The 286,108-nt window shown below is 41.2% G+C and overlaps 9 protein-coding genes across 19 annotated transcripts; 7 read left to right on the plus strand and 2 right to left on the minus strand.

Moving 5' to 3' along the window:
- Nucleotides 1-1,967: 1,967 nt before the first annotated feature.
- LOC139452575 (solute carrier family 49 member A3-like) lies at nucleotides 1,968-19,193 on the minus strand. The gene is made up of 10 exons (XM_071234098.1): nucleotides 19,035-19,193; nucleotides 16,355-16,513; nucleotides 14,719-14,935; nucleotides 14,102-14,178; nucleotides 13,228-13,362; nucleotides 12,593-12,709; nucleotides 10,842-10,994; nucleotides 3,907-4,064; nucleotides 3,169-3,308; nucleotides 1,968-2,253 (listed from the first exon to the last, which is right to left on the minus strand). The coding sequence occupies exons 1-10, from the start codon at nucleotides 19,191-19,193 to the stop codon at nucleotides 2,108-2,110; spliced, it is 1,461 nt and encodes a 486-aa protein (XP_071090199.1). The 3' UTR covers nucleotides 1,968-2,107.
- Nucleotides 6,199-7,671, plus strand: LOC139452574 (uncharacterized). The gene has a single exon (XM_071234097.1). It carries the CDS (start codon nucleotides 6,199-6,201, stop codon nucleotides 7,669-7,671), a length of 1,473 nt encoding a protein of 490 aa, XP_071090198.1.
- On the plus strand, nucleotides 9,306-10,280 carry LOC139452576 (uncharacterized). The gene has a single exon (XM_071234099.1). The coding sequence runs from the start codon at nucleotides 9,306-9,308 to the stop codon at nucleotides 10,278-10,280; it is 975 nt and encodes a 324-aa protein (XP_071090200.1).
- Nucleotides 19,194-21,239: 2,046 nt separating the features above from the next.
- Nucleotides 21,240-55,616, plus strand: LOC139452222 (ATP-dependent RNA helicase DHX58-like). 3 transcript variants are annotated; one of them, XM_071233614.1, is made up of 19 exons: nucleotides 21,240-21,539; nucleotides 21,754-21,892; nucleotides 37,468-37,599; nucleotides 37,865-38,206; nucleotides 39,226-39,315; nucleotides 40,775-40,833; nucleotides 41,673-41,853; nucleotides 45,895-45,960; nucleotides 46,397-46,465; nucleotides 46,765-46,929; nucleotides 47,573-47,664; nucleotides 47,996-48,247; nucleotides 48,366-48,534; nucleotides 49,153-49,248; nucleotides 50,007-50,185; nucleotides 50,585-50,723; nucleotides 51,914-52,177; nucleotides 52,574-52,741; nucleotides 53,665-55,616. In XM_071233614.1, the coding sequence occupies exons 1-19, from the start codon at nucleotides 21,507-21,509 to the stop codon at nucleotides 54,279-54,281; spliced, it is 3,252 nt and encodes a 1,083-aa protein (XP_071089715.1). In that variant the 5' UTR covers nucleotides 21,240-21,506; the 3' UTR covers nucleotides 54,282-55,616. The 3 variants fall into 3 exon arrangements, with proteins under 3 accessions (XP_071089715.1, XP_071089716.1, XP_071089717.1); XM_071233615.1 differs by having other exon boundaries at nucleotides 21,240-21,369; XM_071233616.1 differs by lacking the exon at nucleotides 37,468-37,599.
- Nucleotides 55,617-62,874: 7,258 nt separating this feature from the next.
- On the plus strand, nucleotides 62,875-98,619 carry LOC139452798 (ATP-dependent RNA helicase DHX58-like). 3 transcript variants are annotated; one of them, XM_071234413.1, is made up of 17 exons: nucleotides 62,875-63,040; nucleotides 68,798-68,976; nucleotides 73,935-74,069; nucleotides 74,379-74,717; nucleotides 77,246-77,296; nucleotides 77,518-77,580; nucleotides 78,444-78,614; nucleotides 79,501-79,701; nucleotides 82,121-82,224; nucleotides 84,052-84,303; nucleotides 84,923-85,085; nucleotides 86,509-86,604; nucleotides 89,174-89,379; nucleotides 91,325-91,484; nucleotides 92,896-93,162; nucleotides 95,137-95,304; nucleotides 96,362-98,619. In XM_071234413.1, the coding sequence occupies exons 2-17, from the start codon at nucleotides 68,826-68,828 to the stop codon at nucleotides 97,030-97,032; spliced, it is 3,198 nt and encodes a 1,065-aa protein (XP_071090514.1). In that variant the 5' UTR covers nucleotides 62,875-63,040; nucleotides 68,798-68,825; the 3' UTR covers nucleotides 97,033-98,619. The 3 variants fall into 3 exon arrangements, with proteins under 3 accessions (XP_071090514.1, XP_071090515.1, XP_071090516.1); XM_071234414.1 differs by having other exon boundaries at nucleotides 82,133-82,224; XM_071234415.1 differs by having other exon boundaries at nucleotides 78,522-78,614.
- A 3,753-nt stretch (nucleotides 98,620-102,372) lies between these two features.
- Nucleotides 102,373-126,895, plus strand: LOC139452549 (interferon-induced helicase C domain-containing protein 1-like). 4 transcript variants are annotated; one of them, XM_071234064.1, is made up of 12 exons: nucleotides 102,373-102,500; nucleotides 107,166-107,264; nucleotides 107,702-107,887; nucleotides 110,030-110,118; nucleotides 113,784-114,035; nucleotides 114,750-114,912; nucleotides 115,787-115,882; nucleotides 118,370-118,572; nucleotides 118,803-118,953; nucleotides 119,234-119,482; nucleotides 122,005-122,172; nucleotides 124,302-126,895. In XM_071234064.1, exons 2-12 carry the CDS (start codon nucleotides 107,189-107,191, stop codon nucleotides 124,955-124,957), a joined length of 2,289 nt encoding a protein of 762 aa, XP_071090165.1. In that variant the 5' UTR covers nucleotides 102,373-102,500; nucleotides 107,166-107,188; the 3' UTR covers nucleotides 124,958-126,895. The 4 variants fall into 4 exon arrangements, with proteins under 4 accessions (XP_071090165.1, XP_071090167.1, XP_071090166.1 ...); XM_071234066.1 differs by having other exon boundaries at nucleotides 102,373-102,495; XM_071234065.1 differs by having other exon boundaries at nucleotides 102,373-102,448.
- Nucleotides 105,914-106,375, plus strand: LOC139452010 (uncharacterized). The gene has a single exon (XM_071233288.1). The coding sequence runs from the start codon at nucleotides 105,914-105,916 to the stop codon at nucleotides 106,373-106,375; it is 462 nt and encodes a 153-aa protein (XP_071089389.1).
- A 1,014-nt stretch (nucleotides 126,896-127,909) lies between the features above and the next one.
- On the minus strand, nucleotides 127,910-239,831 carry LOC139452343 (uncharacterized). Of its 4 annotated transcripts, none has more exons than XM_071233788.1 (12): nucleotides 239,628-239,831; nucleotides 213,739-213,816; nucleotides 159,859-159,998; nucleotides 145,664-145,920; nucleotides 142,447-142,615; nucleotides 141,822-141,992; nucleotides 141,083-141,190; nucleotides 137,561-137,801; nucleotides 135,305-135,489; nucleotides 134,750-134,857; nucleotides 133,562-133,756; nucleotides 127,910-131,804 (listed from the first exon to the last, which is right to left on the minus strand). In XM_071233788.1, exons 3-12 carry the CDS (start codon nucleotides 159,977-159,979, stop codon nucleotides 131,758-131,760), a joined length of 1,602 nt encoding a protein of 533 aa, XP_071089889.1. In that variant the 5' UTR covers nucleotides 159,980-159,998; nucleotides 213,739-213,816; nucleotides 239,628-239,831; the 3' UTR covers nucleotides 127,910-131,757. The 4 variants fall into 4 exon arrangements, with proteins under 4 accessions (XP_071089889.1, XP_071089890.1, XP_071089892.1 ...); XM_071233789.1 differs by having other exon boundaries at nucleotides 239,620-239,831; XM_071233791.1 differs by lacking the exons at nucleotides 213,739-213,816; nucleotides 239,628-239,831 and adding an exon at nucleotides 184,174-184,309.
- On the plus strand, nucleotides 160,858-161,484 carry LOC139452011 (uncharacterized PPE family protein PPE12-like). Its single transcript, XM_071233289.1, has one exon. It carries the CDS (start codon nucleotides 160,858-160,860, stop codon nucleotides 161,482-161,484), a length of 627 nt encoding a protein of 208 aa, XP_071089390.1.
- Nucleotides 239,832-286,108: the final 46,277 nt, after the last annotated feature.

Raw genomic sequence — 286,108 nt, forward strand, 5'->3', positions numbered from 1 at the left:
TTGGGAATGATGACATGCATTAACCAAGTCAGCGAGTCTGACCACCTGATCCTGTTAGTCGCCTCTTACGACAAACATAGTCACCTTTTACGATACTATGAGTATAAAAAAATATATGAAACCATGAAAAACTGCACGACGGTGAGTTTAGTGGTGCTTCGGGATATTCAACAGAATGAACCATAAACGAGGAAGAATACTATGTTAATGACATTCAATAACACGGTTAATCTTCCATGACTGGAAAATGAATATTTTTATGGTGATTATGTGACTAGTCATGTTTTTGGTCAAAAGCCAAGGTGATATTTGTTTCCAGCTGTTCCCAAAATATTCCATTTATCGTAACAGAAGGAAACAGAAGGAAGCAGAAGAAGCATCAGTTACCATGGTTACCCAACAGAAGGAAACAGATACTTCTGACAATGTCAATAAGAAGAAGTGTCAGTTACTGTAGTAACCCAAGCAGAAGGAAACAGATACTTCTGACACTGTGTCAATAAGCAGAAGAAGCATCAGTTACCAAGGTTACCCAAACAGAAGGAAACAGATACTTCTGACACTGTCAATAAGTAGAAGTGTCAGTTACTGTGGTAACCCAAGCAGAAGGAAACAGATACTTCTGACACTGTGTCAATAAGCAGAAGAAGCTTCAGTTACCAAGGTTACCCAAACAGAAGGAAACAAATACTTCTGACACTGAGTCATTAAACAGAAGAAGCATCAGTTACCATGGTTAGCCAAATCACTCATTTTAATGAAGCTTTGAAAAATATTTCATTTATGTCACAACATGTCAACTGGTGGAGAGAAAGTCAAAGGGTCAATGGCCGTGAACATTCATCACTCTTGTGGAAGGCACGAGCATGGAGATGAGGCTATCTCATTAAAATCAGATCCTAGTTCTCGCTACCGCTAGACAAAGATCTGAGGACATCCCGTTACAGGTCACATCAGACCGACCTTTCATCCAACCAATCCAACCAGATCCTGAAAGTGACAGTCGGAATGTGTTTTCTAATCATGCAACCTCGAGATATTTAACATGGGATATTCCGAACGACAGTTACGGGTTTTATGATTATATCCATACAATCTAGGCCATCTATAAGCCATTCCAGAATGTTGTTTTGGTCAGCTTAAACATTTTTAATCGAGAATACGTCAAAATATGTTTCGAAGCGTAATGGCCAGTTTGAAACTAGTGCCATAAAGCTTGAGATAGCTGCCTTCTGATTGGCAAATGTCGATTTCTTGTCAGTCATTTCATTGGTCGGTCAATGTTCGCGAAAGGTCGTTCTGACGTGACCTGTAATGGGATGTCTTCAGATCTTTGGTAAGCGGTAGCGAGACTTAGAGCTGATTTTAATGAGATTGGGAGATGAAGCTGAAAGACCAAGGATTATAAACAGGGCCGTTCTGGGATTCAAACTTGTGGTCATAAGATTCCGGCACACACAACGTTGGTAACCATGGTAATTTTCTTGACAAGACATCCTCTTATACCCCTAGCAGTATCTTCACGATTAGCGTCAGCCAATCATATGTCAGGATACTTCTCCTGGTATTATATAGTCACCGACAAAAGAAATGTAAATACTATACATGTTGGTTGATAAATGAACAATTACTCATATTCAAGAGATATTAGTTTGGTTCGATGCACAAACGAACATACTGGTATGTTGTGTGAACTGACGCTCACGAACGCATCACATGTGACGTCATAGATCCATGACACGAGATGCACTAATTGTATTGTCTCATGCAGGATTAGCGAGTAAAGTTTGGAAATCGCGTGCAGCATATCGTCATAAGAATAAAGACACACTGTGGCAACACTTAATTGAGTGTTAGTTTTGTCCTTAAGTGGTAGACATTGGAAACATCTCTTCTTAACGTACAATTTCGTGTTTCGTTTGGTGGTGAGTATATAAACACACAGCAAGCAGGAAGTTCAAGAAGAACAAGTTGGGGATCAAACCAGGCACGGCGGCGCCAGCACATCCACACACATAAATAACTCCCGCTATCGTCAAAGTGCCCAGGTATTTCACAGATGGTCAACATTCAGCAGTATTGTTTTTCTAGAAATCTAATACTTTTGTCACCCTGAGTCTACAGATTCATAATTCAGAATAGTCTCTGCCTTTGCAAGTTCCTCAGCTCTCATGCGGCGGTAGTGTGGATGGAATAGAAGCATGAAAACGATGGAGACGAAGGCTGCAATGCCATTCAGGAACAAGTTGGGGACTGAAACAAGAATTAGTTTACATCATAGGCTAATACAGGTAGATATAGGTAGAGAAAGGCTGATGTAAGTAGATATAGGTAAAAACAGGCTAATACTATTAGTTTTGTTGTTGCCATATATAGTTTCAAATTTTTCTGGTAACCTAACATCTACTGCGACTAAAGATACCATAACTAATTTATTATGCTGAAAAGTTTACACTATGTGGTATCCATTTTGAAGATGGTAAGGGTCAAAGGGAGACTACTCTCCAAACATGGTTGACAATTTTAACTATAATCTTTATCAATAAAGGCCATGATTTAAAAAAGATAAGTGTCCTTGCACATCACAATTAATGATTCAAAAATGCAAAACAGTGTCGAATAACGGATTTCTGTACCAGATTTTTCATGTGAAATAGGTGAGGTGGGTGTTGGAAAATCCAAGATGGCTGTTACTGACGGTATACGGTCTCATATTAGGTCAGCAACAACCATCTTGGATTTTTACTAACAGTTTATGGGCTCATGTGGGGTAAGTAGTTCTGCTCTCTGATTGGTCAATCTCACTTTGCGGCATAATAATGGTAAGTACAGGTAGGCACAGGTAGATAGTAAAAGAAAAGCCAAATATTTTACTTATGATGAATATTGAAAAGCAATGTCATTGAGGCAGACAGTAGTTGCATCATCACATGACATTTCACTCAAGTGAGGTATCACTCCAACATTGAGTGAGTATGGTTTTAGAACCGCTTTTCGCAATATTCGAGCAACCGGGGACACAAGAAATGGGCATCACACATTGTACCCATGTCGGGAATCAAACCCAGTACTTCGGCGTGACAAGCGGACGCTTTAACCACTAGGCTAGCTGACTTCACTCCCACAGATAACCACAACATGGAGTCAGTCCAGGACCCTGCTACCTACTTGTCCAGTCTTGAGGGGTGAAGTCGTCTCCTATAGAGGAGCCGTTGGTGCTGCAGCCGGTGGGGAGGCCCATTTCCTGTTGGGGTAGAGGCTGCGCAATCATCTGGGCCACCAACATGTACACGATCCCCTGGACCTGGCTGGTAGGACAACACATGCCAAGTTCAGTGTAGTGTTTGTTTGTTTGTTCGTGTGTTGTTTAACACCACACTCAGCAATATTCCAGCTATATGACGGCGGTCTATAAATAATCAAGTCTGGACCAGACAATCCAGTGAATAACATCCACCCAATTGGGATTGATGACATGCCTCAACCAAGTCAGCGAGCCTGACCATCCGATCCCATTAGTCGCCTCTTATGACAAGCATTGTCGCCTTTTACAGCAATATGAGTAAATAATCGAGTCTGGACCAGACAATCCAGTGAATGACATCATGTGCATCAATCCATGAAATTGGGATAAGATGACATGCCTGACCATCCAATCCCGTTAGTCGTTTCTTACGACAAGCATAGTCACCTTTCATGGCAAGCATAGGTTGCTTAAGACCTATTCTACCAAGGATCTTCACAGGTCAGTCCAGCATAGTGAGTGAGTGAGTGAGTTGGGTTTAAAGCCGCTTTTAACAGTATTCCTCAGCATAATGAGAGAGTTGGGTAGATCACATACCATATATGGTCAACTGCTAAATGTCTCACAGAGCACTATATGCACTTAATGTAAAAAATCCTTACCCTGATATAAACAGCATCCCTGAACTGGTTGCCTCGGCAACAGGGTAGGTAACCTCGACTGCCAACTCCATGCATATAGGATACAGTGCAAAACCAAAGAAACCGAACAGAGATATACTGACAGCGATCTCCACGTCCATGTCTCGGAGACGGCTGACCTGGAAGAGGAATAACCAGAGTTAACTCAAGGTCATGCCATGCCTGCTCTCGGCATGAGTGAGTGACACAGAGGTGAGGTGAGGTGAAATGGGGTTTAACGTCGCATCCAAGATTATTGCACTTATATAGCGACGTGCATGTAAGTGTGTGTGTGGCTGCTTGTTCTAGTCCGGACAGATGCCTATTTATAGTGCTAACTGAGATACCATGCCACAGTTTAACATGAATACCTCACTCAGACACAGAACACTGACTCCGAGCCGACCAGTCCTCGTTTTAGCCCCTTAATGCCGAGCGCCAGACAGGGTAACAACAAGTACCATCTTTTAACGTCTTTTGGTATGATGCGGCCGGGGATTGAACCCCAGACCTTCCGCTCTCCGGGCGGACGCTCTACCACTAGACCACGGAGGAGTGACACAGACACCTCCACTCTGATGCTTAACCTCAAACAGTGGTCATTAATGTCAATGGTAGGCCGCTTGTGAGTCAACATGACTGATGGTGTGAGTCACGTACAGCAATAGGCAGTCATTGCTCATGACTGATTGTGTTTTGAGGTAACCTTGTTATTTCTTGTTCACTCCTACATCTCAGAAGCTGGGTATCAGGGTAGCGTGTTCCTCTCGCTGGTCAAGTGTTGGCCACTGCATGTTATGCTGCCATTTTGTTAGACAACCTATCCCATGAGTCTTTGCCTGGGGAGCATTCAGTATGCCACATTCAGTATGCCACATTTAGTATGCCACATTCAGTATGCCACATTTAGTATGCCACATTCAGTATGCCACATTTAGAATGTCACATTTAGTATGTGATATGTATTGTCCATGCCATACATAACAGGGATTTATATAGGATACTAAACTAAGGGCCCCTGGCACACAAATTGGGAATTCATTATTTTGAAGTTCCTATTTTCCTTAATTCAGAGGTTTTTAAGACTGTGTTTGGAGAATTCATTCAATGCAATAATATAAACCTAAGCATTAAAGTAGTTACTAGTAAAATGTATTATCATTGATTTTTTCATTCAAATTTGGGAATTTTGACTGGCATTTGCTATAGACTTGGGGCCGAATATTGGCGTCTGACCAGGTCTAGATAAACCATTGCATTACATGAGAATATTCCTAAACACAAGCGCAGAGCCATAAACTTGAGTGTTTTCAACAGAATTTTATTGTTTTTTAAGGAGTCATTCCAGCTAACTGCTGACATGTGTAGAATTCCTGGATTAGGGAAGGCCATGCAACCTAAACATAGGTCTGGACGTCAACCTAAACATAACTACATCCAGCTACAAGGTCACACAATAGACAAGGCCACAATCAGGATGTGTTTGTAACAATAATCCCCCCCCCCCCACACACACGCACACACACACACCCACCCCACCCCTCCACACACCCCACTCCTGTCGCTGATTTCCATCCAGATCACAGAATCCCAGTGAAGTATCCCCCTTACAGAAAGCATATATTTCTTTAAAAACATTCACCTCCTTGCAACAAAATGTTCAGAAGCTATAAGACACATCCTCAGTTTGTTTACCACACTACCGGGTACCCACTTTATGCTTGTTGAAAAGAGATGCACTGCTTTTTCATTAATGCCATAATACCTTAAAAGTCAACATGCCAAAGTCATCATGCAGTTGGTAATTAAATTATTACTTAGGTATTGAGTTGAGTTTATAATGGCAATAGCAAGGGTTACGTCATCGAATGTTATGCATTACATGCACCATACCATATGATAATTTTCTATAATTTTTATTGTCCATTACGAATGTTTAATTCAACAAGCTAACCTGTGCTATACAGACGTGACTGTTAGTCATCAGGTAATATACTCCAAGGGTTTTATTTGTAGTTAAGTCGGCTTGGGAACCCGAGCAATTCACAATCATATTCCGTTTCTCTCACACCCCCAAACTTAATCATGCCTTAGCGCATGCGCAGTCAGCTGTCAGCAATTCCTTTGTTCAGCTCACAACACATGGTTCAATCAAGCGCGTTTCGTAATGGTCGGATCTTGACTGAACTTTATGCCATATTTCCGGTTTCTCAACGAAGTACCTACGTAGTAACGAAGTAACCGTCACATACAGTACCGTCTCGTAACAGTACTATGGCCTCTCGTCGAAAACGTAATTCGACTTGCGAAGCTGCCATCGATGTAAACAACCAAGATGGCCGACCGGCCGTATCGACACGACTTCGGTCTAATTCTTCGAACGTCCGCCGGAGATACCAGTCAATTAATCCAGACTCGGCGGCTACCGAACATTCTCACGACCCTTCCAACTGGTACGTTGCAGAACTCCGAGAGCGCATCGCCAGGGACATCGGAATTTTACACCTGCCAAATTCTATGTCACGAGGTCAACTCATTCAGTTCTACTCAAAGAATGTGCCAGCGAACATACTGCCACTACCTGCCTCCCGGACTTCAGCTACAAGCCAAGTCAGACAAGAGTTTCGAAACATTCCTAATTCAGTGGATATTCGCGATGTCGGTGAACCTAACGTAATTCCAAACGAAGCACCGAGAACGACTCCGCCTATGACGTCACCAAGTGTCATGGCTGCGCCCACACAGCCTGACTTGCAGAGTTTAGTCGCGACTGTTCAAGCGCTCCAACAGTCAGTGGAAACTATCACAAGAGTTTTGCTGCCTCACCATACTCAGTCGTCACCTTCCGCCACCGACACAACGACAAGTCCCTCCATTCTGCCGCAGCAATCAACTGCCAGAGAAGAAATTAGAATAAACGGGAAATTCACCCTGTCAACTGCAATTGCCAACCATGCCGCCACCGCTACGCAACCACTGGACCCCAACACACTGCCAAGACTGGAGACAGCGTCTGCACATCTCAGGCAACAGATTCACGAGGGTAGGGACATTAATTTGGCTCTGTTACTAATTCCGGATGATGTTCATTGTGGCCCACGTAGCATTCAGATAGGCGATGGTCAATTACATCTCAAAACTACCAATGACAAGAGACTTCAGAAAGTGTTGAATATCAGAGACTTCCTCAAAGCATTTGAAAGGTTCAAAAAGATAATGTTGGAGAAATTCCCCAACAGGTCAGCAGAGTTGGACGAATATCAAGGCATCATTATTGGACTAAGTAACGAGACGGACGACAATGCGTTCTACACTTACCACAAGATGTTCTCTGCACAAGCAGCAGCTGCCATTGAACTATTAAATCGACCAGTATACTGGGGCAGACTGGACCGAGAACTCTATATCAAGATTTTTACGTCCAGGAAAGCCAATGCATGTCAGTGGTGCAGCGAATTAAATCACACATCAGAATTCTGCCCGTTGTCCCTTAATGACCACCTGAAATCATCCCTGGTACCCAGGAAGCCGCAGCAGATACGGACGAACAATTTCGACGGTACAGACGCCCATGGACGAGCCATCATCTTCCATCAGGGACAATCCATCTGCAATAATTACAATGACAGAGGATGCAGCCATCAACACTGCAGGTTCATGCACGTGTGCTTAATATGCAAGAGGACCCATCCGAAATTTCAATGTCGCACAGACAAGCCGTCCAAGAATGGGAAGTCGGACAAATGACTTGAAGCCAGACCATCTCCTGTTAATATTGAGACACTGAGAGCTACTTTAGCCAAGCATCCAGACCAACACATGACAGCATATCTCATCCTCGGCTTCCAAGAAGGTTTCTACACAGGAATTAAGAACCCACCAACCGTCACACGAATATGTCGAAACTTGCTATCAACCCGAGGACCCCTCAACGTAAAAATGGTGACGAAACTGATACATGAAGAGAAGGACAAAGGTTACCTTATGGGTCCATTCCACACAAGTCCCTTTCCTCTGCAGCGAGTTAGTCCCATAGGATTGGTTGAGGGTAAATATTCAAAAAAATTACGACTTATAGTAGATATGTCAGCTCCACATGAAGACCAAGGTAATCCAAGTCTCAACTCTCTGATTGATAAAGAAGAATATTCATTGAAGTACGTTAAAGTCGATGATGCCATATCATGCATTAGACAGCTAGGTAGAGGAACATTCATGTGCAAAACGGATGTTACAGATGCCTTCAAACTTATCCCTATTCACCCCTCATTGTGGCATCTTCACGGTATCAAATGGCAAGGAGAATATTTTTACTACACACGATTGGTGTTTGGCTGCAGATCCAGTCCAAAAATCTTTGATACCCTCGCTGCAGCAGTGTGTTGGATAGCCAAACAGTGTTATCATATCGACTATATATTACACCTGCTAGATGACTTTATCTGCTTCAATAAGACTTTGGAACAAGGACAGAGAACCATGTCGTCTCTATTGAAAATGTTTGGTGACCTAGGCATCCCTCTCTCTCAACCAAAAACAGTTGGCCCCACGACTTGCTTGGTGTACCTCGGTATTACCCTAGACTCCATCAAGATGGAAGCTAGACTGCCCATGGAGAAGATAGACAGATTGACGACCATCATCCACTCCTTACTACAACAGAGTGAAGTCACCAAACGAGACTTGCTGGTAGTACTGGGACACATGAACTTCGCAATGCAAGTGGTGAAACCAGGACGTACCTTTATCGGCTACCTTCTGCAATTGGCACATTCAGTTCCAGACCTAAAGAACAGGGTACAGTTAAATCAAGAATGTCGACTCGACTTCACCATGTGGATTTGTTTCCTCGAACAATGGAATGGAGTGTCCCTTTTCACAGCTGACAGGATCGATGCTCCAGACTTCCTGCTATACACAGATGCAGCATGAGCCATAGGTTATGGCGCATATTATCAGCGAAAGTGGTTTGCCTCTAAGTGGCCTGGGCGTCTGTTCACACTGGTAGCAGACGACATGTCTATAGCCCTGATGGAGTTATACCCGATTGTTATGGCAGCAGAGGTCTGGGGAAAAGAATGGGCTAAGAAATCAGTTAGATTTTATTGTGATAACAAAGCCACAGTGGACATCATCAATAAGGGCAGATCCAAATCTCCGGGTATCATGAGGTTCCTGAGGAAGTTAACGCTCACCTCAGCTAAATTCAATTTCATGTGCAGCGCGAGGCATGTCCCAGGGAAACACAACCATATCAGTGATGCTTTGTCTCGATTACAGATAGCCAGATTCAGACGCCTAGCTCCTCAAGCATGTCGCCACCCAACTGCGTGTCCTCCTATGGAAGAATTGATGTTTCCGAGAACACTACCAACTACAGCATGGCAGACAACGAGTTAGACAACCTGTGGGCATCAGCAGTCTCCCATTGTACATATGAAGTCTACCAAGCAGGGTTCAAGGCCTATGCCCTCTTCATCGCAACATGTAGCAGTATATGGAGTTCATCACTTCCTCCCATATCGGAAGAATTGCTACTCAGATTCGTGGCACACTGTCATAAACATCAAAACCTCAGGTATGCAACAATAAAGACATACCTATGCGGTGTGAGGTTTATGTATCTCAAAGCGGGAGTGCCGAACCCTTGGACTCTGGGCAACCTGACAAGGCTGCATACCATAGTAGGTGCTGTGAAGAGACAGCAAGGCTGTACAGTATATGTTCGGTTGCCCATAACAAGCTCTATACTTACCAAGTTGTGTCACCTGTTAGACCAAGGTGTCTTCACCTCCTCCCTCAATATTATGCTGAAAGCAGTGTGTTGCCTGGCCTTTTTCGCATTCCTCAGATGCGGGGAATTTACGTGTGATAGATTCAGCCCGCATGTCAATTTGTGTTTCAATTCAGTGGTGTTTGCCAGCGATTTGTCATCCCTTACACTCACCTTACAATCTTCGAAAACTGATCCATTTCGCAAAGGTGTGAACATTGTGCTGCATCGGATGAATACTGCCATCTGTCCAGTACACAATATGCTGACCTACATGTATCACAGGAAACAATCTGGAACTTCCCCTCATGACCCTTTGTTTGTGTCACCCAGTGGTAGTGCCTTATCCAGGAAGTTCTTTATTCAGTGCCTCAAAACCTTATTAAGTATGGCTGGATACGATGACAAAGCCTACAACGGACATTCATTCAGAATAGGAGCAGCAACATCAGCTGCAAGTAAAGGCGTGCCCGATCACATGATTCAGTCATTGGGTAGATGGACCTCAGCGTGTTACACTCGTTATATCAGGACGTCCCAAGTCTCCATACGTAAAGCTCAGATAGCGATGGCACAGAAGTGACCAGCTTCAATAGGATTAAACAAAACTGGAACTCTGTAACTTTTTATCATGTTCTTTTGTTTATGTCTTACGGCCTAATTACTTTTGGGGATTCTCATCAACTCAATTTCACAATTATCATTAATAATAATATGGGCAATCTATCCGCTCTATCAGAGGGCAATTCAGGCGGATACTATTCCCCCTGCAAGTAATTTAACATTCATCTCTTTTTTGTTTTTTTCATCATTCGTCTACTCTGCCAGGTACTCCTGGCGCTCGGGAGCAAGTCTTGGGGTGCGCGACTCTTACTTGTATTACTTGGCAGAGGTACAGCCCGCCGATCGGGTATATTTCTTCACCGTCCATTGTTTGTATACTCAGCCAAGTCTCAGTACGCTCAAACAGTATGGAGTGCGCTACTCCAATATTAGAGACTTGGCTGAAGTTAGTCTTCCATGTACTATGTTTATGTGTCATGTATATATGTATATACCGAGAATCCCCATATGCCAAAAATTTAATAAATGTTGTTCTTTTATATGTTGTCGTGTTGTTATTGACATTATAAATACTTCTTACCTCTGTAAAAACTATCCCAAACACTGTTGCTCCTGCAAAACTGATTTTGGCAACTTCTTCAAAACGTTTTGTCTTATCACAGATAACACCGGCGGTAGCAGCACCAGCTACACCAACGCCAATCATCAGTGCACCACACATACCAGAGAAACCCTGTAAGGCAGAAGAGAGAGTGAGAGTGAGTGAGTGAGTCTGCTTTAGCGTAGCTTTTCTCAATATTCCCGTTATATCGCATGGTCTCAGTTTAATGTGGGTGGAAAGCCCAAACTGATGCAAGTCTAAGACGTTTACCACTTTGGTGAAACCCATGAGCAAGGGTATGGTGCTGACAAACCTAGAAATATAATTTGGCAAATATGAGAACTGAACCCACAGTCATAGGATTCTGGCATGACAAAGGGAGGCAACTCTAGTCTGTAAAGGTAAGTCTGTTAGTAATCAAGGAGCCAATGGTTGTTGGTCAGGGAATGATGACACACAATCAGACAGATCAGACATTGGCACCAAAAAGCTTGAGTCAATTGAACAAATTATTTGCTTTAAACTAAATAAGCAGGGGTCGGTGACTTTTGGAAAAAGGACGAACTTGAGACTGCACAGCATCACCCGTATACTGCAATACACTTTTCAAATGATACGTTTTGAAATATTTTTTCTGTGTTTCGGTATATTAAGTAAATATTATATTTCCTAAATATTTGCATCGTTTTGCACCTAAAATCTACACATAAATTCCTGTAAAATGATTTTCCCCTACAAAATTGGGTTGACATGAACCCAGAAATGTGGCAGGAGTAATATTTATTGTATTATGTTTGTTTGTTTTGTTGAAAACCGCAACACTCAGCAATATATTCCAGCTATATCACGACAGACAATCCAGTGATTGACATCATGAGCACTGATTTACGCAATTGGGATACGATGACGTGCATCAATCAAGTCAGCAAGTTTGACCACCCGATCCCATTAGTCGCCTCTTAAAACAAGCCAAAGACCAACTCTGACCACGATCTTCACGGTTACTTGAATCTGCACGTACGATCAGTGCCAATCACTGTCAAACACTTCAACTCTCAATATACAGTAAGCTATGGTAATAACGTACTCAAAGGGACAACTAATTTTAGTTCCTTATAACCATAGTTCGTTATAAGCATATATACAGCATGTATACAACAAATGGCCGGGACTAAAATATGTTTGTTATATTGATCAGTTCATCATAAGCATGTAATTATAAACGTAGTTTAGGGCATTGCAATGCATATCGTAATACAGACACCAGTACTGCAATATGATTGGGCAATATTTGCTAATATATTGGCTAGTGAACAATCCCAATTAGCACCCCTTCCGATTGATCAATGTACACAAGAATTATTTATTCGTGTATAATACACACTCATACGTTACATGCACCCTTAATTATGGGCAATTAAATTCTGGGAATATATATCAGTCGTATATAAACATTTCAGGCTGTCAGCATAAACCACAAAATTTATCTTTCAACTCTGTTTTTTTTCACCAAAATAATAATCTAATAAGAGCCCCCTATTTCTAATTTTGAGAGCGACCGGTGCTTATTACGTCGAATACGTCGAACATTTACGATACGCAAACACACTCAGCTAATAATCTCTATTTACGTTCTCATTGTGGCCTCAGTGTCAGGTCTGTCAAGTTGAAACATATAGAACAGTGTCGCCTTACCATGCTCAGGTTAAGAAAGCTAATCATGTACCTACATTCACGTATCCCCGCGGACAGAGAATCTGTTCTGTAAATGTGGTGAATGCTGTAAATATGGCCAGACCAGCACCAAACACAAAGCACAGCACCCAGTAGGACTTGACATGCAGCAGCTGAAACACAAAACACCAGTCAAACGGGGTGAGTGAGTGAGTGAGTGAGTGAGTGAGTGAGTGAGTGAGTATGGTTTTACACTGCTTTTAGCACTATTCCAGCAATATCAGGTTGGGGTACACCAGCAATGAGCTTCACACATTTTACCCATGTGGGGAATCAAATCTTGGTCCTTGGCATGTCGATCGAACGCTTTAACCACTAGGCTACCCCAGCGTGCCCCAGGTATGAAACAATACTTAAATCAGTAATACAATTGTCGGCACTCATGTACTGGCCTCATGTTTTCCACGGTTCACAGACTACCTAACCACCGCCCCTTAACATGAATACCCCACTCAGACACAGTATACTGAATCCAAGCCAACCAGTCCTTGTTTAAGCTGAGAACCAGGCATGGTAACAACAAGTACACAGCCAGAGATCCAACTACCAACCTTCCCATCTCGGGCAGACGCTCTACCACCAAACCATGGAGGCAGTCAAGCCATTATGAGATACAGAGAAGATAAAATACCTTTTTCAGTCCTGAGAAGAATGGTTCCGATGCCTCTGCTGCACTTGAAGTCGGCGGCGTTGGTGGAATGGAACTACAGACTCCGAACGTTGCCATGACAACACCTAAACCAGCCACTCCTGTACATGTCCACAACTGAAAACATAATCAGATATCACGACAGATAATCTGGATAATCGGAAATGTCAGTGTTACATACATATGTGTCGTCACGATATGGCTGAAATATTGCCGATGTGACGTTAAATATTAACTCACTCACTCACTCACATATGATTAAATGAAGAGTTACTGGTAGGTTGTGGAGCAGTATTGGTGGCCGCGGTTACTTCAAAATGTCTTTGGTCCAGTAAAACTTTGTCAATAAAAGCTCATACATTTGTAGCGGCCATAAATTTTCCGAGTCCCGTGATGGAATTCGAACCACGGACCTTCTGATCAGAGGTCGGACGCCTTGTCCACATGACCAAAGAGGTTAACCCCGTCAGCAAGCTGACAAGGTAAGGATGCCATCTGTGGGATGACTCCACGCCCTGCTACACATTAACACAAAGACCTACTGAAAATGATGACGAGAGACTAGTTCGGGCTATGATTACAGTTGACTTTGATCACGTTGATACAGCTCGTTATATTTTACCATGGTTACACTTGACTTTAATCATGTTGGTACAGCTAAATATATGTTACCATGCTTACAGTTGACTTTGATCATGTTGATACAGCTAATTATATGTTACCATGGTTACAGTTGACTTTGATCACGTTGATACAGCTATTTATGTTACCATGGTTACAGTTGATTTTGATGATGTTGATACAGATCATTTTATGTTACCATGGTTACAATAGTAAAGTTGTTATCAGTACTTACCAAGTTTGGCATTTCCGATGGTACTGTGACTAGTTTTGGTGCCAGCAAATTTGCTACCAATATTCCAAGAGGGTTAGCTGAGGAAACAGATGATATTGAGATGAGTGGTTGGCCTAACTAGGCTTGGCGAGTATGTAAATTAAATAAAACATACATAAAAACAAGTTGACCATTTTCCGAAGGATGAGCTTGTGTGCGTTTCTGTTTTGATGGGTCTTTCGTTACAGAATTGACAAAGGCTCCCTGTTCATACCACATTATATACTCATTGACAAAAGAAACATGAATACCATATGTTGGTTAATATATGAAGAATTGCTCATATGCAAGAGATATAAGATTGGTAGGACCTACTAACGAACGTGCTGGAATGTTGTGTGAACCGACGCTCATAAACGCATCACATGTGACGTCATAGATTTATGACTTGAGAGGCACCACTTGTTTCGTGCAGGATTAATGAGTACCGTATATGACCGTACATACGCCGATCTCAAAGATAAGCCGAGGTATTAACTTGGTCCTTGAAATCTTTATCAAAATGTTATGTGCGGAAGATAAGCCGGACCCCTGAACTAAAACTACAATAATAGAACAATAAACTTGGTTGTATTCACCCATAGAAGCGAGCGTGTTGGCTGTTGCACGCTGTGTATCAGGGAACCACAGCGCCGCCAGTTTGGTGGGACAGAACATGATGAACGGCTGAGCACATGCGGCTAACAGCTGGCCGGTCATCAACACGGGGTAGCGGGCATCAGGGGGCATGAAGTCAAACACGGTCAGAGAGCGTAACAAGCAGCCAATCAGGTTCAACCATGCTGATAAAATAATCTGAAAAAGATAATTAAATAAGAATTATAGTACCATACTTTCTTGAGTGTAGTGCGCACCCAAGTGTAATGTGCATCCCCTCTAGCAGATTATTTTGGAAAAAAGATTTGATTAATTTGCATACATCAGTATGGATTCGTTGACATGGTATTTCCAATGTTACGTGCTCACGGTAATGTCTTTGCGTTGAGGTAAAAAATTATGACGTGTATAATGAGCACCCCCTTCTACACAGCTGTGTTTTGGGGGAAAAAAGTGTGCACTATACTCAAGAAAATATGGTATTTACCATGTCAAAACAATGGTTTTTACCATGTATAAACAATAATTGAATAAGAATAATAGTTTTTACTAATAATTTTTTTTAAGTTTTGTCAAAACAATGTTTGAAAATGTAACTCATAAACATGATAAAGTAGAAGTTCATTACTTTTTTAATGACACTGAGACTATAAGACTATAAATAGTTAAATACATTCTTGTTAATATCTCATTTTCTTCAGATGGTTTTGTTCCAAAACATTTATGCAAGCCATTTGAAAACAGGGTAGACAACTCTGCAGTGGAATGTAGTAACATTCATGACATGTTTTAGTTTCATATTTGTTCACTGTATACTTGGGTACAGGGTGGGTTCACCGATTGTAATGAAGAAGTTGTTTATCTATATAAATTACCGATTGTAATGAAGAAGTTGTTTATCTATATAAATTACCGATTGTAATGAAGAAGTTGTTTATCTATATAAATTACCAACCGTAATAAAGAAGTAAGGATAAGAATTTATGGATGTACAACTTCTTTATTACAATTAAGAGCAACGTTTCGGTGTAGGTTCTAACACCGTTATCAAGCAAGTCATGAGTCACTGACTTCACTTGCTTGATAACGGTGTTAGAATCTACACCGAAACGTCGCTCTCAATTGTAATATAGAAGTTGTTCATCCATAAATTCTTATCCTTACTTAGTACTCCAACTTCTAAATGCCTATCAAAGAAGTTGTAATAAAGAAGTTGTTTATCCATATAAATTACCAACATTAATAAAGAAGTTGTGTATCCATATAAATAACCGACTGTAAACAATATTGTTTATCCATATTCATTATAACAAAGAAGTTGTTTAGCCATATCAATTTCTGATTGTAAAAAAAAGTTGTTTATCCATATCAATTATCGATTGTAATAAAAAAGTTATTAATCCCCACATGTGAGTGAGTGAGTATGGTTTTATGCCGCTTTTAGCAATATTCCAGCAATATCACGGCAGGGGACACCAGAAATAGGCTTCACACATTGTACCCATGTCGGGAATCGAACCTAGGTCTTTGGCGTAATGAGTGAACGCTTTAACCACTAGGCTACCTGACCGCCCCAATCCCCGCACATCAAAAGGCCACTCAAAGAAGACAACTCACACTAATCCGGAGGCCAAGAGTGTCAAGTAGCCATGTTGCCAGAAATCCCACTGGGATGCACGCGACGAGATAGATGAGCGACAGCCAGTTGACCTGCATGGACGAGATGCCGTAGTACGCTGTGGTTAGGTTGGTGATGGGAGAAAAACAGATCCAGATCTGAAAGGAACATTTATTACATTTATGACTTAACGACATATCACAAGCATAACAGTACTAAATTTGTTAAAAAATAATTGATTCTGGACCAGACAATCCAGGGATTGATATCACGACAACAATAACAGGTCATATACATAGACAACAATGAGTGAGAGAGTTGGGTTTAATACCGCTTTTAACAGTATTCAAATTATAGTGTGTCAGCTTGATGTGGGGGGAAAGCCTGAAGTGATGCAGGTCTCAGACGTTTACCTCTTTGGTGAAACCCACGATCACGGGGACGGTAATGACAAGTTACACACAGATGGTTGCCTGAAGCAAGACTTACAGTGTGTGTGTGGCTGCTTGTACTAGTCTGGACTGATGCCGATTTATAGTGCCAGCTCACTGAGATACCATGCCGCAGTTTAACATGAATACCCCACTCAGACACAGTATACTGACTCTGAGCCGACCAGTCCTTGTTTTAGCCCCTTAATGCCTAGCGCAAGACAGTATAACAACAAGTACCATCTTTTAACGTCTTTTGGTATGACGCGGCCGGGAATCGAACTCCTGACCTTCTGCTCTCCGGGCGGACACTCTACCACAGGACCCATAGGCGGTCACTTACAGTAAGAATAACAAATAGCACACAAGTGTATTTTTGTTTGTTTGTTGTTTAACACCGCACTCAACAATATTTCAGCCATATGACAGTAGTCTGTAAATAATCTGGACCAGACAATCTGGTGATTGATATCGTGAGCATCAGTCTACGCAATTAGGATATGATGACATGCATCAACCATGTCAGCAAACCTGACCACTCAATCACGTTAGTAGCCTCTTACGACAAGCATAATCGCCTCTTACGCAAGCATGTGTTGCTGAAGATCATTCTACCCCTGATCTTCATGGGTCCATTACAGCACTGAGCTTTATAACTAACTTTATAACTCACCAATATTCCAGCTACAATATGTTTCTAAAGTAGAACTATTATTGATCCTGGATGACCATTCTGGTACATACAGAACTTCTATCACAGTCTTTGAGTAAATACTGACATGCCAACTTAACATCACCAACTTCTTGTGCCATCCATACAAAAACACAATATTTCTTTCAACTGACACCCAGTTTATATCCCCTACTTTGTCATAAGGTTGCAACATTACATACCATTTTTTTCATGTTTTGAAAGTTCACCACCATTTTTGAAAACCCATAAGTTTTGTTTTGTTTTTGGGTCATTATCAAAATTCAAACTTTTAGTGATTTAATAGGAAACCTACAAATTTTATAATAGTTAGGTAAATTATGCAAACACAAAGAAACATAATTTTGAAATATTTCAAATATACTGGAGAATCAGTGGAAATGTATTGTCCTTTGTGTAACCATTATAGTTACCGATCATTTGCAGAAATAAAAACAAATACAATATTTCTTTCGGTGTATTATTGTAAAACTAATATTTTACTTCTGCCTAGAAAAGAGAAAGAATTTTACTTTAATATCTGATGTTTCTTTTAAGATTCTAATCATATTAGTAAAATAACAACATTAAAAACTCATGTATACATATGACATAAAATCTGAAATATGGTTACAGAAAAGTGCAATCGGTGTCTATTGACAGTGATATTTCAACAATTTCTGACTACATACCACTCCACCACAAGAAAATAAAGCACTCAGACTGACAAGGCAAATGTTTGATGATATGTTAATTTGGTTACCACTGAAATATTAGGGATGAAAGTTAAGGGCTATGTCAAACCTTATGAAAAAGAGAGATTACTGACATAATAAGGGTACATATTTTGATAATGAACCTTATATATTTAACAGTTAAATGCCATTTCTTGCAATATTTACATATTGATATTACATAATAAGTTGTAGCAGGATCATGGTTCATGGGGTTTTATGTGTCCAGAATTAGGTTTTATACCATGAGCCGGAGTTGATCCATGACAACAACTCCCTGGCTGTGGTGCTGCCTTGGCCATGTTTGCTGTTTCAGAAAAAAACATTGTGTGTGGAGTGGGTTCAGGGGAAATCCATGAGAACAACTATGGCAGTCTGAATCAGTGGTACTGATTTACACAACTGCATTGCTCTTGTCCCACAGCAGATGTCCAGGTGGTGTGACTCATGGTCATTGATGGTGAAAGATAGGTGAAGGCCGTTGACATAGATATACACCTCGACATTTGATAGAGGGACAGAGAATGTTCAAAATATTTACATACATTCATAAATATAATCACAAACTGATCGTGGGTATTAATAGTTTTGTTGACTCGATGTCAAATTGCGAAATAATTATGACTACAACATAAATCCTGAGATGTTCAACACACTTGTGTTGTCATGCTGCTATTTTCTACACTGCCGATCAAGCTGAAGAGTGACCCATAAGATCTTGGCTTGCTATCAGCCGACTCCGACATTACCACTTCCTGACAACGAAGGAGAAACATTTGATTAATACTTAGAAGGGATGTTATGAAACGGTATATTTTCTCACCAAGGCGTTCGCCATGCTGACAACACACACAACTAGGACGATGTACCATCTTCGAGTGTACAGTGTGTATTCTGGTTGCATCAAGGGTCTGTAATGAATATCTGTAATCGTTTTCGACGAGATAGACTGCCTATCCGGATCGTGTGTGTCGCCCGCCATCTTGGACTGTCACGTGGTTACCGCGAATCACATGACTCTTTATACTGAGGTGCTCTGCAACTTACGGCATCATGTCTATGGACTAGTTTTCCTCGATAAAACACGCAAGTGGATTAATCGTGTTTGTGCGTGTGTTTTTAAAAAATTAAGGTTTTGCTTAGTGTCTCCCACTGTAATGAACAAATTCACTTATTGTGACATATATCCATACAACTCTACAGTTAAATTATACAGAGTAATCCCTTTTCTACTCAGTTTGTTTACAGATATTTGTAAAAATAAAAGTAAGGTAGGAGGGCAAAATTTAAAATCATATTAACACAGAAATATAAAATATTTATGGTTTGAAGAAAGAACACAGAAACGAAAACCTGTTGTTTGTGTTACGATATGTGTACGGTTAAAACAATTAAGATATTATTTTTTTTCCAAATTTCGTCATCACTTGATTATCTGTGTCCTGTGAAGATCCGGGGTAGAATAGGTCTTCAGCAACCCATGCTTGTCGTACAAGGCAATGTAATCTCGCTGTGCGGGCGACATGGGATGGACTGACCCACAGTTGAAACTTTACTTAGAAACAGCTCGTCTGTGGTGCAGGCTTGAACGTCTTCCCGTACAGAGTTTTACATATAAGATACACAAATGGTTCCTTACAGTGTGGTAATTCATGGGATAAAAGAGTTCAACGAATTTTTGACAAATATGGACTTTTAGATATTTTAAGATGTAATGAAAAGAGTGCAAGATGGGTTTATCTAGGATAGAACTTTCATTCAAGTCCAATGATAATGACACCTGGCTTCAATCATTGGAAACTAAACCGAAAATGAGAACCTACAGAACATTTAAAACAGCTATTTATACACAGCCTTATGTCCTCCTTCCCCGTTATAAAAGGTCGCTTTTATAATCTTTAAGATGCGGTTCAATGAAGCTCGAGATTGAATTGGGACGTTATTCTAAACCTCCTGTGCCAGTTAACCAACGTTTTTTTTGTAAATATTGCCCTGGGTGTGTAGAAGATGAAACTCACTTTCTCCTCCACTGCTCGCTTTATGACGATATCCGTGTTACCCACCTTCCACAAGTATTTAACCCCACAAATGGCAACTTAAATAACTATATTGAGCTTGTATATATTTTAAATGATTATAATATTATTTCAACACTAGGTAGTATGTGCTACAAAATGGCTGTCCGAAGAAAATCTCACTACCAATAACACCATATATATTTATATTGCTTTTTATATGTTTTTACTCAAATTGTTTGACTATGTATTATGTATGGTCTCTTATAATCCACATCGTGGGTGGCAGAGATACTTTATAGTGTACTTTTATAATAATGTATGTGCCTATAACCTTTATCTCCGATGAGACAAAAATAAACAATTTGTCATTGTCATTGTCACTATGCTTGTCGTAAGAGGTGACTAACGGGATCGGGTGGTCAGGCTCGCTGATTTGGTTGATGCATGTCATCGTATCGCAGTTGCGTGGATCGATGCTCATATATCGATGACTGGATTGTCTGGTCCAGACTCGATTATTTACAGACTGCCGTCATATAGCTGGAATATTGCTGAGTGCGGCGTTAAACAACAATCAAGCAAAACAAATTTTAAACCTGTGTGTTATTCTTGCTGTACGTCTGGCTTCAGCCAACTATCTGTGTGCAACTTGTTATCTATATATTACATGTTATTGTCAATGTTAACCTGCTAATTACAACACGCCATGCGTTTATACCTCTCATCACTTGGTTCTTGTCACTCCAGCTTAATAACTGTGTAAGAATCTACATCGAAATGTCGTCAAATAAATAAACCAGAAATAGTTAGCGTTTTCTTTAATGCAATTTATTATATGTTTGGATATTTAATTGAAGCGGAACTAAAATCATCAAATAACTCAAATGTCAGGGTGCCCTGACTGTCAGCCACGATGATGCTATTTATAGTTCGGAAAACACATGTGGCTATTTTTAGAACTATCGGATTTTCCTAGAATTTCGATAACATTGGCAGGACTGAAAGGAGTGGCTGTTTTGACGAAAGGAAAACTGCACACAGGCGTTTTCTGGGTAACGTTTACCAGAGAATACAGTGTGTATTTGCCTTCAGTCCCTAGTCGGCCTTTATCTCAACGACTTGTTGCACGTATTCTCCTAGGTGGGCATATACTAGTATATAGTCCATGGAGTCTTTTAGTACGCAATACATTGATCGCCTTTGGTGTGTTTTTCTGATGTCATAGTGGAATAGATCTGTCTGGATCTGCTTTTCTAGGATTTGTTTTCATAAAATACATGTATATTCTACAGCGGTGGTTCGGGACTAAGGTATGTATGTTACGGTTCAGGTTCTCCTTGGTCGGTTATTTTACATAGATCAAAGGTGATTCATGCGTCATGGCGTTAGCATTACAAACTTACCTTGGCGCTATGTAAACACGTATACAATCAAGGCTTGTCACTTGTTTGCTTTGGATTAAATAACGTTTTTTTAATTAGTATTATTACATTAATTATTTGCTTATTGTGATTATTTGCTCAGCACAGCAAGATGGCCACCAGCGACCAGGGAAGCGCGAGAGACACCCTGGAATATCAGATTGAAATGATTCAGATGTGTAGGGACACCTTTGAGACATATCTCGACCCATCGACAATCCTGGATAACATGAATATAGACCGTGAGTAGCTCATCTTTACCCTGATATTTGATATTTAAGAGGGGGCCGGGGGGTTCTTCATTTCTAGTGACTGAGCTTTTTTTCTTCAACCTACGGAATTTTTTTTTAAAGTTTCTCACTGTACAGATGTAGGTGACTTTAAAAAAAACACAATGAAAATAGCTGTATAACAAAGCATTTCTATAAATTAAAAGAAGACTTTTTACATGTTCAGCAAAACCCAGTCAACTTGACATCTACTGGGTCCACTTGCACCAAGTGATCTTAGCGCTAAGTCTATTGTAAGCCTATGTTAAAGTATGGGAGTTACGATCATCTTAGCGCTAAGATCGCTTTGTGCAAGTGGGCCCTGGAGGAATGTACTTTTCAATTACTAAGATTGTGGATGATGGACATATTATGTATCCACATCAGTGTGACTTCGAACCAGGATCTGACCAAGGAATGGTATTAAAAAGTATTTATATTCATATCACAGCAACAGTAAACTTTAGTGAAAGGTATAATGGTAGGATGAGATAAACATTTAAAAGACTAATACTGGCTGGTATGAATGGTTTCCGGGCCCTGTTTGTTTTCAGTATAGGGTTACGTTGCTTAAATCAACATTCCCGACAGGGATAGAAAGGCTGGGCCTCATGCAAGGTTTTCCACATGTTAAGCAAATACCTTAACCCCTTGGCTGAAAACAGGCCTACCACCCCTGTGGGTCCAATAGACTGTCCTAGTGACGGAATCACCAGTGTTAACAGAATTAGGTCATCTTGACCTAATTTCTGTAGTAGTATAGGTAATGATGGTTCTGGACCACTTCCACTGGAGCCGGATTTATATACCTATACCACCACTACAGGTGGCATTTTTTATGCCAAAATGATTATGCGATTCAACGATAGTCATAAGATTCAGCTAAATTGACTCTAGCTCACCACCACCTGGAGCCAATGATATAAATTTTTATAGGTAATGATGGTTCTGGACCACTTCCACCTGAGCCAGATTTGTATTAAACGAAACATCAATATTAATTAATAATGAATAAAATTTACTATAGCCCACGAGGATATTGGAAAGGTATAGGAGCAATAAAAAAATTAGCCACCGCGGCTAAGGTATCTAAAGATGTGGCCAAGGATTGGTTAAAGAAACAAGCGATGTGGCAAATATATTTACCGGCACCGCGTTATATACCGAGGAAGAAATTTGATATTTTTACGACGAATGAAGTTCATCAGGCAGACCTGTTGTTTCTTCCTCACGATAAGGTAAAACGCAAAATGTATAAATATGCTTTAACAGTAGTGGATGTGGCTAGTCGATACAAAGAGGCTGAGCCATTAACCTCGAAAGATTCAACAGAAGTAGCTAATGCACTGAGCCGCATATATAAACGCAGACCGCTAAAATGGCCTAAGCTATTTCAAGTAGATCCCAGTCGCGAGTTTATGGGATCGATAACTAAACTGTTAACAAAGCACGACGTCAAAATCATCCGTGGTGAAAGAGAGGCCCACCGCAGTCAAGCCATTGTTGAAAGATTTAACCGGACTCTAGAGGAACGTTTGTTTGGCTATCAGTATGGGATCGAAATGAAATCCGAGCGATTGAGATCAACCGAATGGGTGACACGATTATCAGCCGTTGTATCAGCGCTGAATAATGAAGTAACGAGATTAATAGGGAAGAAACCATCCGATGCTATTAAAATGAAATCCGTGATTTCCGAATCTTCAGCACCGAGGAGAGGCAAAGAACGAGAACTTCCGGATAGAGTAAGGGTAAGATATTTATACCAGGCAGGTGAACTCGAAGGAGGCCTATGTCGCGCAACCGATCCCATATGGTCCCTTAAGACGTATAACATTAGTCGATTGGTTACGAAAGAAGGAGAGCCTATTCTTTATTATCTTCAAGATGGACCGGGTAGGGCATTTGTACGAGAAGGGTTGTTCATAGTTCCCGACGGTACAGTATTACCACCATAACCATAAGCATAGGTAGTTACACCATCATTATCAATCCATCTCTTTGTATCTAAGGGGGATAATGATGTCTTGTTCATTCTTAATCCATATATCCTATGATCGTAACTTCTTAAAGAGTTCATCTCGTGTTTGAACGTTCTACCGTTGAATAATGATTCTTTATACTGTTCGTGTTTGATATGCTTTTTTACAACATACTTCTTAACACCCTTGGCTTTTCTTATCTCTCCATTATCGGACTTTTTTATAGAATACATCTTAGGTCTTAATCCCACATACTCCGCTATAGGAGTCCCAGCACATTCATCCTTCATCTTACCTAACACCTTTTTATTTACTACGCTGTGCAGTGGATTATCTTTTGGGTAATCGCTCGTGTCGTACATATCTATTTTTTCTGTCATATCTTTATACACATCCTCGGTTTGTATTTCCATCAACAAAGAATCTGTGTCGGTATATAACACCTCGCATCTATCGCCGTATTACTTCTTAAGTTCGTTGTAATAAAAGTCATACATTTAGTGTTTTGACAAGTCGAGAATACTCATACCAACGTACACCGGTCTGTTGAATTTTATATTACTCTTCTGCATATGCAACGCGGCTAAGTCGTTATCGAATATCTTGCTTCTGTTAAAAGCCGGACTGGCTATAAGTTTCCTGAGTCTTTCTTCCTCATTAGATCTGACTAATTTAACATCAACACGCTTCCTTAGATTCTCCATAGTTTTACCGAATACCGAGTTATTCATGAGCTTATACAGATTCTTTTCGAAATCGCTGGTGGCTATCTTTCTTAAATCTGTGTTCAGCCTTATATAGGGCTCCATCCAAGGGCTTTGATCAAACTTTGGAACTCTGTGTATTTTCTTTAGTTTCATACCTAACGATAGATATAACTGGAGATTTCTGTAGTGAACTATATATTTTGTCTTATCCATCAAATTTGGTATGAGTTTTTCTACGTTAGCTAACCTACTATTACCCATCAATGAACGTTGATATTCCGACATCCAGTCTTTATTAACCATTAATCTTTCGGGAGCTAGCGGATAACTGTTATGGTCTTTATGTAAGGAACTCGGATATCCAAGTCAACTTCAAGTATGTACCCTTTATTCTCATCATTATTATTCACATTGATATTATGGACCCATTCAAAACCACCCGTGGGTAAAGGTTGACTCATAGCCCATCCGTACAAATTGTTAGCATCGAGATATAATATATGCGTGTCGGGTTTACTCGGATCGTATCCTTCCACTAATTTATTATTAGCCTTAGAATACCTTTTCGCCGCCATCGATATACCCCCTCTTAATCCTTTCTCAATAAACAAGTACATATCGTAATCTGTGAGTAGTTTTAGTTCTACGTCGGTCTTCTTCAACAATGCATCCCACGATAGTCCGGGACTGGAATAGTGCCATGCCGGGTCCAAGCCGTATTGTTTTAAACACGTCTTACTAAATATCTCGAATATATCGGCGAGTAACAGTACATCGGTTTTTAAGTACAGATCGTGATAATCGCCTAAATTCTTACAACCTAATTTATCCCAGACCGTCAGAGCGTGTTCATAATCGGCATCTGTTATTCTAGATTCTGTTAAGTTACTATAGAATGATTTGAGGGGTGGTAATTCAGTTTCTTCGAATCTAGACCAATCATCCATATATTCGTAAGGATATACACCTTTTCTCAGCAACAAATGACGAGTTATCTTATCGGTATATTGATTTGTTATTGCGAAGTCATCGGGATTGTTCGCATTAGCTAAATTGTCCAGGGAAGATAACAGAAACTGTACTGAGTCTATGAATCTAAGCCCATTGCTTTGCTTTATTCTAGATTTCCCATCCTTGTCCCTATAATGTATAGGTTTAGTCAACGAGAACGATATGTATTTTTCCATATTGTTAGGAATGCACGTTAAACCGCCGTCGGCCTTTGAGATAGCTTGCATAATGAGATGTGAATCATATCCCCTAAGGTTATGAAACACAACGGGGATGGGTATTGTTTGAGCATTCATTTTTAGTTTCAAGTTACACTCGTTATGAGCGGCTCCCCGATAATTACCCGTGACGTGACAATGATCTCTTACGGAATCCCCATCCAGGGGTTTATTACAAACGTGACAACTCGTTGACTTCTTGTGGGCCCTCCAATCATCTATCGTCATACGCATGGGTTTCTTACACGATAATTTTTCCCTGATTATTCTCTCTTCATTTTGTAAATATTGTAGGAACTTTCCCGCTGCATCGGGACCTCTGTAAATCACGGGAGTGTTGTTTTCCCATCATACCTTACAACTATATATCCAAACCCACAAGGAATATGTTCTTGAGTTTTGTACGTAAAACTACTACCTTGATTGCGTTCGGTATTTTCTATGGGTTTGATAAGAGCTTCAAAGTCGGCGTAAATTACGTACGGTACTGGCATTTGATTACAAAAGTGTTCAAATTTTAATATATTTTTTCCCTCTTTAGGCATATCGATCCTGATAGCGGTCTGTCCAACACCTCTACAGTCTTCTTTATGCGCTTTTAATAGATCTTGTCTGCTGTACCCATGCAGGCATCTTTCGCAGAAATATTTCTTTCTAGCATGTTTTGTTTGATCGTATAATAGCCTGTTTAAACTCTTTATCCACGTATAATGATATTTACCATCTTTTTCGATCAGAAATGAATTGATTCTGGGAATATGTTCCGGAGCGGAGCTTATCCTGTGTACAACAATTCCTTTAGAATGTCCGAAAACATTTATAGCTAAATTATTTTGCTTTTCCACCTTATCAATTTGTGATATTGGTGTAGGTTCGTCTATACCATCGAAGTTGAGTCCATCGTTTTGGGGATAGCTAGAAGGTCTCTCCGGATGCTTGTCTACGGGGAACAATGCAGATCTTATCATCATTCTTAAACAGTCATCGGATTTATTTTTTACGTTAATTATGGCTTTTTTCTTCTTATAATACGGGGGTAAATCTATATAAGATCCACCTTTGAAGGGCATATAATTCGCTATATCTAAATATAAACTAACGATTTTATCCACACCCCAACCCGAACCTCTATTAGTCCAGCGTTCTAAAGTTTCCTGTATTCTCTGAATTGATGTATCTAATGATGCGTTCATAGTATCGGATTCGGTTATAACTTCTTGATTGCTTCGGAAATATAGTTCGGTATATTCGACGCTATCGTCTGCGTTACTTTTACTCAATGACATTTTAATCGTCAGCTGGTATTTTATACTATGTAAATCATCTAACTCCTCGTTAATTTTACTCGATATGATGGGCTTAATATCGTTAACATCCATGTTGGAATTAATATCCATCTTCCAAGCTCTTAGATATTTACCAACGCCAGCGGATGTGGGTACAAATATTAATTCTTGTTGTTTATTCTCAACATCATCATTATCATCATCTGGTAAAGCGATCAATTCAGCTCTTCTCATTCGAGAATAACCTCTCAGCCCACTGTTTCTCGCTCGAACTTTGAGTTCTCTAACAGTCTGGGGTTTGTTGTATTCCAAACCGAGTAAGGTAATCAATTCAGCTTTTCTCATACGAGAATATCCACGTAGGCCACTTTGCTTTGCCATAGCCTTCAACTCTCTGACAAAAACCATTGTGGTTGAATGGTATATACAAAATGATTCATTTGTCTAAATGGTTGTTTTTCATATATAAATACGTATTCTCCCCAACCTATTCCTCTCATTGATGTAATCTCTCTTCCTAGCATAAATAATCTGCTTCCTGACCTTATCAGCACCATGACTCTTACATAAACTGTAACTAAATTTGACTCCAATCCCACATACAGAACAAACGTAATTTTTAAAACCCTTTCTGATGTTATAAGCGTGAGTGCCACAGTAAATACCCACAGATGGCTTCTGGCATTGAATCGATTTCCCCATGAGTGTATATTTGCATAGATTCATGGTTATACACATATCATATCATTTGTCTAAAAGGTAAATCACATCTACACTATTGATTAGGCTATTTGCTATTCGCAATTGTTGCCATATTTATATGAATATAATATATTCAAATCTTTAATTACTTCATTATGTCTTCCGGGATAAGTCCTTGTTTGATGAGCATATCCTTCGTTGCCATTGCTAATCCAATATCCAGAACCATCATACCTATATCAAATCCATTAAAATCTAGCTTGGGAGGTGTGGCTTTAGTAATCATTTTAGCCATACGAGCATAGCCAATGGCCAAGCCGGTGACCACCGCTGAATGATACGTCGCGTTTACCAACATTTTACTGTCTGTAACTGGAGTAGTCATGCTTCTTATAGCATTATATGAGGACTAACCTCTAATTGAACTTGTTGTTGCGGCGGGGGTGACGTTTTCTCTTCTCCGGTCTTATAAAAGAACCATACAGCCGCTATACCAGCAACTCCTACTAGTGCCAATGTTTTAATCGGATTTGAATTATTTATTAATTTCGCTTTCCTCACCTGCCCTCCCTTTCTTCCTGCAGCTATTTTGGGGGGGTTCTTAGAAACTCTGGGTTGTTTTTGTGGTTCCTCATTCATTCGTTGTTCCATTTCCGCAATCTGTTGTGGTTGCGTGTTCACAATCTGTTGTGGTGTCACCTGTTGTGATTGTGTTTCCGCAATCTGTTGAGTCTCCATTTATATTAGTAAGTGGGCACGTATGTTTAAATTGACAATACCTAGCCGTTATTAAAGCTGTGGTGAACGGAGCTAAGAACATTCCGAATCTATGATAAAACTCACAGCTCACTGAGCTTATAGCGTGTTCGATGAATGGGTCTTTCTCTAGAGATTCCCATAAATACATGCGATGTTCTGCCGGGATGGGGAGAAACGTACTAGCTACGACTACGACTGTGTGTAGTTGTAATATAGACGACCCTATCGTTTTAGTCATGGTAGCTCCCAGTCTAGACTCGTAACGCGCGTACAGTTTTTTAATCTCTTTGTCGGTCATGTTATCAATTTTTTCGATGGTATAATTTTCCCCCAAATATTGGGAACATTTTCCACCGGCTACCAAAGCCGCGAATCTTTCTCTATGTTTATCTAAAGATTTATCTACATCAGATTCTTTGAGCATTTGTTCGATGAGTTCGTCGCATTCCATAATGTAATACCTAAGGAGATATTTAAGTCTAACATAATGGAATATGACGTATCCAATACATCCCGTAATAATGAACTGTTGCGAAAGAATGATGATTTCGAACCACATTTTATGTAATATTAACCGCTAATGTTCAATTTGCTACATTTTCCTACATTTTGCTATAATTTTGCTACATTTTTGCTACATTTTTGCTACATTTTGCTAAGCAATTGCATAAGCAGCTGGTTGATCGGTTTTTAATACGAGTTTACAGTGCTTCGTTGCTGCTAACACTTTTCTGACTTTATCTCGTTCACCCTTGGTATAAATGACGTCATTTTCGCGTAAACATTCCTCGAATGAATCTCGGTCTTTGCAATGAAACAGGGCTACCCATTTGGTCTGCTCTCTGAGATCTTTCAGGACAGAGTTGTATTTTTGAGTGAGTACCCAAACGCTATGTTGAGTATGCCGTCCGGAGAATGCTAAATACGAAAGCATATCTTTCTTTTTTGTTAGTTCTTTACTAGCGCTGCAGTCGTCTATTACGAAAAGGGTTGATTCTCCTTTGTATTTTTCGTGACATACTCGGAGACAATCTTGTAAACGATCGCACGGATCGACTCTGTGTACCCCGTCGTCATTCATTACCCAATCTCTCGATAAGTATGTTTTATTAACGCTTATAGTCGGGCACAGAATAATAATATGATCGAAAACATCCCAATAATGACTTTGTAAAATATCTAGAATAAAAGCTGTTTTTCCGCAGCCCGTTTGCCCGCATATGATAGCGCAGTGAGGATCTTTAGGTAAAAGATTATTAATAGATTGCTTGCACGAATCTCCCATTCTGTATATTAAGTTGCGCATCCATAATCACGTACAAATATATGTTTAATTTACCAGCTGATTCCTGGAGCTTCGTTATCTGTATGGTGACATCCTCGCTAGCATTTTCTATTCTCCTCCCACTGCCGTGTAGTTGGTCATCGTCCGTTGTTCGCATGTCCAGCCATAGCGCGTACTTCGTGGTGAGGTATTCACCCATCGATACACTTCCGAGAGACAGATCTTTCACGACCGCGTTAACTTCCGGAGAACGTTTTATAGAAGGAAGTTTTTTAATCTCATCCCACTGGTGATATGCTAGCATTCCTTGGCTATATAGTTGATTAGGAACGCCCTCGATAGTCAATTCTACTTTTGTAATCTTGGGATTGTAGAACTTCTCGGTATTTCTTTTAAACATTAAAATACCCTTCAACGACCTCTTGGGGACGTTTAGATTGATATTCCACATCGTGTCTTTTTTGTCCCTCGTGATCTTTCGGTGTCGAAGCACGCGATCGTACAAAATGGCTAAACTTCCCGTATAATGGTTACGAATTTGTCTGGCTAATTCGGGATCCGTTATCATATCGTACTCGAGCGAGATATTGTCAATGGAATAGCTAGCATCTTCAGCAGCTCTGATTACTCTACCGTAGTCGTTAAAAGTGAGTTCGTATTCTAACCTATCGCCTAGGGATGCTTGATAAAAGGGCATGTGGGAATCTAGTAATTCAAAGTCTAGGGGAACATAGAATCGGTTACCTAATGCGTCGGCAACGGCCTTATCTTTTACGACAGTACCATCACCATTTTCAGCACCTACGCGCAGTCTCAATGTGTTCTTATTACAAATACCTTGGTACTGTAAGTTTTCCCGCTCTTTATCCGTTCTCCAGAGATCCATGTAACAATAGTATACATCGCTATCGTCGATACTCAAAACCTCATTACCGCTAATTTTAATGGCGATTTTCTTAACGATAGCACGACCTATGTTCTGAACGGGCTCCCTGTTAACGTCGGTAGAAGTCAAACTAATCGTAAATGCTAGTCGGACAGTTCCCGGAACTAACACATCGTGTGCGCCGAGATTAGGAAAGCGAACCAGAAGCGTTTGATTCTGATCGATGGTACTAGGGTTATTAGTTATAGTTACAGACTGACGAACTGCTTTGACCCCTAATGGATCTCGAAGTCTACGTTGTGGGTTTAACTTGCGTCCGTATTGCGAAGACATTGTTATATTGAAATTATATAACCATATGTTTAATATAAAAATGGGTGATTTTGAACTAGATACCTTTGATGACTTTGATAACCAGAATCCAATCGAAGATACTAATGAAACCAGGTTAAGTAGTCTTAACGATGAAATATTAAAATCAACCGTCGATGATTATTACGATGCCTTAAAAGAAAAAGATAAAAATTATGTTATCCCAATAGGTCGTGACTATTCAAAGTTTATGCTAGATAGTAAAGGAACATTGCGAGTGCGTGACTCTCCGCATATTGATCTCATGCATTATAGTACTCGTAAGCCCCTAGCCTTGGCTACTATAGCCGGCAGACATAGCCGCGAGTTTGTTCGTGATAAATTAGGTATTGTAGAATACGGACGAGCACCCGAGAAGACTACTAAGGTTCTTAAGGCTGTGCGGGAAGAACTCCGTAATACAGATGATGTGGGAGTGGTCTCGAACGGACTCGGAGAAATCTTGGCCACCATTAATGATCCTCAGTTAGAGTTATCACCATCCTTAGAGAACGATATTAGGGAATTACGAGGTCTTGACAACGCACTGCAAACAATGCGGGGAGAACTCACCAATAATACGACCAAGCTATCAGCTTACGAGAAAACAAAACTCGAACAGGCCGGCGATGAGTTCAGTAGACGCTGCGTAGCGAAAAGAATACGTGACTTAGAAGACGAAAGATCGGCCCGCCTCGAAGCGGCTTCCAGTAATGAAAAGGCACTTCGTTCGCAAATCAGTAGAATTCGAGAAACTATCGATCGAGTCCTCAACGATGACACTACACTGGCCGATAAAATTAAATTATTGTTCAGAGAATAACAATTGCCAGTATTTTAACCGCGTTGGGATTTATTATATCGACTTTGACTCTCGCGTTAACAGGTGGCACAGGTGGTACAGGTGGTAGTACACAGCCTAACGATAAAAATGGTATTAAAGAGTGGATAAAAAAGCATTTAAAAACATTAGGTTCAGCACTGGGAAAGCTAGCTGAGAAAGCCGCGGCCGCACTTCCAGGTATAATAGGGAGTATAGTTTCCTGGCTATTGAATTTATTAGCTAAGACCACCACTTGGCTTAGTCAAAACTTGTGGGGGCTGATCCTAGCAATTGCAGGGCTGTTGTACGTATTCGCTAAAGACTATTTAACCAAATCATGAGTAAACCAACCGAGACTCCCCCTACTACAAGCGCTGTTTTTTCATCGATATTTTGTTGATTTTTAGCCGCAATATGCGGTGACACTTGTGCATCAGTAGATGTTTGTGCGATAGTTGGTGTTTGTGGCTTGACTATTCCCTTTTCACCCGTGATCGTTTGCGTTATTAATTCGACGTTCATATCTGAATTTATACCTGGTTTTTGTTGATCGGTAGCAATAACAATTTTATTATTATAACCGATCACTTGACCGATCTTAAGTTCCATATTACTCGGAGACATGTATAGTCCCGGCGCATAAACAAGTCCACTTTAGATTGAGCGTACTGTAATGCATCTTGAAAACGCTTTATAGACGATGGTATGTCAACTGGTGAATTAATGGCGTCCTCCACGTTTGAGACAAACTGTTTTTGCGCATCGAGCGCCGTCCCAGAACCGATAATGGACGTTCGTGTTTGCGATTGCGCTCCGAGAATTGACCATACATAAGTTCTTATCGATTCATTAACTCTTACAAATCCTGGGTTAGTAAAATTATTTTCCGTTTTATCATTAAGAAATTCATTCCAAGCGTTTTCGGTATCGTTCATTTGTATAAATTTTTTAACAATATAAATTAAACCACTCTTAAAACTCATAATATCCCCTCTCCTATCGTTACTATAAAGTTCCCAGCCTTTATACCAATCACCGGTTTTATGCCAATGATCATATATTCTTGCGTAAAGTTTGCTGGTACTATACAACTTACCAAAATTAACTGGAAGTTTATTAAGTACTCTATATACATAATCGCTTTCTTCTTTGACAGATATTTTTTCCTCTGTGTAAGCAACACCTAGACCATGGTTTGCTCCTTTAATACGCCAATCTTTACTCGTAGAAACATTAAATTCCTGACAAATACGCTCATACGCGGACCTATCATAATTATTATTTGTGGAATTCCACGCTCGATCCTGCGGTAATGGAGCACTAATTTCTTTAAGTATACGTCTAATCTGATAGTACACGTGAAATGTTATAACAGACTTATTCAGCTCAAATCCTGGAACGTAAAGAGATACGCCACATCCCGTTGTGGCACACCATATGGCAAAGTTTAACTGATTCTGCCAAAATTGCATCGGATTGTGAAACCAATCGTGCACCATTTTATCGCTAGTTGCCGTGACCCTGTACTTTTCAAAGATATCGGGGAATTTAACTAAAAATTCAGCACCAGAGGCAGTTACTATAATCGATTGATTAGTAATGTATCTCGATTTCATATTTAAATTATGATATAGTATCATTGTATATTTAATATGTATGTTACACTCCCGGGAATAACAAATGGTCAGTCTATTGAACTGCTTCATACTATCGATAACTCGGATGGACAACTCGAAGTAGCTATCTGTGATGTAACGTATTACCCACGGTGGACCAATATAAGTGCTGCGAGAGGTAATAATAATGAGTTGTATATAACAGATAAACAAAATATTATTGAAAAAAACATTAATATACCTGATGGGTATTACAGCGTATGCTCACTCAATGATAAATTTTTTAAGCCTAATGGAATTAGTATCACACAAAATGAGTCGAATGGGAAAGTGAAAATCGACACTGGAGAAAAAGGTATATGGATTAAAATGAACTTAGCAATTACACTTGGATTTACACAGGTAAAAGGATCAAGAGACTTACCCGATTTAGTTCCCTATAAAGAGTTGTTCATCCATCTTGATCAAATCAGCACGATGGATAATATTCAACTCGAAAGTCCTTCAACTCTGCTCAGGAGTGTTCCGGTCAAAAAGGAAAAATATAATAGTGGCAGAACGGAATCTTTCTCACCATTACAATATAAAAAATTAAAGCGTGCTATTATTTCAGACCTTAAAATTTCTGTATTAGATGTAAAACATCAACCTGTACATATAGGATACTTAAGTGTAACACTCCATATTATAAATAATGGTTAATTCATCAGGCCCTGGAATGATCAGACAATGTAATACAATTGCGCTTTCCGATCTCGGAGACACGGAAGGATTCGGTAAACCCGGTAGCAATGGTAAGTTATACGCTTTACACTTACACGATAATGTATACAAGCGGAAAGAAGTTATATTCCCGGAAAATCTAGAAGATTTAAGCGATGTCGACGTTAGTAGACTCCTTAAAACCACTCGTACAATATTATTTACAACAGTGAGAATAAATGGACTATGGTCGAAGCAAACATCAAGTGGCTACTGAATATCTCCATTACCCCACCTTATGTGATGATGGGTAAGGGACATAATTTAACTAAGATAATAAATAGTGGCATCGAACTCGCGGCCTATATCCCGTCAAAACGAAAAAGTGTGTTAGTCTCTCCCCTGCCAGAAAAAACAGGTCATATGTTATATAGTCGTCCGGCAATCCAAAATGTTAGTTTAAATTTGGTTACAGAATTCGATGATATTAAAGTTAACTTGAGTGCAATACCTAATATTTCTACGCTTATTATTGAAGTCTTGTTCGGAGATGCACCGGTAGATGCCTTCGAAATATTACCAGGTCTATCGATTAAATGGCTCAAGAAACACGAGCATCAACGTTGCAGTATTATTCATGTCGGAGCATCACCCGTTGCAACCCTCGAGGGGGTTCAATTATTAAAAGTGACAGAATTTCTCTTTCTAAGATATTCTTTCCGTATAATATACATTTGATAAGGTTGATGTATACTCTCAAAACATTTAAGCAAGACCAATTAAAGACTATTATATATTCGCAATATACACTATGAGTTTATATCCAGCGCTCGATGAAAAGATGGAAACTGTTGACGGATTTCGATTACATCAAATAAGCGACATAAAACATCGAATAGAAAAGGATAGGGAGTTGAGACTTGGATTGTATAAAAAGTATCGCAGAGCCGTGAATGCTCTGGACGGAGTTGACACCGCTCTTGTAGTAGCTGGCATGGGACTCGGTGTAGCCGGTGTCGGTTTACTATCAACTATAATCGCTGCGCCTATCGTGCTCGCCATGGAAATAACCACCGGAGTCTTGGGACTGGCAGGAATAGCGATAAAATTCATTTCTCGTAGGTTACAAAAGAAAGCATTAAAACACGATAGTATTAGGATACTCACCGAAGCAAAGTTGAACAGCATTGAGGATCATATTTCGACAGCAATGACCAATTGTAAGATATCCGAAGATGAGTTTCGTTTAGTGTTGTCGGAACTCACCAAATACAACGAAATGAAGCAGGAGATTCGATCAAATTTCGTAAGACCAATGGTATTAGCGAAGACGAGAAAAAAAGTTCATAGAACAGGGGAGGCAACAAGGGCGTCAATTATTCTGTGCCAAAACCAAAGAACTGGTTGGAGATTAAAAATAGATTGCTTACTATCGTTTGATCACATTTAGACAAATGCTTACATAAATATATATAATAATAGAAAAAACTATTAAATGGAGAGAATTACCACAAGGTTTTTATTATATCAGTGATGTCAAACCAACCAAATACGGTAATCAATTGTTTCTTATCAATTTACAAAAAGAGTGTAGTTATATAGTCTGGTCTCCTAGTAAAATGAACGAAGAACTTAATAAAAATGTTGAATATCGCTTTATCGATAAAAATAATAAAGAATATTTTTATTACCATTTAGACTCATCTAAAGCAATGATTGGCCCCAGGTATTGGTGAGCTAGAGTCAATCTCATGACTATCGTTGAATCGCATCATCATTTTGGCATAAAAAATTCCATCTGTAGTGGAAGTGGTCCAGAACCATCATTACCTGTAAAAAATTATATCATTGGCTCCAGGTGGTGGTGAGCTAGAGTCAATTTAGCTGAATCTCATGACTATCGTTGAATCGCATAATCATTTTGGCATAAAATATTCCCCCTGTAGTGGTGGTATAGGTATATAAATCCGGCTCCAGTGGAAGTGGTCCAGAACCATCATTACCTATACTACTTCTGTAATTAGCGGACTCCATGTTTTGGGTATGACAATACTGATTTAAAACGGGTGTTAGTGACGGAAATCACGTATATGGTTCAATCTGATATACGATACGTCTCTACGTGAAGATCTGAGGACACAATCGTATCAGCCACTCAGCGTCGATGCTTCTAAATTCATGCGTCGATGCTTCTAAATTCATGCGTCAAGGTTTCTAATTTCATGCGTCGAGACTTCTAAATTCATACGTCAAGGTTTCTAAATTCAAGCGTCGAGACTTCACAATTTTCGTTTCGAGTGATCGTAGCATTAAAATTATCATATATAATGTATGTATGCGGTGAAACGATGTAGAGCGGCGCCATAATATATTTGTGGATATTACACATATTCTGTCCTCTCTGAGCCGCGTGCATCTACAACCCACAAGGTGTACTATCGAAGGAATATTTGTGTTCTATGTTGGTTTTCATTTGTGGAGTTGAGTCCCTTGGGCACGCCAGAAACCTATGATTGTGGGTTCGAATCCCGGTTCGCCCCGATTATGTTTCTAGGTTTGTCAGCACCATATCCGAGTTCGTGGGTTTCACCGAAGTTGTAAACGTCTGAGACGGCTTTCCTCCCACATTAAGCTGACACGCCGTGATATGACTGGAATACTGTTAAAAGCGGCGTTAAACCCAACACACTCACTCACTTCATTTGTATAAATTTAACTGATTTGGCTCAAGAGCCTACACAGCCTTTGTTTGGATTGGTACCCATGACGATCTGGTGTAAAATAGGTCTTGAGCAACCCATGCTGGCCGTAAAAGTTGACAATGCTTGTGGTAAGAGGCAACTAACTGGATCAAGTGGTCTGACTCGCTGACTTGGTTGATACATGTCATCGTATCCCAATTGCGTGGATCGATGCTCATGATATCAATCACTGGAATGTCTGGTCCTGACTCGATTATTTACAGACCGCCGCCATATAGCTGGAATATTGCCGAGTGCTGCGTTAAACAACAAACAAAATTGTCTAGATTGGCTGGGTAGTCCTGACGCGACCTTCTACAAAAAAAAGTGTCCTCAGATCTTAACGCAGATATTGCATAGGAGTGAAAGATCTGAATGTAATGAAATTGACCTCTGTCGGTTTTTACTTAAGATTATTTTTTTATTTTTTTAGATTTTGATATCAGATGACTCAAAGGAGTCATGTAACTTTATTCCAGCTAAAACCAAGGAAAGGATTCAGGCGTACCAGCGTCTGGAGCGACGAGAAGCGGTCAAACAGCTGTTAGATGCTGTTCTGACTGACCCAGAAGCCCACGTCTCCATGTTTATATATGCCCTCAAGGAAGCAGGTAAGGAGAAGACCACGTGACCTGCCAGTGCTGTAGCGACATTCGATGTCATGCCTAGACTGAGTGTGGTCTGCTTCTGGCTATACTATGTCAATAACATAAATTTGACTGACACACAAAACAAAGATTAATTTCGTAAGGGAGCTAACTCGTTGAATTGTCATTAAAAGAAACTTATGATACTTGATTTGGTTCAATGTAGCTGACACCGTGGCGACTACGGCTGTTGACACTGCGGCGTCTCACGTCTTCATGCATGTTTCAGGGTTCCAACACTTCACAGACGTCCTCGAGGACAGCAAAGGCCCGCAAGACAGAAACAGAACGTCTGCCAAATATGAACTGTGGATTCTTTTGCTCCAGGGCGATTTGAAGGACAAGATCATTCCAACAGAGATCATTGATTACCTGAAGCCAATACTCAGTGACAAAGACTACGACCTGATACGCAACACGGAGAGGGAACGAAGTATCCAGGAAGCCTGCCAGGAATTGTTCCTAGCTATCCAGAGGAAGAATCCATGCTGGCCCTCCTACTTCCTGGACGCGCTGTACAACGTGTATGGCCGTCAGTTGCTGAGGAAAATACACCCTGACTTGGCTCATGGTGGGTGCAGCACCGTCCTTCATTATGGGACAGATGAATGCAAAATAATCCGCGAAGCAATGTCCGTCTGTTAGACGTGTGTGAGTTGGGTTTAACGCCGCTTTGAACAGTATTCCCGTTATATCGCGATGCATAAGTCACAGATTAGTGATGCAGGTCTCAGACGTTTACCACATCGGCGAAACCCTCGAGCACAGGTATGGTGCTGACAAACCTAGAAACATGATTGGGTAAAACTGGGATTCGAACCAACAATCATAGGTTTCCGTCGTGAAGAGGGACGCAACTCTGCACGACGAAATGCTGCCATCCGTGTCATGGGCAGATACAGCTTTTTTGAAAGGGGGGCGGGTGCACAATTAAGATCTATTTATTGTCTTTGGTGGTAATTTATACAGAAACAAAGATTTTTTTCGAAATAAAAAGGGGTGTGGGGGGTGGTGTGGGTGGAGGTTGGGGGTGTAGCCTGTATCCGCCCATGCGTGTCCCCTATTATTTTGGGAGCAGTTCACGTGTTACTAATAGTCTTGTAATACAGACACGTATGTACCCGACCCACGTATGTAGCAGGATTCCTTTAAGGGCGGGGGTTTGTATCAGTGTAGTACTAGTAACAGTGGTAGCAGAGACCTGCGAAGATCCGTGTTAGAATAGGTCTTCAGCAACCCATGCTTGACGTAAAAGGCAACAAACGGGATAGGATGGCCAGACTCACTGACTTGGTTTATTCATGTCATCGAATCCCAATTGCGTGGATTGATGCTCCTGATATCGATCACTGCGTTGTCTGGACCAGACTCGATTATTTACAGACCGCCGGCATATAGCTGGAATATTGCTGAGTGCGGCGTTATACAACAACAAACAAATGAAAATAAAATGAAAAAGTGGTACAGGTAGCAGCACAAGCTGTTCGTGACAATACCATTCACTGAAATCATTATCTATGAGAACACTCACGCATATTGTCAATAAACCGAAGATTAAAATGAGTTTTGTTTAATTTTATGATCGTTCAGATGTAGGCATTGGTGATGACGATGACGATGACGATGATGATGATGATGATGATGATGAGGGTGATGATGATGAAGATGAAAGTGACTTCGGTGAGTTTGTAAGGCCAAGACACAATAAAATGAACATATTTATGAACAATATGTGACCTGTCTCCTTGTGCTTAGCTCTAAATCTGTTCTTGTTGGCAAGGTAATGTCTTTGATATCTGTACAGTAAACTACGGTTGTAACGAACTAATTAACCGTAATTTGTTGTAAGTACATATACAGCATGACTACAGCAAGTAGTCGGGACCAAAAAGTAAGTTCGTTATATCCGTCAGTTCGTTATAAGCGTGTTCGTTATAACCGTAGTTTACTGTAATTAATACAACTACTACTCAAGCCTTTGAAAGGCATTTAGAAAGGATACATATACGGAGGAGAATTTATTGATGTCAACTTCTTTATTAAGGGGCCGTCACACCATGACGTTCTGGTCAACGTTCAATCGTTCAATTTTTGAGCGTTCTAGAATGAGGATGACACATCTGGCGTGTGATTAACGTGTGCCTAACGCATGACTAGCGTGTGTCTGACGCACGAGAAGCGTGTAACAGCGACCGAGTAAGATACCCCTGAAAACCATTAGCGTGTGCTAACGTGTCACTGGCGCGCGACGAACGATTTGTCAACGTTAGACGAGCGTGTTGAGCGTGTGACTAACGTGTGAATAACGACAGAATAGCGTCTGTGTGCGCTGCGTGCTCTAGGGGACCGTTCAGCGGTCGTTGACAGGTCGCCAGTGAGTCGTTCAATGCAAAGCAAACGATTAGTAACAACCAAGTAACGCTAGAGTAACGACTGACTAACGATAGCCGAACGCGTGCAACGCTCGGCGAACGTTAGTAAAACGTTCCACGAACGTTCTTAAACGTTCTTCAGCGTTTAAAATTAAACTTTGAAGATCGCTGGTCTCAATGAGAACTTTTGTGCATGTTCAAAACTTTTTTTCCGGACCAGCGTTCTCCGCCGATTCCCGGCGATCACCGACGTTCACTAGCGTTCACACAACCCTCTTCTGGCGCTATCCCAGCGATCATGGGCGACTACCAACGTTTCCTCAAACGTCATAGAACGCTGACCTGAACGTCATGGTGTGACGGCCCCATTATGAGGAGACCCGTGAAGTTCCGGGTTAGAATAGGTCTTCAGCAACCTATGCTTGTCGTAAAAGGCGACTATGCTTGTACATAAGAGGCGACTAACGGGATCGGGTGGTCAGGCTCGGTCACTTGGTTGATGTATGTCATCGTATCCCAATTGTGTGGATCGATGCTCATGATGTCAATCACTGGATTGTCTGGTCCAGACTCGGATTATTTACAGACCGCTGTCATATAGCTGGAATATTGCTGAGTGCGGCGTTCAACAACAAACAAATACAAACAAATTATTATGAGGAACACAACGTTTTGGAGTAAATGCTTACTCATTCACCTGAGTTGTGTTTCTTATAATAAAGAAGTTGACATCCATAAATTCTCTTCCTTATAACTACTACTTACAGATTCCCAGTCTGTCACCGACGGTGTATCCTACACGGATCCAGACACTCTGGAAGAAAATGTAAGTTATTTAATGTTTGAAACTGCAGTCATTATTAAAATATACAACTAAATTAAGTAGATCTTAAGTGTGGCAAAGACAACCCCTGTGTTTGTGAGATCGATACCTACCTTCACTTGATTTACTTAATCCATGCATTATTTGTTAATATTCATTTGTTAATATTTTCTTTCGGTGTGTGTGTGTGTGTGTGTGTGTGTGTGTGTGTGTGTGTGTGTGTGTGTGTGTGTGTGTGTGGACAAGACCCTGCTGACAAGGCTCCTATTAAAGGCGTGCAACGTATGTTTGGTTCCTCCATGTAAACTGACCGCCTCCGTGGTGTATCGAATAGAGCGTCTGGGGAGCTGAAGGTCCTGGGTTCGATTCCCGGCCGCGTCATACCAATATATATACAAGTACTGGTCTGCTAGGAGCCAGTATACTGTGTCAGAGTGGTGTATCCATGTTAAACTGCGGCATGGTATCTCACAGGGCTAGTAGAAGTAGCCACACACACACACACACACCCACAACGCAATAACCTTGAACGCGACGTTAAACCACATTTCGTCTCACCTTGATGTATCTGTAACGACAGGATACTATTAACCTTTCATACTCACCTTATTCTGTTTGCTGTAGTAGTTTTGTGACAATTTATTTCGCAGAAGTGTTTATGATACTATCTACCGCCAAAAAACGCCAGAAGTGTTGTTTCAAGCGACACATCTTTTCAGTCGAGAGAAGTGCTATGCCAGATTGATGGTAAATTGGCGTAAAATCTCACTCACTCACTCACTCACTCCCCAGCCCACCCAAACACCCACCTACTCACTCACTCACTCATCCTGTTCACCCAGAGCCAGCCAGAGCGTGAGGTCGACCCCCAGGACGGGAAGGGGGGAGTGGCCAGATATAGCCGGGACCAACTGTTATCTCTCCGCCCACGGTCTGCAGGCCCCATCGTCGGTGCGGACATCCCACGGGAATGTTCCCTCGACGCCGACAACTCCACCCCGGCGACATCACGTCATCACAGAGGTAAGATACCATTTCTCTGAAGTTTGTAAAAAAATTGTTGTCACTTTTTAACAGTTTGAATATCATCGCCGCCCTGCTAATGATTAACACAAACATCTGTTTGAGATAAATAAAACAATAAAGAAAACCGTCTCCAGTACGGATGATACTTGTACAATACGTCTTTATCTGCTTTAGCACATATTTGAATATGTATGCACATCAATGAGTCGTTGTTTTCTGGTTGGATCAATTTCATACAGCGGGCCATTGTCGTAGGCAAGACGTAACCTGGATACGTTGTCGATATAGAATACAGAGGTCCAAATCCATATGAATCTTGTGTCTCAAGGATCAGTTTTATACGGAAGCTTTTTATGACCATTTGTGTTTTTATTTTTTTCTTGAAATTTCAAGATACTAGGTTGACCCGGGTTCCATTCTCCAAGGGTTATGGGGCTGACGTTTGTTGGTCACGTCCAAGACCCAGGTTCCATTCTCCAAGGGTTATGGGGCTAACGTTTGTTGGTTACGTCCAAGACCCAGATTCCATTCTCCAAGAGTTATAGGGCTGACATTTGCTGTTCACACCCAAGACCCGGGTTCCATTCTCCAAGGGTTATAGGGCTTACGTTTGATGGTCACATCCAAGACCCAGGTTCCATTCTCCAAGGGTGATGGGGCTGACGATTGTTGGTCACATCCAGTACCCAGGTTCCATTCTCCAAGGGTTATGGGGCTGACATTTGCTGTTCACACCCGAGACCCAGGTTCCATTCTCCAAGGGTTATAGGGCTGACGTTTGTTGGTCACATCCAGTACCCAGGTTCCATTCTCCGAGGGTTATAGGGCTGACGTTTGTTGGTCACATCCAAGACCCAGGTTCCATTCTCCAAGGGTTAAGGGGCTGACGTTTGTTGGTCACATCCAAGACCCAGGTTCCATTCTCCAAGGGTTAAGGGGCTGACGTTTGTTGGTCACATCCAAGACCCAGGTTCCATTCTCCAAGGGTTAAGGGGCTGACGTTTGTTGGTCACATCCAAGACCCAGGTTCCATTCTCCAAGGGTGATGGGGCTGACGATTGTTGGTCACATCTAGTACCCAGGTTCCATTCTCCAAGGGTTATGGGGCTGACATTTGCTGTTCACATCCAAGACCCAGGTTCCATTCTCCAAGGGTTATAGGGCTAACGCTTGTTGGTCACGCCCAAGACCCAGGTTCCATTCTCCAAGGGTTATAGGGCTAACGCTTGTTGGTCACGCCCAAGACCCAGGTTCCATTCTCCGAGGGTTATGGGGCTGGCATTTGCTGTTCACACCCAAGACGCGGGTTCCATTCTCCGAGGGTGATGGGGCTGACGTTTGTTGGTCACGCCCAAGACCCAGGTTCCATTCTCCAAGAGTTATAGGGCTGACATTTGCTGTTCACACCCAAGACCCGGGTTCCATTCTCCAAGGGTTATAGGGCTTACGTTTGATGGTCACATCCAAGACCCAGGTTCCATTCTCCAAGGGTGATGGGGCTGACGATTGTTGGTCACATCCAGTACCCAGGTTCCATTCTCCAAGGGTTATGGGGCTGACATTTGCTGTTCACACCCGAGACCCAGGTTCCATTCTCCAAGGGTTATAGGGCTGACGTTTGTTGGTCACATCCAGTACCCAGGTTCCATTCTCCGAGGGTTATAGGGCTGACGTTTGTTGGTCACATCCAAGACCCAGGTTCCATTCTCCAAGGGTTAAGGGGCTGACGTTTGTTGGTCACATCCAAGACCCAGGTTCCATTCTCCAAGGGTTAAGGGGCTGACGTTTGTTGGTCACATCCAAGACCCAGGTTCCATTCTCCAAGGGTGATGGGGCTGACGATTGTTGGTCACATCTAGTACCCAGGTTCCATTCTCCAAGGGTTATGGGGCTGGCATTTGCTGTTCACACCCAAGACCCAGGTTCCATTCTCCAAGGGTTATAGGGCTTACGCTTGTTGGTCACGCCCAAGACCCAGGTTCCATTCTCCAAGGGTTATAGGGCTAACGCTTGTTGGTCACGCCCAAGACCCAGGTTCCATTCTCCGAGGGTTATGGGGCTGGCATTTGCTGTTCACACCCAAGACGCGGGTTCCATTCTCCGAGGGTGATGGGGCTGACGTTTGTTGGTCACGCCCAAGACCCAGGTTCCATTCTCCGAGGGTTATGGGGCTGGCATTTGCTGTTCACACCCAAGACGCGGGTTCCATTCTCCGAGGGTGATGGGGCTGACGTTTGTTGGTCACGCCCAAGACCCAGGTTCCATTCTCCAAGGGTTATGGGGCTGACGTTTGTTGGTCACATCCAGGACCCAGGTTCCAATCTCCGAGGGTGATGGGGCTGGCATTTTCTGGTCACGCCTAACACCCAGGTTCAGTTCTCCAATGGTTATGGAGCTGACATTTTCTGTTCACACTCCCAAGATATGGGTTCCATTCTCCAAGAATCATGGGTATACAGTAAACTACGTTTATAACGATCTGCATATAGGCTGTATATGTGCCTATAACGAACTACGGTTATAACGAACTAAAATCAGTGGTCCCTTTTAGTTCGTTATAACCGTAGATTACTGTAATGTACACAAAACTCCTGTGTCACTACGTCATGATATGGCTGCCACTCACTCTCGATTTTTTCCAGTCTTTAGCTCGCGTGCCTCGAAGTCAAGTGAGTTTATGTCGTGGCCTGTTTGTCTGTCGTCGATGTAAACATCTTCTCTGTAGCCACTGGACCAATGAAGCTAAAACTTCACATGCTTGTTCCCCCCAATGGTTCAAATCCGATTTCCGATATGGCCGCTGTTGCAACCCCATTTAAACCTACTTATGGCCATAACTCAGACAAAAACTTTCAAAATGGATGAAATGGAGTGTAGTTAGTAGATGGGCTCAACATATATGTTCGGTTTTTGTTGTTGTTGCGATATCTTGAATTTTGACCTTTGCATTTCGACCACACGGAAATCTGTCATTTCTTATAATCATTACTTAGCTATTTCTGTTCAAAATGTTATGAAATTTGGTATCTATATGTGTAGGAAGTAGTGGGTCTCAACTCGTATTCTCCTTTTTAATATTTAAATGTTTACCTTGATTTGACCTTTAAACTTTGACCATGATCGAATCCGAATTTCTAAATGGTCACCTTAAAACCATATTGAAAAAGCTAAGTATGGCCATTGGTCAGCCGTTTGTTTTCAAAATGGAAAGGAATTCGGTGCATGTGAAGTTAGTAGAGGTGGCTCATCATGCAGTTTCCATTTTTAATTATGACATTGTTTTGACCATACTCTTAAATTCTCTCGACCCGTGAAGATCCGGGGTAGAATAGGCTTTCAGCGACCCATGCTTGCCGTAAAAAGCGACTATGCTTGTCGTAAGAGGCGACTAACGGGATTGGATGGTCAGGCTCGCTGACTTGGTTGATGCATGTCAGTATATCCCAATTGCGTGGATCGATGCCCATGATGTCAATCACTGGATTGTCAGGTCCAGACTCGATTATTTACAGACCGCCGTCATATAGCTGGAATATTGCTGAGTGCGGCGTTCAACAACAAACAAACAAATTTATAGTCTCTCAAAAGCATATTTGCTCTGTAACATTCCTCTCGTCTGACATTGAGGAAGCTGAGTGAGTGAGTTTGGTTTTACGCCGCTTTTAGCAATATTCCAGCAATATCACGGCGGGGGACACCAGAAATGGGCTTCACACATTGTACCCATGTCGGGAATCAAACCCGGGTCTTCGGCGTGACGAGCGAACGCTTTAACCACAAGGCTGCCCGACCGCCCTGAGGAAGCTGAACTTTGGCATGTTTCTCCTTATGATGACATCACATTCTGTCCAAATCGTAGGATTTTTATGTTGGTTTATGGTCCTCAGTAATCATGCAAACATACTTGAAAGTCAATGATGACAGCGATTTGTTATAAGTGTCTGTCTTTGTTGACATTTCAAACTGTTGATTTCATATTCAGGTGAGCTACAGTGCCCGTGGCACAATTGTGATAGAGATACTGCGATATGTTTACAGATTTGATTTCAACAAGCATCCCGGAACTGACAGACACTGGTTTGGGGGAGCAAACACTGCGGAAAGGTAACAAATACCAGATATCACTACAATAAACTGTTATCTACAAACTGACCATCAACGTCATGGTACAGTTATCTACGGTTATATCGAACTCAACGGAGCAAATAAATTTAGTTCGTAATAACCGTAGTTCGTTTAGGCATATATACAGCATTTATACAACAAATGGTCGGAACTAAAAAATAAGTTTGTTATATCGGTCAGTTCCTTATAAGCATATTCGTTATAGTGAGCGAATGAATATGATTTTACGCCGCCTTAAGCAATATTCCAGCAATATCACGGCGGGGTACACAAGAAATGGGTTTCGCTGTTCGTTATAAACGTAGTTTACCCGTATTATGTTGTAATAGAAAAACACACACCAAAACGCATTTTGTAAATGTTATTACATCCTTTGAAATTCTAAATATCGTGTGAATATGTTGTTTTATTAAAGGGATACTGCCAAGTTCATCGCATAGACCAAGCAGTGACACATCTGAGCAATCAGGAAGCGATGAGGAAGGTTTGTTGTCATGACTTAAAAAATATAACATTAATTAAACTATTCAAACTATTCTGAATAACGAGAGAGAGAGAGAGAGAGAGAGAGAGAGGGGGGGGGAGGGGAAAGAGAGGGGAAGGGAGAGAGAGTAAGAGAGGGGGGGAGAGAGGGGGAGGGGAGAGAGAGAGGGGGAGGGGGAGAGAGTGGGGGAGGGAGGGAAGGAGAGAGAGGGAAAGAGGGAGGGAGAGAGAGAGAGGGAGGGAGAGAGAGAGATTCCCCGACCAATAGACCCTAATACACGTTCCCTCTGATCTGACCAGGCCAAGGGGAGGATGTTATTTACTCCCGGGGGGTGCGAATGCGGGAGTACCAGCTGGAGCTTGCTGCCAATGCCGTCGCAGGTCGTAACAACATCATTTTCGCTCCCACCGGCTCGGGGAAGACTTTGGTCGCCATGTACATCGCAAAATGCATCCTTGAGAGAGGTATCCTCAGTTTACAGTCTTTGAATTTGCATTACACATTCAGCAGTATTGTATTCAGCATGACTTAACATAAGTCGGGAAAATGTATTTGCGTTCATTTTGCGTTCTAATTTCCTTGACGGTTTCGAGTTTCACTTGCTTCGCAATTGTTCTTATGCAAAGGAGCCAGAAATCGCCCGGAATACCACACCATGCATTAATAGCTGTACTGTCATCAGCCCCGTGAAGATCCAGGTTAGAATTGGTCTTCAGCAACCCATGCTTGTCGAAAGAGGCGACTATGCTTGTCGTAAGATGCGACTATGCCTGTCGTATAAGAGTCGACTAACTTGATCGGGTGGTCAGGCTCGCTGACTTGGTTGATGTATGTCACCGTATCCGAATTACGTAGATCGATGGCCATGATGTCAATCACTGGATTGTCTGGTCCAGTCTCGATTATTTACAGACTGCCGTCATATAGCTGGAATATTGCTCAGTGCGGTATTAAACAACAAACAAACTGTCATCAGTTTTAAAGAGGTGGCTTCACATGTAACCGACTGGAAGGCAGGGTATTCGCACTATTACGGGATCAGGAGTAGTGGGGTTGTCAAAAGACAGCAAAACATTTTAACTCCTCAATGCTTGTTTCGCTTTTCAGAGGGAGGGAAAGTTATATTCCTGGAACCAACTGTCGCGCTTGTTAATCAGATTCACGTGGAGGTCAGACGTTACCTAGGTGACGCTTACAAGGTAGAGTCGAAAACCAGTCGCGCCATTACGACGTATTTCTAAATTACGAATTAAAGAGGCTCGGGCTCAATAGCAGTCTAGAGCCTTTGATGTAAATCAAATCAAACTGAAAACTTTCTTTGTCAGTTAACTCAAATTTTCTGACATATTTCTGAACACGTTAACTGAAAAGTTCTTGATGTGAGCATGTACGTATTCGCTGATTGTTCTGAAATATGACTAGATATAGGGATTATAGACATTGCTCTAGTTTTAATTTTAATTTCCTATTGTCCCGCTATTCAAATAACGACGTTCATTTATCGTTAAACAAATGGCGTAACTGCTGTAGGTGTTGAAGCTGAGAGGCAGCGACGAAGACAGCGTCAATCTCCATTTCCTCCTGCCGTTTAACGACGTCGTAGTGATGACACCGATGATCCTGGAGAACCACTTGAAGCAGGACAAGATCGAGGGTCTGTCTGGCCTGTGTCGTCTGCTCGTCCTGGACGAGTGTCATCACACCCGCAAGGGGGAGGCTTACAACAAGCTGATGATCAGACATCTCCGTGAGAAGGAGGACGGAGCAAAACACCTGCCTCAGGTGAGTCAGCCAGTCAGTTAAGTGATAAACCCATTTCGAGGTAGTCCAGCTGTAGATTCAATACTTTTTTATTCATTCCGTGAGTTACAAATATATATTTTTGAATGTGTTGATGCAGATTGTAGGTTTGACCGCTGCCCTTGGGGTGGAGAAGGCATCAACAGAGGATGAGGCCCTCGACAACATCATAAGACTCTGCGCCAACCTGGACCCTCACTCGCCCATAATCTCCACCGTGCAGCGGAACAGGGAGGAGCTAGTCAGACTCGTCCCGGTGGCAGAAGAGGGTAAGCCTAATTGTATGCATTGCTTCCTGTAAGAAAGGGGAACATGTGTCCCAGTTTTCCTTGGAGTCACAAGTATCTGTACAGAGTTGCGTCCCTTGGACATGCCAGAGACCTTTAATCGTGGGTTCGAATTCCGATTCTCCCTGATAATGTTTCAAGGTTTGTCAGGACCATATCCGTGCTTGTGGGTTTCACCAAAATGGTGATGTCTAAAACTTGCATCATTTTGTGATTTCCTCCCACATCAAACGGTGAAAAAACTGAAATATTGTTCAAAGCGGAGCTGAACCAAATTCACTCACTCACTCACTCACTCACTCACTCACTCACTTACTCACTCATATAACAAAATTGGTCAGTAACACGTAATGAGCACCGACGGTTTGCAACAATCAGACTTACGTTCTTCTTGGACGTTATATTGGGCGGTCGGGTAGCCTAGTGGTTAAAGCGTTAGCTCGTCACGCCGAGGATACGGGGTCGATTCCCGACATGGGTACAATGTGTGAAGCCCATTTCTGGTGTTCCCCGCCGTTATATTGCTGGAATATTGCTAAAAGCGGCGTAAAACCAAAACTCACTCATTCACTCTGTGACGATATTTTGTTACGGCTGCAGAGACCATACATCTGGCGGAAAACAAGGACAGTCCGGCTAAGAAGGTCATCGAAGAGGCCATGGCTAAGATCCAGGGCATGCTGCCAAAAGTCCATGGTGAGTTCAAACAATTACCTACGGCTGCAATGAAATTGATCTGTGTTGAACCAAGGGTAGCCATGTGGTTAAAGTGTTCGCAGGTCCCGCTAAAACCCAGGTTCCATTCCACACACTGCTTCTATGTTTGAAGTCCAATAATTCCTGGTGGTCCCCACCGGGATATTACTGGAATATAGATTACAACGGCGTGAACAACACTCATTCACTGACTTACACTAGTTTAGAAATGGTGTTCACGGTCCATCTAGCCATAGATCCTATGATTGTGAGTTCCCTGGGTGTACCCTGATTATGACCTTAATTTGTTAGTACCATACCCATGCTGGTACGTTCCTCTTCTGGCGAGGGGAGACGGGTGGCCCAGTCGTCTACGGCGCCGCGATTCGCTGGGCAGAGTTGCGTCCCTTGGGCACGCCAGAAACCTATGATTGTGGGTTCGAATCCCGGTTCGCCCCGATTATGTTTGTCATCACCATACCCGTGCTCGTGGGTTTCACCGTAGTGGTAAACGTCTGAGACCTGCATCACTTCGGGCTTTCCTCCAAAATTAAGCTGACATGCCGCGATATAACTGGAATACTGTTAAAAGCGGCGTTAAACGCAACTCACTCACTCACTCATCACTTCAGGCTTTCCTCCCACATTAAGCTGACACGCCGTGATATAACTGGAATAATGTTAAAAGCGGCATTAAACCTAACTCACTCATTTAGGGCGAGGTCAGACCTAACTCATCTACTTCACACTAACTTCAGAAATGCACAACGAGACCATTGGGAAATATCTGCGGGAGGCGCCATTAGACTTTGGTAGCCAGTTGTACAACCAATGGGCGGTCGATCTCAAGGTCGCCACCACCAAGGTCAATACACAGGGCGATGCCGAGCAGACCGAGATGATTCGTAACCTGTCGAGCATTGCCGACCACCTGTATGTAAGTGTATTTATAAACTTGATGGCATGAGATAAAGTCATTGCAGACCTTTGGATCATGTAACTTCAGATCAACTCGGCACTGATCACCTTCTCAGCTCGTCTCGGTCATGAATGCACCCGACCCATGTATATATGGTTGACGGAATAAGGCTAGTGGTCCCGAAAGCCGTTGCTTCATCAATTTCAGCAAATAGTCTATATAGAATTTAGCATTTGTTCTGACTTTGACCTACTTTCCACAACTCTTCCTGAAATTAACATCTTGAAACAAATGGGGGCGTAAACGTAACGGATATGTGCTATTTTTAATTTGTGAATAACGATTTCTCGAATCTAGTTGATTTGTCATTTTGTATCATTCACTGTGAAAGAATCGTTTCCGCTTATTCTATTTCAGAAATACAACGTAGCCTTGACCTTGAATGACCTTGTTCGGGTCAAGGACGTCATTGACTATATCAGCAATGAACTGCTGTCCATATATGGAGTAAACCTGCTGACAGCCCTTGAACAGCAACTCCAGAACGAGGCCAGCAGTAAGTGAGTTAGGGAGTGAATGAGCGAATGTTTTTTTCTCAGGGCGCCATTCAGCCATACCAACAATGTACAAATAAACCAAACATGTCATAAAGACATAGAAGTTTGCATATTACATTAGTCAGAGGGCAACAGAGTTTCTGGTAACCAATGACAACAGTGGGTGTGGCTAGGAGGACAAACAGTGAAGAAGTTAGTACCCATAAGAGATTTTGTCTCTTCGTTCCGTCTAATTTACCATCTTTCTAATAACACGTTACTTAGAACCTATCAGATTGAGGTGTGAACTTCACACCGTTCTGGCGTAGGAGGCCCTTATTTTAGCCGTCATGGGCATCAGAGTTGGAGACTAACAATATATTTCATCTCTCTTTTACAATAACCTCACAGTATTAAGAAGCATGACCGTTTTGGAACAAGTTTTTTAACAAATAAATTATATTTCCTCTCCTTCTAGGTTTCAATAAAATCGATGCGATGACATAACTTTTTAAATACAGTAATATAAATGCGAGCCTTGTGCTTCAGACCGGATGTCGAGTGGCTGTCAGCAGTATGGCAGCCATATCACGACTCTACATGTACACGGGGTTCGAATCCCGGTTCGCCCCGATTATGTTTCTAGGTTTGTTAGCACCATACCCGTGCTAGTGTGTTTCACCAAAGTGTTAAACATATAAGACCCCCCATCACTTCAGGCTTCTATAATTGTAGTTCGGTTCTGATGTTCAAAACGTAAAACAAAAAAGATCCAAATCACGCGAGTGGGTTTTCTTGGGGAGTTAGTACCAAAGGGTAGGAGTCACAAGAAACTAATTGCAATTCTTTTTACAAGAGACAAAAATGAACAATATCTTGAATATAACTGTGGATGCCACAGAGAGCTGGTACAACCTTCCTGGCTGAGGGTTAAAGCTATGCTTGGTTGGAGAGTCAAACCCGTTATGTTTACCATCTTGCTTCTCTAAGTATTTAACTGAAATTTTAACAATATAAAGAATATTTCCTCCCATGTTAATCTGGCATGCCGTGATTACTGGATTACTGTTCATTGACCGTATTGAGAAATGCAACCGAGTCTCAGCGTCAAGGATGACCGCCTTGACCACTGGGCTACCCAGGGTTTTCTGAATAATATGGCAGTAACAGTACTTACCACTCCTAAAGGTCGAAACAATGTATGTTTCAGGGGTAAAGAAAGAGCTGATGCGATGTGAACTGATGAGGACGCGAGACAAGGAAAATGAAAACCCAAGACTGAACCAGCTGGTTGATATTCTGCTCGGCCTTATGGAAGACGCCTCCGACTTCAGGGCCATAATATTTGCCTGTACTCGAGCCACGTGCGGAGCCCTGGCAGACTGGCTGAACAATGACGTCCATGTCCCAGACGTTCTGAAGAACCTGAACGCTAGTTTCTTCACCGGAGCAAATGCAGGGGAACAAATCGGTGGTAAGTGAGTGAGTGAGTGTAGTTTTATGCCTCTCTTAGCAATATTCCAGCGATATCACGGCGGGGGATTCCAAAAATGGGCTTCACACATTGTACCCATGTCGGGAATTGAACCCAGATCTTCGGATTTAACCACTAGGCTACCCGACCGGTGGTAAAACTCCAAAGGACTGGTTGAGTTGACACAAACTTATATTCATGTTTCACTTCGCTCCAATGACGTTGTTTATCATTCACTGAAATTATTTGTATTTTACGTAGAAATTTTAATTACCGATTACCGTTCCATGTTTCCATAAAACTTTTGTTACAGATGTCAGAATAATTATCAACGTTTCAAGAATATCTGCAGCAATGTTTCTTGAAAGCTTTAAAATGACATATCTCTGTCCCAAGGGATGACGCAGTCTCAGCAGGACAACGTACTGTCCAAGTTCAAGTCAGGCAGTATCAAGTTGATTGTGGCCACTTCTGTTGGCAACGAAGGCATCGACATCCCAGATTGCAACGTGATCGTTCCCTACAACCACACCGGCAACGAGATAACAACGGTCCAGGTTCGAGGTGAGTGCCCGGGTGTAGCACTACCAGCCTATTCATTCATTGCAGTGAACATGACGCTTGATATTTCACTGCAGTGAACATAGCTTTGTTGGAACTATTGTCATAGAAGGGCTACCTCCCCGCAAATTGTCTCCCTTTAATCGTAAGTGTCTGACCCGTACACAACTGTTGACTTCCTCTTTACGTTAGTTCCACACTGAAAAGGCAAAATAATGACTGATGGTCATTTATGGAGTTAATATCGCTTCTTGCCGTTTGTTATTCTCTTCAAAATGTTTCATTATAAACTGTAAATTTCTCATTTAACTCATTCAATCAAGACTGTTTATTTCGCAAAGCGCCATTTCTGTTACTTGACTAGCGTGTATTCCTTGGCTTCCAGCAGTGGTCTCGTAGCTTTCAAGAATACTTTTTTTGTTAAAGTTGATTTTGTATGTAATCATATCCAAATGTATGATAAAGAATTTAAGTTACCTCAAATATGTATTATTGCTTCTGTTTCTATTTTTGTTTATATAAGATTTTGCAAACTCGGAAATACTCGGAAAGTCGCAATTACAAGGGGTCGAGAAACGCCCCTGCGTGTGAAGTAGAGAGAATAAACGTTTCAAGGGTTTACTTTTATAATGAATTTTTTTCCCGGTAGACAGCTACACAAAAAGTATACAATAAATAGGCTATATACTAGTATTCCATGTGCGTCGTGAAAGATCATGTTTCTCTCATCTCGTGGCGGGGGAAGGAGATATTTTCACTCGTAGCTACGCTAGACCTGAAAATATCTCCTGTTCCCTCGTCACTCGATGAGAGAAACATATTTCACGTGGCACATAAAATATCCTCTATATGTGCTTGTATGCGTCCATGTCTGTGCCTGTATGTATGAAATACTTTCTACCTCTAAAACTGTTTATGTTTTCAAGGTCGAAGCAGGAAGGTAGGTGGAAAGACCGTAAATCTTGCAGATGACAAAGTTCGTGAAAGAAATTGTCGCAACAACGTGAAAGAGTATTTGATGAAACAGGCCGTTGACACCATCACACAAATACCCTATGACCGAGTTTCAAAGCTAATTAGGCTGTTCCAACAGGAAGCCCTAGCGGCAGCTGAAATCTCGGAGCGAGAAAGACAGGCTGAGGCAAGGCAGACGACACATGTGCAATACTGTATCATTTGTGGACATTGCCGCGCAAAACTAACAACCGGTGACATGATGAGGGTGATCAATGGAAGCCAGTATGTAGTCGTTGACAAAGATTTCACATCCAAAATACGCAGTCATGGACCGAGTCGGAACAGTAACCCGCTCAAATTTGATGACGTGGTTATGGACGGCGGGATCTCGTGCAAGGGCTGCCAGAAAACACTGGGAAGTCGAATCCGTGTCTGTGGAGTGGTGTACTACACCCTGGGAATAAAGCATGTACTCTTTCTCATCAATGGAACGGAGGAACCTCAGAAGTTCAAACAGTGGACGAAATGCCCCTTTAGGCCGAGGACGATGTCTCAAGAGGATACCCTCGTGTACAACAGATCCTGAGGAAGCATGGCCCATGTACTCCCCAGTGAGGGATTTGATGAAATGTGGATTTTATTATAAACTTCAGTGTGAAAGACTGAGTTTTCTGAAGTTGAGAAAAGAGATATTTTCATTGCAGGGAACATAACACTTTAACTGAACTATTGTCATACAAGAGTTACCTCCCGTTAAATTGTCTCCCTTTAGCGTAAATGTCATGCCCGTACACAAATTGTTGACGTCCTTTTTACGTTAGTTCCACATTGGCAAAGTATGATAATGACAGATGGTCATTTATGGAGCTAATATCACTTCTTGCTGTTTGTTGTTCTCTCGAAAATGTTCCGTTATAAACTGTAAATTTCTCATTTAACTCGGCAATCGAGACTGTTCGTTTCGCAAAGCGCCATTTTTTTTATTTGAGCAGCGGGTATTCTTTCGCTTCCAACAGCGGTCTCCAAGTTTTCAAGAATATTTTTCCTTAAAGTTGATTTTGTATATAATCATTTCTAAATGTATGATAAAGAATGTTCTTGACACTAAATAATTTTAGATACTTTTGTTTATATTTTTAAAGATTTTGCAAACACGAAACTACTTTTTATGTCGCAAATACAAGGGGTGGGGAACCGTCCCTGTGTATGAGGTAGGGAGAATTTACGTTTCAATTATATTTGTAATGAAATATTTTAATTTTCCGGTAGACAATTACACAAAAAGTATATAATAAATAGGATATTTCATGTGCCGAGTGAAATATCATGTTTCTCTCATCTCGTGACGTGGGAAAAGGAGATATTGACACATGAAATATCCTCTATTTGCCTTGGAGGAACTCTTCCGAATTAGTTATGTACGTATTGCTGACTGATTATTTAACTCTGTCTCTATTATACAGAATCTTGTGTGTGGGTTATATGCCTAATATGAAACTGTGGACATATATACATATGGAATATTGCCCAAAGCGGCGTTAAACCAAACTCACTCACTCAATCAATGCTATTGCACAGTACTGATATCGCCTTCAGAAATGAATTAGGAGACTTTTCCATGAGACGAAATCATATTGTGGGCCCAATGATTAATGTGGTGCCGCCTAACAATCTAGATCAGTATTTCAGGTTTTGTAGGATTTGCTCATCCCAAAGTGAGGTTTGTTTAATTCCATTCATTAATATTGTAATTATTGCTGTGATACTAACTTATGATTAATTTAATGTTATATGTATATATAATATCTGTGATAATGTATGTACGTACATCATATATAGTGCCTGTATATTTACATAATGTGTACATAAATGATATAAAATATATATGTTTTACTGAATTTAGTTTTGCGCGTCTTTTTGTAGTGATGAAATTAAACTCTATGCATATATATCTGCAATACGTTGTGTCTTGGCTTATCTGCAATACATTGTGTCTAGGCTTATCTGCAATACATTGTGTCTAGGCTTATCTGCAATACATTGTGTCTAGGCTTATCTGCAATACATTGTGTCTAGGCTTATCTGCAATACATTGTGTCTAGGCTTATCTGCAATACATTGTGTCTAGGCTTATCTGCAATACGTTGTGTCTTGGCTTATCTGCAATACATTGTGTCTAGGCTTATCTGCAATACATTGTGTCTAGGCTTATCTGCAATACATTGTGTCTAGGCTTATCTGCAATACATTGTGTCTAGGCTTATCTGCAATACGTTGTGTCTTGGCTTATCTGCAATACATTGTGTCTAGGCTTATCTGCAATACATTGTGTCTAGGCCTATCTGCAATACATTGTGTCTAGGCTAATTTGCAATACATTGTGTCTAGGCTTATCTGCAATACATTGTGTCTTGGCTTATCTGCAATACATTGTGTCTTGGCTTATCTGCAATACATTGTGTCTAGGCTTATCTGCAATACATTGTGTCTAGGCTTATCTGCAATACATTGTGTCTAGGCTTATCTGCAATACATTGTGTCTTGGCTTATCTGCAATACGTTGTGTCTTGGCTTATCTGCAATACATTGTGTCTAGGCTTATCTGCAATACATTGTGTCTAGGCTTATCTGCAATACATTGTGTCTACGGATATCTGCAATTGGGTAAGCACATCCCCTTGTGGCGCTTGATTCTAGATTCGGTATGAAGTATTCTTGGTCCACATGTTATGATTACCCTTCCTCACTCACTCACTCTGTTATTCCAGTGTGTCCTGGTTGTTACTAGTCTGCTATAAGAAATAAACTTATTCGTTTCATTGACACTTGGCCTTATGTTCGTGGAGACCAAACAAGGGGCATAAACATGTTTTTCTTCGTGGTAGTAGCACAAATGGGGGTGGTAACGCTGTGTGGATGATTGTTTCTGTGTTTGAACCCAGCTGTTTTCCACTGGTTTGTCTGGTCAACATGTCCTGGATGGTTGACCTAGATTGACAAAAGTGTTAAGACGCTTGGTGGATATCCAAGTATGGCAACATATCGGACAAATATTCAGATGTGCTGAATGGTAGTAACGAAAGGATCAAGGTTTTGACAAATCATGATTATCACGTGTCTATGTCCTTGGGGAAAACTGAGGTTAGTTCACCAAAGTCACTGTTGCGTAAACGTTATAGGTGTGTCCATTAGTGACACGTGTATCCATCAGTTACACGTGTCCATTAGTAACACGTGTCTCCATCAGTAACACCTGTCCATCAGTAACACGTGTGTCCATCAGTAACATGTGTCTCCATCAGTAACACGTGTGTCCATCAGTTAAGTGTCTCCATCAATAACACGTGTCTCCGTCAGCAAAAAGTGTCTCCATCAGTAACACGTGTCCATCAGTAACACGTGTCCATCAGTAACACGTGTCCATCAGTAACACATGTCTCCATCAATAACAAGTGTGTCCATCAGTAACACGTGTCTCCATCAGTAACATGTGTCTCCATCAGTAACACGTGTCTCCATCAGTAACATGTGTCTCCATCAGTAACACGTGTCTCCATCAGTAACACGTTTCCATCAGTAACAAGTGTGTCCATCAGTAACATGTGTCTCCATCAGTAACACGTGTCTCCATCAGTAACACGTGTCTCCATCAGGCAAAAAGTGTCTCCATCAGTAACATGTGTCTCCATCAGTAACACGTGTCTCCATCAGTAACACGTGTCCATCAGTAACACGTGTCCCTCAGTAACAAGTGTGACCATCAGTAACGCGTGTATCCATCAATAACGTGTCTCCATCAGTAACACGTGTCTCCATCAGCAAAAAGTGTCTCCATCAGTAACACGTGTCCATCAGTAACAAGTGTGTCCATCAGTAACACGTGTGTCCATCAATAACACGTGTCTCCATCAGCAAAAAGTGTCTCCATCAGTAACACGTGTCTCCGTCAGCAAAAAGTGTCTCCATCAGTAACACGTGTCCATCAGTAACACGTGCCCATCAGTAACAAGTGTCCATCAGTAACACGAGTGTCCATCAATAACATGTGTCTCCATCAGTAACACGTGTCTCCATCAGTAACACGTGTCTCCATCAGCAAAAAGTGTCTCCATCAGTAACACGTGTCTCCGTCAGCAAAAAGTGTCTCCATCAGTAACACGTGTCCATCAGTAACACGTGCCCATCAGTAACAAGTGTCCATCAGTAACACGTGTGTCCATCAATAACACGTGTCCATCAGTAACACGTGTCTCCATCAGTAACATGTGTCTCCATCAGTAACATGTGTCTCCATCAGTAACACATATCTCCATCAATAACACGTGTGTCCATCAGCAAAAAGTGTCTCCATCAGTAACACATGTGTCCATCAGTTAAGTGTCAACCCACCAAATTTCAACAGTCATTCATTGATTCGAGATGGTACAGATTCACTTCCACATCATAATGGATTTTGTCGTAAGATGGAGCAAGAGCTAGAGAAGAGGAAACTGTTGAGTGGCTTTCTGAGTGGGTTACGTCAGCGTGTGTTGTTGTCATGGGTAGTGAGTGAGTGAGTTGGGTTTAACGCCGCTTTTAACAGTATCCCAGTTATATCACGGCGTGTCAGCTTAATGTGGGATGAAAGCCCGAAGTGATGCAGGTCTCAGACGTTTACCACTTCGGAGAAACCCACGAGCACGGGTATGGTGCTGACAAACCTAGAAACATAATCGGGGCGAATCGGGATTCGAACCCACAGTCATAGGTTTCTGGCGTGTCCAAGGGACGCAACTCTGCACAGCGAATCGCGGCGCCTGAGACCACTTGGCCGTGCCCCCTGTCATGGGTAGAATGCACAAACTGAAAAAGAGGCAGAATTGGAATACACCAATTCTGTCCCTGTCAACTGTCATCCAAAGTCTGGCTGCCCACCATGAAAAGTGTGTAGTTGTTGCCACTGAAAAGCCCGCAAATAACATAGCCATTATATGTTGTTGTTGTTGTTGTTTATCGCCGCACTCAGCAATATTCCAGCTATATAAAGGCGGTATCTCGTAAATAACCGAGTCTGGACCAGACAATCCAGGGATTGACATCATGACCATCGATCCACGTAACTGGGATACCATGACATGCATCATCCAAGTCAGCCATCCCGACCATCCGATTACCTTAGTCGCCCCTTACGACAAGCATAGTTGTCTTTTTTCGGCAAGCATGGCTTCCTGAAGACCTATTCTATCCAGGATCATCACGGGTCAACCACTGGATCGGGTGGTCAGGCTCGCTGACTTGGTTGATGCATGGCATCGATCTCAATTGCGTAGATCGAAGCTCATGATCTCAGTCACTGGATTGTCTGGTCCATCTTGATTATTTACAGACCGCCGTCATATAGCGGGAATATTGCTGAGTTCAGCGTTAAATAACAAACCAACCAACCAACCAATGGAAGCAGAAAATAAAGGAGACCAATAAGACCTCACCTGTTTCATATTTATATCAATGCATGAAGATTCAAAGTGACAAAACACTCTCCACAAGACTGTATGACTAGAGGGATGACTTCAACTTTCCAACAGTCAACTTTCCCCTCATGTCGAGCAATAGTCCAGCAGCTCCAGTCTTTGGTGTCTACATTTCACAACTTGTGCGGTACAATTGAGCATGCTGTTTCTAGGAAGAGGCACATGCAACGCTTGCTACAAAGTTGTTCGATAAAGGTTACAAAATTCAAGGCCTCAGTTAAGTTTTCAAAACGTTTTATGGTAGACAAATGGGGGGCATTTCCGAAATTAACAAATCACTGAGCAAAATGGTGACCGATGCAATTCCTTACTTTGACTTATACAATATATATACAGTAAACTACGGTTATAACGAACTCAAAGGGACTGCTAATTTTAGTTCGTTATAATCGTAGTTCGTTATAAGTACATATGCACCATGACAACAGCAAGTAGTCGGGACCAAAAAGTAAGTTCGTTATAGGTGTGTTCGTTATAACCGTAGCTTACTGTATATATGTTTTAAGAATTTACAATTATTAAGGATTAACTTCAGCATTTAGGAGCTAGACTCACATGGGGTGTCCTAAGATCCTCACAGAGCGTTATCGTATGGGAGGAATATACATGTATTTTAATGAGGTTAGCTTTCCCGAGTTCCACCCCAAGGTGGTACGCCGTGATGTAACTCAGTACTCTCCAAACGCGGCGTTAGACCAACTCACTCTCTCACTCCTGAAATGTTCGCTGTAAATGGAACATGCAGAACACAAGATATATTAAAGGGGCACTGATCTAACGCAATTCCCCGGGACTGGTTGTTGCCTTTGTTATTGTTTTTTCCCAGTGAGTACCCGGATGTAGAGCAGAAATCTAGACTAGCTCGCGACCTCTGTTGCGCCATTCGTAAGCGCATTAGTCACTTTTATGGATACCGGTAGTAATAAGAGCGTATGGTCACATTGATCAACAAAATGAAATACAGTTTTCGAGATAATAAGGAAATGTAGGTATCTTTATGGTTAGCATCGGTAATGGTGACGAAGTTTTGATAAGTCACATGCTTGGTAATTTTGCGATTTTCGTTTACACTATTTTGACTTGCAACACAAAGTAAATATTTCATCTGAGCATTGATTTTTTTTATAGTGTGTGTATTTTTTTACTGTCAAAATGTGTAACATATTTATTAAACGTCTAAATATTCAGTTTTTTTACAAAGTGACTGAAAAACATTTCCATCTGTATTATTATGAGAACGAATTCCAAACATTTTGATGTTTATGTCATCACCAAGAGACTGAAAATGTTACGTTGAAACGTACATTTCTATGTTGTTTGACTTCTAATCCTACATAATAATCTGTTGTGATGTTTGAAGGCCCTTTAGATCGTCTTAATCAATCTGGACAGATTTTTTAGTCAAAATGACTGAAATGTTTACACATTTTATAAATTGCCTGAGAGAATCACATTTTACAAATTGACGGTAATCTATACACGCTTACAAAGGAAATGACCTGTGAAAACAACGTCTATCGCGCATTGAAGAATTTCCCAACCAAGACGTAGAGAAACAAGAACGAATCGGTTCAAATGAAGGAAAACAAAATGCAAATACCATAATTACAACTTACCAAATTTATGTGTATAAATAGGCAGCTTCCTTGTTCGAGGAATGTATCCGTGAATATCCACACAAAGGAATAATATCCCACTCATCTGCAGCTATACAAAAACTTATTCGATGTCACGTGTCTCTGTAACTATCAAATATTCTAAAAGATATATATCGTTTCGGGATATTATAACCAGTGTTCGTTTCTCAACTGATCACTTGGATTGTTTCAGGTGTTTCACATAGGTGTCAAGTCTCAAGGGTTGGCTGAGAAAGGCCACGTGACAACTATTTTCATTACGTCCACTGTTCCTAAAAAATCCACTGAGTTTGATAACAATGAGCAACCAATCAACGTATTATCAGTTAACCCTTTGAACAAAGTATGTTGTTTTTACATCGGCACTTCACGCCATGATAGGAGTGTATTCCCTTTGTTTTAGTAAACCTAGACATGTAAACACTCACTTTTGACATATCCACTGCGCAAGATAACAGTGATTAATCAATCAACGTATTTTCTGTTAACCCTTTGATGACTAGGAACGATCCGTTGATTTACCAAAAAAAGTAAATCAACTGATCATTCATCTCTTGCTGGGCTTTTTTTAGTATTAAATTATAACCATCTGGGGTATTTCCAAATAACGACTTCCGATAAGCTCCGCAATTCTTTTTGTCTGTTTGTTTAGGCTGAAGAAATTAATTAACATGCGCCCTTTGTCGAATCTTTATAGATCACATTTAACCAATCAGTGTTTATTCAAAAATGCGTAAAACAAATATTGCCTCCAGCCTCCAAGTTTATTTAGCTGTCCTTGCAGACGGTAGCCCAGTCTCTGGTCACGCTGAGTTGCGTTGCGTATCATCCGGGTACTCACGGGGGAAAAAACAATAACAAAGGCAACAACCAGTCCGGGGAATGGCGTTAGATCAGTGCCCCTTTACTGTCTGCATACAACCCCGACAGACACGACGTTTTTTGGATTTGTTGCACAATGGGGCAGTCGTCCTATGGACCGGGTGGCGAGGTCCGGTGACATTGTTTGATTGATTGAGTATGGTTTTACGCCGCTTTTAATAGCAATGTTCCAGCAATATCACGGCGGGGGGACACCAGAAATGGAATGGGTTCACACAGGCCTTCGGCGTGACGGGCGTATGCTTTAATCACTAGGCTACCTCACCGCCCCGGTGACCTTGTTGATTGTACATTGGCGGACCCCAACCTTTTTCTCAAAACCTGGATCCGCCCCGGCTGTGTCATCGTTTCTTGATGGCGTCGTACATTGATAAAAAAAATCAATTTCTGGTTTGACATCAATTAGTCTTAATACTTCTGAGAACGATGTTAAACAACAAACAGAATGAAAGTATAGCTGTCATATTATTTGTCGTGTTCATGTTGATCGCAAATTGCTTATAAAGGTTATTCTTAATTTACAGAATGTCAAAAATCACTTTCCTTTGTGGAGATAAAATCTTCAATCATAATTTAGTGTACTACGTGTAATCCTACGCCTGTTCATACATTGTTTTGCTACAGCTTTGTAAATTACAATAAAATGTATCGAGTTATAAGCATATACATCAGTGTATGGGATATAGTCTAAATCAATAAATAAACGTTGTGTTTAGATTATTGCAAACAGCAGGTACTCTGCCGCTGTAAAACGGATCGAACGTGTTCCGGATACCAGTTTAGGCTTGACCTACAAGAGTTACTTCCCTTTAAAGCAAGCAGACGAAAATCTCAACATGACAGAGCACTCGGCCATGCAAGGCTTGCCTAGATCAAGTTTTCTTCTTGGTTTATTCTTTCTGTTTCCTAGACCTAGTACACATCCATTCCTGCAACAACTTTAATTGTTTTTTTCTCTCGTTTGAGCTCATGTTGCCGCCTGTCCAAGTACATGTTTATATTTTTAGCCTAGAATACGTGGGATTTTCCAGGAAAATATTGACATTGCATGTCACGATCGTCGCTAAACAAAGCGAAACCGAAAGTTAAAAGTTCCGAGAAGTGCATGATAGGAAATTCCTACGCTATCAGATCACGTCAGCCACGTAATGGTAAGGTTGCATATAAATAAGGCTAACACACCTGGAACGAATTCATCTCAGAACGGCGAAACTGGGAACCGGCCATCTACGTGATCAACAGCTTGGCCTGTTGGGACAGCTACTGTGAACACGATTGTCTCCAGCGGCTCAGAAGTTGTCATTATTTACTCATAGGTGAGACAAGTTATACACATTTGTGATAGTTATGATTATTATCATGCTCACTCATGTTACATATTTACACTTATTTATCACTTATCCCTGCGTTATGGGTTTTCGGACATTTAAGAAACATAGTTTTCTCTCTAATCTCATGAACAACTGTAAAACATCTCATTCACATTAGAAATCACCCGTGAAGATTCCGAGGTAGAATAGGTCTTCAACAACCCATACTTGCCGTAAAAGGCGACTATGCTTGTCATAAAAGGTGACTAACGGGATCGGGTGGTCAGTCTCACTGACTTGGTTGATACATGTCATCAATCCCAATTGCGTGGATCGATGCTCATGTCAATCACTGCATTGTCTGGTCCAGACTCGATTATTTTTCAGACCGCCATCATGTAGCTGGAATATTGCTGAGTGTGGTGTTAAAGGGGCACTGATCTAACGCAATTCCCCGGACTGGTTGTTGCCTTTGTTATTGTTTCTTTCCCCGTGAGTAACTGAGCGTGACCAGAGACTGGGCTACCGTCTGCAAGGACAGCTAAATAAACTTGGAGGCTGGAGGCAATATTTGTTTTACGCATTTTTGCATAAACACTGATTGGTTAAATGTGATCTATAAAGATTTCGACAAAGGGCACATGTTAATTAATTTCTTCTGCCTAAACAAACAGACAAAAAGAACGGCGGAGCTCATCGGATGTCGTCATTTGGAAATACCCCAAATGGTTATAGTTTAATACTAAAAAAGTATTCATGCAGTGAAAGCATTTTCAGATTTCGGATTGCGTCGATAATACGATTTCTACTCCCTTGTTGTCATCCACGTTTTCTCATATAACCCTACAATTGTGTATTTGTCGTCATTCACTTGATGCTCAGTTAATGAATTTATTACAGGTACAATTAATGGTAGCGCCACATAGATTACCTGACAAAGGTTCCCATTTGGCATTTAATGTGTCTGGGGTAATTATTCAATCTAAATCCAGGTTTGAAGTGAGGTGAAATGTGTGTTATGTAATATGCACGTGGCAGCCCAGCAAGAGATGAATGATCAGTTGATTTACTTTTTTTGTAAATCAACGGATCGTTCCTAGTCATCAAAGGATTAACAGAAAATACGTTGATTGATTAATCACTGTTATCTTGCACAGTGGATATGTCAAAAGTGAGTGTTTACATGTCTAGGTTTACTAAAACAAAGGGAATACACTCCTATCATGGCGTGAAGTGCCGATGTAAAAACAACATACTTTGTTCAAAGGGTTAACTGATAATGCGTTGATTGATTGATCATTGTTATCTGTCACTCAATGGATTTTTTAGGAACCGTGGACATTATGAAAATAGTTGTCACGTGGGCTTTCTCAGCCGACCCTTGAGGCTTGACACCTATGTGAAACACCTGAAACAATCCAAGCGATCAGTTGAGAAACGAACACGGGTTATAATATCCCGAAACGATATATATCTTTTAGAATATTTGATAGTTACAGAGACACGTGACATCGAATAAGTTTCTTTGTATAGCTTCAGATGAGTTGGATATTGTTTCTTTGTGTGGATATTCACGGATACATTCCTCGAACAAGGAAGTGACTAATGCGCTTACGAATGGCGCAGCAGAGGTCGCGAACTAGTCTAGATTTCTGCTATACATCCGGGTACTCACTGGGAAAAAACAATAACAAAGGCAACAACCAGTCCCGGGGAATTGCGTTAGATCAGTGCTCCTTTAAACAACAAACAAACAAACAATCATTAGAAATCACAATTATTTTAAACAAATTTTATTCTCATGAAATGGATTTGGCACAAGTTATTCCATCTTAGAACATCCTCTCCCATAGATTTACAATTACCTCGTTAAATGACAGAAAGGAAAGATGAAATATCGGTCACACTGTGTTATGGTAGACTGATGGTAGTGCTATAGAGAAATAGAGAAACGTATTACATCAACACTTCTCACTCAAATCTTTTTGTTTTCTTTAAATGCTTGTACATTCAAAAATATTATTTTGTTGAAATGATTAGGTAAAGTTGCATTGACAGCAAGTATCAAGTCAATATCAACAGCACATAATGACAATATATGCATGTCATATAATAATTATCACTTGGAAGTATAGTTGACATGCGGTTATGTTATATATATATGTATATATGTGACTAGCGATATTTGGATGTGTTCAGTGCCAATAGATTATCCCTAATAAACTACATTCTTGTCCAAAATAATGAAAATTAATGCACCGAAAAAATAATATATGTATATTAGTTCCCATTTATAACCCTTTTAGCCACTTGAATTAAGAGAAATACGAAATATAAATATATAAAAAATAAAAGTGCTTTCGTAAACTAGCGCTTGCTATATAATGTGCCGCCGCAGTCTATATTCAGTAAACAAATATTCAAAACTCTCCACAGCGCTTGGCGTATTCCATGACATTTCGTGTAGAGATGGTAGATCACTGGGAGGAGCTTATGCACACTCGATGACCCCTGACGTCACAGGGTATTGTTTCGCCGGTGTGACTGGCAACAAAATACTACAAATTACGTCATAGGGTATTGTCAGTGTTTGAAAAGTTTGTTTTACTGTATTCTAAAGGTAGGCCTCAATGATAAATCTCAATGCAGCACAAACACATCTTCTGATAATATTCAGAGTTGGTTCCAGGATTTTGGAAAAGGGGGAGTGCAAAACTGCCAATGTCACAGTCATAAAGACATTCTTATAATCTGACACAGAATCTGGATGACCCATTTATAGAATCTGCGGAGGCAAAACAGGCATATGTAAATGCAGCATTGTTGCGGTAGATGTAATAAACTGTCAGACCATAATGGAGTGTGGTGGCCCTGAGCATCACCATCAGTCTACCATAACACTGTGACCGATGTGGTGTCTCAGTGGTGGTGTGTGGTGTCTCAGTGGTGGTGTCTCTGTGGTTGTGTCTCAGTGGTGGTGTGTGGTGTCTCAGTGGTGGTGTGTGGTGTCTCAGTGGTGGTGTGTGGTTTCTCAGTGGTTGTGTGTCAGTGGTTGTGTGTGGTGTCTCAGTGGTTGTGTGTGGTGTCTCAGTGGTGGTGTGTGGTGTCTCAGTGGTGGTGTGTGGTGTCTCAGTGGTTGTGTGTGGTGTCTCAGTGGTTGTGTGTGGTGTCTCAGTGGTGGTGTGTGGTGTCTCAGTGGTGGTGTGTGGTGTCTCAGTGGTTGTGTGTGGTGTCTCAGTGGTGGTGTGTGGTGTCTCAGTGGCGGTGTGTGGTGTCTCAGTGGTTGTGTGTGGTGTCTCAGTGGTGGTGTGTGGTGTCTCAGTGGTGGTGTGTGGTGTCTCAGTGGTGGTGTTTGGTGTCTCAGTGGTTGTGTGTGGTGTCTCAGTGGTGGTGTGTGGTGTCTCAGTGGTGGTGTGTGGTGTCTCAGTGGTTGTGTGTGGTGTCTCAGTGGTTGTGTGTTGTGTCTCAGTGGTTGTGTGTGGTGTCTCAGTGGTGGTGTGTGGTGTCTCAGTGGCGGTGTGTGGTGTCTCAGTGGTTGTGTGTGGTGTCTCAGTGGTGGTGTGTGGTGTCTCAGTGGTGGTGTGTGGTGTCTCAGTGGTGGTGTTTGGTGTCTGAGTGGTTGTGTGTGGTGTCTCAGTGGTTGTGTGTGGTGTCTCAGTGGTTGTGTGTCAGTGGTGGTGTGTGGTGTCTCAGTGGTGGTGTGTGGTGTTTCAGTGGTGGTGTGTGGTGTCTCAGTGGTTGTGTGTGGTGTCTCAGTGGTGGTGTGTGGTGTCTCAGTGGTGGTGTGTGGTGTCTCAGTGGTTGTGTGTGGTGTCTCAGTGGTGGTGTGTGGTGTCTCAGTGGTTGTGTGTCAGTGGTGGTGTGTGGTGTCTCAGTGGTGGTGTGTGGTGTTTCAGTGGTGGTGTGTGGTGTGTCAGTGGTTGTGTCTCAGTGGTGGTGTGTGTTGTCTGAGTGGTGGTGTGTGGTGTCTCAGTGATTGTGTTTCAGTAGTGGTGTGTGGTGTCTCAGTGGTGATGTGTGGTGTCTCAGTGGTTGTGTGTGGTGTCTCAGTGGTGGTGTGTGGTGTCTCAGTGGTTGTGTGTCAGTGGTGGTGTGTGGTGTCTCAGTGGTGGTGTGTGGTGTTTCAGTGGTGGTGTGTGGTGTCTCAGTGGTGGTGTGTGGTGTCTCAGTGGTGGTGTGTGGTGTCTCAGTGGTTGTGTGTCAGTGGTGGTGTCTCAGTGGTGGTGTGTGGTGTCTCTGTGGTTGTGTGTCAGTGGTGATGTGTGGTGTCTCAGTGGTGGTGTTTCAGTGGTGGTGTGTGGTGTTTCAGTGGTGGTGTGTGGTGTTTCAGTGGTGGTGTGTGGTGTGTCAGTGGTTGTGTCTCAGTGGTGGTGTGTGGTGTCTCAGTGATTGTGTTTCAGTAGTGGTGTGTGGTGTCTCAGTGGTGATGTGTGGTGTCTCAGTGGTTGTGTGTGGTGTCTCAGTGGTGGTGTGTGGTGTCTCAGTGGTTGTGTGTCAGTGGTGGTGTGTGGTGTCTCAGTGGTGGTGTGTGGTGTTTCAGTGGTGGTGTGTGGTGTCTCAGTGGTGGTGTGTGGTGTCTCAGTGGTGGTGTGTGGTGTCTCAGTGGTTGTGTGTCAGTGGTGGTGTGTGGTGTCTCAGTGGTGGTGTCTCAGTGGTGGTGTGTGGTGTCTCTGTGGTTGTGTGTCAGTGGTGATGTGTGGTGTCTCAGTGGTGGTGTTTCAGTGGTGGTGTGTGGTGTTTCAGTGGTGGTGTGTGGTGTCTCAGTGGCGGTGTGTGGTGTCTCAGTGGTGGTGTGTGGTGTCTCAGTGGTTGTGTTTCAGTAGTGGTGTGTGGTGTCTCAGTGGTTGTGTTTCAGTGGTGGTGTGTGGTGTGTCAGTGGTTGTGTCTCAGTGGTGGTGTGTGTTGTCTGAGTGGTGGTGTGTGGTGTCTCAGTGATTGTGTTTCAGTAGTGGTGTGTGGTGTCTCAGTGGTGATGTGTGGTGTCTCAGTGGTGGTGTGTGGTGTCTCAGTAGTTGTGTTTCAGTAGTGGGGTGTGGTGGCATCTGAGCACCACAATCAGTCTACCATTACACAGTGTGACCGATGTGTTGTCTCAGTGGTGGTGTGTGGTGTCTCAGTAGTGGTGTGTGGTGTCTCAGTGGTGGTGTGTGATGTCTCAGTGGTGATGTGTGGTGCCTCAGTTGTTGTGTTTCAGTAGTGGGGTGTGGTGGCATCTGAGCACCACCATCAGTCTACCATTACACAGTGTGACTGATGTGTTGTCTCAGTGGTGGTGTGTGGTGTGTCAGTGGTTGTGTTTCAGTAGTGGGGTGTGGTGGCATCTGAGGACCACCATCAGTCTACCATTACACAGTGTGACCGATGTGTTGTCTCAGTGGTGGTGTGTGATGTCTCAGTGGTTGTGTTTCAGTAGTGGGGTGTGGTGGCATATGAGCACCACCATCAGTCTACCATTACACAGTGTGACTGATGTGTTGTCTCAGTGGTGGTGGGATGAACTTGAACCCCTCTGAATCCAAAATCTAGTTGCGCCTCACAATATGAACCAAACTATTTACAGCTCGTAGGTGAAATGGCACCAAATCCCAAGGACTACCATTAGAGCCTGCCCAGATGTCAGACAGTTGTCCTGTTCCCTCGGGGCACATTTGTTATCAGCATTCACTCCCAGTGTCACATCCTTCATAGCTGTTAAATATGCAACTCATGACCATTGCCTTCAAGTCATATGAGTCCTTGTATTTCTCAATGAATTTGTTGCAGACACAGCTTCAACCAGAAAGACAACACTATGGCTGCTGCTGCTGCTGCTGCTGTTCCTGAAGATTTGAAGAAGAAGGAACCAACACTGGAGGATCAAGTTTTCATGATAGAGATCATGATGGACACATTTGAGAAATATCTTGATCCATCACTTATCATCGATAACATTGATTTACCAAGTAAGGTGACACATTTGTTATTTTCTAGGTTTACAGATTCACCTGATCCAAGCCAAAAGTGACAATTAGAAAATCGTTTTTTCTTTCATTTGTTCGACAGTTGATGAATAGAAAAGTAAAAACATAAAACAAAAATCAAGCCAAGTAAAGTAACTGTTAAATGAGTATTGAATAAATGTATTTAATTACAAATATAAACTTTGAAACGTAAAGTCTCCCTACATAACATGCAAGCACGTTTCATGGCCCCTCATAATTGAGACTTAAAATGTAGAGCTGTGTTTGCAAAATCTTAAAAAATGTAAACAATATATATGTATATTTCAGGTCAATAACATTCTTTTTCATACATTGGACATCATACATTTGTTGAACTTGATGTTATATACAATTAGTTCATAAAAAAATATTCTTGATACCTCTGAGACCAAAATGTCACTTTGTGGAACGAAGTTTAACAACCAGTCTCGATTGATGAGTTAAATGGGAAACATTTTCAACAGTTGGCAAGAACCGATGTTAACTCCATAAATGACAATCAGTAATTATTTTGCCTTGTCAATGTGGAACTAACGTAAAAAGAAGTTAACAGTTTGTGTATGAGCTAGAGCTAGAGTGTGTACCCTGATGTGTGGAGTGTGTACCCTGATGTGTTTATTGTGTACCTTGATGTGTTGAGTGTGTACCTTGATGTGTGTATTGTGTGCCCTGATTTGTGGAGTGTGTACCCTGATGTGTTTATTGTGTACCCTGATGTGTGGAGTGTGTACCTTGATGTGTGGAGTGTGTACCCTGATGTGTGGAGTGTGTACCTTGATGTGTGGAGTGTGTACCTTGATGTGTTTAATGTGTACCCTGATGTTTTGAGTGTGTACCTTGATGTGTGGAGGGTGTACACTGATGTGTGGAGTTTGTACCCTGATGTGTTGAGTGTGTACCTTGATGTGTTTATTGTGTACCCTGATGTGTGGAGTTTGTACCCTGATGTGTTGAGTGTGTACCTTGATGTGTTTATTGTGTACCCTGATGTGTGGAGTTTGTACCCTGATGTGTTGAGTGTGTACCTTCATGTGTGGAGTGTGTACCTTGATGTGTTTAATGTGTACCCTGATGTGTTGAGTGTGTACCTTGATGTGTTGAGTGTGTACCTTGATGTGTGGAGTGTGTACCCTGATGTGTGGAGTGTGTACCCTGATGTGTGGAGTGTGTACCCTGATGTGTGGAGTGTGTACCCTGATGTGTGGAGTGTGTATCCTGATGTGTGGAGTGTGTACCCTGATGTGTGGAGTGTGTACCTTGATGTGTGGAGTGTGTACCCTGATGTGTGGAGTGTGTACCCTGATGTGTGGAGTGTGTACCTTGATGTGTGGAGTGTGTACCTTGATGTGTGGAGTGTGTACCCTGATGTGTGGAGTGTGTACCCTGATGTGTGGAGTGTGTACCTTGATGTGTGGAGTGTGTACCTTGATGTGTTTATTGTGTACCCTGATGTGTGGAGTGTGTACCTTGATGTGTGGAGTGTGTACCCCGATGTGTTTAATGTGTACCCTGATGTGTGGAGTGTGTACCTTGATGTGTGGAGTGTGTACCTTGATGTGTGGAGTGTGTACCCTGATGTGTGGAGTGTGTACCTTGATGTGTGGAGTGTGTACCTTGATGTGTGGAGTGTGTACCTTGATGTGTGGAGTGTGTACCCCGATGTGTTTAATGTGTACCCTGATGTGTGGAGTGTGTACCTTGATGTGTGGAGTGTGTACCTTGATGTGTGGAGTGTGTACCTTGATGTGTGGAGTGTGTACCCTGATGTGTGGAGTGTGTACCCTGATGTGTGGAGTGTGTACCCTGATGTGTGGAGTGTGTACCTTGATGTGTGGAGCGTGTACCTTGATGTGTGGAGTGTGTACCCTGATGTGTGGAGTGTGTACCTTGATGTGTGGAGTGTGTACCTTGATGTGTTTATTGTGTACCCTGATGTGTGGAGTGTGTACCTTGATGTGTGGAGTGTATACCTTGATGTGTTTATTGTGTACCCTGATGTGTGGAGTGTGTACCTTGATGTGTGGAGTGTGTACCTTGATGTGTGGAGTGTGTACCTTGATGTGTGGAGTGTGTACCCTGATGTATGGAGTGTGTACCCTGATGTGTGGAGTGTGTACCTTGATGTGTGGAGTGTGTACCCTGATGTGTGGAGTGTGTACCTTGATGTGTGGAGTGTGTACCTTGATGTGTGGAGTGTGTACCTTGATGTGTGGAGTGTGTACCCCGATGTGTGGAGTGTGTACCCCGATGTGTTTAATGTGTACCCTGATGTGTTGAGTGTGTACCTTGATGTGTGGAGTGTGTACCTTGATGTGTGGAGTGTGTACCTTGATGTGTGGAGTGTGTACCTTGATGTGTGGAGTGTGTACCCTGATGTGTGGAGTGTGTACCCTGATGTGTGGAGTGTGTACCCTGATGTGTGGAGTGTGTACCTTGATGTGTGGAGTGTGTACCTTGATGTGTGGAGTGTGTACCCTGATGTGTGGAGTGTGTACCTTGATGTGTGGAGTGTGTACCCTGATGTGTGGAGTGTGTACCCCGATGTGTTTAATGTGTACCCTGATGTGTGGAGTGTGTACCTTGATGTGTGGAGTGTGTACCCTGATGTGTGGAGTGTGTACCTTGATGTGTGGAGTGTGTACCCCGATGTGTGGAGTGTGTACCTTGATGTGTGGAGTGTGTACCCTGATGTGTGGAGTGTGTACCCCGATGTGTTTAATGTGTATCCTGATGTGTGGAGTGTGTACCTTGATGTGTGGAGTGTGTACCCTGATGTGTGGAGTGTGTACCCTGATGTGTGGAGTGTGTACCTTGATGTGTGGAGTGTGTACCTTGATGTGTGGAGTGTGTACCCCGATGTGTGGAGTGTGTACCTTGATGTGTGGAGTGTGTACCCTGATGTGTGGAGTGTGTACCTTGATGTGTGGAGTGTGTACCCCGATGTGTTTAATGTGTATCCTGATGTGTGGAGTGTGTACCTTGATGTGTGGAGTGTGTACCCTGATGTGTGGAGTGTGTACCCTGATGTGTGGAGTGTGTACCCTGATGTGTGGAGTGTGTACCTTGATGTGTGGAGTGTGTACCTTGATGTGTGGAATGTGTACCTTGATGTGTGGAATGTGTACCCTGATGTGTGGAGTGTGTACCTTGATGTGTGGAGTGTGTACCCTGATGTGTGGAGTGTGTACCTTGATGTGTGGAGTGTGTACCCTGATGTGTGGAGTGTGTACATTGATGTGTGGAGTGTGTACCCTGATGTGTGGAGTGTGTACCCTGATGTGTGGAGTGTGTACCCTGATGTGTGGAGTGTGTACCTTGATGTGTGGAGTGTGTACCTTGATGTGTGGAGTGTGTACCCTGATGTGTGGAGTGTGTACCCTGATGTGTGGAGTGTGTACCCTGATGTGTGGAGTGTGTACCTTGATGTGTTTAATGTGTACCCTGATGTGTTGAGTGTGTACCTTGATGTGTGGAGTGTGTACCTTGATGTGTGGAGTGTGTACCTTGATGTGTGGAGTGTGTACCCTGATGTGTTTAATGTGTACCTTGATGTCTTGAGTGTGTACCTTGATGTGTGGAGTGTGTGCCCTGATTTGTGGAGTGTGTACCCTGATGTGTTTATTGTGTACCCTGATGTGTGGAATGTGTACCTTGATGTGTGGAGTGTGTACCCCGATGTGTTTAATGTGTACCCTGATGTGTGGAGTGTGTACCTTGATGTGTGGAGTGTGTACCTTGATGTGTGGAGTGTGTACCTTGATGTGTGGAGTGTGTACCTTGATGTGTGGAGTGTGTACCCTGATGTGTGGAGTGTGTACCCTGATGTGTGGAGTGTGTACCTTGATGTGTGGAGTGTGTACCTTGATGTGTGGAGTGTGTACCCTGATGTGTGGAGTGTGTACCTTGATGTGTGGAGTGTGTACCCTGATGTATGTAGTGTGTACCCTGATGTGTGGAGTGTGTACCTTGATGTGTGGAGTGTGTACCTTGATGTGTGGAGTGTGTACCCTGATGTGTGGAGTGTGTACCTTGATGTGTGGAGTGTGTACCTTGATGTGTGGAATGTGTACCTTGATGTGTGGAATGTGTACCCTGATGTGTGGAGTGTGTACCTTGATGTGTGGAGTGTGTACCCTGATGTGTGGAGTGTGTACCTTGATGTGTGGAGTGTGTACCCTGATGTGTGGAGTGTGTACATTGATGTGTGGAGTGTGTACCCTGATGTGTGGAGTGTGTACCCTGATGTGTGGAGTGTGTACCCTGATGTGTGGAGTGTGTATCCTGATGTGTGGAGTGTGTACCTTGATGTGTGGAGTGTGTACCTTGATGTGTGGAGTGTGTATCCTGATGTGTGGAGTGTGTACCCTGATGTGTGGAGTGTGTACCCTGATGTGTGGAGTGTGTACCCTGATGTGTGGAGTGTGTATCCTGATGTGTGGAGTGTGTACCCCGATGTGTGGAGTGTGTACCCTGATGTGTGGAGTGTGTATCCTGATGTGTGGAGTGTGTACCCTGATGTGTGGAGTGTGTATCCTGATGTGTGGAGTGTGTACCCTGATGTGTGGAGTGTGTATCCTGATGTGTGGAGTGTGTACATTGATGTGTGGAGTGTGTACCCTGATGTGTGGAGTGTGTACATTGATGTGTGGAGTGTGTACCCTGATGTGTGGAGTGTGTACTCAGATGTTTTTAATATGTACCTTGATGTGTGGAGTGTGTATCCTGATGTGTGGAGTGTGTACTCAGATGTTTTTAATATGTACCTTGATGTGTGGAGTCTGTACTCTGATGAAAGGACTTTGCACCGTGATGTGTTGAGTGTGGACCCTGTTTGTGTAGTTTGCATGTTGCTGGTAGTATAAGACAATCTTCACTCATTTGCCCATTCGCATTAATTAAGTAAAGGCCTTTCATTCCAGAAGTCGTAAAAGAAGAAATTGAAGGTCTACAAAATAATGGAAAGAGGTCAAAAGCTGCAAAGAAATTGGTGAAGGCAATTTTGAAGGACCCCCAGGAACGAGTGCCATTCTTTCTACAGGAACTGAGACATGTTGGTATGTTAAAATTCTTAAGGAACTTCTTCAATGAACCTACATGCTTCAGAAAGCTGAAACTTTGTATAAATGATAATTTGTGTACTTCCATCAGTGTTAGAATTCTGTAGCTTGGATCTCTGTAGGATGGAAATAAGGTCTCCTTCAAGTGTCTAGGTTTTGTGTATCATATATTATTGGTGACCTTAATACTGAGACATGTAATGTATTGTATCATGACAAAGTAAATAGTTTACTGCTTATTCAAGTCATGTAATGACATACATTATTTATGGCTTCTTTTTTCTTACTGAAAGTAATCAATTTCAGATTTTCGGCACTTTATCAACATTCTCGATGATCGGGCTGAAAATAAAGACATGGAAAAGTCTGAAAAGTATGAGCTCTTGCTGAAACTGATGCAAGGCGAATTGGTGAAAAAAATAATCCCATCAGAAATAGTTACGCACCTTGATTCAATACTCAACAGTGGAGATGATGAGGAGATACTTGCAATAGAGGAGAGAAGAGGGCCAAATCATGCATGCCGTCACATGTTTCGATGCATGGACAGGAAAGATCCACACTGGCCAGTTAAGTTCATGGAAGCTTTGTACAACAACAACCGAAGACTGCATGCCAAACTAGACCCGGAAAGACATGATGACAGTGAGTATATGATAATATACAAATAACAACACTGATGTTGAGAGACAATTCACTGTTATTTTTCAACATATCAACAGCCAGTGCTGTAACACTGATGGTTACTGTAAATCATGAATTAAATGCATGAAATTGTTGGACAAATGCGAGGGTCCATTTCCCACATTAATAAAGTGTCACATTTATGTCTGCACATATTGGAGTTTATTGTCACATCAGGTTCGCTGCACATTGACATACATAACAAAGTGCTAATTGCAGCAAAAAGAGACTAACTGTTTTAGTCTACTAGTCCTTATACTAATTATGAGTCATAATTATTGAGAATTGAAAAATCTTTAAGATTGTAAATATGAAAATCCCCCCCCCCACCCCCCAAATAAAACATATTTTAAGTGAGCACAAACCTTTTTTAATCACATCACAGTAACATCAGTATTTTATCAGACCACCATTTGCTTCCAAACACAGTTTTATACGATTGGGCATACTTCCTATGAGAGAGGTTAGAGTCTCGTGGGTGAGAGAGTCCCAATATCGCACCATCTTGCGCTTCAGGCCATCAACTTTTATCAATCCCTTTTGGTTCACGGACACCTTTATGAGTCCCCACACATTTTCTATAGGATTTAAGTCCGGGCTGTAGCTAGGCCAGTCCAAAACGGTCACATTGTTGTCCACAAACCACTGCCGCGCATGTCTTGCGGTGTGTTTGGGATCATTATCCTGTTGCAAAATCCAAGTATTTCCATAAAAAAACATCTGCATTTGGGATCAGGTGAGCTTTCAAAATGTCTGTATACCTTTCACTGGTTAAATTACCCTCAAAGACACACATGGGCATCGTTCCAAGTGAAAATATCCCTACCCAAGCATGAAACTTCGGACTGTACTTTGGTCTCTGGTACAATAGAACGGAATGACATTTTGTCCACATTTTAACATTGTTAGGATACACCCATACAGAGCTCTCACCTGTGCAAATAACACTGTTCCAGTCACAGTTTTTATGCGCCAAACACCACTCTACACGTCTATCCTTCTGTTCTTGTTTCAAGAGCGGAGAGGCAATTCCTTTCTTTTTTTTTCCCATCCAAGTTCAATCAAATTTCTTCTTACTGTAGATTTGGATACATGATCTGTCCCTCTATTTACGATTTCATGTTGGATATTTGAGATACTCGCTCTTCTGTTTTTAGAAGCCAAAATAGCCAGTTTCACACGATCACCAAACACCAGTTTTCAAGGTCTCCCCGCTCCTTTTCTGTGCTCAATTCCTGAACCATTCTCAATTTCCGACATCGTCTGCTCCATAATCAAGGGAGATAACTCTAATTTGCAACTTATAGAATTGAAGAATAGTTGCTTGCTTTGACAATACCTAAATTTTTAACACTTGTCAATATTGATATTTTATGTATGCTTCCTTGAATATAACATTAAATTTCACAATAATTTTGAACCAGACTATAATGATTATGATATGGCTACATCCTTAAAAATGACAAATTTCTACAAGTCCTTATGGTACCTTAACTATTGGGCAGTTTTGCAAGTACTATAGGACTAATGCCAATTTCTAACGCTGTAATTGAGTCCTAGATTGAGTGCTTGTCACCAAGTTCCACGTCAAGTGTGGTCAGTTTATCAAGTTGTGATGACAGTCATGACCAGTTCATAACAGCATTTTCGTTCTTGGTAACATTGTCAGATAATCGTATAATTACATGCAAAATACCTCTCACCCAGGTAGTGAAGCAGTACAGTAATACATAACACTGTGTTTTTATATAACTTCTGAGTCCCATGATGAGATTTGAAACTCAGACCTTCTGATCCGAGGTCGAACGCCTTGTCCATATGACCAAAGAGGTTCGTAGAATTTGAGTGGCTACTTTTAGCCACATGTTATTTAAATAAGATTCAAAACGAGGCTTTTGTAGTGAATGGGTCAAGGTATTTATTCTAATTGGATTGAGATAAAATACAGTTGAGAATCGAGGATGATGTCAAGCAGAGGTTAGTTTGTGAAGAAAGCATACAATATTCAATAAACTGCCATCATCCCATACTACATGATTGAAATCAAGACAGCCTCCGGGGTTTAGTAGATAGTGTCTGCCCAGAGAGTGGAAGGTCAGTGGTTTGATCCCTGGCCACGTCAAACCAAGAAACATTAAAAGAAGGCACTTATTGTTACTCGGCATTAAGGGCATAAAAGAAGGACTGGTGAGCACACACTTTTATAGAGATAATGGATATGAAATTCCTTGGTAATGATACTGTCATATACACTCGATAACTGTGAACTATATGCTGTGTACTGATATGCTAATATAAGATAGCTGTGCAATAAACCACAAAGAACAACGAAGAACTAGGTGTGGTTTGTTTCAGGATAACACATCATTCTGTCATGACGTCATTTCTGGAGATTCACACATATGCTTGCAACTTGGTTACCTTGTAAATTGGTGACAATATTTTAGGGACTCACTCACTCATTCATTCACCTCACTCTTATATTTCAGATGAGTCTGGTAGTGATGATGATGACAATGATGATGGTGATGATGATGATGGTTTGTAGCACATCCCGATTTTTTTCATACAAGAAAACAAAAACAATGACAAATGTCATTGTCATATCACTGATAATTTAGTGATTAGGAGTTAATTGAGATCTATATATATGGTTTGAGATTATTATTATTATGGAAAACAACTTTTTTATAAAGAATAGCATACTTACTTTAATTACTGTATTTGTTGACTTAAGCAGTCATATGTTTATACTTTTTAGATTCCTCAGTAGTCACTGGAGCAGAAAGCCTGGCGTCATCAGACTCACAAACTTATCCTAAAGGTAGATTGTGACTTTGTTGTGTTAGATGCCAAGCATTTTAGTCTTTGGAACAAAATGTTTTTGAATAACAACATTAATTTCACTCGAAATGCCATTTCATTGTTTTGATAAGAAGCTACTTAATGGTTATGGGGGGATTCTGAGGCAGAATCGGAAACTAAAGACTTCATTAGTTGCAGGCCCTTGTGATATAGCTGGAATATTGCTGATTGTGGCGTTAAGCAACATTTTCTCACATCACTATATTTCTGTATCTGTGGTGAAAACTTTCAAGTTAAGTCAGGATACGATTTATGGATGGACAACTACTTTATTACAATTAAGAGTGACGTTTCGGTGTAGGTTCTAACACCGTCATCACTTGCTTGATAACGGTGTTCGAACCTACATTGAAACGTCGCTCTTAATTGTAATAAAGAAGTTGTTCATCCATAAATCTTGCCCTTACTTAGTACTTAAACCTCTAAATGCCTATCAAAGAAGTTATTTCAAGTTTAAGTCTGTTTGACAGATGTCTCAGTGTCATCTTGAGCAGAGTTTAGTTTTATCATATGGACTCTTCTAGCTGAGCCTCCTGGACCAAACACAAATTCACTAAAAATTGGACTATCCCTGTGTTATGGGTTTACGGACATTCATGGTTTTCTCACAAAGCACAAGAACAACTTTAAAACATCTCACTCATTTATGAAAGATAACTTTATCTAAAAAACAAGCCATCATCTGGGTATTTACAAAGTCTCTGTGATGCCACACCCCTTGTTATAGCGTGAATAATCAAGATGAACATGGCCGTCAAAAACGTATGATGTCCGAAAACCTATGATCAGACAAAACTATATGATTTATGTATTTGGTTGAAGATGTTGATGTAACCCCTGTGGAGATGTCCCGAGAAGATCGGTTGCGAGATCTTGAAAGCATGCTGGATCCTCCCTCAGATGGTCCGCCACACAGTCATGCTGCAAGTGAGCCATCAAATCACGACGGCAGTGCCCCAGAGTTCTCTGATGAAGAAAAACAAGATGATGAGGGTAAGACGACATGAACCTAACACCCTTGTCCGCCAGACACTACCGTTTATCGCCGTCCAGAGTGACTCCATGTAAGTCGACCCCCCTGTGAAAACCTTCACAATGGATGCTAATTTACATACCCTGTCCGTAAAACAATCCGGAAGCACATCCTCAGGGCATGTACAATACCTAACATCTTGTTTGTCTTCATTTGAGGGGGAGGGGGCCAATGCTTTGTTGCATATAATTCGAGCACATGGCACCATCGTGTGTGTTGACATGGTTAGACACCATATTGGTGCCATAATTCAGCAGTAGTTTAATGGATGACCATGTTTAGCAGTTTGATCCCCGAGAGTTTCTAGGGCTTGGGTCCTGCACATTGAAGCACAATGAAGCACGTTGAAGCACATGGTGGCTGACTTTGTTCAAAATATGCTACTGGTACTCAGAAGGATGAGATGGTAATGGAAGTTTGGGTTGTATACTTCCCAGGGAGCTGAGAATGAAAATTGAGTGCACACAGATCTATTTTCCTGAGTAATTATTAAGTTACGACTTGAGCGTTCACTTGGTAAATGGAATTTGGGGCATTGTAAATGGCATTTTTATTGTTATTACAAAGCATTTTCATAGAAGATTGTCCAAGCTCCATCACAGCCTGACATTTACAATTTTTCTTTTGTAAGCTGAGAACGAAAGTGAAACTCTGGATCATATCATGCTGATATGCATGTGTGTTCCTCATAATAAACACATTGTCTCTCGTATTCATCTCAATTCTAAATGCCATCCAAATACCTGATATGAATGATTAAATTTGTCAATAAATCATCTCCATCCAAAGTTAGACCCCCCTCAAGAAGAGAATATTTTGTATCAAGATTAGTTGTCTTTGCCTCAGATGATGAGAAAGACTCAGCTGATACAGCCAAGGATGATCCACTAGATCTCAACCTCCGCCGATACCAGCTGGAGTTGGCTGAGAATGCAGTAAAATGCCGTAACACCATCATTTGTGCCCCTACCGGTTCAGGCAAGACAAGAGTGGCACTCTACATCGTCAAAGACCATCTTGAAAAGCAGGATGAAGCTGAAGCTGATGGTAGGCGATATGTAACTTATTGAACGACTTCCTTAACAAACCAGATGGCACAAATGTTACTGGAAAGTTATTTTGATACTTTTTGGACAGACTTTGTTACAAAATGGTTTCCATTTTCATCTTAACCTAGATAAGTGACAAGTGAAATATGTCCATATGATTAAATTATTGTTGTGTTCATAACAGTTTCTGATTAGCTGAATTGGTAACGTATTATTGCATTCATTTCCCAATGAATTTAAAAAAATAAGCCATGCCCACTGAGGTGGACTACTTTTATAACTAGGGAATGTTGGGGAATCCCAATATTGCAGGTGATGGAATTCCCTTTCTGCTCTCGTGTATCGTCATGCACAGGATATTAGGCAAAATTCATGCATATACATTTTCCAAACAACTCTTTGAGACCGGAGACTGAGATTAAATGAAACAGAAAATGTGCAGGCTCGCTCGCCTGTTTTTTCCCCTCGGTTCTACAACTTTCATGTCTTCGGGTTTCATTTCTAACTAGCATTTTTCCAACTGGGTCTTCCCTTTCTCAGGGAACTAATGTTTGAATCTGGCGGTAACTGACCATGTCATTTTTAAACAGCCGCCTTCTCCTGAACATATTTGTTCTGGTTCATTACAGTCTGACGGCCTACCTTTAGAATACAGTACCAAAAACTTTTCAAACACGGGACAATACCCTATGACGTAATTAGTAGTATTTTGTTGCCAATCAAACTGGCAAAACAATGCCCTGTGACGTCAGGGGTCATCGAGTGTGCATAAGCTCCTTCTAGTAATCTATCATCTCCACACGCAATGTCACTGAATACGCCCACTGATGTTGAGAGGTTTCAATATTTGTTTACTAAATATAGCCTGCGGCAACACATTGTATAGCAAGTGCTAGTTTACGAAAGCACTTTCATTTTCAATATATTTTGTATTTCTTTATTTCGTTTTATTCGTAATTCAAGTGGCTAAAATGATGATAAATGGGAACTAATATGCATATATCATTTTTTTTATTCATGAATTATTATGCACAGGAATGCAGTTTATTAGGTAATATTATATTGGCGCTGAACACATCCAAAATGTCGCCAGTGTTAGGGTAGGTTACCCTGAACTCTATCCTTAGCCCTTGGATCCCTTTTACGATCAATCACCCCTTTACGATCATTAGGGTTAGGTACTTGTTTAGTGGCTATTATTGATTCTGTAGCTGCTCCTAATATTCTTCCCACAAACGTCAAAAAAATAGGATGAAATGATTTAGTGTTGAATATTTTGGCTACCGGAAACTGTCCATTAACTATCACACAAGCCACTTTCACACGCTACATTTATTCAGTATTGATTCAAAAGCAAACTCACACTTGTGTCGTCACTAGCCATGCTTATGCCTCCCTCATTCCTTACAATTATCAACATTATCCTTACAGTGTTCCTGGAAAAAAAATCACCCAAAGAATGATTAAATTCCATGTCATTCATGCGTACCCAAGGGTTCGACGTCTGACGCCAAGAGCCGTTTTCAGTTCTCGCCCTATCGGCTCAATCCTCACCACTCTGTATCATATTAGATTATGGAATGGGACAAGCATACCAAATGGCATCGGGATCACAAGACACCATGACTAAAGTCATGAGACACAATGCCTGCCTGTAACCTTCGTAATCGTCAGTCCCCTATTCGAACCTTTTTGTTCAGTTCCATAGGCATGACTAGGTATATTTGCACATAGTTTCACACTGTGGACGTGGCTCAGTCAGTTAGCTGTCGGGATAACAATCCAAAGGTTTTGAGTTTGCGTCCGACAGATTCTCACAAAAAATGGTTGCTTGTCTTTGAGACATGTGACCTATGGCAGAGATCATCCTCACGGGAAGTTGTGGTACTGTATTCTAAAGGTGCTGTAGTTGTTCTTCTTGCCTCTTGCTTTGATTGACAGGTCCTATGAACTTTGTTTTTATCATACTTTCCGTTGATTGGCTACTGACTTTGTAGGCGTGTCAAGTTATGTGCATAAATTAAACAATCACCTGATTCATGTCATGCCACAGTATGTATTCCTACACCAGGAATGTTTATCAATCTTGTCATATTTGTCTGCTTTGATATATGCAACTGTTTTGGGTTAAAATATTTTAGATAAAATATGTTTTTGTTGTCGAATTTAATTATAAGCATTGACTGTGTATGAATTGAAAAACCCATGTCCAAACTTTTGTAAGAATCTGCTACGTGGATTCATACAGTTTTCGCATTGGTTTTTCGATTCATACCTCAATGAACCGAAAAAAATACACAGCCAAACCTTAACTAAAACACTATTTTCTGTATCCACTTCTGTGTGCCATATGTTAAACTCAAGACCTGCTTAGTGAACACTGCACACAGGACAGCATATTCACTGAATAACTGTAGTGCATGTTCCAGGGCGAAAGAGGGTGGTGTTTCTGGCACGGACTGTTCCTCTGGTAAATCAGCAGTATGGTACCTTCCAAAGATTCTTTGGACATGATTACAGGGTAAGTATCATCTAGTGTTGGGTTACAATTTTCCACCTTGAATCGGTCTTCAGCAACCCATGTCATAAGTGGCAACTAGTGGGATCAGGTGGTCAGACCTGCTGACTTGTTTGATGCATGTCTTCGTATCCCAAATATGTAGATTGGTGCTCATGATGTCAATCACTGGATTGTCCGACCCTGACTCGATCGTTTTCAGACCAATGTCCTACAGCTGGAATATTGCTGAGTGCAGCGTTAAACAAGAAACATACAGGCAAAGGTTAAGATTATGAGATTGATCACTGGCAGTGTCGGAAACTCAGGGGGATGCTGGGGATGAATTTGCTGCTTCAGCATTTAAATCTGGGGACCCCCTAAATGTGGAAGTCTCAGCACTGGGATTATGACAAGGACCCTTTGACCCTTGCATATTTTCAACCCTGATTGTTATGAATAATGATTGTGTAATGATTGATCATGGATAGGAATAGAAACATCATACATACAGAATAGTTATCTCACTAACCTTCATGTTAATCATAAGAAAAAAGAGTAAACAATTCAATGAGAATTCCACTACTCTGCAGCACAAATACATCAATAAGTACTAGGAAACAGTGCAGTTGCTTTGAACAGGCATTGAAAACGTCCATTATCAGAGTGTTTGATACAGGGAATAATTCCTGGATGTGGATTCTTGATCACTCCTTGTGTAATATCAGATTTATTCCATAAGTATAGGGGATATTCTCAGAAAATAGCGTTTTTCAAATGACTAAGCTCACACTAGTTTTATTTTAAAAGCATATTTATTGTAATATACTTCAAATATAACCATACTGAGCATTAAATAAACTGAAAATCACTCCTTAGTTCTTATTCAAGGTTTATTATAGACATTGTTGCAGAAAGGTCGCCATAGTCCCTCCTGTTACCACATAAATAGTTGCTATATAATGAAAGGCTACAAAAAAAAGAGGAAATGTTTCTTAGGCATCTACACATTTTTTAAAATCCTGTCTTTAAATATTCTAATGCCAGTCAAAACATTATTTTTTAAATTTTCCAAATCATACGAAGCAGCTTCTGTTGTCCATGCTATGCAACTGACACTGTATTTTATGGCCCAGTTCAGCGTGTGCCCAGTTGCAACATTTTCTTGGATGACCACAGTTCACAGTGGAAACTAAACTGATTTAACTAACATGAATTTACCTTACAATCAACTAAAATGTGATATCCACTTGTAATCAACTAAATGTGAAATCCCCTTAAAATATATTGAGCAATAATAGTGTAATAAGATACAATGAAACAATGAACTTGAAGTGAGGTGGCTGTTTGATTAGCATATTTTTACAATGGCATTGGATAACTCTCTCAACTATTTCTGCTCTATTCTTTACTGTACTATTCTCGTTCACTATTTCTGTCACAATGAGAGAGCTATCCATTTTGTACCTGCTCCTCTGAGTACCAGAAACTAACTGACAGTGATAGAAACTCACAGTTTAAGTCCACTAGTCCTTATAATGATGACATATAGCAAACCCTTAAAAAGGGCAAATGTCTACTAGCCCTTATGATACCTTACCGGTAACTTTTAGGCAGTTTGGCAAGGACTACAGGACGAGTTCTAATTTCTAACGCTGACTGATACTACTGTATGTCTTGAGCATGCACAGGTTTTGCTCACCTAGCACAGAAGCATGTGCATCATGCCAACGTAACAACATCCGTGAAACTGTTGTGTTTTTGCAAATCAATCACTGTGTCCAGGAACATGACTTTTGTTCCAAAACTTCCCCATATATCTTCCATGAAAATCCCTGTCTTCTCACCCAGATATTCAAGCTGAGTGGTGAGGATGAGAGCAGCATGTACCTCCACCAATTGCTGGACCTGTACGACATCTTTGTGATGACACCACAGATTCTGGAGAACCAACTGAGGGATGCAAAGATCAAGTCCCTGTCTGTGTTCAGCCTTATTGTGCTGGATGAGTGTCACCACACACGGAAAGGGGAGCCCTACAACAAGCTCATGATCAGATATCTCAAGCAGAAAAACAAAAAGAAATCCATTCGCCTACCGCAGGTATTTTCTACACTTAAACCGCTGACTAAGATTTTATACTCTGTGGACGAGTCCAAATTTACTAACCAGGTACCCACCTTGCTATTACCCGACCCTACCCGGGTACCCGCTGTAGGTTTCAAGAGTTTGGTATAAATTTCCAATTGGGAATAGTTTGATCGTAGCCCTGGCAAAATGTATTTAGATAAACGTATAAAACAATGTGGTCATGCATACACTTAAGTTGACTGAAGTTTTACCAATGTTCAAACATGTGAAGGTCAGAAGGAATGGGAGCATTGTCAGAAAGAAAAACGAACAGTAGTGACTTGTCGTGTAACCATAGAATTCTAGATAATTTTTGTCATTAAAGAATATATCACGTGACTAACCACGTGTCTGGGTAGTCCTGTGGGTACCTGGGTCCTTCTCAGGTACCCAAGTTCCCCGCCCTATGCAGCTGGCAGTGGATACCAGAAAGGGGCTTCACGTTTGTACCCCATCCGAAATCATGCCCACTCTTGAGAGCTGTGGGCAATCAGATTGACCACTAAACTACCACTTCTCTGTGTGAAAGGTTTAGGATATGAAAATCATGAGGATGACATCTAGTCATGAATTGTCTGCCTTTTGGTTTCAGATTGTAGGCCTGACAGCCTCCTTGGGAGTAGAGAAGGCAACGGTTGATGAGGAGGCCATTGACAGTATCCTGAAACTGTGTGCCAACATGGATGCCCCCTATCTCTCCACAGTACAGACACACATAGATGAACTCAAAGAAAAGGTCCCCGTGCCAGATGAAAGTAGGTCTATGAAATAATTAATTGGAAAAGCAACAGTGATCTTTTCTGATCTCAATGGTCCCAGTGACAATTGAAATTAGGTCTGTGAAATAATTAATGGTATAAGTAACAGAGAGCTCATATGATCTTAAAGGTCCCAGTGCCAGCTGAAAGTAAGTCCATGAAATAATTATTTGGAAAAGTAACAGTCAGTTTAACCGACCTACAAGTGCATGATTGGCTCTACTAGAAGCACTCATGAAATGTCCAACATCATCATCAACTGACCTACCAGAGGTAATAACACAACAATGTACAATGTTGCCATCATACAAACCTTTTTACATGCAACTTTTCAATCATTTTGTTAAATACTCAAATAAATTATATAGACTAAGAATAAGGCAGAGTTAGGGTGGTCTTGGAGGCGGAGACAAACCCCTGAGTAGTGTCCTGTTGAAATGATACACTACACAAATACCATTGAATTTGTAAATCATCATGTCTAGTGATGTTTTATCGTAAATATCCAATCTCATTAAAATCAAATCTTAGTTCTTTTATCGCTAAACAAAGATCTGAGGACATCCCGTTATGGGTCAGGTTAGAACGACCTTTCATCCGACCAATCAAAGCGTCGCTTACCAGATCATGAAAGTGACAGTCGGAATGTGTTTTCTAATCATGCAACCTCGAAAACGTTAAAACGGGGTATTCCGAACGACAGATACGGCCCATACGACTGATTCTGTCAAAATTATCATCTATCTCTCGCTTCCGTGGGATAAACATTTGAACGGAGGAGGCCTTGTACAGTACATGGGAAGCACTGCCATACAATCGCAACCATATATTAAACATTCTGGAATGTTCGTTTGTTCGGTTTTCAAAATTTTAATCGAGAACTGTGTCAACATATTTTTCAAGCATAGTCTGAAATGGAAGTCGCCAGGTTGAAATGAGTGCCGTAAAGCTCAAGAAAGCTGCTTTCTATTTGGCTGATATTGACTTCTTGTCAGTCGTTTCAGTGGTGGCTCAAAGTTCGAGAAAGGTTGTTCTGACGTGACTCGATATGGGATGTCCTCAGATCTTTGTTTAGCGGCAGCAAAACCTTAAATATGATTTTCATGTTTTCATTGACCAAATTTGCAAACGGCAAGACAAGCACACAAACTCCTATTGCTGCAATGACCATATCACAAGATGTGCAGTAAAGCAGTGCGCATGTAAAGGGAAGTAACTGCTCGCTATATTGGATTACATTGTTTTTAAGTATTGTAGCATTTTACTGCCGGGTCGTGTGTTCAAGATGCGAAATATATTTTGGGGAAAAAGGAAATAAACAAAAACATGCTGCGGACCTTATGATGATGAGGGTGGTGCCCGAGAACTAAGACTATTATTTTTATTAGCCTAATATAATGAATTTTCTCTCCAACACCAGAGACTTATCCGCTGACTGAGGACCGAAAAGACCCAGCACGGAAAGAGTTGGAGACAGCCATGCAGAAGATAGAGGACCTTATGATTGAAATTAATGGTGAGTTACCGTATATGACCACGGATAAGCCGACCCCGTAGATAAGACGAGGTGTTAACTTGACCATTGAAATACGGAAGAAAATGATATGACCCGCAGATAAGCCGAACCAGGAATTGAAAGGCAAAAAACACTGCGAAGTCGGACTGCAAGACATGTGCCGGTACGCGCAGATATTAAAAAATATAATATGAAAAACGTTGTAATTATATTGAAAAAGGTCATTATTATTTATAATAAAGATTTAACAAACCAGTCATCCACTTTCATAATGTGGGAAGCTGTTTCTCGTGTTTTTTTTTAATCTCATAATAATCGTTATATGTTGCCATCAACAACCAAGCGCCATTTTGTGAATCGGTGTATATAGAATAATGAAAATATATCAGCTGGAGCGAAGACTCGCAGTTTGAATTCAGCATGATAAGCATGGCGTTTTCATTTCAAACTCATGATGAGAATGTCAGTCGGTAAAAATATACCAACTTTTATAACCCCCTTTACACCACTATTGTATGTTAATCCAATTGAATAAATAAACTATCATACTATGAACACATTGAATGACCATCACTTACTCACAGGCTTCTCCAGTTTAATAAACTAATCTCTCGAACACAAAGGAATTAAGCCCCTGCTCCCAACACGATTGCTAAGCACCCACAACTTGAAAATGTTTGTGTAAACAACATGGCAATACCAATCGGCCCGTTATTATCAATGCTCATTTCCTTGTGTACCGTGTTGCTTTTTAAACAACAGGAAGCAATCACAGTGGTCACCGTTTGTGACGTCACTGGAAACAGCTGATCACATGTTTTTGCAAATGGTGAACGGAATAACTCGCCGATACAGTTGTTTATTTGCCTCTTTCAATAAAGGTAGACACTTGTTCACTATCAATTTATGAACTTTGCAATTCGTAAGTAATAGCTATTGGCGATTTTATCTGGGGATTATATATTATAGCTGTGAATTACATATATTGTTACATGTAAAGATTGTGGAGTTTACGAGGAACGATAAACTTTGAACATTCAATTGAAAACTTATTATCGGAAGTAGTAACATGCACAACATTTTTTTAATAATGACAACATTGGTGTATAATAATAACTTTATTGATAATTTATAACAATAATGGCTCTATTCGTGGCAACTTCCAAACTTTCGGGAAGTTGTAATCTATCGGACCATCATTCAGGAGATGTTTCTGACAGATCACGATCTGAAAAATACTATCATGAAAGTGTATCCCGTGGATAAGCTGACCCCTTTCTACAGAATCTTTTTTCTGGTCCTCAAAATTCAGCTTATACGCGGTCTAGAAGGTATATTACCTCCAGATACATCCAAGTGGGCTTGGGTGGCCCAGTAATTTAAGAGGATGCAATTATCTGTGTGTATCTGAGTTGTGTCCCTTGGACATCCCATAAACCTATGATTGTAGTTTCAAATCCTGGTTCGCCCCGATTATGTTTCTAGGTTTGTCAGCACCATACTCATGATCATGTGTTTCACGAAAGTGGTAAATGTCTGACACCTGCATCGCTTCAGGCTTTCCTCACACATTTAGCTGACACAGCGTTAGAAATTGGCACTAGTCCTGTAGTCCTTACCAAACTTACCTATAGTAAAGGTAGCCTAAGGACTACTAGAAATTGGCCCATTTTAAGGGTTTTGCTATATGTTATCATTATAAGGACTAGTGGACAAAAACTGTTAGTTTCTAACCCTGTGACACACTGTGATATAACTGGAATACTGTAAAAGGCGGAGTTAAACTGAACTCACTCACTCACTCACTTACTTGCTCTTTTCACTACTGGTTGTGTCAAACACTTGTGTCCAGGATATGTGTCATATGTTTTCTACCATCAGGGATTTAATGTTTGCTTTTGACATTTACTATTTCCTTACTTTATTAGTTCTATTTTGTATGTGTGAACAAACGATCACCTTGCAAATATTATTTTGGCCAGGGTTAGGTGCAGTAACTCATGCTAATCAGAGACAAGTTGATAAGTTTTGAAAAACTATCCATATGTTACATAGACTGCAAGTCCAAAATGACTTTTGCTCAAAGTGTCAATCACAGTGTCCATCGCACTGTCCATCCAGACATGGACTGCATCATGAACATGATATTGCTCTTGTTGAACATTCTATACCAATATGCAAAGACAGGAAGACATTGTGACAGAGTTCAAATTTTGTGAAATTAAGGGAGGTCCTGGTGTCCTTCGGGTTTTCTGCTATAGCATCTGAATCTTGGGACCCCCTAAAGTTTTACGTTTTAACATCAAGTCTCCTTGACTCCAATTTTCAAAAACTGTTGCCAACAAAATATCAACCTTAGCACAATCTTAAATGTTGATCACAAGAAATGTGTTTCACATAAACCATCTGTGGCAACATCTTTTGATTCTACTATTTTGTCACTTGACATCATATAATAAATGAACTTTCATCAGCTAAGCTAACCAACCAGTTGCTAAGGTTGTAGACTACTTGTGGATAAGAAAATATTTAGCAAACAAGTCATTAAGACATCAGGTTCATCTTGCAGATCTGAACGATAAAGCAATTGACAATTTGCTGATGAAGCGTCCCAGCAACCGGAACAGCCAGCCGTACGGCCAGTGGGCAGTCCAGATGAAGAATGAATCCAGACTTGTTCATACAGGCCGCAGGGATGGTCTGTTTACTGTAGATGTTGACCCTAAGAGAGCAGAAATGGCCAGGAGTCTATTTGTCATGGCAGATCATATCTTTGTAAGTAGCCATTATATCCCCTATGAATAGAGACTATGTGTGATCAGGCTCTGTAACTGATTACTTGTCAGCCTGAGAAATTCAGTTTTTGAATAATAATCAAGAGGACTAGTGTAAATTTTGACTAAAATGTTTACAATATTTATATTTTTTGTCAGTTTTATAATTTTGCAGCAAAATTGAGAACTGGTTCAGAATCAGCCCTCAAATGCTGCTAGTCTATGAGGACTATGATCACCTGGAGGTTTACTTCAGCACGGTTCAGAAGCCTTGGCCTAGAGGACGAGAATGAATTTCAAAGCCATGATGTGATTGTTGCTCATGCTGTTTTGAGTGGTCCAGGATTGATTGAGTTTGCCATGAAACAGAACATCATTACACAACACTCACTCACTCAGTTTCACATACAAACCTTGATGCAGCTCTCTCACCTGCCCTTAATTGAATATTGCAGCTCTCTCCCTCTCAACTGTTTATTACAGCTTTCTCCTTCACAACTGTATAATACAGCTCTCTCCTTCACAACTGTATATTACAGCTCTCTCACTCTCAACTGTTTATGACAGTTCTCTCCCTCACAACTGTATATTACAGCTCTCTCCTTCACAGCTGTATTTTGCAGCTCTCTCCTTCACAACTGTATATGACAGCTCTCTCCCTCACAACTGTATATTACAGCTCTCTCCCTCACAACTGTATATTACAGCTCTCTCCCTCACAACTGTATATTACAGCTCTCTCCCTCACAACTGTATATTACAGCTCTCTCCCTCACAACTGTTTATGACAGCTTTCTCCCTCACAAATGTATATTACAGCTCTCTCCCTCACAACTGTATATTACAGCTCTCTCCCTCACAACTGTATATTACAGCTCTCTCCCTCACAACTGTATATTACAGCTCTCTCCCTCACAACTGTATATTACAGCTCTCTCCCTCACAACTGTATATTACAGCTCTCTCCCTCACAACTGTTTATGACAGCTTTCTCCCTCACAAATGTATATTACAGCTCTCTCCCTCACAACTGTTTATGACAGCTTTCTCCCTCACAAATGTATATTACAGCTTTCTCCCTCACAAATGTATATTACAGCTCTCTCCCTCACAAATGTATATTACAGCTCTCTCCCTCACAACTGTATATTACAGCTCTCTCCCTCACAACTGTATATTGCAGCTCTCTCCCTCACAACTGTATATGACAGCTCTCTCCCTCACAACTGTATATTACAGCTCTCTCCCTGACAACTGTTTATGACAGCTTTCTCCCCCACAACTGTATATTACAGCTTTCTCCCTCACAACTGTATATTACAGCTCTCTCCCTCTCAACTGTATATTACAGCTCTCTCCCTCACAACTGTATATGACAGCTCTCTCCCTCACAACTGTATATTACAGCTCTCTCCCTCACAACTGTATATGACAGCTCTCTCCCTCACAAATGTTTATGACAGCTTTCTCCCTCACAAATGTATATTACAGCTCTCTCCCTCACAACTGTATATTACAGCTCTCTCCCTCACAACTGTATATGACAGCTTTCTCCCTTACAACTGCATATTGCAGCTCTCCTCACAACTGTATATTACAGCTCTCTCCCTCACAACTGTATATTACAGCTCTCTCCCCCACAACTGTATATGACAGCTCTCTCCCTCACAACTGTATATTGCAGCTCTCTCCCTCACAGCTGTATATGACAGCTCTCTCCCTCACAACTGTATATTACAGCTCTCTCCCTCACAACTGTATATTACAGCTTTCTCCCTCACAACTGTATATTACAGCTCTCTCCCTCACAACTGTATATTACAGCTCTCTCCCTCACAACTGTTTATGACAGCTTTCTCCTCACAACTGTATATTATTTGGTGTGAACCTGTTTTATGATACCTCTAGAGAAATCAGTCATAAGATGAATATTATTTGTTTTTTAGAAATACAATGCAGCCTTGGAAATTCATGATATTGTAAGGATCAAGGATGTGGTGGATTACCTCCAGAAGGAATTCAGTCATGGTTGCCACAGCACCCAGTTACCTGGTGGTGGCAGTGTGCATGTACCTTGTGAAGAAAAGCTGGATGAGATCTTCAGTGGTGAGACTGCTTGTTTGTTTGTTTGTTTGTTTAACGCTGCACTCGGCAATATTCCTGATATATGACGGCAGTCTGTAAATAACTGAGTCTGGACCAGACAATCCAGTGATAGAAATAATGCAATTTGTATACAATGACAAGCATCAACCAGGTCAGCGAGCTCACTACCTGATCCTGTTAGTTGCCTCTTGGGACAAGCATGGGTTGCTGAAGACCTGGATCTTCACGGGCTGAGACAGCTTGTATTAATGCTGAAACGATTTCTTGACCAACCTGAGTGTCCTGATATTAAACTCAACAATATGATTAGGATATGATTCTTTCTGTATATGTATCACAGCGTATCTGGACATCAGATGACCTACAACATGGTACAGAAACATCTGTGCTTGTCGAATGAAGTCCTTACTCAATATGATTAGGTAAAGGTTTGTCTTAAATGAGATGTGCAGTTAACTGTAAATATGGGATTACATCATTTATAAAGTGCATAAAAACAATTATCTTGAAAGAAAAAAAGTTGTAAAGGCAATACTAGTGACAATAACATTAAAATCCTGCTCATATTCCCGAAACTACTGAGAGTCAGAGTGGTAGATGACTAGCGTTGATTACCAGACATTTAGCTTACTACATGCACAGTGACTCTACTCTTCTTGTCCAAAACATCCATCATTATCACATAGACTGCCATGTATTAGCGAGAGACACAAACAAAGAAGGAAATGATTTATTTTTTCAGTCAATTTATTTAACAACAAATAAATGAATTAAAACTGAGAATATCAAATTAAAGATATCTGTCACATTATTATTTCTCTAAAAATGTAAACCACATTCACTCTTATCTAAGCTGAAACAGTTTTTGTGACATGCAATAATTTATTCTAGATTAAGACACAGAAAATAACAGAAATAATCATTGGTAGTGAACCCAGAGGTGAGGGTTAAACCCTCCCCCCCCCCACCTCCCCACCATCACACACCCCAATATCACACACCCCAATATGCCGAAAATAACGGAAAATCACTTCATTGTCATGTAGATTATTGCACTGTAAACAAAAAAAATGGCAGACATCTCTCCACCATCTCATCATGCCTCTAGCTGGGCTTCAATATGCACATGAGCTGGTTGGGGGAGTTGTGTGTTGCTTTTTAGATAACTAGAAAGTCACATAGGACTTTTTGTGTGTGTATATATATACTTTGTATGACTAATTAAAAAGTTTGTTTTCAATAGATTTCCTTTAAGTAGCATGAATGTTTGACATATTTGTCACTTGAAATACTTTTTTGCAAATTTACCTGTGTATTGCATCCTGAAAAAAGTGCCATGATGCATATTGTATTGTGACTAAGTGGTGTCATCAAGCTAATAACGTCTGGAATTCATGTCTTTATATTTTAGGTTTGAAAAAGAAACTGATCCGTTATGAACAGAAAAGGAGAGATGATCCCAAGTATGACAACCCCAATTTGAAAGTGTTAGCTAAAACACTGACAGGCATGCTGGATTCAAAAGGCAGCGACTCCCGAGCCATCATATTTGTGAGAACCAGGGCCACCTGCTACGCTCTGACCAACTGGCTGAACGAAGACGACAAGATTGAACCCCAGCTGAAGGATCTGAAAGCCATGGCGTTCACTGGTGCTGGAGCAAATGAGGAGGAAGGAGGTAAAGTAATGTCAGTATGTGGGAGTCTGAAGGAGTGAGTGAGTGAGTGAGTTAGGTTGTATGTTCCTTTGTATTACAGTGACGGATATAACGAACTTACTTTTTTAGTCCTGACTATTTGCTGTAGTTATGCTGTATATATGCTTATAATGAACTACGGTTATAACGAACTAAAATTAGTAGTCCCGATGAGTTCGTTATAACCATAGTTTACTGTATATTACAGTGAGTGAGTATGGTTTTATACCGCTTTTAGCAATATTCCAGCCATATCACAGTTGGGGACACCAGAAATAGGCTTCACACATTGTACCCGTGTTGGGAATCGAACCCGGGTCTTCGGCATGATGAGCAAACACTTTAACCACTAGGCTAGCCGACCGCCCCTATATTTCAGCTTGTCAGACGTCGTAGTGGGAAATCCCGAAGTGATACTGAGATTATCCTGAACTCCGAGAGAAGCATGTTATTCACTTTCCTGTTTTACTGGCAAAGTATGGTGTACTGTATTGTTAGAATATTTATTACATAATGGCTAGGTTATTTGGCAGGATAAAGCCAACGGTATCCTTTTACTTAAGAAATAAATGACGGATGGGAGTTGTTTATCGTTCAATAAAACACTGCAGGGAGAATAAACCATGAGGGTGCAGTTTATTCTCCCTACAGTATTTTATTGGATGATAAACAATGACCACAAGTCGTTTGTTTCTTACATGAGATATCAACAGTATGTACAAACTCTTTTAGGACATTGATAAAATGTACAAGCTTTAGAAATATTTACCCAATTTTTGATAATGATGACTCCGTAAACAGAATCCGACCCTCGGAAATGTTGGACGAGTCCATTTTATGAACAGGTGGGTTAAGTTTGGTATTTCCTGCATATTCTCACAATCCTCACATCGACTATCTCTACCGTTTCTCCTAATAATGATTGTTGTACTTCTCCCACTTTTGGATGCGATCTCCACTGTGGTAGCCCAGTTACATCTATGGGGAACACCTTACTAGACACTTCCCTCTCAAAATTAACATTGTCCAATTTATGACGTCATCAAGTTGCGAGCACATATACAAATTTCCAGACATGACTTCATGATAGAACAATGTTTTATCCTGAAATAAACCATGCTTCGTTCTTCATTGTTCTTTGCAATTTATCGTATGTCTCTCTTATTCAGCAAACTATGGTTATAACAAATTCAAAGGACCTCTAATAAGTTCAGTATCACCGTAGTTCATTATCATCATATGTACAGCATATATACAGCAAAAGGTCCCAAAGTCATTTGTATATTTCTCAGTTTGTTATAAACGTGTTCGTTATTAACATAGTTTACTGTATAGTTAAATATACAAATATATAAAGGTCATGTAAAGGTTACAGTGTTCTTATGTCACAGACCTTTTCTATTAGCGATCAAGTCGGAATGTGGGGACATATGACTGCATATAACAGTAGCATAAGCAAAATAAATAGTCAAGCATCCTGAAAATCAGTGTCTAACAAGCTTGCAGCTGAAGCCTTTTACAAATTTAGGCAACTCTGGAGGCATGAATTGAGAAGCAAAGTTAGCGAGGATGCCAGTTTCCATATCTGTGCTTGTAGACCTCAGCAGGTTTGGGTCATTTCCTGAATTTTAGACAGTTTGTTTTGGATGATGAGGATACTTTTTTCGACTATTCAAATTTAAGAATGACATTATATGATGAAGAGGTTTTCATGCTTCTGTGGGATGATAAATATCCTGTAGTAGGAGTAAAGACCCAGGCATATATCTCGCCAATATAGTGTTTATTCCTGGTGCAGGATGATTCCGTCTCAAAACACTTGCATAATAATCTTTATGAATTCTTTACTTTCAAGTAACAAGTGTAGTTTTCCCTTACTTCATAGACTCTCCACAGTAAGGAGGTAATTTAAGCCTTTAGATATTTGCAGTAATCATGCTGAGTGTTCATGTTTAGGTATGACACAGAATGAACAAGATAAAGTGATTTCCAAGTTCAAAAGTGGTCAGGTCAAGTTAATTGTCGCCACATCAGTAGCGGAGGAAGGGCTGGATATCCCAGAATGCAACATTGTCGTGAAGTACAACCATGTCGGCAATGAGATCACAACTCTCCAGACCCGAGGTGAGACAGAAAATTAAGTTCTATTAATCTAATTAATTCTATCATTGTATCTGTTTCTACATTTGAGTAAGCACCCTGAGTAAGTACCTCCCCAGCACCCTGAGTCAGAGTAGCTCCCCAGCACCCTGAGTCAGATTAGCTCCCCAGCACCCTGAGCCAGTAGCTCCCCAGCATCCTGAGTCAGAGTAGCTCCCCAGCACCCTGAGTCAGAGTAGCTCCCCAGCACCCTGAGTCAGATTAGCTCCCCAGCACCCTGAGCCAGTAGCTCCCCAGCATCCTGAGTCAGAGTAGCTCCCCAGTACCCTAAGTCAGAGTAGCTCCCCAGCACCCTGAGCCAGTAGCTCCCCAGCACCCTGAGTCAGAGTAGCTCCTCAGCACCCTGAGTCAGTAGCTTCTCAGCACCCTGAGTCAGTAGCTTCTCAGCACCCTGAGTCAGTAGCTCCCCAGCACCCTGACCTAGTAGCTCCCCAGCACCCTGAGTCAGTAGCTTCTCAGCACCCTGAGTCAGTAGCTCCCCAGCACCCTGAGTCAGTAGCTCCTCAGCACCCTGAGTCAGTAGCTCCCCAGCACCCTGAGTCAGTAGCTTCTCAGCACCCTGAGTCAGTAGCTCCTCAGCACCCTGAGTCAGTAGCTCCCCAGCACCCTGAGTCAGTAGCTCCTCAGCACCCTGAGTCAGTAGCTCCCCAGCACCCTGAGTCAGTAGCTTCTCAGCACCCTGAGTCAGTAGCTCCTCAGCACCCTGAGTCAGTAGCTCCCCAGCACCCTGAGCCAGTAGCTCCCCTGCACCCTGAGCCAGTAGCTCCCCTGCACCCTGAATCAGAGTAGCTTCTCAGCACCCAGAGTCGAGTAGCTCCCCAGCACCCTGAGTCAGTAGCTTCTCAGCACCCTAAGTCGACTAGCTTCCCAGCACCCTGAGCCAGTAGCCCCCCAGCACCCTTTCAGTAAAGTGGGACTAAATTGGATCCGGTGGTACGATTAAGTGACTTGATCATGAGTGATTGCGTGTCATTGTACCTCAGTGGTACAGTCACATGTTGTATGTTCATTCTGTGTTCAGGAAGAAGCAGGAAGGCAGGAGGGACATCTATTCTTTTGGGTGGCAGCAAAGTCCAGCAGAAAGAGATGTTGAATGTTGCTCGGGCAAGCATGATGCAACGAGCCATTACCACCATCAGAGGTATGCCAATGGATCGAGTCAAACGCCGGATTGACAATAATCAGGCTGAAACTCTTGCCAAAGAGGCAATAAAGGAAGAGGTTCGACGCCATCAGACTAGACAGAAGCTGGATACAAAATTCACACTAATGTGTGCTTGCTGCAGAAAGCTGTGTGCACACAGCAAAGATCTCAGGATCATTAATGGGAGCCAACATGTTGTCATCGGCCGTGACTTTGAAGATCGGATCAACACCCATCAGTTTAGGAACCAGAAGAAACCGTTTGATGGAATCACAATGACGGGCAGCATGCAGTGTCGAAACTGCCATAAGCCATGGGGGGTGAAGTTCATCTACCAAGGTGTGGCTTTCCCCTCCCTGGGTATCAAGTACTTCATTGTCATCAACGAGGAGACAAAACAGCCACAGTACTACAAGAAATGGTTGGAGCTTCCATACCAAATCCAGGACATTTCAGCAGAGGATTTCAAGACACTTTTGGGAAGTGAAAATGTTTCCAGCTCTGATGAAGATGATGATTATGATGATGATGAATTTGATCTTTGCTGAAACTGCTGAGATGAGCAGCTACTATTATTCAGTTTTTCCACTTCTCAGAATTTGTTTGTTTGTTGTTGTTTTGTGATTGTGAGGACGTTCCTCTTGGTCATCATTGTGCTTGTGAGGACGTACCTCTTCATCACGGTGCTTGTGAAGACGTACCTCTTCATCATTGTGCTTGTGGGCGGTCGGGTAGCCTGGTGGTTAAAGCATTCGCTCATCACGCCGAAGACCCTGGTTCGAGCCACTTTTTGATCGAACTTGGGTCATTTGACTGTAATAAGAGGCCTTCTATTGGTGGGTTTCTGATCATGGGGGGCATGGGTGGCCCAGTTGTCTAAGGCGCCGTGATTTGCTGTGCAGAGTTGTGTCCCTTGGGCAAGCCCGAAACCTATGATTGTGGGTTCGAATCCCCATTCGCCCCGATTATGTTTCTAGGTTTGTCAGCACCATTCCCATGCTCGTGGGTTTCACCAAAGTGGTAAATGTGAGAGACCTGCATCACTTCGGGCTTTCCTGCCACATTAAGCTGACATGCTGCGATATAACTGGAATACTGTTCAAGGTGGTGTTAAACCCAACTCACTCACTCTCTGATCATGACTCACCTGAAGCATTCTGTTATGCTTTGATTGTGATGAATTAATATTTACTTGAAAAACATGAACAGACAGTATATAATTTATTTGCTTGGTTTGTTGACCCTGAAGTTCCACTCTGACCCTGACAAATTTTACATTGCTCTCTCATTTTTTAATATAACCAATATTATATTGTATATATCTTATGTAAAGTTATTAATGTTTATACACTTGTTTTTTTGTTTTTACATTGAAAATGACATAATTCAATAATTTGAAAAAATAATTGAAATGCAGTTTATTTTCTTAAGACATGTACATATCTTCCCGAGGCAAGGGAGTTAACTGACTATGAAAGTCCAGTTTCAACCCTTGTCAAACTTGGCTGGTATTGCGTGGTGCGATCATAGCACTACCAGTGATTATAATGAGTTATGTCCCTCCTGATTTCACCTGCATTTGCTTCAAACAAAATGGCAGCGCCCAATCAAGACGATATAATAGAAAAAAGATCATGTTCCAGCCTTACAGGTAGCCAGTGGATGTGGATTGTAGCGCAACATTTGAACACCTAAATTAAAAATATGAAAAGATTTGGAAAAATCCTGTTGACACCCATAGGCACATGCTTTGCAAATACTGCAATCGACTGAAATCTGTTCAGCAGTTGCCATGTTGTTTATGAACAGGGTGTCAATTTCTTTTGCAATTTTGATTGAATTATGCATACTCATTAGTCCAACCAAAATATAACTGAGAAATTCCAGCCTAGTTTGGCAACGGTGGATACTGGACTTTTTATAGTCAGCTAATGCCTTGTCTCGGGAAGGGTGTACATGTGTGAATTTATTAGTATGGATTAGTAAGGTCGTAGTAATGAGAACCTTACTGGTGTGATATACAAATATCCTCTTTACTTAATAAGTCTTTCATGTAACTGTGATAAACTGATATTTATGTATTCAACTCAATATGATCCCAGTGAGATATAACAGGTTTGCTTTCAGTGATTAAAATTGGCTATACAGCTTGTTTGTTTGTTATGTTTCATGCTATGGACCATGTGCTGCTTTGATCAGAGGAGAGGGCATATTATGATAATTGGATTGTTAAAGTAACAAGGTGAGGTGCGGTGAAATGGGGTTTAACGTCGCATCCAGGATTATATAGCGGTGCACTAGTCCGGCTAATACCGATTTTATAGTGTTGCCAACTGAGATACCATGCCGCAGATTAATATGAAAACCCCTTTCAGTATACACAGTATACTGACTCCACGCTCCGGGTGGACGCTCTACTACTTGACCACAGAGCCGGTCAGTGGAGGTAACAAACATTTTTCTCCATAACATAGATGCAGCTCGTGCGTACAATGAATTTATCTTGTGACATAACAAAGGAACCTAGGAACATTCCCACTTCTCTGATATTAACAGTCTTTAATGTGGTCTTGATCTGGAAAATGCAACTTAGTGGCTCGATCTTTAAGGGACTTTTGTCTCTGAACTGTTTACTAAGTCTATGTTTATTGAAATTAACTCCGTAAAACAATGGAATGCAGTAATCTCGACTTCAGATTATAATTAACATATCGTCGAAGCTCATTATTATCAATCACTCACGCATGCTAGAAAGTCCCAAACACATTTGTCAGAGGCAACTAAATGGATCATGTGGTCAGGCTCAGTGACCTGGTTGATTACAGCATGTCATACCCTCACCATGACTGTATGGAGCAATGCTCATGATATCAATCACTGGGATGCGTGCGCCAAACTTGATTATTTACACGCGTTTGTCATGTGACTGGAATACTGCTGATTGCCCTGTTAACGAACTAAGTCTCTGGTTAGGGCAGCAAAACACAAAACAAGCTACTGGGGTGTGAGTTTACAGCTGTATCTTTATTCAATGTACAATACATGTACCAGTTGGTCCTAGCTTTGCCAATTGCATAGGAAATACTATGAAAATATGTAAAAGGTGAAATAAAACAAACACATCACACAGTATCAACACCCCGATGCATAAACTACATTTACATACAATGCACTGCACACTTGAAATTATGTTTATGCTTGATATTATTAATGTAACGTAAACATGCAAAGCAGTTGTTACACTTAAACTGCTTTTAAGCCAAATTACAACTTGAAATACTTGAGACTTTACATAATTACCGCCTCTACAAATTGCCATGATATAAACACAATATACAAAAAGTATACACATAACTTACCACTGTGTGGCAATGGGCTGGCAACTACGTATGAGATGCTCAGATCACAAGCAGCATCAGATATAGCCTGCAACCTCGGGGTATCGCGGTACTTGTCACGTACGCTGAACGGAAAAAAATGCACTCTCTAACCGTTATGATTATTCGTGTTCTCTGTATCAGATACCATTCATTTTATCAAACAATGCATATTTTACTGATAAAAGTTCATTATTTACATTAGTAGCTCCGAGTAAAAGCTGGGACTCGCACTCTGTTTGAAAAGGGAGAGAACTCCATCGTATCGCGGTACAGAGAAAAGTTGTGTATGGAGATCCGAATTGGACAAAAAGAGGACATAATTCTACCAACCACTTGGTATGATCATGCCAGACATCAGTGATTTGTCCAGACAAGTGCAAAGACAGCACAAGCAAAATTTTAAATGTGTTATCAGCAATAAGGATTCAATGCATTTTTACCGAAAAGTAAGAGAAAAATATTTTTACAAGTCAACAACAAAGTATCAGAAATGACATTTTATTGTTTAAAAAAAAATTGGATGACAATAATTTGTCACAAAATGGAAAAAATGTTAAAAGTCAACAATAAATATATAAAAAGCACTCACAGTATGCCCAAAGTATGTATTTATTTTTTGGTTACTAGTGGAGAACGTATTTCTAAGTTTGGCATTATGGCCCTTATGATCTCCCAATCGATTCTGAGCACAGAGCGGGAAAAAATGTGCGGATTACGTAACTTCCGTTACCTTATTAGTCGCCATGAATATGCAGATGATCTAGTTACAAATTACGAAATACTTGTTTAGATTTGAAATTAAGCAAGTTGACATAAATATAAAATTACCAATCAATGCATTACCTTAATGCATCTAATTCATAAAACTAAATACACAGTCATATTTACAAGATACATATATATGAACCAAACAATAACTAACCTTATCGAAATCCTGAGCACAACACTTGGGTTCCCAGAAAATACAAAACTAACCATCTGCTGGTTGACATAACACAACTGACTGTTCCAAATGAATCTGACCAACTGATTTAGCAAACTCAGCTGAAACAGAAATTGACTTACATTGTAAGAAAAGGAAGACAAAGCAAGACGCTTGTGCCATTGGTTACAGGATAGGGCATGAGGGTGAAGGTGGCAATTGTTAAATTAGTTGTTATGTAAGTGCTGGAGCTAATCTAATTGGTGTTTTATGCTGCTCAAGTAATCTAGCTTGAGACAGAAACTTTAAATAAAAGACAATTAAAAAACGTTACAAAAATATTTACAAAGTAACAATAAAATCAACTCGGCCACAACATTATAATATTACTTATCATACCTTCATGTCATAATGATGAGATCTAATTGGTTCACTTCATCTTGATAAAATTCTTTATCATACCTCCATGTCAGAATGATGAGATCTGATTGGTCCATGTGATCATGATAAAATACTGTGTATCCCGCCTTGGAGGGGAATAAATTTCTCAGCGGGGAATAAATCTCTTATACCCCACCACAAGTAATTCAGGCTGCAAATGGATTTCTGAGAGGCAGTATAAATCCATTATACCCCACTTCAAAGCAAAAAGCCACACACCTTTTCCGAGTCAATGGAAGTCACGTGACATGACATAAGCTAACCTCAGTTCAATCGAAAAGCTGTTTTCTATCAATTTTGAATTTATGTTAATTCTTTTACAATGTCATATTATCATATGTCTTGGTATAAAACCTAACACGGGACACATAAAGCAACATGTACCCCGCATGATACTGCTACAACTAATAACATACCTATGTTTAGTGTCACTAAATAAACCTATTTTCTCTCTGTCATAAGATATTTTGTTGTGATAAAGAATTAATTTGTCTTGGCTGAAAAACACACTAACACTAACACTAACACGCTCCACAACTCCTCCTTAAATGGCAGCTACAGTCATTGCTTGATGAAAATAGATATTATAACTGTCAATGGACTAAGACATGGTAGGATAACCTACTTAAACTGCTGAGTTTACAAACCTCCTTCAATGTTTTCCAGAGACTTCATAGCGAGACTACTTTCATACCAACACAATGTGCCATTATGTAACAACATGCTAGGTTATCGATTGATTGATTATCTGTCGTGCATGTATTCTGTCTGCCGAATGAGGGTTGCTTTAACAATGTTTGTGTGCTAAAATGAAAATGGTATTGAATTATGACATATTCCAGTGACAAACATTGGTAGATAATAATTGCTAAGATGAACAAGTGACCTTAGATGCATTCGTACAAACCAAACAACACACATGGACAGAAATAGTGCATTCATTTCAATAGTTAGCTTTCGTCTTGGTACTGGGCATTCTCACAAGATACATATACACTCAAACAACTCTAATAAGGTAAATTTTACAAACGAAAACTACAAACGCAAACAGAAAGTAGGAGTAGGTTATTTCCTAGAAACAGAAGCTGTACTGGATTACAGGAAGCAAATACTATTGATTATACATATCTGTTGTATAACATTGTTGTAGATACCAGCTCTGACAATATCCTGTTGCATTCCATTTCAAGCCACTGATCATCACACGACGCACTGATCAAGGTAGCTATTGTATGTTGGCAGTCCATCAAGTGATCAAGGTGTAACAGGTCAGGTCTGTATGTTCAGAATATCTGAAATTATATAGACATGGGGTTTTATGTGTCCCGCATTCGGTTTTATACGACTCACCTGCGGCTCATGGCATGAAACCTAGCAATGGATGGATAAAACCACATGTACCCTGAGTGATGCTGCTACAAATGAATTTATCTTACAGCTGTTTGAATCGGTTATTGTGAAATAATTCAAACAAATTCAAAATTGATAGAAAACAGCTGTTCGATTAGAGCTGAGATTAACTTGTGCTATGTCAAATGACTTTCATTGCACGCATTTCCCTCGCAAGCGGGCTACAAAGGTTTTTTTGAAGATCATGTTTACAAATTGGGTCTCGTCATTCTGACATGGAGGTATGATTAACATGTTTATCAGTTGGGTCAATCTGTGCGCTCAACTGAACAGGTGGGTTACGTGAGAATATGTCATACTGTGTTATCTGTTGTATATGTACATTTGTGACAGCAACTCTAAAGGCCATGTTGATAACCCCAGCAATGGTGTCTCTGACAAATGCGCACAGAATTCTGATCTCATTTACAATGTGGCAGTCACTGCAGGCATAATGTAAACATCATTTTGGCTGATTATTTATGCATTTCTTGTTGAATTTTGTTGAGCAGTAGATCATGTCATCATTTTATCATGCCCTGGCAGCCCTTTCATGTCATCATGCCCTGGCAGCAGTATCATGTCATCGTGTCATCATGCCCTTGCGGCACTATCATGTCATCATGCCCTGTATACTGGCCCCACTATCATTTTATTGTGTTATCATGTCATCATGCCCTGGCAGCACTATCATGTCATCATGTAATCATGCCCTTGCGGCACTATCATGTCATCATGCCCAGGCAGCACTATCATGTCATCATGTCATCATGCCCTGGCCCCACTATCATGTCATCATGCCCTGGCCCCACTATCATGTCATCATGCCCTGGCCCCACTATCATTTTATTGTGTCATCATGTCATCATGCCCTGGCCCCACTATCATGTCATCATGTCATCATGCCCTGGCCCCACTTTCATGTCATCATGTCATCATGTCCTGGCATCACTTTCCTGTCATCATGTCATCATGCCCTGGCAGCACTATCATGTCATCGTGTCATCATGTCATCATGCCCTGGCCCCACTATCATGTCATCATGTCATCATGCCCTGGCCCCACTATCATGTCATCATGCCCTGGCCCCACTATCATTTTATTGTGTCATCATGTCATCATGCCCTGGCCCCACTATCATTTTATTGTGTCATCATGTCATCATGCCCTGGCCCCACTATCATTTTATTGTGTCATCATGTCATCATGCCCTGGCCCCACTATCATGTCATCATGTCATCATGCCCTGACTCCACTATCATGTCATCATGCCTTGGCAGCACTTTCATGTCATCATGCCCTGGTCCCACTATCATGTCATCGTGTCATCATGTCATCATGCCCTGGCAGCACTATCATGTCATCATGCCCTGGCAGCACTTTCATGTCATCATGCCCTGGCCCCACTATCATGTCATCATGCCCTGGCCCCACAATCATGTCATCGTGTCATCATGTCATCATGCCCTGGCAGACCTTTCATGTCATCATGCCCTGGCCGCACTATCATTTTATTGTGTCATCATGTCATCAAGTCATCATGTCATCAAGCCTTGGCAGCACTATCATGTCATCGTGTCATCATGCCCTGGCAGCACCTTCATGTCATCATGTCATCAAGCCTGGGCAGCACTATCATGTCATCGTGTCATCATATCATCATGCCCTGGCAGCAGTATCACGTCATCATGTCATCATGCCCTGGCCCCACTATCATGTCATCATGTCATCATGTCATCAAGCCCTGGCAGCACCTTCATGTCATCATGCCCTGGCCCCACTATCATGTCATCATGTCATCATGCCCTGGCAGCACTATCATGTCATCATGTCATCATGCCCTGACAGCACTATCATGTCATTATAGCTAAAATGGATAGAATTATCATTAAAGCGCCCACATGTTATCAGAAATGAGCGGGCCACTGTAACTTGATAATGCCCTCATATTATTTGACGACGGGCCATTATCACGCCTGTTGTTAGGTGATGTCATAGGATAGAACCGGTGACGTCACGTTCAATAGTGACGTCATCTGGTTTGTTCTATGACCTTTCTATATTTGTAAAAGTTGGTCAGTGACATTCGTGTTGATTGCAGTAAATGTTTCAAACACGATGTTGTTGTTTCTTTTTATTTGATAAAAAATTCCATCCATTTTAGCTATAATAACGGTAACGCTATTTTTCTGGGCATTATCATTTCCAGAAGCCCTCGGTCTTTTCAACTGACCACGTTCTTCGGGCAGTTACTGGAAGACCTCGGGCTTCTGCAAATGAAAATAGTGTTACCCTTATATTATGCCCTGACCATGGACCAAGGGATGTAGGGGCTGATGATGGACGGACAGAGAGAAGGAGGGATGGAGGGACCAGGGATGGAGAGACAGAGATGGAGGGACTGGGGATTGAGAGACAGAGATGGAAGAAATAGAGGGACTGGGGATAGAGAGACAGACAGAGTGATGGAGGGACTGGGATGGAGAGACAGAGAGATGGAGGGACTGGGGATGGAGAGACAGGGACGGAGGGACTGGGGATGGAGAGACAGGGGCGGAGGGACTGAGGATGGAGAGACAGGGACGGAGGGACTGGGGATGGAGAGACAGGGACTGGGGATGGAGAGACAGGGACTGGGGATGGAGAGACAGGGAAGGAGGGACTGGGGATGGAGAGACAGGGACGGATGGACTGGGGATGGAGAGACAGGGACGGAGGGACTGGGGATGGAGAGACAGATGGAGGGACTGGGGATGGAGAGACAGAGATGGAGTTACTGGGGATGGAGAGACAGAGATGGAGGGACTGGGGATGGAGAGACGGACGGAGGGACTGGGGATGGAGAGACAGGGACGGAGGGACTGGGGATGGAGAGACAGAGAGATTGAGGGACTGGGGATGGAGAGACAGGAACTGGGGATGGAGAGACAGGGACTGGGGATGGAGAGACAGGAAGGAGGGACTGGGGATGGAGACACAGGGATGGAGGGACTGGGGATGGAGAGACAGGGATGGAGAGACATGAATGGAGGGACAGGGACTGGGGATGGAGAGACAGGAAGGAGGGACTGGGGATGGAGAGACAGGGATGGAGGGACTGGGGATGGAGAGACGGATGAGAGACATGAATGGATGGACAGGGACTGGGGATGGAGAGACAGACGGAGAGACATGAATGGACGGACAGGGACTGGGGATGGAGAGACAGGGATGGAGAGACATGAATGGAGGGACAGGGACTGGGGATGGAGAGACAGGGATTGAGGGACTGGGGATGGAGAGACAGGGATGAGAGACATGAATGGAGGGACTGGGGATGGAGAGACAGGGACTGGGGATGGAGAGACAGGGATGGAGGGACTGGGGATGGAGAGACGGGCGGAGGGACTGGGGATGGAGAGACAGGTAAGGAGGGACTGGGGATGGAGAGACATGGACTGGGGATGGAGAGACAGGGACTGGGGATGGAGAGACAGGGAAGGAGGGACTGGGGATGGAGAGACATGGACTGGGGATGGAGAGACAGGGACGGAGGGACTGGGGATGGAGAGACAGATGGAGGGACTGGGGATGGAGAGACAGAGATGGAGTTACTGGGGATGGAGGGACAGACCGAGGGATGGAGGGACTGGGATGGAGAGACAGACAGAGGGATGGAGGGACTGGGATGGAGAGACAGACAGAGGGATGGAGGGACTGGGGATGGAGAGACAGAGAGACGGAGGGACTGGTGATAGAGGGACAGAGATGGAGGGATGAGGGACGGGATGGAGGGACAGACCGAGGGATGGAGGGACTGGGATGGAGAGACAGACAGGGGGATGGAGGGACTGGGATGGAGAGACAGACAGAGGGATGGAGGGACTGGGGATGGAGAGACAGAGAGACGGAGGGACTGGTGATAGAGAGACAGATGGAGGGATGAGGGACGGGATGGAGGGACAGACCGAGCGATGGAGGGACTGGGATGGAGAGACAGACAGAGGGATGGAGGGACTGGGGATGGAGAGACAGACGGAGGGATGGAGATGGAGGGAGGGATGGACAGAAAGGGAGGGTGTGAGGAAGGCATGGATGGGGGAGGAAGAATCTTTTATATTTTTATACATTTTCAGGAACACCAACAGTCATTGGGACAGACAGTGTCAACAATGTTAACAAGTAGTCAAGAGCAAACTGCAGCAAAACTTACTAGAAGACAAAATTACTTCAACATGTTTCATACATTAGAGTTAATATTATCAACCAATGTGGTATTCATGGTTAGCTCAGATGGTCATGGAATACTAGAGTTTGTAACATGTGTCATGTCCATTTTCTTGGTTTCTAGAAATAGATGTCCATTCAGACGGATTCTTGCTCTCTATTTTTCATTTGGCAGGCAAAAAAAAGAGCTTTTCAGTCCCAAATACATTAGTGTTTCCTTGAGATTGACAAATATGTTTCATGTGACTTTTAAGAGAGACACTCCAAGGGTGAGCTCAATATGTATGAGGTGCTGAGGTTCCAGTTCTGTGTTTCAAACAGTTATAAACATTGTCTGTTGCAGAAGTGGTTTTACCCAGTGTTAAGATGCAGGAGTCCATGCACATGCCACAGAGTGAGTCTCTTCTGGAGGACTATGAGGACTGGGAGATGTCTGATGAAGGTAGGAACACATAGAACAGTGTGTGAGTGAGTGAGTGAGTGAGTGAGTGAGTGAGTGAGTGAGTGAGTGAGTGATGTCAACTGAGAGATTCTCTTCCGGAGGACTATGAGGACTGGGAGATGGCTGATGAAGGTAGGAAGACATAGAACATTGTATCCAGTGAGTGAGTGAGTGAGTGTGTGAGTGATGTCAACTGAGAGATTCTTGGGGTACTGGGGACCTATACTTTCATGGAATCCCAACAGGTGACAAGCTTGGGGTACTGGGGACAGCCCCTTTTGAGTATGTAGTCATCACATTGGTGTGTAGAGTGTGCCAGAAATAGTTCCTTCTAGCTGACCTCTTTTTCATAATTATAAGATCAGACCATGCCAGATTAACAGATTGGGTTATGGCATTGGTGACACTCCCCTATATGATAAACTGTTTTATTCCAGAGGCTGAGAGAGATGTGACTTGTCAGCAAGACCTTGATCTCCGCCTATACCAGCTGGAGTTGGCTGAGAATGCAGTAAAACGCCGTAACACCATCATTTGTGCCCCTACCGGTTCAGGCAAGACAAGAGTGGCACTCTACATCGTCAAAGACCATCTTGAAAAGCAGGATGAAGCAGAAGCTGATGGTAGGCGATATGTAACTTATTGAACGACTTCCTTAACAAACAAGAGATTGAGGAGCAAAAGTTACAGGAATGTTATTCTTTTACTTATCATCTGAACCTAGATAAATTTCAAGTGACAATAATTTTCTGAGACACTATTTTATGTATTCTTGATATACTTATGATAAGCAAGAACTTCCACAGGCTGATGGATATTGTGTAACAGATCTAAACCTGTTCTAGGGGCCATATTCAAAATGTCATTCATATACATACTTCAGAAATAGATGCATATATCATTATGAAATGGTGAAAGCGGTGAGTACATGTTATACTGTGTGTTGGTGGTTGTTCCTGGTGTAGTGTACATGTTATACTGTGTGTTGGTGGTTGTTCCTGGTGTTGTGTACATGTTATACTGTGTGTTGGTGGTTGTTCCTGGTGGCTTGTACATGTTATACTGTGTGTTGGTGGTTGTTCCTGGTGTTGTGTACATGTTATACTGTGTGTTGGTGGTTGTTCCTGGTGTCATGTACATGTTATACTGTGTGCTGGTGGTTGTTCCTGGTGTCGTGTACATGTTATACTGTGTGTTGGTGGTTGTTCCTGGTGTAGTGTACATGTTATACTGTGTGTTGGTGGTTGTTCCTGGTGTAGTGTACATGTTATACTGTGTGTTGGTGGTTGTTCCTGGTGGCTGGTACATGTTATACTGTGTGTTGGTGGTTGTTCCTGGTGTAGTGTACATGTTATACTGTGTGTTGGTGGTTGTTCCTGGTGTTGTGTACATGTTATACTGTGTGTTGGTGGTTGTTCCTGGTGGCTTGTACATGTTATACTGTGTGTTGGTGGTTGTTCCTGGTGGCTTGTACATGTTATACTGTGTGTTGGTGGTTGTTCCTGGTGTTGTGTACATGTTATACTGTGTGTTGGTGGTTGTTCCTGGTGTCATGTACATGTTATACTGTGTGCTGGTGGTTGTTCCTGGTGGCTTGTACATGTTATACTGTGTGTTGGTGGTTGTTCCTGGTGTCATGTACATGTTATACTGTGTGTTGGTGGTTGTTCCTGGTGGCTTGTACATGTTATACTGTGTGTTGGTGGTTGTTCCTGGTGTTGTGTACATGTTATACTGTGTGTTGGTGGTTGTTCCTGGTGTCATGTACATGTTATACTGTGTGCTGGTGGTTGTTCCTGGTGTCGTGTACATGTTATACTGTGTGTTGGTGGTTGTTCCTGGTGTCATGTACATGTTATACTGTGTGCTGGTGGTTGTTCCTGGTGTTGTGTACATGTTATACTGTGTGTTGGTGGTTGTTCCTGGTGTCATGTACATGTTATACTGTGTGTTGGTGGTTGTTCCTGGTGTTGTGTACATGTTATACTGTGTGTTGGTGGTTGTTCCTGGTGTTGTGTACATGTTATACTGTGTGTTGGTGGTTGTTCCTGGTGTCATGTACATGTTATACTGTGTGCTGGTGGTTGTTCCTGGTGTTGTGTACATGTTATACTGTGTGTTGGTGGTTGTTCCTGGTGTCATGTACATGTTATACTGTGTGCTGGTGGTTGTTCCTGGTGTCGTGTACATGTTATACTGTGTGTTGGTGGTTGTTCCTGGTGTCATGTACATGTTATACTGTGTGTTGGTGGTTGTTCCTGGTGGCTTGTACATGTTATACTGTGTGTTGGTGGTTGTTCCTGGTGTAGTGTACATGTTATACTGTGTGTTGGTGGTTGTTCCTGGTGTCATGTACATGTTATACTGTGTGTTGGTGGTTGTTCCTGGTGTTGTGTACATGTTATACTGTGTGTTGGTGGTTGTTCCTGGTGTAGTGTACATGTTATACTGTGTGTTGGTGGTTGTTCCTGGTGTAGTGTACATGTTATACTGTGTGTTGGTGGTTGTTCCTGGTGGCTTGTACATGTTATACTGTGTGCTGGTGGTTGTTCCTGGTGTTGTGTACATGTTATACTGTGTGTTGGTGGTTGTTCCTGGTGTTGTGTACATGTTATACTGTGTGTTGGTGGTTGTTCCTGGTGGCTTGTACATGTTATACTGTGTGTTGGTGGTTGTTCCTGGTGTTGTGTACATGTTATACTGTGTGTTGGTGGTTGTTCCTGGTGGCTTGTACATGTTATACTGTGTGTTGGTGGTTGTTCCAGGTAAAAGGAAGGTGGTGTTCCTGGCACGTACAGTACCTCTAATTATACAACAGTACAAAAACTTCCTGAAATTCCAAAGTAAATACAGGGTAAGTAAGCTTGTGATCAAATAAAATTGCAGTTCATTTGGTTCTCAGATTATGTGTGAACTAAGAAATCACCCAAGAAAGAACACAATTCCTACATGATATCTTTGGTTAAATATATCCCATTCAGTTATTGTGTCATTGTGCTTTTAAAAACTACAAATACACGCAACACATTTTAAACAGTTAATGTTACTCATCTGAATTGTCTTGAGGGGGGTCTTCCTGACAGATGCAGTCCCCATGTTTATCGGAAGAGTCTGGTATGCGGATCAGAGGGTAGTGATATGAACCCTGTCTGATTGTGTCTTGTTTATTGGAAGAGTCGTCTGTGAGGATCAGAGGGTAGTGGTATGTACTCTGTCTGATTGTGTCATGTTTATTGGAAGAGTCTACTATGAGGATCAGAGGGTAGTGATATGTACGCTGTCTGATTGTGTCATGTTTATTGGAAGAGTCTACTATGAGGATCAGAGGGTAGTGGTATGTACTCTGTCTGATTGTGTCATGTTTATTGGAAGAGTCTACTATGAGGATCAGAGGGTAGTGGTATGTACGCTGTCTGATTGTGTCATGTTTATTGGAAGAGTCTACTATGAGGATCAGAGGGTAGTGGTATGTACTCTGTCTGATTGTGTCATGGTTATTGGAAGAGTCTACTATGAGGATCAGAGGGTAGTAATATGTACCCTGTCTGATTGTGTCATGATTATTGGAAGAGTCTACTATGAGGATCAGAGGGTAGTGGTATGTACTCTGTCTGATTGTGTCATGGTTATTGGAAGAGTCTACTATGAGGATCAGAGGGTAGTAATATGTACCCTGTCTGATTGTGTCATGTTTATTGGAAGAGTCTACTATGAGGATCAGAGGGTAGTGGTATGTACTCTGTCTGATTGTGTCATGTTTATTGGAAGAGTCTACTATGAGGATCAGAGGGTAGTGGTATGTACTCTGTCTGATTGTGTCATGTTTATTGGAAGTGTCTACTATGAGGATCAGAGGGTAGTGGTATGTACCCTGTCTGATTGTGTCATGGTTATTGGAAGAGTCTACTATGAGGATCAGAGGGTAGTGGTATGTACCCTGTCTGATTGTGTCATGTTTATTGGAAGAGTCTGGTATGAGGATCAGAGGGTAGTGGTATGTACCCTGTCTGATTGTGTCATGTTTATTGGAAGAGTCTGGTATGAGGATCAGAGGGTAGTGGTATGTACCCTGTCTGATTGTGTCATGTTTATTGGAAGAGTCTACTATGAGGATCAGAGGGTAGTGATATGTACCCTGTCTGATTGTGTCATGTTTATTGGAAGAGTCTGGTATGAGGATCAGAGGGTAGTGGTATGTACTCTGTCTGATTGTGTCATGGTTATTGGAAGAGTCTACTATGAGGATCAGAGGGTAGTAATATGTACCCTCTCTGATTGTGTCATGATTATTGGAAGAGTCTACTATGAGGATCAGAGGGTAGTGGTATGTACTCTGTCTGATTGTGTCATGTTTATTGGAAGAGTCTACTATGAGGATCAGAGGGTAGTGGTATGTACTCTGTCTGATTGTGTCATGTTTATTGGAAGTGTCTACTATGAGGATCAGAGGGTAGTGGTATGTACCCTGTCTGATTGTGTCATGTTTATTGGAAGAGTCTGGTATGAGGATCAGAGGGTAGTGGTATGTACGCTGTCTGATTGTGTCATGTTTATTGGAAGAGTCTACTATGAGGATCAGAGGGTAGTGATATGTACCCTGTCTGATTGTGTCATGTTTATTGGAAGAGTCTACTATGAGGATCAGAGGGTAGTGGTATGTACCCTGTCTGATTGTGTCATGTTTATTGGAAGAGTCTACTATGAGGATCAGAGGGTAGTGGTATGTACCCTGTCTGATTGTGTCATGTTTATTGGAAGAGTCTACTATGAGGATCAGAGGGTAGTGATATGTACCCTGTCTGATTGTGTCATGATTATTGGAAGAGTCTGGTATGAGGATCAGAGGGTAGTGGTATGTACCCTGTCTGATTGTGTCATGTTTATTGGAAGAGTCTACTATGAGGATCAGAGGGTAGTGGTATGTACCCTGTCTGATTGTGTCATGTTTATTGGAAGAGTCTACTATGAGGATCAGAGGGTAGTGATATGTACCCTGTCTGATTGTGTCATGTTTATTGGAAGAGTCTGGTATGAGGATCAGAGGGTAGTGGTATGTACCCTGTCTGATTGTGTCATGTTTATTGGAAGAGTCTGGTATGAGGATCAGAGGGTAGTGGTATGTACCCTGTCTGATTGTGTCATGTTTATTGGAAGAGTCTACTATGAGGATCAGAGGGTAGTGGTATGTACCCTGTCTGATTGTGTCATGTTTATTGGAAGAGTCTACTATGAGGATCAGAGGGTAGTGGTATGTACCCTGTCTGATTGTGTCATGTTTATTGGAAGAGTCTACTATGAGGATCAGAGGGTAGTGGTATGTACCCTGTCTGATTGTGTCATGTTTATTGGAAGAGTCTGGTATGAGGATCAGAGGGTAGTGGTATGTACCCTGTCTGATTGTGTCATGTTTATTGGAAGAGTCTGGTATGAGGATCAGAGGGTAGTGGTATGTACCCTGTCTGATTGTGTCATGTTTATTGGAAGAGTCTGGTATGAGGATCAGAGGGTAGTGGTATGTACCCTGTCTGATTGTGTCATGTTTATTGGAAGAGTCTACTATGAGGATCAGAGGGTAGTGATATGTACCCTGTCTGATTGTGTCATGTTTATTGGAAGAGTCTACTATGAGGATCAGAGGGTAGTGGTATGTACCCTGTCTGATTGTGTCATGTTTATTGGAAGAGTCTACTATGAGGATCAGAGGGTAGTGGCATGTACCCTGTCTGATTGTGTCATGTTTATTGGAAGAGTCTACTATGAGGATCAGAGGGTAGTGGTATGTACTCTGTCTGATTGTGTCATGTTTATTGGAAGAGTCTACTATGAGGATCAGAGGGTAGTGGTATGTACTCTGTCTGATTGTGTCATGTTTATTGGAAGAATCTACTATGAGGATCAGAGGGTAGTGGTATGTACCCTGTTTGATTGTGTCATTGTTCCCCATTAAGATGAATTGTATTTAACACCATTCAACTTCTGTTGATTACCCTTTTTCGAAACACCCGTCATCATTGATTTTCAGTGCTTCCTTCATATAATTTGTAACCACTATTTTGCATATTGGCCCAATGGAATATGTTCTGGCAGATAATTGAGATTGATAATTCTCTGGCATGAGCACTTTATATTTACAGGCCACCATGATATAGCTAGAACAACGAGCAATAATTTTGTGAGTGAGTGAGGGACTGCTGTTTTAGACTGCAGCAACAATTTTGTAGCTATTTGTGTCCAAAGACCAAGATCATAAGCTAAGTTTTTACAGTTGACAGGCAGAGAAGAATATCTTCTAGTTTTGTTTTCAGAGCTGTTTCATTCAGTGGGGGCGGTGGGGTAGCCAAGTTCGATTCCCCACTTTGGAACAATGTGTGAAGCCCATTTCTGGTGTCCCCTGTCATGATATTTCTGGAATATAGCTGAACTCACTCACTCATTCAGTAGGAATTATAACATGGGTTTTTACAGACATATAGCATTGAATGAAGGTGAGCTTCTGTACCTGGTTACTCTTGTCAACAGATTTTGAAGGTGAGTGGTGAGGACGATAGCAGCATGTACCTCCACCAATTGCTGGACGTGTACGACATCTTTGTGATGACACCACAGATTCTGGAGAACCAACTGAGGGATGCAAAGATCAAGTCCCTGTCTGTGTTCAGTCTTATTGTGCTGGATGAGTGTCACCACACACGGAAAGGGGAGCCCTACAACAAGCTCATGATCAGATATCTCAAGCAGAAAAACAAAAAGAAATCCATTCGCCTACCTCAGGTATTTTCTACACTTAAACCGCTAACTAAGATTTTATACTCCATGTTCTGGATGGTCAGGTTGTAATATGTAATTTAAGCTGATTATGCCCAAGGAGAGAAAGTGAGGGAATATTGCACCAGTAGGGCTGGGACGAGTCCAAATTTACTAACCAGGTACCCACCTTGCTATTACCCGACCTTACCCGTGTACCCGCTGTAGGTTTCAAGAGTTGGGTACAAAATGTCCGATTGGGAATAGTTTGACCGTAGCCCTGTCAAAATGTATTTAGATACACGTATAAAACGATCTGGTCATGCATACACTTAAGTTGACGGAAGTTTTATCTTGATTCAAACATATGAAGGTCAGAAGGAATGGGTGCATTGTCAGAAAGAAAAAAGAACTTTAGTTACTTGTAGTGTAACCATAGAATTCTAGATATTTTTTTGTCATTAAGGAATATATCACGTGACTAACCACGTGTCTGGGTAGTCCTGTGGGTACCTGGGTCCTTCTCAGGTACCCAAGTTCCCCGCCCTATGCACCTGTATCAGGGCAGTGGATACCAGAAAGGGGCTTCACGTTTGTACCCCATCCGAAATCATGCCCACTCTTGAGAGCTGTGGGCAATCAGATTGACCACTAAACTACCACTTCTCTGTGTGAAAGGTTTAGGATATGAAAATCATGAGGATGACATCTAGTCATGAATTGTCTGCCTTTTGGTTTCAGATTGTAGGCCTGACGGCCTCCTTGGGAGTAGAGAAGGCAACGGTTGATGAGGAGGCCATTGACAGTATCCTGAAACTGTGTGCCAACATGGATGCCCCCTACCTCTCCACAGTAAAGACACACATAGATGAACTCAAAGAAAAGGTCCCCGTGCCAGATGAAAGTAGGTCTATGAAATAATTAATTGGAAAAGCAACAGTGAGCTTATCTGATCTGAATGGTCCCAGTGCCAGATGAAAGAAGGTCTATGAAATAATTAATTGGAAAAGCAACAGTGAGCTTATCTGATCTGAATGGTCCCAGTGCCAGATGAAAGAAGGTCTATGAAATAATTAATTGGAAAAGCAACAGTGAGCTTATCTGATCTCAATGGTCCCAGTGCCAGATTTGGAGTGCCAATTTTGCAGTTTGGGATTGAGTGTTTACATGCTGATGTTATTGGGGATTGGATTTGTTCCAAGGTTTATGGTGTGTCCTCGTATCCAAATGGCATGGATCGTTGCTAACAATGTTGATCACTGGATTGTATGGTCCAGACTTGATTATTTACAAGCCACATCCATATAGCTGGAATATTGTGGAGTGTGGCATTAACCAAACACACACATGAAGAAGGCAACGTTTGTTTGACTAGCAGCCGAGCATGGCCTCGTGTTAGTTATAATGCTTCTGTTCAAGTATAAAGGGCACTGTTGGCCCAGTCGTCTAAGGCGCCGCGATTCGCTGTGCAGAGTTGCGTCCCTTGGGCAGGCCAGAAACCTATGATTGTGGGTTTGAATCCCGGTTCGCCCCGATTATGTTTCTAGGTTTGTCAGCACCATACCCGTGCTCATGGGTTTCACCAAAGTGGCAAAAGTATGAGACCTGCATCACTTTGGGCTTTCCTCCAACATTAAGCTGACACGCCGTGATATAACTGGAATACTAGTAACAGCAGCGTTAAACCCAACTCACTCACACACTCACAAGTTTATATTCAAAATGATCAGATGAAATACACATACTATACTATTCTCACATTTGTTTCTTTCTCATAGAAAAAGTTAATTTGACTGAAAACCGACAGGACCCTGCACGGAAAGAATTGGAGAAAGCAATGGAGAAGATAGAGGACTTAATGATTGACATTAATGGTGTGTAACACATCTCTTTCAACATTGTGGGTTTACACAGTCAGCATCTCATGTACATACTGACACAGTGAATTTGGTGTACGGACATAAGCCCTTATGGACAAAACCCCCTTGGACAAAACACCTCTGGTATCATGTGTCATGTGAGCGTCATGTGTCATGTCAGCATAATGTGTCATGTGAGCACCATGTGTCATATCAGCATAATGTGTCATGTGAGCATCATGTGTCATGTCAGCATCACGTGTCATGTCAGCATCATGTGTCATGTCAGCATCACGTGTCATGTCAGCATCATGTGTCATGTCTGCATCATGTTAGCCTCATGTCTCATGTCAGCATCTTGTGTTATGTCAGCCTCATGTCTCATGTCAGCATCATGTCTCATGTCAGCATCATGTGTCATGTCAGCATCATGTCTCATGTCAGCCTCATGTGTCATGTCAGCATCATGTCTCATGTCAGCCTCATGTGTCATGTCAGCCTCATGTGTCATGTCAGCCTCATGTCTCATGTCAGCCTCATGTGTCATGTCAGCCTCATGTGTCATGTCAGCCTCATGTGTCATGTCAGCCTCATGTCTCATGTCAGCCTCATGTCTCATGTCAGCCTCATGTCACATGTCAGCCTCATGTCTCATGTCAGCATCATGTCTTATGTCAGCCTCATGTATCATGTCAGCCTCATGTCTCATGTCAGAATCATGTCTCATGTCAGCCTCATGTCTCATGTCAGCATCATGTATCATGTCAGCCTCATGTGTCATGTCAGCCTCATTTCTCATGTCAGCCTCATGTGTCATGTCAGCCTCATGTCTCATGTCAGCACCATGTGTCATGTCAGCCTCATGTCTCATGTCAGCCTCATGTATCATGTTAGCCTCATGTCTCATGTCAGCATCATGTCTCATGTCAGCACCATGTCTCATGTCAGCGCCATATGTCATGTTAGCATCATATGTCATGTCAGCATAATGTGTCATGTTAGCATCATGTGTCATGTCAGCATCATGTGTCATGTTAGCATCATGTGTCATGTCAGCATCATGTGTCATGTTAGCATCATGTGTCATGTTAGCATCATATGTCATGTCAGCATCATGTGTCATGTCAACATCATGTGTCATGTCAGCATCATGTGTCATGGAAAGCATCATGTGTCGTGTAAGCGTCATGTGTCATGTAAGCATCATGTGTAATGTGAGCATCATGTCAGCATCATGTGTCATGTCAGCATCCTGTGTCATGTCAGCATCCTGTGTCATGTCAGCATCCTGTGTCATGTCAGCATCCTGTGTCATGTCAGCATCATGTGTCATGTCAGCATCATGCCTCGTGTTCTGGAGGCAGTTTACGTCAGCATGTTGGTGGATATCATTTCTACAGAAGGAAGATACTGAATGGTTTCTGAATGGAACATCAGGAAATGGATGGTGGTATGGTCTGATTTCTAGGAACATCTGGAAGTGGATGGTGGTATGGTCTGATTTCTAGGAACATCTGGAAATGGATGGAGGTATTGTCTGATTTCTAGGAACATCTGGAAATGGATGGTGGTATGGTCTGATTTCTAGGAACATCTGGAAATGGATGGAGGTATTGTCTGATTTCTAGGAACATCTGGAAATGGATGGTGGTATGGTCTGATTTCTAGGAACATCTTGAAATGGATGGTGGTATGGTCTGATTTCTAGGAGCATCTGGAAATGGATGGTGGTATGGTCTGATTTCTAGGAGCATCTGGAAATGGCAGTGGAGGGGCTGCTTCTGTTAGCTTATCATGTATAGCAATGTTTTATCGACCGCAAACCCAATGAATTATGTAATTCCATAACTTCAACACAGCCCTTCATCTGTCCTACTCATATCATACACTGTGACCTCATGTCTTAAATAAACGCCACACTGGGACTTCTCTCTGTAGAATAATAGGACGTGTTACAAGCAGTGTGTACATCAGACAAAATGTTGCAAAGGTAATTCATTTCCTGTAGGGAGAACAGTTTGCACTGATAATATTTTCATGTTAAAGTGACATAAGTATTATAATGAAAATCATGTTTACGTTGTTCATGTGAATGTAATTTTCTTTGATCAGATCTATAATATTTACATGAATGTAATTTCACTTAATCAGATCTATGTTATTTATGTGACTGTAATTTCACTTAATCAGATCTACGTTATTTACATGAATGTAATTTCACTTAATCAGATCTACGTTATTTACGTGAATGTAATTTCACTTAATCAGATCTACGTTATTTACGTGAATGTAATTTCACTTAATCAGATCTACGTTATTTACGTGAATGTAATTTCACTTAATCAGATGTACGTTATTTACGTGAATGTAATTTCACTTAATCAGATGTACGTTATTTACGTGAATGTAATTTCACTTAATCAGATCTACCTTATTTATGTGACTGAAATTTGATTTGATTAGATCTGCGTTATGTACATGTGAGTAACTTGATTTGATCAGATCTGAATAACGGAACAATTGACAACCTGCTACGGAAGCTTCCCAGTGACCGTATCAGTCAGACATATGGCCAGTGGGCAGTTCAGGTGAAGAATGAGGCCAGGCTGGTCCAGACAGGACCCGATGATGGCCATGGCAGTGACGTGGATCGGAGGAAAGCTGAGATGGCTAGAGGCATATTCGATATGGCCGATCAGCTGTTTGTAAGTAACTCGAGAATACTCATGAGTGAGTGAATGTTGTTTTGTGCTGCCATTTGCAGTGCCTATAAATTAATTGAGTTTTGGCCAGGCAAACCAGTGGTTGATTACGTGAGCAAGGTTATCTGCAACTACCTGGTACCCAGTTTTGTCTGCTCTAATGTCAGAGGATCACTTAATTCTGACCCAAATCCCCTCAGTTGTGTGTGATTAGGACTTGTTTTGATTCCCAGAAATACAACGCTGCTTTGGAAATCCATGAGTACGCTCGGATCCAGGATGTGGTGGCATATCTGCAGAAAGAGTTCAGTAACGTGGCACTCGGGCAAATAGAAAGCAGCCTCAAGCTGGCCTGGGAGGAGAAACTGGGCGAGATCTCCACAAGTGAGGAGAAACTGTGAAGCATAAAACATGTCAGGTTAAGTCAGGATTGTAAACACGAGTTTCAGAAATGTCTGGAGGCCAGCATGCTTCCCACACCTGAATGTTTAAATTTCCTACAAATCCCAAGGATGTTGTTTTCCTTCTTGTTCCAACTTCAATTTCATAATCATCATAATAATTAATATAAAATACATGTGCATTGGCCACTGGACCCTAAAAGGCCACTTTCACAGTGACACATCTTATACATATTCGTTATCTGGCTTTATTTGCCTTTCAGATCTTAAAAAGATTTTGATGAAATTTGGCAGACAATGTGACAACCCCAATTTGAAAGTGTTAGCTGAAACACTGACAAGCCTGCTGGATTCAAAAGGCAGCGACTCCCGAGCCATCATATTTGTGAGAACTAGGGCCACCTGCTACGCTCTGACCAACTGGCTGAACGAAGACGACAAGATTAAACCCCAGCTGAAGGATCTGAAAGCCATGGCGTTCACTGGTGCTGGAGCAAATGACGAGGAAGGAGGTAAAGTAAATGGAGAATCTCACCCGAGTGTCTTTTGATATCAAATATATCAACACGAGTTGATAAAAGTGGGAAAACTTCGAAGCTTGCCAAGGATTTTTTCCACTTTTATCAACGAGTGTTGATATACCGGTATTTGATAACAAAAGTCACGAGGGTGAGATTTTATTTTTCATCCAACATCATTCTTCCAACTTTTTCAGTAATTAGCATTGTCTTAAGTGTAAAAAGTACTGCTAACAGCTTCAGTAGCAGAGCCATTAGTGATGTCTTATGATTGTGATGTCATGGTAACCAATGACGTCACAATGGTCTGCAAAGCCTTGTGATGCAATTTCATTGGGAGCCAGTTTTGGATGATAATGTCAAATACGGTCAAATACTGTTGTAGTTGAAGATGAAGGGACCTACCTAACTAGGAGTTATCCGAGGTTCCAGGTTCGACACAACCAAAACTGATATATATAGAAGGAATACGCAGGGACCAAGCTTTTACTTGGAGACAAGCGTAAATTTGACACATCAATTTACACACAACAGTGTTTAATCGTATGTTTGAGTCTGGAGGAGGTATCAGCTTTGTGTTAAAGTAAATATTGACCATGAGTTGTTTTCAGGTTTGTTTAGGTGTCACTGGGGCAGTGGTGTCGTCTAATGGTTAAAGTGTTCAGTCATCATGCCTGTGGCTATTTTAGGTGTCCTTAGCTGTTTCAGACACCTCAGTCATCATGCCTGTGGCTATTTTAGGTGTCCTTAGCTGAAATATTGTTTAAATATTGTTAAAAGCCTCTCACTCATCCACACACTGTAGGCATCAATATCACAAAAACATTTGAAGTTGTTGCAAAGTAGGACATTAAGATGAGGTGAGTCAAGAAAGTCGACAATACTGGTATTGCATTTGGTAACTTGGTGTGTGTGTTTGCGTGTGTGTGTGTGTTTGCGTGTGCGTGCGTGCCTGCGTGCCTGCGACTGTGAGCCGACCACTCTAGGTCAGGCAGGGTAAACAACACGTACATTCTCCCTAGACAAGGGAGCTAACTGACTATAAAAGTCCAGTTTCCACCCTTGCCAAACTAGGCTGGAATTTCTGAGTTATATTTTACTTTGACTAATTAGTCTATGTATAGTCCATTCAAAATCGGGTAAAAAAATCGACATCCTTTTTTTTAACAAAAAGGCGACTGCAGTATAGATTTCGGTCAATTGCAGGATTTGCAAAGCATGTCAACTGGGCTTTGACAGTTATTTTCCGAATCTTTCCAAGTTTTTAATCATTGTGCTCAAGTGCTGTGCTACAACCCACATGCACTGGGTGTCTGAAACAGGGAATGCGAAACCTCTCTTCGATTAACTTGATCAGATCGTTTTGACTGGCTGTCGCCATTTTGTTTGAAACAAATGCAAGTGGTATGAGAGGTGGAACCTCATTGGTCAATAAGGAGGGACAAAAAAGGGACATAACTCACTCGAGGTACAAAATTACAGGCTAGTTCAGCAAGGGTGGAAAGAAGACTTTTATAGTCAGTTAACTCCTTTACCTCGGGAAGAGGGCTGGTGATCGAACCACCGACCTTCTGTTCTTCAGGCCGACATAATACACCATCAAAGTAATTGAAACAGCGAGTTTTGTTTGTTTGTTGTTTAACGTCTCACTCTGGCTATATGACAGCTGTCTGTAAATAATCTAGTCTGGACCAGACAATCCAGAGATTGACATCATGAGCATTGAGTTACGCAATTGGGATACGATGACATGCATCAACCAAATCAATCTCCTGACCCGTTAGTCACCTGTTATTTAAGCATTATTCAAGCCATATAACGATGGAGGACACCAGGATGTGACGTCACACAATATCCCACGTGTACGAAGTCTTCCGATAATGCCACCAAAGGAACACGAGCGGCGATAACATGGAGAAAAATAATTGAGTCTGGACCAGACAGTCCAGTGATTGACATCATGAGCATCGATCTATGCAATTGGCATACACTGACATGCATGAACCAAGTCAGCGAGTCTGACCACCCGATCCCGTTAGCCGCCTGTTACAACAAGCATAGTCGCCTTATACAGCAAGCATGGGTTGCTGAAGACCATTTCTAACCTATATCTTCACGGGTCGAAACAGTCAGTGAATGAGTTTGATTTAATGTCACTTTGACCAGTCTTTTAGTCAAATCATGGTGTGATATCTTAAATCACAAAGTTATGCAATTAACAGACATTGATCATCTTTGTGAAGTCCATGAGGATGGGTGTGGTGCTGGCAAACCCAGAAACATAATCAGAGCAAATCAAGGATTTGAACCCACTATCATAGGTTCCTTGCACACAAAAGGGAAACAACTCTGAACAGTTACAGCTGGGACACCCATGCCCCCTCACTGATTTGTAGGTCAAAGGTCACATGACGCCTAACCTGAACTTTGATTCATGTTCAGATTGTAAAAAAAGAGATAGTGAACCAAATGTACTTGACTGTTTAGTTCATATTGAAGATGTTTCGTTTCTGTAGGTATGACACAGAATGAACAAGACAAAGTGATTTCCAAGTTCAAAAGTGGTGAGGTCAAGTTGATTGTCGCCACATCAGTAGCGGAGGAAGGACTGGATATCCCAGAATGCAACATTGTCGTGAAGTACAACCATGTCGGCAACGAGATCACAACTCTCCAGACCCGGGGTGAGACAGGAATAAACTAGAATAAAGTGTTATTTTTGTGAAATTGAAAATTAAGTAAATTAATTAATCATGAGAACGAGCTGAGAGAGGAATGGACCATGAACAATGAGGAGAGCAAACAACATGATGGGCAGGGATAAATACATGTTCAGAACTTTAATTTGCTGCCTTCTACAGGTTTGCACACTTAAAAGTAAACTTCTGTGACATTATAAAAAATGTCCACGGAGAAACAAAGGTTGCCGGAGACCAATTCTAACTAGAATCCTCATAGGTTGCCAGGGACAAACATAGGTTGCTGGGGACCAATTCTTCACAGAATCCTCATAGGTTGCCGGGGACAAACATAGGTTGCCGGGGACCAATTCTTCACAGAATCCTCATAGGTTGCTGGGGACAAACATAGGTTGCTGGGGACCAATTCTAAACAGAATCCCCATAGGTTGCTGGGGACAAACATAGTTTGCTGGGGACCAATTCTAACCAGAATCCCCATAGGTTGCTGGGGACAAACATGGGTTGCCGGGGACCAATTCTAACCATAATCCCCATAGGTTGCCGGGGACAAACATAGGTTGCCAGGGACCAATTCTAACCAGAATCCCCATAGGTTGCCGGGGACAAACATAGGTTGCTGGGGACCAATTCTAAACAGAATCCCCATAGGTTGCTGGGGACAAACATAGTTTGCTGGGGACCAATTCTAACCAGAATCCCCATAGGTTGCCGGGGACAAACATAGGTTGCCGGGGACCAATTCTAACCAGAATCCCCATAGATTGCCAGGGATCAATTTTAACCAGAATCCCCATAGATTGCCTGGGATCAATTTTAACCAGAATCCCCATAGATTGCCAGGGATCAATTTTAACCAGAATCCCCATAGATTGCCTGGGATCAATTTTAACCAGAATCCCCATAGATTGCCTGGGATCAATTTTAACCAGAATCCCCATAGATTGCCTGGGATCAATTTTAACCAGAATCCCCATAGATTGCCTGGGATCAATTTTAACCAGAATCCCCATAGATTGCCTGGGATCAATTTTAACCAGAATCCCCATAGATTGCCAGGGATCAATTTTAACCAGAATCCCCATAGATTGCCTGGGATCAATTTTAACCAGAATCCCCATAGATTGCCTGGGATCAATTTTAACCAGAATCCCCATAGATTGCCTGGGATCAATTTTAACCAGAATCCCCATAGATTGCCTGGGATCAATTTTAACCAGAATCCCCATAGATTGCCTGGGATCAATTTTAACCAGAATCCCCATAGATTGCCTGGGATCAATTTTAACCAGAATCCCCATAGATTGCCAGGGATTAATTTTAACCAGAATCCCCATAGATTGCCAGGGATCAATTTTAACCAGAATCCCCATAGGTTGCCGGGGACAAACATAGGTTGCCGGGGACAAACATGGGTTGCCGGAGACAAACATGGGTTGCCGGAGACAAACATGGGTTGCCGGGGACCAATTCTAACCAGAATACCAATAGGTTGCCGGGGACAAACATAGGTTGCTGGGGACCAAGCATAGGCTGCTAATCAAAGGTCTCTACAGGGAGACAAGCAGGTAACTAGGGTACATTTCTAACCTCGAATCCATTTTGGCTGCAATCACACTAAAACTAAACTTTCAGATTTCAACAGAAGTCTTCTTCACCATCAGCTGTACATAACTAGTTGTTCCTGTAATAGCGTGATTTAAAGGTAAAGGATTCATAAGAATTATAGATTGCGGGGGATCAGTTCTGACCTGGAATCCCCACAGGGACATACAGATAAAGGTTGCTAGGGACCAATTCTGATCTGAAATCCCCACAGGGACATACAAATAAAGGTTGCTAGGGACCAATTCTGACCTGAAATCTCCACAGGGACATACACAAATAGGTTGCTGGGAACCAAGAATCCCCACAGGGACATACAAAAATAGGTTGCTGGGGACCAATTCTGACCCAGAATCCACCCAGGGTGATACTCATAGAACATGTTCATCTTGCAAGTGAGGATCAGTGTCACAGGGCTGCTGTTTATGTGCTCTCCTTGTTGTGTCCCTTCCTTGATTCAGCCACTGTTGCATGAGCAGAATAACACCAGGTACCCCCTCTCTGTGTAGGGAGAAGCCGGAAGGCAGGAGGCACCTCTGTTCTGTTGGGCAGCGGCAAGACCCACCAGAAAGAAATGCTCAATCTTGCTCGGGCTGCCATGATGGAAAGAGCTGTCAAGAAAATCCTGCAAATGCCATTTGATCAAGTCGATGGCAGGATCAGCAGTCTTCAGAATGAGACCCTGGTAAAAGAGGAAACCAAGGATCTTGTCCAGCGACGTCAGAATCGACAGAAACTTCAAACAAACTTTATACTGAAGTGTGCTTGCTGTAAAAGTTTTTGTGCCCACAGCAAAGATCTGAGGGTCATTAATGATAACCATCATGTCGTCATTGACAGCGAGTTTGAAGGGCGGATTGAAGTCAAACCATTCCAAAAGCAGAAAAATATCGATGGAATAAAACTGACGGGGCATATGCAGTGTAAGACATGCCACAGGGCCTGGGGGACGAAGTTTCTATACCAGGGGATCTCGTACCCCTCACTCGCGATCAAGAACTTCATCGTTGTCAATGAGGAAACCAATGAGATCAAGCACTGCAAGAAATGGTTGGAGCTTCCTTACACCATCAGGGTAATGTCCCCAGAGGATTTCAAGACATGTCCCAGCACTGGTGATGATGCAAGATCAGATGAGGGAGAGGAAGAACTTGATCTGGAGTGAAATAAACTGTAGACAGGATGGAAGAGGCGGATCAAAGAGAGATAAATTCTGAAGTAACCTTTGGAATGAAAGATCTGATTTGACCCATTTGGACTAACTTGTCTAAATTAATACCATGGATGTGTAACATGTCATTAATATTACTAGTTATAGTAAATAGTAAATTCTTTTGGAGAAATATATTCAATCATAGATTGATATCACTAAGCATTTGATTCATGGAAATTGAGAATGAACTACTTTCTTCTTAATTATTCCTTGTTTTGTGATGAATATTATTGAACTTTGAAACATATCAAATATAAGCATTCCTGTATGTCATGGTAATGAGGTGCATATTTCCTACCAACTTTGACACTGATGTTCTGGTTGTGATATTTGAAACCTGTAGAAACCTGCACATGTAGATGAAACTCTACTTATCACCGAGCAATGGTTTCCAATAAAATAATACCATTTCATCAAAGATTATGGGTAGTAGAAAATGCCCAATATCTAGCATATAAATATTATCTTGTATTGGTACAAGTGTTAACACTTCCAATGTATTGGCTTTTGGGGAATGTGGACGGTACCCATTGTTGATTAACAGTTCAGTGAAATTCATTAAATGGCTAAAACTACTTCGTATGTCATCTAATACACTTTCCCTAAAGGCTAACAAAATGTGATTATCCCCTGTCACGAAGTGGGGTTGGGAATATAGGAACAGAGTTCATCTGTCCTTCCGTCCGTCCTTCTGTCTGTCAACTTCTCAAAGGGGACAAATTTTCACAAAATTATTTAAGTCAGAAAAATAAAAGTTTACACACCGATGTTACTGGTTAGATCTAAGGTGAGTTAAAAAATTGGTGTTGTAAATTCTTTTTTACAGAGTAATGGCCCTTGCTCCGTGCTCTTCAACTTAGTGCATACTGTGTGAAATGGGGAAACGGTTTTCTCAGAAACTACTGAAGTTACATACCAAAAAGTTTGCATGCTTATCTTAGTCTTGACAAGTATGTCTAAGTTCAAAAATTTGTCCCGTCAGTTATTGTTTTACAGAGTTACGGCCCTTGATCCAGGTTATTATATTAGTGTGTGCAATGGCGACAAGTTTTCTTGGAAACTACTGAAGTTATCTTATCTAAGAGATACTTATCAGAATAGTTCACCAGGGAAGGAGACTTTTGTTTGAATTAAATTCACATTTAATCATTTTTTTAATGTGGCCCAACCGCCACTGTCTTCTTTAGACTTTATTGGACTCTTTTTGATAGTTTATATTCACTACTATATATTAGTGATAACATTGTTTTCTTGTTTATCTTGATTCAGTAGGTAGAATTGGACAAGAGATGTTACACATGTTCTATTTGCTTGGATTTACCAAGACGGTGGATGTACTGTATACGTTAATACATGTAGTTAGTTTTCTTACCCTTTTTTAAGTCAGACTGAAAGATAAGTACAGTGAAGAATGGACTAAAATATTATCATCTAGTATTAGATATAAATGTTGTACACTTTTGAAAATAAGCCTTGAAGCAGAAAAATACTTTATAGATTCGGCCTTGTGTATATTTGCACTGTACATTTGAGTTGTCTGTACAAGGCTTAATATTGATACAGGGAGACACGACAAAGTTCTTAAATCTGAAAGTTTATGTACATATTGAACTTAAAACCTATTGAAGGTCTGTATCAATTCACCTTTATGTGTCCATCCTTAAACGATATTCAAAAGCCATACATACCAGATAAATATGTAAATCGACTGTCAGTCCAACAATTTATTCATTTCATAGCAACCACAATTGATCAAGATTTAAGATATGTTATGTCATATTTCAAATATGGCTTTAAGAGCAGAAATGTACTGAAGTGAAACAATGGAATTTTTGTCAAATGATCCTGTACTGTATGGTATGCACTTCATGTATTTTGGTTTATGGTGTCTCATACAATAAACATTTGAATTTCAGTATCTTTATGAGATGGTTGTTAAATGTTTGTATGTTGCTAAGGACCTTAGTCCTACCCTATGACAGTGACCTGTAGATAATCAATTCTGGATCAGACAATCCAATGATTGATGTTGTGAGTAATAATCACCGCTGTTGGGAATGACATGCAGTCAATTAAGTTATGGAGCCAGACCACCCAATCCACTAATTCACGTCCTATGGCCAGCATGGGATTTGTTTGTGAAAGGAAACGAATATGCATGATAGTGTACTGTATGTTGGCAACATGTCTCCAGGTCAATACAAGGGATATCCTTTGCAACTTGTTCTTGATGCTTTATGGCTGATTGCTTTAAAATGTAAATTTGATGTATTGACAACATGCTCTTTATTTCAATAGTGTTCCCATTGTTACATGGTTGAAAAAATGCTGATGCATTGTTTCACTCACTCACTCTTTGGGTGCTTGGATATGGGGCTACCAGGGTTCAACAGTCGACCTTGACCCTGTGTAGCACTTGGACATGGGGCCAGCTCGGGTGAACAGTTGACCTTGACCCTGTGTAGCACTTGGACATGGAGCCAGCTCGGGTAAACAGTCGACCTTGACCCTGTGTAGCACTTGGACATGGAGCCAGCTCGGGTGAACAGTTGACCTTGACCTTGTGTAGCACTTGGACATGGGACTAGCTTGGGTGAACAGCCGACCTTGACCTTGTATAGCTCTCCGTGGCTCTGACCGGAAAGCAAACGTTAGTGCTTTGATCCCCAAGCCATGTCATACCAATAGATGTTAAAAGATGACACTTGTTGTTACCCTGCCTGGGGCTCAGCAGTTAGGGGACAGGCTTGGAGTGAGTATACTGTTTCTATTGTGGCTGCAATACTGCTGGCTTAAAGCAATACACTCACTCACTCACTCACCTGATGTCTCTATCAAAAGTTGAGTGTTATTACATATCTTCCGGGTTGGAGATGATGAAAAAACAGAAACCTGTTGCTACAAACATAAACTTTATTGCTCTCAGTGTATAATGTGCACCTCTGTAGTAAACACCTATATATCAACATAATAACAGAGCAACAGGCATCTGACGGAAACAATGATGTGAGGGACAGCTACAGCAGCAGCAGCAGCAGCAGCAGGACAACGTACTACCATGGTAACAAGGGCTGGCTAAAAAGATCGATAATCAGAATTAACGAAGGAATATTAACGATTATCAATATGAAAATTGTGTTATCAATGATATCTTACATAAACAATTGTGATGAAATAAAGTTTATATTTACTGAAAAAGACTATTGTCAGTCATGTCAATTGCCAAGATGAAAAAAAGCAACAGTTTTTGTCATATCTTAAATGTCCACAAAGTAATCCATGCAAAAATTTGTCACCACTCACCAGGGATGTGAAACATGTTGAAAGTAATCCATGCATAAATTTGTCACCACTCACCGGGGTGTGAAACATGTTGATTGAAAGCAGACATTTCCGCATAGTAGGTCATAGTCACTTCGCCAAAATTTAGCATATTTTGTTAACAATTATTGATATTCTATGATAATCTATATCGATAGCCAGCCCTGAGCATAACACATGGGGGGGGCGGGCACTTATAGACAACAGATTGTAACATGATCACTGTTGTATTCAAGAAACATTCTACAAATTATTTCCAAATCATGAAATACTGTTGTACATTAATAATGATAAAAAAATATTGATATTGGACAGATAGATTAAATTGTAATAGATTTCTAGAACAAAAGATTTCCTGGTCATAAGAATATGTAATGGATTTTTAAAATATTTTTCTAAACGTGGGGACTAAGAAGACAAATTCCCACAAGAGACAAATCTAATACTGGGCTTGTGGATCTGGTTAGAAATACAGGCATGATCATGAAGTACAAGCGTTAATGAAGACAAATCTTGTGACACTTCTTGATTTCTAAACAACCTATATTTCTACAGAATGATGTCATGAGTTGGTGTGATTTAAGCTGTTTTGGTGCAGAGACCTAAACACAGACAGACTTGGTTGAAACATTCTAATCCAAGGAATATCCAGATGCAAATATTAATGAAATATCATTATTAATATGACAAAACTCAAAATGACTCTTGATCATTTATTTATTTTATTAAGGAAAAATTTGAACTTGACAAATTTTTATACAAATTAGGAAATACCATGGAAAAATTTGAACGTGACAATTTTTTATGCAAATTAGGAATTACCATGGACAAATTCGAACGTGACAATTTTTTATGCAAATTAGGAAATACCATGGACAAATTCGAACGTGACAATTTTTTATGCAAATTAGGAAATACCATGGAAAAATTCGAACTCGACTTTTTTTAATGCAAATTCGGAAAAAAACATGGAAAAATTCAAACTCGACAGTTTTTATGCAAATTAGGGAATACCATTGTTGCGAACACAATGAGAATGAATACGAGGGATGCTGAAGGTGATGTCGCCCCCGGGAGGTGAACAGTGGCTACATGTGTTAGCGACAACATATAATGTATTACATAATGTATATACACAGTACACGAGACTAGTGTGAGGTAGTTTGTACACTAAAAGGCAAGTCTACAAGCATCTCAGCCCAACAATCATCTCGGCTTACAAACCCCAAAGCAATTTAATCTTCATGGGCAAATAAATAGCTTTTGGAATATCTAAATCTGTTTTATCTAAGTACAAGTTTTTTAGGCCATTCTTTCAGAATAAATAATTGAAAACATTAACAAAATGATTTAATTAAATTCATGAAGGAGTTTGCAGCCCCAAATACATGAAGAGGGCCCTTAACGTTTCCAGCTATAACTACATGTGAGCTGGAAGGGTGAATCTGGATGCAAATGAGCTCTATACAATATTCTATCAGAGTCTTGTTTGTAGTATGTGTTGTGTGTGAAATTGAAATTGATACCCAATAATATCTTGCATGAATCTTTTCCTGAGATGTATTAGGTGTATGAAACCTGAAGCTGAAAACTACGGGGAACAGTTCAATATGTGTGAAGTCGGCAGCAGCAATGACAGCACGCTGCTCCCAGTCCTTGCAGTCCTTCACTTCACAACAATCTGGCAACAGTGTAGAACTGTCCCAGACACCTCAGATTATATCAAAAATATCGTTAATGGTCTGCCTTTGTAAACGCGTTTGATAATGAATCCTTTTCATTGGTTATCACTAAAGCGCCACCTACAGTGTATCTAGTTTGAAACAAATTATTATATTTTCGTCGTAGCGGAGTTATTCATTCTAATTATTATAACAAGTGATATTATGATATAGAATACAATAAGGGTACCACATTGTCTCTACACCAGAAACACTACATCAAGGTATAACATCCTAGAAATGGGACGTGTGCACTGAGATTGAGAAAACAGGAAATATTACAAAATGTAATACACAACACTGAAAAAAACATTTAAAAAAAAGTTACAGATTGTAATAGAATTAATGCCAGACCATTTCGTTCACAGATTTCTAGGTACTTGGCCAAAGTTCTTTAGTTTAAGTACAGTGGAACTAGCACCTCAAGTAAGGTAGTGCTAGAGTGTATGATGAAGGCAAGGAGGCCGAAAGCTGGAGATCAAGTATATTTATGTAGTTATTGAAACTCATATGGGAATGAACACAAAAAAAAGATTTAAATATAAATTTTGCGTAAAAAAATGTAATTTAACCATTTGGGGGGCAAAATTTTAGTTTCACTATATTTTTTTGAGAATTATCTCAGATATCAAATTGGTCTTGCCTAAATTCTCCTCATGAAATGTTTCCATTTTTGCTGGTGGTGTTGCAGATCTAGCCTGAACAGTGCTGCAGATTCTAGCCTGAACAGTGCTGCAGATTCTAGCCTGAAGAGTACTGCAGATTCTAGCCTGAAGAGTACTGGAGATTCTAGATTTAACAGTTTTGCAGATTCTAGCCTGAACAGTACTGGAGATTCTAGATTTAACAGTTTTGCAGATTCTAGCCTGAAAGGAACTGCAGATTCTAGACTGAACAGTACTGGAGATTCTAGCTTTAATAGTTTTGCAGATTCTAGCCTGAACAGTATTGCAGTCTGAATACTATTTACAGACACAAAGATTCAGCTTTATAAAACATGGTACAGCATCTTGTTCAGATCAGGAAGCTTACTCAATATTTGCTAAGGATATTGGTTGTAAAATACAGAAAGAACACCAACTTTTAGCATGGACCTTCACCATCTGACCTGTCACCCTGGCAGCCATCTTGTTTTAGGCGACATTGTACATGTATGTGTGATGACAATGAAATTGATGACAGCGTACAAAAACTCTTCCAATTTGCCTTCACATATTTCTCACTTCTTTGTATCTGCATCAACAGTGATCTGTGATCAGACATATCCTTAACAAACTTTGAGTAGCATGTCAAAGACATCCAAAGGAACCAGCAGAACCAACTAGGTCACTCAATATCGATGCCTAAAGAGACTACCCAGCAAATGATTCAGCATCCAGCGGTATGAAACCAGAGTGTTTAGAAAGAGGATTTCAAATAAGTTAGCACAATATGTCTAGATGTGCCATTTGCAATGACGGAAGAAATAGTAAAACATTATATACATCATGTGGTAGTCATCCTTCTTTATAAATAGTCAACAGGTCTATGTACAATTCACAATTTACAATGAAACAACAATATACACAAGAGCCTTCCTTGAGAAACGACAACTACTTCGTCAGTGTGGGCCAAGCTGACCTCTTCCACGTCTGTCCTCCGTCCTAGTCTCCGTGCTTCTGTACATCTGTGGCAGTGAGGAGGGAAATCCGGGCAGCCTCGTCCCGACTCTCATCTCTCCGTGCGGTTCAGTTTAGACAGGAGAATATGCTGAAGAACTGTAAACACAGACACAAGAATGGTTTTATTTTTCTTGTTTGTTTGTTTGTTTGTTTGTTGTTAGGACTATCCGAGTTTTCTTTACAGTTTACATTGTTAAATCGTTAACCATATGGAATTAATTATCAGTTGATTGCTAGACAAAGCCCCATCTGGGTCCCCCAGCGGGATAGGGTTTCGCTAATCCGCGAGCCTCCCGGATAGATCGGGGGTATCGCATGCATGTCTACATACAGTTTTAATCGGAAAACTTGCTCATAGATTTCCGTAATGGTAAACTTCCTGTTCTTTGGTCCTACTCAAGTTCATGAAAAATGCAGTTTTGCTGGAGAAATAGTTTCTCGTGTGGGAGATTTCACCAAATTGCGGGAGGGTCTGTGGATGCCTGTAAATGACCGAGACTGGACCAGACAATCCAATGACTGATATTACAAGCAACGATCATTATGACACCGGGTCTGACTGCCTCATCCATACCATCAGGAGTGCATCAATTCCTAACAGGAATGCACAGGGGCTGGGGGGGGACAGGAATGGAGACCGTCCTGTGAGGTTTTATCAATATTCAAGCCATATCAAGGGAAGGGACACCTAATGTCTAAAACTGCTTTTATTCCAGCACTGAGGGGTCATGGATGCATTCAGATATACTAATCCAAAATTAATGTAAACAATATTACCGTATTCGACATAATAAGCGCCCATGGTGCTCTCAAAATTGGAAATAGGGGGCTCTTATTAGAATATCATTTTGGTGAATAAAACAGTTGAAAGATCGTAATTTTCGTGGCTTATGCTGACAGCCTGAAATGTTTATATATGACAGATATATTTTCCCAGAATTTAATTGCCCATAATTAAGGATCCAAGTGCACATTACACACGAATAAATAAGTTTTGTGTACATTGATCAATCAGAAGGTGTGCTAATTGGGATTGTTCACTCGCCAATAGTTTAGAAAATATTGCCGCTGGCGCTTATAAGTGCGGGGCGCTTATAAGGTCGAATGGTAAGTGAAAGTTTTAATAAAATTAAAAAATCTGATTAGAAACAGGATTAAATTACTTCAGTATGGATTGGTTGACATGGTATTTCTGGTGTTAGGTGCTCGCAGTAATGTCTGCGTATTAGGGGGAAAACATGAAAACTCATTGTGGCATGTATAATGCGCACCCTCTACAGCCGTTTATTGGAAAAAAGTGTGCACTGTACTCAAGAAAATATGGTTGTGGGGTGTGGAATCACTGTTGTTTTTTTAAATATTGTGATGCAGGTCTCAGATGCTTCCCATTATGGTGAAACCATGAGCATGGGTATGGTGCTGACAGACCTAGAAACATCTTCAGGGCAAATCTGGGAATTGAACCCACAATCATCAGATTCTGGGACATCTAAGGGAGGCAACTCTTGTCTGTAAAGAAGGTGAGTGAGTGTTGGTCTGTTAGTAATCAAGGAACCAGTGGTTGGGGTCAGGGAACGATGACACACAATCGGAAAGGGAGGCAACTCTTGTCTGTTAAGAAGGTGAGTGAGTGTTGGTCTGTTAGTAATCAAGGAAGCAGTGGTTGGGGTCAGGGAATGATGACACACAATCGGAAAGATCAGCAATCGGCACCACCACTTATAACATCAATGGCGTCCTGAGACCTGAACATCTTTATTTCTGAATTTCCAAAAGATATGGAAGTGTTTGAATTCTAGATACAAATACTAAAAGACAGTATTGTACAAAGTTTTGTCCCTACTGCTACTCACGATATTGACACGAATTTCCCCAGTGTGTTGGAGGGCACCGACACTTCCCTCGCGAACATCGGCCGCCATGCAAACATGGCTTGTGACATTTGATGACCTTCTTGCGACAGAACTTGCCCATGTAGCCAGTGTGGCACTTGCATTTGTTGGGTGAGACACACTTGCCCTTAGTTCCACACCCGGGGCTGCAGATGGCTGTAAGGGAAACACACAGTTTATACTCACTCACTCAATCTCAGACAAAACAAATAGGCCACATACCGTATTCTATGTAATAAGCGCCCAGGGCGCTCTAAAAATAAGATATAGGGGGCTGTTATTAGTATATAATTTTAGTGAAAGAGTTGAAAGATCGTAAATTTCGTGGTTTATGCTGACAGCCTAAAATGATACAAAAGAAAAGTCTGTGCGTTACACGACAGATATATTTTCCAGTATTTAATTGCCCGTAATCAAGGGTGCATATAACTCACGTGTGCGTATTATACACGAATAAATAATTCTTGTGTACATTGATCAATCGGAAGGGGTGCTAATTGGGTTTAGCAAATAGCAAATATCTCTGTGGGCGCATATTAGAGCGGGGTGCTTATTACGTCGAATACGGTACATATTATATCAGCCCTCAAACTCACGAAGGGTAAGCTTCTAACTATAACCTTCTTCATGTTCCTATAGGCCTGAGATGGGTAACTCTGGTAGCCAGGTCGGGCAGGTACTGAGTAGGACCCAGGTACCAACAGGACTACCCAGACCCATGGTTAGTCACATGATATTTTGTTTAATGACAAAAATTATCTAGAACTCTATGGTTACACTACAAGTCCTTCTGACTTTTTATATGTTTGAATAAAGATATAACTTAAGTCAACTTCAGTGAATGCATGACCAGATTGTCCTAATCAGACATTTTGTACCTGTCTCTTGAGACCTACAGTGGGTACCAGGGTGGGGTTGGGTAATAGGGGGGTGGGTACCCAGGTAGTAAATTTGGACTCGTCCCAGCCCTACTTCCTAACATAATAACAATAACAGATACAACAAAGATGTGGGCATTACTGACTTCATCACAGCTCAATTCATATGGATTCAGTTTTCTTGCTTCTTGTCTTAAACTGAACAAAAACTCACAGACAAAGAAATGCTTTAAATGAAGCATAATCCCGGACTAATCTTTGCTGTACTTACGGTTCTGACATCGAGCCCCCTTGTATCCGATGGAACACTGACATCGGTTGTTGGCCACGCACTGGCCTTGGTTCTCACACGATGGGCTGCACACAGGCTTCTTGGAGGCTGCAATATGGAGTGCGTCAGTTAGTGGCTGGATGTTTGGGTGAGTGAGTGAGCGCGTGGTGGGCACGTTTTGTTCTAAAGTGTAGTCATTGTTGCAATCAGCAATGTAGCATCTAAAATGAGGTGAGGTGAAATGGGGTTTAACGTTGTGTCCAAGATTATTGCACTTATATAGTGACGTGCATGGCTCTGAGCCAACCAGTCCATCTTTTAGCCCCTTAATGCCGAGCGCCAGACAGGGTAACAACAAGTACCATCTTTTAACGTCTTTTGGAATGACGCGGCCAGGGATCGAACCCCGGACCTTCCGCTCTCCTGGCGGACGTTTGCCACTAGATCACGGAGGCAGTCTCATCTAAAATGAAATAGTGTGAGAGTTTGTGTGCATGGGTGGATGTTTTGGGAATGTGTGTGTGAATGAATGTTGTTTGGCTCAATATGACCTACCCGGCCTCCTCCGTTTCTTCTTCTTGCAACAAACAACCCCAGACGTGTAGTTCTGCTTGTACACACAGCCCGTGTTGTTTTTGGGGTGATATACGTCGATTCTGCCGTGAAACAGACAGGAATGCTGGGAATATCTCATCCACCCGCACTCTCGTCCTATTCCTGCCATCTTGTTCTTTGTACACCTGTCGATACAGATTGAGTTTGTTTGTTTGTTATTTTTTACCTTTATTAGTAACATTTAATCCTTTATTCATAACATTTGACCATAATTGCATACTTTTGTCCTTTATTTCAACTTTGTATTTTTTGACAGAATGGCCGCCCATAAGTATTTGCTGTTACACCTTGAAAGGTTAGACTAACATCTAGTCTCTGAAATGAATATATTCTACTGAAAAAACAGCTGTTCAATAATAGTTATAAAATATAATAAAAAGAGTCCAGAATCCTTTCTTCATTTTATGATACAGCAGAAATCTAGACTTGCCAAACATTATACACTTGCATGGGCTGTATTGGATATATCTGTATGACAGACTACTTGAAAGGTATGAGGATAACTACTGCACATCTTCTATGGTCCCCATCACTTGTTGTCACTATAGAGTCTTCAATATATGGTCAACACTCTTCCACATATGGTCAACACTCTTCCATATATGGTCAACGCTCTTCCATATATGGTCAACACACTTCCATATATGGTCACCACTCAACCAAATATGGCCACCACTCTTCCATATACAGTGATCGCTCGCTATAACGCTACCAATGGGGTCCAAATAATTGGTGGGCGTTATAGACGATGAGCCGTTTAACCGAGGCCGAGGCGCGCGCTCGGAAAATCTCAAATCATCAATATGTGTTTATCTCACGTCACATCAAAATAGTATATATTTTTATGGACCTAGATCTACCTGTAATATCATTCATTTATTAAATCTGTCACATATCACAATGTCTGAAATACGTATTCCATTTCAATTTATCATTTTTAATCGATAAATTAAAAAATTATTCACTATTTCCCGCGATGTTATTGAAAATAAAATTCTCGGACACACATTTCGACAACGGGTCCACATCAAAGAGCAAAATAAAGACGTTTTAAACAAATCTTTAAATATATTATACAAAGTGATAAATAAAATCAACAAAAATATATCTAAAAGTAATCAAACTTACATCTAAGTTATTATTTCCATCGTTTCGTGCGATCGCGTGTAATGTAAGTCAAATGACATCTCGGCTTTCGTCGCCTTGAATTCTCGGCTCGCACACAATGTTTAATGCAAAAATATATGCATGAAAAATCTTTGTCACAGCTCGTAACCTAGCACGATACATTCGCGAAGTTCCATATTTTTAATATATATCGTGATTTCCTGCTTAAAACGTTCAGATTAACACGATTTAACAAAAAATCTTTCGCCAACTTCTGAAATTTATCAAATACGAACTTGGTATCACAGCTATAATTTGATTGGCTGCCTGAGGTCACGTGCTCAAAATTGACCAATCACGAAACTTGTAGTAGATTTCGGCAAGAAAGCGTCATTAGAAACAAATTTTAATCCAATGAAATCGCTTGTTATAACTACGGAAAAAAACAGGCGATGTTACGAAAGCGCGATTACGAAATGAATGACCGCCGTGTTGTGACAGCAACTACATGTGTGTGACAGTGTCGCCTCAAATTGGATTGCCCACTAATTAAGAATATAAACTTCGCTTGTGGTTCTCTTTTATTGCATGCATGCGCTTCTAAGATCAAAGGTCGATAGTGTGAAAAGTTAACTAGTTGAACAATCGTATTTCCGGGACTTGCCACGGATGTTTTCAAACAGATTATTAGAACTCCATTCAGCGATAAACGGTTGATTATGCAATGAGAAGCGTTATGTGCAAATGAACAACGAACAACAATACAATTATGTCTGTGTAAAACTATCAGTAAAAAAAGTGTACATAAATTTTGGGAGCCATGCGTTACCGCGCGTAGTAACCGAAGTAGCGCTTTATCGAAGAGCGCAATAGCGAGCGATCACTGTATAAGGCCAACACTAGACCAAATTACACCCTAACAAACATATGGTCTCCACTCCCCCAAATATAGTCCCAACTCACCAATAAATGGTCTAAGACTTTTCCTAGTATGGTAATATTCCCATATGTATACCACCTACACCCATATATTGTTATCCCACACCCATATACGGTCATCATACACTTCCATATATGGTCAGCACTCACCTCTTGCACCTCCCCTTGCTGTTGGCAGCATTGTAGGCGTAGCATCCCCCAAGGTCGAATATGTCCAGCCACGTCAACTCCTGCAGAATGGACTGGTCCTGTGGCTTGCACACCCTCCACCCATTCTGACATAGACTCTTCCCATGCTTCACATGACCTTTCCACTCCCCGGCACATGCATGAACGTCGCGGTGCATGTGCAGGCCTTCCGTGGTGCCGTCAGCGCAGCCAGAGGAATATTCTGTAGCGGAAACACAGTTACAGCACAACAGTTGACGAAACAGACAGTTGACGAAACACACGTGTAACAGACTGAACTTCATGGATGCTCCTACAGTTGGACCTGCTCATTCTTATTCAACCTGGAAAATGACAGTGTTCAAATGCTGTTACTGGTTCAATTGTGCAAGTAATTGAGTCATGACCGCTTAATGAGGAATGAAAGCCCAAAGAGGCACAGTTGGCAGACCTTTTCCCCTTGGCAGAATCTGAAAGCAAGGCTTTGTACCATATGTTCCCAGTTATTTTCAGGTGAACAATTGCCTTGCCTTTGCATGTGTTTGTGATGGATGCCACTAGGGCTGGGATGAGTCCACACTTACTACCTGGGTAGCTGACACCCTATTACCCAGCCCTACCCACTATAAATCTCAAGAGTTGGGTACAAAATATTCTTGCAGCCCTGGAAAAAACTATTTAGATACACATATAAAACGATCTGATCATGCATACACTGAAGTTAATAGATGCATTATCCTTACTCGAACAAATAAAAGTCAGAACGAATGCTTGCACAGACAGAAAGAAATGTGAACATTAGCTACTCGTAGTGTAACCATTGAGTTTTATTGTTAATATCATTAAACAGTATCTCACGTGACTAACTACGGGTTCGGATAGTCAAGTGGGAAACCAGATCCTACTCAGGACCAACCTGACCCGAGTGCCCAAGTTACCCGTCCCAGCCCTAGATGCCACCGGTGGGGCAGACAAGAGTACCCAAGTTACCCGTCCTAGCCCTAGATGCCACCGGTGGGGCAGACCCGAGTACCCAAGTTACCCATCCCAGCCCTAGATGCCACCGGTGGGACAGACCGAGTACCCAAGTTACCCATCCCAGCCCTAGATGCCACCGGTGGGGCAGACCCGAGTACCCAAGTTACCCATCCCAGCCCTAGATGCCACCGGTGGGGCAGACTGAGTACCCAAGTTACCCGTCCTAGCCCTAGATGCCACCGGTGGGGCAGACAAGAGTACCCAAGTTACCCATCCCAGCCCTAGATGCCACCGGTGGGGCAGACCCGAGTACCCAAGTTACCCGTCCCAGCCCTAGATGCCACCGGTGGGGCAGACTGAGTGCCCAAGTTACCCGTCCTAGCCCTAGATGCCACCGGTGGGGCAGACAAGAGTACCCAAGTTACCCATCCCAGCCCTAGGTGCCACCGGTGGGGCAGACCCGAGTACCCAAGTTACCCGTCCTAGGCCTAGATGCCACCGGTGGGGCAGACTGAGTACCCAAGTTACCCGTCCTAGCCCTAGATGCCACCGGTGGGGCAGACCGAGTACCCAAGTTACCCGTCCCTGCCCTAGATGCCACCGGTGGGGCAGACCCGAGTACCCAAGTTACCCATCCCAGCCCTAGGTGCCACCGGTGGGGCAGACCGAGTACCCAAGTTACCCATCCCAGCCCTAGGTGCCACCGGTGGGGCAGACCGAGTACCCAAGTTACCCATCCCAGCCCTAGGTGCCACCGGTGGGGCAGACCCGAGTGCCCAAGTTACCCGTCCCAGCCCTAGGTGCCACCGGTGGGGCAGACCCGAGTGCCCAAGTTACCCGTCCTAGCCCTAGATGCCACTAGTGGGGCAGACCGAGTACCCAAGTTACCCATCCCAGCCCTAGATGCCACCGGTGGGGCAGACCCGAGTGCCCAAGTTACCCGTCCCAGCCCTAGATGCCACCGGTGGGGCAGACCGAGTACCCAAGTTACCCATCCCAGCCCTAGATGCCACCGGTGGGGCAGACCCGAGTGCCCAAGTTACCCGTCCCAGCCCTAGGTGCCACCGGTGGGGCAGACCCGAGTGCCCAAGTTACCCGTCCTAGCCCTAGATGCCACTAGTGGGGCAGACCGAGTACCCAAGTTACCCGTCCAAGCCCTAGATGCCACCGGTGGGGCAGACCCGAGTACCCAAGTTACCCGTCCAAGCCCTAGATGCCACCGGTGGGGCAGACTGAGTACCCAAGTTACCCGTCCTAGCCCTAGATGCCACCGGTGGGGCAGACTGAGTACCCAAGTTACCTGTCCTAGCCCTAGATGCCACCGGTGGGGCAGACCCGAGTACCCAAGTTACCCGTCCTAGCCCTCGATGCCACCGGTGGGGCAGACTGAGTACCCAAGTTACCCGTCCTAGCCCTAGATGCCACCGGTGGGGCAGACTGAGTATCCAAGTTACCCGTCCCAGTCCTAGGTGCCACCGGTGGGGCAGACCCGAGTGCCCAAGTTACCCGTCCTAGCCCTAGATGCCACCGGTGGGGCAGACCGAGTACCCAAGTTACCCGTCCTAGCCCTAGATGCCACCGGTGGGGCAGACAAGAGTACCCAAGTTACCCGTCCTAGCCCTAGATGCCACCGGTGGGGCAGACAAGAGTACCCAAGTTACCCATCCCAGCCCTAGATGCCACCGGTGGGGCAGACAAGAGTACCCAAGTTACCTGTCCTAGCCCTAGATGCCACCGGTGGGGCAGACAAGAGTACCCAAGTTACCCGTCCTAGCCCTAGATGCCACCGGTGGGGCAGACAAGAGTACCCAAGTTACCCATCCCAGCCCTAGATGCCACCGGTGGGGCAGATCGAGTACCCAAGTTACCCGTCCTAGCCCTAGATGCCACTAGTGGGGCAGACTGAGTATCCAAGTTACCTGTCCCAGCCCTAGATGCCACTGTTGGGGCAGGATACGCTCACCTTATTGCCAGTACCTGGTGTCATCACTATTTGATAGTGATTCAAACGCATGCTTATGATCTAGTCAGAATTGTACAGTGGACTGCTTTTAGGAGATTTAGATTTAGATTTCTTATTTAGATTTCTTATTTAGATTTCTTATTTAGATTTTTTTAGATTCCTTATGAATATGAAAACGGTTTATTTCCACATAGCTTTCTTAAGTATGTTAAAAAGATAATAACTTGGTTTTAACCCATGCAGCACAGGTTATGTTTGCTTGGTTTGTTATTTAATGCCGCACTCAGCAATATTCCAGCTATATGACGGCGGTCTGTAAATAATCTAGTCTGGACCAGACAATCCAGTGATTGATATCATGAGCATCAATCCACGCAATTGGGATCAATGTCATGCTTCAACCAAGTCAGCTAGCCTGACCACCCGATCCCTTTAGTCACCACTTACGACAAGCATAGTCGCCTTTTACAGCAAGCATGGGTTGCTGAAGACCTATTCTACCCCGTATCTTCACGGGTCTATGTAGCACAGGAGCTGCCACCCCTGCGTTGGTACACACGTACCTGACACCACGACGTAGGAGCTGGCCATGTCGATGCCCTCCTCGTTGATGACCTCACAGGTGTACAGCCCAGTGTCAGACTTCTTGGCCAGTGTCACCAACAGGTCTCCTGAGGAGAACATCATCATCATCATCATCATCATCATCATCATCATCATCATCATCACCCAAAACAAAGGGACCACTACCACAGACATCATCCCCCAAAACATAGGCTTCAATGAACTGGATGAAACAAGTATATTATTTAATGCCATCATCATCATCATCATCATCATCGTTATCATCATCGATCATCATCATCATCATCATTGAACGTCATCATCGTTATCATCATTATCATCATCATCCAAAACAAAGGGACCACTACCACCACCATCCCCCAAAAGAACCGAACTAGATGAAACAATTACATTATTTAGTGTAACAAATGTTATATTTGTGGATGCATAATTACATTATCAAAAGTTACTAAGGATTTTAATGCCTCTTCAAACAGTATTTTCATTCCATGACAGTCTGGCAGCATAACAAGGGGGAATCAACCAGAGTGACACAGGTAGTATATACATTGACCACCTTGACACAAAATGCGTGGTGCTCACAGACCAGGGATCATTACCATATGGGATTTAAACCCACAACCAGCAGATGCTGGTGTGGTTAAGGGACACAACTCCGCACAGAAAGCAGTAGTGACTCCTGGCCTCTCTAGATGTGACATAAAGTAGTTAACTCACCTGATGACAGCACAGAGATGCGTTGGTTGTTCTTTGCCATCTGGACGCCATCTTTGTACCACTGCACCCTGGGAGGAGGCATCCCGGTGGCCTGACACGTGAGCAGGAAGATGAGCCCCGTGTACACATACATCTTCTCGGGGGGCTTCACTGCAATCTTCGGACGCTTTACTGAACACACAGATAAAAACACTTCAAAGACAATGAATCACCTTTCATACGTTTTCTTACCATTAAGTTTCTCCTTTCAAATATTTTTTGCACATAAGTTCTCAGTTAATTTAACAATTGATATTTTTTGCCTTAATGGAGGTATAAATGTCAAAAACATTTCTTATAAATAAACATGTCAACAATTATATCTTTACAGAGAGCTTATTAACTCATTAAAACACACCAAATGCAGACTGAAGTACAAAACTGTGACATTCTGCTCAATAATACAACACGAGCTCCCCCCTATCATTGGCTGGTCTGGAAACAGTGGTCCAATAGTTATTTTATATGGAAAACAAACGTTTTTGTCAGCCATTGAAATACCTCTTGCTATTTATTCATGTTCCATGTTGAAACTCAAAACCATAACAATGAAGAAGGGAGGTAACTCCTGCATGCTTGTGCGTACCTGGCATCTTGCAGCAGAGGATCCCGGTAGCCAGGCCTGGCTGGTACTGACAGGCGCGGTGGAAGTGGGCGTCCACGCAGCAGCTGGCATCGATGCGGCCCCCGCTGATGCATGAGGTTTGACCCAGGTTCTGATGGGCACACCCTCGTCCTATGCCTGCCAGGTCATCCTGGGGAGGATAAAACAGTGTGAGTGAGTGAGTGAGTGGGTGGGAGGGTGGTTTGGTAGGACGTGATGAGCCAACACCTTAAACACTGGGCTACTCCATCAACCACCACAGACACAGGGATGATGGTTAACAAGGAAGTGTCAAACATTGACATTTTTCTAACTCTCTGATATCTGGACACTATCATGTGTATTTTGTTGGCTCTAAAAAGTTTGTACAAAATACCCTTATACACACCTCCCCTATAAATAAAAAAAATGCAGATTCAGCATAAAACAACATTCACTCACTCACTCACTCACTAAGTGAGTGTGTAGCGTATTTATTTCTGTATAATACACACTTTTTTTCACTATTTCTTTACTCTAAACTTGGGGGTGCGTATTATACACGAGAACTAATTGTTACCCCCTTTTCCCCCAGCCATACAACCGAAGATGACCAACGGAACTTCATGACCAGAAATTATATCTATATATAGGCTCACACGAGCATTATGATCCCAATATTAATGTAGACCCATTCTCATTAAAGCGTCATTGGAGACATCCATGCATCTTGTTTCTTTGCCATCCAACAGGACAAGTCAGGTTAAAACACTACATCGGTCTGCTGTGGCCTTTTCTTAATGCAAACAGCCTGTTCCAGACTCAACAACATTGCATCCAAAACATTCTGTTGATCCGACCACCTCAAACACCTGGTCAGCCTGTCACCTGTACACTCGTTACAGGTAAGCCAATACTCTCAGGTGCAAACAACACCGTGCGCTGACCACATGGGCTATACAGGACCACGTCGGTGTTCTGGAGATTACCGAGAATCATTAACAAGTCCCAACTTCCTGCACCTAACACATACTTCAAAGCTTGTAAATTGTACTAAAGTGTTCCTAAGATATTTTACCTGTAGTCTTAAAATATACCGAGAGAAAAATGTGATTTTCACCCATATGATTTCTAATCTCATGGTGGGTCACAATTATATAGCTATAGATACAGCTTCACTTCATGATGTTCACCTGTCTTGTAAGGACAATAAACAAAATTATTAATTCTTCCAATATTTAGTTTTTGAAGTCTTTCTATTATAAAGAACAGGAAATAATTCAAACCAAATCGCTAACTGCCTCAGGTAATAAAGCTATCCAAGTCTGAAAGTCCCTCAGGTCTACATAAAACATGGGAACATATTGTTTACAAACCAGGAATACTTAACATTTCTCAATTACTTGCTTCACATATCAAATTTCATCTGTTTTATCCCGGCTTAAGGCAATTCTCTTTCAGTCATAAAGACAGGGCAACTATCCAGTGATTTCCAATCTCGGATGCCAATTTTCAAATGAGGTCATATCGTTTATCCAATGGTGATTTTCAGCGTGACTGCCTATGGCGCTTGTCATTTGGAAGAAACTTTTGTGAAACAACATCCTAGCGTAAATAATTCATTAAGACCTCTTTTGTTTTTTTCTTTAAGTTCTGCTGATTTATTGGATGATTTTTGACATTTCCATGAATCAGTTTTAACAACATCCAGTGGAGTAAATATTTAATACCATGATATATAATCCAGTTTCTCCAGGAAAAAGAGCATCTGGCATTTTGTTTGACAAAAACTAAAAACTAAAAATTTCAATGTAAGTTCCAAGACAAAGGAATTATTAAGAATTTGATTATTCCACATCATTATTCCTCACCCTTACTCCACACCTTTATTCCTCACCTTGACTCCACACTTTTAATCCTCACCTTTATTCCACGCCACTATTACACATCTTTATTCCACGCTTTTATTCCTCACCTTTACTCCACATCTTTATTCTGCACCTTCACTCCACGCCTTTAATCCACACCTTTATTCTGCATCTTTATTCCACACCTTTATTTCTCACCTTTATTCCTCACCTTTATTCCACACCTTTATTCTGCACCTTTATTCCACACCTTTACTGCAAACCTTTATTCCACACCTTTATTCTGCACCTTTATTCCACACCTTTACTGCACACCTTTATTCCACACCTTTATTCCGCACCTTTATTCCACACCTTTATTCCACACCTTTATTCTGCACCTTTATTCCACACCTTTACTGCACACCTTTATTCCTCACCTTTATTTCACACCTTTACTCCACACCTTTATTGTGCATCTTTATTCGACACCTTTATTCCTCACCTTTATTCCACACCTTTATTCTGCACCTTTATTCTGCACCTTTACTCCACACCTTTATTTCTCACCTTTATTCCACACCTTTATTCCACACCTATATTCTGCACCTTTATTCCACACCTTTACTCCACACCTTTATTTCTCACCTTTATTCCACACCTTTATTCCACACCTTTATTCTGCACCTTTATTCCACACCTTTACTCCACACCTTTATTTCTCACCTTTATTCCACACTTTTATTTCACACCTTTATTCTGCATCTTTATTCCACACCTTTACTCCACACCTGTATTCCACACCTTTATTCCACACCTTTAGTCCACACCTTTGTTCCACACCTTTACTCCACACCTTTATTCCTCACCTTTATTCCACACCTTTATTCCACATCCTTATTCCACCCCTTTACTCCACACCTTTAATCTACACCTTTATTCTACACCTTTATTCCACATCCTTATTCCACACCTTTACTCCACACCTGTATTCTTCACCTTTATTTCACACCTGTATTCTACACCTTTATTTCACACCTTTACTCCACACCTGTACTCCACACCTGTATTCCACACCTTTGTTCCACACCTTTACTCCACACATATATTCCTCACCTTTATTCCACATCCTTATTCCACACCTTTACTCCACACCTTTATTCCTCACGTTTATTTCACATCCTTATTCCACACCTGTATTCTACACCTTTATTTCACATCCTAATTCCACACCTTTACTCCACACCTGTATTCTACACCTTTATTTCACACCTTTACTCCACACCTGTATTCCTCACCTTTAATCTATACATTTATTTCACATCCTTATTCCACACCTTTATTCCACACCTTTGTTCCACCATCTGACTCACCTGCTCCAGGTCATCTCGGCATTCTCTGCACCTCCCCCCATCTTGTGCTGCGTTGAAGGCGTAACACCCGCCCACTGACATAGCGTCCCTCCACGAAATGTTCCTGAGGATGTCCCCATCATACCAGGAACACACCCTCCAGCCGGGCGCACACAAAGAGCTGCTGTTCTGGATGTGGCCGTTCCAGCGCCCCATACATGCAGACACCCGCTTGTGTCGTCGCAGTCCTTCACCACTTCCATCTATACATCCTGACCCTACAAACACAACATGAGTTGGGTCAGTGAGTGAGTTTTCAACCATTCCAGTTTGGGGAACCAACAATCTCATTAAAATCAGAGCTTAGTTCTCGCTACCGCTAAACAAAGATCTGAAGACATCCCATTAAGGGTCACGTCAGAACGACCTTTCATCCGACCAATCAGTGGGTTGCTTACCAGATTATGAAAGTGACAGTCAGAATGTAATTTCTAATTATGCAATCTCGAAAACTTTAACATGGGGTATCCCGAATGATAGTTACAGAATAAACGACTGAATCTTTACAATCTAGACCATTTCGAAGCATAGTCGCCAATTTGAAATTTGTGCCGTAAAGCACGAGAAAGCTGTATTCTGATTGGTCATTCTATTGATCTGCCAAAGTTCGCGCAAGGTCGGTATGACATGACCCGTAATGGGATGTCCTCAGATCTTTGTTTAGTAAGAACTAAGACCTGATTTTAATGAGATTGGGGAACCAAAAGAAGGGGCTTCACATATTGAACCATTTTGGGAGTTAAACCCAGGACAAACAAGTCAATGCTTCAGTTATTCCCTAGGCTAATGAGTTTTAGGGTGTTCAGGACTGGTGAAAGAACCTCCTCATGTTCTCACAACTGATGTGATAATGATAGAAGACAAGCATCAACACCTTTATTTCACGCCTTTATTCCCCATCTTTATTCTGCAACTTTACTCTGTACCCTTACTCCACATCTATATTCCACACCTCCTGGATATATCCATGGTGTTCAGGAATATGCCCGCTGGGCCCTTTTTCCACAAAGTGATCTTAGCACTAAGATGATCATACCTCCCATACTTTAAAATAGACTCACAACAATCGTAGCATTAAGATTGCTTTTTTGAATGGGGTACAGATCAGATTATTTTGAACTTCCTGTTAAACTTGAGACTGTACAATATGGCTTGTATTACTGTTGCTCTTATATAATCATTTCTGATAAACAATAAACATTTTAAATTGTTAAGATTCAATCATCAATGCACAATTGTTAAAATGAACTTTGGAACAGCATAATTTATATGCAGCTGGAAGTTCTTCACGGTGAAGTACAAAATAACATGATGTAATACTTGTGTGAAAATGGTTTCACATTGATTAATCATCATCCTCACTCTGACTTGTTACTGACAAGGAGAAGCTGCCAATCTGAGTGAGTGAGTGAGTGAGTGAGTGAGTGAGTGAGTGAGTGAGTGAGTGAGTTGGATTTCAATACTGGCATTCAAAACTCCGGACATGAACAATATTTCCCACAAAACCTTCAACCTTCGTTGTTACATACTGTTATCATTCCTACACGTGGACTCTGATTCTGTTTGAACTCAGATTTTCCTAAATCATCTCCCCAAAACGCAAGGATCCGAAACCAGACATAAACAATGACTATTAAACTGATGCGTAACATTCTCAACATTTAAGATGGCGGCGGACGGTTGAAGCAGGCACCTTCATATCCCTTCCGTCCGACCATAAAGTTAACATCACATTCAATCGTTAATTTTTTGCTGGTAGATCAAAACACCCTACAATCAATTGATGCTAATGATGCAGCTGCCTTGATGAAAGAAAACCAAGTGACGAAGATGAGTGGTAAAACCCTTTAATATCTGTCGGCAGATAAGTGTGGGTGATTACCATCCTTCTATTGGCCATCAGTATTTTATAGCTTGTTCCTGACTAATTCCTCTTCAAATTAACAGTAACGACCTGGCCACGACGGACGACTCACCAACAGCCCCCTACCTGGATGACTCCCCAATCCTGGCTAGTTTTTAATAAACTGTCTAATACTCCATTACGAAAAGTTTATGTGTGCTTCCAACAGGGATCAGCTAACTGATCGGCCATTATGGTCGACTCAGTAGCCGGTGAAGAAATCCCTATCGATATAATGTGGTTCTGTGTGGCTTCTAAGTACATTTAACTGGCTCTCAACCGCCTCCTTAGGGGGCAGTCCTAGATTGATGATATTTAATCCCTTCTTGAAAAAACCAATTAGGTCTTCAGACAGGGTGTTTTTCATGATTGACTGATTGCGAAGGTGATGCTGGGGAGGCCGGGTGCGTCACCTCGTGGGGGAGTTTCATCATGTAGGAGCAGGATATCTCACCTCTGCTACCTGTCTGTGGGTGTCCGTAGTGCCCACTATCTGACGACACGGTTAATGAAAGGGAGGTAATTTGTCATGTGTCATCCGATGCTGATACAATATCATAGCCTGTCGGCCATCTTTGCCCAGTTGGATGTCATCAACGTATTTATGTTTCAGGGCAGGACTTGAAAGAATATGGAATTACCAACTAAAGATAAAAATTATTAGACTGGGAAATAGATTTGGCATATCCACATACAATACATACTGGCCAGTTAATCCTCAATCACCAGGTTCATTGTGTATTAACACAAGTATGCTGGAACGCAGCAACACAACCCCTGACAGGAAGTCCATATCGTTCAAAGAATATTTATGTCTACTACTCTTTTAAACATAGTATATTTGTAATTTTAACAGTGGCTAAAATTGCGTACAATCGCCAGCAACTGAAGGGATGGTGTAAATCCTGCTGGGGTCCATGTAGGTATGTACCGGTAAGTCCCCATGGTCCCCAGTATGGTGATCTACCTTCAGTTGATCGTGATCTATAGCCCTTTCTATATTGTGTTGCTATACATAGTGTTATCTTTTTTATGGTTATATACTAGTTTTAACTATTAATCTGTGATGTGCTAGTTATTTTACTGTCCTGTGTTGACAGGCTTTTATTGTTTGAATGCATATATTATGTATAACATTTGATCGTCACGACATGGCTGAGATACTGCCCATGTGACATTAAATATTAACTCACTCACTCACTCACCTATTCAGCAACACGACAGGGTCATGCTATGCTCAGTAGTCTTGCAAGAGTAATGGATGGCTTTACACCAAACCTTGACCTTTCAGTCTTGCAGAGTGACTTCAAAATGTCAAACTTACAAAATGGTTTCATTCAATTTCTAAGATCATATATCTTGACACAGTCACATTGTCTTTTGTAACCTTTGACCCCTTAAATTGAGAAAGTAAAAGCTGAACTAGTATCAGACGAATGCTGACATTTCAGTAACATTCTAAAACTTGAAGAATATGATGTCTTGGGCATTTCACTGAAACAGTGCATGGTTAATGCCATTGGAATGTTTTGGTCAGACCAATGTAATTTCTTGTTTAAAAGATATTTCTTTATCAATATGTAGACCTCAAACATGACAGGTGTTAATGCCATCATTGTTAAGTTTTTGTATGTTTGTATGTTTGTTTGTTGTTTAACATCGCACTCAGCAATATTCCACTATAGTCTGAGTCGAGTCTGGACCAGACAATCCAGTGATTGACATCATGAGCATCGATCTGTGTATTCCGTGTATTTGGGATACGATGACAAATTATTGCATCAACCAAGTCAGCCGGTGAGGTGAGGTGAGGTGAGGTGAGGTGAGGTGAGGTGAGGTGAGGTGAGGTGAGGTGAGGTGAGGTGAGGTGAGGTGAGTGAGTGAGTGAGTGCGTGCGTGCGTGCGTGAGTGCGTGCGTGCGTGCGTGCGTGCGTGAGTGAGTGAGTGAGTGAGTGAGTGAGTGACCTACCTAAACTTCAGGTCTTCAGGCATAACAAGTGAACAATTCCTCCCTACAAGTAATTTGATCGGAATTAAGGTATCACTTTTAAAGGAGACGAGATACACTCTTAACAATAACATAAACACTCCAGCAACCGCGTGACAAACCATACACTCTGCCCTTAAGGGGACATAACCCGTGAAATTCTGGGTCGTCAGCAACCCATTGGTGTCGTGAGAGGCGACAAACGGGATCAGGTGGTCAGAATCGCTTATTTGGTTGATGCATGTCATATCACAATTGCATAGATCTATGCTCATGATGTCAATCACTGGATTGTTTGGTCCAGACTTGATAATTTACAGACCGATGTCATAGAGTGAAATATTGCTGAGTGTGGCGTTAAACAACAAGCAAACAAACATGAGGGGACACAGCATTGTTTTAGGCCAAGGTCACAGAGGTCAAGGACACCAACACTTTCACAAGTTTGTCAACAATGATGTTGTTTTGACATTCATTTCAGTGATGAGTTTAAGTGAGCCACTTGTTCCCTGTACTATTACAGCTGTTCCCTGTGGTATATGGCTGTTCCCTGTGCTATTACAGCTGTTCCCTGTGCTATTACAGCTGTTCCCTGTGGTATACGGCTGACAAATTTCAAAACACCATTTGCTTCAGTTCTTGGTTTGTACCAGACATATAAAATATTCAAAAAATGTTTTGCTCATGAAAATTAACACAATAGCAGGCAGACTTAAACCACTGGAGTAAAGAAAAACAACCAATGGCCGCCACTGCCAAGTCGATTCTCTTCTTTTTCGGATTTTCTACACCTTGGAATCATTTATTACATATCAACTGCACAGACTTTCACTAATATTCTTTTTATCAACATTTCTTCATTTTTTACACGTAAAAAAACAACCCCCTGATGTACGAACCCTTCCCTAACCTCCCAAGAAGCTCCTCTGGATGCTGTCATGCAGATGATGAACACAAAATGGCCCCTCTAGTTTTTCATAACACTTCAGACTGGATGACTTCAACACTTATTCGTGTTTTTGACTTTAGATAATCTATGTCCTCTCTTTAAGCTCTTTGCACCACGTAACCCTTCCTTCACCCTGTGAGGAGCCTGTGCAAGAATGATGTAGTGAAGGGTTTGTTTGTTTGTTTGTTGTTTAATGCCGCACTCAGCAATATTCCAGCTATATGACGTCAGTCTGTTAATAATCGAGTCTGGCCCAGACAATCCTGGGATTACAAGGTAGGCACAATTTGATGGATAACAACTTCTTTAACACTGTGAAAAGCGACGTTTCAGTATAGATCCTTATACCGTTGTCAAGCAAAACTGAATGAGGGACATAGTGCAGAATATATATAGTAGGTGGAGGATTACCAGTAAATCCTGGGATTGATATCATGAGCATCGATCTACGCAATTGGGATATGATGACATGCATCAACAAAGTCAGCAAGTCTGACCAACCAATCCTGTTTGTCGCCTCTTACGAGAAGCATTGTCGCCTCTTACGAGAAGGATAGTTGCCCTTTACGTCAAGCATGGGTTGCTGAAGACCCATTCTAACTCGGATCTTCACAGGTCTGGCAGTGAAGGTAGTCAGTGAGGTTTCACAACTATAAGAATACAGACTCACTGGAAGATTGCAAGGACATACCTACAAAGGTATGCAATGATAAAATTTTCTTCTAATCAAAAAGACCTTTTTAATGATTATGGCAAGGGTTTTGACATCATTTGACACCTATAAAGTCCTTTCAGAAAAACACGGAAAATTCATTGTTTAGAGACCAGGCAATTTGGCAGTCATAGCCAGTTGTTAAACATCATGTTGGTTATCTGCTCCCTCATCGTGTACTATGAAGCTGTTAATGATGAGGGGTGGTGGGATAGCCTAGTGGTTAAAGCGTTCGCTCGTCACGCCGAAGACCCGGTTTTGATTCCCCAAATGGGTACAATGTATGAAGCCCATTTCTGGTGTCCCCCGCTGTGATATTGCTGGAATATTGTTAATGGCTGCATAAAACCACACTCAGTTTACGATGACCTAACTTCTCCAGAGACAGAGCCCATGTTTCACACGTCCCTTACTACAATTTAGCGTTTCAGTTGGCCATCGGTACAGACTGACAAAATTACACATTTGACAGATATTTTTTTTTTTAAGTAATCAGACTTTTTACTGATAGAAATGCTAAGCATGGCATCATGAGTTCCATAATTAAGAAGGGGCACGGGTGGCCCAGTCGTCTAAGGCGCTGCAATTCGCTGTGTAGAGTTGCGTCCCTTGGGCACGCCAGAAACCTATGATTGTGGGTTCGAATCCCGGTTCGACCCAATTATGTTTCTAGGTTTGTCAGCACCATACCCATGCTCGTGGGTTTCACCGAAGTGGTAAACGTCTGAGACTCGCATCACTTCGGGCTTTCCTCCCACATTAAGCTGACACGCCGTGATATAACTGAACTAATGTTAAAAGCGGCGTTAAACCCAACTCACTCACTCACTCCCTCACTCCATAATTAAGAAATAAATAGATTAGACCTACTTACAGTATCAATTTCACAAAACAATGCACAGCCATCAAAAATCGTAATTGAACTTATGAGCAGCGTGTGTCTTTGCATCGTACTTTCAATATCATAGGGAAACATTGTCAAGACCTATAGTGACATAGTCAAGAGTTTTCTTACCGAGATATTAATTGGCCAGATCATATACATTCATCCATGAACAGTATTGCATTGATTTGTTGTTATGGTGAGTCCTCCATCTTTGTTTATTTGTGCGCACATGAGATAAGTAGAGGTTTCGGTTATGGGATGTGTTGACTTTTGCCATTGACTTATTACATTTCCTGGGTCCAAATCATTGACCTATAGCTTTTTGTGTCAAAATCTCTGCAATGTCTAGTTCAGGACTGAAAATGCACTCGAGACCTGGCATCACAGCCCCCTTTAATGCCCTCTTTAGAACAAAAGTTATTAACATTGTCAACCCTCTTTAAAACACCACTACAAAATGTTTATCTCAGAATAAAACAAACATTCCAAATGTTTTGCAGGTGCATAAACAATTAAACATAGTCACAGAAACACTTATTGTCAACTTAGAAGACAATAAAGTACAGTAAACTACAGTTATAGCGAACGCATAAGGACCACGAAATTTAATTCCTTTCGAAATGTAGTTCGTTATAAGCAAATGTACAGAATATATAAAGCAAATGGACAGGACCAAAAAATAGTTTGTTATATTGTTAGTTTGTTAAATGTGTGTTCTTTATAAACATAGTTTACTGTACCTATGTACACTATTGTGTTTTGAAACTGAAGTGTAAAATACTATACACTTCAGTCAGCCATGGATGAGTAGGTCTTCTCTATGGAAAACTCCACTTACTGTTGGTTGGCAAGACAACAAACCAAACCCTGCTCACTCAATGTTTTCAACAGTTCTGTATAAATCAAAATAGTTCTCTAAGTTTCAGAACTGCTTTAAAATAAACTTGTTTCTTTTAAAAACAACAACAATACCATCCTCTTAAAAGTCTGTACTAAACATTTTATGGATAACATTTAAGTGGAACGTTGAAAATGTTTGTTTTTGAGAGTGTCCAAAAAATATGTCTGTCAAAACTGTTCCCTGATGATGTCACTACCACTACGAAAATACCAGGCAATTTGTTTCGCACCAGATCAGCACAGAAGCTAATTTAGCTCATTTGGCAAGTGTCTGCAGTATAGGATGTTGCGGCGATGATGTTGCCACCTGTAGCGATGTTCCCTACTCACTACTTTGTCCAACATTGACAGGTGGTTTGTGTTTTTGCCGCCAATCCGACAAGCAGACCTGACAAGCTTGCTGTGAGAATCTATTGAAGACTATCTGGCTACTTTCATGCTTCCTTTGTCGCAAGACGGTATTGCAGGTGATGTCTGTTCACATGCAAATAAAACACAAATATACTTGAAAGAGAGTCAATTAATAGTAGAGGAAGAAGTCAAGACTACCACTCGCTACCAGCTTGGGGCGCTGCTGGAAATGTCGGCACCATCGGTCAGAGTTTCCTAACCTCTTCCAGTCTTTCGTTACCATTCTTAAGAAGGGGCTTAGAACTCTATTCTGTTTCTATGCCGACTCAGGCTGTCATCATTAAAGTAGTTTTATCTTTCATGTTATTCCCCAGCCCACAAGCATGGCTTTGACTGGTAAGAAAGGTTAACTGCGTTATACCACTGACTGCTGTAGAATTCGGCCGTTTGTTGTAGTCTGGGAGCCTGAAGGTACCGCATAGAAGGCTCTGTGTTGGAAGGAGGCTGAATACATCTTAACATCATTACTGAGGGAGGAAGGGTGAGTGCCTCCAGGTAGCTCCAGGAATTTGTGTGTGAGGACTGAAGGTGCTAATTCCATTGCTGAGTAACTTTGGTCATTTAAGCTGGTGCCAGCGGGCAAAGTACAGTGGATGTTCTGTGTCATCTTACCTGTCTAGAAGTGAACGAACAGCCTGTCACAGGAGGGAGCTAAACTGAAGGGAAAGCCTGTCACAGAAGGGAGCTAAACTGAAGGGATGGCCTGTCACAGAAGAGAGCTAAACTGAAGGGACGGCCTGTCACAGGAGGGAGCTAAACTCAAGGGATGGCCTGTCACAGGAGGGAGCTTAACTGAAGGGATGGCCTGTCACAAGGAGGAACTTAACTGAAGGGACCGCCTATCACAGAAGGGAACTAAACTGAAGGGATGGCCTGTCACAGAAGGGAACTAAACTGAAGGGACGGCCTGTCACAGGAGGGAGCTAAACTGAAGGGACCGCCTATCACAGAAGGGAACTAAACTGAAGGGATGGCCTGTCACAGAAGGGAACTAAACTGAAGGGACGGCCTGTCATAGAAGGGAACAAGCAGTTGACCATACACAGGACTTGTGGCATTGGCATGTTGATTGGCTTTCACTGCATAATTGTTATCATTGTCACTTAATCCTTTCCTTTATTAGTCCTTGAGAATGTTTACTATCTTAGCCCTTGAGAAAGTTTACTATCTTTGCCCTTGGTAGCTCTTACTATCTTAGCCCTTGAGAACCTTGACTATCTCAGCCCTTAAGAATGTTTACTATCTCAGCCCTTGGGAGCCTTTATTATCTCAGCTCTTGAGAACCTTTACTATCTCAGCCCTTGGGAGCCTTTACTCTCTCAGCCCTTGGGAGCCTTTACTCTCTCAGCCCTTGGGAGCCTTTACTCTCTCAGCCCTTGGGAGCCTTTACTATCTCAGCCCTTGAGAACCTTTACTATCTCAGCCCTTGGGAGCCTTTACTCTCTCAGCCCTTAGGAGCCTTTACTATCTCAGCCCTTGGGAGCCTTTACTATCTCAGCCCTTGGGAGCCTTTACTATCTCAGTCCTTGGGAGCCTTTACTCTCAGCCCTTGGGAACCTTGACTACCTCAGCCCTTGGGAGCCTTTACTATCTCAGCCCTTGGGAGCCTTTACTATCTCAGCCCTTGGGAACCTTTACTCTCAGCCCTTCGGAACCTTTACTCTCAGCCCTTGGGAACATTTACTTTCAGCTCTTGGGAGCCTTTACTATCTCAGCCCTTGGGAGCCTTTACTATCTCAGCCCTTGGGAGCCTTTACTATCTCAGCCCTTGGGAGCCTTTACTATCTCAGCCCTTGGGAGCCTTTACTATCTCAGCCCTTGGGAGCCTTTACTACCTCAGCCCTTGGGAGCCTTTACTATCTCAGCCCTTGGGAGCCTTTACTATCTCAGCCCTTGGGAGCCTTTACTCTCAGCCCTTGGGAACCTTTACTATCTCAGCCCTTGGGAACCTTTACTATCTCAGCCCTTGGGAGCCTTTACTCTCTCAGCCCTTGGGAGCCTTTACTCTCTCAGCCCTTGGGAACCTTTACTATCTCAGCCCTTGGGAACCTTTACTCTCAGCCCTTGGGAGCCTTTACTATCTCAGCCCTTGAGAACCTTTACTATCTCAGCCCTTGGGAGCCTTTACTCTCTCAGCCCTTAGGAGCCTTTACTATCTCAGCCCTTGGGAGCCTTTACTCTCAGCCCTTGGAAGCCTTTACTATCTCAGTCCTTGGGAACCTTTACTATCTCAGCCCTTGGGAGCCTTTACTTTCTCAGCCCTTGGGAGCCTTTACTATCTCAGCTCTTGGGAGCCTTTACTTTCTCAGCCCTTGGGAGCCTTTACTATCTCAGCCCTTGAGAACCTTTACTCTCAGCCCTTGGGAACCTTTACTCTCAGCCCTTGGGAGCCTTTACTCTCAGCCCTTGGGAGCCTTTACTCTCAGCCCTTGGGAGCCTTTACTATATCAGCCCTTGGGAGCCTTGACTACCTCAGCCCTTGGGATCCTTTACTCTCAGCCCTTGGGAGCCTTTACTCTCAGCCCTTGGGAGCCTTTACTATCTCAGCCCTTGGGAGCCTTTACTTCCTTAGCACTTGGGAGCCTTTACTATCTTAACACTTGGGAGCCTTTACTATCTTAGCACTTGAGAAATTTGACTATCTCAGCCCTTGGGAGCCTTTACTATCTCAGCCCTTAGCCCAAGTGATGGAAAGTGTTGTGTAGTGAGGAATCGAGCACAGAACACCTGGCTACTTGTCACAACGTGTCAGTCGTATACCCAAACATCAAGCATGCTATGATCCACGAAGTCATTCGGACCATGGCCTACGTGCTGTTCTGACAGACATCGGAGGCCATGTCACAGTGACATGTTGAATAAAGGAAGCAATCCCCTTAGAATTAGCAGGCAAGGATATTGGCACTAAATCCCACATCCTGTAAGAAGCAATATGTCTGAAGGGAAGAAATCCCAGCTGCCGCCAGTCACGACCATGACCTTCGGGGGACACACTGTTATAATGTCTGGCCTACCCTGTGGTTGTTTCAATATGTTGTTAGATGGAAGTGAAACAAACACACTCATTAACTCTCACATACAGCTTGGTACTTACTTTGTAATTCTTAAATATCATTCCATTTTAATAAGTTTGCAATTTTTTCCCATATCAGAGTTTATCAGGAATAATCTATGCCAATATCATGTTATTTTAGTTGCAGCTTTACTCTATATATTTGAAATAAATTAATAACCATAAACGTGGCACTTTGGTACAGATGATCGCTATTGCAGGATATTTTTTCGTATGGAACAATTTGACCAATCATCGTCGATGCATCCCGTGCTAGTGCTTGCTAAAACTTTATGTTGACATATAATAGTCAAACTACAACAAATATGACTTTCAAAGAGTCAATGTATGGCATGTATGATATATATATCCATTCTCTGTCCACTAAAGTTTGGTTCAAAGCGTCAATAGCAGTAATTTGACCGTGGTTTCTGTAAATAAAAGTGAATAATGCAATCTACCGGTTACTTCACACACAATTTCACTGAAATGTATGTAAACAATTATTTAAGATAATTATGAAAAGAGATTACAAACATAAGTCCAGCTATACAATTAATACTTTTTATAACCAGACAGTGTAATTACATGATTAATTTGGGTACTTCAGAACAGATTTGTTGTCAAGGTATTTCCGGTGTTACGGTGATATGTCTTTGTGTTGGGGAAAAAACATCAAAACTTGTCAAACCTGTGTGTAAGACAACCCCCTTGAAAGCCCCCTAATTCTAGGTACGAACAACTCGCCTTATACACACCAATATATGGTAATTTCATTCATTTTAATATGTTTGCAATGTTCTTTTCTACACAATCAATTAAGCATGTTGGAAATAGTTGTGAGGAATAGTGTATCCAAGTCAACTACCATAGGAACTCCCAGCGAGAGGAAATCCCAAAGTGTTTGTTTGTTGTTTCAGGCTGCACTAAGCAACTCCACCTACAGTTAGTGGACTGTACATAGTCTGGACCAGACAATCCATTGATTGACATCATGAGCATTGATCGACTTGGAATATGATGACCAAATGCATCAACCAAATCTGCGATTCTGACCACTTCATCCATTAGCTACTTAGACAGACAGGACCCACTGTCACTTTTAAAGGGGCAGTACGTCAACGGTTCATGCATGAAATAATATCCAAATGTGACAGCACATGGCCAATTCTCAAACCAAAACAATAGAGCTCCACACAGCGTAGCCGCCAACACAAGCGCTGCACAGAGTAAACTGGATTCAGTTTGATTTGTTATTAGATGTAACTTGTAGTGAAAGCTTGTGTGTTTATCTTACGGATGAGTTACAAAATGCCAATTGCTAGTTTGATGACATTAGAAGCCAGTGTTTATCAAAGCCTGGATTATGAGAGATATATACCTCAGTCGTATGAAGCCAATCACTCTCCTACCCAGAGTGCCTTGTGATCATCAGTGTTCATCTGCTTCATCGTTACATCTTATACAGTTCATTTATGTGTTTTTCATTTGTTTCATTTTGGAAGTTCGCTCGTCACGCCGAAGACCCGGGTTCGATTCCCGACATGGGTACAATGTGTGAAGCCCATTTCTGGTGTCCTTCGCCGTGATATTGCTGGAATATTGCTAAATGTGGCGTAAAACCATACTCACTCACTCACTCACTCATTTTGGAAGAGTCTACAGGTTTACATACACATAACTTTCATTGAGAAAATATCCTAAAACGTGAAAAAACTATTTCCGTATATATCCTCCATGGGCTGTCAATCAAAGGCCTATGGAGAGCAAGAAATATGGTCACTTTGATGTGTAAAGCTATATTGTCATGCACCTCATTGTCCAGTTCTAGTTGTATAATTATGCAAAACAATATGTAAATCATAAGGCTTGCATTAGGCCTGTCTGTTCTTATTTCAGAATGTATGTTTTTGTTTACAAACAAGAGTGAGTGAGTGAGTGAGTATGGTTTTACGCCGCTTTTGGCAATATTCCAGCAATATCATGGAGGGGGACACCAGAAATGGGCTTCACACGTTGTACCAATGTCGGGAATCGAACCCTGGTCTTCGGCGTGACGAGCGAACGCTTTAACCACTAGGCTACCCGACAGCCCCTTACAAACAAGAGAAAAGTCTGGTCACGTGATAAGCCTCGACCCACGGTGTGATCACTGGAGCAGAACATTCTGTCACAGAGGGGTTGAGATGGGTTATTGGCTATTGTTTACATTCAAAGATTCAGAACGGTCATCATCCTGTTCCTTCATCACTTTTAAAGTACTGCTATGAAGCATCACCTCCAATAGGTTCTATAGCATACTCGGTACACTTAATGTGGTATACAAATGAGTTGTGTCAGTGGCTAAGAAGCTGATTCAGCTAAGACAAGGCGATGTCCGTCAGTGCCAGATGATGATTGAATGGAAACAGCTGACTCAGCACATCGACACAGGCACTAGCCTATCCACTGTTTGATCATCCCAGGGATAACACATACCAAATATAATTTTCTTTGAATCAACTAATAGAATTACATGTCTTAGAATTCTTCATATTGAATTGAACCTGTGAAAATCTGGGGTAGAATAGGTCTTCAGCAACCCAAGCATGCCGTAAAAAGCGACTGCGCTTGTCGTAAGAGGCGATTAACAGGATCGGGTGGTAGGGCTAACTGACTTGGTTGATGCACATCATCATTTTCCAATTGCATAGATTGATGCTCATGAAGTCAATCACAAGATTGTCTGGTCCAGACTCAATTATTTACAGACCACAATCATATAGCTGGAATATTGCTGAGTGCGGCGTTAAACAAACAAACAAAAAAACATATTGAATTGTCCCTATTATGAATCAATAAGCCCAACATATACCATTCTCGAGAGCTATCTTGGATTCTTAGTTCCCTTAGCAAGCAGTTTTATATTTTCCACAACTTAAAAGCTTTTTGTATTTTCAAATTGTATTCTATGTCATCATGTAAAACTAAGCATCAAAGCCTCTACCTCTATACTGGTTCTGTGGTCAGTGAAAGGAAGTCACCTCTAACACTGACTAGTAACTCAAGCAATAGCTAATGGTGAATGGGTGACATTTCTGCAAACATGGGGACGAACAAGACTACGTACATGCTTCCTCTCCTAGAGTCGGGGCAGTGGGGTAGCCTAGTGGTTAAAGTGTTAGCTCATCACGCCGAAGACAGGTTCGAAGTCCTCACATGGGTACAATGTGTGAAGCCCATTTCTAGTGTCCCCCGCCGTGATATTGCTGGAATATTGCTAAAAGCTGCGTAAAACATACTCAGCCACTCAGTCACTCACTCACTCACTCGTGTAGTTGTTTGCTGAGCAGAGTTCCTCTGTGAGGAGTACTTACCTGCATTGACGAGTTGTGAGGCAAGTCCAGCCGCCCCCAGCAGTAGTAGCACCACCCCTGGTAGTGAGATACGGGGCGTACTGACCCCCCCTCCCCCTCGGCACTCACTCCACCAAGCCATTGGCTGTCTTCATCTAGGCCTGCAACAGACACGCAACTATAAGGACACTGACACACAAACATTTAGTCGTGGGAAAGAAAATAGTGTTTTTGTTAATTTGTCTTTTGATATATACTCACTGCCAAAAGAAACGTGAACCATAGAAACATATCGGAAAGTATGTACGTTAAGAAGAGATGTTTCCAAAGTGTACCAATTAATGACAAAACTAACAATCAGTAAAGCGTTACCACAGAGTGTCTTTATTCTTATCACGATATGCTGCACATGATTTCAAAACATTACACACTAATGTTGCATCTCCAGTCATGGATCTATGATGTCACATGTGATGTATTCATGAGCGTCAGTTCACACACCAGTATGTTCGTTTGTGCATTGAACCAGTCTAATATCTCTTGAATATGGTGTATATAGTAGAAAGGAGCCCAGAGAATCGGGTCATTTTCAGGACAGAAACTGAAGAAATCTAGACTTGCCAATATATTGTAGACTTGCTTAGGAATTAAAACATTTTTGTTTCAAGGTTTTTTTTGTGGAACTAGGCTTCTTGGATAGTGAATATGATTGCTTCAAGAAGTACCAGTCTCTCTACCAGCCTTCCTAATGTCATAAGGATCCATCAGCCTGTTGTCCCAGAGAGTGCCTCAGCCAGGCTTTCTCATCATTACATACCTCCCAAGCTTACTCGAGATAACATACTCAGGAACATTTTTGAAATTCAAGGGTTTCTGAAGCTTGGTGTGGTCTCCAGTCATTTCCCCTGAAGGAACAATGAACGAGGCAATACTGAACGAGGGAATACTGAATGAGGAAATTCTGAATGCGGAATACTGAACAAGGGAATACTGAATGAGGGAATTCTGAATGAGGGAATAATGAATGAGGGAATAATGAACAAGGGAATAATGAATGAGGGAATTCTGAATGAGGGAATAATGAACAAGGGAATAATGAATGAGGGAATACTGAATGAGGGAATAATGAACAAGGGAATAATGAATGAGGGAATAATGAATGGGGGAATAATGAACAAGGGAATACTGAACAAGGAAATACTGCAGGAGGGAATAATGAATGAAGAAACAATGAACAAGGGAATACTGAACGAGGAAATTATGAACAAGGGAATAATGAATGAGGGAATACTGAACAAGGAAATAATGAACAAGGGAATAATGAACAAGGGAATAATGAACGAGGGAATACTGAATAAGGAAATAATGAACAAGGGAATAATGAACAAGGGAATAATGAACGAGGGAATAATGAACAAGGGAATAATGAACAAGGGAATAATGAACGAGGGAATAATGAACAAGGGAATAATGAACAAGGGAATAATGAACAAGGGAAACATGAATAAGGAAATAATGAAGATGGGAATAATGAATGAAGAAATAATGAACGAGGCAATAATGAACAAGGGAATAATGAACGAGGAAATCATGAACAAGGGAATACTGAAAAAGGAAATAATGAAGACGAGAATAATGAACAAGTAATAATGAATAGGGGAAGAATGAATGAGGGGATAATGAATAAGAGAATAATGAAGACGGGAATAACGAATGAAGAAATAATGAACGAGGAAATAATGAACAAGGGAAAAATGAAGACGGGAATAATGAACAAGGAATAATGAACGGGGGAATAATGAACAAGGAAATAATGAAGACGGGAATAATGAATGAAGAAATAATGAACGAGGAAATAATGAAGACGGGAATAATGAATGAAGAAATAATGAACGAGGAAATAATGAACAAGGGAAAAATGAAGACGGGAATAATGAACAAGGAATAATGAACGGGGGAATACTGAACGAGGGAAGAATGAACCAGGGAAGAATGAACCAGGGAAGAATGAACAAGGAATACTGAACGAGGGAAGAATGAACGCCTTATTGAATTTCCTTCATATCTTCATGTGAGACATTTCATGGAATGCAGCTGATAATAATTTAATCTGTTACATTCACTGCTGCCAGTATCACTGGTGAGTTTGGAAACTTCAACCTTGACTCCCACAGAGCACCATTTGAAAGTCATCATCGGTATTCTACTTTGGTGTTACAAAAGAGACTGGCATTGTACATCATCATTCAAGGCTGAGAACTAACCATGGTGCTACTGAACATATACACCTGATGAAGCTATTACAACCTCTGCATAACCTTATAAACATGTCTTGAGAGATGTCTGTTTTCAAAGAACTGACTTCTAAAAGAGCTATATTTATCGCATTCAATTCTTTTGATAAAACCCCCTGACAATCTGAAGTGGAGTGAAATATGCTAACTCAGCACTTCAAACAGTTGTGTTTGTTTGTTATTTAATGCCACACTCAGCAATATTTCTGATATATGACAGCGTTCTGTAATTAATCCAGTCTGGACAATCCAGTGATTGATATCATGAGCATCAATCCACACAGTTGGCATATGATGACATGCATCAACCAAGTCAGTGAGCCTGACCACCTGATCCTGTTAGTCGGCTCTTACGACATGCATGGGTTGCTGAAGACCTATTCTAATCTGGATCTTCACAAGTCTCTAGTAGTTCCCAGAAAAATAGCAATACTACTCAACTTGAGACAGGGATACTCTGATATCTCAGCCTATATAAATATATCCATCTTACAAGCAATGAGTCTATCATGGAATAAAACCCCTATCAAAACTTGAGTGGCACGTATTGTTTTCAGGCGAGAGCAGAAGTTCAAAGAAAAACATGAATAGGACAAACATAGCACAACGGCAAATTTCTAAACAGGAACTGAAAAAAAATCTGGAATTCTACCTTGTAACAAAAATAGAGAGCTATTAAGTGCACTCTGTGAAGTAGGCAATGTATAAACACTACAATCCAAATATCACTTACTTTTAATCCTGCCAAATCAAGTGATAAATACAATATGATATGTTCCTGACAACTGTGTAAACCCTCTTTATAATAGCGTGATATTGAGAGGGTATTAGATGAACCTCAAGTGGCAGCCATTCACAAAATGTGATGAGATTGTATCTAGTGCTCAGACCGCTAGTATCTCAGTTTTCCGCTGGATCAAGAGCGGGGGTCAAACAGTGCTGTCTTACTGTTGTTACACTTCTCACAGTATAATATACGTTGTCATTTCACCTGATCTATATTACAAGCATTTCAACATGAGGGATAAAAGGTTAACTGTAAGGAAACGGAATGATTGGTGCTAACAAGGGCCTATATGTACACATTAACATGAACCGGGGAATATGGCGCTGCCAGGAAAACTGGATGATATTATTAAATATAAAACTTTTTCCCTGTCTGATGAAAGGGATTCTGTTTGAGAAGTACTTGAAGGACTAAGTACCTGAAACTGCTTGTTTGAGTAATAATTCCAATATCGTTTAAATAGTTGGGAGAGCAAGAGGGCAAGTATATGAAATGTAGGAAATGACATGCACCAACAAGAATGAACGGCCTCAGTGAAAGGAAATAAATTTATATTCCCTTTTTTAAATGCTTTTAGAACGAGAAAGAACTTGAGCATGAATCGATTCTTTAGCTATCAGATCTTGCTACTAATACATGTAATCGCTACGGAGTATAGGATCAAGTGTTAAAAAGAAAACGTATTGCATAGCTTCTGTTTGGGAAAAATAGTTTTAATTGTTGAACCTTTAGGAAAAGATTGTTTAAAAATATAAAGTCAGCTGAATTTAGATATACTCACAGTGAAACACTCAGAAGTGGATTCACCCAGTGCGGCAATCGTAATGAAATGAGTACAAGTTCATCATGATATATATATGCACCCAAATGACACAGACATGTTTCTGATATACTGAATAATGACCCTTGAAGCTCTTGATAATGTTAATTTTTCTGTTGACAAACTGAATGATTATCTAACAGAAATATCTTTAGCAAGACGTTCTATTCTCATCTGATATTGTCTAATCCCTGATAAGGAGACAGATTAGCATGAACCATGGAACGACCTTCGGTGCAGCGTCAGTGACCTTTGGTGCAGTGTCACTGATTCTTGTGTGGACCCAGTGGTGAAATATGTTCAAAGCCATAGCTCACACACATCCTGACAGCCCTTGACTGAGAGCCCTAGCTACTGACATCAACAAATATTCATCTCCGTAAAACAAAGACCTTAATTGGTGTGTGCATGAACAGTCTGTCTATAAATATTTGCCTGGTATTTACAAGGAGTAAGTACCCAATTGTCGGTTTAGATTCGATTCATTGAACTGGACGGATCATATTGGTGAACATTCAGGTAGAAGACGTGATGACGTATTTTGCCAGGTCCACGATATTTAGCACTTAGGAGAAAAGGTATCAGTGCCAGGAGTCATTGGTGCTCGGGTTCCATGCAAGCACCAAGATTGTCAGGTATTGGACTTCGGCAGTATGATACATGGGAGCTGTTCTCACAAAGAGGCAACGGCTCACTGAATTACTTCAGAACAAATTGGAGCTCATCTGCGGAGAAAGCCATACTCTTTCTTGTGGGAGATCAAGCTGACAGATACTATCGGTGAAAAACAGAAGATAACATCAACTCCTGGCAAAGACCTTCCACTGATCTCCCGAGGAGAAGCCAGATCATCCTCTTCAGGCGCCGACACTTCAACAGGTAGAATATGAACCCCACATTATGCCAATTTGCCCATAGTAATGGCAGCACCCAGGCAATTACAGATGGCCAGGGCAGGACCTTTGTTAGTCTGTATCATCGACTCGTCTTATCTCCCAGTATTTGTCTGTCAGGGAACAGCAGCGGAGCTTGGGGTGTAGGTGGTGAATGTCTGCCACACTCAAACACAATCACGTCACAGCACTGAGGATAGATGCATGGTGACAAGGAATCTACTGCTTCACTGGCAGCTAGGGTAATAGCACCTCATTGAGGATGACCATGGCCTCGGGTTTATACACTATATTGTTTGATGGACATGGTGGTTGTCATCACAAAATAAATGTTTTAAAAAAACAAAAGTTTTCCTATTCCTTTCTGAGATAAAAAAAAATGAATGCTTTGAAGTAGTGACCAAAAATACCATTTATTCTAACCAACCACCCACCCCCTCGGAATATGAATATGACTCACATCACTCCCAAACACCCTGACTCACATCTCTACCAAACACTATGACTCACATCCCGGACTTACATCTCTACCAAAACACCCTGACTCACATCTCTACCAAAACACCCTGACTCACATCCCTGACTTACATCTCCACCAAAACACCCTGACCCACATCACTACCAAAACACCCTGACTCACATCTCTACCAAAACACCCTGACTCACATCCCTGACTCACATCTCCACCAAAACACCCTGACCCACATCACTACCAAAACACCCTGACTCACATCTCTACCAAACACTATGACTCACATCCCGGACTTACATCTCTACCAAAACACCCTGACTCACATCTCTACCAAAACACCCCGACTCACATCCCTACCAAACACCCTGACTCACATCCCTACCAAACACCCTGACTCACATCCCTACCATACACTATGACTCACATCCCGGACTTACATCTCTACCAAAACACCCCGACTCACATCCCTACCAAACACCCTGACTCACATCTCTACCAAAACACCCTGACTCACATCCCTACCATACACTATGACTCATATCCCGGACTTACATCTCTACCAAAACACCCTGACTCACATCTCTACCAAAACACCCCGACTCACATCCCTACCAAACACCCTGACTCACATCTCTACCAAAACACCCCGACTCACATCCCTACCAAACACCCTGACTCACATCCCTACCATACACCCTGACCCACATCACTACCAAAACACCCCAACTCACATCTCTACCAAAACACCCCGACTCACATCCCTACCAAACACCCGGACTCACATCCCTACCAAACACCCGGACTCACATCCCTACCAAACACCCAGACTCACATCCCTACCAAACACCCTGACTCACATCCCTACCAAACACCCGGGCTCACATCCGTGTCTGTTGTCCTCAGATTCCTACAGCAGCAGGTGCCCTTGTTCCTCTACTTGATGAAATCACTACAACAAAGTCAGGTGGGACAACATTCAACAGCTGGTGATGACTAATTTGTACTGGCCAAATTAACCATTCTGCATGTGGTGCTGATGACGGATTGCCAGCATGTCCGTGTTGAGAACAATCTCGTCAAGATGGGAAGCACATCCGTAAACAGTTTATGTAAAAACTTTGCCTTGAGCACTTTGTTTATTAAAACTTGGGATTAAAATCTTAAAATTAATTTATTTTGGCTGTATTTAAACTTCTTTACAACAGAGAAAAAAATGAAATTATAATTTTAGGAATGAGGCCAAGAAAACTCTTGCACATATTTACAAAGAATGGAAATAACATAACTCTATCCTTGTGACGATCTGACGATCTGACGATAGACCTGTGTGGGCTCCCAGTCAGATAATGCTTGAATCTGACAAACACTGCCAGCATCTCCTGATGCTGTGTCAAAACAGATAATAACCAAGTCCATCACAGCAGTCCCTGCACTTCCCTGGAAGAAACCCTGCAATATTTGTCCCACCAAACACCAATTAGAAAACACTTTTAGCTACTCTGTAATCACAACAATCGGCAAGTATTTTGCGTCATGTATCCACTGTTTTTACCTTCTTGTATTTCAGCTAAATCAACTCAGGGAAATGTTGGAATCATGATGAATTTTTTTCCAAATTCCAGTTTTATTTAAGGATTGACTGTATATTTTTGTGTGGTTCATTGATGTATATATTAAAAACTGATTGCAAACTGTATGAATCTATAAAGCGAATTCTTACAAATGTTTACACAGTGGTGCTCACTCACTCACTCACTCACTCCCTCACGAATACAGATGGGCTTGTGAGACCCAACTCACTCACTCACTTACTCATGAATACAGATAGCCTTGTGAGACCCAACTCACTCACTCGCTCACTCATGAATACAGAGATGGGCTTGTGAGACCAAACTCACTCACTCACTCACTCATGAATACAGATGGGCTTGTGAGACCCAACTCACTCACTCACTCACTCATGAATACAGATAGCCTTGTGAGACCCAATTCACTCACTCACTCATGAATACAGATGGGCTTGTGAGACTCAACTCACTCACTCATGAATACAGATGGGCTTGTGAGACCCAACTCACTCACTCACTCATGAATATACTTTGTTACACAGTGGTTTTTGCTTGGTAATATGATCTCCGTTATCTGTCTTAAAGATACACCATCCCAAGGCCCCTCTGCATAAGGACCAGCACTGAGCCTGTTAATGGAGTCATTTTGTAACTTGAAACTCCACAAACTCTGCTCAGATCCGAGCACATTCTGACCACTGGAGGATATAGAAAATACAGATAGCCTTGTGAGACCCAATCACTCACTCATGAATACAGATGGGCTTGTGAGACTCAATTCACTCACTCACTCATGAATACAGATGGGCTTGTGAGACCCAACTCACTCACTCACTCATGAATACAGATAGCCTTGTGAGACCCAATTCACTCACTCACTCATGAATACAGATGGGCTTGTGAGACTCAACTCACTCACTCATGAATACAGATGGGCTTGTGAGACCCAACTGACTCACTCACTCACGAATACAGATGGGCTTGTGAGACCCAACTCACTCACTCATGAATACAGATGGGCTTGTGAGACCCAACTCACTCACTCACTCATGAATACAGATGGGCTTGTGAGACCCAATTCACTCACTCACTCATGAATACAGATGGGCTTATGAGACCCAACTCACTCACTCACTCATGAATACAGATGGGCCTGTGAGACTCAACTCACTCACTCACTCATGAATACAGATAGCCTTGTGAGACCCAATTCACTCACTCACTCACTCATAAATACAGATGGGCTTGTGAGACCCAATTCACTCACTCACTCATAAATACAGATAGCCTTGTAAGACCCAATTCACTCACTCACTCATGAATACAGATGGGCTTGTGAGACCCAATTCACTCACTCACTCATGAATACAGATGGGCTTGTGAGACCCAACTCACTCACTCACTCATGAATACAGATAGCCTTGTGAGACCCAATTCACTCACTCACTCACTCATGAATACAGATGGGCTTGTGAGACTCAACTAACTCACTCACACATGAATACAGATGGGCTTGTGAGACCCAACTCACTCACTCACTCATGAATACAGATAGCCTTGTGAGACACAATTCACTCACTCACTCATGAATACAGATGGGCTTGTGAGACCCAACTCACTCACTCACTCACTCATGAATACAGATGGGCCTGTGAGACTCAACTCACTCACTCACTCACTCATGAATACAGATAGCCTTGTGAGACCCAATTCACTCACTCACTCACTCACTCATGAATACAGATGGGCTTGTGAGACCCAACTCACTCACTCACTCATGAATACAGATAGCCTTGTGAGACCCAATTCACTCACTCACTCATGAATACAGATGGGCTTGTGAGACCCAACTCACTCACTCACTCACTCATGAATACAGATGGGCCTGTGAGACTCAACTCACTCACTCACTCACTCATGAATACAGATAGCCTTGTGAGACCCAATTCACTCACTCACTCACTCATGAATACAGATAGCCTTGTGAGACCCAATTCACTCACTCACTCACTCATGAATACAGGTGGGCTTGTGAGACACAACTCCTGCACTTACTCATGAATACAGATGGGCTTGTGAGACACAACTCACTCACTCACTCACTCACTCATGAATACAGATGGGCTTGTGAGACACAACTCACTCACTCATGAATACAGATGGGCTAGTGAAAAAGTTAAAAAAGTGTTCAACAGTATATTACTTATATTTCTTATACTAGGAATAACTATTATATTCACACGAGACATATAATATTTACATAACATATTGACCGGATCCACACTTCATTAGCGCACAGTTAATTTGCCTTAAGAAATATTTACAGCTTATCAAAGCAGGACTATATACTGCTAACCTGACAACTGCCTTTGGTTACTAACAGCAGACCTGAGCTGTATGCCAGATGTACATGTCTTCCTTTAAGGAAGTGATCAAACAAATGTGGAAGATAAACTGTTTGGATTTCGTAAACTGATAATCGTTTGATAGCAGGACCCCAGGCAAGGGAGAACTTTCGTGTATTCCTGGGCGATACCTGTTAGGACAAATCAGCTTTTTGTCTGACTTTGTTGATAAATCATTGCCATCCTTGAATGCCAGAAAGGAATCTTCTGATGAAATAAATATACACATTTAAACCCACAGAGTTACAGAATCTTGACTGGTCAGTCAGAGAGAAGCTGGCTATTGAAGCAACATTCATGGTTAGATCTTTTCCCTGAATCTAATAAATTATCAAACCCATCTTATCTTGTAATGACAGACATGATAAACACAAAATGGAAAGCGCTGGTGTGGTCTGTGAAGGACTTACTTGAAGTGATGGATGGTGTGAAAAGCCCTATGGCTAGTGTGTTTGGTTGCCTGACCTATAAGGCCTGGTTTGATTCTGTATGGGTTACCTCGGTACAATGGCAAGAAGGCAAACATTCCGGAATCCACCTACAAAATTCTTAAAAGTATCAGAAACACGGTAACCCCTGTGAATCAGTTCTGATCTTGGCGTCTGTCTGAAGTCTGCCAGAACTGCATCTTCAACTATCTTACATCGCTCAACAACTGAACACAATTATCTTTGAAAAAAATCCAAATTCCAAACCACCAAAGCTGAGTGAAAATGCAATCAAAGAAATTAAGAGTGGTTTAACCAACAGGGAGTTGGAAGGAAAGTAGTTTGTCATCAGTGCCAAGTTTTGCTCCAGATAACAAAAAGGCATCTGTTCTCAGTAGTGTAAAGTCTGGTCTAGCTAGATGTGTACTGTGTTTTGATTGACTAATGATAAATCTGTGTCTGTTACCTGTGTTTTTATTGGTTAATGATACAAATGTCACCACATTATCCTTCTAGGTTGTAGTCATTTGTAGTGCTGCTGTGCATCTGTAACATTTTGTATTGTCTTCCTGACAACTAAAGTTATTTTGGTATCTATATCATTAGAATTCAGAGACTTTGCCAGGATTTAGACTATAACACAGTCTCACCATTAGCATTTGTTAGGGCGGTCTTTGTTTTTATCTTGACACTTCCTCACTCCTTTGTGTTTTATTAAGCCGACCAGATCTTCCAATTGTTTCCAGCCCTAACATTAATAACCAAACCCCTTGTTTTCAGAATATATCATCTTCCCTTGGCAAGGGAGTTAACTGACTGCAAAAGTCAGGTTTCCACCATTGCCGAACTAGGCTGGAATTTCTGGGCTCGATCGTAGCGCCACCAGTGGCTATTACTAGTTATGTCCCTTCTATGTCTTGCTGATTCCACCTCCCATATCATTTGTATTTGCTTCAAACAAAATGGCCATCCCTGATCAAGATCATGTGATTGATAATCAAAATCGTTTTTATAATATAAAGGGTCTTACTTCGCGAAGTGCATCCACGTGAGCACCTTGATTAAAAACATGAAAACATTTGAAAATATCTGTTGACGCTGAGTTGGCAGTATGCATACTTTGCAAATCATGCAATTGACCGACATCAGTTGAACCAGATGTCATAATGCGATTTTGATTAGACTATATGCATAGACTCGTTAGTCAAGCCAAAACATAACTCCATAATTGCAGCCTAGTTCGGCAAGGGTGGAAACTTTTATAGTCAGTTAACTTGCTTGCTTCGGGAAGATGAGAATATATAGGATAAGGAGAAGACTGTATGACATTGAAGTGAGCTGCATCTGCTAGTTCTACCACCTTCTTCAGATGTCAGAACACTGAACCTCAAGCATAACACTCTTACTGCTGGCACAAAACACTATTTCAACAGTTAGTTTCTTGTGCATAATTACGAGCATCTCACAAATGTGCCAAAAGACACCCTTCTCTAAACATTCAGCACCTAAACAAAGTCACAATTCCTCTTTCAACTCAATCCATAGCGCACAATTAAATTAAAAATTCTTTCGACAAGTGTCAAAAACACCCAATCACTCAACCAACCAAAATAAATTATGTTGAACAAAACCTCAAATTGACAGCCAACAGCCAAACCAGTTAGGAACCCGACACAAAATGTGAACCATGTTTGATTTCACCGAGGGGAACCCCCGAAGGTTAACCCATTATAACAGGGAACAATCAAACATGGCGACGACTTGGACTCTCTGCTTAAACCAGCAAGGAGGTGTCAAAGCAGCGATGTATTCGGCCTGCGCTTGACAATCATGTCGCACTTTGTATGGAAAAACTGCCGTGATCATCACAACAGCAACTGACAAGCTCCGGAACCTGTAACGCTGTTGAAGGCTGTGTACGGAGTACTTCACAAATGCTTGAAGCGACCTGTACATGTTCTCCACAGGTTGCGTGGGATTATGGGATGCTGAAGGACAATATGTTTACAAACACGGCCTGCCGCACCATGATCTTCCTCTTATCACACTGGCTTACTTGATAATAAATGTTCCACACATTTTATCATACAGGTATTCTAGACATGTCGTCTTTTCCTCTTTGAAGTACTGCTGTGATATTTTTCTGTTTACAGTCCCGTATGAAAATAAATTTGTAACTTGTGCAGAATTGAAATTGGTTGACATATTTTTGTAATAATGAAGTTTAGAAAATATCAATTTTACTAGTTTCAAGTTAAAAGAGAAATATAAGTTTCTGACATTACAAAAGACTTTTTCATTAAAAGATCTAAACACATTTATACAAAGGTTCAAAGGTTCTTTAAATTTTTTTTATATCTGAATCAAATACTATGTGTAAGAATAAGAAAATATTAATAGTAAAATACAAGGGTTGATAGTAAAGTGTTTCAATAGTCAATTGATTTAATAACAAACAAATTTAACAGTAAAGTGCTGCAACAGTTTCTCGTTTGTTTTGTTTGTTGTTTAACATCGCACTCAGCAATATTCCAGCTATATGACGGCGGTCTGCAGATAATCGAGTCTGGACCAGACAATCCAGTGATTAACATCACGAGCATCAATCCATACAATTTGGATACAATGGATACCAAGTAAGCTCGCCTGACCACCTAATCCTGTTAGTGGCCTCTTACGACAAGCAAAGGCGCCTTTTACAGAAGACCTATTCTACCCCGGATCTTCATGGGTCTGTTTCAAAAGCAAACTGTTTCAATAGTTAATTGTTTTGATAGAAAACCATTCTAATAGTAAAGTGCTTCAATTGCAAACTGTTTCAACGGTAAATTGCTTTAATAGTAAACCATTTTAATAGTACAGTGCTCTAATAGTAAATCGTTTCAATAGTATATTGTTTTAATAGTAAACTGTTTCAATAGTAAATTCTTTTAATAGTAAACTCTTTAAAAAAAACAACTGTTTTATGACTTAACTCTGCTATATGTAAAATGTGTTAACAATAAACTGTTCTATTGGTAAAGATCGGAGTTTATTCATACACATGAATCAATAAGATTTAGCTCAGTTTATTGCTTGAGGAACATTCAAAATTACATGAACAACTCTACTCTATTACTGAAGTCCTTTTCAAACTCCGTGGGCACCCTGTACGTGGTACATCCACCTAGCATCAGTATCCACCCTGTTCCCATCCTTGATCCCCCCCTCCAGGCCCCTCATTCATCCCCCCCTGCCCTACTTACAGCCCTCATCCTTCAACCAATCGTACGACCCGTTTCATCTTACATGCAAACTTGCAGTCTTGACCTCTCGTGACCTCTTGCTATTATTGATGTGTTTTGGTAAACAATTCTCTATTTCATACACAAACAATACCATCAAGGGTCAAGTTCCAAGTGTCATTTTCTCTAGAATATTTTCATCGAAATTGAGAGTTCAAAAGTAAAAGATAAAAGCTGGCATTGTGAGCCATGCAGCAGGTGACAAGGGAACATTAACCCAGGTGTGATTGAACCCACCGGTTGTGAATTAACCTGAACTGAGACATGAGAAGTTTAACACTGCTGGAGCCAATATGGAAGAAATACTTTGACAATTTAATAACAGTTTCAGATAATCAGGAGCTCAGGGCACCACTGTTGTCATTTGTGTTTGTGAGTGAGTGAACTTTGCTGAACATGGACGTCAGCTGGGCAATAACAGTATCACAGCAATGTCACACCCATATCACGTCAATATCACAACAAATCACACCTAATTTTTAGCAATATCAAATCTATATCACACCAATATCACAGCAATGTCACACCCATATCACATCAATATATGACGTCCATCCACTTGCACACACATCCACCCACCTGAACACATCTCCACCCACCTGTACACATCTCCACCCACCTGTACACATCTCCACCCACCTGTACACATCTCCACCCACCTGTACACATCTCCACCCACCTGTACACACGTCCACCCACCCACCTGTACACATCTCCACCCACCTGTACACATCTCCACCCACCTGTACACATCTCCACCCACCTGTACACATCTCCCGATCCACCCACCTGTACACATCTCCACCCACCTGTACACATCTCCACCCACCTGTACACATCTCCCAATCCACCCACCTGTACACATCTCCACCCACCTGTACACATCTCCACCCACCTGTACACATCTCCCAATCCACCCACCTGTACACATCTCCACCCACCTGTACACATCTCCCGATCCACCCACCTGTACACATTTCCCGATCCACCCACCTGTACACATCTCCCGATCCACCCACCTGTACACATCTCCACCCACCTGTACACATCTCCACCCACCTGTACACATCTCCCGATCCACCCACCTGTACACATCTCCACCCACCTGTACACATCTCCATCCACCTGTACACATCTCCACCCACCTGTACACATCTCCCGATCCACCCACCTGTACACATCTCCACCCACCTTTTCACATCTCCACCCACCTGTACACATCTCCCGATCCACCTGTACACACCTCCACCCACCTGTACACATCTCCACCCACCTGTACACATCTCCCGATCCACCCACCTGTACACATCTCCACCCACCTGTACACATCTCCATCCACCCACCTGTACACATCTCCCGATCCACCCACCTGTACACATTTCCCGATCCACCTGTACACATCTCCACCCACCTGTACACATCTCCCGATCCACCCACCTGTACACACCTCCACCCACCCACCTGTACACATCTCCCGATCCACCCACCTGTACACATCTCCACCCACCTGTACACATCTCCCGATCCACCCACCTGTACACATTTCCCGATCCACCCATCTGTACTCATCTCCACCCACCTGTACACATCTCCTCCCTCCCCCAACCTTCCTAGATCCCCATCTGACAGAGCCTCCAAGTTGGGCAGTGGAGGAGATTGTATCTGCCATCCCACCCTCTCACTGTCAGCAGGCTTAGGAAGCTACTAGAGCGCGATAAACACCTGAGATAACGCACAGACAACAATCTCCCTCAGTCTGCCTTCTTACTCCCCAGTCATTCCCCGTCAGCTTGAAGATTCCGCCTCAAGAGCCATGTCACAAGATCAGGCTTGTCCTTAGTGAAATATACATTTTATGGCTCAATATTTTCAAAAGCGTATTCAATTTCTGGTGAGCTCTCCAATACAACTTTCAAATTTGCATAGTGCAGGACTTAGGCAATGTGACTTAAATTTTTTAAGGTAATAAATGAAATCTAATCCTGCTTGAACTGAAGCTGACATATATATGGTTCATGTTAAGTATTTGTACACAATATTCTGAGTCAGTCACATTCTCACAAACCATTAAAGTGGGAGTTTTCAGGTAATTTGGGCTTTATTGTGGTAAAGACGTACAAATGGATTTGAAATTTCTACATTAACAACATTAAATCAACAAACTGTCAGTCAAACTATTGTCCAAAACAAACCATTGAGCTGTGTCTTTGATGGAGGAACCATGGCCTGAATAATGGAAGACATTTTGTCTTTTTTAACAGCTATGTAACTATTGACATGGTAGATACAATTTATGGATAACAACTTCTTTAATAAGAAGCTGTTATTCATAAATTGTGTCTACTTTGTCATCTGTCAACTTCTTCGAAATGCCTATCAAACAATATGTGACGGACTGTTTGAGAACAGCTGAAACGCTGGTCGTGCCTTTCATCCATTCACAGAGAATGAATTCCTATTGAGACAAACCATGGAACTTACTAGACAATTCCATTTCTTACCTTTATGTTTTTTCTTGAATCCTGGCTGTTACCTAGATAGAATATTATCTCTGGTACCAATAGCCCAATAACAAAGCCATGCGCCTCTGATGGAACTGAGGTTGTATAGAATATGTCAGCTATATCTGCACAAGCATGAACCACGTCCATTTAAATCTGTAAGAGGTCATAACAGTCATCAGGAGTGTACAATTGCTCGTCCGACCTCCCCTGAAATCGTAGGTTCACAGCTCATCTCAATGTAACCTTTTTCATCCGCAAACAATTATGACATGAGCCAGTCAAAGTAACTAATCTTTCTTGGGGAAAAACATCCACAACTCCTCTATTCGTCATCCATTGAGAGTTTCATAATCCTAGCATGAAATTAAACGAAGGTGAAATTCTGGCAAGCCATACAAACACCGCGATCTCCTCTGCTCGGATTCGGCGGCAGAGACAGCAGTTTCTAAAGCTCATCCTATCATCTTTGTTGCAAATGATACAATCCACTGATCTTGCACAGGGTCGTCTTGTGGCCCTATTCATAACTGATAACTTCATATATAATCACAGAACACAAAGCGTGCTGCTGAATGGGACATAATTACTTACGTTTACGACAGTGTGGGAAGACGAGAGTATTAAGTGGTGGGAGAAGGTGGAGAGGAATACCTAGATGCAGATGGGCCCCTGGGGATCCCGGGGGATCCCGGGGGTGACAGGTACACCTGCAGCAGCCTTAGAAATACTGCTGCCATATGGTTGCAGGGGACACCAAGAATATGTACCTACCCATGTGGGCATTCAGGGCCAAGAAAGGTGCCTATCCCACATCTAAGGCAGGAAAGTACCTATCCCACATCTAAGACAGGAAGGTACCTATCCCACATCTAAGGCAGGAAAGTACCTATCCCACATCTAAGACAGGAAGGTGCCTATCCCACATCTAAGACAGGAAGGTACCTATCCCACATCTAAGACAGGAAGGTACCTATCCCACATCTAAGACAGGAAGGTACCTATAGCTATCCCACATCTAAGACAGGAAGGTACCTATCCCACATCTAAGGCAGGAAGGTACCTACCCTACATCTAAGACAGGAAGGTACCTATCCCACATCTACGGCAGGAAGGTACCTATCCCACATCTAAGACAGGAAGGTACCCATCCCACATCTAAGACAGGAAGGTACCTATCCCACATCTAAGACAGGAAGGTACCTATCCCACATCTAAGACAGGAAGGTACCTATCCCACATCTAAGACAGGAAGGTACCTATCCCACATCTAAGGCAGGAAGGTACCTACCCTACATCTAAGACAGGAAGGTACCTATTCCACATCTAAGGCAGGAAGGTACCTATCCCACATCTAAGACAGGAAGGTACCTATCCCACATCTAAGGCAGGAAGGTACCTACCCTACATCTAAGACAGGAAGGTACCTATTCCACATCTAAGGCAGGAAGGTACCTACCCTACATCTAAGGCAGGAAGGTACCTATCCCACATCTAAGACAGGAAGGTACCTATCCCACATCTAAGGCAGGAAGGTACCTACCCTACATCTAAGACAGGAAGGTACCTATTCCACATCTAAGGCAGGAAGGTACCTATCCCACATCTAAGACAGGAAGGTACCTATCCCACATCTAAGACAGAAAGGAACCTATCCCACATCTAAGACAGGAAGGTACCTACCCCACATCTAAGACAGGAAGGTACCTATCCCACATCTAAGACAGGAAGGTACCTATCCCACATCTAAGACAGGAAGGTACCTATCCCACATCTAAGACAGGAAGGTACCCATCCCACATCTAAGACAGGAAGGTACCTATCCCACATCTAAGACAGGAAGGTGCCTATCCCACATCTAAGGCAGGAAGGTACCTATCCCACATCTAAGACAGAAAGGTACCTATCCCACATCTCAGGCAACACTATTTTGGCACTTGCTCTATGGATTTTTTTATGGAAAACTTGTTGTTTGGAAGGGGACAAAAAAAATTGCTTTAATAGTTTTCTGCTCAACTACAGGTGGTCTTGTATTAAAGAAAATGGTTTAATATGGGAGGACAGCCTGCAACATCACTGTTGCTATAGCAATGACGAACCTGAAGAATCAAGCAGAAAACTGTTGCGCATCTATCTATGCATTCTATTACCGTATTTGACTAATAAGTGTCTCGCTCTAATAAGCGCCCACGGAGATATTTGCTAACATATTGGCCAGTGAACAATCCCAATTTCTTCCAATTGATCAATGTACACAAGACTTACTTATTTGTGTATAATACGCACTCCTGTGTTATATGCAACCTCAATTATTGGCAGTTAAATTCTGGAAAAATATATCTGTCATGTATAATACACACAGACTTTTCTTTTGTATCATTTTTCAGGCTGTCAGCATAAACCACACAATTTACAATCTTTCAACTCAAAATTTTATTCTAAAAAGAGTCCCCTATTTCTAATTTTGAGAGCGCCCTGGGCGCTTATTAAGTCGAATAAGGTTATTTTAGGAACAACAACAAACTTTATTAGACTCTCATGTTTGACTTCAGTAGGTTCTTGTTTAGAAAATATATATTTTTTGCCTATTGGCAGGATAAAATATAAAAAAGCAAATTCTGAATTAACCCCCCTCCATTTCAACAAAATTTACAGTGGGCGTGATTCGTAAAGCAAGTAAAAAAAAGTGTGGCCTAAGGATCAGCATGGTGCTTGGTTGCTGTCGTTATGGTGTATAGAGTCCTCCGTGCTGTTGTACAAATAGACTTCAGCATTACGACTGTCGTAAGTCTATTTTAAGGTTTGGGAGTTACGATCACCTTAACACTGAGATCGCTTTGGACAATGGCACCCTGGTATCCATGCTTGTCTAAAGGGTTATGCCATCACAGTCCCATGACCTCATGCTGTCAACCACTTAGGGTCAATGCCACTTTGAACAGTGTTCCAGTCATATCAAGGAGTCACTTCATATGATGTGGGAGGAAAGCCGAAGTTCTGTCGGTCTTAGATGTTTACCAGTTTGGTGAAACATTATGTTGCTGACAAACTTTAAACCATAATCTGTGCTAATCAGGACACATAAGACCACTGGGCCACACAAGTCTGAACCAGGCTCTTTCTTTGTACATATGATTAAAGTCAAAATCTGCCCAACTCCTTTGATCCTGCTGTACCATGGGAAGATTGATTTTAAAAAGCGTAAAAAAATTAAATCAAATTGGTTTGGGCTAAACTAATTAATAGTTTGCAGTTTGTTCGCTAATAATGAAACCACATACTGCTGTTCAGTATATATTGGACAAGAAACGACATGACAACTCAAACATGGTCTTCAATATGATAAAAAGTTTAATCTTCTGCTTCATAAATAAATCATGGTTTTATGGCTGATCTGTGTTGGTTAAGGTCAAGAAGAAACACAAATCACAATCATTATTTTTTTTATCTCCCCAGCACTGTTGAGTAACATATCCTGGACCATGTGTTTTAGCCATTAACTCTTGTGTAACAAGTAATTGCAGTTACCTCCCTTGAACTTGATGAATGGGCAGGGGTTATCTTTCCTTCCTGTCGGTTCATGTCAGACATATCATTTTATCTCTGAGAGTTTAATTTGATGTATAAGAAATTCCTATAAGCAAACTTTTGAGATGAACAAGATATTTGACACCATTTTTAATCAAAATGGTTTGTTTATTAGATTGATATTAATGCTTTATTTATTTTAATGAAATCAAATCTTTGAATCTTATTCCAAGTTTGACAGTCTGACACCTTGATGGAAGTCAATAAAAAATCTCCACCTAATCACAAAAACATTTTCCTTCCTCTACATTCTTAAAAGAAAACTGAATTATGTTCTATCTCATACACTGGTCATACTTGTGAAAAGGATCACTGAATAAACATAAAATATAACAAAACAAATAAACACTGAATGTGTATAACTTGACCTAAACAATCATCAAATTTGTATTTAATAAATTACAACAATTGTTACTCTTGAATTCTTTCTATATTTATAATAAAACCCATATGGCAAAACTTGTTAAATGATTTAAGGGTCATTCTCCAGAACCAGATACAAGTGTAAACAAGATTTATTGCAGCTATCAAAGCAGCAGGTCATAACCCATTTATTCCCATTACAAATAACACATATAAATCTGATACTCAACCCACCTTAATGCTAATCATTTTCAGGTATCTGTACTGGGCAATTTCCTATTAGCCATATTGATATGATCTTGTCATGGTGGATCCTGTGATTTATGATGGTGTGCAACGACAGCGGTAGCACAATTATTTTCTGGAGATGCCACACATTCTCCCAGCCTTTGGGAGCATTGTAGTGGTGCTACCATGACAGTAGTCAGCAGGTTCTACTACACCAAATCAGAATCAGTCGTTCAACAAGCAGTTTTCATAGAGAGCCTTCAGTGCAGATTGAATCATCTGGCAGCTGTGATTGGATGATCTTGTGCAAGATTTTTGTTTTTGAAATGTACATCCATCCAGTCGTTAAAACTGACAATGTTTTTCTATATTTAGTGCTGTCTTTTGATAACATGATGACTTATGCTGAATGTGACCATATATATATTCAAGCAAATGACATTTGGTGCGGAACTGGGGGTGGTGTTTTAAAGTTCCTGTACTCAGAAAAGGAGCTGGCTTTGCTATAGTCATTTGTTTGGTTTCTATTGCTGCTCTAAGGCCAAACTGTGCACACACATACAGGCTATAGCTGTTGAATGCTTTGTAATTTTTGAAAAAATATTCCATTTTATAGAAGTCTTTAGGAAAACATTTGGTTGTGTGTAGTCAGCAATATCTTAAAAGGGGGCTAGAGAACTGTAGCTGAGGCAGGAAAACCTGTGAAGATGAAGACCAAACTTTCTCTGGACTGACTGACTTTCACATGTCACACAAAGTCCCTTGACAAACAATTCATGCCAACAGAGTTTGTAAGAAAAGAAAGATGTTTCAAATAACCTTTTCTGACAATCAAACTAAAAGAATTTCAAAAGCTGTGGAATTATTTGAATTCAATCACTGAAAAAAAGTATGCAACCAAATATCTTGTACCTCCTAACAATGAAGCCGCATGTACAGGTCACATTACTTAACCTCCACAGCTTAACACGGAGAGGTTTCAAAGTCCCTGCATTAAAATTTCAATATTTATCAAATTGCGTTTCTAGAGTATATTTGTGTCTCTCGCACCTGAGGACAGTGAAGAGATAGCAATCACAACCGGCAGTCATCCCATCACGTTGTGGTTCAGTCCTTCACGGTGGTCTCTGAGGGTGACAGTTCTATGTGATGTGACTCCGGCTGAATTGCACCATGAAATATGTAAGAAGCGTGTAACACTTGACCACAGCCCCTGCCTAGTGGCGAGGTGTTACAATGGTCGCAACTTCCGCTAAGGCTAAGGAAAACAACTCTCCCGAGACAGTCACTAAGGGAAACAACTCTACAGAGCCAACCGCTAAGGGTAACAACTCAGAGAGACAACCTATAAGGGGAACAACTCTGCAGAGACAACCTATAAGGGGAACAACTCTGCAGGTAAAGGAAACAGCTCTTTGAGACAGCCACTTAAGAACTCTTCAGAGACAGTCGCCAAGGGAAACAAACCTGCTAAGGGTAACAACTCTGGGAGACAGTCGCTAAGGGAAACAACCCTGCAGAGACAACTGCTAAGGGAAACAACTCTGGGAGATAGCCACTAAAGGACATAACTCTTCAAAGACAGTCGCTAAGGGAAACAATCCTGCAGAGACAACTGCTAAGGGAAACAACTCTGCGGAGATAACCACTAAGGGAAACAACTCTGGGAGACAGCCACTAAGGGAAACAACTAAGGGATATAACCGCTAACCCTGCAGAGACAACAGAAAAGGGAAACAACTCTGTGGAGACAAGCGCTAAGGGCTTCAACTCTACGCAGAGAGATCTTTTATTAAAAACTTACTGGCAATCAGGAAGTCCTAAAGCACAAATAGTCAAATCTAACAGAATACCTCTGATAATGTTCTAAATTCTACTAGCTCTAAGGATGTCGGGTTATCAGGCAAATAAGATCTGTTTAGTGGTTTATTGTGCTAATTTCTATCATTTGAGATCATAGCATACCGGAGAGGGTGACAGGGGTAGGATTTACATAGGGGTAGGATTTCAAGTTGGGTAATTATAAAAGATATGCAATGGGTGAGTCAGTCAGAGTGGGATTGAAAGGATAAACAATGTTGAGTGTGAGGTATAGGGGTGTAGGGTAGGGATGTGGGTGAAGGGTGTGGGGTTAGGGATATGGGGTAGTGGTACAGGGTAGAGGTGTGTGGTTAGGAGTGTGGGGTGTGGGTGTGGGATAGGGATGTGGGGTAGGGGTGTGGGGGTATGGGTGTGGGGTAGGGATATAGGTGAAGGGTGTGGGGTTAGGGATATGGGGGTTGGGTGTTGGGGTATGGTTGTGGGGTAGGGGTGTGGGGGTATGGGTGTAGGGTAGGGATGTGGGTGAAGGGTGTGGGGTTAGGGATATGGGGTAGTGGTACGGGGAAGAGGTGTGTGGTTAGGAGTGTGGGGTGTGGGGTGTGGGTGTGGGATAGGGATGTGGGGTAGGGGTGTGGGGGTATGGGTGTGGGGTAGGGATATAGGTGAAGGGTGTGGGGTTAGGGATATGGGGGTTGGGTGTTGGGGTATGGTTGTGGGGTAGGGGTGTGGGGGTATGGGTGTAGGGTAGGGATGTGGGTGAAGGGTGTGGGGTTAGGGATATGGGGTAGTGGTACGGGGTAGAGGTGTGTGGTTAGGAGTGTGGGGTGTGGGTGTGGGATAGGGATGTGGGGTTGGGGTGTGGGGGTAGGGATATAGGTGAAGGGAGTGGAGTTAGGGATATGGGGGTATGGGTGTTGGGTGTTGGGGTATGGTTGTGGGGTGGGGTGTGGCAGTAGGGGTGTTTGGTAGGGTGTGGGGGTAGGGTTATGGGGGTAGGGGTGTTGGCTAGTGTGGTGGGGTGTGGGGTAGGGTTGTGGGGTGTGGGGTGTGGGGTGTGGGGTGTGGGGTAGGGTTGTGGGTTTCGACCACAGACTGTAGAAATTGAGGAAATCAAACTCCACCTGATGGGCCAAAGTTGTAACCACTGTTCCAACCAACATGCTCAGGGAAAGCTCAAGTGTGTGGTAAGTCTGAGACAATTGTGCAAGGCTGACATATCATAGGGAGAGGGGTAGAGACAGAGTGGGATAAGTGGGATTCATGCTCAAACGGAAATGGGATTCAGAAGAACCAGGTTAAAGAACAGGTATTAAAATAGGAAAAGGTAATTGATATTCCAAAGTTTTACTTGTACTTTGATTCAGCTTTTCAGACTTAATTCAAAAGCTCAAATGTGTAACAGACATTTCATGTCAAGGAAATTGGAATCACCCAAAACATTGATTTGAAATCAAAAGCTACTTAATTTACAAGGGAGATTACTGTGACTGTCATGAGGCCAATGTAACCTCTCACTACTTCATTCAACTTCTTTCCTTTTTCAAAGTGTAGAATTCTTAAAATACCATCAAGGAATGTGAAGTGGTTAAAGTGTCTTCTGGCCAGATCTTTTAAGGTTTATGGATTTTGATAATGAAAAAATTGGTGGGTAGGTTAAAAAAATAAAATGCATTTTTCAGGATTTTTAATCATCTAAAAGTTTAAAATTTGGATTGGTAAGCTTATAAAAAAATAGATGATGATTTGTCGTTGGAAAAAGTGCTGTTTTAGTCACATAAAACTTCTTTGGAATTTTTTTATTGTGAAAATGATCTTTACCGTTGGCGGTATAAAAACACCCTTGTCATTCTGTTACATTTTTTCTGACTTTTTTCGTCTAAGGTAGGAAGATCCGTAACAAAGCAATCAAATATGTACGGCCTAATAGAAGTCTGGAGACAAAGAAACACATAGTAGTTACGGCACTAAACTACAATGAATTCTAGTCACAAGCAGGAATGTCGCCCCACAGTCGTCAGCCCTTACAACAATGCAGCACCCTCACTGTCCTCCATTACATTAGCCACACATTAGTAATGTCGACATTACGGCATTCCACGGCTACAAAACAGTTTCCATAAAATAATTACATAATCAATAGGTGCACTTCAGCGGGCTTTTCATCATGGGGAGACTCTGATTAAATGGCCATTTCTAACCTGGCTGAGACATGGATGGGTCGCTGTTATCCCCCTTGGTATCAATTTAACAAACATTATCCTGTTAAATTATTGTATTGGCAAACATGATAGAGGCATAACAACATTAATCATAGCTTTCTTACAAAACAATTTAATCAAGTCTGTTTTTTAGCAAGATAAATCACAGAAAAATGCATTTTATTGACAATAAGTGATATAGACATTAAAGGTGATATTTTAGTTTATTTAGGAGAAAAAGTCTGGACAAGATCCTCATGTAAGAAACACATGAATTTCAGCTTTATCAAATTCCATAAACAGGTTTGAGCTTTGTAAAGAAACTATAACAATATTTTAATCCTTCTTCCCAAACACAAAAAAATATTGCTGGAGATTCTTCTGTTTAAAGAATCTAAGCATGGTTAACTATCATATTGTCTTCAAACAGGGTAAGTAATTCAATGCTCCATTCAACAAAAACAGATCTGAAAACTGGACACAATGACCACATCACAAAATATACTTCTTAAACTGATCATCAAAATATACTCAATATCCAATCACAATAAACAGCAATTAAACCATTCTAAAGAAAGAACTTGATAAACTTCACAACTGTAACATGTCAACATAACAAAAGTCAAAATAACATAAAAAAAATATCCAAATGTTTCAAAGCAAGACAATCAAATAATGCTACTTACAGTATTGAAAAGAAACAGCCCATGAACATCAAGCAGGAACGTAAGCTCCCCAGCACAGTACTACCATAAACCACACACGTACACAGACGTCCTCCAGCTCCACCACGACCACTCATGTAGTTCTTAAAGGGGCATACCGGCCTGCACTGAAGGTAGCCTGGCCCTGTAGGTTATATAACCTTTGTTATCAAACCCTTACAAATACACCACCCTAATCTGGGCTATCACAGCTATGATGGAGAATATATCACCGTGGCGGAACAGAGAGTGCTTACTGTGGCCAATACAAGGCTTTAACATCAGGGTAAGAACTGAAACAACTTGGCCAGGCGACCAAGGGGCATCCAGCAATTGGGAGGGCTCTGGTCAGTGAAGGGGAGCATCAATAGTTGCTGATGCTGTCAGGAGGGATTTTGATGGGGCGTTAATCAGGTGCAATTACATGTAATCTTTTATGTGCCCTGCTGGTGATACTTTGAATCCATGTCCTTTTATCATCAAATGCTTTTGATAAAATTAAGACAAGTTTGTTTACAATGCAAAACGTTTAAATAGAATTAGTTTGAAGTAAAGGGATTTGTTTAAGCTTGCTGCAAGACTAAAAGATGTAAATTATACCACATGAGCAATTTTGAAGAATTAGCCACAACATTTTATGAAAGCATGAATCTGTAAATATATTGATTTGTTTCAACTCCGAAATCTTGACTTCATTAAACTTTATCAAAAAAAGGATCTAACGAAGCATAACAAACCAGTTCCTTAACATGATAAAAAGTGTTTAAAACAGCAATATATCCTCATGACCTCACCCCAATAGATCAACGGTGGCTCCTGTTTAAAAACATACCAATCTTCATGAAAACAAAATTCTTTAAATTTATTTTCATTGCTGTACAAATTTTGATCCTCCCAAGATCTCCCGATTTCTGTTCAGCCACGGGCTCACAGCACCAGGACTACGATGTGCTCTCTGCACATATTTATCTCCTGGTTTACATTTCTGGGTGTGTGGGAGGCAATCATTCATAATCTTCCGACAGGCTGATATGGCTTATAAAACATGGACCCTGATGGAAGTTCATGAGGAACAATTTAGTTGTGGTAATTGGAAAATGAGTGAGTGAGTGAGTGTGGGGTCACAACGTTTTAACCAATCTTCCTGTCTTACAGTGAGTGAGTGAGTGAGTGAGTGAGTGAGTGAGTGAGTGAGTGAGTTGGGTTTGACACCACTTTTAACAGTATTACAGTTATAAGGGGTGTGTCAGCTTAATGTGGGAGGAAAGCCCGAAGTGATGCAGGTCTCAGATGTTTACCACTTTGGTGAAATCAAAGAGCATGGGTATGGTGCTGACAAACCTAGAAACATAATCGGGGCGAACCGGGATTCGAACCCACAATTATAGGTTGCTGGTGTGCCCAAGGGATGCAATTCTGAACATAGAATCACAGCGTCTTAGATGACTGGGCCACCCGCGCACCCCCTGCCTTACAGAGCTGGGGGCGCCAGTAGGTTTCACACACTGTACCCATGTGGCAAATTTAAACCATGTGAAGAAATATTGATACCCTCTCAAGTGAAACATATAATTCGTCTAATAATAAACTCATATTGATATGATTCCATTTATTTTATATATTTCTACTGAAAACTGATCCGGGGTAGAATAGGTCTTCAGCAACCCATGCTTGCTGTAAAAGGCGACTTTGCTTGTCTTAAGAGGCGACTAAGGGATCGGGTGGTCAGGATTGCTGACCAGGTTGATGCATATCATCAATCCCAATTGCATGGATCGATGCTCATGATATTAATCACTGGATTGTCTGGACCAGACTTGATTATTTACAGACAGTCGTCATATAGCTGGAATATTGCTGAGTGCGGCGTTAAACAACAAACCAACCAACCAACTGAAAACTGTCTTGTCTTGCAAGGGACAAGAGGTAACTGAAAAAAAAAAAGAAATTCAAATTTTCCGAAAGAAACTAGACAGTGAAATGAAGTTTAACAATCACTTCATTATTGCTCAGATATCAACCAGGAACAATCCAGCAACCATGCTAAACATAAGATCCTAGGTAAGGACACCCGCTCTGAGTGATGTGGTTTACCTGGAGGACACTCAGGTGGTGAAGTTTTCAAGGCTCATAACACAATAGTGTTGATGTTAAAAAGCCAATATTACTTTTAGCACTTGACTGCAGTGTGTCAAAGTGGGGGATCTACGACTGGAGACTGACATGGTTGGTGTCCCCTGGGCATGTAACCTACGCCTGTGAGGGGCACTTACATCGGCAGGTTGGTTGTCAGGGTCCCACAATGCAGTTGGGGAAATTGTTTTGCGATTGTTGTTATAAGGGGGACACACATGGCTGAGTGGGTAAAGTCCAGTGTATGTGTGTGTGGTGTCTGAGAGAGAGAGAGAGAGAGAGAGAGAGAGAGAGAGAGAGAGAGAGAGAGAGAGAGAGGGTGTGTGTGTGTGTGTGTGATAACTACCAACTACCACAGTATGTTGGCATGTTTACCCCACTCACACCCATTCCCACCCCCAACACCCATTCTGACCACCCCCATCCCCACAAGCCCTTTCTGACCGAAACCAACCCCACCCACAAGCCCTTTCTAACCACACCCAACCCCACCAGCCCTTTCTGACCACACCCACTCCCACCCAACCAGCCCTTTCTGACCACACCCACTCCAACCCCACCAGCCCTTTCTGACCACACCCACTCCAACCCTACCAGCCCTTTCTGACCACACCCACTCCCACCCCACCAGCCCTTTCTGACCGAAAACCAACCCCACCCACAAGCCCTTTCTAACCACACCCAACCCCACCAGCCCTTTCTGACCACACCCACTCCCACCCAACCAGCCCTTTCTGACCACACCCACTCCAACCCCACCAGCCCTTTCTGACCACACCCACTCCCACCCAACCAGCCCTTTCTGACCACACCCACTCCCACCCCACCAGCCCTTTCTGACCGAAACCAACCCCACCCACAAGCCCTTTCTAACCACACCCAACCCCACCAGCCCTTTCTGACCACACCCACTCCAACCCCACCAGCCCTTTCTGACCACACCCACTCCAACCCCACCAGCCCTTTCTGACCACACCCACTCCCACCCCACCAGCCCTTTCTGACCGAAACCAACCCCACCCACAAGCCCTTTCTAACCACACCCAACCCCACCAGCCCTTTCTGACCACACCCACTCCAACCCCACCAGCCCTTTCTGACCACACCCACTCCAACCCCACCAGCCCTTTCTGACCGAAACCAACCCCACCCACAAGCCCTTTCTAACCACACCCAACCCCACCAGCCCTTTCTGACCACACCCACTCCCACCCAACCAGCCCTTTCTGACCACACCCACTCCAACCCCACCCACAAGCCCTTTCTGACCACACCCACTCCCACCCAACCAGCCCTTTCTGACCACACCCACTCCCACCCCACCAGCCCTTTCTGACCGAAACCAACCCCACCCACAAGCCTTTTCTAACCACACCCAACCCCACCAGCCCTTTCTGACCACACCCACTCCAACCCCACCAGCCCTTTCTGACCACACCCACTCCAACCCCACCAGCCCTTTCTGACCACACCCACTCCAACCCCACCAGCCCTTTCTGACCACACCCACTCCAACCCCACCAGCCCTTTCTGACCACACCCACTCCAACCCTACCAGCCCTTTCTGACCACAACCAACCCCACCCACCAGCCCTTTCTGACCATACCCACTCCAACCCCACCAGCCCTTTCTGACCACAACCAACCCCACCCACCAGCCCTTTCTGACCACAACCAACCCCACCCACCAGCCCTTTCTGACCATACCCAGTCCAACCCCACCAGCCCTTTCTGACCACTCCCACCCCACCAATTAACCCTTTCTGATCACACCCATCCCCAGCCAGTGCAATCAGCAATGGAACATGCCTCACTTTATGCCTGTCAACTCTTTCCAATTCATGAACACATGTTATGACAACTGCATCAGATACAGATCAGGGAGGAGCAAGTCACACACACACGTGTGATCAAGTGTCACATATGTGTGAGTCAAGCATGTCATGTCACTTGTGTGTCACTCAACCTGTCACTCAACTACTGTATAATGTTGGCATAATGTAGCAATATACTACGCAACATATGTAAAGGATCGGCCGACATTATGCCTGTTATACAACCTCCCAGGCAGGTGATATAATTACATATCCCCCAAACACAGGATGACAGGCCAATGATAGAATAATATTTCACTTAAATGTGAGATAACCTCAGGGTTATGTGTTTTGTTACTTTAACTAAATATTCATTGCACTGATGCAGGTGTTTGAGGACATTGTCTAGTTATTGTTGGCGTAAGTCCTTATGGTATTCACAGTGAAAGTTGTGTCAAAAGATTTGTTCTGCCAAAACTGTGGGTGAACATTGATTCAAGTCACATCAGCAGTTTTAGAGTCAATAAATAAAGGATGAAATCTCAGTTGAAAGGAACAATATTAACTGCTATTTCAATAAGTATATGTCCTTTCAACATTTTGGGAGAAATACCCAATCCATACAGAAAATATGACAATTTCATCAACAAATACATCATCACAGTTACTTTGCCCTTGAGTATATATTTTCCATTGAAGGATGTATGTCATGTTCAGCATCCATCTATTCATTCAGCATCTCTTTTTGGAACTTTTTCGTATATTTCTTGGTTTATAGATTTTATACACGTGATTTCTCTGACTTAAACTATGTTATGGTTGAAACATTTCCCTATCATTTTGCATAATGACCTATAGTTGCGTCAGTTTTATTTGCATATAATGCATGTTGGGAATGGCCAGTGAATTCCTGGCTCAGAATCAACTGCAACAAGAATTGTGTGATGTAATTATAATGGTTTAAAATTAAAGAAAACTTCAGGATGGGAGGAGGAGAAAAAATAAAAGACAGTTCAGACAGATTTGCTTTTTAGATTTTATTTTGTTTCAATTTTTCAGAACCAATTATAAAGATATTCTATTAGTTATATTCTATAACTTTCCATGCATCTGTCTTGATAGCACCACAGTGACAGCACCACAGGACTCAATACAAGGAACCAGAAGCTGGGAGACCAGTGTGTCAGGCTTCATTCTTTCAAAACAATACGAGGACCCCATGAACAAATACGAGGAACACATACGAGGAACACATACAAGGACCACAGGAACACATACGAGGAACACGTGAACACATACAAGGACCACACGTGAACACAAACGAGGAAAACGTGAACACATAAGAGGAACACGTGAACACATACAAGGATCATACGTGAACACAAACAAGGAAAACATGAACACTTAGGAGGACCATGTGAACACATAGGAGGACCACACGTGAACACAAACGAGGAAAACGTGGACACATAGGAGGACCATGTGAACACATTGGAGGACCACACGTGAACACAAACGAGGAAAACCTGAACACATAGGAGGACCATGTGAACACATAGGAGGACCACACGTGAACACAAACAAGGAAAACGTGAACACATACGAGGACCATGTGAACACATACAAGGATCACGTGTACACACACGAGGAACGCTGGAATACATGAGGACCAAATGAACATATACGAGGACCACGTTAACACATACGAGCAACATGGGAACACATACGAGGAACACGTGAACACACAAACTCTGATGTTGCCATGGAAAACAACAATGAAAGTCCTGTTTTCACTGATTCCGTTCCTTGTGCTGTGATACATTGTCCAAAAAATCTACAGCTACCTCTGATGTTATATGTCTCTTCTGAACACCGTATCGATATTTCTTCCTTGTTATTTCTTGAGAACACCCAGGAACAAAAACCTCTTTTTGATTCCTATTCCAACCATCATGCCAGCCAGCTGTGGGTTATGTCCTGCATGTGTGCTGCACAAACTGTTACAAGCAGACCCTTATTTGTACAAGTATGATGATCATCAGCGTCAGTGACGACCAGCCAATTTCCCCCGGAATTTCACTACAGGTGTGATACTGTATATATAGCCCATGTAAGACACACAGACAGGTGGGGAGACAAATACGCCTTCGTAGGCATGAGATCACCGACTTAGATTCCCATCATGCATCTCCCAAAATTACAGAATGGAACATATAAAGAATTCAACTTAAAAGTGGCTTTCATTTTAAATATGTTGAACTTCTAAGACATTTTCACAGATTGCAGGCCCTGTTTTCACAGGACTACTAAAGCCTGTCAGTATAAATGTTACGGGACAAGAGTTATGGTCCAAAAATAACGTTTGGAGAACTTTTCCATTGATCTTTTGAAGTAAGTCACATTTTTTTCAGAGTATATCATCCGCAAAATCCATTACATTGTCAAAGAAGTCTTTGATCATAAACAAAAATCAATGAGACAACCCGTAGAGCATAAATCATATTACCAGCGAGCTAGGCGGGGAGAGGCTGGAGCTGCCACGTATCTGGGGTGGAAAAACTTAATGTTTTTTGTCTTTTTAAAAAATTATCTTCAGCTGCTGCTATAAGAGTGCATGAAAAACTAGAATGCCATTGTTTCCTCTTTGCTGTGATAGTTTGGTGTTGTACGCTTGCGCTTGTTGTTGTTTTAGGAGATGTTGTGCTTGTTTGCTTATTATTGTGTAGCTGTACAAGATTGTAAGCATTGCAATACTGTTGTTTCATCATATTGTTTAACTGCATTGTAAACATTCTCGCATTGTTATTTGGTAGGAGGAAAACGCTCGGGTCATCTACATCATCATTGTCTTCGCCATCACCACCCCAACCAACATCATCACCATCATCATTACCATCCTCCTCATCACCAATACCATCACCATCAGCATAATCAACATCACCATCAACATCATTAACATCACCAACACCATCACCATGCCCAACACCACCATAATCAACATTGCCATCATCACCAAACGCATCACCACCACCACCATCATCATCATCATCATCATCATCATCATCATCATTCCCATCAACATTGCCATCATCTCCATAACCAACATCCTCATAGAGTAGGCCACCGCTATCACTGATACCAACATGGTCATCATAAAAAATTACAGGCGACTGCTTGTCGTATGAGGCGACTAATGGAATCAGGTGGTCAGGCTTGCTGACTTGGTTGGTGCATGCCATCGTATCCCAATTGGATAGATCAATGCTCATGATATCAATCACTGGGTTGTCTGGTCCAGACTCGATTATTTACAGACTGCCTTCATATAGCTGTAATATTGCTGACAGAGGCGTTAAACAATAAACAAACAAACTTATCAAAAGACTTATCTTTAGACCAGATATGTTACTTGATGACACAAGCCCTAAATTTCGCACTTTAAAACAATTAAGCTACATCGTTAACATTTCAACGCAATATGATTTCTAGCATCACTGTGTGAGTAGAGTCATGGATATTTGGGATGTTCAACTACTGTGAGAATCAGCCAGTTACCTTATCATCAATTTCATATCTAAAGGCCTAAAAACTAACGCTGTTTGTAAGTGAGTGGTTATCAATGCCCCATCGGAGAAAAGCGGCTACTCTTCACCAATCCCAATCCAGGTCATTAGCCACAATCAATACCTGGCACCTCGTCCTACGGACCACAGAAGTTAAAAGGCAAAAAGTTAATTAGATTAACTTGTCCTATCAAGTCTGGGCCCTGACTTTATCACCCTACCTCCTCTAATATGATTTGTGACAAATATGAAATTCTTCCGTTTATGAACCAAATATTGATTTTCAACTTTGGACAGGGATTTGTAGATTCTCTCTTGGAATGGTGGGTAATTCAGCATTCTCACGTCTCAAATTTCTTCTGCTTCATCTCCAACGTCTCACTTCTCATTCGTCAAAACATAATACACTTCACTTGCAGCAGAAAATACTATCTTCCTGCCAGCTCTGAGTAGCTGTTGTAAAAGTGTCTGAGCTTGAAATGTACTGAAGCAGACGGTCAGTTTTACCTCGTCTCATTTGGTCCTCATAATTTGTGAATGTAAATATTGTCAGGTCGTGTACAATGGATTGTCTTATGATACCCAAGTCATACTATCCTCAAGACTGATTGGTACTATAACTTCCTCAGTGAAACTTGAGTAGATAACATACATGAATAATGAGAGGAACTATTTTCGTATCCAACTGTACAAAAGAACAAAATTGTATATTAAACCAAAAATACATTTGATTCATCCACACAAGCTCTCGACTGACACATGATATATCACATGCTAAACATGTCTAAAGAGATATATCAACTTTTGATAGAGATATTCCCCTATACCATGTTCCGCCAGACTACTGACTCATGATACATAGGTAAATATTATGAAATATCTCCCTGTAAACAATTGTATACAAGTAACAGTACTTTATGAACAATCATAAAAAGGAAATTCACAAGGAATGTAATCAGTACTCAAAGGACAATTCATCTCTGTTTGGCCATCTTTGATGACATCCTCCTAGTAAAACTTCAAGATTTTTGTAATGTCTTACCTTCTGCTCATATTGTGCCAGTGAAGAGGCTAATAACACAAATGATCCTAAGTCTGAACACAAGAGGTGCAATACAGCATATATCACACCCAATACATAATGTCAAAACTGAACCAAACCACCAGGGGTGCTGGACAGTGGGAACTAAATAAAATATTAGATAGAATTTAGAGTTATCCACCCCTAGTTGTTTAAATGAACATGGCAGGCTTAATCATCTGAGAAGTTTCTGGATGGGACAGTTTCTGGAAGGCTGGTTGTACCTACATAAGAGCGACAAGAAGGCAATTCGAGGCCTTTTGCGACCTGACTTGTGTTTTATCCACTTGCCAAGTGTGGTTTGATGCCTATTTGTAAATACCTAGTTCCAACACTATTCTGCACCTCCACCAACCCATTAATTTGCCTGTTTGATTGTAAACTCAGAACAGTGTGTTTAAATATTATTTATTGATTATTCATTATTCTTGTGTGATCATTTACTGATTTCACAATTTAGTTCTTAGTGAAATGATTTCTGGGTTAACCGCTGTGATTCAGTTTGGAAATAACACCAGAATAAAACCTTCCTCACTCACTCCTTGAAGTTGAGATACAGAAATGTGTGTTTGATATAACTGCGTAATGCCCCTTCAAGATGGATGCAGGACATGGGGAACAGACAGGATGCTAATGTCCTGAAAACTTCTTGATATTAAACTGGGATATGATAATCTACATACTCCAGCCAGAACAGGACCTTTACAGCCATTGCTGAGTTCTCCCAGAAGACATTGCACTTAGTGTAATACGTGTCTACATACGCACAAAACCTGGCTTGTCCAAACACTACATAGCTGACACATACCTCTGATTGTCCTGGAATAATGTTGTGTAGCGGGAAATATCAAACACAGTTTAGGCCAAAAAGAAAATACTTGTGTTTCCGGTACCTGATGACCAAACATTAATTTCTCATGCAGAGTTCATGAAAAGTTTTCTCCCTCCCTTGTGAACCTTTTACGGATGTGTTTCCTGAACATAATGATGAGTTTTGGGGGTGACTTTCCACACAACATGCAGCATTCATAAGCAATACTCAAGAGTTTTGTCACAATATAAAAAGATGTTGAGTCCAAAAGAAAAAAGAAACTCCATGCAGCAATTTGACATTGTAGGCCCTCAAAATACTCTTGTGTTTCTTATACTTCATTCATCGCTTCCCAGGGAATGTTCACCACATGGGTAACTTGGTGTCGTTGTACAGAGCGATCTTAGCGCTAAGGTGATCGTAACTCCCATACCTTGAAATAGACTTACGACAGTCGTAGCGCTAAATGTTTTGTACAACGGCACCCTGTTCACTTACTTCATTAACTACATGTACAAATGTTTCATAATTTGCTCGTCACGCCAAAGACCCGGGTTCGATTCCCCACAAGGGTAAAATGTGTGAAGCCCATTTCTGGTGTCCCTCGCCGTGATATTGCTGAAATATTGCTAAAAGCGGCGTAAAACCAAACTCGCTCGCTCACTTCTTGAGTGTTATTGGTCAATTTCTGAATACATCATGACCGATCTTGCACGTGTACACCCAGGTGTAATAAACTGATTAATCATGATGGATGGCGTATACGGACTGTTATGTCAACACACAGTAGGAGATAACTTATTGATTGCTTGAAATGATTGATTAGAGAGAGAGTATGATTGGTCTATCTGAAGATATCTTATTACATGTCTAGATATAAGATATTAACAGCTAGTAATTTGCAGGCAATCTTGCAGTGGAAATTGTTAATCATATGTCTGACTTGTAGAAGGTAAAAATCACGTACAGTGCAAAGTGAAATAAGCACAAGCCTCTCAATAACCTTATGAGAAAAGCCCTAGGCCAGTCTCCCTCTCAACAGAGAAACAAGCAGTGAGTGAGTGAGTGAGTGAGTGAGTAAGTGAGTGAGTGCATGAATGATTTTTTGTCATTTCTAGTAAATATGAATCAAATCTGTGTCTATAGGGGGCCCCTTCCCTGTCACTACAAGATGTACGGTATTGCCAGCAAGAGCAACAAGTGGAAGGATTCTTCACAGTTCCGTCCTCTCCAAACCCAACATTCAGAAGACATAACTCACATAGTCCCTAAATAAAACGTTGAGGGTTCCAAGGGCAGCAGCTGCTGCTGCTTCACGAGGAGGGAGTGGGGGCAGGGTAGGGGGGAGGAGGAGAGGGGAGTCTTTAATTCCACAACCGCTTCTATCTCCTGTACTTCGTCAAGGGGCATTGACAGGAGTTTGGTGAGTGAGTGAGTGAGATAGTGGTCACCAACAATGGGCTTCACATATCATATCATGGTATTTCATGTTGATGCAGGAGGAAATCAAATTGTGACACGGGGCACAGAAGGGAGGGAGGGAGAGGAAGGGGAGGGAGGGATTTTTTGCATATAACTTTTTTATTGAATTTTTATTTATCCCCTTGGTGCAAAGGTTATATTCAATGGCAACATTTCAGTTTCAGTAAGTAAGTTCAGTAAGTTCCACAAAACGATGATAGCGCTTAGGTGACATAGCCCCATACTTTAACATAGGCTTATGACCTTCCTTCCCCTCTGATTGCTTCATGGAATGGGGCCCAAAGCCCAGATAATTTTCAGTTCAGGGAATATACTGATATAGTAGGTCTAAACACATTCTGAAAAAAAACCGCATTTGTAAGCTTTTTCCATCATCATTAATTTTGGTGTGTAATTGTTTCTCATGTTTCTTCAGTAAAGAATACATAGCTACACATACCATGTTACCAAACTCTAATATTTCTACGTCAGTAATCAGGATTATAAATTAATTAAAAAGCTCAGATAAGAAGGTGCCATCTACCAAAAGGTAATAGTGGGCATGGTTGGAGTGAGTGAGTGAGTGAGTGAGTGAGTGAGTGAGTGAGTGAGTGAGTGAGTGGGTGTGTGGGTGGGTGTGAGTGAGTGAGTGAGTGAGTGAGTGAGTGAGTGGGTGGGTGTGTGGGTGTGTGGGTGGGTGTGAGTGAGTGAGTGAGTGAGTGAGTGAGTGAGAAATGGCTTCACACATTGTACCCATGTGGGGAATCGAACCCAGGTGTTCTGTGTGACAAGCGAATGCTTTAACCACCAGGCTACCTCACCGCCCCTCATAGGAAAGGCAACACCTCCAGTCCTTCATGAACTCCACGTCCCACACAAGCAGACTCACACTACTTGCCAAGCCTGATGATAGTTATATTGATGAAGACCCAAACCCTAAATGCGCCCACACCTACATCTTCCTATCACTGACAAGATCAACCTCAGAAGCCACCATCTCCCTAATCCAAACTACACAATCTCCCCCCCCCCCCCCCCGACCACTAATGACCAAACTTAAAGCATATCTCTTGATCAGCACTTTTCTCCTAAGACACTTCTCCAGACAGCGGCCGTCCCAAATGTCTGGGCTAATCCCCCAGGTGACCGCTACCTGCTGATGAGGTCCAGGGACACCTTGGTTTTATGGAGAGTCCACTCTACAGAGATCAAGTCACTCCAAGGTGTGATAGCAGGATCAGGCCGGGCCAGGATCAAAGGGGCCGTGGCCTTCTGCTTAATTAGCCCCACTCAACATGGAAGGCTCCAGGCATGTTCTCACTGCCTTCCTGTCATGCCTTTATGCCCCATGCCTTCGGGGAGCATCTCAAACTCAAAAGGTAGTTTTCCTTCAAGTAGTTTGTTGCTTAACGCAACACTCATAAATATTCAAGTTGTATGACAGGCTTTATACATCATCAAGTCTAGATCAGACAAATCAGGGATATTATTGTAAGCAACAACCCATGTTTTCGGGGTGTGATGGCTCTCAAGTCTCTGAGATTATCACCTGAACATTTTGTCACCTCTTAGAACCAGCAGAGGCTGCCGGACCTCAAACCTGGATTCCACATCAGTGAGTGAGGGAGTATTCGTCTTACTCCAAGCACTCTAGTCCTGCGCCATGACTGTGGAATTTATATTTTTTAGGTATTTTTTTTACTTAAAGCCTAGGCAAGTCTAGAGCAAACTGAACCAATCTAGTTTGCTTGAATCCAAAAAGCAGAAGAGGAAAGGTTCTCTCGAAGAAATAAAAAATATACCTATTTTAAATAAATGTTTTCATTGACTAAGTGTTAGTCTACAAACACTCCAGCTATCCCAAATATCAAAAGATAAGATCCTCTCAAAAACACATGAGTAACAGAGCAAACTTTCACAGACGAAAATTCTCAATAATAGGTGAATAAGTAAATGTGCTTTCCCTCCACTTTTAGCAATACTCCTACAACTTAATGGCATACCATTAGAACTGACTTCACACATTGTACCCATGAGCTCTGAACAAGGCCACAATATATTGATTTTTAGGTTTTCCTTCAGTCAATCAAGGGAAGCTGGTGACATTTTCATATTTACCTTGTCATTCATAACCTATTTTGTATTTGCTAAAGTAGGCTTTTATTTTGTTTGGTTGGTTCAACTTTCAGAGTAATATTCCTTATATATAATGACAACTTACAAACATAGAACATGAACCTAACAACACCTGTTAAATCCAATAGAATATATATTGAATAGGATTTAAAACATTAAAATCTTTAAACAATGTATTTCAGACAAGAACTTAATCTACAGGAGCAAAGGGAATTGTGGAGAGGATTTAAGAATCAGCATAAATTAATTACAATTAGACACAAACAAAACTTATAAATATTCTTTGAAGATTATGAGATGGTCCCCATCAGTGCCTGCCCGGAGAGCCCCATCTTGAGAGAAGACACAAGTCCACTTGGTGACACTTGGCTAACATCAGGGCTTGCAGCGATTAGCTCTCTTTGATTGGAGAATACGACAAATTGGCAAATTGCTTGAAACCAATTTCAATTGTTGGGACGACAATCCAGCCAACCCCTTGACCTCAATGAAAATAAGACTTTTGACTCCAAACCTTGCGAATAAAATCCCTGGTATGGTGTGAGTGGGGCTGCCATGTTTGCTGACAAGACGGACTTCAGAACCACGGCCAACAATTCAGTGGAAACAAGTATTTGTGAAATGTACTGATTTGAAAAAAAAAATTCATTTAATTTCTCAGGTAAATTAGAAGATAGGCAATATGTTATCTTTCTTTTGATGGAGGGAGAGAAGGCACTAAAGAAAACGTTCGACACACCCATGACATGTTCGGTGGGTCACTCACTGACCATTCAGAATACCAATTCATTAGTCATTCCACTGTCAGTGAAAACCAAAATTAATTCTTTAGTTTGTTACCTGAGTATTTTACAAGCATGAAGTATTGTACCAGGTGTGGCAATGAACCGGATCAATTCCCCACATGGGCACAATATGTAAAGTCCAATTCTGTAGTCTCATGCCGTGATAATGCTGGAAGGGGCGGTGGTTAGCCTTGTGGTTCAAGCATTTAAAGACCCGGGTTAAATTCCCCACATGGGTACAATGTGTGAACCCCATTTCTGGTGTCCCCTGACGTGATATTGCTGGAATATTGATAAAAGCGGCCATGATATTGCTGGAATATTGATAAAAGCGGCCATGATATTGCTGGAATATTGATAAAACCGGCCATGATATTGCTGGAATATTGGTAAAACCGGCTTAAAACCATACTCTCTCACCCACTCACTCACAATAATGCTGGAATATTGCTAGAAAAGGCAAAAACCAAACTCACTGCTTGCCATAAAGCACAGGCCAGGAACATGTTCCACACAGTTTTACTTTATTCTTACTCTTCAAGGTCGGAACATCCCAGACTGAAGGTGAAACCACTATTACATGGCAATTAGTGCTGTCAAAATCATACACTCATCACATTCATGATATTGATAGCCAATATTTCTAATATTCAGAATTCTACTGTTAACCATGGGATTCCATTAGCTAACCCTATCGGATCCACAGCCATTGTTCCAGGCCTTTTCTGCACAAGGAAATCAATGTTGGTTATGTTTGAATCAAAACCAAACCCCAAGTCCCATAAGGTGCAGTCTTAATTGATTAATTGCCACAGACTTCAGGGGCTGGATAGATTAATGAAGTGTGAAGCTAATTCCAAGTATTGTCTCGGAACAAATGAACCATAAATCCTTGTTATCAAGATGTCGTTCAAAATGGCAGCATTTCCTGTTGCCCATGAACAGATGCACGAGTCAGCCCCGTGAAATACCATGTAGTAATTTACAACCAATTTCTGATATCATAGACGAACACATTGTCATGATAAGCAGGGGCACTGGGTCCATATTGTCTTGAAATGTTCCTCCTATCTTGGCTCCCTGATATTGATAGTGTTCAGTGATTTACATTCAGTTCAATGGAACAATGTATGATATGCTGTTTAACACTCAACTCAACCTTACATTCAGTTCAATGTAGCAATGTATGATATGTTGTTTAACAGTCAACTCAACCTTACATTCAGTTCAATATAGCAATGTATGATATGTTGTTTAACACACACCTCAATTTCACATTCTGTCAACAAAGTGTAACACTGTATGCTATATGTTGTTTAACAGTCAACTCAACCTTACATTCAGTTCAATATAGCAATGTATGATATGTTGTTTAACACACACCTCAATTTCACATTAAGTCAACAAAGTGTAACACTGTATGCTATATGTTGTTTAACAGTCAACTCAACCTTACATTCAGTTCAATATAGCAATGTATGATATGTTGTTTAACACACACCTCAATTTCACATTAAGTCAACAAAGTGTAACACTGTATGCTATATGTTGTTTAACAGTCAACTCAACCTTACATTCAGTTCAATGTAGCAATGTATGATATGTTGTTTAACACACACCTAAATTTCACATTCTGTCAACTCAATATAACAATGTATGATATGTTGTTTAACACTCAACTCAACCTTACATTCTGAAACCTCAGTGGAACAATGTATGCTATATGTTGTTAAACACTCAACTCAATCTCACATTCTGTCAACTCAATGTAACAATGTATGCTATATGCTGTTTAACACACACCTCAATCTCACATTCTGTCAACTCAATGTAACAATGTATGCTATATGTTGTTAAACACTCAACTCAATCTCACATTCTGTCAACTCAATGTAACAATGTATGCTATATGTTGTTAAACACACACCTCAATCTTACCTCAATGGAATAATGTATGCTATATGTTGTTTAACACTCAACTCAATCTCACATTCTGTCAACTCAATGTAACAATGTATGCTATATGTTGTTTAACACTCAACTCAATCTCACATTCTGTCAACTCAATGTAACAATGTATGCTATATGTTGTTTAACAATCACCTCAATCTTACCTCAATGTCACAATGTATGCTGTACGTTGTTTAACACACAACCTCAATTACTCAATTCTGAAACTTGACAGGGAAAACCAGGGTTTAGTAAGTAAGTTGTAAACAGGGTTCTCTATACATGTGGAGATATTTGCTACAGATGGCAGGTTCAGTTCCCCATATTTATTTCACAACCTCCAGTGAACATTTTGTGTTTGTGTAAACCCTGTAGTAATTTTTTTTAAATGTTTTAAAAAACAAATAATTTTCATTACATTTACGTACCAGACCTTAGAAATTAACCTACAATGCAACGTTTGATTCCACTGTGAATGATAGTTACATCATGACGATGGAATCAAACATAGACTGTAAACCCACAGAGGGATTCAAACCTGGATCTAACAAGTAAGAATTGAATGATGTAACCACAGAGCCACGTCCCAGAGGCGAGTTCATCTGTCTCAGTTCACCAGTCAATCCCGAGTCTCTTGTATCAACACTGAGAACAAACACCAAACTAGGACCATGGTATAGTCTTGGTTGGTTGGGTGCTGATCCACCATGAAGATTGCATACCCTTACATGACAGGTCTACGCCATCACTGACGAATATCTGCCTTCAGTCTAATGAAGTAGATGATAAACATGGGTAAGTCTAGCTAGATACATTCCACGTAGGACAACACCAGCAGTATCATAAAATATATAAATCATAAATTTATTGTGTAATAAATTCCTAGACTATATGTTAGTGTGAGGTGAGGTGAAATGGGGTTTAACGTTGCGTCCAAGATTATTGCACTTATATAGCGACGTGCATGTACGTGTGTGTGTTTGTGTGGCTGCTTGTTCTAGTCCGGACTGATGCCGATTTATAGTGCTAGCTCACTGAGATACCATGCCGCAGTTTAACATGAATACCCCACTCAGACACAGTATACCGACCAGTCCTTGTTTTAGCCCCTTAATGCCTAGCGCCAGACAGGGTAACAACAAGTACCATCTTTTAACGTCTTTTGGTATGACACGGTCGGGGATCGAACCGCTCTCCTGGCGGACACTCTACCACTAGACCACGGAGGCGGTCATGTGTTAGTGTAGTGGCAGTCATGTATGCTACACACTGATCCCTTGCACGACCTTGACATTGGTGAAGGCGGTCGACAAGATGGAGAGAGAGTTCCAACCAGAGATGCTGTTTGGTGAGCAAGGTCCATCATAGCAAAATTATTTTTTTCAAATGTTTTCAAAAACAAATAATTTTCGATTCCTCTACGAACCTGACTCTAGAAACTGACCTATAACGCAACGTTTGATTCCGCTGTGAATGACAAGTTACATCATGATGGAGGAATCAAACATGGACCGCACACCCACAGAGGGATTCATACCTGGATCAACCAAATAAGAATTAAATGATTTAACCACAGGGCCAGAGGAGAGTTCATCTGTGTCAGTTCTCCAACCCTGTGTGGAGTGAGTCTGATAGTCAGGAAAGCCATAGACACAACAAACAGCCCTAACCTCAGAGAGTCATTATAGAAAATACTTCCAATCTTATAAACACTAGTTACTTTCACTCATATATACATGATAGAAAATTAAAAGCAAGATAAGTCGAAATATTCCACCAAACTTCCAAACATTAAAAAGTCCATTAATCTTAATTAGTGGCATTGATGTTAATTACACTGTAACCTGCCTCCAGTGATGCAGCAGTAGAGGTTCGGTATCAGCCCACGACAGACGTGGACCGGCAAGATAGACTCTCGCTGAATTAAACTTCCTCCTGCATCAAAGGCTATATCACTCCACCATTTATACAAGTGCATTAGATGGAAATATTTCTGTTATTTTTTCTCTATATATTAGATTATATGTCAGACACTGGGGACTGTTACAATCAAGGGAAGCATTTAGCACTGATGTACCCTCTGGGTTGGATAAATGTTTGTTTATGCAGATATGCTTCTCTTGATCTGTGCCATGAGAAACATTTTTTCACAAAATAAATAAATAAATATATTTCAGTGTCACTTGGTGCATCTTTCAGTTATTTTACAAAGTCAAAACTATTGCATCAGAAAATGAGCTGTGCTTCCTGTACATGTTTGTAATCAGATAACAATTCTGGGAATAAAACCCTCAAATTCACCCAAAACTAAATATATTCACAAATGTTGTTATTTTGTAAAACTGAATAAGAGGAGGTAGTGTTAAACAGAGCTTATTTCACATCTGTAAACGGCAGGAATAAACAACGGGTCAATCCATGTAGTATAATGTAGTGAGAGAGTGAGAGAGAAAGGGTGAGTGAGTGAGAGAGAGAAAGGGTGAGTGAGTGAGAGAGAGAAAGGGTGAGTGAGTGAGAAAGGGTGAGTGGGTGAGTGAGTGAGTGAGTGAGAGAGAAAGGATGAGTGGGTGAGAAAGGGTGAGTGAGAAAGGGTGAGAGAGAAAGGGTGAGAGAGAAAGGGTGAGTGAGTGAGTGAGTGAGAAAAAGGGTGAGTGAGTGAGAGAGAAAGGATGAGTGGGTGAGAAAGGGTGAGTGAGAAAGGGTGAGTGAAAAAGGGTGAGAGAGAAAGGGTGAGTGAGTGAGTGAGAAAAAGGGTGAGTGAGTGAGAGAGAAAGGGTGAGTGAGTGGGTGAGTGAGTGAGTGAGTGAGAGAGAAAGGGTGAGTGAGTGAGAGAAATGGTGAGTGAGTGAGTGAGAGAGAAAGGGTGAATGAGTGAGTGAGAGAGAAATGGTTAGTGAGTGAGTGAGAAAGGGTGGGTGAGTGTGTGAGAGAGAGAGAAAGGGTGAGTGGGTGAGTGAGTGAGTGAGAAAGGGTGAGTGAGTGAGTGAAAAAGGGTGGGTGAGTGAGTGAGTGAGTGAGTGAGTGTGTGTGTGTGTGGGGGGGGGGTTGTTGGGTGCGTGAGTGACTGATCGAGTGAGAGAGAGAGAAAGGGTTACATATTGAGTGAGAAAGGGTGGGTGAGTGAGTGTTAGTGGGTGGGAGGGTGAGTAGGTGGGTGATCAAGTGAGTGACTGAGTGAGTGAGTGAGTTGGAGCTTACTGCGACTGACTGCATGGAGATGTTTATCCTAAACCTTTGATATGCATCATGATAAAGGAAGAGCTCACGAGGTTTTACGAGGTCTAGAGTGGTATAAGCTTCTTTATTGTGGGGCTAAGTACCAATAAACATCAACAAATATTTCAAAATACAAAACACATTTATGTTCAACAAATATATTAATGTCACATAAAGGTAATGCACAACGTAATATACTTCAAATAATCCCCAACTTGAATCGTGTCACAGAAAACATCACCATGTAAATTTCAGTTCAAACAGAGCACCATAACTCCAGTATTATTGCAAAAGTTGCTCTATAGGAAGGGCCATAAAGTCTCACGGAGTCATATCAACAAAAGAATTTTTAAAGCACATTCAAAAGGCATATCGTAATTTCTCTTTGTGATTCATAGGGCATGTACGTTTTAAGATTTGTTTGTTTTTAAAATCAAAAACATTCTGAGGAAGTTATTCCTAATTATAGTAGGTGGATAAACATATTTGCACAATATTCCCCTTACTTCTGGATATGGTCCAGCCTGAGGGATGACCGAACAGATGGAGCGGCTAGGGCTGGCATGCAATGTACACATGACTCAAGGCTGAAATATCTTTAGACGATTTCTTCCTACAGGTCATGATACCTCTAAACAAATCTCTCAACGGTGGTTAAATTCAGATGTGGTTATGAATATACATGTCAGGGTCACGGTCTTGCCACGAGCATGCTGCAACAGAAACAATATGCCATGAGAGAACCATGAGGCGTCGTCGACGGTGTTAATATAGTTCCTTCTGATTCCTTGGACTAACACTTCGTCAATGAAAGAATGCCTTTAAATTTTTAAAAATTGTTTTCGAAAGAACCTTTCCTCTTCTGCTGTGTAGAATCAAGCAAAATAGACTTGGTTCGTTTGATCTAGAGTTGTCTAGGCTTTTAGTAAAAAAAAATACCTAAAAAATATAAATTCCACAGTCACGGTGCTGGACTACTGATTCTCCTGATCTAGCCTATGGTCACCCACAGTCAGCAGGATCTGTGTCCCTTAGGTGGCCATATTCATAAATATGTAGAATGTCTCACCTCTTTGTCATCAACCATGTTTGTGGACTCAGATCTGTCACAGATACAGCTCTGAGAGATTTGCACCCGGAAACCTTCTGGATACCTTCAGCAACCTTAAATTTTGTTGGTAATTTTCAGATAATATTTTATGTGTTTCACACTTAATTGAACAGAATGCATCCCTAACAGTTTCACAATTTTTTGGAAGGTTTACAGAGACAGAAAGCTACACATTGCTGTGACAAGGATTTGAATGCTACGTAACAGATTATTGTTACTTTGGACCTGATCTGTACACTACGTAACAGAGTATTGTTACTTTGGACCTGATCTGTACACTACGTAACAGAGTACTGTCACTTCAGACCTTATCTGTACGCTACGTAACAGAGTATTGTTACTTCGGACCTGATCTGTACACTACATAACAGAGTATTGTTACTTCAGACCTGATCTGCACACTACATAACAGAGTACTGTCACTTCGGACCTGATCTGTACACTACATAACAAAGTACTGTCACTTTGGACCTGATCTGTACACTACATAACAGAGTATTGTTACTTCAGACCTGATCTGCACACTACATAACAGAGTACTGTCACTTCGGACCTGATCTGTACACTACATAACAGAGTATTGTTACTTCAGACCTGATCTGCACACTACATAACAGAGTACTGTCACTTTGGACCTGATCTGTACACTACATAACAAAGTACTGTCACTTCGGACCTGATATGTACACTATGTAACAAAGTACTGTCACTTCTGACCTAATCTGTAAACTATGTAACAGAGGAAGGTCCCTTCTCACTGGATCTGTAAACTAGGACGTCAACCTCCATGTAAGCAACAATCTAAGTTATTTTACGACATTGAGAAAATGCAGATGTTCTATCAGAGAGCTTCTGTGTGTTAAAATTCTCATGTATGCCTGATTGTATCTTGGATTTAATTCATACTGAACAATCACTGCCAAACAAGTATTACCATCCAGTTTCCGCTTTATATGGCAGAGTTGATGAACCAGGAAAAGAGCTTCTACAGGATTTAGTTGTACAATGTAATTTTGCCAAGGTCCTTGTAACATAAATCAGTCAGGTTAGAAACTTGCTGCTCATAATTTCCGTTAATTTATATGTTACCTAATTTACATGGCAAGACTTGGCACTCAAGTTACAAGCAGTGGCTGTCAGTTTTATTACTTGCCTCAGTACAGGTAATGGCCCTTCACTTTGCACTTCCGTAACTGGTTGATTTCAGAAAAATGTCTTGAAATGATTGCACAAATAGATTTTTATTTTCTCTGTTTACTGATGGTGGCCAGATTGTGGCAATGTCTTGGTGTTGATGGTGGCCAGATTGTGGCAATGTCTTGGTATTGATGGTAGCCGGATTGTGGCAATGTGTTGGTGTAGATGTTGGCAGATTGTGGTGTTGATGGTAGCTGGATTGTGGCAATGTGTTGGTGTTGATGGTGGCCAGATTGTGGTGTTGATGGTGGCCAGATTGTGGCAATGTCTTGGTGTTGATGGTGGCCAGATTGTGGTGTTGATGGTAGCCGGATTGTGGCAATGTCTTGGTGTTGATGGTGGCCAGATTGTGGTGTTGATGGTGGCCAGATTGTGGCAATGTCTTGGTGTTGATGGTGGCCAGATTGTGGCAATGTCTTGGTGTTGAGGTGGCCAGATTGTGGCAATGTCTTGGTGTTGATGGTGGCCAGATTGTGGCAATGTCTTGGTGTTGATGGTGGCCAGATTGTGGCAATGTCTTGGTGTTGATGGTGGCCAGATTGTGGCAATGTCTTGGTGTTGATGGTGGCCAGATTGTGGTGTTGATGGTGGCCAGATTGTGGCAATGTCTTGGTGTTGATGGTGGCCAGATTGTGGTGTTGATGGTGGCCAGATTGTGGTGTTGATGGTGGCCAGATTGTGGTGTTGATGGTGGCCTGATTGTGGCAATGTCTTGGTGGTAATGGTGGCCAGATTGTGGCAATGTCTTGGTGTTGATGGTGTTGAGAACCAACAACCAGCAGATACTGGCACGGTTAAGGGACACAACTCTGCATAACAAACTGTGCTGCTTTAGACAACTGGACTACCCATGACCCATGCCAAGAGTAATAAGTTTGTTCAAAATGGTCACCTGAAAAGGGTGAGTGAGTGAGTGAGTTGGGTTTAACGCCGCTTTTAACAGTATTCCAGTACTATATCACCACGTGAAAGCTCGAAGTGATGCAGGTCTTAGACGTTTACCAATTCGATGAAACTCACAAGCACCAGCATAAAAACCTAGAAACATAATCGGGACGAACCGGGATTCGAACCCATTATCTTAGGCTTCTGGCATGCCCAAGGGACGCAACTCTTCAGACATCCTTTTGCAGTACATTAGATGACTGGGCAATCCGTGCTCCCCCACGAAAAAGGAGGTTGGAGTCGGACCGTGGTAGGTGATCACAAGGCAGGAGTTGACTGGGTGCGTGGATGGTGGGTCTGGTAAAAGACAGGACTAACACAAAGAAGTCGAACAGCAGGTAAAAGCTTGACACGTCTTGGCTCTGTTTACCATCAACAACCACCAGCCGATTTCATCAACTGCATCATGTGTAGGGTGTTACATACTCTCCTGCTTGTTTACATGATGATATTCACCTAACCACTTCCACATGGATTGAGGGAATCGCTGAAGGAGCTCATTCCTTCAATTGCGACAAACTCTCCACATCAACCACGATCCAATGGGTTTTTTGAGACACCATCCCTGCACTCAAGCCCTCAAGAATTCAACACTCGCCAGCCAAAAAAAATCACAGTTAAGATGTAAAATATGAAGTAGAGTTGTAAAGCGTCTAACCTTATGAACATCACAGAACTCTTCAGAATAAAGAGAACACATTTAGTGTGGACGAGTTGTGCACCAAATAGTCTCGAGGTGAATATCACAAAGCCTGGTTCTCCGTAGGCCTGTCTGAGACAGGTGGAACAGATTTCACCCAAGTCCTCTGACTTGCAAATCCTCATTACAGCTGCAACACTGCCTTGTCAAACATAAAGATTGTTCCCTTATATTTAATGATCTTTCAGCATGTAATAAGCGATAAACAAAAGCCTTCCTCTTGAACGAATGCGAAATGAATGTTCATTATCTCTGAAAAACACACTTAAGATGTAGATTTTTTCCAAAGGTGAAACCTACACCATGGTTTGCTTCATAGGGAACCTATTATAATCCTTTTTATGTGGCATTCAATATGAAGTGCTTTGAATATATACAGTTCCAGAATAAAAACTGCTCCATTTCAAGTGTGCTGAAATGAGTTTAAGACAAAGAGCAAGCATGGTCCATTGTGCACCACTAAGGCAGAGGGGATATTAGCTGGGTTTCTTTTTGGTCTTTTTAACCGTTTGATATACTTAAAGTGAATGTATATATTCACAGCTGTGAACGCATTTAGCTAAAAACACAAACATCTACCTTTATGAAAAAAGATATATTAATGTAATGCTTTTGAAAATCTTAAAAGAAAAAAACATTAAATACAAAACACTATTTAAACATCAAAATAGTTGTGAATCTGGCTTGATAACGGGGTAAGAATCTACATCGAAACATTGCCGTATGCAATAAACTAGAACTTGTTATCAAGAAAGTTGTATGTTTTTTTCCTTGCTCACAAACCTCTAGAACGTCAATCAAACAGGTGTGAATTTGCTACATAAAACTCTCAAACACAACTAGTTTAAAAACCACTGACTAACTGACCATAATTCTGCTGACTCAACACTTATCTCCTGCTGGTTCAACACTGATCATCACTGTTATATTTCAACAAGGCATTTATTCAGTTTGCAGTGAGTAAAACAAGTCATATTTGTTTACGTAAAAAATTATTTATGGTAACCAAAACACACACCTAATTCTACACAAAATGATTTACAAACATTTGGCAGGTCACACAGTAAAGAACAAAATGACTGGACGAAAAACAAACATTTCTTTGGTGTTCACATAAAAACCTGGGAAACTAGTATTATTCCCCTTATGACAAGCATTGCAGATGAACAGAGCTATCACGTACATGGCCAATGATTTAGGAGGAGTTGGAATCATTTGTGTGGAACAAGTCAGCATACTGCTTCTGGAAAATAATCCACCATTGGACCACACAGTCTCTCCGTGAAATGACTTTCAGGATCAAAAGAACATCAAACCTAAATGTATGCTATTCCTATAAAAAGTATTTTGTTTTCATGATCGCAACAACACTATCAAAATCTACACATACAAATTTGTCAAAACCTACACATACAAATTCGTTAAAACCTACACATACAAATTCGTTAAAACCTACAACTTGCAAATACACTCTCCTGCAATAAACGTGGAATTCTTAGAAAACAGCGGCATACTTTTTCCTTATGTTTATGTATTGCAGCGTGATATCAGAAGATATCGGAGTCTCATGTGACATACAAGATTAATCCAGCAGCATCTCCTTGGTCTCGAGTGGGGTTCGAGTTTATCAAATAGCACTGAAGTCAAGAAAACTACTCTTTTTCCATGTAATGGCGAACCCAGAGGTCAAACACTTCCCCAGCCATGGACACATATTCCTATACGCATGAGACGAGAACACACACATAAAACGTTCTAACTGATTGTAAGTTGTTGATAACAATATTTCCAGGTGTACACACAGGTGCAAGACCAGCAGGAACTCTCCTGGAAAGGAGGTGAAAAAGGAGGAACAATCTTTACTATTGGAGGTACAAAAAATGACAGTTTCTAGTCTTAAAGGTAGACGTAGCGATGGAATCTTTATATGAATGAATAAGGGTTTTTGATCAAACAACACTGAAGGTTAATATGATGGTACGACAGCACTAGGAATACAGATGAATCGAAAAATGGTTCTCAGTCTCTCACTATATAGGCCTCCTCACAACTAGTGCGCGTGTGTACGTGCATACGTGTGTTAGGAACAGCATTCACTGTACCCTAGACTTGCACAAGTCTCTTAGGTCATAATTATTAGTACAAATCATAATTTCTAGATTATGTTGATAATAAGAACAAATTGTCCCTATAAGAGACCTTACCGTCCACATATCTAGACTTGCCTATTAGGAGGATAGTACAACACATCCATGGTTTTATCTTTCAGTACAGCCTTGGAGCAAGGCTAACTGTACCCTACTGTATCATGGTACTACTGAAAGTGGGGGGGGTGGTGACCCGCTGACCCTGTATACTTGTGACAGAAACAATGAATCATTTTCCCAGAAGAAGAAAGTTGATGAAACCTGGCGTGTGAGGAATTGGAGAAGGAGCAATCCATATACTAACAGAGGAACAAAACAGTCTGGAATTCCTGCTATTCCTTTAGATCCTGCTGTTATATATGTGGTTCCATACTCATTGTATGCTTTATGGGATAATAAAAAACAAAAAAAGATCGTGACAAAAAGAGCAAAAACTTTGTGTCTGTACAGTTTAAACGACAGGGCGGTAGAAAATAAGTATTTCTCCATTACGACATGTAAACATAAGTATTTCTCCATTACGACATGTACACACAACAAATTCAAAGAATTGAATATTTTTTTTCATTGTGTGATTAGAAAAATATGATTATACAAGTCTTCAAAATATTTAATCTTTAGGCGAAGGGTTATACCTCAGTGATAATTTGAAATATTACCAAAACTTCCAATAATGAAAGGTCAAGCATTTACTGTCATATTTCAGTTTTCAAGAAACTATTTAAATATGAGTCTGAGCTCCAAGGTTAACGATCTACAAACTCTTGAACCAATTTCCCCTCCATGATACATCCATGACGGAATGCAACAACACAACAGTCATAACAAGGAAAGACATATATAAGAGCATGTCCTACAAATACGCACACAGCAGTAATGAGAACATTCAACAAAGGCCTCGAAACAGGTGTCTTGATCGTCTGTCCAACACAAAACAGGGTGTCTAAGCAGATGGGATATAGACATGGCTGGTGCCCCACCCACGGTGCCCTCACAAACTCCATACAGCATGTCACGCTTGTTATCTCATTGTGTAAGGAAGTGTCGGCAGTGCGTGCGAGTACAGTGGAGACTGTGTTTACCTGTGTACGACATCAAACAGTGGATGCTAGTTTATGGGAAAGTAGTATAGTCAACTTCCAACATGGTGGCTCCTGCCATCTTGTTGACCAGGTTTCTTTTGTTTATTTCAATTTTTTTTCATGATGACTCCAAAGGTTAAAGAATGTTTACAAAGAGGTGACATATTTCCAAGCTGTGTTGTAAAATGGTCTTATTTATATTCTTACTTCGAATTGCAGAAATGGTCAATGGAGAAATAATTTTAATCACATTATATTTGTAGAAAAAGTAATAAATTTAGTGAAAATAATTACAAAAGATACAAATTACTTCACACTTAAAAACGGGGGCATGGGAGGCCGAGTCGTCAAAGACGCCACAATTCGCTGTGCAGACACCAGAAACCTATGATTGTGGGTTCGAATCCCAGTTCACCCTGATTATGTTTCTAGGCTTGTCAGCACCATACCCGTGCTCATGGGTTTCACCGAAGTGGTAAATGTCTGAGACCTGCATCACTTCGGGCGTTCCTCCCACATTAAGCTGAAACGCCGTGATATAACAGGAATACTGTTAAAAGCAGCGTTAAACATAACTCACTCACTAACATTAAAGTTAAAGTTAATAATCACAATTCAAGTAACCCGAACTCATAAAAATAATTAATGTTAAAATACAAATCATCCAGTAATATTATTTGACAGCTTAACAGTTAACAATTGAAAATAAAATCCTCTAATTGCCCAGCACACAAATATTCGATGTTTGACACATGTAGATGGGACAGTCGTGAATCACGCTTCATCTTCTTGGGGGGCAACCACTCAGAGTAGACCTCATCTAAATGTTTATTGAATAATTCATTGCTCCTTAAATCATCATTTCCTGTGTAAGTGAAGAAATTCGCCACTACGAATCCTAACAGCATTACCAAATATCATTGCCCTGCCCTAAACAAACACTGTCAAATATTGATAACAACACTCCTGTGGCAATGTTAACACTTGGTCACAATCTCAATACAACTTGTAGAAAATGGTATGGTGGATTTATCAAGTAGTCTTTCCTGGCGTTATTATTTGCTTCACACATATGGAAGATTGTGTCAACACTCTACACAGTAGTAAGTGACATTTCTTTGCCTACCACTTGAGAATGTACTGGTGTATTTGACGAGGACAATTGACGGGGTACATGCAGGAGCTCTCTATCTCCTCTCAAGCTTACTGATGGCTTGGGGAAAAACGAATGTTGAGAGCAAAATTCATTTCACTTGATACCATATCATTTTGCAAGAGAAGAAATGAGATTTATTTGAATTTATTACATGAAAAGAGCTGGTAAAAGGACTTAATGCAATGCTTTGGTTCTCTCCTCTGACCTGCTTACAACATACAGGGTGATAGAGAGGGTGATATAGAGCAATAAAGGCACTCTTGTGTAACCTAGGGCTATACTGCATGGGTGCTATAACACAACTGGGCCACAGTCTGATTGGTTACATGGTTAAATGGCATAACAAGGCATGGAAATATTTTAAGCGCACTTGAATGCAATTTTGTTAAAATTGATTTTTACAGTGGTCACAAAATGTAAAAACATGTTTTTGAAATCTGATATAAATACTTCAAAATGTAATCAATTTGATCATCTGCAACAGAAACCTTCCACTCTTCACCAGACATTGGTTGTAGAATGTGCTATGGCTTCATGCAATTATTGCTTTCTGCATGATGTCTCGGCATGAATGGCTGCACTATCGCTGATGTGGCCTTAAGCAATAATCACTCACTCACTCACTCACTCACTCACTCACTCCATGTGATGTTATTTCATTTCAGAGCTGTGTGAGATGTGTATCATCTTGTATCGATACAGAAAAAGAAAAGAAACAAATATCGTATCGTCACATGAAAATTCAGAACACACCAGTGCACGATGTATTGTTTCACCCCTAGCTAAATCTACAAAAAAAAATCTCCCAGACGATTAAACATGCAAGTTTTTAGAGTTGACCATGGAGACAAACACCGCTTGTCTTGGACGGTAGGGAGGCAGGTACTTCAAATACTGACGCAATTCTTATCTTCTGAATATTAGCCAAATTGTAACCGCAAAATGATAAGCCCAGGCGATACAGTTTATTTTGTGTCAGATTGAACTAACTAGCAACGAAATAGTACCCGACCTTCTACTTTCCACTAGTCCTTTCAAAAATGTACATCTCATGACCTACTGGCTAGCATTAATTATGAAAGCTGCTCATAAATATTTCAAACTTCGACATGAAAAGAAAAGTGTGTACGAAACAGAAATCTCCTCCTTTACTTGAACGCGAACAGCTGTTTCCGTGGAGAACATGAAGATGACGTGGACATCGCCCTATAATATTAACTCCTACTATATACAAAAATATCTCACAAAACACTTTTAAAAAGTTAGGGAGTGCCCTTTAAAAGTCTGGGTAATTCAATCAAGCATCAAAGTGTGATATGAAACGGGAATTCAAGGGGACGTTCCAGACTAAGTAACACCATTTAGAACGCTGGATATCAAAATCAAGATTCATGAAAAAGTTGTTGCATAAATTTGCCCTGGTTTTAGATGAGTCATATTATGCTTGCTTGATGAGATACACCTTGATTTAGATTAGCTACCACAGCTTTTGCTGCTCTGTTATTTAGAGTAGATCCAACTGCTACAGCAGCTGGGTGGTTGAGTGAGTGAGTGAGTGGGTGGTTGAGTGAGTGAGTGGGTGGTTGAGTGAGTGGTTGAGTGAGTGGTTGAGTGGTTGAGTGAGTGAGTGAGTGAGTGAGTGAGTGAGTGAGTGAGTGAGTGGTTGAGTGAGTGAGTGAGTGAGTGAGTGAGTGAGGGAGTGAGTGAGTGAGTGAGTGGGTGGTTGAGTGAGTGGTTGAGTGGTTGAGTGAGTGAGTGAGTGAGTGAGTGAGTGGGTGAGTGAGTGGGTGGGTGCCTCGGTGAGTGAGTGAGTGGATGGCTGGGTGAGTGAGTGAGTGAGTGAGTGAGTGAGTGAGTGAGTGAGTGAGTGAGTGAGTGAGTGAGTGAGTGAGTGAGTGAGTGAGTGAGTGAGTGAGTGAGTGGGTGGCTGGGTGAGTGAGTGAGTGAGTGAGTCTCTCAGCCAACTCGTGAGTGAATGAATATGGTGTAAAAGTGGGCAACAAGAAGAATGGGCATCACATATTGCATGAATCAAACCCAGGTCTTGAGCCAGACAAGCAGACAATCTATCCCTTCCACTCATTCATGGATTCAGTGTTATCAACTCAATGCAACAATATGATCAATTCATTTCGTATTTTACAATGAATCTTCATCCATGATCTACTTATCAACTCCTCCATGTTGTAGGCATCCAGAAACATATCCAGCCCTGGAAACAAACACACCCGGCACCAGCAAATGAAGTTGTCGTCTTACCTTAGCGCAATTAGAAGTTGATTGTCCACAAGTCCAGGTACAATATCCAACTAAGAAAGGAAGAGTCACTCTGAGGTTCTGAAACACAGAAAACAAGTTATATAGATAGTTGTGTGGAAACTAGCAGGAGGCCTGAACATTGAGAATCGGGTGACAGTGATTGTCAAGGATTATGGTGAAATAAGAGAAGAAGATTGACTTGACACTGATGTATTTATGGCATTTACCAGACAGTTTCGCCTCCTTTCATGGGAACACATATGTAGGAAATTTGAAAACTATATTTGGCAGAAAGAATGTCGGTGTATACGCTGTTCCGAGAATGAACATATGATGGGGATGAATGGATGAATGGATGAATGAGGGTTAGTGGATGAATGAATGTGTACATGAATGTGAGAAAGGGCTGGCAAATAAATAAATAAATGAATAACTGTCCGTAACTATGCGAATGTGAACGTGAATGTGAAGGTGAATGTGAGAAAGGGCTGGCAAATAAATAAATGAATAACTGTCCGTAACTGGATGAATTAGGACGTGAATGTGAATGTGGATGTGGATGTTAACATGAATGTGGAATGATATGAATGAATGAAGTTGTGCCTGTGTAACATGAATACAGGACCTCGTTCTTTGGTGACTGGGAAACCGTGCGAGGTATGTTAAAACATATCCACTCTCATTCACTGATGAGCCTCCCTGGTTGTGACAATCCTGTGAAGTGTCTTTATGAGCAGGTTCTCCACTTGCTCCCTGCTCTGTGAGTGAGTGAGTGAGTGAGTGAGTGAGTGAGTGAGTGAGTGAGTGAGTTAAACACAGCTTTGAAGTTTACTATCTCATAGTGTGACAGCTCCAAGTTTACCACTTTGGTTAAACCGTTGAGCCTGGGTATGGCGCCGACATACCAAAATTCAGAATTAAGCTGAATCTGGAATGAGATCCTACATACAGCAGGGGACATAACTCTGCTGCACAGTAAATTTGAAATGAAAAGTCAGTGCGCTTCTCAATCATATTGTTTGAAAAACATTGAATGGCATTCCAATTCCTCCACTGTCACGGGGATGGTGGGGTCACGTGGACTGTCATGGCCTAATCATACCATCTCACTGGTACATGTTTTGCTGTCAATCAAGGCTACTAGTAGCCCTGCAAACAACCCCCAAACTCAAATACCAAATTATCTGTGAATTTGACAAAATGATCATAGAAGTGCCTATCAGAGGATTTGAGTTTTACAATTGTTTAATAACCCCAACCCTAACCGGTACACTAACCCATCAAATTAAATCAGGTCTATCATCATAATGTGTCTGAAAAGTTATAGTATATAGATATAGATCTAATTAAATATAAACATATATAATAAACAAAAAACAACATCACTGATTTTAAGTGAGTGAGTGAGTATGATTTTACGTCGCTTTTAGCAATATTCCAGCAATATCACGACAGGGGACACCAGAAATGGGCTTCACACATTGTACCCATGTTGGGAATCGAACCCAGGTCTTCAGCTTTATTCACTAGGTTACCCAACAACCCTAATTGATTTTAAGAAATCAATGAACACGAACATGAACACGAACATGAACTTGTGTTACAACATCAGTTGAGTTATATACACAGACAACCACAAACTGTCACCCGGCTCCATGTCACTCACACTATCAACCACTTATTATAGCTGTCACACAGCTGTCTGTCATAAAACAATATTCCTTCTCCATTCAATCAAATAACTGATCACCACTTCAGTAGCCTAAGTACAAAAAACATATGACCAAATGCCATTCCTACCTCTTGGAAGTCTAAAAAACCTTGTTCTGAAATAAATCGGAAACATGCAATTTGTCAAGCTGACATAAAACCAGGAACTTGTTCTTCAGATTTGTTGTTTAACGCCGCACTCAGCAATATTCCAGCTATATGACGGCGGTCTGTAAATAATCGAGTCTGTACCAAACAATCCAGTGATTGACATTATGAGCATCGATCCACGTAATTGGGATTGATGACATGCATCAACCAAGTCAGCGAGCCTGACCACCCGATCATGTTAGTTGCCTTTTACGACAAGCATAGTCGCCTTTTACGGCAAGCATGGGTTCCTGAAGACCTATTCTACCCCGGAATCTTCACGGGTCCCTGGGTCTGAAATGAATCGGAAACAAGCAAATTTGTCAAGCCGACATAAAACCAGGAATTTGTTCTTCAGATTTGTCCCCCTTGTGTGGGAATCTCAACAATACAATTTGTCAAGTCCACATTAAACCAAGTTCTTCAGATTTTTCTCCCAGAAGATGAAATACCTTTTTTTCAGAAGCACGAATGATTGGGATACTTGCTCTTGGCAGTGGTTAAAATCCCATTAACTGATAGAAAACAAAAACATATATATTTTGTTTCTTTGCTGAGGTTTATAATAGCAGCATAGTTTATTTTGGCCTGGTTCAGCAGACTTTAGGCAAAGTCGGCAATTCAACAAGTTACCAGATAAATCTGTTAAGAATCAGAAATTTGCCAGCTCAGAAATTATACGGTAAACTTCTACCTCAGCATAGTGCATGATGGTCTGATTGTCATGGTCCAGACAAAGAAAGATGTTAACATTCCCCATCTTTTGATGAAACACGCCAGTACCTCTCCATTTAACTTTTCATCTAAATGTCTCAGTGTTTAATTTGCTAAAAATGTTTAAAACACAAAAATCAATAAAGCATCCATTTTCCGAACCCATGAAAACCAACAACATGGTCTAACAATCATCCCCTCAAAAAGCTTTTATTGCAATTACGAAAAGAAATTCATGGCCAAGACGGAAAATATACGTAAACATCACCATACACCAGTGGAATAAATTGCGGTTCCCTGTTTTTGTCTTGTAAACGATGACATTTGTGTTCCTTAGCCTATCACAGCTCTTCAACAAGAAGTCTGGTGCAGATTGCAGAGTCCAACAGAACACATAAAGTGTATGTAGGACCAGTAAATAAGCCTTGCTAAATGATCCTCTCCCAGCTTCATCATGGAGCTTGTGGATAATGCTATAAACCCACAAATTCCTCAGATAAGGGAATAAAGGCTTTGCCTCAGTCTGTCTCCTTCCATACCACAGCACATTGTAATAAATAGTTTCGGTGAGATTCGTCCGATTACAGTTATTTAGGAGTTGAAACAGTTAAGAAAAAACAAAGAATATTTTCAACAGGATGATGATCCGGAGCCAGAACTTAACATTTAAATATCTAATCTGGCACAACACACAATTTTCATGATGAATACGACAAAAAATGTTTGTTGAAGTTTTGCCTCACATGTTTGTGACTCCACCCCATAATAAATTATTTCCAAGAAACAAAAAGTGGTCTGTTGTTTTTAAAACGAAAATGGAATGTTTTAATTATTATCGTGAGGTGGGTCTACAGTGGTTTGGTTTGTTGTTTAACACCGTACTCAGCAATATTCCAGCTATATGACAGGAGTCTGTAAATAATCGAGACAATCCAGTGATTGATATCAAGAGCATCAATCCAAGCAACTGGGATACGATGACATGCATCAACCAAGTCAGTGAGTCAGACCACCTGATCCCATTAGTTGCCTCTTATGACAAGCAAAGTCGCCTTTTACAGCAAGCATGGGTTGCGGAAGACCTATTCTACCCTGGATCTTTACGGGTTGGTTCTACAGTGAAATTGGATGGTACTTACGCTCGCATAGCGTAGGTCAAGAGTGATACCATGAGGATCAGCTGAACAAAGCGATCTTAGCGCTAAGGGGATCTTTTCTTGTGTATCATGTCGCTGCGCCTTGACTAAATGCACTAAACTACTAAAATGTACAGCAAACTGAAGACAACACTGTGAGTACTGTGTACAGGTGGAAGATACGAGGCAGAGGACGCTCCTTCCACAGTGCCCATAACTCCCGTACCTTAACATAGACATACGACAGTCGTAGTGCTAATGTTGTTTTGTACAACGGCATTCTGCTGAACAATGAGGCTTATCCTGGCTTCACTATGTTGTACATGTGTTTCTTGTCTCTCGCCACAATCAGCAAAGTCCCAGCTGTATCCAGAGAGCCTCTCATGAGTGAGTATTCTTCTACGCCGCTTTTAGCAACATTTAAGCAATATCACGGCGGGGGACACCAGAAATGGGCTTCACACATTGTACCCATGTCGGGTATTGAACCAGGGTCTTCGCCTTGTCAAGTGAACACTTTAACCACTAGGCTACCCCACCGCCCCACATGAGCCTGTAGATAATTAAATTTGGACCAAAAAGTTACTGATTGTAAGAGCATGTTCCACTCTATCAAGGAACGATGAATCTCATTAAAATCAGCCCTTTACCAGATACGATTCCTCTTTGCATCAAGATCTGGGGACATCTATTATCAGAGTAAGAGATCGAGGAGTGATGACAGGCAATCAGCCATGTCATCAACATCCAATTCAATCCAGTCACCTTTTAGAACAAGCAGAGAGTCAATGACCCTGATCAACATCCAATTCAATCCAGTCACCTCTTAGAACAAGCAGACAAGTCAATGACCCTGATCAACACACGATTCAATCCAGCCACCTTTAAGAACAAGCAGACAAGTCAATGACCCTGATCAACACACGATTCAATCCAGTCACCTCTTAGAACAAGCAGACAAGTCAATGACCCTGATCAACACACGATTCAATCCAGTCACCTCTTAGAACAAGCAGACAAGTCAATGACCCTGATCAACACACGATTCAACCCAGTCACCTCTTAGAACAAGCAGACAAGTCAATGACCCTGACCAACACCCGATTCAATCCAGCCACCTTTTAGAACAAGCAGACAAGTCAATGACCCTGACCAACACACGATTCAATCCAGTCACCTTTTAGAACAAGCAGACAAGTCAATGACCCTGACCAACACCTGATTCAATCCAGCCACCTTTAAGAACATGCAGACAAGTCAATGACCCTGACCAACACACGATTCAATCCAGTCACCTTTTAGAACAAGCAGACAAGTCAATGACCCTGACCAACACCTGATTCAATCCAGCCACCTTTAAGAACATGCAGACAAGTCAATGACCCTGATCAACACACGATTCAATCCAGCCACCTCTTAGAACAAGCAGACAAGTCAATAACCCTGACCAACACACGATTCAATCCAGCCACCTCTTAGAACAAGCAGACAAGTCAATGACCCTGATCAACACACGATTCAATCCAGTCACCTTTTAGAACAAGCAGACAAGTCAATGACCCTGACCAACACCTGATTCAATCCAGCCACCTTTAAGAACATGCAGACAAGTCAATGACCCTGATCAACACACGATTCAATCCAGCCACCTCTTAGAACAAGCAGACAAGTCAATAACCCTGACCAACACACGATTCAATCCAGCCACCTCTTAGAACAAGCAGACAAGTCAATGACCCTGATCAACACACGATTCAATCCAGTCACCTCTAACAACAAGCAGCAGATTGCTGGAGGCTGTTTTGACCCACTCCTTTCTCTGGATCTTCACCATTGTGGTAAGCGGGTGAGGTTATTGAGGGAGGGTTCTAAATATGCTTATTATCGTATTATCTGAAGTCATGGTCACTGAGTTTCACCGAGTGCACACCAAACACCAAAGATAATCAGCATTTAGGCCTATAAATGGTCAATACTCATTAGACAAGAGACCATACTAGTTAAAGGTGGCAATTTTCAACAATCAATACAAAGGAATTTGGAAATCCTGTGATTCTTCCCGTCTGGGACAACACGGAGTTGAGCAAGAAATGACTGCTTGCAGATGGGCATCAGTACGTGGTGATTGTGTGAACGCGAACACAGATCCTAATTACCTATCAGGACCTGGAGCAAGGTCATCCAAACCATCCCCTCGGAACGGCCAGTTGTCAGAGTACAGCCTCTTTCTGGTTTGAGGTCCATTGTGCCCTTGGGCGTTGTTCGTCAACATGAAAAAGTTTGGTGGAATATTCCGGTTGCATGCAGAGAGCAACCCTTGGTAGTCCTGCTGATTGTGTGCTGTGAGTAAACATGGCTTCAGCAGGCAACTAATCCTGTGCCATGAATGTGGAATATATGTATATATTTTTTTTATTATGTTACCAAAAACCTCGGCAAGTCTAGATCAAACTAAACCAAGTCTGGTCTCCATGATTCCACATATAAAAACAGCAGAAGAGGAAAGGTTTGTTTGTTTGTTACAATTATTTTAAAGAAATGTTTTCATAGACTAAGTGTTAGTCTTGGAGGCAACATGAGCAGGTGTTTGGCACAGAGGTACCCAGTCAGTAACTACTGGTTACTCATATTGGCATATTAGTTATTAGTCATTAGATATTAGATATTAGTCATATTAGTCAGCCTTTCTGACTTTGTTGATGTATGTCATTGATCACAATTGTGTGGATCGATGCTCATGACGTCAATCACTGGATTGTCTGAACCCTTGAAACATAGTGGTAAATGTGTTCAGAGTTAATAAGAAGTTTCCATCTATAAGTAAGTAAACACCACTTTGAACAGAATGTATCATGGTGTTTTAGGAACAAAGTGATGCAGCAGGTAGATAGTGGGCCTCCTGGCTCGGATTGGTGACAAGGAATCATTAATGGGGTAAAACAGGGATTCAAACCCTCAGACAGCAGATCATGGCAGCCAAGGGACACAACTCCATGACTGACCACTAGACCCCTGTGTGACCATTATTGGGCACAAAGAATTAAATCAATCATGCATTTTCACAATTGAGAAATCAGTGTCAGAAGTAGATTCATAATATATTACAGAAACAACCCATGCGATGTCATGATCTGATTTCTTTCTGTAGTTGGACAACAATCATGCAGATATTTTGCTGGTGCAGGGAAAATCCAAACAGTTTGTGTAGGCCATCTTCTGGCACATGAAGTATCCGGGGCAATGACGTCCAGCAAAATACCACCCATTCCATATAAAATACCTCGACATTATCTACCAGTGCCTGACACTGTTCCCACGGCTAGTATATGTCCAGGTTGCTTGACATCGAAGGAAGAGATAGGATGGGTATTTCAGGTCATATTTGTGTTCCTGTTTGGACGCAACACAATGCCATCAGTTCTTCTCTAGATTCATCATGAAGCTTTATGGTTTTATACCCGTGAAGTTCCGGGTTACAATAGGTCTTCAGCAACCCATACTTGCCGTAACAGGGGACTATGCTTGTCCTATGAGACGTCTAATGGAATCGGGTGATCAGGCTCGCTGATTTGGTTGATGCATATCATCGATCCCAATTGCGTGGATAGATGCTCATAATGTCAATCACTGGATTGTCTGGTCCAGATTTGATTATTTACAGACTGTTGTTACATAGCTGGAATATTGCTGAGTGCGGCATTAAACAACAAACAAAAACATTACGGAAAGTCGTGAATTGCAAACTTTTCTCACACAGCTGCTACTGGCGTAGTGGAAACACGGTATTTTCACTTTGGGAAATAAGGTGGCAAATGATATAGTCTAGAAATTTATGAAGAGAAAAGTGTTGTCTGACAGTGTTGTTGGTAGTACTACATCAGGGGATCTCTATAGCCACCCAGCAAGCACCTGACTGGAGAGTTGGTTGATAAAAGGGCTTACATAAACGAATCAACATTCTATTTTATGGTTATTGGTTCCCTATTTGATTTTACTTCAGGTTTCCATCCCTCAACATCCACACCATCCTGACAACCTCCAACAATATCCAACAACATCCAACAATCTCTAGCCCTTTCCAACAATCGCCAACAATCACCAACAACATCCAACAATTTCCAACAATCTCCAACAATATCAAACAACATCCAACAATTTCTAACAATCTCAGTCGTAAGTCCCATATTCTACCACAGACTCACTGTCATCTTAGTCATCCATAGTCTAACATAGACTTGCGATCATCTTAGCACTACGACCATTGTAAGTCCCATAGTCTAACACAGACTTGAGATCATCTTAGCACTACAACTGTCGTAAGTCCCATATTCTACCACAGACTTACAATCATCTTAGCACTACAACTGTCGTAAGTCCCATATTCTACCACAGACTTACAATCATCTTAGCACTATGACAATCATAAGTCCCATAATCTACCACAGACTTACGATCATCTTAGCACTCCGACCACTGTAAGTCCCATAGTCTAACATAGACTTGCGATCATCTTAGCACTACAACTGTCATAAGTCCCATATTCTACCACAGACTCATGATCATCTTAGCACTACGACCATTGTAAGTCCCATAGTCTACCACAGACTCATGATCATCTTAGCACTACAACTGTCAAAAGTCCTATATTCTACCACAGACTTACAATCATCTTAGCACTTCGAATATCATAAGTCCAAAATTCTAACATAAACTTACGACCATATTTGTTCCAAGATAGCTTGACTATCGTAAGTCAACGTAAAAGAATGTGAATTGCAATTGTCTTAATGCTAAGATAATTTTGTGTCCACGTGGCCCCAGGTCTTCAGCATGATAAAGAAGCCCTTCAACCCATCGCCTATCAAACATGGACACATAAACCTCCCTTGCCTCCGTAGCACAAAGCACAATCATGTTAACATTTGTTGCTACATCATCACGTTCATCTGATCCAAAAGTTGCAACACAAGCTCTCCCCGGTTGAACTTTCACACGTTGGTTTCCGGCGCTAGTTGTGATTGGCGTTGGATGAGAGTAAATCAGTTATGACACTGACACAATCTTGGCTGCGTTGCACCTATTGTCTTTCACAGGGTTAGACACAACAACTGTGATAGTCAGGCCTCCACCGACCTCTTGGCACAACACATTTGTCTGTTATTAGCCTACAAACACTCAATACGTCTCTTGCTACCTCATTATTATGAAGCTATGATTTGTCTTTTACAAAAACATACAAAAAGTTATCAGTAGATCTCTGGGGTAAAATCATTCTGTCTGATTGCTGCACTAATTTATATTCAGTGTGTGAGTATAAGTGAGTAAGTGAGTGAGTGAGTGAGTGAGTGAAAATTTAAGGTCATGTCTGCAAATATCTCTGCTAAATTGTGACGAACAAATTATGCATTTATACTATACAAAAATCCTGTCGTTGAAGGACAGTATTACAACTAATAATGGCAATATCATGGCGGGGGACACAAGAAATGGGCTTCGCACAATGTACCCATGTCGGGAAATGAACTCGGGTTTTCGGCATGACAAGGAAACACTTTAACCACTAGGCTACCTGACCGCCCTCCTATTCAGAGTATGTGCTGCCAAATAACAGACAACCACTGTATTAATACTATTTTTAATTTCATATTTGTGGGTTTTAGGGAGTATTTGAAGAATATTAACTTTTGACACATGAAGCCAATGGCATAACAAGAGTATCACATGATCAACAACACCTGCGGATATGAAAACACAATTTGATCTTATAATCCACACACACACAAGAGGTTTCTGCGTCTACAAAGCAATTCCTTTTTGATAACAAAATTACAGATTAGTCTCCTCAACAAGTTCCCTCATTTAAAGAAAACATATTACTGAACATCACACCAAGGTCAAAGTTGCTACACAGAGGTCAACAAGGTCAACCGATAACCATATTTTTTCATTTGTGTAAGTGACAATGTTTATTTGCAAAAGCTGATTTAGATGTTGTTTTGCTAACCGACCCAATGGAGCGCCCTGATTACATCCCCTGGAGAATATGAAAGATTTGTGAATTTGGAAGCTGTTTCCAAACTTTGCAAGAATCTATGGAGCTACTTTACACCAGGGCACAGACAGTAGCGAGCCAATATCTGACCAAATTTAATTATCCATCTATCTAGATGGGCATAGAAGCAGATTACACTAATCCCCTTATCGACACAAGTGCAGTACTGCTCTTAAAGGGGCGCTACCAGACCAGCCGAACAAACGAGATTGTGTAAAATGGGTTCGTGGTTCACGGTCTCGCCTTAATTTATCAGGTACTTGTGACAATATTAATCTCTTTACGATCACCAATACCTCGTCAATATCGGTTGTATAGTCCGTCTTGACGATGTCATCTCTGTAACCTCATTCTGATCTCACACTGTCGGCCAATCAGACGTTTACAATCTGTCTCTTGAGAAATCAAGCTGTTTGCGATCTCCTTACATACCTCAAAGTAAATTTCCCTCAGGTTGACCAACAATTGATGACACTTACTCGGCATTGTAAAATAAACTTTATCTTATCAAGGAAACTATTCCAATCACTGGCAGGAGGATTTTACCTGGCATTTTCTCATTCACATGAGACAGTTTTATCATCATCATCCTCGCACTGACTTGTAGCTTACAAGGAGAAGCTGCCAATCTGAGTGAGTGAGTGAGTGAGTGAGTGAGTGAGTGAGTGAGTTAATTGCTGGGTGAAAGAATGAATGAGCGAATGAGTTAATAGGTGAGTGAAAGAGGGAATGAGTTAATTGAGTGAAAGAGTGAATGAATGAGTTAATTGTTGAGTTAAAGAGGGAATGAGTTAATTGTTGAGTTAAAGAAGGAATGCATTAATTGGTGAGTTAAAGAGGGAATGAGTTAATTGAGTGAAAGAGTGAATGAATGAGTTAATTGTTGAGTTAAAGCGTGAATGAGTTAAATGATGAGTGAAAGAGGGAATGAGTGAGTGAATAAACATGTTGGCCAGTGAGCCAGCGATTGACAGAAGACATTATGCGGAGTTATTCTATTAAAACATAAACTTTCAAATTATCAGATGACAATACAAGAATTTCGAGAATTCTTCCACCTTCAGTGATTTATGTTGACTAAATTCTACATATGTCCAAGTCAAGATAAATAGCATATTTCTACACGGAACACAGTGCAGGGGTGATTTTCAATAGCTTAAGATGGTATCACCGACATTACTCATTGAATGAAGTAGAAATGTTTTGACATCCGGCAACAGCAATATTTGATCGTTCTTATCAAAATAACCCTCAACTTGATCCGATATCATTCTCTCATCAAGTGCACGATTTAAAACCTTTCAAAATTCCTTACCAGAATATAAGCGAAAGTTCTTGATAGACTTGCACAAAAAAAAGACATGTTTTTTTTATGGAAACCCAAACACAAGCATAAAAGACTGCCATGTTTCTTCAAACTGGTCCCATGCATTACTACAAGGAGTCAAGTTTCCTGACTCGCCAACCGCGTCTCCACTCTACAAGCTCTTAACATCATCATAAAGTCTAAACACGATGACTGATCAGTCCAGTGAGTTCAAGTCCAGACAAACATGTAGCCGTTCATCTGTCCGTCACTACAAAGACGGTGGATGTTGCCACGACTGGGTGTCGAGACACATACAAGGACATTTCTAATCTTTTGAGCAGGACATAGGTATTGTAATCCTAAATTTTCTTTGGGTCCTTCGGATGAGGATCTGATTATTCATTCAGAAACATCGGGACTTGTGAGACAGGTTCAGTGTCACATTGTGCAGCAGAACCGTCTATTTCATGAGGGAAAAAAATAAGTGAAGCAGATCTTAGCCATTTACATCTTCACAGACAAAATGAATATAGTGCGATGAACCAAGAATCATAGCTGATGTAAATCTGGGTTTAAACTCAGGACGAGCAGATCCTGACATTTAAGGGAGACAACTCTGCATAGCAAATTATGGCGCCTAGGAAAACTTAAGACTTGAAATTATGCAACATATTTTGGGGGGCCAAAAAAATACACATTTCTCACAACATAGACATCAAGAATTCAGAAGCTTCAAAAATAGATCATTACATAAGAAACTGACAAAATATTCCTCATTCCCATACTATCAGCATTATTAGCGTCAGAAATCATTAACTATTCGGGGAAAAAATGCCCTAGTTCCCCATATTACTGTAAACACATCTAATAGTGTTGTGGCTTTTCAGAGATGTTATCATGCAGGATCTATCAAGCAGTAAATTAGTGTATGAATATAGCACCATGGGCCATGTTTAACATCACACCCGACCAGGAGCAGCCACAACGGAATGATGAAGCCTGCAAACTGTGCTGACTGACGGTTGTGTGTTGTTCTGCTCGTCACCACTGCCCCCACTGGCATTGTCTACACCAATAAACACAGGAGGTCAGGTCAACAACAAACAAACAAACAAACAAGGTTCAAGATAAAGACTATAGAACACTGGTTATTACTAATAGGTAAATCTTTACTCTACAACTTTGGAGATACAGGTCTTCTTGTTGCATTTTTCATAGTCTGGCTCCGAGACCCTGGAGAATACATAAAAATTGGAATCCAACTCGTCTAGCATGATTGGGCAAGTCACGATTGTCTGAAATTAAGATGAATATGGTGCGATGAACCAAGAATCATAGCTGAGGCAAATTTGGGATTTGAACCCAGGACCAGCAGATCCTGACATCTAAGGGAGCCAACTCTGCATAGCAAATTATGGCGCCTAGGAAAATTGAGACTTGAAATTATGCAGCATATTTTTGGGGGCAAAAAGATACCTTTATTTCATTGTTCTGGGATCCATTTGTATTATAGGTCTCCTTATTGGATTTTCCATAGTCTGTCTTCCAGACCCTAGAGAATAACTTAAAAATGGAATCCAACTCAAGTTTAGCATGATCTGGCAAGTCTATATTGCCTGAAATTAAGCATTGTTCTGGGCTCCATTCGTATTTTCTGTTTAAACATGAAAACAGCATTATCACTATCTCACCGCCATGGGGCACATTAGAATTCTGTTTGTTCATATAGTATAAGCTCTGAATATAAACGATAAAAATGCTTCCTATAAAGCCTTAAGAAGAGACAGGCACTTGGGTCGCTTAATGTCATTGAAAAAATAGTTAAATATAAAATAAATACACACAAAAGTCCTCCTTCTCTGGAAAAAATAACTCGGGCTTGATAAGTATCTCTTAGATAATCTAACTTCAGTAGTTTCTGAGAAAACCTGTCCCTTTTGCAGACACGATGCATCAAGTAAAATAACATGGATCAAGGGTCGTAACTCTGTAAAACAATAATTGACGGGACCAGTTTTTGAACTCATTCTTGACAATTATGTCTAAGACAAGCATGCAAACTTTTATTCATGTAACTCCATCAGCTTCTGAGAAAACTTGTCCCCGTTTCGCACAGTATGCACTAAGATCAATAGCACAGAGCAGGGGCCATAACTTGGTAAAAAATGAATTTACGACATCAATTTACAAACTCATTTGAGATGATGACCAGTGTTTAATATTCATTTTTCTAAAAAGAAACTTTGGCATGGGATACGAAGATGACTATTTCTGGGACCCTCTAGTAAACATCCTCCAGTCAGGGATGAGCTACACAAACTACATACCTATACCTTCTCATACTTTGGTTTGGAATAAACATACCTCCCATTAAACAATTTCTTTATGTTTGGAAAATTCAGTGTAGGTACACAAACAAAACCAAGGAATTAAATTTGTCTGACCCTACAAACTTGTAAAAGTTCATCTGATGATTGAATTTTTTTCAGACAAGTTGTAAATCACTTACTGCTCTAATTAAACTATAAGTTGTTAATGAAGTTTAATTACAATTTGCTAGATATAGAGACTACTTTATAACATTACTATGACTGTCAACTTGACTTAACCTACAGGAACAAAGCAAAAAGTGAACAGGCTAACTAACACCCCCGACTTATCCAACATTTTTCTAAGTTCAAAACATGTGGAAAAGGCAATATTTTCTCAGAAAATTCATGTATCAAAATCACACTTTGCACTGTACCTCTCCTATTGGTACAGAAGGTGTTCCTCAAATTTGAAAAGAATCCATGTTGCAGTTCTCAAGTTATAGGTCGCATAAATGTTGAAGTTAAAAAAAGACTGAAACATGTATTAACAGTAACGTCAGGCTTAACTACCTGACTACAGCAGGTATCTTCCTATCTTTCCATGGCAAGCAGATTCTGGTGCCAAGACCAAGCACCTGCCAGAGCACCTGCTGAAGCACCCCCTCCCCAGGCCCCCCACACAGGGGAACCACGGACACAGCCACTGTAGAAATTGCCCTGACTTCAGTGTTAAAGTGATCATTACCTGGGGGATTACCTTGAGTGGCAGGGTGTAGGTAGTCATTAGGGTCTCGGGGGAGATGGGCGATAAGGATGAGGGACAGACATGAGTATAGGCTGTGTCTGACCCACACAGGAGGGGGGAGGGGGGATCTTGCACAATGATGTGGTTGTGTGGGACCCCTCTCGCAGGTTCCCCTGTTCTCTGACAGTGACGAGGATGCTGTTTAGTCGAAGAAGAAGCACAATACAAAAGTCAGAACAGTTCATGACTTGATTTGTAAATTGTGGCAACTGTGTTATTGTGGAGGATTAAGAAGCTGATCATATGTTGGCGTTCAGTTGTCACCAGTGCTAATGGGCTTGATCCCGTGACAGTGGTGTAGGTGGGAGGTAGTTGGGACATTCCTATTGCATTATGTACTCCTTCCCATTAGTGTAACTGGTCGGGAAAAACATTTAAGTACATCCAAATTTCTAATGCTGCAAACATTTGGGAATTTAGGGTCGATCATTGCTCCTGTTGGGTTTCTCTACTTATATCATGTTTTTTTAATTTCTTAAAATCTTACTCATTCAATAGAAAAGGTGGTATTGGGCATATTAAACATGAACATTTGTGTTATAATGTATAGATTTAATGAATAGTCAGTCATCTAATATTAACATTTGACATCTAATTCAATATATATTTAAAGTTTTAATTTATCGTTGCAAAAGTATAGGGTAACTCTTCACCATTGTTTACAATCAATCATAGAAACATTCATTTTTCTTTTATTTCGATAATGCTGTACATTTTATATCATTATACTTAATTTATCAACTGGGGCTGTCCCCTATACTAGTGGTTAAAGAGTTTGCTCGTCACACCGAAGACCTGGGTTTTATTCCTTACATCTGAAGACCAGGGTTTTATTCCTTACATGGGTACAATGTGTGAAGCCCATTTCTGTTGTCCCTGCCATGATATTGCTGGAATATTGCTAAGACTTCAAAACCATACTCACTCACTCACTAACTTATCAGCTTAAAAAAAGCTACAAAGAACAACTAGATGATGTTTTAAGAAATCATTATCTCATCCATCACAGTCTCTTTCCACTGCAAATACCTGCACACCATAATGAACCTGTTACTATACCATGACTTTGTTGGTATTGCATGCACATAGGTAGACAGGCCTGATGGTATTAATACTCTCAACATTACCGCAGGTTAGTGTCAGTGCCAGGAGTTTAAGCAATAGGTTTGCAGGGAGACACAATGAATGTGCTCACTGGCAATAGCACAGGGAAGGCAGGAATCTCGCTATGCTGATCATTTGGTGGTAGAAGGCTTGAAATGAGATGTGTCAGTGACAGAGATGATCACATGGGCAGATGAGTGAGTCCGACTGAACACAGACAGCTCTGGTACCCAGCGTGTGAACGTCGCAAGAGCTCACTAAACCAGGGCCCTGGTGCACAAAGCGATCTTAGCTACGACTATTGTAAGCCGATGTTGAACTATGGGAGTTATGATTGTCATAGCGCTAAGATAACTTTGTGCAACAGGGCCCAGAACAGTAGGATACCACTGCTTACAGTGAGTGAGTGAGTGAGTGAATGAGTGAGTGAGTGATTGTCATAGTGCTAAGATAGCTTTGTGCAACAGGGCTCAGAACAGTAGGATACCACTGCCTACAGTGAATGAGTGAGTGAGTGAGTGAGTGAGTGATTGTCATAGTGCTAAGATAGCTTTGTGCAACAGGGCTCAGAACAGTAGGATACCACTGCTTACAGTGAGTGAGTGAGTGAGTGAGTGAGTGAGTGGACCTTGGTGCCAGTGTACAAATCAACCTTAGCTTGATTTCTGTCGAGTTACAATCGCCTTAACACTAAGATTGCTTTGTACAACGGCACCCTGATCTAAAATCAAACACAAACCATTTTCAACAAGCATGTTATTGCTGTCGTGATCTTAAGACATAATAACTCATATATCACCTCACTGAGAGTCCTGTTTATGTAAATACCATAATTCATAGAATACGCAACCCTCCTGCAACATAGAAGACCACATAGATAATGTGTTTATTCTACAGTCGCATTTAGCTGGATAAGATGATAAGTCCAAAGTAAACCACTTGTGGAGGATATCAGTGGAGTTCTTGTCCAGGAAGAATTTTAGTTGTTGTTTTACGCCACAGTCAATCACTGGGCACACGTTACAAAGATTACGGTATTTCAAGAGCAAATGTCTGGTTAAAATACAACACTAAGTGAAACCCACTCACAGAAATGCCAATTCTTAATTTGTGTTTTTTTAACTGTAATACAGACCTCCACACCATATTGTTAGGAATGTGCACCCCTTTGAATTTACACAATCCACACTACAGAATTCAAATGAAAACCCTAGTTAAGATTCCAAGAAAAAGAACTGCACCAGAAATACGAAAACAACCTGTCATAAGGAATGACCAGAATTCTTGCTGTTTGCATAATTTGAATATCAGCCAGCTGTGTGAGATATACCATGTCTCCCGGTCACCAGAATCTGGCGAGAACGACTCGCCCCGTGTACCAAACATTACGAGATAATTGTTTGAACATGTCGCGAGTGGTAACAATGCTCGCACCATGACCAAACTTACTGCATTATTTACACCTGGGTTTGTGTTTCACGCCAAATGGTATTCAGTCTCAGAAACTTGCGTGTGGGAAGCATTAGCTGATTGGCTGTCTAAAATGTGCTGTGTTATTTCTCAGATTCGGGTAAAACATTTCAATTTCTTGTTTCTGTTTGCTTGTTACTTGCCTGGGTGCTGTTGGAGAGTTTACAGTGATATATATGACAAATGTTACTTGTGTCCCATGTGGGGCGCACTCAGACATGGGCCACAGCTTGCCATCAAACAAAAAAATTTGCAAAGCATTTGTAACATATTTTTTTCAATGGTTATGTCATTTTTTGCATTTTTTACTGACAGAGTTCAATTGGCTTGTCAGCACGAGGCAGCAGAGAGGCTGTACCGCAACACACCAAGTCATTGGAGGAGAGGGTTGGGGGGATGCGGCAAATGCCGATTATATTTTGACAACACAATTAAATTAAATCAAGGCAGGGGCAGACGTAACCATGAACATCACTTTCAAATATCTTCTAAAAAAGAGCCTGTCACAACTTGTAAAACATGCTCAGTCTACATTAGTGCCATTTAAACATGTTAAGCATCCTGCTCATAAAATGCACCCCCTGGAACTCTTCCATATCTATAACAGTTCCATCCCCACTTAGTAATCCTAGGACTGGGAACAAGGTCATAATGTACTTATCATACTGTTATAGACCGCCTCTGTGGTCTAGTGGTAGAGCGTCCACCGGGAGAGAGCGGAAGGTCCGGAGTTTGAACCCCGGATGCGTCATACCAAAAGACGTTTCAAGATGGTACTTGTTACCCTGCCTAGCACACTGTCATAGACTGCCTCTGTGGTCTCTATCCTGAGAGCAGAAGATCGGAGCGGGGGAGCGATCCCCGGCCATGTCATACCAAAATATGTTAAAAGATTCTACTACTCGTTACCCTGCCTGGCGCTCGGCATTAAGGGGCTAAAACAAGGACAGGTCGGCTTGGAGTCAGTATTCTGTGTCTGATTGGGGTATTGATGTTAAACTGTGGCATGGTATCTCAGTGGGCACTAAAACATCGCATCAGTCCATACTAGTGCATGCCTGTTGCTATATAAGAGCAATGATGTTGGACGTGACGTTAAACCCCATTTCACCTCACCTCATACTGTCATACTGCCGAGTACTGTTAAGTCCTGGGGAGGGGTGTTTACAAGGAAGTGCTCACCCTTTTCACAGATTCCTTTACATGTGAGCCTATTTTAAAAAAAAATGTTTTAGATGCCATCATCAAGTCTGGACCACACAAACCAGTGGTTGATAGCATGACCACCTGATCTCATTAGTCGCCTCTTATGACAAGCATAGTTGCCTTTTACGGCAAGAATGGGTTGCTGAAGGCCTTTTCTATCCTGGATCTTCACAGGTCAAAGCCTATTATCTCATGTTAGTTTGGAATATGGCAAAAGGTGGCATAAGCACCAAATGAACCCACTAGAATACCTATTGGCCTTGAAGGACTCCTTCCCTGGCATGGCGGGAGATTGTGTTCGTGCTCCTTCATGCCTTCACCATAACACACATTATTTGTTTCGACAAAAACAAAGAAAATAAATCAAGCAGTAATCAAACTGTTTTTAAAGCTTAGGCAAAAAAAAAATTTTTTCGAAAATATTACAATCACAAAACTATAGGATGGCACTAAAATCTGATTCCAACAGAACCTAAGTCACAACAAATACCTGAGATGACATTTTGAATCCAGTAAACCAAATTCAACACGTCACTGCCAGAGAACAATAAACGTCTGTTATCTGCCGAAACTGAATCCATCGGGCGTGAAGGCAAACTAGTGATGAAAATAATATGAATGGATCACTGAAAATCTGTGATGACACCAGGTGTTCGCGAAAAGGGTAAGCCTGGCCTGTTCCACTTGTACCACCCGCCATCATTTTCATAAAAAGAGTATTTGTTTGTTGCCTAACGCCGCACCCAGAAATATTCCTGCCATACGATGATGGCCTGTAAACAAGCCATGTATCAATATAAGTTCATTGGGCTCTGGGTGGATTTGAACGAAATGCCAGGTATGTGCTGTTCACCAATAAGTCAGACTGAGTGTTTCAGTAGGCGTCAGTTGGGTCACAGTTGTCTCCCCTTGAATAGCTGGGCATTATTGGCTGTTATCACATGGCTGAGATGTAGGAACCAATGACTTGCTCCGCATTCTTCTTTGACGACAGCTTTATATCTACTGTAGGCTAAGCTTTTGATTACAAGTAATGTTTAGATCTGGGGCCTATTGAAAAGTAATAGAGATAGAATGTTTCTTAGGAGAATTGAAAACCACCAACATAAATATTTTGTGACATTATGTAACAGACACACTGAGGGTGATGTCATATTACTGATTAGCACACACTGACAGTCTAGTGCAGAACAGGTTGACAGCTTTCTATAACTATTATTTTCAAATTGTACAGTTAACTATGGTTATAACGAACTCAAAGCGACCACTAATTTTAGTTCGTAATAACCTTAGTTCATTATAACCATATATTCAGCATATATATACAACAAATGGCTGGGACTAAAAGATAAGTTTGTTATATCGGTCAGTTCGTTATAAGTGTGTTCGTTTAGTGTAGTTTAATGTAGTTTACTGTATTTAATTTTCATAAACAATAGTTAGTTTGTTTCTGAAAATGTATGTTCCAGAAAGTGTATCATTCATTCAAAACACTTTGCTGCATTCATAATCTCATAATAAAACTACACAAGTATACGATACTGACAATCAGGTCATCATCCACCTAAGGATGCTGAGCCATGAGAAATACTGGACAGCTTGCCCATCAAAACACAGAGACATGGATACTTCAATGAAATGACTGTCTTCAATTATTGCCAATATCTTCCACTCTTGTCGGATGAGCATTAAGCAGAAACCATGGCACGGGTATCACACCCTGAGATCACTGTCCACCCCCAGTATCCCCTCTAACCCACCTCCCCCATATCCCCCTCCCCCTCCCCAAACATCCCCCTCCACCCCCAGTACCTATAGCATATATATATATACAACAAATGGCTGCGACTAGAAAATAAAATTGAGATATCGGTCAGTTCATTATAAACGTATTTGTTATAAATATAGTTTACTGTATTTTATTTTCATAAACAATAGTTAGTTTGTTTCTGAAAATGTATGTTGCAGAAAGTGTATCATTCATTCAAAACACTTTCCTGCATTCAAAATCAAAATCAGTGCAAAAATCTTCCTCTCTTGTCAGATGAGTATAATTCAGAAACCCTGACACGGTATCCCACCCTGAGATCTCTGTCCACCCCCAGCACCTTAGACTAACATTTAGTCTCTGAAATCTTATATTACACAATATCCTTCTTGACTCTAAAAATTAAAAAAATTCCCGATGCTGATTGCTAGCTTGAGCTGGCTAGACTTGCTTTTGTATGCATTTCTAGATTATTTTTTTCTGCATAAAATAAATATATTCCAGTCATGGTGCAGGACTACCAGCACCTGCCTGGGACAGCCTGAAGCAGCCCAGTCCTCATACATCAAGTCCTCCATGCTGCAGCAGTGAATCAACATGAGTTGGTCAATAGTGGTTATCATGGCCAGGACTATGAAACATGATTAGGATTCTTGTGTACCAAGCTTGACACCTCCATCCATTAGACATCAACCAGAAAACAGAAAAATAGGTGAGCTACATGTCAGTTATACCCACCACCCATGTGCTATAAGGCAAAATATTGACCTGTAACCATCTTCCCGTGGCAAGGGAGTTAACAGACTAAAAAAGTCCAGTTTCCACCCTTGCTGAACTACACAGGAATTATAGAGTTATATTTTGGCTGGACAATCAAAATTGCGTAATGAAATCGATATCTGGTTCGTAGACTGACGTGTTATGAAATAGACATCTGGTTCGTAAAGTGCTGATCATGCAAATTTGCTAAGTAAGACCTGTTTTATTACAATATAGATCTTGATTATAGATCAGATTGTCTTCACTGTGTGCCACCATTTTGTTTGAAGCAAATGCAAGTGATATGACAGGTGCAATCTGATTGGTCTGTGGGACACAGAAGGGACATAACCCGCAATAGCCACAGGACGGACAGTTACTCATTAATTTCATTTACCTGGATCCTGGCATGCTGAAGGGATACAACTCTGCTTTGTCAATGGCTGCTCCTTACACATGGCCCCCATTAGCTTCGTCTATTTCATCCTTTATTATTACATTACATTTTCATTTGAACGTAACGGCAGTGTTTGTTGTTTGGGGTTAGGGTTTAATTCTGTTTGAGTCCCTGTTTGATGATAGTTCCGAGATGTTTGTTCTTAAAAGCTGTAAAAGACTTTTGACTTGGGGAAGCTTTGTAATGTTCTCCACTTTCCTCCTTGTTGTTACCAAAGTGTCACTCAAATCAACAAAAACTACCGACACAAACGCCAGTGATAAAAACATCAAACTTAACCTTTCAGTGGTACAATTCAATGATTCAATTTGAATCAATTTGAGACACACACAATGAAATCAATGATTTTCAATTTCTTAGCTGAAATGGTAAATGTAAGAAAACTTGCAGTTTTAACAGAAAAGAAAAGACTTAAATGTTTGTGATCTGTAAAGAAAGGGAATTTTAACAAATTGCACTCATAAAACAATTGTTTGTTACAAATGGACAAGGAAAACTGCATCAAGTTAGGAGTTTGTGCCGAAACTGTAACAATTGTTTGTGGCATTCTGTTGGGTAAAGAAAACTAAAACGTATCGTAATTTGACATATTGAAAGGTTGACATTAAAAACTTGGAAAAATGAGAAGAATGAGCAACATAACCTTTCTGTTCATGAGATATTCTGGTTTCTTTGTGAGTGAGTGAGTGAGAATTCCGTGTGAAAAGCGAACGCTGTAACTACTAGGCAGTCTTACTGCCCCTTTCATCATTCAAGAACAGCGTCTTGTAGAAACTGTTTGGGTTGTACTTGCTAATGTCAAGAGAGACATTTCAATAATGGTGTTTGATATAGCCAAGGCAATATCTGTACTGTTTCTCAGTATATATCAGAAAATATCCTCACTTATTAAAACATCAAATATTTGAGTGAGTGAGTGAGTGAGTGAGTGAGTGAGTGAGTGAGTGTTATCATCAGGAAACCAGTGGTTAACAGCATGTCTTTGGGCATCTTCTCTTATCCAGGGTATTCTCTCTCCATTGTATAATAATAAATAGCCTGGACCCATTCAGTCACAGCTTTGTTTTGAGCTTGACATGAACAGCTATCCAATCATGTCACTCTCACGCGCAAGACACATTCTGTGCTAGGTTAGAGACAGGAGCAGGCTAGGGTTGTTAGTGGAAATATAACACCCTTGATGGTAGAGGATGGTTATTAGGGTGCTCTTGTCACACTCTGTATCCTGCCAACATCAATCCCATCATATCTAATCTGTGCATTTATTCAAATTCATGCTAATTTGGTGAATTTCCTCAAAGAAATGAAGTGAGGATGTTTCTTTTCTGATTTGATACTGCCTCTCAAGAATATAAAATAAAATCGTATCCATCTCACATTTGTATGACAAATTTCTTCCTCCTGGAGGTAAAATGAAAATCTCTTCAATAATGGAGATCCTTTTATAATCTCACTGATGGAAAGGAGATATTACATGAGTATATCTCTCGTCTTTGAGGGAAGACAAGAATGTATCTCCTAAAGATGAACTGAATCTATCTCCTCTGTGAAGGGAGACAAGATGTATCGCCTCCTAAAGAAGAACTGAATCAATCTCCTCTGTGAGAGGAGACAAGATGTATCGCCTCCTAAACATGAACTGTGTTAGTTTGTTGTTTAACGACACACTCAGCTATGATCCAGCTATATGACGGCGGTCTGTAAATATTGTAAATTGAATATGGACCAGACAATCCAGTGACTGACATCATGAGCATTGATCAACGCAATTTGGGTACAATGACATGCATCAACCAAGTCAGCAAACCTGACCACCTGATCCTGTTAGTCACCTCTTACGACAGGCATAGTCACCTTTAACGGCAAACATGGGTTGCTGAAGATTAATTCTAACCCAGATCTTCACGAGTCTGCAAATAAGAGAGAAGGCAAGATTATCTCCTCTTAAAGCTGAGCTGAATCTCTATAAAGGAGGTAATACATGAATCTCCCTGTGAGAGGAATTGAGAAGATCTCCTCCTTGAAATATGTTAGGTGTTTCTCTCTGCTTCAAAGGAATTCTCAACCTCAAGTATTCAAGTCAGAGTCTTTCTTCTAAGTGAGTGAGTTTGGTTTTACGCCGCTTGTATCAATATTGAAGCAATATTATGGCAGGGACACCAGAAACTGCCTTCACACATGTGGGGAATCAAACCCGGGTCTTCGTCATGACAAGTGACACTTTAACCATGAGGCTACACCACTTTCTTCTGAAGTACAGTAAACTAGGTTTATAACGAACGCGCTTATAACAAACTGACCGATAAAACAAACTTATTTTTTTATTCCCGACCATTTGTTGTATGGTTTGTTCCCACTGTGCTGGCAGATAATTCGGATTAATTAAGATTAATCAAGTTAATTGGGGTTAGCCGTCATGCCTTGCTGCACTGCCGGCCCCAGAACCACTAACCATGTAGAGGGGTAGCACTTCAGAATCAACAAAATGACAACCAACAATCCCAACATTTACCGATTTATCAGTTTGTTTCAATCTGAAGAAACGATGACGGAAGTTACGATAAGCCAATTGGAATCGGGTGGTAGAAAACGACCCAAAAAGAAACAGTACTGCCAACTGCAACATGAACTTGATCGTCTAAAAATGGGCCTGGTTTCTGGGACACAATCCGTAATAGACATATGCTTTTCCCATCTTGTTGGGTTGTACATTATTGTATGTCTTAAATCAATAAATTTAAGAAATTCATAAATTGTGTTCAGTGCTCCTTTTCTATTGGACTAGAACTTGCCCCCACGATAATCCCCATTTTAATCCTTCTGTTATTAAAGGGTAGATTAGCTAAATTACCATAAACAATAGCTGCCGGCTCAGTGAGAACACCCCTGTTGTAAAATGCTGTATGTATGCTTGTAACAACCGTTTATTACGAACTAAAATTAGTGGTCATTTTGAGTTCGTTATAACCGTAGTTTACTGTAAATTAAAGACTCTCATGCTATTCTCATGAAGGATTAAACAAGAATCACTGAACCCAACTGAGAATCCTTTCATTATCCATATACAAGGTGAGAATCAGTCAATTAGTATCTTCTTCAGAAAGACACTGCTTTCTTATTGAGAAGATATCGGGAGAAAACTAAGTTCTCTTCTTCAGGAGATAAAAGATAAAGGAGTAACAAAGGCAGCTTGTTACCGGAAGACATCGAGAGAGGCACTGAAGGCCATGACCAAATCGTGAAGCAGAGAACCCGAATGTCCCCAATATGAAGTCAGGATTGTGGATCTTTCTGTTCTCAGACAACTACCTTCCATATCGCTCCCTTGTGATAAGGAGCCATCAATAATAGCAAAAGAGACAACAAATTATTTCCCCGTATACACAGTAGGTGTATTTAGCTGGAGCTGATGATTAACAACAGGCTTATCACGACTTCAGTGGAGGAATTGGTTTGAAGTGAGCAGCATTCCTACTCTATCACCCACAGTTGGAATTAGACACAATATCAATGATAAAAGTCAAATATTATTAACATACCCAGGGCTTCATTCATCTCTAAATGGTTGTACGTCTATTTAAAGAATTTTAATGTTTTTACCTTTACTCCTTCATGAATTATGGGCTTTTACAGCCATAGAATCTAACATCTTTTAGTCCACTAGTCCTTATAATGATAACATTTATCAAAACTCTTACAAATGGCAAATTTCTGCTAGTCCTTACGATACCTTAACTATTGGGAAGGACTACAGGGCTTTAGCCAATTTCTAACGCTGGTTTTAGTATCAGAATTCTGTAGGGTTTAGTGTGATAAATTTCACTGAATTACATTTTCAGTAAATTAAAAGATTAATACCATAATGTATTATCAACAGCATTAAGGGTGGATCATGATGAAAAAAAGCTTGATAAAGATACACAGGTCAGTCAGTATTTGATAAAACACATGGGCGGATACAGAGGCACCCCCCCTTATTTCAAAAAAAATCTTTATTTCTGTATAAATTACCACCAAAGACAATAAATAGATCTTAATTGTGCACCCTCCCTTTTAAAAAAAGGTGTCTCCGCCCATGAAAATTTTAGCAGTGGCAGTGTTTTGGAGAAGAGCCTCTCATTAGAAGGCTGAAGACGCTCCAGCTTGACGACGGTGTCAGAATCTATATTGGGTAAATATAACTGCAATAAGCCAGAAGGTGTTATCCATGAAGTTGTGTTTTCTATATTATTAACAGGCATTGCATTTTTATGACCAAATTTAGCTTTCAGATAGATATCTTGAATAAAAGGGTTTGTTGTATGAAATGTAATTAGATGTGAGATGTAATTTTTAAACACACTTTTTCCATGATCCTTTTCAAATACATGACCATTATGTTCACTCCCTGCCTGTATCTCAAGCAGTTTAATGTTTCTTGAATATATTTTTTATTTTCATGGTTATTTGTCATTAACTGTATCAACAATTGTGTGAAATATTTGACTCCATGCCTCAGTCCTATGCCGAGGTTTCAAGACTTGATCACATAATCATGCTATCCCTAAAGGTATCCACTGTGTCCTGATTAGATTCCGTCACATTAAGGTATACCAGGTAGCCTTTCTAAAAAGGGAAACCTAAATATCTATCTTCTTTTTATGAAAATTGTCATCTCAGAGAAATAAAGCGATCTGACAGTGTACAGTCGTTTGTCACCATGTACCAGGATCTGCCGCAACCTGTATGTGTTTAACAATTACCTACCTGCTTACAACACAAAAACACATTATTTAAACCAAATCTAGACAACAAACAAAACCCATCCTCGTCTAGCTCACAGCTCCATCACCTAAACAAGTTCACAACAAACAAACGATGAGAAAAACCTTGAAGCAAATCGCACCTGTTCAAGAAAACAGAAAAAGAAAAGTCACAATCAAGTGTTACCTTCCTACCTGAGATGAGTGAAGGTATAACTCCGTCCTTAAACACAATCGGTGCTAATGCTAATATTCCTGATCAATCTCGTCCGATCGTAATCCAAGCAAACAGAGGGACATATATAGCAGCACCTCTCACTCTCTTCCTCAGGGTACCTTTAATGCTGGCGGAGCTACTCACGCTCTGTGGATAGAGTGGAACAGGCTACCGCTGATAAATTCATTGAGAAAAGTCCCAGCTCCCTACAGGAGTCGGGAGTAGCGGGCACTGTTGAGAGTAGAATGCCTGTCTCCCTCTGCCTACCTCCCTCATTATAAGGCTGTGTCTTATATCATCTATCAACTAACAATTACAACTACATTGATTTCCGAACGTTACGCTGGTTGCTATGTAGTTGTATCACACCCCCTGGTTTCGTTCCAAAACCAGCCATAGGTGATGTTTTCCACACAACAGATAAGGTGATATTTTCAAGCATGTTTTTATGAAGTGATACATTTTGTTTTTTAGTGAACAGATGTATGTTATCTCTGGCTATAAAAAAAAGCAAATTATCTTGCTACCGTCTTGGAAATGTAAATTTCAGATCCAACAAACTCTAAACAGTTTGGATGGGCGAATGCTTGAACCTTTAATGATGCAAGTTAGACTTGCAGTTGTTCCCTGTAGAATATAGGTATAAGTATATATGCTATTTACTCTAAACAGTCCATCCACAAACTAAGCAGTTTCTCGATTTCCTTATAAAACTACCAGGTCTGTTAAAACATACCCACTCTCATTCACTGATGCACATCACTGGTTGGCACAATACTGTGAAGTGCCTGTACGAGCGAGTGGGTGGGTGGGTGGGTGGGTGAGTGTGTGCGTGCGTGCGTGCGTGCGTGCGTGAGTGAGTAAGTGAGTGAGAGTAAACTTGTGTAAGAATTTTAAGTATAAGACTCGGGAAATCGGGAAATACAAGAATTCTGGCACTTGTTTCGTAAAATCAGTATGACACACATCACATGCTTGTATAATCTCTATATGTAGTGAAGTTGTTTTCAAACATCTGGTTTTTTTCTTTGCTTTCAGTACAGAAGGGACAGTAACAAAAAGCTGTTCCAAGTACTTCTGTGTAATTAAAATACAACCAGAATATGAAAAAGAAATGCAATTGTATGATGTATAAAGTAGAAACATCATGATTGTAATAATCATCATAATCACCATTGTCATCATCGTCATCATCATCATCGCATCATCATTATCACCACTTTACCATCAGCATCGTCGTCATTATCATCATAATTGTCGACATCGTCACATCGTTGTCATCATCATTGTCATGATCATCATCATCATCATCATCCCTAACATAATAATCGTCATCATCCTGTGTGACAATAATGTATCACCATCAGATCAGATGTACCACTGCCATCAATGAGCTGTCCACATCTCACATGGATATATAGTAATTACCACAGTACGTTAGTTCAAAGAAGACCATCATGGCTTGCACGTCCAACAGTTAAATGCACGGCCAACAGTTAAAGTATCATGGGTTTCACCAAAGTGGTAAACTCCTGCCCTTCTGGTTTTCCTCCCACACCCTGGTGACACACTGTGATATAACTGGAATACAGTTCAAAGTGGTGTTAAACCTAACTCACTCACTCACTCACTAGATAGTGAGTCCAATGCGGGAGATGGCGGAGGACAGGTGTTCTAGCCTTGCTGTATGTGAGAAGTGGCAAAGCTTGCATCAAGTTGGACGCCCAGACCATTACCGGGACAGATCAGGGTCAATGTGGACTCACTGCACAGGTAGACACAATGGGGTTTATGATGGGTGGCCCTCAGTAGGATCAATTCAAAAATGGCTTTAGTTTATTTCAAGGGAAAGTGTGTCCCATCAGATTCTGGTAACTGCCCATGATGTTTTCAAAAAGCCCATCAATGTGATGAGTTCACATTGTGTTATACAAACAGTAAGCCATGTCTCTGTGTTACAGCCGGTCAATGTCCACGACACTTATCCATGTGTCGATGATGATGATGATGATGACGACGACAATGATAATGATGATGACAATGATGATGATGATGATGATGACAATGATGATGATGATGATGATGATCATGATGACGATGACAATAATGATAATGATGTCAATGACGATGATGAAGATGACAACGATGATGATGCTGATGCTGCTGATGACGATGATGATAATGATGATGGCAATGACAATGATGAAGGCGACAACGATGATGTTGACAATGATGATGACAAATATGATGATAAATGATGACGATGATGGCGATGGTGTTGATGATGATGATGATGATTTCCACAATAACACACACTTGAAGTTAACTACATATACTGTAACACCATGTGGAAGTGACTGGGCTATCGGCCAACCCTGGCCTGTGTAGATACATGTGGAAGACAAAACTGATCCTGTCAGAATAATGTACAACCAGAATGAAAAAAACAACTCCAGAAAATTACACCTATATTCAACCAGATAAAACTGTCCAACCCTTATTCAATATAGAAACATATTTGAGAATCACATTTTTTTATACACGTCAACTATTCATCTTCATGAAGCAAGATGTTGCCAGGTAATCATGATATACACTTGAAAGGTGTCAAAAAAGATTGATTGAGTCTTGCATGGTTCACCATGTTATCATTATGAAACCTGGCAGGTTCTTGCACAGTGAGTGAGTGAGTGAGTGAGTGAGTGAGTGAGTGAGTGGGTGGGTGGGTGGGTGGGTGAGTGAGTGAGTGAGTGAGTGGGTGGGTGGGTGGGTGAGTGAGTGGGTGGGTGGGTGAGTGAGTGAGTGGGTGGGTGGGTGGGTGGGTGAGTGAGTGAGTGGGTGAGTGAGTGAGTGAGTGAGTGGGTGGGTGGGTGGGTGGGTGAGCGGGCGGGCGGGCGGGCGGGCGGGGCGAGCGAGCGAGCGAGTGGGTGGGTGGGTGGGTGGGTGGGTGAGTGAGCGAGCGAGCGAGTGGGTGGGTGGGTGAGTGAGTGAGTGAGTGAGTGAATGAGTGAGTGAGTGGGTGGGTGGGTGAGTGAGTGGGTGGGTGGGTGAGCGGGCGAGCGAGCGAGCGAGCGAGCGAGTGAGTGAGTGAGCGAGCGAGTGGGTGGGTGGGTTGTTTTATGCCATCTTTAACAATATTCCAGCAAGATGACATGAGGGACACCATAAATAGGCCTTACACATTTGGGGAATCGAACCCGAGCTTTCGGCGTGACTAGTGAACGATGTAACTACTAGACTTATCTTACTGCCCCTTAAATCATTCAAGAACAGTGTCTTGTAGAACAGTAGAAACAATTTGGTAGCACCGGCTAATGCCAAGAGACATGAACGACATACAGAAGACATTTCAATAATGGTGTTTGATATAGCAAAGGCAATATCCGTACAGTTTAAAAAAAAAAAAAATTCTCACTATTTTTTTTCTTCAAAACATTAACTTTTTTTTAAGTCTTTGATGTTTTTTGGGACATTCCAACAAAACAAATTAAAAGATTTGAAAACTTGCCCGGTTGAACAATTCCAGTGGACAAAACTTGGTAGAATATTGCAACACCTTTGACAGACCAAATCACATGACTAACACTGTGGCAGGTTTCTGATTCACAAACATCAATTAACTCTGATTCAGCAATTAACTCTGATTCAGGAATCATTTACTACACAGTCCCCATTAGACACATCTGTAAGTAAAACCCACAGACGATGATTCAAGACACCCCCCAGCTCTGCCCAATATAACACTGAATCACACACTGTTCTCCACTGTTCCCTGAAGCAATGGCAGGTTTAGCCGTCACCGTGGTAATTAGTTGATGAAGCACTTATGATACCATCCTCGCCACTCCACTCCACTATTGTCTGTACCGACATAACAACATGATGAAAGTCACTGATAATTATTGGAGACCACGGCCACTGTCTCAGCAGACGGCAACTTGGAATGACAAGACATGTTGGCTGAATTCAGTTGTCTCCTGCTGTTTGTCAAAATACTAAAGCATCTTCTGGCAGAGATTTCTCAGTGAAAAATAATTGTTCTTTTCAATCTCTTGAATGTCACTTAGTACTGTGTGGTGTTTTGAGGTGGTTGGATTAGACCAGGTAAAATCAGTGTCTGCTGCTAATTACTCATGGATATTTCCTCAATAATATCAACATACAATAAAATACGACAATCAATTGTAAAATTCCACATTTAAATAAAAATCTGACTTTGAAAAACAACATTTTGACAAAATTTCACAGAATAACATATTGAAACTTCTTACTAAAACATGTTTATAATACTTTTACTTTTTTTTTTAGATTAAATTTAGTCTATATGTAAAACAACCTTTTTTTAATTTTATTTTTACATTTTTTATTTCCCAAATACTTGTACATATCCACCAATAAGTGTCAAGAAAAAATAATGCTTTGCTTACAAAACGCACACATACTCCAGAATTAGAAGTAATTTGTGATAATCGATTACTTCATGGTAACAATTTGATTTATCTTTAAGCATGTCACTGGCCAAGTGTGTCTGGAGACAACACAAACTCTGTACATCTGATCCAGAAACAGAAGCCCTGCTTCACTATAAGACCAACAATTTCCCCACCCCTACCTCCAGGCGTCCCCGGGGTGGAGTGAGTAACCTGCATGGTCCACCTGATTGCCCGGGGGAGGACAGGACATCCGGACACCTTGGGTGTGGGAGACGATGGTAATGGGCCAATTATCTCACCTGCATTAGCGTATCTCACCTTTCTACGCAATTTGTCACGCTTTGATCTTACGCATTCTTGGGTAATGTTGGATTGTGAGATAATAAAGTGGGAAATATTTAAGTCATTGTTCCATCTGCTCCATCAATATTAGAAAATGAGTCATATATATAAAATTACAATATATTTATGTAGCCAATGGTAGATAGTGTCAACAGTCATATTGCTCTCAGCTTTGAAATTCAACTACTTTCTGCACCAACATGAGGACAGATTGACAATTATGAACAAGTGACTAAATTCATACTATGTTTTTTAATATGCAATAATAAATATACCGGTATGTAATATTGAATTGAATTTCTAATTTAAAAATTGTCATAAAAGTTATCACAAAAGACAGAACAAAAGGTTTCTTAATCTGTAATAATGAATAAATGTAATATTGAACCGAATTTCTAATTTAAAAATTGAAATAATAGTTATAACAAAAGCAAATGCAGCCAAATATTTCAAGACAAATATAATTGGTTTGGTCCAACATAATTTACTAAAAGTTTTCCACATTATTATACAATCAGTATAGTCAATAGGCATTTAGTAATGATAACGACATGATATTGAATTTGTATCCTGCCGGACAGACAACTATTCATAGAGGAATCATGACGCCTGATATGTACCATAGTCGTCACAATAAGCACCCAGGTACGTGCTTACAACAAGTTAAATATATTGACGGAGTTCAAGAACAAACTTGGTCTAAACATCAATAAAACTTAAACTGTTGGTAATAGTTACCAGGCAACTACCAACATGACCCTCCCACACATCTGTGCTTCCTGTACAGAAATCTGTAAACAACACAAGTCTTTACAGACTGTCATGTAACTTCTGAAGCTTTGTAGGGGGCGCTTATAAGCATTACTTAAAGATTGGTGTAGAAGTTCGTAAGGTGTCGCTTATTGAAACAGGGGACTTTAATATAGCGATTTCTGTAAGCACATTTTATTTCAGGTAGGGAAAAGTTTAATTCTCGTCACACATCAAATATGGAGTAGTGGAGACGAAACTAACTGACCAGTACGGGGGAGAAACATAAATACCATTTGCCAAAAACTAATCTTTCTTAAAATATGAATACATGAATCTGTATCTGTAATTGTTAAACTGTAATTCATACAAATCCTATTACCCTCCAAAATTAAACAATTAGCAAACATTTTGATCGAAATAATTTAGAATCATATAAATATCCTTATCCAAGAATAATTTAAACATTGATATTGAATAAAACACGCTCCTCTGAGAATCACATTAAAAAGGTTCGCCATATAATTGCCAACAACAAAAACAGAACCGTTCCATATAACATTAGTTGTGAAGTAGATAGTATGAAAGACAGCCAAGTAAACCTATCAGAACACAAGGGTAATGTATTTACCCGAACCAGTTCATCAGGTAGAAACTGTTCACAACAGCAGGCTACTAACAGGCAAATTTATTTCAATTCTGGAGTCTATTGTAGAACTCAAGTTGAGCATGATTTCCATTCCAAGCACAATAACATTGTGGCTGAGACCAATACCTGTTACCCAACATTTCCGTCAAGTGTTTGAAAATACCATCAAGAATCCTTTTGTTTCCCAGGCTGGATGGCACTAGTTGTTTGTCTATTTGATTGGGCAACAGCGAGCTGTCATGGTGTCGAAATTGACACTGCTTGTACAGTCGTATATTTCATTAGTGGTCGACAATAGCAACTGTTTCATCTCTCTGACTTAATGCACATACATTTAACTCAATTCATGTTTTCTATTGGGAGATATTCTGCAACCGGAAAAACTGTCAGGAATGAGTTTGTTTTTGAGATATTAGTTTATTTGACTCAAACATCTTTTAACGTGCATATTTCTGAATTATTGATACTTTAGCAAAACGTTCAATAAATTCTCTATCAGTATTCGCTGTATTAAATGACATGGTCCAATAACCACTGCGCTCTAAAAAGCACTCCTAATCAACTTCTAGACCAGACTGCAAGTAATTTTTTTAAGTTCCTGATGCTTTGTATTATCTGTCTGTGGTGATTCCGGATTAGAATAGGTCCTCAGCAACCTATGCTTGTCTCCCTGTGGTGATTCCGGGTTAGAATAGGTCCTCAGCAACCTATGCTGGTCTCTCTGTGGTGATTCCGGGGTTAGAATAGGTCCCCAGCAAGCTATGCTTGTCTTCCTGTGGTGATTCCAGGTTAGAATAGGTCCCCAGCAGCCTGGTAAGGAGTTACAGTTGTTCTTAAAAGAAGGATGTCAGCTCCAGGTAAGGAGTTACAGTTGTACTTAAAAGAGGATGTCAGCTCCAGGTAAGGAGTTATAGTTGTATTTGAAAGAAGGGTGTCAGCTCCAGGTAAGGAGTTACAGTTGTACTTAAAAGAAGAATGTCAGCTCCAGGTAAGGAGTTACAGTTGTACTTAAAAGAAGGATGTCAGCTCCAGGTAAGGAGTTACAGTTGTACTTAAAAGAAGGATGTCAGCTCCAGGTAAGGAGTTATAGTTGTATTTGAAAGAAGGGTGTCAGCTCCAGGTAAGGAGTTACAGTTGTACTTAAAAGAAGGATGTCAGCTCCAGGTAAGGAGTTATAGTTGTATTTGAAAGAAGGGTGTCAGCTCCAGGTAAGGAGTTATAGTTGTATTTGAAAGAAGGATGTCAGCTCCAGGTAAGGAGTTACAGTTGTACTTAAAAGAAGGATGTCAGCTCCAGGTAAGGAGTTATAGTTGTATTTGAAAGAAGGGTGTCAGCTCCAGGTAAGGAGTTATAGTTGTATTTGAAAGAAGGATGTCAGCTCCAGGTAAGGAGTTACAGTTGTACTTATAAGAAGGATGTCAGCTCCAGGTAAGGAGTTACAGTTGTACTTAAAAGAAGGGTGTCAGCTCCTGGTAAGGAGTTACAGTTGTACTTAAAAGAAGGATGTCAGCTCCAGGTAAGGAGTTATAGTTGTACTTAAAAGAAGGGTGTCAGCTCCTGGTAAGGAGTTACAGTTGTACTTAAAAGAAGGATGTCAGCTCCTGGTAAGGAGTTACAGTTGTACTTAAAAGAAGGGTGTCAGATCCAGGTAAGGAGTAACAGTTGTACTTAAAAGAAGGATGTCAGCTCCAGGTAAGGAGTTGCAGTTGTACTTAAAAGAAGGATGTCAGCTCCAGGTAAGGAGTTACAGTTGTACTTAAAAGAAGGATGTCAGCTCCAGGTAAGGAGTTACAGTTGTACTTAAAAGAAGGATGTCAGCTCCAGGTAAGGAGTTATAGTTGTATTTGAAAGAAGGGTGTCAGCTCCAGGTAAGGAGTTACAGTTGTACTTAAAAGAAGGATGTCAGCTCCAGGTAAGGAGTTACAGTTGTACTTAAAAGAAGGATGTCAGCTCCAGGTAAGGAGTTGCAGTTGTACTCAAAAGAAGGATGTCAGCTCCTGGTAAGGAGTTACAGTTGTACTTAAAAGAAGGATGTCAGCTCCTGGTAAGGAGTTACAGTTGTACTTAAAAGAAGGATGTCAGCTCTTGGTAAGGAGTTACAGTTGTACTTAAAAGAAGGGTGTCAGCTCCTGGTAAGGAGTTACAGTTGTACTTAAAAGAAGGGTGTCAGTTCCTGGTAAGGAGTTACAGTTGTACTTAAAAGAAGGGTGTCAGCTCCTGGTAAGGAGTTACAGTTGTACTTAAAAGAAGGATGTCAGCTCCTGGTAAGGAGTTACAGTTGTACTTAAAAGAAGGATGTCAGCTCCTGGTAAGGAGTTACAGTTGTACTTATAAGAAGGATGTCAGCTCTTGGTAAGGAGTTACAGTTGTACTTAAAAGAAGGATGTCAGCTCCTGGTAAGGAGTTACAGGTGTATGCAGTCTGTTTATATGCATTCTGTCAAGTCACAAAACAACTTCCTTTGTTATGCTACTTTGTGCCGGTGTATTAAACTAAAATGTCCTCCACTTGCAGGAGTCTTCCTGAATGGTCCGTAATCCCAGTGAGCTGGTACACAACAAAGTAAAGACTGTTACTTGTAAAGCAGGTAGGGGAACTAGTGTTCATTGTCTCTGTTCCCAACCAGTTTGTTAAACATTTTGACTGAATGTCGTTGTAGATATACAACTGTGTACACACACGCACACAGAAGTAACACAGATGTACACAGAAGTACACACATAACACACATGCACACAGAAGTAAAACAGAAGTAAGACAGATGTACACACATAACACAGAAGTAACACAGAAGTAACACAGATGTAACACAGATGTACACACATAACACACACACAGAAGTAACACAGAAGTAACACAGAAGTAACACAGATGTACACACATAACACACACACAGAAGTAACACAGAAGTAATACAGAAGTAACACAGATGTACACACATAACACACACACAGAAGTAACACAGAAGTAACACAGATGTAAGACAGATGTACACACATAACACACACACAGAAGTAACACAGATGTACACACATAACACACATAAGTAACACAGATGTACACACATAACAAACATAAGTAAGACAGATGTATACACATAACACACATGCACACAGAAGTAACACAGAAGTAACACAGATGTAAACACATAACACAGAAGTAACACAGAAGTAACACAGAAGTAACACAGATGTACACACATAACACACACACATAACACACACACAGAAGTAACACAGAAGTAACACAGATGTACACACATAACACACACACAGAAGTAACACAGAAGTAACACAGATGTACACACATAACACACACACAGAAGTAACACAGAAGTAACACAGAAGTAACACAGATGTAAGACAGATGTACACACATAACACACACACAGAAGTAACACAGATGTACACACATAACACACATGCACACAGAAGTAACACAGATGTACACACATAACACACACACAGAAGTAACACAGAAGTAACACAGAAGTAACACAGATGTAAGACAGATGTACACACATAACACACACACAGAAGTAACACAGATGTACACACATAACACACACACAGAAGTAACACAGAAGTAACACAGAAGTAACACAGATGTACACACATAACACACACACAGAAGTAACACAGATGTACACACATAACACACATGCACACAGAAGTAACACAGAAGTAACACAGAAGTAAGACAGATGTACACACATAACACACACACAGAAGTAACACAGATGTACACACATAACACACATGCACACAGAAGTAACACAGAAGTAACACAGATGTACACACATAACACACATGCACACAGAAGTAACACAGAAGTAACACAGATGTACACACATAACACACATGCACACAGAAGTAACACAGAAGTAACACAGATGTACACACATAACACACACACAGAAGTAACACAGATGTACACACATAACACACATGCACACAGAAGTAACACAGAAGTAAGACAGATGTACACACATAACACACACACAGAAGTAACACAGATGTACATACATAACACACATGCACACAGAAGTAACACAGAAGTAACACAGAAGTAACACAGAAGTAACACAGATGTACACACATAACACACATGCACACAGAAGTAACACAGATGTACACACATAACACACATGCACACAGAAGTAACACAGAAGTAAGACAGATGTACACACATAACACACACACAGAAGTAACACAGATGTACACACATAACACACATGCACACAGAAGTAACACAGAAGTAAGACAGATGTACACACATAACACACACACATAACACACACACATAACACACACACAGAAGTAACACAGAAGTAAGACAGATGTACACACATAACACACACACAGAAGTAACACAGATGTACACACATGCACACAGAAGTAACACAGAAGTAACACAGATGTACACACATAACACACACACAGAAGTAACACAGATGTACACACATAACACACATGCACACAGAAGTTACACAGAAGTAACACAGAAGTAAGACAGATGTACACACATAACACACACACAGAAGTAACACAGATGTACACACATAACACACATGCACACAGAAGTAACACAGAAGTAACACAGATGTACACACATAACACAGAAGTAACACAGAAGTAACACAGATGTACACACATAACACACATGCACACAGAAGTAACACAGAAGTAACACAGATGTAAACACATAACACACACACAGAAGTAACACAGATGTACACACATAACACACATGCACACAGAAGTAACACAGAAGTAAGATAGATGTACACACATAACACACACACAGAAGTAACACAGATGTACACACATAACACACATGCACACAGAAGTAACACAGAAGTAACACAGAAGTAACACAGATGTACACACATAACACACACACAGAAGTAAGACAGATGTACATACATAACACACATGCACACAGAAGTAACACAGAAGTAACACAGAAGTAAGACAGATGTACACACATAACACACACACAGAAGTAAGACAGATGTACACACATAACACACATGCACACAGAAGTAACACAGAAGTAACACAGAAGTAACACAGATGTACACACATAACACACACACAGAAGTAACACAGATGTACACACATAACACACATGCACACAGAAGTAACACAGAAGTAACACAGAAGTAAGACAGATGTACACACATAACACACACACAGAAGTAACACAGATGTACACACATAACACACATGCACACAGAAGTAACACAGAAGTAACACAGATGTACACACATAACACACATGCACACAGAAGTAACACAGAAGTAACACAGATGTACACACATAACACACATGCACACAGAAGTAACACAGAAGTAACACAGAAGTAAGACAGATGTACACACATAACACACACACAGAAGTAACACAGATGTACACACATAACACACATGCACACAGAAGTAACACAGAAGTAACACAGAAGAAAGACAGATGTACACACATAACACACACACAGAAGTAACACAGATGTACACACATAACACACATGCACACAGAAGTAACACAGAAGTAACACAGATGTACACACATAACACACACACAGAAGTAACACAGATGTACACACATAACACACATGCACACAGAAGTAACACAGATGTACACACATAACACACACACAGAAGTAACATAGATGTACACACATAACACACATGCACACAGAAGTAACACAGAAGTAACACAGAAATAAGACAGATGTACACACATAACACACACACAGAAGTAACACAGATGTACACACATAACACACATGCACACAGAAGTAACACAGAAGTAACACAGAAGTAACACAGATGTACACACATAACACACACACAGAAGTAACACAGATGTACATACATAACACACATGCATACAGAAGTAACACAGAAGTAACACAGAAGTAAGACAGATGTACACACATAACACACACACAGAAGTAACACAGATGTACACACATAACACACATGCACACAGAAGTAACACAGAAGTAACACAGAAGTACACACATGCACACAGAAGTAACACAGAAGTAACACAGAAGTAAGACAGATGTACACACATAACACACATGCACACAGAAGTAACACAGATGTACACACATAACACAGAAGTAACACAGAAGTAACACAGATGTACACACATAACACACACACATACAGAAGTAACACAGATGTACACACATAACACACATGCACACAGAAGTAACACAGAAGTAACACAGATGTACACACATAACACACACACACAGAAGTAACACAGATGTACACACATAACACACATGCACACAGAAGTAACACAGAAGTAACACAGATGTAACACAGATGTAACACAGAAGTAACACAGATGTGCACACAAACGTACACCCACACTGAAGCACAGCTGCATATTCCAAGACCTGAATATTTCACAACTGTCTAAACTCCCAGCTGGGATGGGTGGTTTAAAAAAATCTCAACTTGTGAATCACACAAAAATATCACAGAAGATGCTTCAAATATACAACACAAATATACACCTTTATGTCATCATTCAAAATGATATCTTCATGGTACAGATCCGACTGATGGTTATTCTTGTCTTGAGCTCAGCTTCCCTCGTGTATATCTCACACATTTTGAAAGCTGAGGAACTCAAAGCCTTAAGCCATTAACAGAGCTGAGGAAATACTCCCTCCACCATCAGACCCTAGGTGGTCATCATTGTGGAAAATCAACGGCGATACATGTCAGTATCTAAACAATTATTAACAATTTTGATATGGAAATCAAACACAAACATATGTTGGTTTTGAAAGGAATGTCTAATGGCCACGTGAGATGAGGGGAGGGGACGAGGCCAGAATGCATGTGTGTACATTACATGCATAGTCCCAGCAGGGGCAGGTCTACACCTCGCAGTCGAAAGTGAACCCGTGGATCGCACTTCTATCAAGTAACCTGGCGGATAATATTTGGCAGTTGTCTCAACAATAAGAGGGCATCCTTTTCCTTAATCTGCGGGATGGGGATTCGGTGAAGTCTACGCTCCACACATGAGACATTAGACTATATAATGTAGTGGTTGTTTTTGCTTCCCTGCCGAACCCAGCTGAGCTCAGCGGAGGATGTCCATCTGCCAGCCTGGTGTTAGAATGTTCCCCGAGTCGTGTATTCTCCTGTGCCAGGGAATGTCGGTGGAAGAGAACAGGACACGACAAGAACAAGAACAAGAACAAGAGGAAGAGTGAAACCTCGTACACATTAAATGTCTGCCAAGAGGTTTTTATCTGCTGTAAATTGATTATCTAGATCATGTTTACCAACACGCCATTTGTTGCAATTAAAATCCAGCCAGCAATGTTCCTCAGCGACACAAACAAGTTTATTGGCTGCAAATAGACATCAGCGCTGGAAGAAGCACCTCAATAATCCTTTAAAATCGTACTTAGAGACGTTTTTACCGTTCTAGTCAAAAGACTGATTTTTGTTTAACATCTTCCTTGTTTTCTTCTCAAAGTCATTTGTCTATTTGTGAAAATGATTTTTTTTGGTTTTTCAATTATATCTAGGTGTGTCGAAGAAACACTACATAATTGATTATCATTAATTATTTGAACTTTACTCACATTTATTGCTGGGAAAACAAATTACTATTTATAACCTAAACAGCTTCTTCTAATGAGACAGCTACTAATGAATATGAAGACTTTGGGAAAACATTACTTAAGAAGGTGGCCATTGATTGGCTCAGTGGCTTAAATATTACTTGAATAAAATAATCACCACATGCAACAATATGTCAGGTTAATGCGGGAAGAAAACTAAAAGTGACCCACATCAGAGATGTGTAACCCTGCGTGTAATTCCAGGTTAAATGATAAATTTAATATCAAATAGGTATAAATATTACACAGGTGATTTTGAATTAACCCATTAAATATGACATTTTTAACACAATTCATATTTTTTTATCCTTGTATAAAGGTGATCTCCCCATGAATATCCGGGTTAGAATCGGTCTTCAGCAGTCCATGCTTGTTGTAAGAGGTGGAGTTGATGCATGTCATTGTATCCCAACTGAGTAGGTCGGTGCTCATGCTGTCAATCACTAGATTGTCTGGCCCCCATTATTTACAGATACCATGCTGACTTGGCGTTAAACAACAAAGTAATTCAGCTTCCATACTCAACTTTACACATGAATAAGGGTGGAACGATACAGCAAGGTCACGATATGATACGTATCATGATACATAGGTAACAATGTGATACATATAGCGATACATATCTTGACTAAAAATATTTCGGAGCATGTTCTACTGGAAAAGCTAGCTGTAGACACATGTTTGTAGCTGGTATTTATAGTTGTGAACTTGGAATGGAAACACATTTTGCGATATTTGACTGAGAAAAAAGCCAGGGGTCATTAGACAAGTAGGAAGGGATGTACTTGAGCAAGTGTATCGTCTTGTATCGATACAGAAGAAAACGTATCGTGTATCGCTTCGTTGCATGAAAACTTACAGTGCACAGTGCTGGTGCACTGATGTATCGTTTCACCCCTAATTACGAATACCTGTTACTTATTGTAAATCACTGTTCAGGAACAGAACACTCCATTTCCAGGGTGGAATACAAATATCACTGCCATCATGTCCAGCAATTGTGTCAACTCTTGTTATAAGATTTGTAATAATATTCATTTATAAGTGTAGTAGTGCTGGCCATGACACAGAAGAACTTACTGCACTAAATGCTTTACAACAAGGGAGTTTAATTATGATGTATCCATGTCACCTGACACTTGAGATCTGGAAATCTATAGCTTGGGCTTGATGGTCGCCTCCAAAATGTTATTTTCTACTCTGCCCCTTTCAAAATCTTACTTCAATATCATGTTTCTTACACCATGTGTCGACACATTTTAACTGCTTGTGGGACGAAGATATAATTTGGGTACATTTCGCAACAAAGGATAAAAAACAGGTTGTGTGTTTCCATATTAGACAACATGGCACCATGGCGGTCCATGAAGACACACAGAACAGCTGAATTAAAGAGGCAGGGAGTATAAAATCTGACATTTTACAACCATCACTGACAACAGCGAAGTCTGTGTTGTTTCAGGCTAATTAGATCAAAGTATGTCCGGTGCATTTTAATTACTCCAGAAGAATCGTGTTGAACTGATTAAGTCTCCAAAAGCATACATTACCAATATTCTTCAAATGCTATTTTCACCTGCTGTGTTTGACAAGCAGTTGGTTATATGGTTAGTGAGTCAGTTGGGGTATAACGCCAACAGTTTGTATTGTGTGTCAACTTTATGGAAGTGCTGCTAGCAATACTCCAGTTATATCACAACAGGTGCTTGAGTCTGGGCCAGACAAACATGTGCTTGACATATTGAGCAGCCACCCCATGCAGGGGTGATTCCCAGATAGAATTGGTCCCCAACAACCTCTGCTCGTCGACACCGGCAACGGTCCGGGGCATCAATTGATGATTGGTGCCATTGTATCCCGACTACCTGGAGTTGCTTGCCTTTGCCATATCAGGATTTGATGATCGCGAGTTAATCAGGAAAGACAAAAGTGGCTAAGGATTACTTTGACTGAAGTTATCCTGAGTATTTAAATCAATTATGGCAATATGTGTTTGTTTAAAAAAATTGTGAAAAATATATATGGTCATTTCGATAATAGAACAATGAATAACTTGATGCAGTGTTGCAGTAATTGTTGCAACTACACATAGAACATGGGCGTTGAGGGATTCAAATCCACACACAAGTGTGTTTACATTACAGCTCACATGTTTTTTTCAATTTGGGCTTTCCAGATTTAATTTGGTTTAATATCCATTTTGATATGTACTAAGAGGTGATAATTTTTTTTTAATTAAATGAAATAGCCACAAGTTTCAAAACAATATAGATTTCACAAGGTGTGTTTCATGCATGTGTGTGTGCGTGCATGCATGGATCTCTGTGTGTGTGGCTGCTCGTGCCGGACTAATGCCGATTTTATAGTGCTAGCCCACTGGATACCATGCTGGAGTTTAACATGAATACCCCACTCAGACACAGTATACTGACTCAGAGCCGACCAGTCCGTTTTTTAGCCCCTTAATGCTGAACACCAGACAGGGAAACAACAAGTATAATTGTAAAACGTCTTTCAGTATGAGGCGGCCATGGATCGAACCCCTGACCTTCAACTCTCTGGGCAAACACTGGACCACCACACCACGGAGGCGGTCATAAGGAGGATGCTCAGACACATAGTTTCCAAATGAAGGTTGCCATCACAAAACTGAAACAGTGATGACATATTTCATGCACCAACTTCATTAACACATCTGAAACAAGATCACAAGAAGTAAAGACTCCACTTCCATAGCCTTTCTCGGAGAGAATTGTAGCAATTTCTAGTTTCTTGAGTGACTGCCTCCGTGGTCTAGAGGTAGAGCTTTCGCCCAGAGAGCGGAAGGTCCGAGGTTTGATCTCCGGCCACGTCATACCAAAAGACAATAAAAGATGCTACTTGTTGTAACCCTGTCTGGCACTCGGCATTAAGGGGCTAAAACAAGGACTGGGTGGCTCGGAGTCAGTATACTGGGGTATTCATGTTAAACTGCGGCATGGTATCTCAGTGAGCTAGCACTATAAAATCGGCATTAATCCTGACTAATACGAGCAGACACACACACACACACACACACACACACACACACACACACACACACACACACACACACACACACACACACTATTCCACCTTATTGGTCCTGTTATAAGTGAATTACTAGTCACATCTACAAAGCCATGACATTAGGTATAACTAAATTCACATCAACTTGGAACTATTACTGACATTTGCTGGGGCTGTGGGTAGCCTCATTGTTGATTAAGCAGCAAAACCTCTTCCATAGCCACAAGAAATCTTTGCTAAAAGCAGAGTCAATTAAGGATTCTGACTATATATCATGAGCATGTGTTTATGAATCACTATCAAATAGTGATGATACAAGGTGTTCACGAAAAAGTCTGCTGAAAATTCAGGTTCGATTCCCCAAATGGGTCCCATGTTAAAAGTGCATTTCTGGTGTCCCTGGGACACTGATAAAAGCGGCGTAAAAACATACTCATTCACACATTGAAATTTTCTGCACGAAAGTCAACCAGTGAGGAGATTTAGATAAATCTGTGATATTCTCTGTAATTCTCACATGGTCAATACCGGTTCCCAGAGTGAGTGAGTGAGTGAGTGAGTGTCATAGCTAAGATAGCTTTTTGCAACAGGGCTCAGAACAGTAGGATACCACTGCTTACAGTGAGTGAGTGAGTGAGGGAGTGCCCAAGCAGATGCTTTGTGCAACCACAAGACTGGTATGTGCTGACGGGCGGCTGAGTGATTTACGTCACTTCAGAGTCAGATGACTACATGCAGGCCTGATATGGTAGTGGGGCGGTCGTGTAGCCTAGTGGTTAAAGCGTTGGCTCGTCATGACGAAGACCCGGGTTCAATTCCCGACATGGGTACAATGTGTGAAGCCCATATCTGGTTCCCCCGCCGTGATATTGCTAGAATATTGCTAAAAGCGGTGTAAAACCATATACACTCACTCACTGATATGGTAGGAAAGTCCAGTGACATTGAGCACGGTGAGTGAGTGATATTGTTTTAAGGCTCTAATGCCAGGCACTGGCTGATATAACCAAGAATCACCACGTAAGTGTGGGCATGGAGCATACAAACCAAGCATCAGGGTATATGGGATTCAAACCAGAGAGGGGTGTGGTGCCTTAGACCACTGGACCACCCATGCCCCCTTAAAGACTAGAAGCAGGATCAATACTGCCATACTGAAGCTCAAACCCCGACATGACAACAACACAACTAAACACCAAACACAACCAGACAAATCAATGCCGGTGCCAGTATTGGCTCACATTTGATTTATTTGTACAAGAAATGCACAAACGCTTCAACAGAATAAATTCTGTTTATCTTCATCTTGGAGCAAACAAACATCTAAAATGCCGTGAGTTACAAGATTAACTTATTTGCTGTACAACATTGATATTGATCATGTGGTTAATGCACAGGCAAGACTTGAGGCCACAGTCAATTAATTACACCTTGGGTGAGATGAACAAGTTTGCCTTGGAGCAATTAACAGAAATACAAACAACTAGCAGCGGGAGGCACTGAGAAAACAGGGGAGACAATTGGTGACTGACTGAACTGATTGCTCATGAAGGAGTGAAACAGTGCAAGATCTGTGTGAGTGGGGATATACATTTGCAAGCTTACATAGAGTGAGTGAGTGGGTGAAAGATGGTGTTGTGAGTGAGTGGGAGAGTGAGTGAGTGAATGAGTGAGTGAGTGAGTGAGCAAGATAGATTGGAGTGAATGAGCAAATGAGTGAGTGAGTGAGTGAAAGATGGTGTTGTGAGTGAGTGGGAGAGTGAGTGGGAGAGTGGGAGAGTGAGTGGAAGAGTGAGTGAGTGAGTGAGTGAGAGTGAGTGAGCGAGATAGATTGGAGTGAATGAGCAAATGAGTGAGTGAGTGGTTGGTTAGGTGGATGGGTGGTTGAGTGAGTGAGTGACTGGGACATGTAGTGAAGTGGTCGGTGAGTGAGTGAGTGAGTGAGTGAGTGAGTGAGTGGGTGAGTGAGTGGGTGGGTGAGTGGTTGGGTGGGTGGGTGGGTGAGTGAGTGAGTGACTGGGACATGTAGTGAAGTGGTTGGTGAGTGAGTGAGTGAGTGAGTGAGTGAGTGAGATAGAGCTAGATCAACCTTGAGCTGTTGCATGGCTAATGTAGTGTGCCACTGACTCTGAGGGTATGGTTCAGTGCTCACACTATCAGCCTCTGGTTTGTCTGGTCCAGGGTTGTTCACATCCAACACTAATCCAGTAGTAATTACAAGCTGACTGCGGAGAAAAAGCTCACTCACTATTTGTGGAGTATGTTGTAAACGACAAACAAACCAAACCAGCTAGATCAAGATAACTCTCCCAGGACTCACACATCAGCCCCAGATTAATGTACAACACTATGATTTCAGTAGTGTAGATTTTTCACAATTCAGCAATGATTTCCTTTACATTAAATCTCAAGATGGCCATTTTACACCAGTCAATGGCTCGGCTGTTAAACACAATACACCACAATACTCTCACTTCACCTTGTTCCGAGAAGGCCGAGTATGGACTTGTACAGTTAAGAATTTGTCCACAATATGCAATTTAAAATTTAAACCTATCAATTATGTTAAAAATGAATAATTCATAAGTTAAAGATATGAGGGTAGGTGTGTGACCCGTGCCTCAGTTGGTACAATGTACACAGATTGTCATTATAACAAAGAAAAGAACTCCTCATTTAATGGAATCCTTTTTGCATGCTTGAGAAATTTCAAAATATTATTCTGCCCTGACAAACAGTTTGTAAATGGGCAAGGGCAGTTCTACAGACAGGATGTGATTACAGTCTGCACAGAGACCCTACACAGTACATGTTCAACAGGATGAGTCTCACTGCCTTTTTTCAGAAGTAATTTTAATACAGAGTTTACAAAACGATGAATATGAATGTACACTATGTATGAAGAGCCCTTGTTGAAACTTAATTAAATTTGTAGGTATGTATACTGCTGAATTATGTCAGAGAGTGCAAAGAAAGCAAATATATATTTATCATACATTTTATGCTGCTATCATATCAATGGCTGATTGTTTCACAATGCTTCCAGAAATATTTCACCCTATCATGGTGCGACACAGCTGATTGCTTCATGTTGCTTCATGATGCTTCCAGCAATATTTCACCCTATCATGGTGGCACACAGCTGATTGCTTCATGTTGCTTCATGATGCTTCCAGCATTATTTCACCCTATCATGGTGGCACACAGCTGATTGCTTCACAATGCTTCCAGCAATATTTCACCCTATCATGGTGGCACACAGCTGATTGCTTCACATTGTTTCATGATGCTTCCAGAAATAATTTAACCCTATCATGGTGGCACACAGCTGATTGCTTCATGTTGCTTCCAGCAATATTTCACCATATCATGGTGGCACACAGCTGATTGCTTCATGGTGCTTCCAGCAATATTTCACCCTATCATGGTGGCACACAGCTGTTTGCTTCATGTTGCTTCATGATGCTTCCAGCAATATTTCACCCTATCATGGTGGGACACAGCTGATTGCTTCATGATGCTTCCAGCCATATTTCACCCTATCATGGTGGCACACAGCTGATTGCTTCACAGTGCTTCCAGCAATATTTCACCCTATCATGGTGGCACACAGCTGATTGATTCAAGTTGCTTCATGATGCTTCCAGCAATATTTCACCCTATCATGGTGGGATACAGCTGATTGCTTCATGATGCTTCCAGCAATATTTAACCCCTATCTTATTGGGACACAGCTGATTGCTTCATGGTGCTTCCAGCAATATTTCACCCTATCATGGTGGCACAGAGCTGGTTGCTTCACGTTGTTTCATGATGCTTCCAGCAATATTTAACCCCTATCATGGTGGGATAGAGCTGATTGCTTCATGATGCTTCCAGCAATATTTTAACCCCTATCATGGTGGGACACAGCTGATTGCTTCATGGTGCTTCCAGCAATATTTTAACCCCTATCATGGTGGGATACAGCTGATTGCTTTATGGTGCTTCCAGCAATATTTTAACCCCTATCATGGTGGGACACAGCTGATTGCTTCATGATGCTTCCAGCAATATTTTAACCCCTATCATGGTGGGACACAGCTGATTGCTTTATGGTGCTTCCAGCAATATTTTAACCCCTATCATGGTGGGATACAGCTGATTGCTTTATGGTGCTTCCAGCAATATTTTAACCCCTATCATGGTGGGACAGAGCTGATTGCTTCATGATGCTTCCAGCAATATTTTAACCCCTATCATGGTGGGACACGGCTGATTGCTTAATGATGCTTCCAGCAATATTTTAACCCCTATCATGGTGGGACACTGCTGATTGCTTTATGGTGCTTGAGTGAGAGTTATGCCTCCAACTCTCAATATCATTTTGTGAATTTTTTTTCTAATGAAAATAGACCCAATCAAATCTTAAAGCCCTTCAAAATAAAGTTGAAAGCAAGACACCTGCCACAACTCAGCTGCTTCCAATGACATCAATCAGAGATTATCCATCCACAATTGAGACCAAACATGATTTGAAGTTACCAGAGGTTATCCTCGATAAGGGCTTTGGTGTTATTTATAAGAGACCCAAACCATGTGTTCCAACTGTGATTTTTTAGATACATTATTGACAACATTTTCTCAACTACTCGCATTATCATCATCATCATCATCATCATCATCATCATCATCATAAGCTTCATCATCATAATCGTCGTCATCATCATTATTATTATTATTATTATTATTTTCCAAGCAAAAACCTGTAATTCCCAACAAACTTGACTGGATCTCTTGCATTAACCTACAGCCAGGGAACTAACTCTGTCTTCCTCTCGGTGTGATCTGACACGTGGGAGTCATCATCCTCGCTTCCCTCTCCACCAGCGCCACCTACGACCTCTCACGTGTTTTCCCTAACGGCTGATTGTTGGCACCTGTTCATGCATGCACATGCATTGTCGGTGTAAGCACATGCATCGTCATTGTCAGTCGTCATCCTCTCGCCTTTCCATACAGATGTCATGAAATGATATCACAAGAAGTCATGGGCGGAATGTTACTTTTATGTTGCACATATCACTCACCTTAAAACACATTAGCCTTTAGATGAAGCAGGTAGTGCCAGTTATTGGGACTCTATGTAAAGGGCATTGCTACTCCGTAGCAAGTCTACAGATATATCCTGTGTCAAAGGACAAACTCAAGGTGTCCCATGTTTAAAACTGTTAAATACTATTTATTTGGATCGTCTGATATGAAAATTACTGCAATATAATGATGAGCTTGCCTTGAAGTTTGGTAAGTATGAACACAGAATTAAAATATGTAAAAAATATGCTTATTTGTCCCATTTCAGAAGCATTTTTTAGAACATTAGGCTAAAATCAACCCTCCTATGTTAACCGGATCATAGCAGAGTGGCCATGTGAATCTGCAAAACAGCTTTTTTATTTAGCCTTGCGATATTTCTTTTGTATTCATATCTAAAACACACAAACGCTGCAGCCAGCTTTCAGTCCCTAAAGGAAACAACTTCCTTTTCTGTAAACCAAACTGTTAGGTTCCGCTCAACTTCATTCACAAACATCTGGACAAGTCATACTAACCACTTGGGATAAAAGGGGTCAAAAGCTCCATGGTAATAACAATTAAACTACAAGTCCAAATCTGTAAAACCCCTAGCCTCTGTGCCCTAGATTTGGATCTTTTATACAGACTTGACAAAAATAATATTATTCAACGTCCATTTTGTTATTGAACAATTGACAACAAAAATGTACAAACAAGTCCGGCCACCTCAAGGTGTGAGAGTGGGTGATTACAAACTGCCCATGTTGACAGAGAGCCAATCAGGAACGCTCCCCTTCATACAGACGTATTTTCAATGAAAACATCCCAACTTGCGTCTATAGAAATACGACAATATCGTACAACTGGAACAGGTTCTGTTCAACATTGTTGTCACCCATGCAGTGGAGCTGAGGAATATGAATGATTTGTTTACTTGGTATTGTGGTATATAATATTTCTGGGATGAAATAAACTGATAATAGACCCCTAATTAATGTCCTGAGAGTTATATTTACACAGTCGTGAATGGATGAACAGATGTATTCCAAGCAGGGAATAACTTGTTATTAGACACTTTTCACCAACATCCTGTTGGGCCAAACACTTGCATCAATGACCAGCCTCTAATCTAGGTGATTCAGAAACTTGTTGTCATGACAACATGGCTGACAGCATGAGAGAACTGGTTCCACCATCAAGACATCTTGCAAACAAACCACCAGCCAATCACAATCGATGATGGACAGGATGTTTAACGTCTTTAGAATACCTTTGTATATCAGAGAATAAACTGATGACAAGGAATTTGCCCATTTTGATATTATTTTATTTTATCTTTAAGAAAACACACATTAATCAAAGATTATTAAATGTAAAATGTAGCTATTTGCAAAAGAAACTATGAAAGAATGTTCTACCTTGACCATAAAGCATCAAAGTTAAATGAAAGATGCAGTGAGAGATGCATCTTTTAAGTGAACATCAGTCATGGCTGTGAGGAGAACGTCAGTCATGGCTTTGAGGAGAACGTCAGTCATGGCTTTGAAGAGAATGTCAGTCATGGCTTCAAGGAGAATGTCAGTCATGGCTTTGAAGAAAATGCCAGTCAGGGTTTGAAGGAAACGTGAGTCATGGCTTTGAGGAGAATGTCAGTCGTATCCTGGCATATCAAGAAATGGGTTTAAACATGACTTTGAGGAAGATGTCAGTCGTATCATGACATATCAGGAAATGGGTTTAAACACGGCTTTGAGGAGAATGTCAGTCATATCATGGCATATCAAGAAATGGGTTTTAACACGACTTTGAGGAGAATGTCAGTCGTATCCTGGCATATTAAGAGATGGGTTTAAACACGGCTTTGAGGAGAATGTCAGTCGTATCAGACATATCAAGAAATGGATTTTAACACGACTTTGAGGAGAATGTCAGTCATATCATGACATATCAAGAAATGGGTTTTAACACGACTTTGAGGAGAATGTCAGTCGTATCATGACATATCAAGAAATGGGTTTTAACACGACTTTGAGGAGAATGTCAGTCGTATCGTGACATATCAAGAAATGGGTTTTAACACGACTTTGAGGAGAATGTCAGTCGTATCTTGACTCATGACATGCCACAGGTCCTACATGTTCACAAGACCTAATGGCAAGGCGATGGAGGTGACAGACTAAGGACTATCAACGGGGCAAAATCTCAGTTTCTAACAGATCCTGGCAAATCAAAGGGAGGCAATTCAGGCATATGAAAAATACAGGGTGCTCCTCTAAGAAATTCACCTTTCAGCCAACAACTCGAATATGGACATCCGCTCATCAGATTTATATTTAACAAAATTTCTAAAACTAGTTCTTAAAAAAACATCTTTTTATAAATTTCCATCATCGCCCACCCACTTCTTTCCAAGTTTGTTTTAATGTGTGCCAGCTCCTTCTCATCACAATCACCTGTTGCTAATGGCAACACAAGAGATTCTGGTGCCACTGAAAGGGAGAAGCCTAGGAAGCAGGAACAGCTAACCAATACCTGGCGAACAAACACAGGGCACACCCTGACAGTGAATCTGGCAGTCTTCACACTGTGATAGAGGCAGCTTCAAGTTTGCCCTTACTTCAATAGCCCTCTTTACCTCCATGAAAATTTCAACAGAGTATTTCACATTAAAGTTCCTGTGGTGATATTTTCCACAGAATTTTATAACTCCATACAAAACTGTGCCCAATTGTTATTTCTACAGTTAACATCTGCGTTGGTTCTCATAACAGAACAAGGTCTGGTTTTGGGGGTTGCCATTTCTTATATTTTTTACTTTGGAAGTGAAACACATTAAACCCCATTAAACCTGATGATACAGGGGCAGGCTGGGTTAACATCAGATTGAACATTAAATCAGTTGTGGGGACATCAGTATCGTGCAGGAGGAGATACAGGCTGAGGACCATTGCCACTCTGTAGACACCCATGACCTGTTGTGATGAAAGACCAATTTGACAACAGGGTCCTGTATTGACTTGGGGAAATAACGCTGCACATGTGAATTATGAGTATGTGACGTAGCCCAGTAGTTACTGTGCCCAGTCACTAGTAGATGGCCTGAGTTCTATTCTGGACCCAACCTATACAGATGCTTCTCTTGTCCATACCTCAGCATCAACTACCGCTCATTTCCACTGTCTCTCTCTGTAAATGAACAAATACCCCAAGGAATCGGCTTTTCGCTGAGACACACTAACGTCCCCATTTAAACAACCAAGATCCTTACAAACAAAATAGAAAATCATGACTGACAAATAGTTGGTCATCAAACAAGCAGCATGTTATGGGCCGATTAGCCAACTGATGGCCAAGCTAAACCACAGCAAGATGGGAGCACTTAGACAGGATTGTCCCCCCTCGTCTGCCACTGCTCAATGTCCTCAAGAACAGGTTGACTGAGGATTGCACTATGATTATCTGGTGATGACCTGAACGCATAACAGGTAAAAACATCCACCGTCGCATGATCAAAGTCATGGTGAAGTACCAGATCTCATCTTTGATGTCTGACATTATTTTTAGTAGTGTCTCCCCACACTGAAGTGAATCAGATATTAGGTTTCCTGGCCATTCAGCCAATATGTCATCGTTTTTCCACCTGACGGCATTCAACGCTTCACCTGTCTCACAGACAGAGACACAAGAGCCTCTCTAGGACTGGGTTTCAATTTGCATACCGATTTTGTTTATCAAACATTTTCGGGACAAAGGATCCACTGAGCTTCAAATTTGAGACCTGTGAATTTTTTTCTTTTGGATGACTTTATTCATGAGGTGTTAGAAAATGATTTATTACAAGTCCCAGTGTATCTTTGCTCCCCTGTGCTATACTAACAACCAGAGAGGGAAGCTGGGCAGCGGCCATTCAAGGCAGATTGACATCTTCATTGTTAATGGTCCATATCAACAAGACATTTTTTGTTAAAATATTTTGGAACGTTTCAGAATGGGCCATGGCTAAAAGGACAAAAACTTCAAACATCTTTTGAATTTGACAATGGTTGTGTGTATGCAGCAATCTGTATATCATATGTATATTTGAACACCGATATATTACAAATACTTGACCCCCGTATTTTCAATTACACTCAACTGCCATCATTTGGTTTGCTTTTGTCAGACTTGTGGCTGTAGTAGGAAGAAATCTACATTAATGACACCAGCAGACACCACCAGCGGCATATTTCAAAATGATGATGATGATAATCAACTGACAAAAAATAAAAACACTAACATTACAAAGGACACTTGCAAGTCACCAATGACAGACACCTCAGAATACAAAGGACACATGTAAGACACCAATGACAGACACCTCAGAATATAAAGGACACATGCAAGACACCAATGACAGACACCTCAGAATACAAAGGACACTTGCAAGACACCAATGACAGACACCTTCAAAATACAAAGGACACTTGCAAGACACCAATGACAGACACCTTCAAAATACAAAGGACACTTGCAAGACACCAATGACAGACACCTTCAAAATACAAAGGACACTTGCAAGTCACCAATGACAGACACCTCAGAATACAAAGGACACATGTAAGACACCAATGACAGACACCTCAGAATACAAAGGACACTTGCAAGACACCAATGACAGACACCTCAGAATACAAAGGACACTTGCAAGACACCAATGACAGACACCTTCAAAATACAAAGGACACTTGCAAGACACCAATGACAGACACCTTCAAAATACAAAGGACACTTGCAAGTCACCAATGACAGACACCCTCAGAATACAAAGGACACTTGCAAGACACCAATGACAGACACCCTCAGAATACAAAGGACACTTGCAAGACACCAATTGACCTCAGAATACAAAGGACACTTGCAAGACACCAATGACAGGCATCCTCAGAATACAAAGGACACGTGCAAGACACCAATGACAGACACCTTTAGAATACAAAGGACACTTGCAAGACACCAATGACAGGCATCCTCAGAATACAAAGGACACATGCAAGACACCAATGACAGGCATCCTAAGAATACAAAGAACACTTGCAAGACACCAATGACAGACACCTTTAGAATACAAAGGACACTTGCAAGACACCAATGACAGACATCCTCAGAATACAAAGGACACTTGCAAGACTTCAATGACAGACACCCTCAAAATACAAAGGACACTTGGAAGACACCAATGACAGACACCTTCAAAATACAAAGGACACTTGGAAGACACCAATGACAGACACCTTCAAAATACAAAGGACACTTGCAAGACTTCAATGACAGACACCTTCAAAATACAAAGGACACTTGCAAGACACCAATGACAGACACCTTCAAAATACAAAGGACACTTGCAAGACACCAATGACAGACACCTTCAAAATACAAAGGACACTTGCAAGACACCAATGACAGACACCTTCAAAATACAAAGGACACTTGCAAGACTTCAATGACAGACACCTTCAAAATACAAAGGACACATGCAAGACACCAATGACAGACACCTTCAAAATACAAAGGACACATGCAAGACACCAATGACAGACACCTTCAAAATACAAAGAACACTTGCAAGACACCAATGACAGACACCTTCAAAATACAAAGGACACTTGCAAGACACCAATGACAGACACCTTCAAAATACAAAGGACACTTGCAAGACACCAATGACAGACACCCTCAGAATACAAAGGATACTTGCAAGAAAATAATGATAGACAACCCAATAGTCGCAAGGACATTAGGATGGGAGACCAGTGTCTTGGGTAAAATGGTAATATTTCTCTGTAATGGCCCCTCAGCTCCTTCTGCAACAGTTGGTACCAGGCAGTTGGTGTGGACATCATCATTAGAAGGCTTACGATTGTTTCCCCTTCTTGCACAGCAGATATCTCATCTGTCCATGGTCATCTGGACCTAGGATGTCATGCAGGGGGCCTACATTAGACTGTATGTGGATGCCCTCTCTATTCATTTCACAAGCTTGGACCTTGGCAGGGCATTGATTAAATGTGTTAAATAAGTGATTTCAGGTTTATGTCGCTGAGTGAGTGAGTAGGAGAGTGAGTGAGTGAGTGGGAGAGTGAGTGAGTGTGTGAGTGAGTGAGTGAGTGGGAGAGTGGGTGAGTGAGTGGGAGAGTGAGTGAGTGTGTGAGTGAGTGAGTGGGAGAGTGGGTGAGTGAGTGGGAGAGTGAGTGAGTGAGTGAGTGAGTGGGAGAGTGAGTGGGAGAGTGAGTGGGAGAGTGAGTGAGTGAGTGAGTGAGTGAGTGAGTGAGAGTGAGTGAGTGGGTGGGTGAGTGGGGATATATTATAACAATACCCAGTGGTCAATGACGGGAGCTTCCAACCCCTGTGGAATTATTTCATCACCAATCCACGTGGCATCCAACCCCCTCCCAGCAGCAGTGGGACTCTATGATAAACAACGACAGAGACTGCAGAGAAGATCACAGGGAATTCAGTTAACACTGTTGGGGTAGAATTTCAATTTTCTCCAGGTCAAAGGTGAATCCTAACTGAAAAGGTAAAGTGCAAAACACCAGCTGTCTGAAACATTGCCGTCCTCTCGTCTCAATGAGGGGCCCTTGTCAGCTGATCTGGAACCCGCCAACAGCTTTGTGTGGGCCGGTTTCATGGGCATCTGTGTCTTATGGAGGTTTAATTCTTCATCTAAACAGCAATAACCCAACCCCATACCCTCCATCCAGCACCAAGCACCTTTAATCTCAATTAATTCCCCAGGACTGCTTTGTCATACAAGCTGTGAATACGACCAACAATTGACTGTTTAGAGGGGTTAATAATCCACACCTAACATAAAGGGGCAATACCGGACTTAATCTCCTCTTCCTGGACACTGGAGCTGATTGGCTGGAATGCACTGACCGTACCACCCAGACTGGACACTGTTGGACACTGTTGTTCTGCCCCCACTGCCCATGTTGTGATGGTCACAGTGGGACGGCCATTTCTTCCTTTGTACCCTGAAGACAAGTAGATCAGCAAGGTCCAATCTCTCCCCAAACAAGCATGTTATCCAAATTAATGGCTTTATGGTACTACGTGTCTGCCTCCAAAGGTTCAATGTTTGTGCCCTAACAGGATTACAACCACTAAAACATAACATTCTCGCTAGAGTCCGCAACAGATACACACATTTAGAGCTTACACGCAGGACCTTTGAGGATTAGCTGAGATTAAGGACGTAAACTTTGTCACCGTGAGTTGATGTTATGTTGACTTTCTATACATCCCTGGCAAATTTATCACTTGACGATCGCAGGGTAGTTTATTTGGCGAAGATAACAACTCCGTTAGGACCCAAATTGCAACAATGAATTTGAAAATAAAATGACAACACTCTTCCTTTATGACAGATAAGAAAAATGATCAAGAGAATAAATTATTCTTTTTATGTTTTGTTAGTTACACTTCAACTTGTCAAAAATATCTACAGATGGAAGAGATTGCGGGCAGACATGAGGTTATCTTCTCAGAATCTGCAACATTCTGTCCTCATTTATTACTACATTAGAGAGATTTTAGTCCGGAGATATATTTTAACCCCAAACCAAACTAAATGACAACATCATCTCAATCTTTTTATTTCATTTTCATGGATGAAAATGATTAAGGGGATGACTGTTCAATTTGTTCATCAAAGGGAAAAAAGGATAAATATGCTCCATCCTGCTACTATTTACATGCACCAATATTGATTGTATTCTTTGACATCAAACGAAAATATCCACAATTTCTCAGACATTTCCAGTAATAACTCATATTTCTAAGCATACAACTTTCTTTGATAAACATCAAAATGCCACAAAATACATTTGAATTGTAAAATCGTCAACAACACCATGAAATTCATTAAAGAGCGCAACAATTTATTGAAACTTAGACAATTTACTGAAGCAAAACTGACCAAGCATCACCAAGAATCAGATGAAATCTTACAAAATCTTCCTGATCAAAATGCTTGTCAAAATTCTCGTCACATGTCGCAAGATGAATGGATCCTGGCGTTCTGTTTATGAGGATCTCAGTGATGAGTGAGAACAATATTAATCCCATCGCGAGGCAACTTTCACTCCCTTCACGTCACCTCCGCTAATAACGTCGACCGAGACAGGAGACGGAATCGCCCATCCGTGAAAGGTTAGCGGGAATACTGCATGGTGAATGATGTATGGTCTGATTGTTAAATGTATGCTTTGTGATGCGCTGGTGCAGAAATAACGTGGCTCAATATCACCTCTGTCTGTGCACTGCTTGATCAACAGGAGGGATGCCATTTGCTAAAAATGACCAATAACAGTCAAAGGGGATGATGACTGTTTCGATAGGTGAACCTCCTCGCCATGAGCGCCATCACTGTGTCCCAGCATGCATCAGTGACTGTGAAAATGTCCTTTACGCTTCAGATTAGGGTATGGTTGACCTTGAAGGAAATCACTTGTCGGGTTGACATTGGCTGTTTATAGGGTCTCACTCCTTTCAAGCTTATTTCTAGTGTCCTTTGTTGCAAGAAAGTCAATGTTTAGGGGCGGACCTGATTATAGCTTCAGCATTATGGTAATGCATTTCAATTTCATGTAGAAGATAAATCATATCTGAGATAAGTATGATCTTCAAAAAGAAGGTTTGTCCTGAAGTACTTGCACAGGATTTCAATGGAAACATTTGGACCGTGATTCATGAAAAATGTCTTTAGAAATATGTGTGTGGCCGTATGAGTTTGTTTGAGAGATAATGTCCTGTTGTAGTGCTATCAGGGTGTCGATGCTACACAAACGAGACATTCATACTTTTCAAGTGTTGATAAACTTGCAGCTGAGAGTTTGTGTGTTAAAGTTTATGCAGGGGAAGTGGGAGTTTCAACTTCTGCCTCTATGTCAACAATCATCAGTAAAGAAACACCCACCTCAGACATCAACACAAGATAAGAGGTGTACAATACTGAACAAGATTTCAGTAATAAACTTCATGCATGATTATAAGAACGTTTTTTTGTGTGCAAAACATGGACATCTGATCAAATCTTGACATAAATAATTGTGTCTTACACTTTCGAAACAAATTAAAAAATTATTTTTTTAGACATACTGATGAAAACGAGAGAAAAAAAGAGTTGAATGAGTGAGTTCAGCATTGTTTTAAACACCCTTTTAGTTTAACATCAGTTTTAGCTCACTCTGGGAGAATGGGTATAGTAATGACAAAGGATTCAAATTGAACTATGGTCAGCAGATCCAGCACAAGTAAGGTACTCAACTCTGCACTGATATTTGTGGTGTGTCAAACCACTTGACATCAAGCCCAAAAGAGTAAATGGTGCTGACAAACAATAAAGTGGCACACATTTTTTTGGATCAAACCTGCAGATCCTGCAGCAGCTAAGGGATACAACTCTGTAGGGATAATTGAAGTGCCTTTATTGACAATGGCCACCCAGAAAAAATGTGATGGTAAAATAGAGTCTTGCTCAAAGTGAAGGTAAATAAATACAACACCTTTTTTTATTTTTAAAAATCAATACAGAAAGAAAAACCTTTGAAGAAATGTTGCACAACATGAGGGGCTGAATGAATAAGTGACATTCTAGAAGAAACAACAATGTATTACACCAGTTATCTATAGGTGTGAAAGTGAAAAACAATAAATCAACATTTCTAAAAAAGATGAAGATAAGATATTTCATCCCACTTAGAGGTGGAGATAGATACCTGTGACATGATCCACCAACAGCCCAATCTTTCAATGTGGATATAGATTTCAAAACAAACCTTCTAAAATCTCTCACTGATAATTAGTGACAAATCTTATTGAAAGGAGTTAATTATAGCCATAAAAAGCATTTCTCCTTCTGATAAAACAAAAGAAACTATTCAAGAAGTATGGGACAACTGTCACTGCATCGCAGGAGAACTGAAGAAGCCTCCTCCTTGATAGGAGAGTTCACTAATCACAGAGTTCTCGCGGGTGGTCTGCACGGAGGAGCATCAAGCAGAGCTCCACCAAATTGAATCAATACGCTGGCTTATTTTATCTACCGTGTGTGGCTCCCAATGATATATCAAATAAAATCTATTAGAAGTTACAATGTCGGAGGTTTATGACAGTAGTTACTCGATATTTATCAACCTTTTTATGTCGCACACCTGTTTTCATTACAGCTACAATACGGGGAGCAAGAAACGTGAATTGAATGAGCAGACGCAACAAACACTAAGTCCTCCGTGGCGTTCAGACCTTGGACTCGAAGCACAAACACAAGCCAACCCTACAATTTCAAGTTCCTACCCTAGAATTAGTCTTAGTCACCAGCTTCTGAAGCCTTAGTACAGCATTTGCTATAAAACATTTAGCACACACTCAAACATCGGATGTAGGATTAAATACTATTAAATCATTTACTTTACTATATTGTTCAATGGACAAACCTACACTGAATGTTTACAAAAAAATAAAATAAAGAGTAAGTCTAATAAACATATGAAAATATATGTTGTGGTATGCTACCGTTATTCCAAGATTACATTTCAGGATGTCATATTTATTATTGGACCCAGCCTCCCACAAATTAGAAAATCTGCAAAATACTCAAACACAGTAATTATACAGACAGATGTATGTAATGAAAGTACCAAACATCGGGCAATATTATACATGTACATTATATTTTATTCTAATCAGTCAAAAAGTATTGTGCGTGAAATATGCATATGTCAGAAAGTACACGTTAAATTCCCAATTTAAGTAAGTAAAAAGTATTCCTTCATGGACAAACAGGATTGAGATTCCTGTTTTTCTAAAAGACTTTAAAATATGACAGCAATCTTCACACTGAATATCAATTTCTATGTGTTCATAAACAATTGTGAGACAGATATGATGTCGTGATCAAGGATGATGTTTTCCAGACAACTGACCTGTCATGCAAACGGCAAAAAAAAACCTGTGAAAATAATATTCATAAACAGAGACAGTTGAAATATTTTCGGAGTTTCAAATCACTTATCATGCTTATAGACTCATGAAACTAAAATCAATTATTTTCCAAAAAGACAAGAAAAACACACAAAAAACCACACACCTTGCATGACTTGAAATATGAAAAATACAACTTGCCCTTATGTATTTGTATTTCAACTAAGGGAGGCTACTCTAAACGTGTTTGTCAAGGAGTATAAATGTCACGACTGAGGATAACTCTTTAGGCGATCTGTCGCACTGTACTCTAAACAAAGCGAACATTGAGAATGTTTGGATGGAAACAGTTCATCCGCCTGAAGAAAAACGCAATCCCGGAAATAATGTGGATATTTTAACCCCTTTGTACATAGTGGTAACTTTAAATTTGAAATCTGCAAATATGGAATTTGAAGTTGAAAATGAGATTGTTTGTGAAGTGTCTGCATTTGATAAGCTCGTGAACTTTCAAACAGAAATATAAACTTTCAACATACTTCCAGTGACAATGATGGAAAACTTCTGAACTACAAAACTATACATGTGATCGACTTCAATCCAGTGCATAATTACATGTTTCCATTTAGCACTTGAACAAGACAAATTCAAAACAATTTCGGAAAACAAGTAATAATTTGAGTCTGGCCTTAACAATATTTTTCAACCAATCAGAATGTGTAAAAATGTCACATTTGTGTTAACTACATTTTAAAACACACTTCTACATTTACAGGATTTATTTCTGAAATGCTAAATTATATAGATGTCTAAAGCCTTTTAAATTAAGTGCCAAATTCAACTCTAACTCAGGATGATAGCACTTAATGTACAATAAAGAAATCTGAATAATTGTTGAAAGCAGAACATTCTCCCTTCTCTGTGGAAGAATTTGTTAAAATAATATCGTTTTGAAAAATTACAAGAAAAACCAACAGCTAACTTCCCAAAATCAATCATCAACCATTTACTCTTTCTAAACAAACAAACACTTTCCACAAAATTTGATTTACATGTATATTTTATATTCACTAATAACACTAAAATTCCTTTTTTAATTAAACATCCACAAAGTCCCCTTTATGCTCATCACAAAATCAATGTGCCATCATTACACAAACACCTCGTACGTAAACATTCTCAAACATGGGTCCGTAAATATCAGGGCCTCCAAATGGCCTCAGCCTCGGCGGAGTCTTCGACAGGCCTCAATCAAGCTACTTCGGCCATCAGAAAGCAATTTAGTTACTTAGACAAACTTTCCGATCAATCAAACGTTATTACCATTGATTTCCTGCAAACGTCTGCTCACGTTTTCCTTTTGTCCGAATTTGTCTAAATCTATTACGCTTTGCTGGGAGCGGTGGCTGGGACAGAAGTGATAGTCTGATAGTAAGTGATAGGCCAAATACATCGTACTCCTGCGTGCATGTCCAGCAGAAAAAAACTTGGATTTTGGTTCGATTTGGAGGTTTCCTATGTATGATTAATATGTGTTATTGGAGGAAATCGATAGTCATGTTATTTTGCATGTCACATTTCCATGGCTGAGGTTACAATGTCTTCGTGTTAAGACAGAATTACCATTATTACTTCTGGGGGGTTGTTATGCATGAATTATCTAAAGTTTGTTTTTCTAATTTCATGAATTATTACTTCAGATTATAGATAACGATGTAATTACCTACAGGCTGTCCAACATGAGTACATTTCAATTCCAGACTTGAAGTTTGGAAGACACTGTTTCTATTTTCACAGGGTCAATGCTCGTCTTTTCCCATAAGTTGAGAAAGCTGACTTGAACTATGATTACAAGACACAGTGTCTCTCAGCATGACATAGTGGGAGAATGGTGTCTTCAACTCATAGTCAGCAAGGGGTCTTAGATAGCCAAGAAGCCTGAACAGAGAAAACAGTGGTTGATAGCGTCAGTTACTCTCCATGACATGGAGCTTTGTTTTTTGTTTGTTTGTTTGTTTGTTTGTTTGTTTGTTGTTTAATGCCGCACTCGGCAGTTTACCAGCTATATGACAACGGTCTGTAAATAATTGAATCTGGACCAGATAATCCAGTGATTGATTTCATGAGCATCGATCCACACAATTGGAATGCGATGACATGCATCAACCAAGTCAGCAAGTCTGACCACCCGATCCCGTTAGTCGCCTCTTACGACAAGCATAGTCGCCATATAAGGCAAACATGGGTTGCTGAAGACCTATTCTACCTGGATCTTCACATATATATCTACATATGTACATATATCCATCAAGCTACATGTACAAGGAAAGACGGATTATCTGTCCTGAGAGACTGAATGGTGTAAACTCGGAGCCTTGAGAAGGGATTACTAGCATTACTCAAGGGGGATGAAAATCTGTACCTGCAAGTGTCAAGTATGTCATTCCATATACAACATATTGTCATTATGTGCGCACTATACTCAAGAAAATATGGTAATACATCCATGAGCTAATATACCAGGTGAGCTAATACACCAGGTGAGCTAATACACCAGGTGAGCTAATACATCTGTGAGCTTATTCCACCAGGTGAGCTATTACACCAGGTGAGCTAATACACCAGGTGAACTAATACATCCATGGACTAATAGAACAGGTGAGCTACTTAACCTTGTGAGCTAATACACCAGGTGAACTAATACACAAGTTGAACTAACACATCCGTGAACTAGTACATCCGTGAACTAATACATCAGGTTACATAATACACCAGGTGAGCTAATAACAACAAAACATGTCTAATCATCATTCTTATCAAACCACAATACCACTTCAATAGTCTGACATCAACAAACACCCTTGCGAGATGAGATCAACTCTCTTTACAAAGTCAAAACTTGACAATTACCCAAATTTCCTCGCTGTTGAGAAAACTGTCGGTAAAGAAACCCCCTGCAATCCTACTCATTGTGGTTCTCAGCTCCCTAACACCAACCACAGAAATCCCACTCCCAATCAAGCAGCACCTCCACACCTCACAGAAGACTTTAATCTAGTGGAAATAACTACAGTTACATCCTCCGCAGCCAGGGAGAAAAACAATCCATGATATTTGTGCAATGTTGTCACCCCGAAACCCGTGTTGGGTCCCAGGCTGGGTCGACAGCTCCACCACAGTGTGAATCCTGCTGAGGTACCCTCCAGACATAGATTAAACTCTCTACAGGGTTCCACTTACCAAAAGCCAATTGTGAGTTTAAATGCAGCGTTGTGATAATGGCCCCTTTTCACTCCAGCCTATTGTATGGATGTTTTTCCGGGCAGTCGACTATGGACAGACCAGGCTTTCACACCACTACACTTACAGGCTTTTCCAAACTCACATTTTTCCACCTGACTTGCCGTGCTTCGGAGTTAGTTGGGTATATCAACATTCTCTCCAAGAACTCTTTTACACCTTGATAGTTTTCTGTGAAAACAATAAAACGCTTAGAGGAAATGTTGTATTGGATTGAAGCTTGTTGGTGATTTTGCTTGGATGACGTTTAATGGGTAAATGATTCACCTGTGAGATCGAGGAGCTGGTTTGTGTATAGCGGCGGGAATTGTCACCCATTGTGCTCCAAACATTTCTTTTTTCAATACTGATACTGTAAGGAGTCTGTCATCATAAAATCGCTAATAAAAAGAACAAGGTAACACACACACACACACACACACACACACACACACACACACACACACACACACACACACACCAAAAACACACACACACATGCACACATACACACACCAAAAACACACACACACACACACACACACACACACACACACACACACACACAGACACACACACACAGACACACACACACAGACACAGACACATACACACACACAGACACACACACACACACAGACACACACACACACACAGAGACACACACAAATTAGTACGGAACACTTCCACGGACAAAAGGAATAGAATTTAAGTGACAGAATATGATAGTAGTGATGAATTACCACGGCCAATGTTCACAACTCATTAAGCTGGAATCCAGGTGATGTATGATTTCAATCTAAGGATGGCTTTTTGTCCAACATGACCTATAATCCACAAGCTCAAGTTACGGAGTTGAACAATCTTCTGGATGAGATAATTTGAAAGATTTGAAGGGAAGTATGTTGCAGATTGGTGTTAAGTGACTTGGAGCTGAGTGAGTGAGTGACTTGGAGCTGAGTGAGTGACTTGGAGCTGAGTGAGTGACTTGGAGCTGAGTGAGTGAGTGACTTGGAGCTGAGTGAGTGAGTGACTTGGAGCTGAGTGAGTGAGTGAGTGAGTGACTTGGAGCTGAGTGAGTGAGTGAGTGAGTGACTTGGAGCTGAGTGAGTGACATGGAGCTGAGTGAGTGACATGGAGCTGAGTGAGTGACTTGGAGCGGAGTGAGTGACTTGGAGCGGAGTGAGTGACTTGGAGCGGAGTGAGTGACTTGGAGCTGAGTAAGTGAGTGACTTGGAGCTAAATGAGTGAGTGACTTGGAGCAGAGTGAGTGACATGGAGCGGAGTGAGTGACTTGGAGCTGAGTAAGTGAGTGACTTGGAGCTGAGTGAGTGAGTGACTTGGAGCTGAGTGAGTGAGTGACTTGGAGCTGAGTGAGTGACTTGGAGCGGAGTGAGTGACTTGGAGCTGAGTAAGTGAGTGACTTGGAGCTGAGGAAGTGAGTGACTTGGAGCTGAGTGAGTGAGTGACTTGGAGCTGAGTGAGTGACATGGAGCTGAGTGAGTGACATGGAGCTGAGTGAGTGACTTGGAGCGGAGTGAGTGACTTGGAGCGGAGTGAGTGACTTGGAGCTGAGTAAGTGAGTGACTTGGAGCTGAGTGAGTGAGTGACTTGGAGCTGAGTGAGTGACATGGAGCTGAGTGAGTGAGTGACATGGAGCTGAGTGAGTGACTTGGAGCGGAGTGAGTGACTTGGAGCTGAGTAAGTGAGTGACTTGGAGCTGAGTGAGTGAGTGACTTGGAGCTGAGTGAGTGACTTGGAGCTGAGTGAGTGACTTGGAGCGGAGTGAGTGACATGGAGCTGAGTAAGTGAGTGACATGGAGCTGAGTGAGTGAGTGACTTAGAACTGAGTGAGTGACTTGGAGCTGAGTGAGTGAGTGACTTGGAGCTGAGTGAGTGACATGGAGCTGAGTGAGTGACTTGGAGCTGAGTGAGTGACATGGAGCTGAGTGAGTGACTTGGAGCTGAGTAAGTGAGTGACTTGGAGCTGAGTGAGTGAGTGACTTGGAGCTGAGTGAGTGACATGGAGCTGAGTAAGTGAGTGACTTGGAGCTGAGTGAGTGACATGGAGCTGAGTGAGTGACATGGAGCTGAGAGAGTGAGTGACTTGGAACTGAGTGAGTGACATGGAGCTGAGTAAGTGAGTGACTTGGAGCTGACTGAGTGAGTGACATGGAGCTGAGTGAGTGACATGGAGCTGAGAGAGTGAGTGACTTGGAACTGAGTGAGTGAGTGACTTGGAGCTGAGTGAGTGACATGGAGCTGAGTGAGTTACTTGGAGCTGAGTGAGTGACTTAGAGCTGAGTGAGTGAGTGACTTGGAGCTGAGTGAGTGAGTGACATGGAGCTGAGTGAGTGACATGGAGCTGAGAGAGTGACTTAGAGCTGAGTGAGTGACTTGGAGCGGAGTGAGTGACTTGGAGCGGAGTGAGTGACTTGGAGCTGAGTAAGTGAGTGACTTGGAGCTGAGTGAGTGAGTGACTTGGAACTGAGTGAGTGACATGGAGCTGAGTAAGTGAGTGACTTGGAGCTGAGTGAGTGAGTGACATGGAGCTGAGTGAGTGACATGGAGCTGAGTGAGTGACTTGGAGCTGAGTGAGTGACTTGGAGCTGAGTAAGTGAGTGACTTGGAGCTGAGTGAGTGAGTGACTTGGAGCTGAGTGAGTGACATGGAGCTGAGTGAGTGACTTAGAGCTGAGTGAGTGACTTGGAGCGGAGTGAGTGACTTGGAGCGGAGTGAGTGACTTGGAGCTGAGTAAGTGAGTGACTTGGAGCTGAGTGAGTGAGTGACTTGGAGCTGACTGAGTGAGTGACATGGAGCTGAGTGAGTGACATGGAGCTGAGTGAGTGACTTGGAGCTGAGTGAGTGACTTGGAGCGGAGTGAGTGACTTGGAGCTGAGTAAGTGAGTGACATGGAGCTGAGTGAGTGAGTGACTTAGAACTGAGTGAGTGACTTGGAGCTGAGTGAGTGAGTGACTTGGAGCTGAGTGAGTGACATGGAGCTGAGTGAGTGACTTGGAGCTGAGTGAGTGACATGGAGCTGAGTGAGTGACTTGGAGCTGAGTAAGTGAGTGACTTGGAGCTGAGTGAGTGAGTGACTTGGAGCTGAGTGAGTGACATGGAGCTGAGTAAGTGAGTGATTTGGAGCTGAGTGAGTGACATGGAGCTGAGTGAGTGACTTGGAGCGGAGTGAGTGAGTGACTTGGAGCTGAGTGAGTGACATGGAGCGGAGTGAGTGACATGGAGCTGAGTGAGTGACTTGGAGCTGAGTAAGTGAGTGACTTGGAGCTGAGTGAGTGAGTGACTTGGAGCTGAGTGAGTGAGTGACTTGGAGCTGAGTGAGTGAGTGACTTAGAGCTGAGTGAGTGACTTGGAGCTGAGTGAGTGAGTGACTTAGAGCTGAGTGAGTGAGTGACTTAGAGCTGAGTGAGTGACTTGGAGCTGAGTGAGTGAGTGACTTGGAGCTGAGTGAGTGAGTGACTTAGAGCTGAGTGAGTGAGTGACTTGGAGCTGAGTGAGTGAGTGACTTAGAGCTGAGTGAGTGAGTGACTTAGAGCTGAGTGAGTGACTTGGAGCTGAGTGAGTGACTTAGAGCTGAGTGAGTGAGTGACTTAGAGCTGAGTGAGTGACTTGGAGCTGAGTGAGTGAGTGACTTGGAGCTGAGTGAGTGAGTGACTTAGAGCTGAGTGAGTGAGTGACTTAGAGCTGAGTGAGTGAGTGAGTGACTTGGAGCTGAGTGAGTGACTTGGAGCTGAGTGAGTGACATGGAGCTGAGTGAGTGACATGGAGCTGAGTGAGTGACTTGGAGCGGAGTGAGTGACTTGGAGCTGAGTAAGTGAGTGAGTGACTTGGAGCTGAGTGAGTGAGTTACTTGGAGCTGAGTGAGTGAGTGACTTGGAGCTGAGTGAGTGAGTGACTTAGAGCTGAGTGAGTGAGTGACTTAGAGCTGAGTGAGTGACTTAGAGCTGAGTGAGTGACTTGAAGCTGAGTGAGTGAGTGACTTGGAGCTGAGTGAGTGAGTGACTTAGAGCTGAGTGAGTGACTTGGAGCTGAGTGAGTGAGTGACTTGGAGCTGAGTGAGTGAGTGAGTGACTTGGAGCTGAGTGACTGAGTTAGTCAGTATCAAGGTGGCTGCCACTCAAGTTGACAGTAATGATCCACACAGTGTTCATTTATGTCAGCTGTTCCAGCAAATAGGTGCACAATCACCCCACTCAAATTAGGTTCACCCGATCTTCATTTAAATGAAGCTGCTCCAAGCTTCTTGTGAAATCCTACTTGCATGAGGATATGTAAAAGGGATGGCAAGCAGGCGAACACATAATACAATAACGATATTTGACAAACTACTTATTACCCCCCAACACACACACCCCTTTTCCACCCTACCCCCAACACCCTGCTGATCCACCTGATATGTCATCCCTTGTCGTCCCAATGACGTAATTCCATTATCCAACCTTCACTCAAGCTACCACCCCAAACAACCACCCACACACCCTGACACCATTATCCAACCCTCACTCAAACTAGACCACCCCAGACCCCGGCCCACCTACTTCAACACCATCCCCCATCCCAGTGATGTAATTCCATTGTCCAAACTCTACTGTCCCTCCTCCCACAACACAGTCCGCCTCACCCTTCTTAATACAGTGTAATTACAGAACCATAATTGAGGAGGAAGTATGCGAGATTTAATTTTATGGTAGCAGGAACATGCTTAATACGTACCCGGTATCAGCTGACAGCCTCCGGTCGCACCAGACAATAAGCTCATTAGACTAACACACTTAACCCTGCTTCATTAAACAAGCCCCAAATATTAAATTTGGAAGCATTGGCGTGTGCTTAAGTTTGCAGTATCAAGATTAATGAAGCTTTGGAAACCTTCAAAGATCCACTCAATGACTGTCCAGTCCGACCCAGGGTGACACCATGTGAAATAATGTGATTGAAGGGATCTACAAGACCAGTATTTTACTTATGTCGATAAGGGTCTATATCTAATGTCTCTACTGTGATTGAAGGGATCTACATGACCAGTACTTTACTTATGTCGATACGGGTCTATATCTAATGTCTCTACTATGATTGAAGGGATCTACATGACCAGTACTTTACTTATTTCCATATGGGTCTATATCTAATGTCTCTACTGTGATTGAAGGGATCTACATGACCAGTACTTTACTTATGTCGATATGGGTCTTTATCTAATGTCTCTACTGTGATTGAAGGGATTTACATGACCAGTACTTTACTTATGTCGATATGGGTCTTTATCTAATGTCTCTACTGTGATTGAAGGGATTTACATGACCAGTACTTTACTTATGTCGATACGGGTCTATATTTAATGTCTCTACTGTGATTGAAGGGATCTACATGACCAGTACTTTACTTATGTCGATATGGGTCTATATTTAATGTCTCTACTGTGATTGAAGGGATCTACAAGACCAGTACTTTACTTATGTCGATATGGGTCTATATCAATGTATCTACTGTGATTGAAGGGATCTACATGACCAGTACTTTACTTATGTTGATATGGGTCTATATTTAATGTCTCTACTGTGATTGAAGGGATCTACAAGACCAGTACTTTACTTATGTCGATATGGGTCTATATTCAATGACTCTACTGGGATTGAGTGAGTGAGTATGGTTTTACACCACTTTTAGCAATATTCCAGCAATATCACAGCGGGGACACCTAAAATGGGCTTCAACCATTGTACCCATGTTGGGAATAGAACCTGGGTCTTTGGCGTGAAGAGCGAACGCTTTAACCACTAGGGATCTACAAGACCGATACTTTACTTATGTTGATATGGGTCAAAATCTAATGTCTCTGCTGTGGTATATATTGCTGTACACATCAGTGAGGCTAGGCATGGTATAGGAATATGACTATATATGTTTGTGATAAAGTGAGTGAGGGGATATGCATTTACATTGCTTTTAGCAAAATCTCTGCAATATTACAGAGGGGGGCACCAGATATGGGCTTCATACATTCTATCAATGTGTGGACTTGCCCTTTGTCATGACGAGCAAACACATTTAACACTAGGCTACCCCACTACCCGTTAACAGTGCTCAGTGGATGCGTAGGCCTCTTGTATTGTGTAACTAGTTAGCAATATTCCAGCAATATCACGGCAGGGAACACCAGAAATGGGCTTCATACATTGTACCCATGTCAGGAATTGAACCCGGATCATAGGCGTGACGAGTGAACACTTTAATCACCAGGCTACCCGACTGCAATACATTAGTCATAACTATATCTACATGAAATGGGTGTATGTTAACTGCAATTTGGGAATTGTACTGAGTTTTGCTGCAGACTTCGAGCCAAATATCAGCCAATGGGCAGGGCTAGATAGATCCTTAAAGTCACCCCAAATAAACTTACACACGGCAAGGTAGTTCAGAGGAAAATATTCTTTTAATAAAAGTGACAAAACCTTTTCCATATTTATAAGAAAACTCTGCAAAAGGCCGAATTGACTGTACAATTCCGACTATATCATGAGCATGTTTTTATGAATAACGGTCAAATAGTGATGAAACCAGGTGTTTGATAAAAGGTGAGCTTTTTCAGCTGCACCGGTGGCACCCCTCATAAACACATGCAAAGGCAAGTCAATTATTTACCTGAAAAAAACCCACAGGAACATTTGATACAAGTAAAAATAGGGAATTGCATCAGCCATAATTATTGTCACTGATGCATCAAATTTGGAAATGTCCTCCACATGTCTACCATAATACTTTTTGAAAGCGTTACTGAAGCCTTGAACATTGTAACCTTGATCAAACAACTTCTGAGCAAGAAAGTTGAGAATTGGAAAGTTGAAGTCATCCCTCTTGTCATACAGAGTTGTTTGCCACTCTGAATCTTTATGCATAGATCTGAAGATAAAACAGATGGGTAGGTACTATTGGTACCATTATTTCTAGTTCAGGTGGGTAAATCAGTGGAAGGGAATTGGCTATTTCATAGTTATTAAATGATATCAGATGAATAAAAGCATAATACTATTAATTAGGAGTTACAGCACTTACCTTACGTTTTTACACTTTTTTCTCGGCCATCAAATTGTACATCAAACTGGCTACATAATGTATGTATGATTGCACTTTAAGTTAAACTTCTTGGTCAAATTTGCCAATCCAAGCAGAACCATTGGATGATAACATGTTCCAGGATGTTTTGTTTTGTTTTGTTTGTTTGTTGTTTAATGCTGCATCCAGCAATATTCCAGCTATATGATAGGAGTCTGTAAATAATTGAGTCTGGACCAGACAATTCAGTGACTGACATCATAAGCATCGATCTACACAATTGGGATACGATGACATGACATCAACCACGTCAGCGAGACTGCATGACCACCCAATCCTGTTAGTTCCTCTTATGACAAACATGTGTCACTGAAGACCAATTGGTGCCCATGGAGTGCCTGCTTCTTCCCCAAATGTCTTACCCCCAAATTTTCCATAGATGTTATCAATAGTTTTAGCAACCAAATAATGCAAAAATTGTAGATGGAGGCAAATCTGGAAATGTGGGGTTAATTATGTACCCAAATGACCTTTTTCAAAATGGCTGACAAACATGGGTGTATCCAGACCATGAGCATTTATTATCAGCACCCTGGTGAAAGTGGCGTAACAGAGGAGTGGGTCAGCGAGACCTTTCATCTCCTTATCGCTTGATACACTTTGATGACTTCTTAATGCTTGAGGGTTATAAATATAGTTCCGGATTCAAAGCCATTTACCAGCTGCATAGTGACAATAGCAAAACTATAAATATATCTATGAAGGTTATAATAGTTTCTGTTTTTTCTTAAGAATTACACTTCAAATGCTCTGTTTTCAAGAAAGATATTATGATATTAAAAACATTCCTTGGGGTGGGGGGAGGGGTGCGTGTTTGTTTAGAATGGGAATCTTAGGGCAAAGATCAGAGGAGGTATGGGTGGTGGTGGTGGTGGTGGTTGGGGAGGGGGAGGGTGGGGGTAGTAGTGGTAGGGCTTCTGAAATTTCCTTTAAATAGAAACAGTCAATATATGATTTCAGTTACTTTGGATCATCGAATACTTAAAACATGGGAACATCAAACTGTATGTCCGTAAAAATAAAGTATTTGCACAGGCTGAAAAATGTTGCTTTCTCACAAAATATGGGATAGGTGTGATAAACAAGATAACTCAATATTGGAGATAAATAGCAAAGCACTTATCGCTGATAGGGTACACTGTGAAAGCCATTTAGGTACATTCATCAAAATGCTCGACAACAATTACTACAAACTCCCTCGAGGGCCTTCTGTCGAAAAATAGCGGAAACTCTAAAGAACATATTAAAGGAAACTACACAGAAATATCACCAACATTATAAACGTAGCTATAAAGTATCGACGGGGACATTACGAACGATATCCACCTTCTCAAGCATTATGACAATAAAGGCCCATCTTCCTCTCAATTACATATCTGATCAAACCCTGCAAATATAAATACGACCTCTGACCAACTTCAAAAGCATGAAGATGGCCTTTGGAAGAAAGTCATTGATCCATGAAATATTGTCCATGAACGGACTGGCACTGCCATCGCCTGTGAATCAATGTCTGTCTGCAACTGGAGGAGTGTTCACGACATAAATCCCAGCTTTGACACTATCATAACCAGCTTACCTTTCAGGACGTGTACAAAACATGCTTAGATGTCCTGCTCCCCTCCATGAAAGGGAAACATTTCTCAGGATCAATGTTCCAAGAGATGGGAGTCAAGCGGCACCATTTGGGCAGTCTCAGAGGGACGTTCAATATACTCAACTATTCACTATTATTGTCTCAGTGATTGTAAGCAAGGTGTAGGTGGAGTGGTGTATTGGACTAGGATCAACTTCAACACGCAGTGCTGGGAAAAGATTCACGCTTGATTTTCTCCAAAGAATTTCATTTAAGAAAGAGAGTTCTCACTAAAAGCTCTATCCTTTCTCTGACGAGGAATTTAATTGTGATTAAGAATCAATGAATTTTCATTCATATCCGACTGTAGTCAATATTTCCTGAATATCTTCCCATGCCATATGATTTCAAAACAAATGATTGAATAAAGCCGGATCTAACACTGAGAAACACTACCGACCTGAGTTACAACTCTACAATGAAGCATTCACAATCATAAAGTATATTGTTATGTAATATAATTCATATCAATAATACAATTATGCTCTAATATACCATGATGCGGTACATCCAAATAATCACAGACTGTATAATGTATTAAACATTGATTGGAATATTCCTTGTCTCCATGATATGGAGAAAGTTTCAGATGCAGATGCAGACACCAGTACCGCTTTCTGAAGTAAGGTGGGTGGGTCAATCCATGGGCGCATCGTACCAAAAGACATTAAAAGATGCAATTAAATACTACAAATTAATTTTGAGAACACACCAGATACCAACTCTAAGATATGAAAAGACAATCCAGTTGTTTCACCTATCCCTCTTTGTACCAAAGAGTTATTGTAACAAAGTGTAACATGAAGTAACAATGTGTAACATGTTCCATCAATTGGTAACTGTTTAACAATCCTTAACAGAAGTAACAATGTGTTACATGCTCTATCAATTTGTAACTGTTTAACAATCCTTAACACAAGTAACAATGTGTTGCATGCTCTATCAATTTGTAACTGATTAACAATCCTTAACAGAAGTAACAATGTGTTACATGCTCTATCAATTTGTAACTGTTTAACAATCCTTAAAAGAAGTAACAATGTGTTGCATGCTTTATCAATTTGTAACTGTTTAACAATCCTTAACAGAAGTAACAATGTGTTACATGCTCTATCAATTTGTAACTTTTTAACAATCCTTAACAGAAGTAACAATGTGTAACATGTGCCATCAGGATGTCTGAGTGAGTGAGTGAGTGAGTGAGTGAGTGAGTAAGTGACAGCTTATGCAATCCCAGCCTGGATTTCAGGTCCAATAGGCTGGATTGGATGGTGTTAGCATAACTGACATTTGTAACATATTCAGCCCTATTTCCATACACACATTTCTGACTTATGCACTGTGGGTTTGTACTCACACTGAGTTGATGGTCCCTCTGCCCTGAGGCATATTGGAGTTACTTCAAACTGTGCTGTGGTATCAGACTAAGACTGCCAGTCATCAGTCCACAGAGAATCCCAAGAAACAAACACATAAACTCCACAAACTCTTGCAACCATCTCA

The sequence above is a fragment of the Haliotis cracherodii genome, unplaced genomic scaffold (genome assembly GCF_022045235.1).
Source record: "Haliotis cracherodii isolate W230 unplaced genomic scaffold, xgHalCrac1.p SCAF_9, whole genome shotgun sequence".
NCBI classification, from domain to species: Eukaryota; Metazoa; Mollusca; class Gastropoda; order Lepetellida; family Haliotidae; genus Haliotis; species Haliotis cracherodii.

Coding starts and splice junctions, on each gene's coding strand:
- LOC139452343 (XM_071233788.1), bottom strand. CDS start 159,979: ATGGCTTGGTGGAGTGAGTGCCGAGGGGGAGGGGGGGTCAGTACGCCC. Junction 134,858..135,304: donor GAAGAAACGGAGGAGGCCGG/GTAGGTCATATT, acceptor TCCATATTGCAG/CCTCCAAGAAGCCTGTGTGC. Junction 133,757..134,749: donor GGGGGCTCGATGTCAGAACC/GTAAGTACAGCA, acceptor TTTCCCTTACAG/CCATCTGCAGCCCCGGGTGT.
- LOC139452222 (XM_071233614.1), top strand. CDS start 21,507: ATGTATATTCTACAGCGGTGGTTCGGGACTAAG. Junction 46,930..47,572: donor AAAATGCATCCTTGAGAGAG/GTATCCTCAGTT, acceptor TTCGCTTTTCAG/AGGGAGGGAAAGTTATATTC. Junction 47,665..47,995: donor ACCTAGGTGACGCTTACAAG/GTAGAGTCGAAA, acceptor TAACTGCTGTAG/GTGTTGAAGCTGAGAGGCAG.
- LOC139452010 (XM_071233288.1), top strand. CDS start 105,914: ATGAATGGAGGGACTGGGGATGGAGAGACAGGGACTGGGGATGGAGAG.
- LOC139452575 (XM_071234098.1), bottom strand. CDS start 19,193: ATGGCGGGCGACACACACGATCCGGATAGGCAGTCTATCTCGTCGAAA. Junction 14,179..14,718: donor CAACACGCTCGCTTCTATGG/GTGAATACAACC, acceptor CTGTTTCCTCAG/CTAACCCTCTTGGAATATTG. Junction 3,309..3,906: donor GGGATGCTGTTTATATCAGG/GTAAGGATTTTT, acceptor TTGTCCTACCAG/CCAGGTCCAGGGGATCGTGT.
- LOC139452798 (XM_071234413.1), top strand. CDS start 68,826: ATGGCTGCTGCTGCTGCTGCTGCTGTTCCTGAAGATTTGAAGAAGAAG. Junction 74,070..74,378: donor ACAGGAACTGAGACATGTTG/GTATGTTAAAAT, acceptor AATCAATTTCAG/ATTTTCGGCACTTTATCAAC. Junction 93,163..95,136: donor AGCAAATGAGGAGGAAGGAG/GTAAAGTAATGT, acceptor GTTCATGTTTAG/GTATGACACAGAATGAACAA.
- LOC139452549 (XM_071234064.1), top strand. CDS start 107,189: ATGCAGGAGTCCATGCACATGCCACAGAGTGAGTCTCTTCTGGAGGAC. Junction 107,888..110,029: donor GGATGAAGCAGAAGCTGATG/GTAGGCGATATG, acceptor TGGTTGTTCCAG/GTAAAAGGAAGGTGGTGTTC. Junction 118,573..118,802: donor ATATGGCCGATCAGCTGTTT/GTAAGTAACTCG, acceptor TTTGATTCCCAG/AAATACAACGCTGCTTTGGA.
- LOC139452576 (XM_071234099.1), top strand. CDS start 9,306: ATGGCAGACAACGAGTTAGACAACCTGTGGGCATCAGCAGTCTCCCAT.
- LOC139452011 (XM_071233289.1), top strand. CDS start 160,858: ATGAATGAGGGAATAATGAACAAGGGAATAATGAATGAGGGAATTCTG.
- LOC139452574 (XM_071234097.1), top strand. CDS start 6,199: ATGGCCTCTCGTCGAAAACGTAATTCGACTTGCGAAGCTGCCATCGAT.